At 45.8% G+C, this 288,358-nt stretch overlaps 1 protein-coding gene and 1 long non-coding RNA gene across 3 annotated transcripts; one reads left to right on the top strand and one right to left on the bottom strand.

The window, feature by feature from the left end:
* Positions 1-128,350: 128,350 nt before the first annotated feature.
* Positions 128,351-131,183, bottom strand: LOC119952130. Its single transcript, XR_005457772.1, has 2 exons — positions 130,762-131,183; positions 128,351-128,803 (listed from the first exon to the last, which is right to left on the bottom strand). It is a non-coding gene; the product is annotated as an uncharacterized LOC119952130 (long non-coding RNA).
* Positions 131,184-131,936: 753 nt separating this feature from the next.
* pcdh19 (protocadherin 19) lies at positions 131,937-274,363 on the top strand. 2 transcript variants are annotated; one of them, XM_038774560.1, is made up of 4 exons: positions 131,937-135,430; positions 229,870-229,928; positions 232,823-232,992; positions 269,609-274,363. In XM_038774560.1, the coding sequence occupies exons 1-4, from the start codon at positions 132,923-132,925 to the stop codon at positions 270,202-270,204; spliced, it is 3,333 nt and encodes a 1,110-aa protein (XP_038630488.1). In that variant the 5' UTR covers positions 131,937-132,922; the 3' UTR covers positions 270,205-274,363. The 2 variants fall into 2 exon arrangements, with proteins under 2 accessions (XP_038630488.1, XP_038630486.1); XM_038774558.1 differs by having other exon boundaries at positions 131,939-135,430; positions 232,820-232,992.
* The last annotated feature ends 13,995 nt before the right edge of the window (positions 274,364-288,358 follow it).

Below are 288,358 nucleotides of genomic sequence, written 5' to 3'. Positions count from 1 at the left end.
GTGACCCAGGGCTGGGATTCGAACCCGGGTCCTCAGCGCCGTAGGCAGCAATGCTAATCACTGTGCCACATTACTGCCCTGACTTTAAACTAGCTAAGGGAGGTGGAAGGGGAGAGCTCAGGAGAGGTTAGTAAACTTTCCAGAACAAATAATAGAATAGAGAGTGCGGAAAGTGGCAGGAATCTAACTTTAGGCACAGCACATAAGGGGACAACTTTGAGAAGGGGAACGGTTAAAGCAGGGCTGAGGGTGTCATACCTAATAAGAATAGTATACGAAACAAGGTAAATGAGCTTGTGGTGCACATTGACATTGGCAGGTACGGCGTTGTGGGCATCATAGAGACGTAGCTGCAAAGGGAACAAGGCTGGGATCTAAATATCAAAGAATATGTGTCCCATCGAAAGGACAGGCAAATGGGAAGAGGGGGCGGCATTACCTTGTTAGTAAGAAAATAAATGAAATCGATAGCAAGAAGTGATATCGGATTGGGAGCCGTAGAATCTGTGTGAGTAGAGTTGAGGAATCAAAAGGACAAAAAAAACCCTGATGGGACTTAAGTACAGGCCCACAAGCAGTAGTCAGGATGAGGGACAGAAAATAAATCAGGAGATAGGAAAGATAGTGGCCAGAATTTTATGTGCTCAAGCGCATGAAATAATACGATAAGATGTTGGGTGTTCGTCCGATGCTGTTTCGTTCGGCGGGTGCGTGCAAGAGTCATAAGTGCGCCTGCTGACAATCAAGCAGGCAATTTAGCCAATTTACAGGCCAAGTGAATGTGATGTTACTTAGCCTGTCTGTATTTATGGTTGGCGGGTGGGCCAATTAGCCGGGTGGCCTTTATGCTTTAGCTTCAACCTCAATCCAGGAGAGAACGAAATGTCAGGGCTGAAATAAAATTCAAAGAGCTGTCTCAGGACTGAGGTTTGTGTTTGGATGTGCTGCCCAGACACTCTTTGCCTAGTTTTTCCATTGCAATTTATGTGCTCTCTGAGACAGTTCCATAACAGCTGTCCTCCTGAGGGAGCATGTTCAAGATTCGCACCCTACCTTTTCTCGTCCACCCACCCTGGATATGCTGAGCCTTTTCCAGTGTGCATTTCATGTTGGCTGCCCATTAATTAGCCAGTCAGCGTGAAATCACACTCGGGGCATTCTTTACCAGGAATGTGTTTTGTGCCCATTTCCAACCCCGTCAAGTGCTTGAGTCTGACAGATGAAAACTTCAGGCCAGTAAATCTTTATTGTACCTTCTTCAGTGCTTCTATGTCCTTTTTATAAAGTGGGGATCAGAGCTGTCCATTAAAATGAAATGAAAATGAAAATTGCTTATTGTCACGAGTAGGCTTCAATGAAGTTACTGTGAAAAGCCCCTAGTCGCCACATTACGGCGCCTGTCCGGGGAGGCTGGTACGGGAATCGAACCGTGCTACTGGCCTGCTTGGACTGCTTTAAAAGCCAGCAAGTTAGTTGAGTGAGCTAATTGTGCTTTGGGTGGAATTTTCCACTCGAGACTAGGTACAGTGGTGGGTGCGATAAAGCCACATTTCTCGATAAACTGCGGGATTGGAGATTGTGCCCGATTAATGGATGGAAACTCATTTATTATGCATCGGTGAACCTCTCTCCAAATCACATGGCGGGGCGGGCAGTGATTTTCTCTTACCTAATGAAGTCAAAAGTCTTACTGCCATATTTAAATGCCAGCCGACCGCACACATTCATTCTGTGCAGCCCAGCTTGTTCACCATTGATGACCCAAAGAAGAGTGTAGCCCAGTGGATTAACCGTGGTAACCTGGAGGCTTTAAAAAGAGGTGTCCGCCAATACCAGCCTGTCTTTGTCCTGAGGGATAGCTCCAGGAGATCCACCAAACTAGCCTCACCAGCCTGGGAGGCAGTCACAAAGGAGGTCTGTCCCACGGGCAATGACAAGGAAATTGCCCGGCAGTGCAGGAAGAGTATGAATGATCTCATCCGCACAATCAGGGTAAGTCACCCTTCAGCTCACTCCAACCTCACACCCTCACAATGGAATACATGCACTCAAAGGCTTACACTGCTCAGGGATCCCGCGCAATATTAGTGGGGTGAATATCAGAATTGAATGTTTCAAGGTTACTCTAACACCGCCAGCATTTCATCTACCATGTTGCACAAACAACATAATTTGCTCTTACAGGGGACGGCGCAGCACACACAGCAGGCACACATACTTCCCAACCTCTGCTCCATCCCTTCTCGTCACTTTCCATCTATTTGTCTAATGCAGCCCAAGCTAATTGGCGACAAGAGGTAAAGGTCCCAGACAGGAGGAGGGATGGCCAACATTGTGAAGCTCAATCGATCGAGAAGGATGCTGCCGAGTTGGCAGTGGAGGACAGAGATCACTCCTGTGGTGAAGCTGAGATCGGCCTCTCCCACCAACTCAGTAATGATGAGCCCTTCAGGAGCTGATCCCATCCTGACAGGGCCAGTGAGTGACATGCAATGTTGTATTCAGCCTGATCATGAGCTAAATCTATCTGTTCTCTCCTACAGGCACCAGCAAACCCAGACAGACTACCAGAGCTACCATAAGCCCCAGATCCCAGGCCACCTTAAGAGTATTCTGAGGATGTTTCAGATGAAAGCCCACCACTGCATTTGCCTGCATCCTCCACCAGCACGGAGTACCATAGATTCGGCTCTGGGTTACGTTCTGGAGAGCACCTCACTGCTATCTCTCCGCAGCAGTCGCAGGCAGGAGCAGTCCAAATCTCCAGTACTTGGAGGACTGCTGGAGATCAGGCACCTAATGTGTCTGAGGCAGACAATGAGCTTTTGGAAATTCTCATATTGCACATGTTGGAAGTAAAACGGAAGGTGGTGCGGAATATTAAGCAGAGTTGCGAAAGGCAGTCAACAGGCACCTTCCGTTTTACTTCCAACATGTGCAAAGAATGGAGGAGTCTGCCTGCACTTTGTCTGATGACATGGAACAAACATGCAAGTGCCTTGAGATCTCTATGCGAAGGGTGGTGACTGCATTGGAGACTTTGGTCCAGCAGCTTCTGCCTGATTTGCGCTCAGACCTACACTCCATCACTCTAGACATTTGTGGGATGCATCTGTGGCTAGGTGAGAAGGGTGCAGGGCACCTGGACTACCCTCTAGGAGCACCTGTACCTCAAGGAGTCATACAGGGGCCCTCAGGTACCTAAAGGGAGGAGGGCAATTAGCTGGATACCTGGAACCATCAACCCAGGCCACTCTGGGTGTGTCTAGTCAATCCCAAGTCCCTGTCCCTGTGGCCATGCTGAGCTTTAGATCCACTGGCTGAGGAGAGTGTACCTGCCTCTCAGCAACGTACCAAAGCTGGCCAGGGCCCTCCAGGCTCCAGCCCTCCAGAGGATGCCCACCGAGGTCACCACGGATGACAAAACGTCACAGTCAGCAAGCTGTTTCCAAGATGTCGGATATGCTGCAAGATGTATTGGTAAGGTTAGAAAAAGTAAGAAAGTTCACTCACTATATAATGCACCTTTGTAAATACATTAAAATCATTTTTTAAATAATCTTTGTGGTCACAAGGTTTACATTAACACTGCAATGAAGTTACTGTGAAAAGCCCCTCATCACCACATTCCGGCGCCTGTTCGGGTGCACAGAGGGAGAATTCAGAATGTCCAAATTACTTAGCAGCACATCTTTCAGGACTTGTGGGAGGAAACCGGAGCACTCGGAGGAAACCCATGCAGATACATCTTCTGCTCATGAAAATACTCAAGATTGAATGTGTTATTCATGTGGATCTATGTTCCCTCGTATTGTGAGAGTGACCCAAGCTTACAATCAATGGATGCCTCCCTTTGTGAGACTCAGATTCATATGATGTTCAGCAGACTCATGTTAGTTACTCTCTCTCTCTCATGTAATGTCAGGTAGATGTGTTAAGCTCATTCCTGAAAGTGTCTTCACCTTGAGTTTGGAACCTTTAGGCCAGACAATGCACCATAGAATTCTGTGTAAGGTTAAAAGTTATGTTTTTTAATAGACACTGAGCTGTCTTTATTGTCTGTGCAAAAGCACACATCCTGCAGCCAATAGGGTTTCCAGAACCCCATGTCCGCCTCTCCATGGCAGCCCAAAATCTCTCATTTAGGTTGCCATGACTGCATCATGTGCAGTTGATGCAGGGTTTGCGTTGGTGAGCTGCCTTTTACTTCCCACAGAGGCTATTAACATCTTTGGCTGCTGGGTTTCCAGACATGTAGCGTTCTTATCTCTGTGGGCTGCAGGCACAAAGTCGATTGCTGACCCTGCTTCCGATGTCTGTTTGCAAAGGACTTTTCAATCACTGGCATGGCATCATGGGACAGGAGAAATGTACTCGGACCCACTGGCCTGAATATTTCTCCTGCTGGAACAAAGAACGAAGAGAATGAAGAACAAAGAAAAGTACAGCACAGGAACAGGCCCTTTAGCCCTCCAAGCCTGTGCCGACCATGCTGCCCGTCTAAACTAAAATCTTCTACACTTCCGAGGTCCATATCCCTCTATTCCCATCCTATTCATGTATTTGTCAAGATGCCCCTTAAACGTCACTATCGACCTTGGTTCCACCATCCCCTCCGGCAGCGAGTTCCAGGCACCCACTACCTTCTGTGTAAAAAAAAAACTTGCCTCATACATCTCCTCTAAACCTTGCCCCTCACACCTTAAACCTATGCCCCCTAGTAATTGACCCCTCTATCCTGGGAAAAAGTCTCTGGCTATCCACTCTGTCCATGCCCCTCATAATTTTGTAGACCTCTATCAGGTCGCCCCTCAACCTCCTTCATTCCAGTGAGAACAAACAAAGTTTATTTAACATCTCCTCATAGCTAATGCCCTCCATACCAGGCAACGTTCTGGTAAATCTGTTCTGCACCCTCTCTAACGTCTCCACATCCCTCTGGTAGTGTGGCGACCAGAATTGAACACTATACTCCAAGTGTGGCCGAACTAAAGTTCTATACATCTGTAACATGACTTGCCAATTTTTATACTCAATGCCCAGGCCAATGAAGGTAGTCATGCCGTATGCCTTCTTGACTACCTTCTCCACCTGTGTTGCCCCTTTCAGCGACCTGTGGACCTGTGCACCTAGATCTCTCTGACTGTCAATACTCCTGAGGGTTCGACCATTCACTGTATATTCCCTCCCTGTATTAGACCTTCCACAATGCATTACCTCACATTTGTCCTTGTGGTTATCAAAGTGTCATGGGCATGTCTTCCCTGTGGTGCCACATCCTCACATGGAGGTTGACCATCATCACCCTCTTCACATTGCTGCCCTTCCAGTTCTTCCTCATCCATGGAGCTCTCAGTCTCATCCATGTTGTGAAGCATATATAGGAATAAATAGGTAGAATTCCACCAAGTGGCTGCTACAGGTCATATGGCTCACAAGATTGGCCTGGGTTCTTTGCATTCCTCTAGGCCATGTCCACTCTACCCACTGCTGTGCAAGTTAAAGTTCAGTTTGATACTGGTGTTGATTACACTGACTTAGATCCTACATTTTTTGAGCCTATGTGGAAAGGATTGGGGAGCCTGATTTATCAATTATCTTTCATTGTCTTCCTATCCCTGTTTAGGACACTGCAGCAGCCCTGAGGTTGAGCTGGTACCTGGTTTAGTTTATCCTCTTATTATAGATCAGCCTGATAATTAAACATTTCCATTGAATTCCCTCCAGACCTGCGGGTGTTTCCACCATCAGGCAGTAAGTTGGATCTTACTTGGTTAGAGGGGGAAGAAACGTCTCCTCATATAACTCTTTAACAAACTACCTGTTATCACCTGCCCGAATCCTATTGACTGGGTACAATTGGCTATCCCAAGATTCTTGGGGAGTATCAGCTCCCCCATGGGGTGGGGGGGGGGGGGGGGGGGGGGGGGGGGGATCGCTAACAGTTGCAGCTGTAAAAATAGAGCTGGGAAGTGTGCTACTGGCTGGAGAAGGAACCAGTAGAGAACTACTGCTGCTGTGTACATATTGTTGTAAATAAAGCTACTTTCTGCTTGACTCTTCAAACTCATGCTGGATTCTTCGTGGCCCTCACAAAACTATCCTTGTTTATAAAAACATCCCAATCAATGTGGCAAAGTTGATATTGAGCCTCATTCCCAAACGACTGGTTGGCACTGGCCCAATCACAACCACAAAGGTAAATTGGATGATCTTACAAACATTAGAGATTTGGAAGAACAGCGTGTCCTGATTAAAATGCCTTCCCGTACTAACTCACAATTATGTGGCATTCCTTTTGTTTTAAATTTAGAGCACCCAATTCATGTTTTCCAATTAAGGGGCAATTTAGCGTGGCCAATCCACCTACCCTGCGCATCTTTGGGTTGTGGGGGCAAAACCCACACAGACATGGGGAAAATGACCAAACTCCACACTGTTAGTGACCCAGAGCCGGGATCAAACCTGGGACCTCGGTGCCGTGAGGCTGCAATGCTAACCACTGTGCCACCATGCTGCCCTAATTATGTGGTGTCATGATATGCACACATGCAACCAATGAACACTCAGAATAGGACACAACCAATGGGCAGTCAGGACACTCAGAGGTAGCATCACCACAAGGGGGCATGACATAAACACTATAAAAGGGATCCGGTACTCACACCCTGCCTCTTTCCAGAGACAGACATCTAGAGAGTTAGACAGGGTGATCAGCAGCATCACACCCCAGCACGTGGCTTAGAGCAAGCTGGTACAGTTAGACTGAGTTACTACAGTTAGATTAGCAGAGAGTCAAACTCATTTGAGAACTGTGTTAATAGTTCAATAAACATGTTGAACTCATTTCAAAGTCAGGAGCATCCTTTAGTTAAGACTGCATTAAGTAGCAGCCTGTGTTATCCAAAGCAGCATAACATAACATGGGGGTTGGGGGTAACCCTCACACCCCCCCCCCCCCACAGCCCCCTGCCACCCACACACCCCAGGACCGGCTGTCCAGGCATGAACTGCCACTGCCACGGCCTGCAGGGCGGCTGTCTTGCTGAGCATCCCACTGACCACCGTGGCCCGTGGTTGCACAGAGTAACACCGGCCATATTGTATTTCTGTCAATGTCTGAAATATATAAAAGGCTATATCCACCGCCTCTCCAAGGCTTAACATCTCAGCAGTGCTTTTGACCACTCCTTATTTTCTTTGTTTCCCACACAACAGGACAACATTTACCATTGTTCCCGAAAAGGAAAATTATAAAACCTCCTGCGCTTGAAACCCTATTGCATAAATTTGCATAGGACGCATCACTATAAACTATGAGTTTCAAGTGCCTAAGTCACCTAAAAGTGGGAACCTCAAAACACACTCCTGCATTTTTAGTTTCCGCTTTATTTGCTCTTATTATGTCTTCCACTTTGGGATCATTCATTTTTGTACTCAACTCTAAGACATCAAAACTCACGTCCGGTCTAGTCTGTCTACCTAACCAATTCAGTTGCCCAATTAAACTTTGCAGTTGCTCTTTTTCCATCTTTGAAACTGTTGCATCTTTTTGTGAAACCCGGCCGCGACTAATTGTTATTGGGCTGATGCTTTCTAAATAAGATTGCTGACGTAAAGTTGCCCCTAACTTAGTCTGTCCGATTTCCAGTCCAATATATTTAAATGCACCGGAAGCCTGACTTCCAACCCTGAATTCTTTCCTCAAACCAGAGATTACAATAGCTTCAAAATCACTAGTCCCACCCCACAAAAAATCATCGACATGCATCATAAAGATGCCAGAAAGATTTCCTTTATAGTGCCAGTAAAACATTGTCGGATCTGCTTTCAACTGGCAACAGCCGAACTTTAACAAAACTGACCTTACCAAAAAATACCAGATTCTAGACGCATGATTTAATCCATAAACGCATTTGTTCAACTTCCAGAGTACCCCTTCTGTGTTAGCTGTCCCTTTAGGAGAACTGAGAAAAATGTCTCCCTGGAGTTGATGCCACTGCAAAAAGACAGCTTTTAAATATATAGATTTGCATTCCCATGCCTTTGTGGCTAATAGAGCCAAGAAGATCTTTAAAATAACCTTTCCTGCCGTAGGTGAATCTACCCTTAAATCCTGATTTTCTACAGTTTCTTCAAATCCCCTTGCCACAAGCTTAGCCTTTGCCTTACAAGTTCCATCCTGACGAACCTTTTCTGTGCAAATCCATCTGTGGGATAGGACTCTTTGTCCCCTATCCGGTTCTTCTGTGCATACTCCAAATTCACTCCAACTATGCAGTTCTTGCTGTTTGGCATCTTTGATAACTTTTTCATCTAATTTATTGGAAGCCACCAAACCCTCACATGCATGTGGGCTTCTACTCCTATTAGTATTCGTAGTCTTACTCATGTTCTGGGATCTTGATAAATTACGTCCCCTCTCCCGCCTGGTATCTCGTTCTGTACTGCTACTGCTTGATCTTTCTCGTCTGCTTTGGGGTGTTCTTTCAATTGTTCTCGACCTTTTCCTGCGGACCAGTTCACTCTCTGATGTACTATCTGAACTGGCACTGCGTTATGTGCCCTCCATTTTTGAACTTCATGTTCCCAATCCATTGTCTTGACTCCCTCCCCTGAATGCTGTACATTCAACCAATATTCATACTTTCCAGTGGCCTTCCCTGCTCTACCATTAAGAGTTGCACCCTTCCATTGACTAGACCCTTCAGGCAAGTGTGTCTCTTTTGTACCAACTTTTGGCAGTTGTCCTTTTGGAAAAATGGCCTGTTCTAATTCATCAGAAGTGTTGTCTTCCTCTACAGAAACCCTGTCTATATCTAGTTAACTAGTCCTCATTGTTCTGTAACACATGCATACCAGATGACTCTGCTTCCTCGTCATGTCTGTCTGCTCTGTCTAAATTTGAAAATTTGTAATCTGTACCCATTATCCTTGATAAATGTACCTTAACAGTTTGATTGCCATGTTGCAGAATAATTGTTTTGCCATCTATGCCTATGATCTTCTCTGGGCCTTTCCATTCGTTAAAATTGTCTCTCTTATAGTATACTATGTCTCCTTGCTGAAAAACGGTATTTGATGGCCGTATATTATGTCTTAAAGCTCTGCGAATTCTTTCAGAGGCTTCTGCTTCCAAAAATGCTTTACTACTGCTATGAAATGCATTTAAATGCTCAGCAAAGGCAGAGCTAATTGTAGTCCCTTCCCAGGCTGGAGGCTGGTCATCTAAAATGCACAGAATTTTAGGATTTCTACAAAACACTAATTTATAGGGACTACAGCCCCCAACCATCTACAATGAATTCTTTGCATGTACCGCACATGTTAAAGCTGAATTTAGCTTGCAGTTTGGTCTATCTGCCAACAGTAAAATGGGCTTTCCGCAGCCGTATTCTTAACTGTGATATTCATGTTTTCACACATATCCCTAAACTCATCATCAGCAAATTCTCCCCCATTGTCCGTAAGGAATTTTACCAGTGGGCCTATTCCTGTCCCTATTCATTTTTCCACGATTTGATCCAGAATTACTCTCTTTTCTTTACTTCGTACAATCGTTGATTGACTAAATCTGGTTGCTAAATCTACAAAATGCAAAATAAATACATTATTAGCTTTATCCCAGATCTTAAGGTCCTTGGCCACAATGTCATTAAAATCTCTGGCCAAAGGTAGGGTTATTATCGGTCATGCTGGTGTCCTTCTGTAATTCCTACAAACTTCACAGCGATCACTAACTTGTTCTCTAAGTTTTGTATAGTCTTCATTCCTGACCCATCCTTTAATACGTTTTTCAGCCTCTGAGGAGACGGATGCGCAAATTGCCTATGCAGTTTTAATACAACAAGCTTTTTATCAGCTAAAGTCCCATTTTCAACTGCCATTAACACATCCTTAACAACTGTACTTGAAATATTATTTTTCAGTAATGGAATACAATAATGTCCCGACTGTGTAAATTGTAAGTCCACCATCTTTCCAAAAACTGTTGCCTTATCCTGTTCCATATCCAGTTTCACGTGTGCTTTCTTCATCGACGGTCTGCTCAGAACCAAAGGTACACTTGATACAACATCCGTGTTAGTGAAATGATTCACTCCGGCAATATTGCAAAGGATCACCACTCTTTTCAGCGACTTCAGAGTATTATCATCCCCAAACCTGAAACTTGTGGAACTTTCAAATTCCTTAACCTTGATACGATTTTCAGCATTCAAGGAGTCCAGGTAACATTTTAACCAGCCAATTCCACACACAGTAGATGTGCAACCACTGTCCAATACGGCACAATTGAAGGATTCGGCAACCAACACCCTTATTTCTGGCATAAAACTGCTTGTTAATAGGACAATGCCTTCTTTCTAGTCACTATCGTTTTCCTCTTCTGACTCTTCCGTGTCAAGTGTCGCTTCAAACAATCTATTATAACGTGTTGGACGGTTGAAAGCATAATGGTATTGAGAGTCACATCAAAAACATCGATTTATTATACCCTGGGCATTTCTGGGTTCATCTTCCGATTGTAGGTTCTAACTGGGTTTCTGTCTTCATAATTTCCAGGTCCCAATCTCCTTCTATAGTCTTGGAACCTGTTTGTAGCCATGAGATTTCGCCATCTTGTTAGTAGTGTATCTTCCATATTCTTCTTTATTGCAGACTGACCTATTTGGGTAATCAGAACCATCGGAATTGAATATTTCCCCAGAAACCTTTTTAAAGCTTCTGTCATCTGTTCGAATAAGGTATCCTTATCCGCAAACTGAACTCCTGTCAAAACCAGGAACCTATCCATGTTGCCCACTCGAGCACAGTCAAGCAATTTAAAGGCCAAAACAAACTGTGGAAATTCCAGGTTGTGTTTCTGCAGCCCTCTATATAGTCTGCCAAATTCCATTATCTAGTCTTCCATGGAGAAATCCTCTGTTATCCAGAACCTATTAAAATCTGACCATGCTTCATATGCACTTAACAAGTCATCCTTTTTATAAATCCTTTTTATAAATCTTATCCATATAAAGTAACTCTTCTATATCTTATCCATATAAAGTAACTCTCAATCTAACTCTTCCAATTCCAGCTCAGAAAACACTTTCCTTCAGATTTTACTGTCATAAGATAGAAAAAGAACCAATGCCATACCTTGTTTTCTCTTTCCCAAGACAGTTACCTTAGTCCACATAATTACTGCACTTCTCCATTGGTCGTACGATCCCCTTTCAGAAAATAAGGGGGGTTAGTCCTATCCGGCCATCTTTATCCTAGGTTCACTCTTCTCACTCACTCCTTGGTTTGGTCTGGAAAAGTTGTATCTTTCAACCTTCACCTGTGCACAGCAACCATTCTCTGCTACCATTTTTTAGACGTTTAGCTACTGTTGTATAAAGAGTCAAAGGTTCTGCTCGTTTTCCACAAACATCTTTATTTCACTTTAACAGATTCTGAACAAAACTCTATCTTTACATCACCTGCCACAAAGACCACCTGAAGCCTCTTTACATATCATTGTGAATTATTGGATACTTAACATAAATGAGACAACTAATTGGAATGTCTCTTAACCCATTACTTAACATCAATTATCTATCCCCAGTCTCTTTGGGCCAAATGTTTCCTCAGGCCCATATAATTATCTATGCCCTATACTGAAACTTTAGTATGACACTGTCTTCTCTCGCTCAATCTGAATTTGAAATTCTAGCATGCTGTGATCACTCCTTTCAAGAGGATCCTTAACAACAAAACTATTTATCAAAACTTCTTCGTTACATAATACTAAACCTAAAATAGTTTGTTCCTTGATTGGCTCAATAACATATTGCTCTAAGAAACAATCCCTCATTTAGTCTGTGAAATCTCCTTCTAGGCTACCAATTTGATTAATCCAGTTAATATGCATATTAAAATGACCCATGATTACTATTGTGCCCTTCTCACAAGCCCTCATTATTTCTTGGTTTATACTATACCTCACTTTGGAACTATTGGTCGGGGGCCTGTAAATTATCCTACAAAGTAGTTTTTTCCCTTATTTTTTATTTCCACCTAGAGCGGTTCAACATTTTGGCCTTTCGTGCCAATATAATTTCTTAATACAGCCTTGATGTCATCTTTAACCAATAAAGCAACTCCACCTCCTGTTCCATCCTGTCTATCCTTTCGTAACACTGAATACCCTTGGGCATTCAACTCCCAGCCCCGGTCCTCCTGCAATCATGTTTCAGTCATCCCCACCAAATATACGCATTTCTCTCCATTTGTGCTGTCAGCTCATTGAAATTATTCCAAGTACTGTGTACATTTAGGTTCAAGGTTTTTAAATATGTCATACGAATTTGCCTTTCCCTTACAGGATTTTTTTGTGCACTCCGCTTTCCAGATCTCCTTTATTAAGCTCTGATAAAACTCAGCCTCATCCCCAACTTTAATTTTTTACATTTCCTTTCCCCTCCTTAGTCATTAGACTGGCCCTGCCTGTTCATCCTATTAACCTTTACCTTCTCCTCACATGCCGACCAACTGCTTTAGTTCCTATTAACCATTATACCTATTATAGTTTTACCCTTCCCTCACCCCCACCCCAGCGCATTTGCTAGTTTAAAGTCTTTGAGGCAGTCTGAGAAATATCCGAAGTCACAATGAGAAAATTATCTGTGCGGAGTCTGCACATTCTCCCCGTGCGTTCATGCGTTTCCTCCGGGTGCTCGTGTTTCCTCCCACAGTCCAAAGATGTGCAGATTAGGTGGATTGGCCATGCTAAATTGCCCTTAGTGTCCAAAATTGCTCTTAGTGTTGGGTGGGGTTACTGGGTTATGGGGATAGGGTGGAGGTGTGGACTTCGGTAGGGTGCTCTTTCCAAGAGCTGGTGCAGACTCGATGGGCCGAATGGCCCCCTTCTGCAATGTAAATTCTGTGAGAAAAGCTTATAAAAGGTGCTCACGGGGGTTTAGGTCAGGCACATTGCAGTGCCCGTACAATATTTTGCAAATTGACTCCTTTATGTCGGTTATCGGGCATACTCTGTGCCTGCAAAATATACATGGTGAATTATGAGCCATGTAATCTAACAAATAAGCATCACTTATTAAACTGCCACCATTAGCTCCTGTGAAGCCTCCTCGTTCGATGCAGAATTTGTTTACGGATTTTATTGAGCCACTTGCCCCTTCGTCAGGGTACCGAGATGTTCATTTTTGTGTAGAAGATTGCACTTCCTTTTGTTGGCTGGTCCCCACAAAATCTATTTAAGAAACTGCACTTGTTGATGCTATTACTGACATTATTACTGGAAGTGGTACACCCAAGCAACTGCAGTCCAGTCAGGGCAGAGCCTTGGTTTCAGGATCGTCGGGATCGACTTTGGCGAGCAAAGGAGATTGGGTTAGGACACGGCATGTCAGGTTATCTGCAGTCAGTGTGACTGGTGGAATGTAAAAACCAGGGGGTAAAAAAGGTATTGACCAAACTGTTGAGAATTGGAGGGAATAAGTGGACTACTATCATTCCAGAGCTGCAATTATTGTTAAATAATGTGCCCACATCCAGTCCTGGGACTGTGCCCCCTAGAATGCGGTATTATTTGAAGTATGGTACTGACATGCACACATCACTTACCATGATGGTCCGAATCATTAAATGGTTTCAAGAGGGAAATAGATATATTTATGATTTTAAAAACAGATTAAAGGGATATGGGAAATGGGTAGAGAAGTGGCTTTGAGACCAGAAAGAGATCAGCCATAAACTGATTGAACAGGCTCAAAGGGCTGAAATGCTGACTTCGGCTTCTAATTCCTATGTTCCTATGGTTCTTTTATTTCTTCTACACTCCTTGACCAACAACAAGAAGTAGATTTAAAGGAAGAAATAACAAAGAGATTCATGCAATTGATCAGATATACGAGACACATAGATAAGAACTGGGGCGGGATTCTCTGAAAATGGGGCTATGTCCCCACGCTGGCGGGAAAACCGGCGCCAACCACTCCGGCGTCAATATCCCCCGAAATTGAGGAATTCTCCAATTTCTCAGGGGCTAGGTTGATGCCGGAATGGTTCGTGCCACTCCAGCCAGCGCCAAAGGCCGGCGTGATCTCGCGCATACGTGGACTGGCCGGCATGATCTCACGCATGCGTGGACTGGCCGGCTTATTTCCACACATGCACAGACCGGCTGGCATATTTCCGCGCATGCGCGGAGGTTCCTTTCTCCGGGCTGGCCCCCGGGCAATATGGCGGAGCCCTACAGGGGCCCGGCGTGTATGAAAGAAGACCCCCCCCACGGAACTAGCCCGCCTGCAGATCAGTAGGCCCCGATTGCGGGCCAGGCCACCGTGGGGGCTCCCCCCAGGGGTTGGATCCTCCCGCCACCCCCCCCCTTTCTCCCCTCAGGACTGCCCCCACACACTCAGCTGCCAGGTCCCGCCGTGTGTGAGGTGGGTAATTCACGCCGGCGGGACTGGGAAAAACCTTACAACCACTCGGTCCATTGGGGCCCGGAGAATCGGCGGGGCTGGGGGAGGGGGGGGGGAAGTGGCGCTGTCAACGGCCCCAGACCGGCGTGGCGGGAATCCTGCCCACCCCCAAAAAACGGCGCTGGAGAATAGGGCAGCCAGCGTCGGGGCAGCGGGGCGGGATTCACACCTCCCCCTGGGGTTTCTCCGACCCGGCGCAGGATCGGAGAATCCCAACCCTGATGTCCGGTAAAGCATGGCTAACTTTAGATGGGGAATGGGAATGTAAGAATAGGGTTGAATCTTGCTACTGACTATAGCAACACCCGTTCCACCGTGGCCTTCAACACGTGTTTCTTGCCACGCACACATTCCCATGCAATTTCTAATGATACATTCACAGTGTATATATACCACTTCCTTTTGGTGTTGTCCTGATTCCTCAGCCACATACTGTCACCAGGCTCCATTTATCAGCCTACACAAGTTGCATTCACCTCCAATATTTTGTCTGCGATGCTTGTAATTCAGTTCATTCATCAAGAAAATGAACCGGTTACACAACTTCACGTTACCCTGCGCAGCCTTAATGAGGAGAATTCAGCAGGTGACCCAGATGAAAAGACGTGCAATGAGCAATGCTTTGAGCAACTGGGGCACTGCTATTTTATTGACTGGAGGTGGACACCCTTGTTCTTCAGTAATTTGTTTTTTGTTTTTAACCCTTTGCGGTGCTGTTGCTTTTGCAGGGTCTTTTTCTGACTTTTGTTGATGTGGTAGTGGCTCCATTCTGGATAGAATGAATTCATTCTTCGCCACATCAAGGACTGCCAAAGATGTTGCTTCACATTTTGGACTTTATTTACATTATGCTTCACGACTGCTTTGTTGCATGCCTTTTTTATTCTTGTGATACATAGAGCATAGAACATTGAATGCAGAAGGAGGCTATTCGGTCCATCGAGTCTGCACCGACCCACTTAAGCTTTCACTTCCGCCCTATCCCCCTCATCCAATAACCCTCCTAACCCTTTTGGTCACTAAGGGAAATTTATCATGGCAAATCGACTTAACCTGCACGACTTTGGACTGTGGGAGGAAACTGGAGCACCCAGAGGAAACCCACGGAGACACGGGGAGAATGTGTAGACTCCGCACAGACAGTGTCTGAGCGGGGAATCGAACCTGGAACCCTGGCACTGTGAAGCCACAGTGCTATCCATTTGTGCTACCGTGCTGCCCTTTAGATACCTTCAGTATATAAATATCATTGTTTGTATTTTTGACTTCTGCACGAAGTACGTTATACTTCAGAATTGCAAAAGGGGACACACATTCAATATAGCCATTTTCACCGCGAGCCTTCAACCATATATATATATCACTTGCTGACAGTTTTGGTTTCAACAGGTACTAAATAGATCTTGTCTGAGCCACACGTAAAGTAACACCAAAGCCTTTCAAATTGTCTTCATACTAAGAAAAGACAAGAAAAAGCTTCAATGTCATTTTCAAAGGGAATTTTAAAAATGTTATGATGGTATTGTTTCTCCTTATCTATTCACGAGTTATTCTTAAATGTTACCTCAGCAAATTAGAAAAACAGACTTTTAAAAAATGTATTATTCTCTCAAAAGTTTAAAATCGCTTCTAAGAAAAAAAACAATTAAGAGATAAACAGGAAGTTCATATTTTCGAACATGATGGCTCTCAGCGTGGATAAAATCATTTCATCAAATAAAAGAGAATAATAAGACCACATCTAAGGGGAGGAGTTAATCAAAGAGGTAACACGCACTGCGACTAAAGAATGATGTCATCTGATTTAGGGAGGTCTAACTGTTCCAGTTTCCTTTCAAACATTAGAGGCATTGCAGAAGGATACTGGAAGAACACCTTCAATGTTTATCCAATTGTTGAGGAATTGGATATCATGAAGCAGATAGCTTTTCTGTTCAATTGCCCCAACAACTGATTCACTCGGGGTTCAGGTAAAGCATTACTTTGAATATTGATTGGTATTCATTGTATTTTTAAAGTTTTATTGGATTTTGTCTTAAGACTAGGACTATAGACGGGATTCTCCAGTGCGCAGCCTTATCTTTCTCGGCCGCGCATCATTCGCTGGCAGTGGGATTCTAGCTTTCCGCTGCTTGTCAATGGGAATTCCCATTGTAACCACCCCACGCCGCTGCAAAACCGGTTGGCAGACTGTGTTGCCGGCAGCAATATTGAATCACAATGACTGGAGAATTTCGGCCTATGTTTTTTAGCATGTATAGCCATTGACATTGTGATGTACTTATCCACTTTAAAGTGTACTATGTGTTATGAGTTGGTAAAGTATGATGGTTGGAATTCTCCGTACCCGACGGCGAAAGCGGGAACGGCGAATGGGCGGAGAATGGTCGCCCCCTCCAAATCAGCGTCATCAGCCGGCCCACTGACTATGCTTCACCTCCACTGGGTCGAGATCCCGACGGCGCAGGCCATGTGGTGGTCCCAGCTTTCATGAGCCTGGCATGTCTGTGCGCGGACAGCGCTGCCACATTCGGCCGAGATCCGTGCCGCTGCCCGGGGGGGCTTCTGCTGAGGCTGGGGGGAGTGGTGGGAGTGGCCAGGAGGTGGGCTGTGAGGGCAGCTACTTGATGCAACATGGCAGACGCCACGTTTCCCGACGTGACCGTGGGGGTGCAGGCTGCAGCTTGTCATCCCTGAGCATGCACATCCTGGGACTCGATGATTCTCCATCCATTTTCCGAGGGTCCACGGTTGTTTCACACAGCGCTGGTGCTAGCCATCTGACTGGTACCGGAATCATTGAGGGGTTCGCGATGATTTTCCCATCGTGAAACACCATGGCTTCCCCGTTGGCATTGGCACTTAGCCACAGGAACGGAGAATCCAACCCCATTTCATAGCCTTCTGCATGCATTATAAGAACCCACCTCTCTTATATTGTCTGAAAGTGGGAAGAGTAGTAACTTGCCCAAAAGAATGTTCAACAGGCAGGGGTGAGAAAATAATAGTCGTCAATCTCTCAATAGTCGCTCTCCGTGTCTCTGTGGGGGAGATGTGGTTCACGTCCTCGGAACCCAAATTAAGTGTTTGTGTGAAGTTGCTGCCTTGAACTCAGCTTAGCTTGATTGTTGAGTGGGTGTTCCCAATCAGGGTAGTCTATATTTGGGGCTAGAATTATAAACTTCTTCAATGACTACCTCTGGCAATTGATCTTCCCTTTGAAGCACTAGGTTGCATTGGGCACATCAGACCATTGCAGCACGGCAGCATGGTGGTTAGCATAAATGCTTCACAGCTCCAGGGTCCCAGGTTCAGTTCCCGGCTGGGTCACTGTCTGTGTGGAGTCTGCACGTCCTCCCCGTGTGTGCGTGGGTTTCCTCCGGGTGCTCCGGTTTCCTCCCACAGTCCAAAGATGTGCGGGTTAGGTGGATTGGCCATGCTAAATTGCCCATAGTGTCCTTAAAAGTAAGGTTAAGGGGGGGTTGTTGGGTTACGGGTAAAGTGTGGATGCATGGGTTTGAGTAGGGTGATCATTGCTCGGCACAACATCGAGGGCCGAAGGGCCTGTTCTGTGCTGTACTGTTCTATGTTCTATGTTCTAATACCGCACAGTCCTGCCTCAGAAGTCCAAATATTGGAAACGCATCTTCAGTTCGTGAATGGTTTGCTTAATGATGGACCCTGTAGCACAGTGCGTCATGTTAAATTTCTTCACCGAGGCACTTTGAGGACAGCACATTATAGATAATCTCACAGGTGTCATGAGCCATCTCTTCAATGAGTAACCCTTCTCATCCAGCAGCCACCCCCGAAAAGCAATTACACCCCTCTAATACCAGTGGAAACTGCGGGACTCAGGATGTGGGTGTCATGGGAACGCCCAAGTTACACGGCATAAAAATGCATTATGCATCTCTGATGATCGCACACCAGCTGAACGTTGAGGAAGTGGAGCCTTTTCCTGTTAATGAAGATCAGAAGCCGCTGTCAGAGAGCTCATAAAGCCACCTTGATTGCACCCTACACTCTAGGGAAGCCTGAGATCACGACAAATCCCAGAAATCTGGCAGTCTGGCTAGTGTCATCCATGGTGAACTTTTTATAATGATGCGCCTTACTGTAGAGGGCATCCACCATCCCCTTTGTACATTTTTATGTGGAGGACTGAGAGATGCCACGTAGGTCACATGCGGATACCTGGAACAAGCTGCTTGCAAAATATTTGAGTGCGGCAGTAACCTTCAGAGGCACTGGCAGAGAATGACCTCTCAGTCGATGCAGCATTAGATCCTCCCATAGAATGTGGCAGATATGAGCCACCACACCTCTCGACAATCACAGACATAGGCAGCACTGTCTCTCACCCATCTCCAAATAGGTTGTGCGAGTCTCCTCCATCGATGGGTCAGACCTCCTCTGCCTTTGGTTCCTTTTCAGGCAGATAGATCCAAAAGATGAATTTAGATTGACTAACTATAGTAGGTTACCCACACTCAGCCAGAATGCCACTGTCATGCCTTAGTGCTGCGTCTGTGCTACTCGCCTTTTGCTGTACTAGCCTTGTACCTGAGATGCACTCTCACGCATTATTGTTGCCCAAGATCCCACCCCAGCACTTGATATCTCAAGTCCAAGGACATCTCAAGGAGGCTTGAGCACATCCATGCTCACCCTCACTAAAGGCACGCATACAATGCCTGATTCTGATTAGAGATTAAACCTGCCTGCACTTTCTGAATGATTGGATGTCATTTGGTCCCTAACCCATGTCAATTAGACAATACACTTTACATAGTGTGATTGAACATCTTGCAGATATCCAGCAGCTGTGCTCCCTTAATGGCTGATTGCTTCTTCCCTTCTCATATTCCTGAGGTTTAATGCTCAGTGAGATTATCTATAATGTGAGCCATGGACCATTCCAGCACTCAGTTCTCAATAAAGTGTTAATGGGTTCTATCAGCTGACCTTCATCTCAATGTTGACAATCTAATAAGCATGAGGGTGTCCCCTGAAAAAGCCGGGGTTCAATCATATGTTCCTCCCATACTGCCTCAGACCCCTTCTGTGGAGAATTTATTTCCAATTTCATTTTTAAACTGCAGCATTAATTTAGCTCTCACGATGGTGATGATATATTTCTACATCCAGACCAGCTTTGATGCTCACCGTTAATGTCCTTCTGCTCATCCTGGAACTCCATAATATGCAGGTAGAACTCTCTCTAGTAATTCTCCAGCCTCCCCCAGAAACCCTGGACCCCGTTATAATTGTGGTGGACGTTCCTGCCCTCCCCGCTGAATCCATCATTGTGGATGTCCCTGTGCTCCATGTGAAAGGAAATGAATCCCAGTGCTTTGTTTGCTTTCTCATGACATTTTTATGACCAGGATGATGGGAATGCACCACTTCTCTTGTCCCACTACTCCACTGGTTGCAACATTAGTATATATGTTTAATTCACTCACTAAAATGGTCAATTATTTACCAGAATAAAATAAACTACAACCAGGCTTCTTAAAATAAACTCAGGATTATTTATTAATTATAAAATCAAACCTATTTTCAAAACAAGTCACAAGAACTGGTTAACAGAACTTATAAATCTGGATGTGTGACGATGTACTCTTCCTCTCCTCCCCTCACACACACACACAAAGGAAAGACAAATAGGATCTCTACAGAGATTGGCGGGTAACAAAAATACTTTACAAAAAAGGATAAAGTTTGCTGGGTTCTGATGTTGTTGATCTGTATGAAGTCCTGGTGTGCTAAACCCAGTAGATGTCTAGAGGTTTTCACCAACTGCTCCAATGTGGAAAAGAATGGAGCTGAGTCAATCCTTTTTGTCTCAGCCTTTCCGGTTTTCAAATACGTGCAAGTTCCACTGAGATGAGAATTCCTAGCTGGATACTGATCATCACACCAAATTCAGGCAAGGCAAAGTGTGCAAGATGGGCAGCTTTGCTCATTCACAGTTTATTCCCAACTCAGTTCACAAAAACAAGTTCAAATCCTGAAGCTCGTCTTTGTTGGGTGCTTGCAGTAAATCATCAGGGCCTTTGCCTTTAAAGGAATTTTTTTTCACCCAGCCATTAAAGTAATTACGGTTCCACTAAACATGTATCTGTCCTCCTGAAATACCATGCTGGTCAGGTGATTTCATGGAAAAGGCATGCTTGCTCACAGTCTGAAGGTAAATGTCTCCAAACAATGAAAAGTCTTCCCCCCCCCCCCCCCCCCCCCCCCCCCCCCCCCCCCCCCCCCCACCCCCCCCCCCCACCCCCCCCCCCCACCCCCCCCCCCCCCACCCCCCCCCCCACCCCCCCCCCCCCCACCCCCCCCCCCCACCCCCCCCCCCCACCCCCCCCCCCACCCCCCCCACCCCCCCCCACCCCCCCCCCCCCCCCCCACCCCCCCCCACCCCCCCCCCACCCCCCACCCCCCCCCCCACCCCCCCCCCCCACCCCCCCCCCCCCCCCACCCCCCCCCACCCACCCCCACCCCCCCCCCCCACCCCCCCCCCCCACCCCCCCCCCCCCCCACCCCCCCCCCCACCCCCCCCCCCACCCCCCCCCCCCACCCCCCCCCCACCCCCCCCCCACCCCCCCCCCCCCCCCACCCCCCCCCACCCCCCCCCACCCCCCCCCCCCACCCCCCACCACCCCCCACCCCCATTAAAATATGGCTTTCGCAACAACATTATTAACCTGCATCATTGTTATTTGTGATTTATGCATTTCTACCCAGGTTCCTTTACCTCATTTAGAACAAGTAATTTTCAAAGGATGTGTGGCCTCTTTATTTTAGCACTGTACATTTATCTACATTGAAGTTCATTTGCCAATGACAGTCCCAATCTGAAAATTTATTCATGACTGCCTGCATTTTGTCACAGTCCTCTTCTATATTTATACTATACTCCCCAAATTGGAGGCATCCACAAATTTAGAAATTATATTTCAGACTCCTGAGTCCAAATCATTTATGGAAATGATAAACAACAGGAGGACAAGCACTCATCATTGTGGATCACCATTATCCAATTTTGAGTAACTCCTTCTATTACAATGTATTTTCTGTTTTTTACCCAGTTTGCTATCTGTACTGATGCTTGTCTGCTGGTAACAAATGCTCTGATATTAGTCATGAGCCTACTAGACAGCAGCTTATAGAAAACCTTTGAAAATCCAAATATATTACATCTACCTGTTAGGCCAATAGGCATGAAAATAAATTTAAAATGATATATGTAGCAAAACTTTATTGCTTTGTGCAGTTTTTAAAATTGACATTCTGATGAACCACAAAGTGTCTGCTACAGGTCACATCATTCACTAGACTGGCCATCTGTCCTGGAAGATTCCAAGAGACTCTACAAGAATGAAAGAGTTCCACTCCCAACTTCATGGAATCACACACCTCATTGTAAGACCATATTCTAATCACAAATCTAGATCACTAGCAGGCAAGCTGACTTCCCCAGCCGGACGTTAACTAAAGACTGAGTTATCAAAATTCGTTCTACCAGAATAAGTGTCAGCAGTCTCCATTTTGCTCCTGAGGGAAAAAATGAATTTTAGTCAGGAGCATAGAAACTGCTTGCGAGGCTACAATAAATTCAATAATCAGTCATGCCACATGACCCCGTGCTTCTAGCCTGTTGGATCATTTAAATATTTCCAGCCTCATTGCTCAGACTGCTGCCTTAACACAAAACTAAACGAACCTCAGCAGCTCCCAGCCGAGCAACCAGCCAGAAACCATCTCTCAAAGCCTGTTGAATTTTTAAAGTCTGTGATCATCATCTACCAAGTAGTCTAAGCGCAGAAACCCCACCATGCAGCATTGTTGTTTGTTTCAAGAATTTTCATGTTGTCTCCAAGCTGGACTGAACTCCACCATGAAGGAAACACCCACTGCACTTTGATTTCTCATTCTCCAGAAATTCTGTGAACTAATATTCATTTATGTGGTTTGTTTATTGTTATTGCCCATAGTTATAAATATTTCTCTTTTCTGTCTCCCCATATCTATGTGTGAGGTTGTGATCATTACTCACCCAGTCAATCCCCCCCCCCCCCCCCCCCCCCCCCAAACGGGTTAGAATGTGAATATATTAACCTTCTGAGTTTATCATAATGCGCGTTTGCTGTGAATTATTACAAAATTGGATCACACTAAACTGAGGTTTTGGAGAAACATGCCACATTCAAAAGCACCTCTGCTTACAGAAGGTGGGGAGAGGATAAAGAAATATAGTTTCTCTCTCTGTAACGTACAATATTACCCTTGTCTTCCTTCACTGTACTTCAAAGAATTCAATAAAGTTGGTCGAGCGTGATCTTCCCTTTTGAAATCTGTGCTGAGTATTATTTATTTTATTTTCGGCTTGTAGGACTTTTTCTATTGCACCTTTGAATAAGGATCCCATTATCTTTCCTATCACCAATGCTAAGCTAATTGATCTAATTGATCTGGACTTAGATTTGTTCTCCCTCCCTTTTTAAACATTGAAATCACATTAGCTATCCACTGGTCCTCTGGCAGTGCTTTCATTAATACTAAAATGTTATATATTTTAACATGCAAGGATGCAATCCTTCTGGACCAGCGCTTTATTGTCCCCAAGTTTAATTAGTTTTTTCAGTTATCTTCCCTTGATCGTGCAAAATTGAATGCCTTTTTTAACATCTCACTTCAATTGTCAGATCCACCGTTTTGGTCTCCATGGGAGGCAAAGTAATTAATAATATTTGTGCCATTTTACCATCATTACCTGTGAGTTTATTACATGTAGCATTTAGTAACCCGCTACCTATCCTGATTTTCTTTGTCTATTTCTTTATTTTGCACCTGTGGAACACTTTATTATTTATTTTTTATGTTACTTGACAGTTTAATTTTGTATCTTCCCTTTACTTATCTCATTGTTTTTTAAATTATTTTCTAATCTTCGCCTATTCCCATTGCCCATCCTTTCCATTGTTGTCTTTATTCTTAAATAATGCCTTTTTATTTAGTTTCAAATTCAACCCATATTTCTTTATTGATCCATGGTGTGTCATTGCTGGCTATTTTTTTCTTGCATTTTAGTGGGATGTGTTTCTCTTGGATTCTATTTGTCATGAGTTTTAAATGTTTACCGCTGCCAGTATATTTCTTTGCGAGTATTTCTTTCAGGTTTATTTCCGCGATTGCATATCCACCCACTTAAAACACGATTTCTTCAAACTTATTACTTGTGACTTTGTTTTACTTACATCCCTCTCGTTCTTCACCTTATTACACTGTGACCACTATTGCCGAGAAATTCCCCAATGCTTACTTTTCTTATCTGGGGCGGCATTCTCCCCTACCCGGCGTGACGGAGGATCCCGGTGTAGGGGAGTGGCGCCAACCACTCAGGGGTCGGGCCTCCCCAAAGGTGGGGAATTCTCCCCACCTTTGGGGGCCAGCTCCGCGCCGGAGCGGTTGCCACCAGAAGACCGGCGCAAAAAACCGGCGCCCCCGGCAGCGGGGCTGGCCGAAAGGCTTTCGCCGGTCCGCGCATGCGCCGGCAGTGACGTCAGTGGCAGCTGGCCGCTGACGTCACTGCCGGCGCATGCGCGATGTGGGGTTCTCTTCCGCTTCCGCCATGGCGGAGGCCATAGCGGACACGGAAGAAAATAGTGCAGCCAGGGCACTGGCCCGGAGTCTGAGCGGGGGGCCCCGATCGCGGGCCAGGCCACCGTGGGGGCACCCCCCGGGGATCAATCGCCCCCCGCCCCCCCCAGGACCCCGGGGGCCTGCTCGCGCCGCTAAGCCCGCCGTTCCAGAGGTAGTTTAAACCTCGGCGGCGGGAGAGGCCTCCCAGCGGCGGGACTTCGGCCCAATCGGGCCGGAGAATCACCGCAGGAGCCTCTCCGATCGGAGTGGCGAGATTCCGCCGCCGCCATTTCCCGGGTGGCGGAGAATCTCTGCCACGGCGAGGGTGGGATTTTAGGCGCCCCCGGGCGATTCTCCGACCCTGCTGGGGGTCGGAGAATTTCGCCCCTGTTCAATTTGGTTATGAGTAAGAATGGTATTTGTGGCGAATTTGTGCACAATAAGTAATTTTGAAAAATACGACAGGTAGGTACAAACTGATCTCATGGGGCATTAACCTTGGCGTGTCAAAACTCTTGGAAACAAGTATGTGCATGTGGGAGAGGAGTACATGTTTCGAATGAGCAAATTTGGAAATAATTTTTTATAACAATATATGTCCTGAGATAAAAAAAATCTGTTCAGCCTCAATAAAAATACCTTACCAGTAGAGAACATTTCTTATGTGTAACAGTTAGTTAAGCATAATCTACTTATTAGTTATAGCCATCAATCACCAAAGGACAAATCATTATCCAGTTTAGAATGAAATTAACTATTTCTTATTCAGTCCTTGATTTTAATCACTGGTCACAATCTGCAATCAAATGATCTAAACAGCTCTATCAGTAGTGTTTGTGTGAGTGAGCAGCTTTTATGGATTACAGAATCATAGAATTGTTACAGCAAAGAAGGAAGCCATTCGGCCTGTCATGTTCTGCACTGGCTCTTTAATGGGTAATTTTCCCAATGGCATCCCTCTGCCTTTTCTTTGTAAACATGCGCATTCTTCCTTTTCAGATAATAATCTCTTTTCCTTTTAAGTGTTTCAATTGAACCTGCCTCCACCACACTCACAGGTAATGCATTCCAGATCCTAACCACTCGCTGTGTGAAAAAGTTGTTCTTCATGTCATCATTGCTTCTTTGCTAATTATTTTAGATCTGTCCCCTCTGGCTCCCAATCCTTCCTAGTGGGAAAAGTTTCTTCCTATCTATTCTGCTCAGACTCCTCATAATATTGAACATCTCTATCACATCTCCTTAGAGCCTCTCTTCAGGAAAACAGTCCTGTCTTGTCCAAGTTATCCACGTAACCAAAGTGACAATATTACTGATATAATGAAAAAGAAAGGGAACGGGATGGGATACACCACAGCAATGCCACTCGCATAGATTGGCAGCTGTGTTATTATCCGTATAGGTCTATAAAGCTTCTTCTTGCAAATAGATTTAAAAGTTGTAATAATAAAAGGAAAAAAATGACAAATCGCTTATTGTGACGAGTAGGCTTCAATGAAGTTACTGTAAAAAGCCCCTAGTCTCCACATTCCGGTGCCTGTCCGGGGAGGCTGGTACGCACTGACATTGTAAATGAGCAACATTTCACTTTCCCGCCCATAGGGCGCGATTCTCCGCTCCCCACGTCGGGTGGGAGAATCACGGGAGGGCCGGACGACTCACGACACGCCTCCCTGCCCCCCCCCGCGATTCTTTCCCCCCCCCCCCCCTCCGCTCGGAAGAATCGCTGCTTGCCGTTTTTCACGGCGACCGGCGATTCTCCGGCCCGAATAGGCCGAGTGGCCTGCCTTTCCCAACCGGTTCATGATGGCGGCAACCACACCTGGTCACTGCCATCGAGAACATGGGCGCCAAATGCTCGTTTGAAGCTTGTGGGGGGCGGAGAGGGGAGTGAGCAGCACGGCCGTGCTCGGGAGGGGACTGGCCCGCGATCGGTGCCCGCCAATCGTCGGGCCGGCGTCTTAAAGCAACACACTCTTTCCCCTCCGCTGCCCCGCAAGATCAAGCTGCCACGTCTTGCAGGGCAGTAGAGGGGAAGACGGCAATTGCGCATGCGCGGGTTGGAGCTGTCAGCCGTCGTGACGTCAGCCGCGCATGCGAGGGTTGGAGCCTGCCAACCTGCGTATGCACGGCTGACATCACATAGGCGCCACCAGCGCATCATTCTCGGCGTGCTGCGTCAAGGCCCGCCGGCTGAGGTTTACGGAGCGCCGCTCCTTGCCCCCCGGGTGGGGGTGAATTAGGTGCGAGGAGCGGCAGGTTGGTTCGACGTTGACTGCAACTGGATGTAGTGAAGCTAGAAACAGATGTCTGACACAGGAGATGATCCAACACTTTTATTTAACTAGTGGACTGCTGTACATGTTCAGCTGTGGGTTGACACTCTACTAATCTAACTGATGACCTCTTACTGGCTTGACCAGACTTACTAGCTGCCGCATGGTGATAGTGCTCACTAGCTTGTGCACTCTGACTGTCTCAGTAGCTGGGTCCTGAGAGAGGGAGAGTCTTAATGCCCCGTGGGCTTTAAAGTGGTGGTGCCCTGTCTGGTGATTGGTTGTTCTGCGTTGGGTGTTCATTGGTCATCCTGTGTGTCAATCACTGCCTGTCTGCATCTCATTATATACGAGTGGATATTATGACATACACTTTATCGTGTTGTGTGGCACTACTACTGTGCTAAATGAGATAGATTCAGAGCTAGTTTAAATGGTCAAAATTGTGCATCCATGATGTGCTGCGGCCACTAGCAAGCAGAATTAGATTCAACCTTAATCTTTATCCTCATTGCCCTTCGTACACCTCATTTACAGTAAAAGTAACAAATAACTAAAAGCAAGATTGATTAACGCTATTATCTATTTTTGTAGGCAACTTATAATATAAACTGCAGAGAAGAATAGTTCCCTTTTATACTTACCATACATCACAATTTCCATGTAATTATAGTCCTATATCAAGCAGTCCAAATTTGTTGCCAGCTACCAAAGGTTTTCTATATCCCAGTTTCACAAAGAGCAACTGGCTATAGGCACTTTTTTCAGTTTTCAGGAAGTTTCTACCTGGCATTAAACCCGGTCACATTGATTCTTCTTCCCTCGGGCATGCCAGGACCAAATCTACCTGAATCATTAGAAGGCAGCTCAATGTGCCTCTTCGACTAGACATTGTCTTTCTCCCACATCTGTGGTAACTTATAAAGTCAAGCAGCCTTTTTTCTTTGCTGACCGCTCAGCACTGCTGTTTATCTGTAATGTACATTGATTTGCAAGGAAACCTGTAACCTGATCTCAAAAATGGCTTCCTTTGCCCATAGAATCATGAAATCATAGAACTTACATTGCAGAAGGAGGCCATTCAGCCCATCAATTCTGCACCGGCCCTTGGAAAGAGTACCCTACTTAAGCCCACGCCTCCATCCCCGTAACCCAGTAACCCCACCTAACCTTTTTTTTTGACACTAAGGTCAATTTAGCATGGCCAATCCATCTAACCTGCACAACTTTGGACTATGGGAGGAAACCAGAGCACCTGGAGGAAACCCATAGAAATGCAAAACACATTCAACTTGTGTCTAATTAGAATTTCAAATTAGCTATTCATTTTTGTTTTATAAATTGAGAGTATCCAATTATTTTTTTTCCAATTGTGGGGCAATTTAGTGTGTTCAATCCACCTACCCTGCACATCTATGTGCTGTGGGGGAAAAAGCGCCGCAAACACTGGGAGAATGTGCAAACTCCACACGGACAGTGACCCAGAGCCGGGATCGAACCTGGGATCTCGGCGCCGTGAGACAGCAATGCTAACCACTGCACCACCGTACTGCCCACCAAATTAGCTATTCTTAACCCCAACTCCATATCATTTTAGGAGTAATTGGACAGTTTACAGCATGACTGTTTAAAACCCAATACTGACACCACCTTCCTGGAACTTTGAGAGGTTCAAGGGGCAGATTCTCCAGTTGACGCCGCCAAAATCGCATTTGACGATCGGCTGGAGAATCTCCGTTCGTGGCCAAATCGGTACATGTTTGTGTGTGTTTCGCCCCCACAAACCAAAGGATTTCCAGGGTAGGTGGATTGGCCACGCCAAATTGCCCCTTAATTGGAAAAAATGAATTGGATACTCTTAAATTTGTTTATAAAAATGACCGAATCGGGGGAGGCGCTGCTTTCACAATGCTCCCCCCTTCAAAGCAGCATACACAGAAAGTACGCCAGACACCGTATCGACGGCCTCAGGACATTGTCTGAGGCCCACCCCCGATGCTCCGTCCCTGATTGGCCGAATTCCCAAAGGCGTCAGTCGCGTGTGGTCTCATCCGTCGTGAACTCAGCATGGCGGCTGCGGACTCAGTCCAGGGCCGCCACAGTTGGGGGAGGGCCGATCCACGGGCGGGGGGGGTACTTTGCTAGGGGCTGGGGGTACTGTTGGGGATTTGTCCGGGACGCGCAAGCCGGCTAAAGGGAAGCACTATTTCGCAGGCCGGGTCTCTGAACGGCCAGCGTCAAGTTGCTGCTGTGCGCATGCGCAGCCATGGACCCAGCAATTCTCTGGGCCGTTTTGACAGCTAGAGCCGAGTGATCTACACTTCCGTGATGCCAGCTCCCTGCCAAACGGAGGATCGGTGACCGTTTTACCCCATTCTTTCTGTCGTAAAACACGACCGTTCCCACGCCGGCATAGGGACATAGCCCCAAAATCGTAGAATCCAGCCCAAGGTGTACACATTGTAAACTCATAGATTGATGCCATTGTCCCAAGCAAAATACCCTGGGCGGGATTCTCTAATAATGGGACGAAGTGTTGACGCAGTCGTAAATGCTGGAGCGTTTTACCACGGCGTCATCTGGCCGCTAGGAGCAGCTCTAGCTGTGGATACGGCCCGGAGAATTGCCGGGTCCAATACAACCCACAGGGGCAACCCACAGGAGGCCAGCACAGCACTGAAGCGCTTCACGCAGCTGCAGCTGCAGCTGCTGATACATGCCGCAGAACAGCCGGCACAGGTCCGCACATTCGCGCCATGGTTGGCACAGGTCCGCACATGCACACCACAGCTGGCACGGATCCGCGTTGCTGTCTTTGTGCCAGCCCCCACGCAACATGGCGGATCCCTATAGGGGGCTGGTGCAGAGGAACATAGGCCGCGCCCCAGAAGTAGCCCGGCCGCTGATTGGTAGCTTCCGATCGCAGGCCTAGCCACCATGGAGGCCCCCCACGGAGTCAGACCACCCCTCCCCCCACCGGGACGACCTCCGCAGCCAGAACGCCGAGGTCCTGCCAAGTAGGACCACACGCGAATGACGCTGGCAGGACTCGGCCGAACTCGGCGGCCACAAGGCCCGTCAAGCGCGGAGAATCGCCGGGGTGGGGCCGCATTCAGCGGCTCCCACCGCCGCCATTGGCACCGATTCTCCGGTCACGGGATTCGCCCCCCCCCCCGCCAGCGATTCTCCGACCCATCCCCTGTACCTTCTTCTCAGCAAAATAATTGAAACATTCCTTTGATCTCTAGCAATCAACTACCCATGCTTAGTGTCAGGCAGACATCAGGAAAGATCATATGACCCTCATCATTGCCCCTAAATTTAAAGATACAGTTCCAAAATGTAACCGCATGAATAGAATTGTAACAATGCTAAAGAGCAGAAGAAACACATCATAAACAGAGCCAAGTGATTCACAATCAAAAGATCATATCAAAGATCTGCAATCTTGCCATATCCAGTTTTTATTGGCAAAAGCATCATAAATATTCCCATCTTCAATGAAGGAGAAGCCCATCACATCAGTGCAAAAGACATGGCTGAAGCATTGGAAACTATTTTCAGCCTGAGATGCTAGTGAATGATCCGTCTTGGCCTCCTCCTGAGGGCCCCAACATTACAAATGCTGCCAAAACAAATCAATCTATGTGACATTAAGAACTGGATGAATGCACTGATCATAGCGAAGGCAATGGACCCTGACAAAATCCCAGATGTAATACTGAAGCTGCCTGCTACAGAACAAGCTGCACCCTCGGCCAACCTGTTCCAGTACAATTACAATGCTGCCATCGACACAAGGTGGAAAATTGCCCATGCATGACCTGACTGTAAATAGGAGGACAAGTCAAATCCAGCCAATTACCGCCCCACCAGTCTTCTCTTGGTTATCAATAAAGTGATGGAAGGTGTCGTTAACAGCGTGATTTCGTGACACGTACTCAGGAATAAATGATTCTCAGGGCCACTTAGGCCCAGAACTCATTACAGCCTTTGCCCAAACATGAAGAAAACAGTCAATTTTCGGAGATGAGATGATGGTAACTAATCTTGATACCAAAGCAGCACTTGACCAACTATGGCATCGACGAACCATGGAAAAGTTTATGTAAATGTGAATCAAGAAATAATTCTCCCTCCACTGATTCGAGTCATGGCTAGCACAAAAGAAGATGGTTCTAGATGTTGAAGGCCAATCATCTCAGGCCCAGGACATTAATGCAGGGCTTCCTAAGGGTAGCGACCTTGGCCCAATCATCTTCAGCTGCTTCAACAATGTACTAGCCTGCATCATAAAGTCAGAAATGGGATGATCGCTGATGATTGAACAGTATTTAATGCCATTCGCAACTCCAAGGGTACAGAACAGTTTGTGCCTGCATGAATCAAGACCTGAACAACTTTCAGGCTTGGGGTGATATGTAGAAAATAACATTTGCACCGCAATGCCTCTGAGGGAAGCAAGGGAGGAAATTGCTGGGGCATTGACTAACATCCTTGTATCCTCATTGGCTACAGGTGAGATCTCAGAGGACTGGAGATTAGCTAATGTGGTACCGATGTTTAAGAAAGGCAGCAGGGATAATCCTGGAAACTATAGGCCAGTGAGCCACACGTCGGTAGGAGGTAAATTATTGGAGAGAATTGTGAAGGAGGGGTCGAGCCTCACTAGCTTGATAGAGTTTTGTGAGGAGGTAACAAAGATGATTGATGAGGAGAAGGCGGTGGATGTTGTTTACATGGACTTCAGTAAAGCCTTTGACAATGTGTCTCATGGCAAACTAGTACAAAGGGTGAAGTCACACGGGATCAGGGGTGAGGTGGTAAGGTGGATACAGAACGCTCGGTCACAGAAGGCAAAGGGAAACAGTAGAAGGGTGTTTTTCTGACTGGGAGGTTGTGATTAGTGGTGTTCCACAGGGATCTGTGCTTGGGCCCTCTGTTGTTTGTAGTGTACATAAACGATTTGGAGGAATATGTAGCTGGTTTGATTAGGAAGTTTGCAGGTGACACTATAAGGTTGGTGGAGTAGCAGATAGTGTTGCAGATTGTCAGAAATACAGCAGGACATAGATAGGTTGGAGACTTGGCAGAGAAATGGCAAATGGAGTTTAATCCGGACAAATGTGAGGTCATGCATTTTGGTAGGTCTAACACAGAGAGGAAATATACCGTAAATGGTAAAACTCTTCAGAATATAGAAAGTCAGAGAGATAAGGGCATGCAGATCGAACAGATCTTTGAAGATCTGGTCACCACACTAGATGTGGAGGATTTGGAGAGGGTGCAGAGGAGGTTCACCAGGAAGGTGCCTGGTGTGGAGAGTATTAGCTATGTGGAGGGGCAGAATAGACTCCAACTGTTTTCATTAGTGATGTGACCATCAATTCACTAGACACACGATTAGAAGTAAACTGTGGTTTTAATAGTCTTACAACTAAGCCAGCCTGCGACCAGAGGAACTGAGAGCAGGCTTACGGCTGCAACACTTTATACTTCTAGTTAGTGGGAGGAGCCATTGGCGGAGCCATCGGCGGAGCCAAGGGTGGAGCCCAGTACAAACTCCTCATCTCCCCCTATGGGCAGAGCTGCGCAACGGCTCACATACAGAGCCCACAAGGACACAATACAACGCAATGCAATACAGTGTGAATTACAATGCAGTATAATTCACCACATTCACCCCCTGTAAAAAAAAATCAAGTCCGGCGGGGGGGTGACGGGTCTACAAATTGAGTTGGTCCGGTGGCCGAGTCATCCTTTGGGATCGGCGGAGCACCGGGGTTGCAGCCTCTGCGGGTGGCTGGGAGATGGCGGTCAGTGAGGGTACGATGGTGGACTCCAGGGGTGATTTGGTCCGAGTTTCATACCTGACCGGTGCGATGGGCGACGGGGGGCGTAGGAAACTAATAGGCGCAGGGGCGCGGATCATGGGCAGGGAACCTATAGGCGCGAGGGCGCAGGGCATGGGGTGTAGTGTGAGGGGTACCTCGGCAGTAGTGGTGGTGGAGTTGGATCCTGCAGGCGCCAGGTCCCAGAGGGAAACGGTGTCCTGACGGCCATCGGGGTATTCAATGAAGGCGTATTGGGGGTTCAAATGGAGTAGGAGCACTCTTTCTACGAGCGGATCTGTTTTGTGTGCCCGGACGTGCTTCCGGAGGAGAACCTGGCCCGGTGTCCTCAACCAGGATGGGAGCGAAACCCCTGTTGTAGTGCCCCTAGAGAAAACAAATAGTCGTTCGTGAGGGGTCAGGTTGGTGGCGGTGCACAGGAGGGGCCTAATTGCATGGAGCGCATCGGGGAGGACTTCCTGCGAATGGGAGATCGGGAGATTCCTGGACCGGAGGGTCAATAGAACGGTCTTCCAGAAGTCGCGTTCTCCCTCTCCACCTGCCCATTCCCCCTGGGGTTGTAGCTGGTGGGCCTGCTGGAGGCGATGCCCTTGTCGAGCATGTACTGACTCAGCTCGTCACTCATAAAGGACGAACCCCTGTCGCTGTGTACGTAGCTGGGGAAACCGAACAGGGTGAAGATACTGTGCAGGGCCATGATGACTGTGTGGGAGGTCATATCGGGGCACGGGATGGCAAATGGGAAGCGGGAGAACTCATCCATGACGTTCAGCAAGTACACATTTCAATTTGTCGAGGGGAGTGGCCCTTTGAATTTGATGCGCAGGCATTCGAAGGCCCGGGCTGCCTTTACCAGGTGGGCCTTGTCTGGTCTATAAAAGTGCGGTTTGCACTCCGCGCAGATCGGGCAATCCCTGGTGATGGCTTTTACCTCATCAGTGGAGAAAGGCAGATTTCGGGCTTTGACGTAGTGGGCGAGCCGGGTGACCCCCGGGTGGCAGAGGTCATTGTGGATAGCTTTCAGGCGGTCGTCTTGCGCGCTGGCGCACTTGCTGCGGGACGGGGCATCTGGGGGCTCGCTGAGCTTCCCCGGTCGAGACATAATATCGTAATTGTAGGTGGAGAGTTCGATCCTCCACCACAGGATTTTATCATTTTTAATTTTGCCCCTTTGTGAGTTGTCAAACATGAAGGCAACCGATCTTTCTTCAGTGATGAGGGTAAATCTCCTACCTGCGAAGTAGTGCCTCCAGTGTCGTACGGCTTCCACAATGGCTTGGGCTTCTTTTTTGACCGAGGAGTGTCGAAGTTCCGAAGCTGAGAGGGTTCGGGAGAAGAAGGCGACTGGTCTCCCTGCCTGGTTCAGAGTGGCTGCGAGAGCGACCGCTGAGGCATCGCTTTCCACCTGGAAGGGGACGGATTCATCCACCGCCCGCATGGCCGCTTTGGCGATGTCCTCCTTGATGCAGTTGAAGGCCTGCCGGGCCTCAGCTGACAGAGGAAAGACTGTGGCCTTAAATAGTGGGCGGGCTTTGTCCACATACTGAGGGACCCACTGGGCATAATAAGAGAAAAATTCCAGGCACTTCTTGAGGGCCCTGGGACAATGAGGGAGAGGGAATTGTAAGAGGGGGTGCATATGGTCCGGGTCAGGGCCCAGGACTCCGTTTTCCACGACATAGCCGAGGATTGCTAGCCTGGTCGTGCGGAAAATGGATTTCTCCGTGTTATAAGTGAATCTAAGTTTCTGGGCAGTTTGGAGAAATCGGTGGAGGTTGGCGTCGTGGTCCTGCTGATCATGGCCGCAGATGGTGACGTTATCCAAGTACGGAAACGTGGCCCGCAGCCCATACTTGTCCACCATTCGGTCCATTGCTCGTTGGAACACCAAGACCCCATTAGTGATGCCAAAGGGAACCCGGAGGAAATGGAAGAGGCGGCCATCTGCCTCGAACGCCGTGTAGTGGCGGTCCTCCGGGCGGATTGGGAGCTGGTGGTATGCAGACTTCAGATCCACTGTGGAGAATATGCGGTACTGGGCGATCTGATTAACCATGTCTGCAATCCTGGGGAGGGGTTACGCATCGAGCAGAGTGAACCGGTTAATGGTTTGGCTATAATCCACTACACTACCATTCGGAACTTTTCCCCAGTCTTGACAACCACCACCCGAGTCGCATGTGGCCGGCCGCATGGAGGAAGATTGCCAAGATGGCGGCCCCCATGAGTCGCACATGTCAGGTGGGGGCGGAGTCGGCAAATACGCTGCTGCATTACGGGGCCTGCGGGCCTGTGAGTTGGGGAGGTGAGTGCTCTGGACTGCGGGGGAGTTTGGAGTTTTCGTCTTTGCCAGGCATACTCGGGCATAGTGTCCTTTGCGGCCGCAGCTGCTGCAGGTCACGTTGCGGGCCGGGCAGTGCAGCCGTGGGTGTTGGGGCTGTCCACATAAATGGCACGCTGGTGCTGCATAGTGGGTGGGTGGCTGCGCGGCGCAGGCCTGGGGCTGTCGCTGGTCGGGGGCCCACGATGGGGTCGCCTGGTCCGCGGGGAATGAGTTCAAACTGCGGAACGAAACGTCCATAGTTGTAGCTAACTCTACAGTGTCTTCCAAGTTCTGGGCCCCTTTTTGAAGCAATTCCTGGCGCACATAGTTGGACCTGAGCCCTGCAACGTATACATCACGGACAGCGAGTTCCATATGCTGGGCGACTGTTACAGCCTGAAAATTGCAGTCCCGAGCAAGGGCTTTTAAATCACGCAGAAAGTCTTCCAGCGACTCCACGGGGCGCTGCCGGCGGGTCGTGAAAATGTGCCGCGCGTAGACCTCATTGATGAGCCGCACGTGCATCCGGTCGAGCATGGCCAGGGCCTCAGTACATGAGATGGTACAGTTAAGTTGCGTAGGGATACGATGGCTCACCCTTGCGTGCAGTAGGCTGAGTTTCTGCTCCTCTGTAGTTTCGGAAGTACTTGATTCAGACAGGTAGGCCTTGAAACATCGGAGCCAGTGTAGGAAGATTTCCTTCACCTCTGCAGCCTGTGGGTCGAGTTCTAGTCGGTCAGGTTTGAGGGCTGATTCCATAGTAGTTTTCTTCAAGTTTTCTAAGACTATTAAATTGATGTGACCATCAATTCACTAGACACATGATTAGAAGTAAACTGTGGTTTTAATAGTCTTACAACCAAGCCAGCCTGCGACCAGAGGAACTGAGAGCAGGCTTACGACTGTAACACTTTATACTTCCGGTTAGTGGGCGGAGCCAAGTGTGGAGCCCAGTACAAACTCCTCATCTCCCTCTATGGGCAGAGCCGCACAACGGCTCACATACAGAGCCCACGAGGACACAATACAATGCAATGCAATACAGTGTGAATTACAATGCAGTATAATTCACCACAATTAGAAAGACTGAGGTTGAGGGGTGACCTGATAGAGGTCTACAAGATTATGAGGGGCATGGATAGAGTGGATGGGCAGGCACTCTTTCCCAGGGTGGAGAGGTCAGTCACCAGGGGGCATAGGTTTAAGGTCTGTGGGGCAAAGTTTAGAGGAGATGTGCGAGGCAGGTTTTCTACACACAGGGCATTGCCAGGGGAGGTTGTGGAAGCAGATACATCAACGGCATTCAAAAGGCATCTTGACAAATACATGGATCGAAAGGGTATAGAGCGATATGGCACAAGGAAGTGCTGAGGGTTTTGACAAAGGTTGGTATCATAACCGGTACAGGCTTGGAGGGCTGAAGGGCCTGGTCCTGTGCTGTATTGTTTTTTGTTCTTTGTTCTTTGCTGCCAGACACAAGGGAGAGTCGCACTCGAGCCTCTTTTTAGTCTAGTTAATTAATTTTACGGGCCTGATCATCGCGAGCGTAAATCCTGGGATAGACGCTAACTCATGTGAGGGACATAACTGGGTTTGCGATGTCATCAGGTTCACACCCTCGTCAATATAAATGCAGTTAATGGCATAAGCCCATGGGCGGGATTCTCCGTTGCCTGATGCAAAAATTGTGAAATGGGATTGGGCGGAGAATAGGTTCCGATGCCAAAATCGTGGCGGGTGCCAATTTGACGCCATATCGCAATTCTCCATCACCTGGACAGCAGCATCAATGTGGTAAGGAACACACATACAGTAAACGCTGTTTGCATAGAATTATTGGGCCTGACTTGCTATTCTCTGGGGCTTCTGCGATTCTCCGCCTCCATGGGCCAAGTCCCCGACAGCACGGATCACAATCGTGAAACCGGCGTCGTGGCTGCTGAGAGAGAAAGTTCCAACATGGCCATAGTTTGCTGTCAGTTGTGCCCCTGATGGTGGTGGGCTTCTGGCAGGGCTGGGGGTGTTGCAGGGGGTGGCCCGGAGATGGGCTGTGGGATAGGGGTGGACTGGCACGTAGCACCATTGCTGCAGCCGAAAAGGCAGCCATGCAGCTGCGCACGTCACTGACAGCCCACTGTGAACTGAGGGCCACGGGCCGCATAGGTGTCCTCCCCAGGCCACCCCCTAGGTGTCCTCTGGCCCCAGCCAACCCATCAGCTGTATGGGTACGCTCCAGCACAACCAGTGCCAGCTTGTTGGCTGGGATGGGCGTATATGGGGATTGTAATTTGTATATGTGGCTGAGCTTTTCAGCCTCCCAAGGGTCAATCAAGGCAAATCCCATGCCGATTTTCATTGGAATCGATTTTGTTCCACCTGGTGCCGGTGCTAGCATCTCCACAGTCGCTGAAACGGTATAGGTTTGGCGCTAGTTTTGGTGTCATGAAAGTACATTAATCCTGCGCCGGCGTCGACACTTAATCTCAGGCTTGGAGAATCCCACCCTATATCTTCCTCAGACATCTGGGACGGGATTCTCCAAGCCTCGGCGGCGAAATCGTGCTCAGCGCAGGGGCAGAGAATGGGGCGTCAGGCCCACGAACGGGACCAATGCCTTCCCGGGGACCGGAGAATCGCTGCCAGTCACGCACGCGCAGTCGATGCGGCGCCGGTCAGCCAGCAGCTGGCCGAGTTCCCGCCAGCGTGGTTCCCTCATGGTTCCACCCGGTGGGAGCTCGGAGTAGCGGCTGTGGACACAGTCCGCGGCCACCCTAGTGGGGTGGGGGGGGTGGGCGGCCTCCAGGGTTTCGATCGGAAGTCACCGATCGGCGGGCGCGCGCAACCTGGCGGGGGTCGATATTGTTGGGGCCGGCTTACTGTGTGGGTCCGCCATGTTGTGCGGGGCCGCCGCCACATGCCAGAAGTGCAGGGGCCCGTATCGGCAGCCGGAGCTGCATGGAGCACTCCGGGGCCCTGTTAGCCCCCTGCAAAACGGAGAATCACTCTGGACTTTCTTCACAAAAGTCCAGAATGATTCGCGTCCGTTTTCTCGCGGGCATGGGGACAGAGCCCCATTTTCAGAGAATTCCGCCCCATATGTTCCCCCACACTGGCGGGACATCATAACTGCCCTAAAGTAGTCGAGATAACCACATCGGGGATGTGGAGGCCAGTGTAGCTTGCGAGTGGTCAGAGACATGTCAGCATAGTGCCCTTGCACTGCTGCCAGGTACACGACAATGGGACTTATCCCTTCCCCAGTGGAGTCCCATAGCCCATCACCTGGCCAACCTAGCATGGTCACATTCACGCTGACAGTGCCAACCTGGTAGTGCCAATGTGTCCATGCCAGTTTGGCCATGTGAAGTAGGCAGTGCCAGGTGATGGGCTGTGGGACTCCACTGGGGAAGGGATTCCCACTAAGTCCCATTGTTGGCAATGGTGTTTGGGGGGTGGTGGGTTGGGCACTAAAGAGGGTGGCCCTTACTTCTACTTTGTGATTGGGGCACCCTTTACAACCGGTCCTGATCTCTGTAAATAGGACCTGGGGCCTGCCCTGCCTGCATTGCCCACATGCCCCTCCATCACCTCCACTAGTCCAATGGGTACCCCCAGCCCCTTTACCAAATCTTCCTCCACTTTGGGGACCTCCAACCTGTCCAGAAATTGCCACATTCCCTCTCCCCCGGCTGGGGGGGCTCCGATTCATATAACCTCTTACAGAATTCCTCAAATGCCCCATTACCCCACCGGTTCCAATACCTCCCTTCCCCTCCTATCCTTTACCTTTCCGATCTCCCTCGCCACCTCCTGCTTTTTAAGTCCTGCTCGCCTTCTCCCCGTACTCATACACTGCCCCCATGGCCCTCCGTAACTGCCTCACTGTCTTCCCTGTGGACACCAAACCAACCTCCATCTGGAGCTGCTGTCCTGCAGCCCTGCCTCAGCAGCCCTGCCTCCGGAGCCTTTGAGAACTGCCTGTTGACCCACAGGAACTCCTCCACCAGCCTAGCCATCTCTGTGCGCTCCGTCCTATCCCTATGTGCCCTGGTCAATATAAACTCCTCCTTGACCACGGCTTTAAGTGCCTCCCATGGTGTGGTGGTTGACACCTCACCCGTGTCATTCAGCTCAGACCCCTGAATGGGCAGCAACTCCATGTCCAACCTCCAATGCAGTCAAGAAAAATTTTAATTGAGAGACATTCTGCATATCTCTTAAGATTTGGTCATTCTCATCTTGAGTGTTCACCAGATCCTCCATTTTCTCCTTGAGCCACTTCTGGGTCTCCCTCAACATTCCAATTTTGGCAACCAACTAAGTAAGCTGCTCCTCATGCTCCACCACCGTCTCCCCCACTTTCTGGATTGCCTGGCTCTGGGTCTCCAGCCACACCTCCCCACAGTTGATCCTCACTTTCAAAAGGTCTACCACCTGCTTTTAAAAACTCACCATTATTCTTAGAATCCCCCTATACCAAAAAGGGCCGACATTCTAAATGGTGAACAGGGATTCTCACTCCCTGACTCCGATGCAGGCTTCGGTGGGTGCTATTCAGGTCAAACTATATTTTCAAGTTATCCCCCGGTATAACCCATACCTTCACCGAAGATTTTATCTACTTACCACTTAGTAGCATCGATGTCCTGGGTCCTGCATTGCTAAGTAAATAAAGTAGACTTTCAAGAATAACCACTTTTTCAGGTTAAATTAAGTTATTTATTATTATATTTTTTCTTTTAAAAGCTGCAAACAGTTTCTTTACAGAAAGGTAAAAAGCTCTTGCTTCTGGATCCTGCTGGTTGGTTGAAGGGACCTTCAGGCCCACCTTGACAATCAATCTTCTTTAAAGTCTGGTCTTCGAGATGTATTCACTGATTAGCTCCATTGCTCGATCCCATGTACTGAAGTATAAGAGCTGGCTCTGCTAGCTATCTCTGAGCTGACTCTGACTCCTGTTTAAATTCTAGTCTTCTTTAGATGTATAGCTGTTTATGCTCGGCTGCTCGTCTTGTCTTTCCCATGACCGAGATATGAGAGCTGAATATGCTTCTCTCCTCTCTCTTGAGTTCTCCTCTCCTTCCCTGGGTTTATAGTCTCTTTCTAACAATTATTAAGTTTTTATTACCTTATTGTCAATTAACTTATTTCCACTTTGATTGTTAAAAAGTATCTTTGATCTAACCATTGTAATACAACTAAGTATTCATTTTGGGCATGGCCTCACCTCTCAGATCTGATTACATTGTCCTTTGAGACGTTCAAAGTTCCTTTGTGATATTCAAAAAATGCTTTGTTTTCAATAGAGGTGTTACTTTTAATTCTGTGATTTCTGCAGTTTAATTTTCCAATTGTCCCCAGCTCAACTTTGCCTTTGATTTTGACTTTAAATTATGTTTCTCGTAGACAGGTTGTCTCCAATTTTCTTTAATTTACTTGATGTTAGTAAAATTTCACACTTAGAATTGACACCAAATTCAACTGGACATCATCCTTTCCTTTCCAGCTGTTTACTAAGAGAGTTAATTTCAATGAAGGTGTGAAACCTTTCCTTTTAGCTGTATGCTAAAATTTCACTCGATTCTGACTTGAAAGACCTGCCTGTTTTAAACATTCGTCACATAATTCAATTGAAACTCTCATCCATACTTTTCCAGATGCTTCCTAAGATAGTTACTTTCAATGAAGGTGTGAACCATTGTTTTTAGCTTAATACAAGAATCCTGTGTGTTTGCTAAGCCTGCTTGAGAGAAAGAATCTGCATTTTATAATCCTGCTCTTTGCAGCTGCTAGTAACCTTTTGTGGGATTTTTCCCTGTATTCTCTCAGGTTTCTCTCAGACCAGATATTGCCAGACTTCCATGTTTCAAATGACACATTTTTCTGTATTTTGAAGAACACTAGGTCCTCCTGAGCCACCCTCCTCTGTTGTGCTGAACCTTTCATTCAGAAAGTCTACCAACTGCTCCATCAACCATTTGGCCGGTAGGGCTGACCCTTTGCTCTCCGCCATCTTTCCCCGAGTCACACAGAGAGTTTCTTGCTCTTGCAACTCCTTCCTTCTAAACCCACTTTGGGTCCACAGATCCATCCACCGGCCTCGCCATAACTTTCCTCCGCCACCTCTGCACCTTGTTTCTCTAAAACATCGACCTGGCAACCGGGGAAAGGGAATGAAAAAAACACCTCGAGCGAGAGCTGCCAAATATGGGACCACTCACTCCATGGCCGTCATCAGAAGTCACTGTACATTATTCTTGACACAGCGCTGTGATTATACTTACACTACATGGACTTCAGCAGTTCAGGAAGGTGGCTCACAAGGCCTCCGCGAGGGCAATTAGTCATGGACAAAAAGTACTGGCCTTGTCAGTGATGCCCACACTTCATGAATTAGTAAGTAATAAAAAGAAGGCTCTGTGAAAAATTTAATAGCAAACTGCGCATTTTTCTGGTGATGCAGGAGCAGGCTCCAGGCAAGATGCTTCAGTGGAATGTAAACACTCTCAAAAAGAGACAAAGTACTTTCTCAAGGAAAACCATATAGAACAGTACAGCACAGAACAGGCCCTTCGGCCCTCGATGTTGTGCCGAGCAATGATCACCCTACTTAAACCCACGTAACCCGTATACCCATAACCCAACAATCCCCCCATTAACCTTACACTACGGGCAATTTAGCATGGCCAATCCACCTAACCCGCACATCTTTGGACTGTGGGAGGAAACCGGAGCACCCGGAGGAAACCCACGCACACAGGGGGAGGACGTGCAGACTCCACACAGACAGTGACCCAGCCGGGAATCGAACCTGGGACCCTGGAGCTGTGAAGCATTGATGCTAACCACCATGCTACCGTGAGGCCCCAAAATATATACAAGACAAATGGACAGAAATACAAAGTAGTGAAAAGCCAATTCGAGACTTGTCTGGAAGTTCTCCTAAACACGAGTGGTTAATACCTAGGATGATCCAGTGGAGGCCAAATCTCTGAAATGATACATTTGCTACAATTAAAGGGGAACTATTGATATTTATGGACAGAATTAGTTTATTAGGCCAAATATCCTTCCTCATCTGTTATTTTTATTATCTTCATGATAAAGCAAATCAACGAGGTTATATATATATGATGTGCAACAACATTGCTGCTTCGCATGAATCACACAGGCTCCGCTCCATCACGGATTTTCTCTGACTTAATTAAATGAAGGAGGTAAATAATCATGCATAACACTCAAGGTGAGAAAGACCAAATCTTAAGAGATATGCAGAATGTCTCTCAATGAAAAATTTTCTTGACTGCATAATGTAATCAAACAACAACCCAAGATAGCTGTAATAATGCAAGAAGTGGTATACAGACCAATTAGTTCCAATTTCAGAGATGACATTCCTATGGTCTCAACAGAGTGGAATCTTTGAGAGTTATTTTCTGCATGGTAGTCAGGACCTTTAACAGAAGAGCTGTTTGTGTAAAGTGGTGGCTATACGTTTCCTCTAAGCAATTTGTGATCTCTGTTGTTTTTTGCTTTTGCTCATTTGTTTCAAAATAAATCCCTGTACTATTGCTTATAATATTCACAGGACAGAAAGAGGCCATACAGCCAAACAGGATCTCGCCAATGGTTATGCTCCCTCTGAACCTCGTCCCTCATTTAATTCCATCAACATATAATTCTATTCCTTTCCCTCTCATGCGCCTATCGAGCTTCCTCATGAATGTGTCCATAATGTCCATGCCAACTACTCTATGCAGTAGTGAATTCGACACTCTACCAATCTCTGGATAAAGATGTTGGACGGGTTTCTCAGTTCAGCGACACCGGAATCACAAGGCACGGTCAGGCGGAGAATCGCGCGTCAGCCGAAAATCGAGGCCGAGCCGGGCGCCCGACGGAAAGCCATGCTCCGGTGCTTCAACAGCGGCGTGAATGCATTCTAGGCCAAACGTACAGCAAACGGCATTGTAATATCATTAACGGGACCACCTTGGGGGCTCCTGCGATGCTCCACTCCCACTAAGAGGAATTACTAACGGCAAGGTTCATTTGTGGTTTTAAATATCGGGAAACAAGTGCAGTGGCTGCTGAGCGAGAGAGGAGGGTAGGACATGTTCCCAGAGGCGCGACCGTGGGCCAGCCATCCTGCCGCTGGCATGGCTGTAAAGGGGGGGGGGGGGGGGGGGGATCCGCCAAGGCCGGCGGGTACAGCAGGGTTGACCAGGGGATGGGCGGTGGAGGTTGAGTTTCAGTGTCCCCCCCGGGATTGTGGTGTCCAGGCCATGGACCGCCATTGCCACGGCCAGCAAGGCAGCCACCTTGCTGCACACCCCACTGTGGCCCACGGTTGCACAGAGTGACATCGGCCGTATGGGTGCCTCCACCCTCCCAAGCTTACTCCCCCCGCCCCACCACCACTATCCCCCTCACCCACAACCAGGTGCCACCTTGCCGGTGGGCCATCACAGAGACCACACAATGGGGTAGCCCAAAGTATCTCCTACCTTGAGACAAGAGCCGCAGAACATACCGCTGGCATGGGTAGCGTCAGCCCCCGTTACCCCTGCCAGCATGGCCGAGTGCTGGGCACTGACATGGCCAGCGGTGCAGAAGGCAGAGTGCCAGGGGGAACACAGCTGGGGTTGGGTGTGGGGATGGGATAAAAGGGAGCGGGAGAGGGGGACATGGGAGCTTAGGGGCTGCAGGGCAGGCCAGGGTCACCGTGTAGCCCATTGGATCAGGTTGGGCATAGGGGTAAGCACCATGCTAACATGTTCCATCCCACACCAACTCCGCCCCACCCCTCTCCCGGCCAACCACCCCCTCCCATGTCCACCCTCCCGGCACCACCATCAACCTCTCCTCTCTCTCCCCCCCCCCCCACCCCACGCCTCCCCCCGAAACCCCCTTCATGTATCCTACCTGCCTCCCTACGGGGTGCAGGCCCTGGGTTGGCAGTATCAGCAGCTCTGGTCCATGAGATAGAGGATGATGCCAACCCGATCTGCGATGAGCTCTGGTGCTCTGTATCGCTCGACAACATCTGACTCATGCCCACAATAGCACTTTCCACCGTCCGCCTGGATGATCCCTGCATGCGAGGTTACCATTCCATCATACAGTCCCACTGAACACCTGGGGTGGCTGAGGTAGAGAGGGGGTCCAGGGTGGGGGCATGAATGGGATGTGTGGGGTGGAGAGGGAGGGGGCAGGGCTAGGTACCGGGGCAATGTGCGATTTCTGATCTGAGGATCCTGGCCCATGACCACCTCCAATTGGCCATCCATCACCTGCCCCCCTACACCCCCTTTGTAGGGGGGGAGGAATGGCGCAACCCATTCCTCACACCCTTCCGACAGATGCCGGAGCAGATTGGAACATTTGTGAACAGATGCTTATTGTGAAGAGCTGAACATGTTTCTTAAATTTGTGCCCTAGCCCCAACACTATGTGTACTGTACCTGTGGCAACTTAACTGGTATCTATCTTTCTGGCCTTATCGGCCAAGGCGCTCCGTCTAGGTGGTTCCCCAGGTTGCACATCAGGTGTGAAGGTGGCCTGCTGCAATTGTTGCCCTGTTATCTGGTGGCCATCTTCTGAAGCGACCAGGCCTGGACAGGCCCAGTAATCTGTCAGGTGTCCTAGGTGGCGTGGTACCAGAAGGGGGAGTCCAAGGTGCTGGCAGTACCTCCCCTGCGGGGGTCAACTGCACAGGCCCCATCACCTCCTCCTCCCTCAGGGTGCAGGATACCCCCCCCCCAACTCCTCCCCCCCCCCCCACCCCCACCCCAAGGCTATTCCTTGAGATTTGGTTGTGGCCGGAGGGAGCTACGTGGCCTCCTCTGCCACTTGGCACTGCCAGTCCTGGGGTCCCGCTCTCGTCTCGATCAGGGTCTCAATGTTCGCAGCCATGGAGCACAGGGACTAGGCAACCTCCCTCTGGGACTGTGCTAGGTCCCACTGTGACTGGCTCAGGTCAGCCAGCCTGCACAGAGTGCCTCATGCCTTGGACATCTTGACCCATGGCCGATGCCTTCACCCCCAAGGGCTCCACCGTGGATGCCACCCATTCAGTGTTGGCCTGGAGAGCACTCGTGGTTGGCACCACTTACTGACCCTAGAGGCAGTTGGATTTGATTGGATTGGATTGGATTTGTTTATTGTCACGTGTACCGAGGTACAGTGAAAAGTATTTTTCTTCAAGCAGCTCAACAGATCATTCAGTACATGGGAAGAAAAGGGAATTGAACAGAATTCAAGAAAATACATGAGAATACATAATAGGGCAACACAAGATATACAATGTAACTACATAAGCATTGGCATCGGATGAAGCAGACAGGGTGTAGTGTTAATGAGGACAGTCCATAAAAGGGTCATTTAAGAGTCTGGTGACAGTGGGGAAGAAGCTGTTTTTGAGTCTGTTCGTCCGTGTTCTCAGACTTCTGAATCTCCTGCCCGATGGAAGAAGTTGGAAAAGTGAGTAAGCCGGGTGGGAGGGATCCTTGATTATGCTGCCTGCTTTCCCCCGGCAGCGGGAGGTGTAGATGGAATCAATGGATGGTAGGCAGGTTCGTGTGAGGGACTGGGCGGTATTCACGACTCTCTGAAGTTCCTTGCGGTCCTGGGCCGAGCAGTTGCCATACCAGGCTGTGATGCAGCCCGAGAGGATGCTCTCTATAGTGCATCTGTAAAAGTTGGTAAGGGTTAATGTGGACATGCCAAATTTCCTTAGTTTCCTGAGGAAGTAAAGGCGCTGTTGTGCTTTCTTGGTGATAGCGTCGACATGAGTGGACCAGGATAGATTTTTGGTGATGTGCACCCCTAGGAATTTGAAACTGCTCACCATCTCTACCTCGGCTCCGTTGATGCTGACAGGGGTGTGTACAGTACTATGCTTCCTGAAGTCGATGACCAGCTCTTTAGTTTTGCTGGCATTAAGGGAGAGATTGTTGTCGGCAGTTGGACTCCTCCAGGCACCGGATGGTTGTGGACACGCTCTCATATAATCCCTGTCTCTGTGTCTGCATCTCCAGCATCAATGGGACACCCTTTCCGGAGCCCGAGATCCTTCGGGATGGCAGCTAGTCCCTGGGGTTTGGCCTCCCTCAGCTCGCCAATCTCCTTGATGGTTCCGACCTCTACCTGATGTATTGTGGTATGTGTGTGATGCACACCAGATAGTGCCCCAGGAGCCTCTTCATTATAATGCCCAACCAGGTGTCGCTGGGATGGTGGAAGGTGTTGGAGACAGCCGCGACGGAACATCGGCATTGTCCCCAGACTGGCGTTCGGGGTTGGCATGTACTACCATTTGGGGGCTTGCGCCGCTGTGCTGTCCCGGCTCATTGCTCGATGTGTCGTGGGGTTGTGACCGGAAGCGGGTGATACCAGGAGAGACAGGCTTGTTGCCAGGTGATCCCACAAGACACACAAGACATGACACATGGTTAGATCATGGGTGTGGGAATGGAGGGGGGGGTGTGGAAGGGGTGGGGTTCTGGGATGCGGGTGGCAGAGGGGTGGTGTGGAGGCGGTGAGGTGCTGGGTTGGGAGTGGTGGAGGGATGGGGTGGAGACGGTGAGGTGCTGGGGTGGGGGTGGTGGAGGGGTGGTGTTGAGACGGTGGGTGCTGGAACGTCCAAAGTACCTAAAAGCACATCTATGGGGACTTGTGGGAGGAAACCGGAGCACCCGGAGGAAACACACACAGGCACGAGGAGAACGTGCAGACTCTGCACAGATAGTGACCCAAACTGGGAATCGAACCTTCGACCTTGGTGCTGTGAAGCAACAGTGGTAATTGAAACGGTTGCTCAGCATTTAAATTTGAAAGAAATGCCAGAAACACAGCCACAAAATCCAGTTACAAATGAAACAATTAGAGATGCAGCAAAACGAAAGAAAGAGATGTTGGAAAGAGAAAAGCTTTTCAGGTGAAAATTGAAATGAGGAGGTTGAAATTAGAGAAAGCGATAAAAGCAAAAGAGCAAGGGAACAACAGCTTAAGGCACTGAAAATTAAAATGGAGCTGCTAGGAGCCAGAGGGGGGCTTAATTCTAAAATGGAACCCAGTTGCTATATGTTTAAGTTTATGTACATAGATACATAGATACAAAGAAGATAGGTCCAGTAGTTGGCGAAGTGGTTAAGAAGTTACCAATGCACTTCCGGTGGCGGCTATGATGGGGTAAGTCGCACATTTGGTGGCTCCCGCTCGGGTCAGACTTTTGGATCTTTTCCCTCGATTTTCTACCGGACTTGAACTGTAAAAATCAAGACAGAGGCAATTGTGTACTGAATTCCCACATCAGTGCGTGGAGAGAAGGACTAGAAGTGCTCGTAAAGGCAGAAACAGGAAGACAGAGAAGGCTTGGGCTGAGCTGCAGCGGGAGACAGCATGGCGGTTGACCCAGCAGTCAACGGAGCAGCTGATGCAAGATATTCAGGAAGGCTTTGCTAAGCAGAAACGGGACTGCTTGGACCCAATAAAAGAGTCGATTGAGTGGCTGGAGCTTAGATTGGACGCCCAAGATCGGGCGATCCAGAAGGTAGAGAAGGCTCTGGCTGAGCAGGAGGAACATCAAACTGTGGTGGAGTTAGAAGTGGGGCTGCTGAGAGACCAACAGAAGAAGCTCCTGTAGAAGGTGGAGGACCTAAAGAATAGGTCCAGCCGTCAGAACTTGAGAATCGTTGGGCTCCCGGAGGGGTCCGAAGGAACGGACGCTGGGGCATACATCACAGCTATGTTTGAGAAGCTGCTGGTGGATGGGGCATTCTCCCGGCCCTTGGTGGTGGACAGGGCTCACAGAGCACTCGCGAGGAAGCCGCAAATGGGAGACCCCCCGAGGGCAATGGTGATGAGATTCCACAGGTACTTGGATAAGGAGCGTATTCTACAGTGGGCTAAGCAGACACGGAGCTGTAAGTGGGACAACAGTATCCTGCGGATCTACCAAGACCTGAGTGTGGAGGTGGCCAGGAGAAGAGCAGGCTTCAACCAGCTTAGTCCTTTTTAAGAAAAAGGTGAAGTTCGGACTGTTGTATCCGGACCGTCTCTGGGTCACGTACAAGGAACAGCACTTTTATTTTGAGTAACCTGAGGACGCGCTGGACTTCGTGAAAAGGAAAGGACTGGTGGCGGACTGAGAACTTTTGAACTTTGCTGCAACGATCATGTTTTTTTGCTCTTTGTTTCTCTGTTCTTTTAAAAAAAAAAAGTTTCTCGTTTTTCATTTTGTGGAAGCTGTTTGTAATGCCTTCTGTACTAATTTGGGACCAGTGGCAGAGCTGAGTGAGTTAAGGTTTTCATTTACACTGTTGGGGGATGGAGGTGTGCTTGTTTACATTTTTGTGTTTTTCTGTCGGGCAATTGAGTGGGGATTATTTGATGTTGCAGTATGTTTGTAGGAGTTGGGGGGGGGGGGGGGGAAGATAGGGAGGGAAGAATAGGTGACAGACTATCCAGCGCCAGAGATGGGGGCCACCAAGCTAGCTGGGCGGGCTAGCTCACGGAAGCGCAGCGGGGGTTGTGCATATGTTCAGTTTATCAAAGGGGTTGGGCTACAGAGTGTTGTTACTAGTGGGGGGGGGGGGGAAATGTTCTGCTGACGAGGGAGGGACTTGGGCCAAGGGAGAGAGAGGAGGTTGGGGCGGAGGCTGCCTGGGGGCGGGCCAGTGGAGACGCGGAGCATGGGGTGGAGGCGGGCCCAAAAAGGAGATGGCTGATCGGCGGGAGGGGGAGGGGAGGGGGGGAGGGGAGGGGAGGGGGGAGGGGGGGGGCAATGAGCCCCCCAACTAGGCTGATCACCTGGAATGTTCGAGGGTTAAATGGGCGGGTCAAGAGGGCACGTGTGTTTGCGGGTCTTAGGACTGAAGGCGGACATGGTAATGTTGCGGGAGACGCACCTTAGAGTAACTGACCAGACTTGATTGAGGAAAGGCTGGGTTAATCAGGTCTTTCACTCTACACTGAATTCAAAGACTAGAGGGGTCGCAATCCTGACCAATACGCGGGTGGTGTTGAGGCGGGTAGAATAGTTTTGGATGTGGGAGGTCGGTACATTATAGTTAGTGGGAAAATGGAGGGGGTGCTGGTGGCATTAGTAAATGTGCATGCGCCAAATTGGGATGATGTGGAGTTTATAGAGAGGATGCTGGACTCGCACATGTCGGTCATGTGAGGGGACTTCAACACAGTTATTGACCCTGGTTTGGACCGGTCAAGCTCAAAAACGGGCAGGGTGCCAGCAATGGCAAAGGAACTAAAAGGGTTCAAGGAGCATGTTTGGGTGGGGGGGGGGGTGGATCCATGGAGATTTTTTGAAGCCAAGGGTGAAGAAGTACTCCTTCTACTCACACGTGCATAAAGTGTACTCCTGGATCGATTTCTTCATTTTGAGCAGGGCCTTACTGGCAGGGGTGGTGGACACGAAGTACTCGGCGATTACAATCGCAGACCATGCTCCTCACTGGGTTGACCTGCAGGTTAGTAAAGACAGTAACCAGTGCCCGCACTGGAGGTTAGATGTGGGACTTTTGGCTGACGAAGGGGTGTGCGAGCGGCTGAGGAAATGTATTCAGAACTACCTGCAGGTCAACGACATGGAGGAAATTTCAGCAGCGATGGTCTGGGGAGCACTGAAGGCGGTGCTCAGAGGGGAGCTCATCTCGATACTGGCCCATAAGGAGAAGGTGGACAGGGCAGAGACGGACCGACTGGTAAAGGAGATACTACAGATTGATAGGAGGTATGCGGAGACTCCAGAGGCAGGGCTTTTAAGAGAACGGCGGAGGCTACGGACGGAGTTCATCTTGTTAACCACGGAGGGTGGTGGAGCAGATGAGAAGGGCGAGGGGGGCGATCTATGAGTATGGAGAGGCCAGCAGAATGCTTGCACAGCAGTTTAGAAAGGAGGAGGCAGCCAGGGAGATAGGGAAAGTAAATGACGGAGATGGGAACCTGGTTGGAGATTCAGCAGGGGTGAATATGGTGTTTAGGGATTTCCATAGTAGGCTGTATAGGTCGGAACCCCCTACGGGGCTGGAGGGGATGAGGCACTTCTTGGGGGGGGGCTGAATTTCCCAAAGGTGGACGGGGAGCTGGTAGAAGGGCTGGGGGCCCCGATCAGGTTGGAAGAGATAGTGGAGGGTCTGAAGGCCATGCAGTTGGGTAAAGCCCTGGGAATGGACAAGTACCCAGTGGAGTTTTATAAAATATTCTTTGGGATATTGGGGCCAGTGTTGATGAGAATGTTCAATGAGGCAAGGGAAAGAGGGGTGCTGCCTTCGACGAAGTCACGGGCCACGATTTCGCTGATTCTGAAGTGGGACAAGAACCCGGAGCTGTGTGGGTCCTACAGGCCGATATCCTATTTGAATGTGGACGCCAAACTGCTAGCCAAGATTTTGTCCTCCAGGATTGATGATTGTGTTCCGGACGTTATTGGGGAGGACCAGGCGGGGTTTGTTAAGGGTAGGCAGTTGGTGGCCAATGTAAGAAAGTTGTTAAATGTGATCATGGTGCCCCGGGAAGGTAGGGAGGTGGAGGTAGTGATCGCAATGGATGCAGAAAAGGCTTTTGATTGGGTAGAATGGGCTTATCTGTGGGATGTACTGGGACAGTTCAGATTTGGGCGGGGCTTTATTGACTGGGTCATGTTGCTGTATCAGGTTCCTGTGCCAAGTGTACGGCCGAATAGGACAACATCGGACTATTTTAGACTGCACCGGGGGACGAGACAAGGATGCCCCCTCTCCCCACTGTTGTTCGCGCTAGCTATAGAGCCATTGGCAATTGCTCTGAGAGCATCAAGGGCTGGAAGGGGCTGGTCCAGGGTGGGGGGGGTTAGGATGGAGCACAGTCTCGCTCTATGCATACGACCTGCTTCTGTATGTATCGGACCCATTGGAGGGGATAGAAGAAATAATGAGAATTCTAGGGGAATTTGGCCGGTTTTTGGGGTATCAGCTAAAATTGGGGGAAAGTGAGATGTTTGCGGTCCAGGCGAGGGGACAGGAGAGGCGATTGGGGAAGCTGCCGTTTAGATTAGCAGGGGGAAGCTTTAGGTACCTAGGCATTCAAGTGGCACGGGAATGGGACCAGCTGCGTAAATTAAATCTGGCCTGGCTAGTAAACCAAATGAAGGACGATTTTCGGAGATGGGACGCGCTCCCGTTGTCATTAGCTGGGAGGGTGCAGACGGGTGAAGATGACGGTCCTCCCGAGATTCCTGTTCGTGTTTCAATGTCTTCCCATCTTTATTCCGCGGTGCTTTTTTAAACGGGTCAACAAAGTGATCTCTGGCTTTGTTTGGGTGGAGAAGACCCCGCGAGTAAGGAAGGTAATGCTTTAGTGAAGTCGGGGAGAGGGCGGGCTGACGCTGCCAAATTTTAGTAACTATTACTGGACGGCAAATAAAGCCATGATCAGGAGTGGGTGGTGAGGGAGGGGTCTGCATGGGAGCGTATGGAGACGGCTTCATGCAAGGGCACCAGTTTGGGGCTGTTGGTAACTGCGCCTCTGCTGTTCCCGCCGGCATGGTACTCCACCAGCCCCCTGGTGGTGGCCCTGAGAGTCTGGGGGCAATGGGGGAGACATGTGGGAGCAGAGGGAGCATCGGTCTGGTCCCCAATCTGTAATAAACACCGGTTTGCCCCATAATGTATGGATGGGGGGGTTCCGGATATTGCGGAGAGCAGGGATTGAGAGGACGGGGGAAAAGTTTATAGAGGGGAGCTTTCCGAGTATGAGGGCGCTGGAGAAGTTTGGGTTGGCAAGGGGAAACTAATTCAGGTACCTGCAGGTGCGGGACTGCCTTCGTAAACAGGTGTCAACCTTCCCGCTCCTACTGCTAAGGGGGATTGAGGACAGGGTAGTTTCCAGAGGGTGGGGAGGAGAAGTGAATGTCTTGGACATTTATTAGGAATTCATGGGGTCAGAGGAGATGCAGACCGAGGAGCTGAAGCGCAAATAGGAGGAGGAACTGGGAGGAGAGATAGAGGAAGGTCTATGGGTGGACGCGTTGAGTAGTGTCAACGTGTCCACAACTTGTGCCAGGCTCAGCCTGATACAATTTAAGGTCGTTCACCGGGCTCACATGACAGTGGCCCGGATGAGCAGATTCTTTGGGGTGGAAGACCCAAATGTGCGGGAGGACCGGTGAACCATGTCCACATATTCTGGGCATGTCCAAAGCTCAAGGGATTTTGGCAGGGCTTTTCAGATGTCATGTCCACGGTGTTAAAAACAAGGGTCGCGCTGAGTCCAGAGATGGCGATTTTCGGGGTGTCGGAAGAACCGGGGATCCAGGAGGAGAAAGAGGCAGATGTTCTGGCCTTTGCTTCCCTGGTAGCCCGGAGATGGATACTATTAGCTTGGAGGGACTCAAAGCCCCCGAAGTCGGAGACCTGGCTATCGGACATGACTAGCTTTCTCTGTTTGGAGAAAATCAAGTTCGCCTTGAGAGGGTCACTGTTATGGATCGCCCGGAGGTGGCAATCGTTCGTCGACTTCTTCGCGGAATATTAATCGTGCAGAAGGGGGGGGGGGGGTGTGGGTTAGTTTAGCTTAGAGTAGGGGGTTAATAAAGGTGGGACCTGTAAGGAAGGGAGACGGCTTTTGCACTATGTTTATAGTTTAATGTACATTGTTTATTGTGTTGTTGTTATAACACCAAAAAATACCTCAATAAAATGTTTAATAAAAAAAAGAAGTTACCAATGGACGGAGTAGACTTACTTTTGGCAGGAGTGAGTTTCCATATATTTTTTCATCATGTGTGGTAACCAGGGCAATGGTTAAACAAAGTTCACTACCAGAGATTAAAATCATGCTACAATCAGATAGTAGAGTAGCTGAAATGATCCTTCAGAATGAGACTAAATCCGAGGAAGTGTTTGATAGGACTTCATTATTTGAGGGCCGGGGTGAAAATCCAGAGTTACATACATCAGCTAGTTCTCACAGAAGTTGTGATTGAGGGGGTTCCAGAGTGCGATTACATTAAGAACCAAGTTCTGATGAGGAAGTGGAGACAGCCTCAACGAACCTCAGACAAGTAATGGATGGTTGTTCATTAGGTAGTGGTGCAGCCCAAATATCAGAAGGAAGTACTGAGGATAGCAAAAGATACCAATGGCAGGGCAAGTGAAATTCAGAAAGCTCAGGCATCACTCAACAGGCACTGAGCGCGATTCTCCGACCCCCCCCCCCACCCCCCGGCCGGGCCGGAGAATCGGCGGGCCGGCCTCTCTGGCTGCGGACCACTTTTCTTCTGCGCCGGCTCCTGGGCCCTGCGCCATTTGGCGTTGGGGCTGGTGCGGGGATGACAGCCAGTGCGCATGCGCTAGTTGGCGCCGGCCCAACTGCGGACCCTGCAGCGCCTCGTCGACGCTGGGATCGGCAGTTGGAGCGGTATGGGCCGCTCCTGCACCATGCTGCCCCCCCCCAGGACCCGAGAATCGGGTCTTGGAACTGGCACCAGAGCCGGAGTAAAGTACTCCCGTTTTGGCACCTGCGCCGGCACTCTGGTGCCGGACCAGAGAATCGCGGCCATTATTCCTGGCCAAGACTGCATAAGGATGTAGTACAATTCTGTAGAACCTTGTCATACCTGTAAACCACAAAATGTGATTAAACACATACCTTTGATGCCCATACTAGCATTTGAAGAACGATTTAGTCGGGTATTTGTAGATTGCATAAGACCATTACCTAAAACAAAGGAAGGGCACCAGTACATTTGTACAGTCACGTATCTGACTACTTGATTTCCGGAAGCTATACCTTTGAGAGCAATTGCAGCTAAGCTAGTAGAGGAAACGATGATGCTGGTTTTCACACACTCCAGCCTACCCTTCGAAGTACAAACTGGCCAGGGTTTTATCTTTATGTCTAAACATTTCCAGGGCACAATTTGTAGTTTAGGTATCAAACAATTAAAATCAGCCGTCTATCAGCCACAAACTCAGGGGGTTTAGGAGAGATAGCATCAGTCTCCTAAAACCATGATTAGGGCCTATACCATTGTTAAGATACCCTGGGTGAGTGCACATTCAATACTAGCCCCACAGGCCCTGGAATCCCAACATTAGTGAATTAACCAATGATTTGTATAAAGTTTTTTGGATCTTTGGCCCTCGATTGCTCCAATGACTTACAGGCACCAAATTTGTAAGTAAAAAAAAACATTCATTTACAACAAGAGAAGAAATAAACATGTAATGGCTTAATAGAATGACATCCTGCTAATCTAATTATTCTTCCTCTTCACCATCCCACCCTCTACCCACAGATACACAAGATGGACACACCGAGGGGTAATGAAGCATAAAAATAATAGGGGAATTAAATGGGGATGAAAGATGAATATCTTCACTGTTGAGGCTGTAGTCTTTGCAATTGGGTATCTTCTCTGAAAGCAGAGTGTTGAAACCAACAGTTGATTTGGATCTTCTCGCTGGAACATTCAGGGTGGATTCTCAGACTGTGGGCTCCCCTCTAGGGAGGTACTTTAACTTGTGTCGATCTGGCCCTTGCCATGGAAGATGCACTTCAGGTCTGTTCAGTTAGACCATAAGACCAGAAGACATAGGAGCAGAATTAGGCCACTTGGCCCATCGAATCTGCTCCGCCATTCAATCATAGCTGATATTTTCTCATCCCCATTCTCCTGCCTTCTCCCCATAACCCCTGATCCTCTTACTAATCAAGAACCTATCTATCTCTGTCTTAAAGACACTCAGTGATTTGGCCTCCACAGCCTCTTTGGCTGCAGAAATTCCTCCTCAACTCTATTTTAACGGATAGTCCCTTTTTTCAATAAGATCCCCCCTCATCCTTCTAAACTCCGACGAGTACAGACCCACAGTCCTCAACCGTTCCTCATACAACAAGCTCTTCATTCCAGGGATCATTCTTGTGAACCTCCTTGCTTAGATACGGGCGCAAAACTGCTTATTTGCTGTCAGCTTCAGCAGACTGACAACAGCTTGTCTCAGTTAAACAGAGTATCAGAGCAGCAGCTTTCACAATGCCTTAAATTGATCTGGTTATTTTAAAGGGAAAGGAATCCGGAAAGCCCCCCCCCCCCCCCCCCCCCACCAGCTCTACCTTGAGGCTTTGAATACTCACTTGCAACTCTGTTTACCTGGAGTGAGCTCCAGCCAGGATTTCAGAACGAGAGATCCACCCTATCTGGAAGAGACATTGAGCAGAGTTCTGCTCATCTCCTGAGTTCAGATCAAATTGAAACCAAACAAGGTCACACAGCAAGGAGCATTCTGGAACAACCTGGATCAATCCGCATCCAGCATTTGCCAAGTCCTGGGATTTCAATGAAGCCGATTGGCTGCTGGCCAAGTCCATCAAAATGTGACATCATTGGAGCATGCCAAAACACATTGTATGGGGGGAGGGCGGGGTGGGGGGGGATGTCTTGGACCAGTCAAAGTAGCATCTTATACTGGGGTTTGTTCTTATTTAAAAATAGAGGCAGGGATACTGTAGAAGTCAGCAGAACAAAGAATAAGGGAATTACACAAAGAAAGCAAATTTTGAATAGGAAAAGCAAGATTTACACATGAGGATCCTTACACCATGAATACCCAAGAGATTAGGACAACAGATGGATTTTTTACTATTTGCCACCAGAGAATCTCTAAATGAATCTACAGGGTTCAGCCCATTTGAATTAGTTTATGACTATGAAATACAGAGTCCATTAATTTGACGTAAGAGAAGTTTCTAAAACAAGAGGAAAAATCCTAATTGTTGAATTACATGTCCACGTTTCTGGAAAGACTCACTGGAGCTTGTCAGGTAGCCCAAGAGCATCTATAGCTTTCAGGATCAAGAATGAAACTATGGGCAGACAAACATGCTAGGTCCAGAGTCTTCCATTCTGGAGATAAAGTATTAGTATTATTGCCGTTGCAGAGGGAACCTCTGAAAGCAAAATTCAGTGGCCCCTATAAGGTTGTTTGGATAGTGAGTCAGGTGACTTACCCAATCGATACATAGAACATAGAACAGTACAGCACAGAACAGGCCCTTCGGCCCTCAATGTTGTGCCGAGCCATGATCACCCTACTCAAACCCATGTATCCACCCTATACCTGTAACCCAACAATCCCCCCCTTAACCTTACTTTTATTAGGACACTACGGGCAATTTAGCATGGCCAATCCACCTAACCCGCACATCTTTGGACTGTGGGAGGAAACCGGAGCACCCGGAGGAAACCCACGCACACAGGGGGAGGACGTGCAGACTCCACACAGACAGTGACCCAGCCGGGAATCGAACCTGGGACCCTGGAGCTGTGAAGCATTTATGCTAACCACCATGCTACCCTGCTGCCCCTGAAGATACTTCAGGCCATAGGAAGAAGGACTGATTTTGTCACATAAATCTGTTAAAGAAATGCCATCATAGGGAAGAGGATAGGAATGGAAAGGTACATCAGATGGTACAAATAGTGGAAGAGGTCGACAGTTCACAGAATGATACTCTGGTGATGTGACTAAAAAATACGGACGTCTTAGAGCAAATAGAGGCCCACTTTGCCTGTTTAGGAGAAGAACAATGGAAAGCTCTAATAAAGACACTGAAAAAATATAAGCAGATTAGTAGGAATACTCCAGGGTGCACTCTGTTAACGAATCATGATGTAGACATAGTAAACTCTGAACCACATAAACTGTCTCAGTTAGAAGCAGAGATCCAATATACGTTGGAGAATCACTTAATTGAGCTGAATAGGAGTAATTGTAGTTCGCTGGTAGTGTTCGTGCATAAACCGATGAAACAACTCAGCTCTGCATAGATTACCGAAAAATTAATGCCATCATCAAAAAGGATTCATATACGATTCCAAGGTTAGAGGATTGCATTGATAGAATAGGCAGTGCCTCATTCCTGTTGAAGATTGATCTGTTAAAGGGATATTTTCAGTTTCCGTTAACACCTAGGCCTAAAGAGATAACTGCCTTTATAACAACCCAAGGATTGTATCAATGTACACTGATGCCATTTGGACTCAGAAATTCACCAGCGACATTCCCCAGAGCTTATGTACCAAGTAGTGGCTTGAGTGCCTGAACATCTACTTGGACAATGTGGTAGTGCATAATGGCACGTGGAAAGAACATATGGAGCAATTGAAGGAGTTCTTCAAACAACTTTAGTTGGCCAAACTAGCAATCAATTTGGCCAAAAGCAAATTTGCCGAGGCAAAAGTCACCTATTGAGGGCATGTTAGGGAACAGGTATCGAGTGGTGCACAGAACAACCAAAGTAAAGGCAGTATTCGATTTTCCTGTCTCTGAAACCAAAGGGAGATTATGAGGTTCCTGGGTATAAGCGGATTCTATAGGAATTTGGTACCTAACTTCAGTACCTTTAACAAATGTGTGGGGAAACAAGCGAAAATGGTGTGGTCCACAGAACGGCAAGTACAATTTGGGAGATTGAGGGCCGTGTTAGTGGGCGAACCAGTGCTGTTTGCCACAGATTTCCCCAGACCTTTAAAATGATCACAGATGAGAATGATCTGGGGATGGGGGCAGTGCTACTGCAAGACGATGGTACAGCAATAGAGATGCCTTTGGAATATTTTTCACAAAAACTCAGTCCATGCCAAAGGAAGTATTTCACCATTGAAAAAGAAGCCATGGCATTGCTACTAGCCCTTCATCATTTTGAAGTATATGTCCGGCTTGACAAGAAACCAAGCTTAGTTTATACAGACCATAATCCACGTGTGTTTATAGTAAAATTTAAAACCTGGAACTCAAAATTATTTTGTTGGATTTTATTATTACAACAGTTCAATTATAAAATTATATCCACCCCCAGAAGGGGTAATGTGATAGAGAATGCTTTGTCATGGGTTCAAGGGTTGACTAGTTACCAATGTAGGAACTGGGATGTGAACTTATATAATGAGGATGAATGAATGGATAAATGTTTGTGGTTTATATCTTGCATACCTCATAATGAAACATCCGTGCCCTGACATTTCATTCCTTTTAGGGAGGTATGTAAGGGTCGTTCCTGTTGATTCCCTTATTTCCCTTTTACTTTGTGGTTATCATTTTTGATCTATGGATGTCGAATGGACATATACCTTTAAATTGAGCAGAGGAAGTGAGGAACTTAAAAGTTGCAAAATGGCACAAGGTCCGATGGAGGTTTAGCTTCTGAAGAGAAAAACTCAGACTTTTTGGCACCAAGTGATCGGAGGGATTTGGTTCGATTGGTTGGCTAGTAGCCAATGAATTGGTCAAAGGCCGTATTCTGACTGACGATAGGCGGTGATTGGATCCTACCCGAAAGGGCTGGTTTTCAAAGGATGCAGGAAGCGATAGTCGAACCCTGGATTGTGAGAGGAGCAGCTGTGAGACTGCCTCTTTCTCCAGAACTACAACCTTATCTGCTGACTCTTAACCTGCAGAGAGGTTTTTGAGAACTGGATGAATCTACAGTGAAAATCATTACAGACTTTAAAAAATAACCCCAACTGGAGGCCGAGATTGAAAAAAGGTGTACTGGAAGACAACCGTCTGAAACAAAGACTCTTATCCTTTTACTTTCATCATTATTTTTATGTCCACCTTTTGCCTTTGTGTGTGTTTGTCTGTCTTGTGCGTGTGTGTATATAGAACATAGAACATAGAACAGTACAGCACAGAACAGGCCCTTCGGCCCTCGATGTTGTGCCGAGCAATGATCACCCTACTTAAACCCACGTAACCCGTATACCCGTAACCCAACAATCCCCCCATTAACCTTACACTACGGGCAATTTAGCATGGCCAATCCACCTAACCCGCACATCTTTGGACTGTGGGAGGAAACCGGAGCACCCGGAGGAAACCCACGCACACACGGGGAGGACGTGCAGACTCCACACAGACAGTGACCCAGCCGGGAATCGAACCTGGGACCCTGGAGCTGTGAAGCATTGATGCTAACCACCATGCTACCGTGAGGCCCCTCCTGGCTTAGGTCACTGTCTGTGCGGAGCCTGCATGCTCTCCCTGTGTCTGCATGGGTTTCCTCCGGATGCTCCGGTTTCCTCCCCCAAGTCCCGAAGATGTGCTGTTAGGTTCTCTACATATTCTCTACATCAACATCAATATAGAGGGTGGGACGAGTTAAAGAGGGGGAGCTAGGAATTAGGTAACAGTTAGCTAGTTATATTTCCTGTATATTTAATTATAGTTATTGCTGTTAATAATCATTAATTGTGTTTAAATTTGTAAACCTGGTGACTGCAGTTATTGGAGAGCCATAGACCATTTCTAAGAATTATTTGTTAATTTCAATTGTGTTGCCACACTGGGTCAAGTGGGGCTGGAATTGACCATACACTATCCCAGGGTGTTGTAACAATTGTCTAGTGGGTTTATTTGTAACTATTGTATAGTTATAGTCCCTAGTTCTTGGTCTCAACAGAAAATGGAAACATATTCTCTACATCAACCCATTCAAACCCTGCCCTATTCACACCCTTGCACACCGCCTGCTCACCTAATCCCTACCCCATCCCCCTACCCTTATCTTCTCTTTTCTAGGGCAAAGAAGCCTAATCTGTTAAATCATTCCTCAGAGGTATAATAATAATCTTTATTATTGTCACAAGTAGGCTTATGTTAATACAGCAATGAAGTTACTGTGAAAATCCCCTCATTGCCACACTCGGGTGCCTGTTCAGATACACTGAGAGAATTCAGAATGTCCAAATCACCTAACAGCACATCTTCGGGACTTGGGGGAGGAAACCGGAGCATCCGGAGGAAACCCATGCAGACACAGGGAGAGCATGCAGGCTCCGCACAGACAGTGACCTAAGCCAGGAATCGAACCTGGAACCCTGGCACTGTGAAGCAACAGTGTTAATCACGGTGCTACCGTAACATATAGTTCTCTCTGGTGGTGTTATGTCAAATAAAGTGAGCCATGGATACCTTTTGCATTTGATTGCCTTATCCCACAAGAAGTTCAGTAGTTTAGGGATAATGATTGCTGATTAAAGACACAAATTCTGCATTCTGTTTTGCGTGCACAATAGTACCTGTATTTGGTTAATTTATTCAATTTGGACAGGAGACTGGTTTTCAAGCTGGGGCCTGAGTTTCCAAGTAGCCAACCATGTCCTCAGCCATCACATTCAAATACTGCAATGGAGATGAATCACTAATATGTTGATCCTGGGATTGATGTATTCATGCACAAAGACCATCGTTTTGCATTGGTAACCGTCTATGAATTAATTGAATAGAAGCTTTTACAAATTCTGATGACTGCAGATTTCAAATAACCTATTTCAGTTGAAATGATATACCCCCAAGGTACATTTCATTATTGTTGATAGCCGAAAGGATACTTTTAGTGAATAAACCTCACTCAAATGTTTGTCATGTTTGACATTGGGCACTCAACGCTTGGCAATATACATTTAATTACTCCTGTATCAATGTGAAACATCGTGTAATTTCCTTCTATTTTTTATCACCACTCCTTAGGTAACTCATTTAATTTTTCAAGATATCTACAAATTTTACCAATCTTATTTATTGAACACTTGGCCACATGCAGTGATACATACAATGTACATGTGTAAAATTAAATGTTATACAAAAACTGGGAATATGCTTTCAGGACCTTATTTCATGTGTACTTGCATTATCTTTCATAATACTTACATATAATTGCAATTTTCAAGAATTGTTAGACTATTAATTAGTGTGAGGGATGGTTAGTGACACAGCCAGCGCCATTCTTGCTTAAGTGAGGCTTGTGGAGAGAATTAGTAAGGTTCTCCATTATACAGAACAATATGACTACAGAATGTCTAAACAGTGTTGTGCAATATACTCAGCATGGTCTCTTCAGCAGGTTGCCCGAGGGTTGGTTCAGTTGAGTGGACCTGGAATGGATGAGAAGCTGATCCAAGTGAATGGAACGCACTGCTTCGTGGTGTTTCTCCACTTTCATTCGGAGCAGCTTTGTTACCGACTTTGATTGGCATGGTGCTCAAATCACATGTTTGTTGTATGTTTTTCTTGAAATTTAGAGTATCTGATTCTTTTATTTTATTAAAGGGCAATTTAACTTGGTCAATCCACCTACCCTGCCCATCTTTGGGTTGTGGGGGTGAGACCCACGCAGGCACGGAGGGAATGTGCAAACCCCACATGGACAGTGACCTGGGGCCGGGCTCAAACCCATGTCCTCAGTGCCGATTCTATTCGATTCGCTGCAGTCTATGCAGTGAGGATAGTTCCACATTTCTATTATTGCAAGGAATGCTGATATATTTCCAAATCAAAATGGCAGGTGATTTTCATAGAATTTACAGTGCAGAAGGAGGCCATTCAGCCCATCGAGTCTGCACCGGCTCTGAAAGAGCACCCTACCCAAGGTCAACACCTCCACCCTATCCCCATAACCCAGTAACTCCACCCAACACTAAGGGCAATTTTGGACACTAAGGGCAATTTATCACGGCCAATCCACCTAACCTGCACATCTTTGGACTGTGGGAGGAAACCGGAGCACCTGGAGGAAACCCACGCACACACGGGGAGGATGTGCAGACTCCGCACAGACAGTGACCCAAGCCGGAATTGAACCTGGGACATTGGAGCTGTGAAGTCATTGTGCTATCCACAATGCTACCGTGCTGCCCTCCTGGAGGAGAACTTGGGAGTGCTGGTGTACAGTCACAGTGTATCAATGGTGAAGGGAGTGAATATTTAAGATGACGGATTGGGTGTCAATCAAATTCTTGAACTTGGTTGAGGCTGCACCCTTTCCGACAAATGGAGAATGTTCCACGACACTCCAGATGTGAGTCTTGTAGGTGATGGGGTTTTGGAGAGTCAGGAAGTGAGATATTCACACAAGTGGAGATTAGGAATAGCTGGAGAGTGTACACCCATAACAGGTACCCTAACAATTGGTAGACTGTTGGATGGACCATCGAACAAGAAATCATTGGAGAGTGTAACAAGGGCAATGTAATAATTATGGGGGACTTTAATCTTCATAAAAACTGGATCAATCAAATTAGGTAGGGTGGTCCAGAAGATGAATTTGTAGGGCATTTATGTGATAGTTTCCTGGACAACACATAGTGGGACCAACTAGGGTAAAGCTATTTTAGATCTCAAATTGTGTGATGATCTGCTGGGAACGCGTGATCATAATACAACTGAATTCATGGTTATTTAACAGTGACATATTCCAATCACAAACACAAATCTTAAACGAAAAACAACTATGTGGGGAGAGATGGCTAAGGTTGATTAGATAAATAGATGAAACAGTATGCCCATAAATGAGCAATGGAAAAAAAATTTAAAAGAACCAATTATATTTTATTGAAAAATGAAAACACAGCTAAAGACCGATTTGTGATTTACTCAGGAACTTAAGGTTGGTAGTAAATTAAAAGAAGCTTATAAAGTTGCAAAGCATACTAGCACATCTGAGGAATTGGGAATCAGCAAAAGGCCACCAGAACATTGATAAAAATGGAAAAAGGTACAATGAGAGCAAATGAGACAGTAATATAACAGGATATTGTATGAGCTTTTACAAGTATATAAAAATGAAGAGAGTAGCTAAACTAAGCAATGGACCCTGAGAAGCAGAGGTGGAGAGTTTGTTCTGGACGTTGAAAGGGACGTTGAATAATTATTTTGTGTCTTCTTCACAGAAGAAGGCATGAGTAACATAGCAGAATTAAAGGGTAACCTAGTAGCTAAAAAGGAGTGAGGAAAGTAACAAAATTGATGTTAATGGGGAAAAAGTACTATGGATACTGAAGGAACTAAAGTCCATCAATTCACCAGGATCTGAATATCTACATCCAAAAGAGATAGGGCGGGATTCTCCAATGATGGGGCTATGTCCCCACGCCAGCGTGAAAACCGCCTCCAGCAACTCCGGTGTCAATGGCCCCCGAAAGTGAGGAATTCTCCACTTTCTAGGGGGCTAGGTTGACGCCGGAGTGGTTCCCATAGCTCCAGGGCCGGCGCGAGTTCGCGCATGCGCAGAACGTGCGGCATATTTCCGCGCGTGCGCGGGGGTTCCCGACTCCGCACCAGCCCCCGGACAATAGGGCAGAGCCCTACAGGGACCCGGCGCAGAGGAAAGAAGGCCCCCATGGAACCGGCAGGCGCGCTGATCGGTAGGCTCCGATCGTGGGCCCGGCCACTGTGGGGACCCCCCCGGGGTCGGATCTCCCCGCCCCCCCTACCCTCCAGGATGGCCCCTGCATACTTACCTGCCAGGTCTCGTCATGTGTGAGATGAGTAATTCACGCCGGCACGACTGGGCAAAACTTGTCGGCCACTCGGCCCATCAGGGATCAGAGAATCGCCAGGGGGGGGGGGAGGGGGCCACTGTTAATGGCCCCCAACTGGCATGGCAGGAATCCTGCCGGCGCCTGAAAAATGGCACCGGAAAATAATGAAGTCGGCTGCGTGGCGGGATCCGCACCCCCCCCCCCCCCCCACCCCCCCCCCCCCCCCCCCCCCCCCCCCCCCCCCCACGGGGATTCTCCGACCCGGCGCAGGGCCAGAGAATCGCGGCCATAGTTGCAGAGATGGGTGATCTGACTATGATTTTCCAACATTCCCTTGATTCGGAATATTCCCAACAGACTGTAGATTAGCAAATATGACACTGCTATTCAAGAATGGAAAGAGAGAGTTAGCAGGAAACTACTATGTAGGAATGCAGCTATAAATAGAAAATTATAAGGGAATCCAGCAATAAATACAGATTATGATATGAAAACGAATGATTCTCCTCTGAAGTATGGATTAAAAATTAAAAGCAAAATTCATCTGCTGGGCAGCTTGGAAGTTTATAAACAGGCTTGGACATAACTGTGTGCTCAAAGGAATAGGGTGTGATACATCCTCTAAAACAAGGCAATTCCTGAAAAAACAGGAAGTGGCCTCTACTTCACCTCAGCAAATCATTGATAAATTTTAAGATACTACATTCAAATAATGAATAACCTGAATGATGCCCCTAAATAACATGCCAACTTTACCCTGGAAACTGAGCCAAGTGACCACCTCTCCCAAGAACCGATTTGCTTGAAGGATGTCAAATAAACAAAGGATGTTGTCCAACATGTGAGCTCAATATATTTCCTGTTGCTCCTCCTCTATTATTGTTTAAATATTGAAACGACGTAGTGGTTTAGTTTTGTTGGATTCAGTCTAGAGTCTCTCAAAATAACGTTGTAGCTGCTGTAGTGAAGTAATGATAGTTCACTCCTTAATTGGGATAGAGATAACTCATTAGTTTTCTATTCAAGCATATAACATAATTATTACTTTAAATATTGATGGATATCTTAAATAGCTATGTGTAACATTATTAAGGCCTGGATCCTCTATTAGAAGCAAGGTTGTATTTACCTTTCCTTGGTAACTAACGAGGATTAAACTAATTTGGGGGGCGGACAGTAGATCTAGTATATTTAGATTTCCAAAAGACATTAAATAAGGTGCTGCACAAAATGTTAATAAGCAAGACAGGGGTTAATTGAATTAGGGGTAAGGTATTAGGATTGATTAATGGACAGGAAGAGTAGACATTAAAAGGGTATTCTAAAGTTGACAGGCCATGGTTAGTGGTGTGCCGCAAGAATCAAGGGCTTGATTCTCCGCTGGCAGGATGCTCCATTTTGCCAGCAGCCTGCAGGTTTCCCGACGGCGTGGGGCTGCCCCACAATGAGAAACCCCATTGACCAGCCGACGTAATGGAGCATCCCGCTGGTGGGGTGAAACAGAAATGTGGCGCGGAGAATCCAGCCGCAATACTGGGACCTCAGTTATTTATAATAATCTTTATTATCACAAGTAGGCTTACATTAACACTGCAATAAAGTTACTGTGAAAAGCCCCTAGTCACCACATTCCGGCGCCTGTTCGGGTACACGGAGGGAGAATTCAGAATGCCCAAATTACCCAACAGTCTTTTGGGACTTGTGGGAGGAAACCAGAGCACCCGAAGGAAACCCACGCACACACGGGGAGAATATGCAGACTCCGCACAGACAGTGACCCAAGCCGGGAATCGAACCTGGGACCCTGGCACTGTGAAGTAAATGTGCTAACCACTGTGCTACCATACCGTGCCGCACACATGCGTGGACCCACGCCGGCAGTGCAGGGAGAATGTGCAAACTCCACACGGACAGTGACCCAGGGCCAGGATCGAACCCGGGTCCTTGGTTCCCTGAGGCAGCAGTGCTAACCTCTGCGCTACCATGCTTCCGGGTGAGGACCTCTATCTACCTTCCACAGACAGATGGCCGAGTGGAAAGATGTAATAAAACCTTGCAACAGATGTCAAGAAAATCCATGGAAAAGGAAGGGAGAAATTGGGACCAGCTATAGCCATTTTTATTGTTTGCAATCTGTGAAGTTCCTAAGACTTTTATAGGTTTCTCGCCATTTAAGCTGCTAAATTCCAGAAGATTGCGAGGCCTACTGGACATCACTAAAGAGTCCTGGGAGGATCAACAATGTCCGCATTGCATGGTCATTGAACGCATGGATCAAATGAGAACTTGAATAAAACTCCTCACAATAATAAAGGAACATATGGAGAAAGCCCAGACCAGGCTTACAACAGAGGTACCATATCCTGGGATTTGCTGGTGAGAGATCGTGTTCTAGTTGTAGTACTGACAACAGAGTGAAAGTTCCTCATCAGGTGAAAAGGAACCTATGAAGTCCTTAAAAAAGGAGGACTGGTTACTTCCAAGACAAGACAATCAGATCACAGGAAAGCAGAGCAGATTACCATGTAAATTTACTGACAAAATGGAATGAAGCAGAATCCTTATCAGCCTCCCTGAACCCCGATCCAGTGGATGAGGACTGCATGACAGAAGTGCTACTGGGGGAATTTGACCCCACAACAGAAAGAAGAGGTGTGTGAATTCTTGTCACAAAATAAAGTTAGTACAACATAAAATCATGACTGAGCCCGGACAGAAGGTGAGACTCCAACCTTATCGAATAGCCGAAGTTCGACAAGAGGCCATCAGATGGGAAGTCCAGACAATGTTGGAGATAGGAATCATCGAAAGTCTTAGAGTGAGTAGGCTAGTCTGTTTGTCCTCGTACCAAAACCTGCGGGTCTATTCGGTTTTGCAATGATTTTCGTAATTTCAACGCCACCTCCCTTTTGATGCGTACCCCATACCCCCAGTTGATGAACCCACTGAGCAGCTAGGTACCTATTTTTATAAAAAAAATTGGAGTGCCTAATTCTTTTTCTTCCAATTGATGGGCAATTTAGCATGGTCAATCCACCTACCCTACACATCTGTTTGGGTTGTGGGGGTGAGACCTACGCTGACACGAGGAGAATGTGCAAATGCCACACAGACAGTGACCGGGGGTCGGGATTGAACGCGGGTCCTCAGCAGCTAGGTAGCTCAACGTTCATCAGCACCCCAGATTTAACAAAATAATATTGGCAGGTACCCCTGGCAAAAGAGGCCAGAAAGAAAACTGTCTTTGCGACCCCTGATGGTCTATACCAGTATTGCATGCTGCCCTTTGACTTGCACTGGACTCTTTCCAAAGTCCATTCTCACAGGCCAGCGGGCCAGGTCCTATCTCCCATAGCCAATTTTTTTTGTTATACTTGGTTGATGTGATCATCCACGGAGCATTTCAGAGGAATTTATGCGGCACCTGAAACGGGTGGTTGATGCCCTATGGGATGCAGGACTGAAAACAATAACCTCCAATTGGAAGCCTAGATTGGAGAAAGGTGTCCTGGAAGACAACCATCTGAAACAAAGACTCTTATCCTTTTACATCCATCATTATTTTACAGCCCGATTTCCCCTCTGTGTTTGTTTGTCTGTGTGTGTGTAGAGTGTGATGTTGTGTTTGGACTTTGATGTCTTGCAAAGGAATCCACCAAACACCCCGACTTGTCCAAACCAGGATCTATATTGAATCACATGTGGTAAGATAGCGATCTGTTATGGAGCAAGCTGTCATGGAGCTTCTTTGTACTCCTCTGGAACTACACCTAGCACATCTGTTCATGTTAGATGTATTAGATGCTGTGGTATGAAGAGACAAAAGTTCTGTTCCTTTTTCACCATCACACTTTTACTTCTTCCAACAGACTCTGCACAAAACTCTACACATCACCAGACCCAGAGGCCACCTGAAGCCCCTTTACATATCAGTGTCAATTATTGCACACAACATAAATGAGACAACTAATTGCAATGTCTCTTAACCCATTACTAAACAGTGTCCCCTTCCTTGGAGAAAAAAAACCAATTAGGTGAAAACAAAATTCAAGAAACAAAAACACACACGTGATTTCCCCCCCCCTTTTTTCCAGTTTTTTTTTATCTGGAAGAGAAAACAAACAGTCACAGAAATAGGCGCCCTTCATTAACAATATCCAAAAGTTTCCGTGAACTAGCCCCTCTTTTCGTAAAACAGTCTGACAGTTGATAGCTACTGTCGACCCATTTAATTTTTGTGATTTCCCATCTGTCCAACATCTGCTTCAAACTTGCGATGTCTATCTGTAACCTCTTTTCATTGACACTTTTTGTAGAGGGCACATTTTCCCACAGGGATTTATTGTCAATGTGACAATCAATAGGTATATTACCCAAATCCCCTAATCCCACAATGTCTGTCAATATCTGACTTATATAAAAGGCCATATCCACCGCTTCCACAAGGCTTAACGCCTCAGCAGCCAAAGTGCTTTTTACCACTCTCTATATTTTCTTTGTTTCCCACACAAGAGGGCAACATTTACCTCCTGCGCTTGAAACCCCATCACATAAATTTGCATAGGACGCATCACTATAAACTATGAAGTTCAAGTGCCGAAGGTCACCGAAAACCGGGAACTTCAAAACACAGACCTGCATTTTTAGTTTGGCAAATGCTTTATTTGCTCTTATTATGTCTTCCACTTTGGGATCATTCATTTTTGTACTCAACTCTAAGACATCAAAACTCACGTCCAGTCTGGTCTGTCTACCTAACCAGTTCAGTTGCCCAATTAAACTTTGCAGTTGCTCTTTTACTATCTTTGAAACCATTGCGTCTTTTTGTGAAACCCGGCCATGACTAATTGCTATTGGGCTGATGCTTTCCAAGTAAGATTGCTGACGTAAAGTTGCCCCTAACTTAGTCTGCCCGATTTCCAGTCCAATATATTTAAAGGCACCGGAAGCCTGACTTCCAACCTTGAATTCTTTCCTCAAACCAGAGATTACAATAGCTTCGAAATCACTAGTCCCACCCCACAAAAAATCATCGACATGCATCATAAAGATGCCAGAAATATTTCCTTTATAGTGCCAGTAAAACATTGCAGGATCTGCTTTCAACTGGCAACAGCCTAACTTTAACAAAACTGACGTTACCAAAAGGTACCACACTCTAGATGCATCATTTAATCCCTATACACGTTTGTTCAACTTCCAGAGTACCCCTTCTGTGTAGGCTGCTTCTTTAGGAGGATGGAGAAAAATGTCTCTCTGGAGCCGATGTCCCTGCAAAAAGGCAGCTTTTATATCTATGGATTTGCATTCCCATGCCTTTGTGGCTAATAGAGCCAAGAAAATCTTTAAAATAACCTTTCCTGCCGTAGGTGAATCTACCCTTAAATCCTGATTTTCTACGGTTTCTTCAAATCCCCTTGCCACAAGCCTGGCCTTTGCCTTATAAGTTCCATCCTTTCCGTGCAAATCCATCTGTGGGATAGTGCTTTTTGTCCTCTATCCGGTACTTCCGTGTATGCCCCAAATTCACTCCAACTATGCAATTCTTGCTGTTTAGCGTCTTTGATAACTTTCTCATCTAATTTATTTGAAGCCACTAAAATCTCACGTGCATGTGGGCTTCTACTCCTATTAGTATTCACAGTCTTACTCATGTTCCGAGATCTTGATAAACTACGTCCCCTCTCCCGCCTGGTATCTCGCTCTGTACTGCTACTGCTTGATCTTTCCCTTCTGTTGTGGGATATCCTTTCTATAGTTCTCAAACTTTTCCTGCAAACCTGTTCACTATCCGATGTACTATCTGAACTGGCACTACGTTTCTCTGCCCTCCATGTTTGAACTTCGTTTTCCCAATTCATTGTCTTAACTCTCTCCCTGAATGCTGTACATTCAACCATAGAACATAGAACATAGAACAGTACAGCACAGAACAGGCCCTTCAGCCCTCGATGTTGTGCCGAACAATGATCACCCTACTCAAACCCACGTATCCACCAACCCCCCCTTAACCTTACTTTTTTTTTAGGACACTACGGGCAATTTATCATGGCCAATCCACCTAACCCGCACATCGTTGGACTGTGGGAGGAAACCGGAGCACCCGGAGGAAACCCACGCACACACGGGGAGGACGTGCAGACTCCGCACAGACAGTGACCCAGCCGGGAATCACACCTGGGACCCTGGAGCTGTGAAGCATTTATGCTAACCACCATGCTACCGTGCTGCCCATATGTTCAACCAATGTTCATACTTTCCAGTGGCCTTCCTTGTTCTACCATTAACAGTTGCATCCTTCCATTGACTAGACCCTTCAGGCAAGTATGTCACTTTTGTACCAACTTTTGGCAGTTGCCCTTTCGGAAAAATGGCCTGTTCTAATTTATCAGTAGTGTCGTGTTCCTCGACAGAAACCCTGTCTATATCAGTTAACTGGTCCTCATAGTTATGTAACACGTGCGTATCAGATGACTCTGGTTCCTCGTCATGTCTGCTCTGTCTAAATTTGAAAATTTGTAATCGGTACCCATTATCCTTTATGAATGTACCCTAACAGTTTGATTACCATGTTGCAAAATAACTGTTTTCCCATCTATTCCTATGATCTTCCCTGGGCCTTTCCATTCATTAGAATTGTCTCTCTTATAGTATACCATATCTCCTTGCTGAAAAACGGCATCTGATGGCCGTACATTATGTCTTAAAGCTCTGCAAATTCTTTCAGAGACTTCTGCTTCCACAAAAGCTTTTCTACTGCTATGTAATGCATTCAAATGTTCAGCAAAACCAGAGCTAATTGTAGTATCCTCCCAAGCTGGAGGCTGGTCATCCAAAATAGACTGCATTTTAGGATTTCTACCAAACACTAATTGAAAAGGACTATAGCCCCCAACCATCTGCAATTAATTCTTTGCATGTACCGCCCATGCTAGAGCTAAATTGAGCCTGCGGTTTGGTTGATCTGCTAAAATATTCCGAAGAATGTCATCGATGACAGCATGATTTACTAATGGGCTTTCTGCAGCTATGTTCATAACTCTGATATTCATGTTTTCACACATATCCCTAAACTCATCATTGGCAAATTCTCCCCCATTGTCCGTAAGGAATTTTGCCGGTGGACCCATTCCTGTCCCGATCCATTTTTCCAGGATTTGATCAAGAATTACTCTCTTTTCTTTACTTCATACAATCGTTGATTGACTAAATCTGGTTGCTAAATCTACAAAATGCAAAATAAATATATGATTTGCTTTATCCTCGATCTTAAGGTCCATGGCCACAATGTTGTTAAAATCCCTGGCCAAAGGTGGGGTTACTATCGGTCGTGCTGGTGTCTTTCTGTACTTCCTACAAACTTCACAGCGATCACTAATCTGTTCTATCAGTTTAGTATAGTCGTCATCCCTTACCCCTGCATTCTTTAGTAAATTTTTCAGCGTCCGAGGAGACGGATGTGCAAATTGCCTATGCATTTTTACTACAACAAGCTTTTTATCAGCTAAAGTCCCATTTTCAACTGTCATTAACACAGCATTCTACTTAACCACTCTACTTGAAATATTATTTGTCAGTAATGGAATACAATAGTGTCCCGACTGTGTAAATTGTACGTCCACCGTCTTTCCAAAAACTGTTGCCTTATCCTGTTCCATATCCAGTTGCATGTGTGCTTTCTTCATCGACGGTCTGCCCAGAAGCACTTGATACAACATTTGTGCTAATGAAATGATTCACTCCAGCAATATTGCAAAGGATCACCACTCTTTTCAGCGACTTCAGAGTATTATCATCCCCAAGCCTGAAACTTGTGGAACTTTCAAATTCCTTAACCTTGTTACGATTTTCAGCATTCAAGGAGTCCAGATAACATTTTAACCAGCCAATTCCACACACAGTAGATGTGCAGCCACTGTCCAATACAGCATAGTTGAAGGATTCTGCAACCAACACCCTCATTACCGGCGTAAAACTGCTTGTTAATAGGACAATGGCTTCTTTCTGGTCACTATCTTTTTCCTCTTCTGACTCTTCCGTGTCATGTGTCACTTGAAACACTCTATCATAACGAGTTGGACAGTTGAAAGCATAATAGTATTGAGTCACATCGAAAAAATTGATTTATCACGCCCCATGCATTTCTGGGGTTCATCTTCCTATTGTAAGTTCTAACTAGGTTTATGTCTTCATAATTTCCTTGTCTCAGTCTCCTTTTATAGTCTTGAGGCCTGTTCGTAGCCATACGATTTCACCATCCTGTTAGTAGTGTATCTTCCATATTCTGCCTTATTACAGGCTGACCTATTTGGGTCATCAGAGCCATCGGAATCGAATGTTTCCCCAGAAACTTTTCTAAAGCTTTTGTCATCTATTCGAATAAGGTATCCTTATCCGTAAACTGAACTCCTGTCAAAACCAGGAGTCAATCCATGTTGCTCACTCTAGCACAGTCAAGTAATTTAAAAGCCAACACAGATTGTGGAAATTCCAGGTTATGTTTCTGCACCCTTTTATATAGTCTGCCAAATTCCATTATGTAGTCTTCCATGGATCAATCCTCCATTTTCCGGAACCTATCAAAATCCGACCATGCTTCATACACACTTAACAAGTCATCTTTCTTATAAATCTTATCCACATAATGTAATAAAGTTGCCAGACCTTCTTCTGAGTCTAATTCTTCCAATTCTGGCTCAGAAAGCACTTTGTTTCGGATTTTCCTGCCATATGGTAAAGAAAGAGTTAATGCCATATCTTGTTTTCTCTTTCCCAAAGCTTAGTCCACATAACTACTGCACTTCTCCATTGGTCGAACGACTCCCTTTCAGAAAATAAGGGAGGATAGTCATATCCAGCCATCTTTCCCTGGGTTCAGCCATATATCCCTTTTGTTTTCACTCACTCCTTGGTTTGATCTGGAAAAATTGCATCTTTCAACCCTTCACATTTATACAGCAACCAGCCCCTGCTACCAATTGTTAGATGTATTAGATGCTGTGGTATGAAGAGACAAAAGTTCTGTTCCTTTTTCACCAACACACTTTTATTTCTTCCAAGACTCTGCACAAAACTCTACACATCACCAGACCCAGAGGCCACCTGAAGCATCTTTACATATCAGTGTCAATTATTGCACACTTAACATAAATGAGACAATAATTGCAATGTCGCTTAACCCATTACTTAACAGTTCACCTGTATGTCTTACTACCATCTGCTGATGGCCGGATATGTCTGCACTTATATGGTAGTCCCTGGTCACATGACCACTGTCTTGAGACCATATGGTGTGTCTGCACCGTCACCTACTAATCGGAGGTCGCACACCATCCATCTTTGATATTGCTTCCATGTATATCACGACAGGTGGGGCGAGTTAAAAGTCGGTGGGGTGGTTAGAGATTATATTGCAGTTAGCAAGTTGTATTTGTTGCCTATTTAAGTATAGTTAGTGATAATAACAAAAAGTTAATTGTGTTTAAACTTACAAACCTCGTGACCATAGTTATTGGGCAGCCGAAGAGGCGAACTGACTTATCCAGCTACATCACCAGCACTGTTGGTGCAGCGCACTCTGCAAATTGCACAGGGCATGATACCCAAACTCCCCAAGCGGTGCAACTCATTGACCACCTATGGGAGCGAGACAAAGGGGACCAGACGTGCCCTGAAATATCTGGGTTCGGCTTCTGGGCTGATATAATTGCATGTCGTGGCTCCTTTTGTTTTGCCCAGACCTTCCTGGAATTCCTCCGTTTACTTCCCGAGGACCTCATACAGGTTTGAAATGTAATGAAAATCGTTTATTATCATGAGTGGGCTTCAATGAAGTTACTGTGAAAAGCCCCTAGTTGCCACATTCCGGCGCCTGTTCGGGGAGGCTGGTACAGGAATTGAACCATGCTGCTGGCCTGCCTTCTTCTGCTTTAAAAGCCAGCGATTTAGCCCAGTGTGCTAAACCAGTCCCTATCATGCCCTGTGCTAAATCAGCCCCTAGTTTCCGATGACCATCTGAAATATCTGCTGCCAATCAAAGTAAACTGTTCACAGCCAATCACAGCCCAACAGGTTGGGTCCTGGCCCCTGCACCACTATCACAGGCAGCCTGATTGTTTGTTGCCCATGGGTCACCATGGTCACGGCGGCTCCAATGATGCAATATGATTCACCGGTATACATCACCAATCGGGCCTTAAGAGTCACGCAGGTTTAATGGCAGGATTCCCGTGTAGAGCTGACGGAAGGTCTGATGACCGATGATGGAGATGGCAGCCCCTGTGTCAATCTCCATCACTAGCGGGGTGACCATTTACCTCTAATTAAACTCAAACCATACCACTTTGGGGCCTGCACTGCAGTTCAATTGCATCATGTCTTCCTCCTCCGTTTTTGCCACATGCAAGGCTCTGGTTCTGTACAACCTCATTATCTGCCCAGGGTTGCATGTCTTCTGCCAATTGCATAGAATTTACAGTGCAGAAGGAGGCCATTCGGCCTATCGAGTCTGCACTGGCTCCTGGAAAGAGCACCCTACCCAAGGTTAACACCTCCACCCTATCCCCATAACCCAGTAACCCCACCCAAATCTAAGGGAATTTTGGACACTAAGGGCAATTTATCATGGCCAATCCACCTAACCTACACATCTTTGGACTGTGGGAGGAAACCAGAGCACCCGGAGGAAAACCCGCACACACGGGGAGGATGTGCAGACTCCGCACAGACAGTGACCCAAGCCGGAATCGAACCTGGGACCCTGGAGCTGTGAAGCGATTGTGCTATCCACAATGCTACCGTGCTGCCGTATTCTGGAGGTCCTAGTTGCCATGCAGGCTTGACAATGTTGCCGGTATGCCCGCTCGCCCTCTGGGGAGATGTCCTGTTAGTCCGTGGTGGACCTCGACCGTTGAGCCCGCATACAGTGTTACACAGCTGCTTGTTGTTTTGGAGGTGATCTGGCCATTCAGGCATTGCCCTAGAAAGCTGCTGGATTCCATGATGGGGGTCAAGCAAGGCTGTGGACACTGTAGTTCCAAGACCCTAGTCTCTACATTCTCACAGGGCAGCACCAGCTTAATGGCTCTCTTCAAATCAAGCGTAGGCCCTGCCAACAGCTTTCTCTGTGTGGCCCCGTTATTTATTTATATAAATGTTTTTTATTGGGTTTTTGAACAAAGTATATTTACCGTTATGTACATAGGATAAGAGACATATATATGTATATTTATATAGATGAGAAGGGCACAGCCAAACATACCAAAGAAAAGAAAATAGTAAATAATGTTTTTAAAATACAATAAAAAATAAAATAGAATAACTGGTCGGGTAGTGTGGCCCTGTTATTAATTCTCCACACCAGCCTATCCCTCAATATCTCTGAAAGGGATGGATGGGCCAAACTCACTCGGCTCAGCCAGCCTTCAGAGTTGAGTCAAGAAATCTGTCCAGAGTCCATACAGCAGCATTGAATCAGTACCGTTACATGATTATGAACGGTTTGGGGTCATAATGGTTAGACACCAACTTGTAAAGCGAGGGGAGAGATACCACATCTGGTACTGCCGGACACGTCAGACTCCAGATCACTCACAGTGGACACACCTCACAAGCCAGCAGCAAAACCTCGGCCCGGCACTCGCCTTCCATGACATCACAGGTTCCGGGGAAAACAAAAAACCACAGCAAAAAGAAAACACTGGACAATAGTCCACGGGGAAAAAGAAAATTCAGGGAGGTCACTCAGCCGAACAAGCAGCACAGCGACAGCTCCATTCATTCTTGTTGCCAATACTGCAAAGCGAGGGGAGTCCAATGAGTTTTTTATAAGTCCTTTATTTCAGCAACAGCATTATACGTGCACAGGACCCGGTTACCTTTCACCGGGTCCTCTCTCCTTTTTACCTGGCTCTACAACAGCCTGCCTTTTATACTTGCGCAGGATTAACTCAGTCCAATGCACACGGGGAACAATCATCCACAGCTGGATGAGTCCTGTACAAGTCATTACACAACTCTACCAATCCAGTAAAAGGTTTTGAATGGGTTCATGAAGCTTTTAATTATGCCAAAGGGTGGGGCCCCACAATCAGTCAGGAGGATTACCTTCTATCGGTTCGCTCCACTTATGCCGTTACCCTGGACAAAGTGGCTCATTCATTCTGCTTAAGGGGCCCAATTTTCCAGGCCTGCGTCAAAGGCCTCTGACTTCCCAAAGAGCAGAGGAGGCACAGAGGCACAGTGGTTAGCACTGCTGACTGACGGTGTCGAGATCCCGGGTTCGATCCCGGCTCTGGGTCACTATCCGTGTGAAGTTTGCACATTTTCCCCGTATCTGCGTGGACCTCACCCCCACAACTCAAGATGTGCAGCGTAGGTGGATTGGTCTTGCTAAATTGCCCCTTAAAAAAATCTTCCCAAAGAGCAAGATTTTTAAAACGTCTGTCCAACACGTTTCTGTATGGAATAATCCCGGAGCAGCTGGGATGTCCAGAATTAGAGTTAAAGTTTATTTTACCTCGTCACAGTATTAAGACCCAGGAAGCCGAACAAGAGGGTGAATGCCGGCTTATTTGTGGTCACAAAAAGTCTGTCTATGACAGTAAATAAATATATACAGTGTGAAGTCCCTTTGGGGCAAGCAACATGCCGGTGCATATCCGAGCCAGCCTTTATTCTATGTTCTCATGAGCCCCAGCTGGATCGGTCTCCACCCGCTAGAGGGGAAGCTCATATTCCACGTGTCTCAGAGGGAGATCAATCAAGGTAACGGCCTCGTGGGGATTATTACACTTACATTTGTCTCTAAACCCCATCTATAATGTTGCCCGACCCCTTGCAACATCACACCATACAGATTCCACATCGTCGGAGCTAATACCCTTCCTTACTATTGTGTTAATTACCTCTTTAACCAGCAATGTAATTCCACCACATTTTCCTCTTTGTCAATTCTTCCTGAATACCCCTGGATGTTCAATTCCAATCCCTGATCACCCTCCAGCCATGTCTCCATAATCCCGGCTAGAACATATCTACTTTCATCTATTTGCATGGTTAAAATATGCAACCATTTTATTGAGAAAGCTCCACATTAAAGTGCAAATGATCACGACTTGTCTTTTTAACATTCCTTGTCCCAGTCCCATTATTTTTCACTGTGGCCATGTTTGATTCTGGCCCTCAATTTCTCTGCCTGACACTTTTCCTGTTCCCCTTTCTGGGGAAGGATTGGGTGGAAAGTGGAAGGTTAAATGAAAAGGGTTTGCGATTGTGCAGGATGCCAGTCAGTGGTTTCTTGCCTCAGAACTTTAGCCCCTTATTTCTTCTACATAAAGAAAAGCAGAGGAAGCAGATATAATCTCTTTGTGTATTTATTGTATTCAGCTTTGTGCTTACAAACTAATTTTAATCCAAGGAGTAAGTTGTCATTCATACAATACATATTTAATTCCAAATCCATGAGTTAACACACTTTATAAATGTTTTAAATACATATATTTCATCCACTAATTTCTCCTTACACAATTCCTACAAATTTCTATAACTTGTTTACTGCTTTCTTAATTCTCTGCAAGAATTTCAAGAATGTTGCCAGGGCTTGAAAATTCAGAACATCAGGAAAAAAAAATGAAATGAAATGAAAATTGCTTATTGTCACGAGTAGGCTTCAATGAAGGTACTGTGAAAAGCCCCTAGTCGCCACATTCCGGCGCCTGTCCGGGGAGGCTGGTACGGGAATCGAACCGTGCTGCTGGCCTGCTTGGTCTGCTTTAAAAGCCAGCAATTTAGCCCAGTGAGCTAAACCAGCCCCTGGTTTTGCAGTTATGAGCATAGATTGGATAGGCTAGTGATATTTTCCATTGAGCAGAGGTGAATAAGGTGACCTAATTGATGCATACAAAATTATGAGGGGCCGAGTCCGGATAAACAGGAAAGACCTGTTTCCCCTGGCTGAGGGGGCAATTCCCAGGAGCCAGAGATTTAAGGTGATGGTGAGAAGGGTTAGAGGGGATATGAGGAAAAACATTTTCACCCAGAGGCTGGTGGGCCTCTGGAATTCACTGCCCGAATTGGTGGTTGAGGTAAAAATGCTCAACTCATTTAAAAGGTACCTGGATCTGCACCTGAAGTACTGTAACCGTCAAGGCTACAGACCAGGTGCTGAGAAGTGGGATTAAAATGAGCGGCCATTTTCTTTTCACTGTCTGTTTTGGTTGGCACAGGCATGATGAGCCAAATGGCCTCTTTCTGTGCTGCAACCTTTCCATGGTCTCAATATTTAACATATGAGTCATTCTCAGAGTCGAATCCAATCCAACTTTTTATATTCACACTCATGTTTTGGGTTGAGAGTCTCTGTAAATGCACGAGGCTTTTAATATCTTTATCACCCATGCCTTACTACCCTCCATAGATGCTACAGATTGGCAAGCTTGGTTGAGTGAGTCATGAAATGAGTGAAACAGACCTCCAGTTGGAATGAAATACAAAGACTCGAGTTAAATTAGAATAGCCATGAGAAGTTGATGGGCGGGATTCTCCGAACCCCCCGTCTGGCTAGAGAATCGCTGGGGTGCGGCGTGAATCCCGTCCCCGCCGGCTGCTGAATTCTCCGGCGCTGGGATTTTGGCATGGGCGGGAATCGCACCGCGCCGATCGGCGGCTGCTGGCAGCGGCCCCCTCCCCGGCGATTCTCCGCGATGGTCTATGCGCTGCCCGTTTTAGGCTGGTCCCGCCGGCGTAAATTAGACCTTGTACTTACCGACGGGACCTGGCTCTGCAGGCGGCCTCCGGGGTCCTCGGGGGGCACGGGGGGATCAGGCCCCAGGGGGGTGCACCCACGGTGGCCTGGCCTGTGATCGGGGCTCACCGATCCGCGGGCGGGTGTGTGCTGTGGGGGAACTCTTTCCCTCCGCACCTGCTGCTGTGGACCTCCGCCATGGCCGGTGCGAAGAAGAACCCCCCTGCGCATGTGTTCGGATGATGCCAGCACACGCTGGCGCTCCCACGCATGCGACAACTTGCGCCGGCCGGCAGTGCCTCTTCGGCTCCGGTTGGCGTGGCGCCAAGCCCCTTCCGTGCCGGTTGCCGCGGCGCCAACCCCGCTGGCGCCGGCCTAGCCCCTGAAGGCGCGGCGGATGCCGGAGTGGTTCACACCACTCCTTGGTGCCAGGACCGCCCACCCCACCGGGTAGGGGAGAATCCCGCCCTATGGTTTTACTGCACAGTATTTGAAACCATAATGCTGAAGTCCTTAAATGGTTAACAAAAAGAAAACCTTAGATGTTGATAATAAAGGTAGATTTAAAACTGAACAGCACACAGCATCACAGAATGTAGAAATTTCCCAAGTGGGAAGGGAAGCAAGGCAAAATCAAGAAGTGTCTTACTTTCATTCCCAGTTTCTCCCTAGAGGTAATTCATAATGTGGAAATTTTGTTAGATTTCTAGATTCTGTGATGTTATATATTTTCTCAAAAATCTAACTTACTTCCATATCAAATTTATTTTAAATGCGTAAAAATGTCTCAACTCTATTGTTAATGCTGCACAATTTATTTTGACATCAGTGATGTACTGTCTCAAAATATATGACCATAGGCTGCGATTGGCTTGAAATATATTACAAGGCAATTGTTAAAGGACAATAACACAATTATAGGGTGCTGATAACATTATATTGCTCAAGACCAAATATCACACAGTTGATTTAAGTCATTGAGACCATGACATTGTGCCATGGCCCATAACTCAATCCAGACCAATGATTATTTTATATAGTGTTTGATGCTTACATTCTTCTGTCACTTGCAGTTGTTGATGATTTCCATGCTGTGCAGTCCAACAGAGATGTAAGAAACAACCAGAGTCACATGTGGGATAAGAAGCTACAACCCCAGTTATGATTAAAGTTTCCAGAAATGTCACATCATATGACAAAAAAAAAACCCTGCAGTGAAAGAGAATGCTTTTACTACCCTGTTAGTGAAAGATAATACAAACACAACCCATTGTGGAATAGCCGCAAGGCCTGGAGCGAAAGGGACTAGACGAAAAGTGGTTCCAACACTGTCTTTTCCTCAATTCTAAATCAGCTCAGATTAATGGGATAAACATGATTTCTCTCTCTCTTTCTCTCTCTGCTCTTTGCTGTTCATGATTGAAAGGAGTTTAGGCAATATTAGCCACATTTTAGTCGCTTTGAGTCCACAAAACAAAATCTAACCTTAATTTCAATGAAGTTGTGACCAAAGTATGCTGCAAAAATGGCTTGAGTATGAAGTACAGATGTCATTGATACAATTGTGGATGTTTCTGAGATTAGGATCAGCTAATTTGGGATAGAATAAATATTATGGGGTAAATAAATTCTTGGCCGTTTTCAGACACATGCTGTGATGCATGACCAACCCATGCCAGGTACAGTTAAGGCAAAAATTTGCACCGCCTCCTCATCTGCTGCTAACTGGCTTCATGATGAATAGGAGACCCAGCAATTTATGGGACTAGCATGACGCATGGCTGGCATAAAGACAGCCTGCCCCTCCCTTAAAGGGAAGTTCTACTATTGTACTGAAGCTACTGCAGATTGCCTGTGGAATATATAGATGGAAGCAAAAGTACAGAAATAAAAAGCATGGGCTGGCTGTTCTGATAGTAACACCAGAGGCATTTGTTCATTAGAAGGTGGGAAGGCATAATGCATCTACAGGAGGCTAAGAGATGCTCACAGTACAACCCGAGAAGGAAACAAATCATCAGTTCCCAGAGTCTAGACCCGAGGGCCTGATGCAGTGTTGGTAGAAGTTCACTGACCTCACATGAGTAATCAAGATCAGTGACTACATTTCCACATGACATCTCCTACTGACTGCTCCATCACCTCTCATACTGCTCAATGCATCACAACCCCATCACTCACACTGATTTGATTTGATTTCTTATTGTCACATGTATTAGTGTACAGCGAAAAGTATTGTTTCTTGCATGCTATACAGACAACGCATGCCGTACATAGGGAGGGGAGAGACTTTAGAATGTCATTTTACAGCCATAGCTAGAGTGCGGAGAAAAGATGAACTTAATATGAAGTAGGTCCATTCAAGAGTCTGATGGCAGCAGAGAAGAAGCTGTTCTTGAGTCGGTTGGTACGTGACCTCAACCTTTTGTATCTTTTTCCTGATGGAAGAAGGTGGAAGAGTGTATGTCCAGGGTGCGTGGCGTCGTTAATTATAAGCAGCAAGAATTGTAGACAGAGTCCAGGGATGGGAGGCTGGTTTGCGTGATGGATTAGGCTACATTCACGACCTTCTGTAGCTTCTTGTGGTCTTGGACTGAGCAAGATTTATACCAAGCTGTGATACAACCAGAAAGAATGCTTTCTATGGTGCATTTGTAAAGGTTGGTGAGAGTCGAAGCTGACATGCCAAATTTCCTTAGTCTTCTGAGAAAGTAGAGTCATTGGTGGGCTTTCTTAACTAGAGTGTCGGCATGGGGGGACCAGGACAGGTTGCTGGTGATCTGGACACCTAAAAACTTGAAGCCTCAACCCTTTCTACTTCATACCCATTGATATAGGCAAGGGCATGTTCTCCAGTAGGCTTCCTTAAGTCGATGACAATCTCCTTTGTTTTGTTGACATTGAAGGAGAGATTATGCGTAGTCATGCATAGTCTCATGCGTAGTCTCATGCAGTCAGCCTAACATTCAAATACTTCAAACCAGCCTCGGACACCTACCAATGCTGCCAGCCTCATACCCACATCTTACTGCTTCCCCGTGCCTCCAGCTATTCAGCTGGGGCAGCCGCATTACCAAAACGCAGTGTAACATGCTCAATGATATCCTTGCTCCCTTTTCGCGAGACAAGATAGCACAAAGCAATGGAGCTCACCACAGATCAAGCAGGGGACAGAGATATCTGTATCATCTGAGCACTCAGGAGTAGATGATGCTCTGTATCATGGGGTTTGTGCATTTCTCATTGCTGAGAACATTCAGGATGATGGCAGGTGCTATCAGGAAGGGGGTTTCGATTTCCGGTGACGGTGATGTGCCAAGCAGTGGCAGGAAAGGTGCCGCTCCTCTGGAAACTGTGACTTTGGCCCTTCGAATCTAAAAGTCGACCACAAAACCGACAAAAAAAAACCCTGCCTTCACCTGAACCAAAATGAACAGCCATCCAAGAGAAAAATACCTTCAAATCTGCCAAGAAGCAGAAAAGACAGCAGGAGTGGTAAGCGCCAGGAGAGAAGGACAGAGGCAGCAGACACGAGGAGGGAAGCTGAACAAAGCACGGCGGACCTGGAGGGATCGCCGATGTAACCATCGGCACTAGCCCAGCCACCAGCAGGGTAATAGTTGGAGCTCCATCAAAGCTGAACGATGCCACCAAAGAGGACTTCATGGAGACCGTGAAGGTGGCCATAGCAATTGCTTTGGCCTCCTTCAAAGACGCCCTGGAAAAACGGAGATGCAGTTGGAATCTCTGGAAGAGACTGTGCAGGAACTGGAGGAAGCTGCAACTGAGCAGGGTGATCGGATCGGCGCACTAGAGATGGCGATGGTAAGGTTAGTGTCGGCCCAGGGAGCGCTCAAAGGGAAGGTCGACGACCAGGAGAACTGTTGCCACTGCCAGAATCTGAGGATCATTGCACTGCCTGTGAATACGGAGGGCATGAACCCAAAGGACATTGTAGCACAGATGCTGGGGAAATTGGTTGGGGGAGAAAGCTTCCCAAACCCCCATAAATGGACAAAGCCGGAAGATCACTCAGGCAAAGGCCAAAATCAGGGGAACTACTAACAAGAACGATCGTCACAAAGCTCCGCAGATACCAGGGCAAAGAGAGAATCCTAAACTGGGCAAGGAGCACAGGCTCCTGTAAATGGGAGGGCCGACCTGGGCTGAGTTGAACAGAGCCAAGGCCCTATTTAAGAACTCAATAAGGTTCAGGATGCTTTTCCTGACAAACCTGTGGGTAACACATAACAACAGGATGTTCTATTTCAACATGCCGGGTGAGGCGGAGGCATTCATGAGGAAAAACGGGGAGACAGCAGTAATAGACATAAAGAGACCATGAAAGATATTATTTGCCTTTTCATGCCTGACTTATCTCTAAGTATATGTCCACTGGAACAGCCACCTGCACACCTCAGGGGAGAAGGAGAGGAGAGAAAGAGACACTGAAGCGGGGAGGAGAGGGAAGGGAAGGAACAACATGGGCCAAAGATAGGAGGAAATGCTCCAAGGAGGGGAGCCACTGGGTGAGCGAAGTAAAAGGAGAGGGAGGGCCGCGGTGCAGCTCCCAAGAGGGAGGGAGAACCTGGCAGAAGGGGAGGGGATAAAATGGCAAGGCGGGGAGAAGAGGGGGTAGAGAGCAAGGGAGCGAGAATAGGGGAAGGCAGGGTAGATGAGGCTGGGGTGGGGAAACTGGGGGATAGGTGGAGCGAGGGGAGGGGGAAGAGTAGAATGTTGGTTACAAAAGTCGCTTGTGGGGATGGCCAGAACAAAAAAGACGGCGGTGGCCATCTTGGATGACCCCTGAACAATGGGGCAGGGGCACATCCACGTGGTGAGTATGGCTGACCCCACAGGAGGAGGGGGACAGAAACCCCCAATCAGGATAGTCACCTGGAATGTCAGGAGACTTAACATCCCAGGGAAAAGACCCAGAGTCATTGCCCATCTGAAAAGCCTGAAGGCTGACATTGTCTTCCCTCAGGAGACACAGCTGTGGGAGAAGGACCGACTGAGGGTAAGAAAAGGGTGGATAGGACAGACGTGTTATGGGGCGAGGGCAAGGGGGAATATGTATGCCCCCAACTGGGACAAGGCAGACTTTATAAAAAAGACCATGTGAGAAATCCAGACCTGGTCTCCCACAGACTCATCATGGGGGGGGGGACTTTAACTGTGTACAGGACACACAGACAGACAAATCTAGCCAATTCAACAAAACGGTTGGCCATGGCGAGAGATTGGGGGAGGGGGGTCCATGGATTATAGGGCAGAATATTCCATAATGTAATCTCCGACCACGCTCCACACTACGTGGTTTTGAGGTTGGAGACGGACTGGGTCCAACGGCCCCATGGAGGGTGGATGCAGCCCTCCTCACTGACGAGGCATTCTGCGAGAAAATATCAGAAACCATCGAGGGATACGTAACCTGCAACCAAAATGGGAGGTCTCACCCTCCACATTCTGGGAGGCACTGAAGGTGGTGATGAGGAGAAATAATTGTATATAAGGCACTTTGGTACAAATTGGAGAGGGCATCAGCAGCAGTTGGTCACTCCATTTTGGATGTGGATCGACAGTACTCCATGGCGCCGACCATGGAACTACTGGTGGAGAGGAAAAAATTCCAAATGGAATTTGATCTGCTCTCCATTTGGAAACCAACTCTGTCAGACACGGGGAAACTGCAATGAGCATGGAGACAAGGCCACCCGCTCGCTGGCTCTCCAGCGGAGAAAGCAGGCAGCCACAAGGGAAATAATGCAGGTGAAAGATAAAATCGGCAGTCTAGCCACGGCCTCAGACAAGATCAACGATGTATGCCCCTTCACAACCTACTGTACACCTCCGAATCCCCGGAGGGTGACTCGAAGATGAGACAGTTTGGCGATGGACTGGAAACATCAGTCATGAGGGAAGAAAGAAAGTAGGAGCTGAATGCACCACCAGCACTAAGGAAAGTATCAACCCATGCAGTCGGGAAAGGCACCAGCTCTGGACAGATTCCTGGTGGACTTCAAGAAATTATTTGCAGCAACACTGGCCCGGTCCCTGTGGGAAATGTTCAATGATGTTCAGAGGGCCTGCTGCCCTTGTTGGTCCAGTACTCATTATCGTTGATCCCCAAAAAGGACAAAGTCAAACAGATCCATCTCACTCCTAAACACTGATGCCAAAGTCCTGGCGAAAGCCCTGGCGAGGCGACTGGGAAGTTGAATGCCAGGGATAGTCATGGAGAATCACAAACCCAGGCAACTAACAGCGAACATCAAATGCCAGTTGAACGTGATCATGATCCCACCCGGAAAGAGACACCAGAAGTGATCATCTTCCTGAACGGGGAGAAGGCCTTCAATAGAATCGAATGGAAGTATCTCCTGGAGCAACTAGAAAGATTTGGGTTTGGGTCAGGATTACCTCATGGGTGAAACTGTACACTGCTCCCATGGCAAGCATACGGACAAACGCCACCAGCTCTGGGTGTTTCCGGCTGCACCGATGCACAAGACAGAGATGCCTCTCATCCATACTATTATTCGTCTTGGCAATCGAGCCACTGGTCATCGCCGTCAGATCGGCGAAGGGTTGGAGGAGCATCCAGAAGGGAGACAGAGAACAGATGACCTACTCCTCTGAAACCCGAACCATCTAGCCAGCGCTGGAGTGTGGCGACTCGAGGATTTTCACAGTAACTTTGTTTCAGTGTTAATGTAAGCCTACTTGTGACAGTAATAAAAACTATTATTATTACTAATGGACCTCCTAAGGGAGTTTGGAGCCTTCTCAGGCTATAAATGCAATCTGAAAAAGAGCAATATGGTCCCTGTAAAGCGGTACGGGGCGGGGGTGGGAGGGGGAACCAGAGCTAAAGAAAATGCCACTAAAGCTGGCCCAAACCAGATTCCGAATCTTTGGGATACAAATAGCCCACGACTGGACACAGATCCACAAATGGAACCTGTCGAGCCTGATAGAAGAAGTAAAGACGGACCTGCAAACGTGGAACACATTCCCAGTTTCCCTGGCAGGGAGAGTACAGACGATCAAAATAAATGAACTTCCAGGACTACCCTGGGCAGCCACTGCAGAGAGGGCACAAGGCTGGGTCAAAGACACAGACGTAGACTGGGTAAAAATGGAGGTGAGCTCCTGCGCAGAGACTTCCCTCTGAGCACTGGTCACGTCCACGCGCAGATATGTACTCAAAAATCCTAGTGGTAGTGGCCATAATCAGAGTGTGAAATCAACTCAGACAACACTACAGACCAGTGGCAATGTCCACCATGGTCCCCAACCGCAAGAACAAAACTTTTCCCCCTCGCGACATTGGGCAAAAGCTGGAGACAGGATGAGGGAAACTGACGGTAGGGGACTTATACATAGACAACAGGATAGTTGACATTGGGGGAACTGACTAACAAACTGCAGCTCCCAATAGGGAATGATACATGCAACTAAGGAACTTCCTCCGCAATGAGGCAGCAACATCCTCCCGATGACCAGGACATTTCCTGCTGGCCAGACTTCTGACCATGAGCAAATTAGGAAATGGTAACTGCGCCAACATGTAGGGACAACTACTGGAGGAAACAAGGTCACCACTGCACGAGACAAGGGAAAAATGAGGGGAAGAACTAGGCATGGAAATAAGGGGAGGACTCTGGATCAAGGCACTGCATCGGGCAGACTACATCTCTCATGCGCAGGGCTGAGCCTAGTGCAGCTAAAGATAGTATACAGGGCGCACTTGAGCAGAATATGTATGAGTGGGTTCTTCCCAGAGGTTGAGGACAAATGCGAACAATACCAGGCAGGCCTGGCCAACCACGCCCACATGTTCTGGTCTGTCCCAGGCTTGTAGTGGACAGCCATGTTTGATGCATGCCCTAGTTATGGGGCTGAGCCATGTCCAAAAGTGACAGTCTTCGGGGTATTAGAACAATCAGAGCTCTTTAAGGGGAGAGGGGCAGGCACCCTAGCTTTTTCATCCATGATCATCCACAAGAGAATTCTGCTCAGCTCGAGATCAGCAGCGTCACCTCAAAGCATGGACTGGCTATCCGACCGAGCCAACATCCTCAAATTGGAAAATTTAAAATTCACCATCGGAGGATCAGAAGCAATTCACCGACCTGTTTGAGGACTTGGTTGTAGCCAGCAACCAATAAGGGAAAGGGGAGATGGGGAGAACTGAAAAAAAAAAGAAGGAAAAATAGAGTGAGGGGGGAGGGGAAACAGGGGTGGGGGGAAGTAGAACAAGGAGGTGGGGGTGCGGAGGAAAAAGGATCAGAGAAGGAGGAGGGGAGAAAACAACCCACAACTCAGGGGAAACGGTATAGGGTGGATACGTGGGTTTGAGTAGGGTGATCATTGCTCGGCACAACATCGAGGGCCGAAGGGCCTGTTCTGTGCTGTACTGTTCTATGTTCTATGAAACAGGGCTGGAAGACCAAAAGGGCATCGGAGAGGGGAGAAAAGCCCAGGAAGGTTGTCCAAAACAGCAGCTAGGAGGGCACACCTGCGTAGCCGCAAACAAGCCCCTGGTATGTTTTAATGCCAGGGAGCCACATATAAATACCGAACAGGGCAACTGACCACCGGAAGCCTAAATCAAACAGGCCCCCAAACCTTTACATATGTTCCTAAGTCATGCATAACAAAGTATGTTAATTCCCAATTCATATTTTATTCTGAATGGTATATTCTCAATGAATCCCTTTCATTTTCTTTTTCTAAATTTAGAGGACCCAATTGATTTTTTCCAATTAAGGGGCAATTTAGCATTGCCAATCACCTATCTTGCACATCTTTGGATTGTGGGGGAGAAACCCACGCAAACACAGGGTGAATGTGCAAACTGCACATGGACAGTGACCCAGAGCCGGGATCGAACCTGGGACCTCGGCGCCGTGAGGCAGCAATGTGACCCACTGCGCCACTGTGCTGAATTCCCTTTCATTTTTTATTTCTTGTTCTTGCCTCATGTGTGTGTAAATACTGGTGTAACAATATTATCACCAGTCAAATGTAAATAATCAATAAAAATACTGTTGAAAAAAAGAGAAGGGGTTCGGAAATTTTGATCCATTGTCAGTGAAGGCTATATACTTCCAAGTGAGGCTTGGATGGGAACTTGCAGATGGTGAGTTCCCATGCATCTGCTGCTCTTGTCCTTCAAGGTGGTAGAAGTTGCAGGTTTGGAAGGTGCTGATGAAGGAGCCTTGGTGAGTTGCTGCAGCGCATCTTGTCACTGGTACACACTGGTATTGGATGGTGTGTTTCTTGAATGTTGTTAGAGCCGCACTCAGACAACTGGAGTATTCATCACACTCATAACATGTGCCCTGTAGCTGGTGGGCAGGCTTTGGAGAGTCAGGAGGTGAGTTATTTGCCATAGAATTACCAGCCCTTGACTTGCTCTTGTAGCCACAGTGTAACCATGCATCTCTTCCTTCCAATTCTGCTGTCCTTCACCCTAACCTTACCCTTTGGCTTTTATGCTTTCAAATACCAATGAACTGCTTCTCCACCAGCTCACATACTGGCGCTGCGCATAACTTAGAACATTATAGATTGTGCTGATTGGCACATGGTGAATTACTGGGCATGAGTGGGCTGAACCAGACCAAAGGGGGAAGGATAGCTTGTGTTCACTAGCGGGCAAGTTCATAGACATGTTTTGCTGCAGAGGACACGGATGAGGATTTCTTTGGACTCGTGCGCGGTGGGGAGAGGGGTTTGCTGCTGATGGGAAGGCACACAAAGATGCTTGGTGCATTGATAGACTGCCCCAGAGCTTGTCTCCACTGTCAAACAGCATGGAGGAGTCCAGCTCCAACTTGCCACAATGTGGAAATGGTGAACAACTGTATGACAAGACTTGTACACCCACTCATGATGCGACGTCTGGTGTTCAATGTCGTAGCTTCCATTGAAGGATAGCTGCATCTTAATAATGCAGCAGAAGCTCAGACAGAAATCATGAGCTCCATATTTGCTGCCATGCAAGCTCAGAATGAGAAAATTCAGGGTGATGGTTATGTTCCCACGTTCTGCATTTTCTTAAAGCCCACATAACTCTCATCTTGCAAACTGTCATGAAGTGAAATCTGCAAACGATGTAACCACAGACTTCTTGCTTTCCACTCAACACTTCCCGACAGCCATCCCATCTCTCGTCTCAATGTCCTCCCGTAACAATATGTATCTTGTAACGAAGACAAAGGGTTAACAATTTGATGTTAATACTTCTCACCACCAGATGGAGATAAGGAGCAGTCATAAAATGATCATGTGACTCCTGGGATTCTGGGAAAAGGTGTTTAGGCATTAAAGAGATTAGTTGTATTGTTGAGAGATTTGTTGTTAGAGATATTGTATCATTTAATTTAATAACTTTTCCCTAGGAACTTCTTCGAATCTTATTGAAGTGTTGTGTACATAAATCAGCTTTGTTCATTTATTTAGCTTGATGTTCTTTGTTCCACACTACATACTGATATACAAAACAGAGAACATCACACCCCCAACATCATGGTAACAGATATTAGTGCTCAAAGGGATATGCAAACTCCCTCAACTGTCCTGCAGTCATGATAATGATTAATCTTTTATATCACAGAGTTAAAAACATCTTAATTGATTTTAAATCAAATATGTTCTTCACCCTTTATTAATTTTTAGTTCTTCTTGTGTATTGTTTGCTTCTGATCTCATGAAAATGGATATAAAGTCTTAATTTATCAAATTTGCCATGTATTTCTTGTCTATTAAGGTTTCACCTTTGTGGACCCATATTTCCCTCTCACCACTTAAAATGTTTATAATTTTGTTCTACATTTACATATTCCTTGCATTTCTTTTAACATTCAATGTCTGCATCTCTTGTTACTTTTACCTTGTGAGTTCTAAAGCATCAGTCCAGGAAAAAGAGTCCCCTGAGTGGCTTGTGAGGCCATTGCAGTGGGCAGTTCAGAGTCAGCCACATTGCTGTAGGTCTGGAGTCACAAGTAGGCCTTCCCGAAACCATATAACAATCAACGATAGTAGCCATGGTTACCATTATTGAGACTAGCTTTATATTCCAGGGGCGCGATTCTCCCAAAACGGGAGAAATCGTAAGGCTGGCGTCAAACCCGGGCGGGTTTGACGCCAGCGCGCCCCTTCCCGACCGGGAACCGATTCTGGTCCCCAGTCGGAGCTAGCAGCCCGACGCCGTAAGCTCCGGCATCACGGGCTTAACGAATTTCGTTAAGCCCGCTTGCCGGAGTTAGCGCCGGCTGACGCGTCATATGACGTCAGCCGCGCATGCGCAGATTGGAAGACTCCAACCCGCGCATGCGCGGATGACGTCATCGCGTATTTGCGCGAAACCCGCGCATGCGCGGGCCGGGATGCCCCTCAACCGCCACGCGAATGGATACTGCGGGGCGGCGGAAGGAGAAATAGTGCGCGGGCATCGGGCCCGCTGCCCGCGATCGGTGCCCACCGATCGCGGGCCCATGGCACCCTTGGCACGGCCGTGGTACTGCCGTGCCAATCGGTGCCATGGTTATAAAAAGCGAGTTCCCGCCGTTTTTACGAACGGCCAGACCAGGTGTGTTTGCCGTTCGTAAAAACAGCGTAAAGGGCTGGGACTTCGGCCCATCTATCAGCTGTGAATCGCTGCCGGCCGTAAAAAAACGGCGGCAGCGATTCGTGTCGGGAGTTGGGCGGGGGGGGGGGGGGAGAATAGCGGGAGGGCGGGAAAAATGTCGGGAAGGCCCTCCCGCTATTCTCCGACCCGTCGTGGGGGGCGGAGAATCGCGCCCCAGATTTATTGTTTGAATTTAAATACCACCAGCTACCATGATGAGCTCGCCACACAAACCTCTAGATTACAAATCCAGTGATATTACTACTACACCACCATCCTCCCATGCCAGCTAACCTGACTCTGTTTTTTGCCATGTATGTGAAAATTGAAATGGAAGGCAATATTATCAGAGGAGAGAGGACAAGGTGAACTGGGATAGAGATTGAAATCACTCGGGATAAAAAGTTACTCAGTGGAAAGACTAATGTGAAATAGAACAGAAGATATCTTGGAAAGAAATTTGGGATGGGACATGGGAAGGGTGAGGCAAGAATGAGAATTTTAGAGGAAAGGCAAGAGTGATGAGTGGCTGAAGCGCTGCAAGGCTGAAAAGGTGCCAGTGGAGTTGGGGGGGGGGGGGGGGGGGCGGGGAGGGAGGTCTGGAAACATGTCAATTGGGGTGAAGAACCACAGCACCTAAACAATAGCAGTTTGAGGAGGATAACTGGTGGAAAGTATTACCTGGGCAAGATGTGAGGTTGTCACTGCCTGTGAGCCAAGGTTTTGGCAAACCCAGGATGTCAACAACAATTTGCAATTATGAAATGCCTTTAAGGTAGTAAATCATCCCAAGGTACTTCATGGGAACATCCTCAATCATTCACAATAAATTCATGGATAGCAACGGTCTGGATGGAAATGCGGAATGGGCAGTGATTGGTAATGTCCTGACAGAGGCTGAAAGCACAATGATGTGTATGGTGAGTAGGATAGGACAATGTTTGCAGAGATTAACTCCCAAAAATTGTGCTGAGGCAATAGATGGTGAGAAGGAAAGATGGAACAATTATTGATGCTGCTTGTAAAGAGGCAGTGAAAGATTCCTGGTGCGCACTTTGGAGAAAGACAATTGAGACGGAAACAGGTATCGATTGGTTCGATAGGTGACAGCGGCGAAAATAAAAACAGGAATTGTGCTGGAATGTGGAGTGGGTTTGTCAGAGGCTGTGCGGGTACCAGGAGAAAGTACCTCAGAGGGGAGAAATGAAAATACGCATGATTGGGTGACAGGAATAGGAGGAGATATTTAAATAAACAGAGATAGAAGTAATGGCCTGGGGGTCCGGAGTAAGATTCAAATAGGACATGGATGGACAGAGAGGGAATTCAGATTGTATAGACATGGCAGAGTTAAAGAAAGACAAATGGAACATAAAAAATGGAAGCAGGAGCAACTTCCTCAACACTTCATGACTGCTACTTGATTAAATATCATCATGACTGATCTTCTATCTCAACACCACTTTGCCAGACTACTCCAAATCCCTTAATTTCCTTTAGTCTTCAAATATTATCAATTTCTGCCTTGAATAACATCTGAGCATCTACAGCCCTCTTGGGTGTAGGATTCTAAATATCTGCAACCATCATCTCATTTTAGTCCTAAATGCCAGGTCCTTATTCCATGACTTTGAGCTCCAGTTCTAAATGCCCCAGCCAGCAGAAACATCCTCCTAACATTGACTCTATCAAGCCCCTTAAGAATCGTATCTGCTTCCATGACATATCGGCTGATTCTTCGAAATTCCCATGAATATAGGTCAAGTCTACCAGTGTCTCTGCCTCACAGAATCTCTGTATCCCAGGATTCAATTCAGTGAGTCTATAAGACTATAAAACCTAATGATGCAGGAGTAGAAGTAGGCCACTTGGCTCATTGAGTCTGTTCTGCCACTCAGTGAGATCATGGCTGATCTGATATAATCTTCAACTCTCGCCTTATCCTTATTATGTATCAGGGTAACACCATTGGCTGGAGCAATATCACATGTTATGCAATGATATAATCGGAGCATTTTGCGGGCTTTTGTGGAAATCACCATTGTGCCTGTTTGAGCGGCATCTTGAAATAAACCACTTGCACTATGTTACAAAATCTCAACCGTGTGCCACCTCAGATTCATTCTCTTTGTGGCTACAACAAAACACATAGCAATCTCTATAGCCCTTAATTCCCTTACTGATTCAAAATCTGTCTATCTCAGCCTTGAACATACTTAAGGACCCTGACTCGACAGCACTGTTCAGTAAAGAATTCCACAGATCACTAACCTCTGAGAGAGGAAATTCCTTCTCATCTCTACTTTAAATGGGCAACTCCTTACTATGCACTCTGGTCCTACACTCTCCCACAAGGGGAAACAAACTCTTAATATCTACCATGTCTACCCTCCTGAGAATCCACTATATCTCAATAAGGTCACTCCTAATACTTCTAAACTCTAATGACTCCAGGCCCAGTCTCTCCCTAACAAAATCCCGTATAAGACCTGGTATCAACCTATTCTCTGGGCTGACTCTAATGTTAGTATATCTTGCTTTAGATAAAGGGACTAAAACGTTTCACAGTTTTCCAGGTGTGGTGTAACTAGTGCCTTGTATAGTTTAAGCAGGACTTCCCTATTGTTATATTCCATTCCTTTTTAAATAAAGGTCAACATTCTATTTGCCTTCCCAATTACCTGTTGAATTTACGTGCTAACTTCTTTTAATTTATGCACAAGGACCCCCTAATCTCTCTGCTCTGCACTTTTCTGCAGTCTTACTCAATTTAAATAATATTCAGCTGCTTTATTCTTCTGACCAAAGTGTATAAATCACATTCTTCCACATTATATTCCATCTGCCAAGTTTTTAACCCTCTAATCTGTCTATATTCCTCTGTAGACTCTGTTATCCTCACCACTTGCCTTCCCATCTATTTTTGTGTCATCTGCAATCTTGGCAACAGTGCATTCACTTCCCTCTCCAAGGCATTCATATATATTGTCATTATTTGTGGCCCCAGCATGGATCCCTGTGGCACTCCACTAGTTACAGGTGCTGTCCTGAAAATGTTCCTCTTAACCCAACTCAATTAGCCAATTCTCTATTCATGCTAATATACTATGCCTATCACCATGGGCTCTTATCTTATTAAGTAGCCTTCTGTGTGGTGTACCTTATGAAACACCTGTGGAAATTGAAGTAAATTACATCTACTGGTTCCCCTTCATCTACCCCACTCGTTACCACCTCAAAGAATTCTAATAAATTTGTAAGGTCTCATTCCCCCTTCATGAAGGAATGCTGACCCTACATGATTTTATTGGGCAGAATTCTCTGGTCATTGGGGTTCTCTGTTCCCAATGGTAATGCACCCCAGCCCGTAGGTCTCCCAGCGGCGTGGGGTGACTTCAGTGGGAAATCTCATTAACAAGCAAAAGGGGCACTGCCAAAAAACATGTGGCTGGGGAACTAGCGAATCTAATCCATTATGCATTTATAAATGCTCTGTTACAACAACCTTTAAATGGACTCTAACATTTTCCCAATGATAGAAGTTAAGCTAACTGACCTATAGTTGCTTATTTCTTGTCTCTCTCCCTTTTTTAATGTTACATTACACTGGCAGTTTTCAAATCATCTGGAACTTCGAGAATTTAGGGATTCATGGTAGATCACTATCAGTGCATCTCTGTAGCTATCTACTTTAATATGTTGCATGTTGCAGCCTCTCCAGGCAAGTATAACATTCATTCAGTAGGGAGACCAAGACTATAACAGCAAGGCCCTATATAATTACCGTATAACTTTGTCACCCTTACTTTCCAATCTCTTTATCAGCCTAACAGCTAATTTGTTTTCCTAATTGCCTGCAGCACCTGCATGTTAACTTTCTGTGATCCATGTAGAATGACACAAATTCCATGGTTAGCGACTGTTATGCCTTTGAGTTTACCGCAAAGAGAAAATGTATGGATGTGGCCACACTCTAGATTCTTACAAACACGATGAGAGGTTTTATTAGGAATGTTGCTCATGCAATCTAAGATAGAGAACTGAAGCCCGTCTAAACATTCACTGAAGATCACATGACACTTCACAAGCGTATATTCTCTGATACAGAACACACCTCCTCCTTGACGTCTTTAGTGCAACGATAACTGCTTAACATTTTTACAACAGACCCAATTAAGCATCATCTCTATACACATATAGAGGCTGGTTTAGCACAGTGGGCTAAACAGCTGGCTTGTAATGCAGAACAAAACCAGCAGCGCGGGTTCAATTCCCGTACCAGCCTCCCCGAACAGGTGCCAGAATGTGGCGATTTGGGGCTTTTCACAGTAACTTCATTGAAGCCTACTTGTGACAATAAGTGATTATTATTATTATTACATATACAATGTAATAAGACAGTCTCTCAAGTGGACATCTATTCCTTTTTGGTTCTATTCAACATTCTGGAACCTGGCTACTCAAGATCACGGATGTGCCCTCTTTTCCTTCAATAGTTGCTACATCCTGGGAAGTTATTCGAGACTCCACCTCTATAGGTATTGGAAAGTCTTCAGAAACAAAATCTGAATTTGTCTCTGCATCTGGCCTCTGTTCCGAAGTATCACTGTCTATTGTCCAAGGAAAATAAGTAATGAGAAGTTTCCGTGATTTCACCTCATGAAACTCATAGCTGGTCAGCATGACTTCTCCAAACTCTTTCATCATCTGTTTGTATGGCGTATGATATTGGACCAGTTTTTGTGAAGATCACAGCAGGTACCCATTTTTCGTTGGTGCTGCAGCTCCTGGCTAGCATTTGCTCACCTTGATTGAGGACTGTTCTTTCCTTGCAATCTGTGCTTGTTGTTGTCATTAAATAACCTCTGAAGTAACACGTGGTAGTAACAAATCAAACTATGTTTGCAGTTTCCTTCTGAGCAGCAGCATTTCTGGTGAACTGTGTTGTTGCATGGGTGGTGTCCGGTAAAACATCAAGAATTTGTTTACTCTTCTTGCCAATGCTCTTTGATACCATGATGGACTGTTTCAATGATTGAACAAAACGTTCAGCCAACCCATTTGTTACAGGATGGTACAGCGCTGACTTTATGTGCTGTATATTGTTCCCTCTTAAGTAGTCCTCGAACTCCTTCAAAGTGAACTGACTACTATTGTCACTTACGACCTGCTCCGGTATATCAAATCTTGTGAATATTTTGTCGAGCTTCTCAATGGTTTGTTCAGTCATTGTGGATTTCATGATAACGACTTCTAACCATTTTGATTGAGCATCCATAATCACTAGGATCATGTGACCCTCCACTGGAATAACATAGTCTGTGTGTATTCTCTGCCATGGCTATGAATGTAATGGTTGCAGTGGTGGAATGTTTCTTAGTTTTGCACAGGGCTGATATTGCCCCACTTTCTCTGTGTTTTGAGTTTCTAATGCTGGCCACTAAAAATAACATTGGGTTTCAGCTTCTGCCGTTGCAATGGTATATTATCTTTTACGTCATCTTGAACTCTATCTACTAATTTCCACACACAGCTGCTCTGTCTGGAAATTATTTTCTTGCACATCCTTGGTGTAGGTGAAGTCTTCTGAGCCCAACATGCCTTGGCAATATAGTCCTTTTTTCCCCAGTTCTTGCACTTATTTTCTCTACTCTAGCATTCCCCTGCAGTGTCCAACCTGTGTACATTGGTGACATGGTTGTCCCCTTGCAGCCTTGTTTCTTGTTATATGGAATTTGTGGTTCTTCGCGCCAGCCCCTGTCTGTGAAGCTTCTAGCGTTGCTTGCTCCATAGATGTGACAACTTTAATAGCTCCTTTCAGAGTTGAATTGCTTACAGTAAGCAGCTTCCTCTGAATAGCTTTGCTGTGGAGACCACATACCAGCCCTAAAAAGTGTCATCAAGTGTTTCACCAAACTCACAGTATTTCTTAAAGTCACGACGAATTGTAAAATGCTTTCACCTTCTACCTGACTATGGTGCTGGAATTGAAAGCTTTCTGCAATTAACAATGGTCTAGGTGAGAAATGTCCTTCTAAGATCTTCATTAGTTCACTATAGGACTTAGCTCCTAGTTTCACTGGATGAACCATGTTTTGTAGCAGCATAAAGGTTTTACGCCCGGAATAACCGAGAAAAGTCACAATCTTTAGGTCCTCCGATGTTTGATTGACTATAAGACCATAAGACCTAGAAGCAGAATTTGGCCAGTCGGCCCATCGAGTCTGTTCCACCATTCAATCATGGCTGATATTTTTCTCATCTCCATTCTCCTGCATTCTCCCCATAACTCCTGATCCCCTTATTACTTTGTCCTGTCCTGCTGAGCAACAGAGCCAGTTGTAGTGCCATTATTCTGGCTGCTGTTGTTTTCCCCTAAGAGGCTATCCCCCCAACAGTATCCAAAACAGTATACCTGTTTGAGAGGGGAACTTCCTGCACTAACTGCCTGCCCTTTGTAGTGGTCACCCATCTGTCTGTCTGCACCTTGGGTGTGACCACATCTCTTTAACTCCTATCGATGACGCTTTCCGCCACCTGCATGTTCCTAAGTGCATCCAACTGCTGCTCCAAATGAACAACGCGGTCTGTGAGGAGCTGCCATTGGTTACACATGCTGATGACGTAGTCGACTGGAATGCTGGAAGTGTCACAGATCTGCCACATCTCACAGTTAGAGCACTGCACCCAGCTGAGTGACATTGAAGCACTAGTTACTTAATTTAAAATAAATACTTAAATTATTGTTAGATTAAGTTACAATTAACTATATGGTCCTGGTGTTAGATTTTTACTGTAAAATTAAATGCTAAATACTAATCTCTGCCCTCAGGTTTAGTTACTCCTCTACCTAGTAAATTAATAAGTCTTAATTAGTTTTACTTTTCAATATTTTCTTTCTCAAATTTAACAGATTCCCTACCAGCCAATCAGGTCACAGCTTTACTGTGATGTCACTTCAGTTCCCCCCCCCCCCCAAATTTTAAAAGGTATTTGTATCACTTACCTTCCCAGGATGCTCTCTGAATCTCCCCCTGCAGATTACCAGTTACAAAGCCAGAAGGAAGAAAATAAAACAAAAAGGGAAAAGAAGCACCTACTCCCACTCTGCACCAAATTACCACACTGTTCCAAATTACCAAGTTCCAATCCCCACTTGGGCTGTCTCACTCACTCAGGCTGTCTCGCCTTCACGTGCGCAAAATTTCTGCAAAATGTAATGTTTCCACATGAGTTTCAAGACTCACAGTCTTTATCAAATGCGCCATGCATGCTTGTTTTTCCCACCATTCCGGATCTCGACTCCTCGGGTATAGACCAATTTCTTTGCTTCCAATTCTTTTGGATGTATGGCACAAGTGATCCCCTTAAATGCAACTTATTATTTTTCTTTTTGCCTGACGTGGTTTTTTTTCCCCTGTAGTGACCTGTATCAAGTTGGAAGACTTCTGAATTCCCATTCTCATAGACCGTTTAGCCTCACCATGTGCACAATCTCTCCACCCTTTCAACGGCAAGAAAGTTTACGAATTGTTGTTCTTCTTTACTCACAGTTGTAATTGATAAAACCATCAGCATCGGTAGCTTGCTTCACTCGACATATGTGTTTGTTAGTCCAGTCCCACGAATCTTTCTCTGCTCTCAACGCCATCTCTGCTGATTTATTTGACAATTTTTTTAGTTCAGCAATTCCATTTTCTTGCCTCAATCCTCATCGCCAGTTTCTATTTTGCTATATCTTTGAGTTTGCCGCCAGGAGAAATGATATGGAGGTGCCCACATTCTGGATTCTTATAGACATGATGAGAGGTTTTATTAGGGATGTGACTGATACAATCTAAGATGGGAAACTGAAGCCCGTGCAAACACATTGCTGACATTACTGCAGATCAAGTGATGCTTCACCACCAGGGATGTATTCTCTGAAACATAACATCGATATTTTCTACTGCCTCACCATTTAAAACAAAACTATTTGGTTTCTCATTTTTTTCTGCTAAATTGGATACCTTCACTCTTCTCCGCATTTTGAGCTGGATGTAAATTTTACTGGCAGTCAGAGAGGCTGAAGGGGAGATGTGTAGTCCTTTGCTCCCACCTCTGTTGTTACATCAATTTAAATCTGTTAGAGGTGAAAATATTCACACGAAGGCCTGAGTATAAGTAAAAGAAGCAGTTTATTATGTCAGAATTCTGGGAGAGGAGGTCACAGACTCTGCAGCCTTTGACAGCACCTTCTCTCACTTGAGCTAAAGCTCACATGGGTTAATATACAAATTCAAGGGGCGGAATTAGTTTGTATTCTCATTTACATACAATCAATCAACTATATTCGTGTCACACTTATTACATGCAGTCAATTAATTTTCCAAGCATCCCAATTATCACGTATATGGTGAAAGTGGGTGTTGTCTTACACACCCCTAACTTCATACAGAAGTCATTCAAAACTAACATAATAATGTGTCCTGTCTACAGCGGTAGACCTTGAGCTTATCAAGGAAACATTGCATGTATTGTTCTGTGAAGCTGTTATCAGCGGCTGTTGGGACACTCTCTGTACATACCCACGCTTGGGTCTCATGACACAGTTTACAGGGAATGTGGCTTGTTCAGCCATTTTATATCACAAAATAGCTAACGGCCATTTTGTGTCTTTTCTGATATTAACAGCATTGTGTATACACTATCTATTTCTACACATTGCCTCTTCTAAACAGGCATCTAAGCCAATGAGTACCTTTTGTTTCATCAAAACTATTCAAAAGTAATATAGGAGCACAAATGTAGTTACAGGGCCACCTATAATTTATATCATAGTCCAGTATCACATAATACCCTCCAACAAATCAAACATCAACTGACCAATTAACAGCCTACTGGAATGCCCGCTAATTAGCAGTGTTCATTCAGGTTCCACAGAAAATTGGGAGCTTAAGGCAGAATAGCCCATCCAACCTTTCCATGATACTCATAAAATCAGGTGGCCAATATGTCTTTGATGGCACCGCACTCTATTTTTCGGGGTTACCCAGCTGTGAGTGGTATGTAAAATCCAGCCCCATGAATTGTGAATCATTATAAGTGTTGCCATTGCATATCTACCATCATATCGTTAATAGTTTCCTGATCTAATTTAGACAACTCACACCTTATCCCTTTATAGGTTACTTTGTTCAGGTTTAAGATTTTGCTCTTGGACCAAAGTAAACCATTCTCAAACTCAATATAACTCACAATCATATTATGCTCACTATTTCCGAGAAGATCTTTTAATTCAAGGCTATTTATTACTCTTTCCTCATTTCATAATATCTGATCTGAACTCATTTGTCCTCTCGTTACTTTCTTGGTTTCTACTGATCCAGGAAACTATCTTCTAAACACGCCATGAACTCATTCTCTACACCAAGGGTTAGCGACCTTTCAGCAGTGACATGCTAAACCTTCATTAAATGTTTCACATGCCAGTAATAAAAACACTCTTCATATATAAATTTGTATGTAAACTAGATAAGGTTTATAAAATGATTTATAAGCTTCATTTAAAATAAAACTAAAATGCTGATCTTCCCAGTTTAGTGTGATCCTTGCTTTTGCTGAATTCTCCAATGTCCGGCACATATTTGGATACTTCAAGTTGCACACAAGCTTCTGACTGATCAGTTGTTAACTGACTCCGAGAGGGACAGAGGACTGACGTCATGTCTGAAAATACCTGTTCATACATATGATCCAAATGCTGAATGCAATTTTCTTCAAACTGTTCAATTTCACTGACAGGGATGCCCAACAGGTTAGAATAGAGGCTCCACGATCTGTCTTAGTAGCTTCAAGTGCAGTCCACACATCTCTAAACATAGATGCCCACAATTCTGTTTCGTCAAGAAAGGTTTTCTCAGGTGGCATGGTGGCACAGTGGTTAGCACTGCTGCCTCACAGCTCCGAGGACCCAGGGTTCGATCCTGGCCCGGGTCACTTTCCATGTGGAGTTTGCACATTCTCCCTGCTTCTGAGTGGATCTCACCCCCACAACCCAAAAAAGGTGTGCAGGGTCGGTGGATTGGCCATGCTAAATTGCCTCTAAATTGGAAAAATTTATTTTCTTTGAAAGAAAAGTTTCCTCGTGCTTTGTTTGAAAATTCAGTTGAACACTTCACAACAGAAAGCACAAACAGAGCAGTCCTTTTTTGGAATAAATCTAAATTTATTTGTCCCAAAAGGCCGAAATGAACGGATATCCAACTTTGCTTCCTTCAAAGCTGACATTTTGTCAAATATTCTCCTCAATTTACAGAAAAAATCACGACAGACAAAAAGAAATCACATTGTCAAATGCACTGTTCTGCATTATGTGGCACTGATGTAAGCAGCAAATCAGGACTAAAATAACGCAGTAATTAATAAAACACAAGCATTAGCTCACTCAGCTAAAATTGCTGGCTTTTAAAGCAGACCAAGCAGGCCAGCAGCATGGTTCGATTCCCGTACCAGCCTCCCCGGACAGGCGCCGTAATGTGGCGACTAGGGGCTTTTCACAGTAACTTCATTGAAGCCTACTCGCGACAATAAGCGATTTTCATTTCATTTCATTTACTATTTAAATTTTATACATCTTTTGTCAATGTAACATACCTTCTCGGGATATATAAATGACCAAACTTTCGAACTTTTATGCCATTAATTCAGATCAGCAGTGTGAATGCCACTCAAAATCATCATGCATGCCACTTTTTGCACATAGGTCCCAACCCCTGCTCTACATTGTTACTTCAAATTTGATTTTTTGCAGTCTCCTACCATAGTAGCCTTGTTACTTGCACCTCTAATTTGCTGATTTACACCCTGCTCAACACTACAGTTACTGTTAAGGGGCTGTAAACTACACCAAATTAGTCTCACCATTGTTTTCTGCATCCTTGTAGATCCACCGAAATTGATTCCTTCTTGATTTTTTTTGAGATTAGAGCCTTTTTTCACTTCCTTTATTATCAGGGCTACCCCTTTTCATTTTCCATTTGGCTATATCTTCTATACATTATTATCCTGGAATATTTAGTTCCCAACTTCAGACACTCTAAAACCACTTTGCCAGACTTCTGTAATGGAGATCAAAGCCATCAATTTCTACCTGTGCTATTACTTCAGCGATTTTGTTGCAAATGCTTTGCTCATTCAGGTAGCATATTCATATATATTCTCATTCAGATATGATGGGCGCGATTATCCGACCCCCACACCGGGTGGGAGAATCATGGGAGTGCCGGACGGTTCCCGTCATGCCGCCCTGGCACCCGCATGCGATTCCCCCCCCCCCCCCCCCACCAAAACTGCGTGCCGAGTTTTACGACAGGCCGCTCGGAGAATCGCCGCTCGTCATTTCTAACGGTCGAGCGGCGATTCTCCGGCCCGGATGGGCCAAGCGGGCTACCCAATCCGACCGGTTCACGCCGGCGCCAACTACACCTGGTTGCTGCCAGCGCGAGTGCTGCATGTGCAGCCTGTGGGGCGGGGGGGGGTGGGAAATCGGGCACCAGGGGGGTGCTCAGGAGGTGTCTGTCCCCCGATCGGTGCCCACCAATCGGCGGGCTGGCGTCTCTCAAGGACGTATTCTTTTTCCTCTGCTGCCCCGCAAGATCAATCCTCCATGTCTTGCAGGGCGCCCACGCGGAGGACGACAACCGCGCATGCGCGGGTTGGCGCTGGCCAACCTGCGCATGCGCGGGTGACGTCATTTAAGCGCCGCCGGCCGCCTCATTTATGTGGCGCCGCTTTAACGTAGGTGGCAAGGCCCGGCACACGAAATTGACGCGGCACCGCTCCTAGCTCCCTGGGGGTGGGAGAATAGGGGGCGAGGAGCGGCCTCCGACACCGGAGTGAAACACTCCAGTTTTCACTCCAGCGTCGGCACTTAGTCTCCCGTCGGGAGAATCGCACCCGATGTTTTTAACTTTATCAGGTTACCATTTTTCCTTGAAGTCATTTTGATGTCTCAGTGGAAATGATGGATTGCGTATCAGAATTTGTAAATTCAGAAACACCTATGTTTTTCATGACTATTATCCCAGTTGATATGGAATTTCGTAATTTGCGGATTTGATGCCAAAATGTTTTGTGGCAGCTTAGCAAAATCTGGCTTCAGTTTGTAGTGCACTGAGGAGCAAGCAGGCTGACAGACAAAAGGTGCCAAGCAGGAAATGTGCAGTGGGCGGGGAGGTGTTCACACTGATCAAGTCAGCCCTGCCTCCTCAACAGACACAGGCTCCTGGCATTACTTGAGCCTGAAGGAAGCCTCATGTGATTAAGGTTCCCACTCTTGCTTTGAATATTACGAATTTTTCATTTTCACACAACTCTGGATTGCTGTAAGCATTAATTGCACACTATACGACCCTGATTATTTCTTGAACTTTGTAAGTGCAATACATTAAAATGCCATCCACATCGAGGATAAGTTATGTCAGCCTGACAATCAAACATTTGACTTCCACTGGGAACAGGTCCCACAAGGATAGAGTCCAAGACTTGCTCATGTTGTTTGCTTTTAGTTGAACGCAGGTCAAAGATTTTCCATTCTAAATCCTCGGACTGATCGTAGATTCACTTAAAGGGGAACTTGAAGTGAAAATGGTTGAAAAATGACAACGGTTTGTTCATACTTAACCATCTCATTGTTCGCCGGCATCTTATGCTCACTATGTGTTTCATTTTTACATTTCTTTAAGCATCGTCACAGGTCCACTTGTGCCAATATAAAAGAGCTATAAGCTGATCCGGTGGTGGCGATGTGCTGAGTGGACGCACATCAGGTGGCTCTCCTCCCAAACTAACCTAGCAGAGGCAATTTGACGGGAATTTTGGCTTGAAAAGTCGACCAACATCCAGTCAAAGGTGAAAGGCGCACAAAAGGAATATTGCTGGAAATAATAACAAATCGAAGGGATGGCGAGATGTCAGACGCAGCAGCGAGGGAAAAGCGCAGGAGCGGTGGGCGCGCAGACTTGCGGCCGCAGGAGACGGGACGGAAATTCAGGCAAACCTGGAAGGAGAAAAGCTGGTGAACCAAATAGCGGAGCACGAACAGGACGCGGCGACCATCACCACAACCGCACAGGGGGACGAGTGGAGAAGCGTGTTGAAAAGGGAGTTAAATGCCATAAAGGAGGCGATCAGGACGGAGCTCCACAGGAGTATTGACAGTCAGAGATCTATACAGGTCCACAGATCACTGAAAGGGGCAACACAGGTGGAGAATGTAGTCAAGAAGCCATACGGCATGCTTACCTTCATTGGCCAAGGCATTAAGTATAAAAATTGGCAAGTCATGTTGCAGCTGTACAGAACCTTAGTTAGGCCAAACTTGGAGTATAGTGTTCAATTCTGGTCGCCACACTACCAGAAGGATATGGAGGCTTTAGAGAGGGTGCAGAAGAGATTTACCAGGATGTTGCCTGGTATGGAGGGCATTAGCTATGAGGAGAGGTTGAATAAACTTGGTTTGGTCTCACTGGAACAAAGGACGTTGAGGGGCGACCTGATAGAGGTCTACAAAATTGAGGGGCATAGACAGAGTGGATAGTCAGAGACTTTTTCCCAGGGTAGAGGGGTCAATTACTAGGGGGTATAGGTTTAAGTTGCAAGGGGCAAGGTTTAGAGGAGATGTACGAGGCAAGTTTTTTTACACAGAGGGTAGTGGGTGCCCGGAACTCGTTGCCGGAGGGGTTGGTGGAAGCAGGACGATAGTGACGTTTAAGGGGCATCTTGACAAATACATGAATAGGATGGGAATCGAGGGATACGGAGCTCGGAAGTGTGAAAGATTTTAATTTAGACGGGCAGGATGGTCGGCACAGGCTTGGAGGGCTGAAGGGCCTGTTCCTGTGCTGTACTTTTCTTCGTTCTTTGTTCTTTGTTCCACACGATGATGAAGGAGGTTCTGTCGGAGGTGACAGAGAAGATGCAGTGAACCATCGAAGGCCTGGCAAGGAAAGTGGAGGCGCAGGAGAAATGATCCTGGATTTGGAGAAGGCCGCCTCGGACCAGAGCGACAGGGTTGTAGCTCCGGAAACCGAGGTGAGAAGGTTGGTAAAGATCCAGGGGAGCCTAATAGGGAAAGCAGAGGACCAGGAAAACAAATCCAGACGGCAGAACGTCAGAATAATGAGTCTGCCAGAGGGGATAGAGGGCAGAGACCCAACGGGCTACATCGCCCAAATGCTGGGAAGGGAGGGATTTCCAAACCCCCCCCAGAAATAGACAGGACGCACAGGTCACTTCGGCCCAAGCCCAAAGCTAGGGAGCAATCCAGTGCGATTATCTCAAGGCTGCACCGGTTCCAGGACCAGTAAAAAATCCTAAGGTGGGCCCGTCAGATGAAATTGTGGATGCGGGAAGGGAAGAATATAAGGGTGTACCAGGACATTGGGGCAGATCTGGCAAAAAGAAGGGCTGAGTTCAACAGAGCAAAATCAGCACTCTACAAAAGTGGGGTGCGATTTGGGATGTTATTCCCGGCCAGACTCAAGGGAAAGGAACTGTATTTTAATAACGCAGTGGAGGCTGATGACTTTGTTTAATCAAACAAATTGGGGGAGGAACTGCCGCAGCAGTAATGAAAGCCACAGGGGCGGAAAGGAAAAGAAGAATCGGAACAAAGATCAGAGGGCAGACCGCAAACAGAGACAATAATAGCAGAAACTGCACACATTTGTTTTCTGTTTTGCGCAGGACTGTGCTGCCTCGTTTTCGGACTAATTTCTTCTCTCAATGCGATGGGGCAGGTGGGGGGGGCGGAGCAAGGGAAACGAGGGTGAGAAAAGCGGACTGGGGGGCGAGACAAGGGCTGGAAGGAAGAAGCTAAAGAAGGGCCAGAGCTGGGCAAGTACTGGGAGGGAAGCCACCGTACTAGCGAGGAGCGCCAACACGGGAGGGCAGGAAGAAAGCAGGGCTGCAGCACGCCTCTGAGGGGAGAGAGAGTGCCTAGCACAAAGAGAGGGGGGACAGGGCAGAAGGGGGGGGAGGAACACAGGAGGGACAGACGGACAGGGGCTGGGGGGTGGGGTGGGAGAGTGGTGGGGGGGGGGGGGGGTGCTCAGAACGAAAGAGAAGCAAAGAGGTTGAGGCAGAGAATGGACTCAGGCCTCGGCAGGCATGGAGCAGGGCGAGGAATCAAGATGGCGCCGCAAACAGGCATATGGGCGAAGGGAGATCCTGGAGTGCAAGGGCACTGTTCACATTTACCCTCCACCTCCAGGAACAACCTGCTCATTCGTGATGTACACATAGCTAGCGGCTATGTTGGGCGCTCCCTGGAGAAAGGAAAATCCCGGAGAGTTGGGGCCCGACCTCATGGTGAGAGCGCTGCAGCCATTTTGGACGGCCCCCTAACAAAGGGAAACCCCGGAGTGGAGGGGCGCGTCCACCAGGTAAGTATGGGTGGTCCCGCAGGACCGGAGAGTCAGAAACACCCCACCAGGATTGTTACCTGGAATGCAGTGGGAATCAGCGGCCCAGTGGAAAGATCCCGTTTTCGCCCACCTAAGAAGCCTAAAAGCAGGCATAATCAACTTACAAGAGATGCACCTGAGGGAGAAGGCCTGACTGCTGGCAATGAAGGCTGGGTGGGACAGACTTACCATTCATGTTATGGGATGAGGGCTAGGGGGTAGCAATACTAATTAACAACAGGACGAGGTTTACAGAAACCAAGCCAATTACGGACCCAGAGGGTTGGTACGTCATGGTCAACGGTGTCCTGGAAGGTACGTTATGGTCATCGGCTGTACTGGTCAATGTGTATGCTCCCAACTGGGACGACACAGAATTGATAAAGAAGACCGTGGCGTAAATCCCCGACATTGCACACATTAATTGATTATGGGGGGGTGACTTTAACTGCGTGCAGGACCCACTGACCGGCTGATCAAACCCCGGAGCAGGGAAAAAGACTGGCTCGCTGACCTTTCGGAATTTCTCCACCTGGAAAAGATTAAGTAGATCATCTGAGGGTTGGAGGAAAGTTTCCCGGATACTTGGAGGCAGTTTGTCGGCCTGTTCCAAAAGCTGTTTGAGGCCAGCAACGAGAAGTAAAGAATGAAAAAACAAGATAAATGACGGGGGGGGGGGGGGGGGGGGGGGGGGGCGGTGGAGGTGGTAACGGAGAAAGTACAAAAGAAGAGGGGGCGTTACCTCCCCCCCTTTCCCTAAAAATAAAAGAAAAACACAGCTGAAGCCAAAGGGGGGGAGGAAGGGAGTGGGGGGGGGGGGGGGGGGGGACTATAGAAATTAACACGGGTAAGAAAAATGTGATGTATATATACAATTGTTTATAAATATGAGAAATACCAATAAAAAGATTTTTAAAAAGATAAAACAGATATAAAATTTCAACATAACACTGATGCCATGGGCTGGCTTGGCAGAATCTGACCGGCCCCAAGCCTTGGCATCCCGCCAGCTGCTCCTTGTTGATTCAGTATTGTGACGCTTTTGACAGCTCAGAACCTTAGACTCTCAGGTTTTCATTTCTTTAGATTTAATAAGGAAACTATCTTTGCTGGCCAGTGAAAACTGAAAGCAGCAAAGTGATGCCTGCTGCTCACAACGTTAATCACAAGACCACCCACTAGTCTGTAAAGTGATATGAGGGGCGGGATTCTCCCCTACCCGGCGGGGTGGGAGGTCCCAGTGCCGAAGAAGTGGCGTGAACCACTCCGGCGTTGGGCTTCCCCAAAGGTACCGAATCCTCCGCACCTTCAGGGGCTAGGCCCGCCCCGGAGTGGTTTGCACCCTGCCGGCCGGCGGGGAAGGGGCTTGGCACCGGGCCAACCAGCGCCGAAGGACCTCCGCCGGCCGGTGCGAGTTGGCGCATGCACGGGAGCGCCAGCGGGCGTCATCCCGGTGCATGCGCGGGAGGGTTCGTCTCCGCATCGGCCATCGCGGAGGACCACAGTGGCCGACGTAGAGGAATAGAGTGCCCCCACTGCATAGGCCCGCCCGCAGATCGGTGGGCCCCGATTGCAGGCCAGGCGACCATGGGGGCACCTCCCGGAGCCAGATCCCCCCACACCCCCCCCCCCCCCCCCCCCCCCCCACCGAGAACCCTGGAGGCCGTCCACGGAGCTGGGTCCCGCAAGTAGGGACCAACCTCAACCTTGATTTACGCCGGCGGGACCATAGTTAAACGGGCGGGACGTCGGCCCATAGCAGCCCATTTGGATGGTCCCGGAGCCCATTGAATCGAGCCGGTCCCCACCATTCTCTGAGGCGGATGGCGCGATTCACGCCGGGGCGATTTTTGGGGAGCCGGAGAATTTGGAGGACGGTGGGGGCGGGATTCACGCCGACCCCCGGCGATTCTCCAACCTTGGGGGGGGTGGGGGTTGAAGAATCCCGCCCGAGTTATTTGGACTGTTTGCCATATTTTCCTCACTGTAACAGGGCAGCAGGGTAGCATGGTGGTTAGCATAAATGCTTCACAGCTCCAGGGTCCCTGGTTCGATTCCCGGCTGGGTCACTGTCTGTGTGGAGTCTGCACGTCCTCCCCCTGTGTGCGTGGGTTTCCTCCGGGTGCTCCGGTTTCCTCCCACAGTCCAAAGATGTGCGGGTTAGGTGGATTGGCCATGCTAAATTGCCCGTAGTGTCCTAATAAAAGTAAGGTTAAGGGGGGGGGGTTGTTGGGTTACGGGTATAGGGTGGATACGTGGGTTTGAGTAGGGCGATCATGGCTCGGCAACACATTGAGGGCCGAAGGGCCTGTTCTGTGCTGTACTGTTCTATGTTCTATGTTCTAACTCAACATTAAAGTCGAAAGTTCAGCAGTGGATATAATTGGCTTGCAGTGTGAAGTTTGCAGTCTCGATGAACAAATGTGCAATTCCGGAGAGGAGGTCGAAATCATGAACTTGGATTTTTTGGATGCCAGGTAATGCATCCCCACCAACACCAACAGACCGCTGCCATCTTACCCTCAGTTGAGTGTTGATTGACAGAAGGTGGGATGGGACCTCCATTTCACAGGGGTCCTGGGGAGGTGAGTATAGGGGTGCCCTGGGGAGGATCACGATGGGATGATTGGGTTATCGGGGCATAGGCCAGAGGGGGGAGGGAGGCTCGGCAATATCCCATCCGTGAGCAATGTTTCGCTCCCCCAACCAATCTTAAAACCCACCCGGGGAGTGTAAAATTCAGGCCATGAAATCCCACAAAATAAAACATTGTTTCGCTTATTAATTCACTGTATACAAGTAACCTTGGTTGCCTCATGACTCGTGAAAAGCCTAGACATAGGATTGGCTTTGAGTTGCTTATTGTTGTTTGAGCTATCAGGATTTTTAGGGCTGTATCAGCTTTCTTGAAACAACCTGTCAGATTTTCTGAGTTTCCTAGATTGGCATTTACGCAACATATTCAATTAAATTACTCTTCCGTCTTGCTGCTGTCTATCTCTCTCCTAACTGATGATATCCTGAGTCCTGTGTTTGGTGTCTCCTGTCTCCACCACTTGCCTTCCTATTTTCTCTACTGTATAATTCCTGATGTCAAAAATGCCTGATTCCTCAGCACAGTCAAAGTACTAAACCACTTAAGTCCACTGGCATTTCTTTCCTGTGAAGCCTGGACACTTAAACGAAACAAATAGACGTTAAAGCAAGGGTTAGTGGTGGTGGGGAGGGGGGGGGGGGGGGGGGGGGGGGGGAGAAACAGGTGGAGAAGTGGATGGAAGCAAACTTTGTGCTTGCAAAACGAATTCCTTAAAATATGCTGTATCAATAGAAGGCAAGAATCGAGAGAAATTACACAAAACATAACAAGGGCCAACTTTTTACGTGCAGCATGGTGGCACAGTGATTAGCACTGCCTCCTCACAGCGCCATGAGCCCGGGTTCAATTCTGGCATTGGATAACTGTCTGTGTGGAGTCTGCACATTCTCCCTGTGTCTACGTGGGTTTCCTCTTGGTGCCTTGGTTTCCTCCCCCAGTCCAAAGATGAACAGGTTACGTGGATTGGCCATGCTAAATTACCCGGTCCCTTTAGTGTTCAAAGATGTGGAGGGTAGGTTGTGGCTATGGGGTGAGGGAGGTAAAGTGTTCTTTCAGAGGATCGGCACAGACTCGATGGGCCAAATGGCCTCCTTCTGCACTGTCGGGACTCTATGATTCAATTGATGAATTGCGGAGCCCATATCTGGTTATTAATTTTTCATAATTTCCTGCTTCCGTTCTGGCATCCCTTTTCAGAGCATTATCTTGTAACATGTTTTTTAGACTAGCTTTGAGCCACCCATCTTGTGGCTCTAAAATAGAACAGTTTTTGAGGAGTTTATGATTGAGAAGAAGTGACATTTATTTATGATCCTCTTTTTCTAGTTTATTCCTAGTCATATCTACTTTGTTCTATTCTGTCATTCCTTATTCCAGCTGCTCTCTGTCTTCACCCTCTCCACTGTTCACTGTTCACGCTGAATGGTGAAATAGCTGTAATATTCAAAGATCTCAGTTTCAATTCCTTGCTACAAGTCTTATACCTTGATCCTAATATTGCATGCTGGTTGTTTATAGGTTTTGAACGTACATGTCTCCAAACCTTTGCAACCTTGGTGCCAACAATTTCTGACTTTGGGCCCACATCAGGTTTATAGTGACTAGACTTCCAGCCATCTTAATTTCCTACTGCTTAGGTCACAATTCTCTTCTAATTTTGTCAGTACATGTGCAATTCTCAACTGACAATGTATATTTAGACAGCTGAGGGTGTTAGGTCTCACAGTCTTGTATATACACCCTTACACATCTGACTAGATACATAGAAGATAGGAGCTTGAGGAGGCCTTTTGGTCCTTCAAGCCTGCTCCGCCATTTATCACAATCATGGCTGATCATTCAACTCAATAACCTAATCCTGCTTTCTCCCCATAGCCTTTGATCCCATTCTCCCCATGTGCGAAATCTAGCCGCCTCTTGAATATATTCAGTGTTTTAGCATCAACTACTTCCTGTGGTCATGAATTCCAGACTCACCACTCTTTGGGTGAAGAAATGTCTCCTCATCTCTGTATGAAACGGTTTACCCTGAATCCTCAGACTGTGACCCTTGGTTCTGGACACATCCATCATTGGCAACATCTTCCCTGCATCAACCCTGTCCAGTCCTGTTAGAATTTTTAAGTCTCTATGAGATTCCCCCCTCATTCTTCTGAACTCCAGCGAGAACAATCCTAACCTAGTCAATCTCTCCTCATATGACAGTCCCGCCATCCCTGGAATCAGTCTGGTAAATTTCGCAGCATTCCCTCGAGAGCAAAAACATCCTTCCTCAGAAAAGGAGACCAAAACTGCACATTGTGTGTTCCAGGTGTGGCCTCACCAAGGCCCTGTATAATTGCAGAAACACATTCCTGCGTCTGTACTCGAATTCCCTCGCAATGAAGGCCAATATTAGCCTTCTTTATGGCCTGCTGCACCTGCATGCTCACCTTCAGTGACTGGTGCACAAGGACCCAGGTCCCGCTGCACACTCCCCTCTCCCAATTTACATCCATTCAGGTAGTAATCTGCCTTCCTGTTTTGCTTCCAAAGTGAATAACCTCACTTATCCAAATTATACTGCGTCTGCCACTGATTTGCCCACTCGCCCAACCTGTCCAGATCATGCTGTAGGATCCCTGCATCCTCATCACAGTTCATCGTCCCACCCAACTTGGTATCATCTGCAAACTTTGAGATGTTACATTTTGTTCCCTCATCCAAATCATTAATATATATTGTGAATAGCTGGGGGCCCAGCACTGATCCCTGTGGTACCCACTATTTACTGCCTGCCAATTTGAATAGGACCCATTAATCCCTACTTTTTGTTTCCTCTCCGCCAACCAGTTTTCTATCCACCTCAATATATTTTCTCCAATCCCATGTGCTTTAATTTTGCACAATAATCTCTTATGCGGAGAGATTATCTTATTTCCAGAGCCACCTCCTTAATCACTCTGGGATGCAGATTCTCAGGCCCAAGAGATTTATCCATCTTCAATCCCATCACTTTTCCCAGCACCATTTCTCTACTCATGTTGATCTCCTTTAGTTCTTCCCTCTCACTAAACCTTTCATTCTCCAGCATTTCTGGTATCTGATTTGTGTCCTCTTTTGTGAAGACAGAAACAAAGTATGTATTCAATTGCTCAGCCGTGACTTTGTCCCTTATTGTGCATTCATCTGTTTCTATCTGTAGAGGGCCTACATTTCTCTTTACCAATCTCTTTCTCTTCACATATCTACAGAAACTCTTAGTGTCAGTCTTTATGTTCCCTGCAAGCTTCCTTCAGTACTGTATTTCCCCTTCTTAATCAATCCCTTTCTCCTTCTTTGCTGAATTCTAAACTGCTCCCAATCCTCAGAACTATTATTTTCCTTGGCCAATCTGTATGTTTCTTCCTTTTCTAATTTCCTTTGTAAGCCATGGATTGGCCCTCTTACCCATTTTGCTTTTGTGCCAGACAGGAATGAACAATTGCTGCAGTTTCCCCATGCATTTCTTGAATGTTTGCCATTGCCTAGCCAATATCACCCCTTCAAGTAACTCTCCCCAATCTATCAAGGCCAACTCACGCCTCATATCTTCATAGTTTCCTTTATTAAGATTCAGCACCCCAGTCTCTGAATCAGCTACTTCACTCCCCACCTTGATAAAAAATTATCACATGTTATGGTCACTCATCCCTAAGGATGTCTCGCACAGCCAGATTGCCAATGATTCTCTTCTCATTTCACAGTACCCAGTCGAAGATGGCCTGCTCTCTAGTTGGTTCCTCCACATATTGGTCAAGAAAACCATCCCGTACACACTCCAGGAATTTGTCCTCTCTGGCATTGTGGTTAATTTGATATGCCCAAACTATGTGAAGATTAAAATGACCCATGATCACCAATATTCCCTTATTACATGCATCTCTAATTTCGTGTTTAATGCCATTCCCAACATCATCACTGCAGTTTAGGGGTCTATATATGACACCCACTAATGTTTTTTGCCCCTTGGTATTTCTCAACTTGACCCATACAGACTCCACATTGTCAGAGCTAATATCCTTTCTCACTATTGTGTTAATTTCCTCTTTAACCAGCAGTGCCACGCCACCACCTTTTCTTTAATGCCTGTCCTTCCTAAATACTGAAAACCCTGGGATATTCAGTTTCCATCACCGGTCACCCTGCAGCCATGTCTCCGTAATCCCAATTATATCACACCCATTTATCTCTATCTGCGCGATTAGTTCATCCACTTTATTGCAAATGCTCCGTGCATTAAGGCACAGAGCCTTTGAGTTTGTCTTTTTCACATTGTTTGTCTTGCTCCCAATATTTTTCTCTTTTGCCGTGTTTGAATTTTGCCCATCGGTTTCTCCACCTATCCCTTTTCTTATTCACTTTTCTATATTTTGTTTTTATCCTTGCTCCCTCTTTCTCTGACTCCCATCTCCCTGGCATATTAGTTTAAACCCTCCCCAACTGCTCTAGCAAATAGCCGCCCTCGGACATCAGTCCCAGGCTTGCTCAGGTGTAACCCGCCCAGTTTGTACAGGTCCCACCTCCCCCAGAGCCAGTTCCAATGCCCCAGGAATCTGAAACCCTCCCCCTGACACCAGCTCTTCAGCCACATATTCATCCAATATCTCCTGTCATTTCTACTCTAACTAGCATATGGCACTGGTAGTAATCCTGAGATCACTACCTTTGAGGTCCGATTTCTTAACTTCCTTCCTGCTCCCTGTATTCTTCTTTTAGGTCCTCATCCATTTTTTTACCTATATCGTTTGCACCGATGTGTACCACAACCACTGGCTGTTCACCCTCCCCCTCCAGAATGTCCCATACCCGCTCCGAGATATCCTGACCCTAGCACCAGGGAGGCAACATACCATCCTGGAGTCTCGCTTGCGGCCACAGAAACGCCTTTCTATTCATTCCCTTTACAATTGAGTCCCGTACAACTATTGCACTGGCACACTTATTACACCTCCCCTCCACAGCAGAACCAACCATGGTTCCACGAGTTTGGCTGTTGCTGTTTTCCCCTGAGAGGCCATTCCCCTCAACAGCATCCAAAACGGTATATCTGTTCTGGAGGGGAATGGCCACAAGAGATTCCTGCATTACCTGCCTGGATCTCTTGCTGTCTGGTGGTCACCCATTCACTTCCTGCCTGAGGAGTCTGAACCTGCGGCATGACCGCCTCTCTATACGTGCTATCCATGATGCTCTCTGACTCACAGATGCTCCACAGTGTCTCCAGCTGCCGCTCCAGCTCTGAAACTCGAGCTTCCAGGAGCTGTAACTGGAGACACTTCCTGCACACATGCTGACCATGGAGACTGGAACTTTTCCCAGCCTGCCATATGGAGCAAGAGGAGCAAACCACGGCTTGGAGCTGTCCTGCCATGTCTTATCCCTTTAAATTAAACTTTTGAAATTACACTTTTGAAAGATGTTTTGTGTCAGATTATAGCCAAAGTCTCCTGTACTATTTATTTGGCTTTCTTTTTTAAACTGAGTGTTTATCCCTCTTGATCTGAAATCAAATTAAAAATAGTAATTTAAATCAGTAACTCAACAGATTTTCAAATTTAGCCCAGTCTCCCTTCCAGCCAATCAGGTCACAGTCTCCTGTGACATCACTTTACAAATTTTGAAACAAAGGGTGGCTCACCTGGCTCCTCTCACCTGGCTCCTCTCACCTGACTCCTCTCACCTGGCTCCTCTCACCTGGCTCCTCTCACCTGACTCCTCTCACCTGGCTCCTCTCACCTGGCTCCTCTCACCTGGCTCCTCTCCACTCCCGAAGGCTCCGAGCCTCGCGCTGTATTTATCCTCTCCTAGTAGAGGTGTCCGTCGCAGGTCCGGCTCCTCCCCGCTCCCAGAAGGTCAGGGCTTCAGAACATTGTCTAAATATTTTGAATGTGCTCCAGCATGTACCTGCACATGAATTACAGCTAAGAATCTGTACTACCATGGGATTTGGGAATTAAAAAAATTATAGTCTCTAATTATCTCAACTAAAGGTTACAAGATTAAAGAGATTCCAATTAAAGGAGTGGACTGCAAACAACTAAATTCCTATGATATCTTGAAGCCTGAAAGGCACTGATGAACCTTGCTTAGCAGCTAACATGCAGTGTTTGTTGCTGAATCATACAAACCTACAAAAAATGATGTAAAATGCTATCCTCATATGTTAGCAGTGGAAGAGAACCCCTAGAAGCTCATGGTTCAGTTGCAGTTTCTGAAGTATCAGCAGGAAAGTCCCACGGTTTAGGTCAGTTGGCTGAACAGCTGGTTTGTGATGCAGAGCAAGGCCAATGGTGGGTTCAATTCACATACCTGCTGAGGTTATTCATCAAGTCCCTGACTTCTCAACCTTGCCCCTCGCCTGAGGTGTGCTGATCCTCCTGTTAAATCATCACCAGTCATCTCTCCCCCTCAGAGGGGAAAACAGCCTCTGGTCACCTAGGACGATGGCGACTTTAGCTACTTAACATTAGTGTAAAGCACTATTTTTCTTGCATCTTTCTCCAATATTCGTTCCTTCTCTCCCAAAGTTATTAATTCCAACTGGAGGGAAGTAAACAATGGTATTCAGCAGGGATCAGAATGACATATCCATGACCTGAGTTTACAGAGGACACAAAAGTTGGAAATGTTGTAAACAATGAGGAAAACAGTAATAGCCCACAGGAGAACATCAACCGAGTGAAGTGATACACTTTAGTAGGGATAATGAGGAGACGTGGTGTAAACTAAATAGTACAATTGTAAAGGGAATGCTGGAAATCTGGGGGCGTTGCTCTGGAAAGATGAAGCTGAACGTGGCACTATTATTGCTACATTGAAAATTTAGCACCGATTAGGAATCGTGCTTGGGACATTTCTGCATACCTCTGTTCCACCCCGAGGAGCCGAAACTTACCACTGAAATATCAGGGGACTGAGTCTGACTTGTTGCAATGCTTGCTGCTCATTTGTTTCAACTCAAAGATCTGTGCATTGTTCCACATCAAACTTACCATTCAGACAGCCATTGGCATCATGATCTGCTGCATGATGGAATTATTCAAACAAGTCATGACAATAATTTTAAACGAGTCAAAATAACCTTCCATCAGGATTATCATCACAATCCCTTTTTGAAGACAAATAATTTCATGAAATATGTACATTTTCATGGATATATTTAAACCAATAAAAAAACACAGAATTTGTCAGATACTGCTGCATAAGCCTGCCTTTTGGAAGCTTTGTCACCTTGCACATAAGCACTTGGAATGCATCTATAATAATAACTACTGCTGCTACAGAAGAAGCTGCAGATGTAGGCCCTAATACCAAAAACTTTTGGTTAAAATAAACTGAGCTGTATAGAACCCCTGTATGAAACCCCGAGCTCGCCTCGGCCTGAATGAAGTTGGCAGTTCCCACAAGACAATGTCTGCAGTGCAGTCTGGTTAGATATTAACACTGAAAAGAGACAGTGACAAAGGAATTAAATTGGAAACAGTGCAGCGAGACCCTATAATGTGTGAACCTTTTAAAAAAAGAGAGAACTTAAGTATCTAATTCAAGCAAGAGACCAATTGAGTTTCTGTTATTAAATGTGCCAAAGTTATCGACAACAATTCAGATTCTGGTCTCAGCAGCAGTGCTTCCAACAATAACTTTATTGAACTTTTAGAAACATTTGCCCTTCTTAAGCCGGAAGCTTCTCACGGACTAGTCTCACGGTTGTGAAAATTCACTTGCAAATCTCTTAGCTCTGCCTTCCAGCTTTCATTGGATTTAAGATCCTCAACCCATAAGTTGTAAAGGCCAAACTGTCATCAGTAAATGCAAAAATCATTTACATCTTGTAGCAGCAAAACCTTGGATATTTTTAATGTGTGAAAACCATGTATAGAAACTGGAAATCAATATTTTTCGAACTGTGTGGGTAGCATTTAATTTGCACAAAAAGAAACCTGATGAGAAAAGAGGAATACAAGTAGTAGGAAAAATATATTTTTATGGATCAAGTTGTAAGCTAAGTGGGTTTAACGTTAATTTATGCATGGTCGATGTGGTCTTCTGAGCCCATTGTGATTGCCTGACGTTCTTGAGGAGGTGGGGGTTGTTGGTGTGGTGCTGGTGGTGGCATTGGAGAATAATTGCCTGGATTTATTTTCCCTTATTAGCACTTAGTTTTCTTTGTCTCCTCTCTCAATCCCACTGGGGGAAAAATAATAATTCAGTCACGCATGCTCCAGGCACCAGGAGCATGAGACAGGCTCTATGGACCAGTCGGTTGAGTATCATATAAGTCAAGGTATAGGAACGAATTTGAACCTGACAAGGTGGGTGTGAATGCAAGTCGGCGGCAGGTTAACATTGCAGGTTAACAAGGCCTGGAATTGCCAGAATGTCAGGAAGTCAACAACAATTCATTGGCTTTCACTTTTTTATGTCAGCACAATTTGCAGTATGCAGGCAAGCCACAATTTAAATTTATTTTAGACAGGCAATTTAAATATGGTTCAGTGCTCATTGTGAACTTTTTAAACACTAATTTATGACTTTAACAGTGCATGCATGAGCTGCGTGGAACTCATGGCAATCAAGGTAAGGACATAGTAGCGTTTGAAGAAGCTGAAAGAAGCTTCAGGCAAACAAATCCTTCAAATGCTGATATCTCAAACCTGCTTCCTTGCCTAAGTGAAAAGGTTTTGCTCGCAGGACATCTTCGGCAAGTCTGCTTCCACTGCTTTTGGACATCATTTCCATTGTGTCGATGGTCACTTCCACAATTTTGTTATATCTACATCATTCAACTACATTTTTCAGTTGTCCACCTTAAATTTTGCATGGATAATTGCTGGTATTCTTCTTGACTTTCAAGATTGCCCACAAGGCACACTTCCACACTTACATTGATGCAATATTTTGAATTGATCTCTTTCACAGCAAGGCCTTGCAACAGTTACATAGAGTGAAATTGGCCTTGGGAGGCTCACCAAATAGATGACAGTGAAGTGAAAAAATGAAATGAAAATCGCGTATTGTCACCAGTCGACTTCAAATAAAGTTACTGTGAAAAGCCCCTCGCCACCACATTCTGGCATCTGTTCGGGGAGGCTGGTACGGGAATTGAACCGTGTTGCTGGCCTGCCTTGGTCTGCTTTCAAAGCCAGCGATTTAGCCCTGTGCTACTCTGTTTTACGCCCACCCAAATTTCTTTACTATTGAGCTTAATGGAAAGAAAAGTCAGGCTCAGTTCGAAATAATGTACTGAATTGCTTTCATCCATTTCCTACTATCACTCAAGGCTAATGTTCTTTGTTTATTGTTCTAACTCATCAAGGTTACGGAAATTGTTCAAAAATGACTTTTATTTCTCATAACCAGTGCATCAACTGCTCTGCTTTCACACAGATACAAACGTTATACAATCATACAGCAAAAATCATGCTCATTAATTAAGATCTGACCAGGAAAAAGTCCAGCAAGCCTGACAAAGAGACACAGTGATCCTTTGATTGAATCATCAAATGGTTACAGCACAGAAGGAGGTAGTTCACTCTCCTGTCCCCATGCCAGCTCAATATGAAAGCATCTCAGCAAGTCTCACTCAACCATATTCAGCGTGTTGTCCTGTGAACCTTTTCCCTTCCGATAAATCTCCAATACCCTTTGAAAACATGTTCAAATCTACTATCACCACACTCCCAGACAGTGAATTCAACAACCTAACCACCCACTGCAGAAAACATCTTGTCTGCAGGTTGTCTCTGGTTCTTTCACCAGTCACCCTTAATCACTGCCCTCTTGTTCTCAATCCTTCTGCAAATATTTCTCCTGATCTACTCTCATGGTCTTGAACACCTTTTGTCAAAACACTTCTCAACTTTCTCTTCTCTTCGGGAGAACAATGTCAACTTCTCCAATCTATCCATACAAGTGAAATACCGGCCTCCCCGAACAGGTGCCGGAATGTGGCGACTAGGGGCTTTTCACAGTAACTTCATTGAAGCCCACTTGTAACAATGAGCGATTATTATTATTAAGTTCCACACTCAGGAGCCATTCTGGTAATCATATTTCGGCATCCTTTCTAATGACTTCATATCCTGTAAGTGTGGTGCCCAGGATTGGGCACAATGCTCCAGTTGTAATAGCCCGCATGGGGCCTCCAGGGTGGGAATGATAATATTCCCTGTGGTCCTTGCAGTGGATGAGTCCCCTGATAAGAGCGGGAATCTCTACTAACCTTTTTATAAAAGGTCGGCCAGTAAAGCACCGACCAGAACAGGAACCCGGTAGGGATCTACCAGGCAGAGCGTATATATTGTGTTGTAAATAAAACTATGTTTCTTTATTTCACTCGATGTAGACTCCACGTGCCCTTACTAAACCTATGCTCTCCACAACTTCCTTACTTTTGTACACTATTTATAAAGCCCACAATCCCATATGCTTTATTAACTACTTTCTCACCCTGTCCTGCCACCGGCAATGATTTGTGCACATATATTTCTAGGTCCCTCTGCTCCTGCCCAACCTTTAGAATTCTATTATTTATTTTCTGCTGCCTCCCCTCGTTCTTCCTACTTCTTTATTTCTCCTTCTACCATAATAAGCCACTACTTGTTTCTTACACTTGACCTTGTTTCACTCAAATTCTTCGCGCCCGGTCTCAGCACATTTACATCAGTGATTCCAGCCTCCATATCATGATGGATCTATGTTTCCAGTGTGGGGACAAGGGAATGTATTTCCAAAGTTTGAAAACCAGTTCACAGACATCTGTCTCCCTGAATCTAACCTATACCACTGCCAGTGTAGAGCATTACGAAGGAGGAAAACTTAAACCTCAAAAAACAATTAGCATGTGATGTCAATAAGGTATAGAATGGGTGGGTGGCTTTGCGAAAAAGCTAGCGGACCTGCATAACGTACCTAGGAAGGTCTTGTAGTGCAGGGTTAATGTCCATCTCAGAGCTAGACGCTCTGCGTTGAAGTCTCACCCCAGAACTTGATGACGAAGTGATGAGTGTTCATAACACAGTCAGACAAGTTGAATGTGTCAACCTGCTAATCCTTCCAACTTGCCAATATCTGGCAGGAAGAGTGGGAGAGACTCCTGGTCAGCCATGCTTGATATGGAATGGAGGCCCTCAAGTTATAACCCTGGCGACAAGTTGGCGACTGGGGCGGCATAGTGGTTAGCACTACTGCCTTCCAGGGACCTGGGTATGATTCCGAACTCGGGTTACTACCTGTGTGGAGTTTGCACATTCTCCCCTTGTCTGCGTGGGTTTCCTCCGGGTGCTCCGGTTTCCTTCAACAGTCCAAAGCTGTGCAGGTTAAGTGAATTGGCCATATTAAATTGCCCCTAAATGTCCAAAGGTTGGGTGGGGTTAGAGATAAAGTGGGGGATTGGGCTCAGGTAGGGTGGTCTTTTGAAAGGTTGGTGCAGACTCAATTGGCCAAATGGCCTCCTTCTGCACTGTAGGAATTCTATGGATTCTATGTTCCCGGAATTACTAGCTATAGAAATAGATGGAAGTCTGCCTTAGTTCATGACTTAGTGCAAGAAGAGAATTGGATAATTTACCTCCCTTTTGTGTTTCATGCAGCTATTCTTAATGCTGAACAATTATCGTTCCTGCCTCCAGAGAAGCATGCCTGGCCAATATGGAATTTCTCTAACTTACAGAAGATCCATGACCTGAAATGCAAACATAACATACATGACTGTTGAGTAATTGCTCACATGCATGTTCAATTGTTGGATCTGCCATGACAAGCAAATACATGTCTTAGTCATCATTTGAAACATGGACTCTGTTTGTATATACCTTTTCTTAACTGCCTTTCATTTAAAATTTGGACAGATATTAGAATAACAGAATTTACAGTGCAGAAGGAGGCCATTCAGCTCATTCAGTCTGCACCGGAACTTGGAAAGAGCATGCTACCCAAGCCCACACCTCTACCCTAACCCTATAACCCCAACCAACTCTTTTGGACACTAAGGCTAATTTAGCATGGCCAATCCCGACTGTTAGATGGCTGCTGAAGTCAGGTAACTTTTGAAATTTCTGCCTCAAACCTCACTCTCCCCCTTGAATGGACACACCCTGACGTAACCTATTTGTGGAAACTGCATCTTTGTGTCTCCAAGATAATGTTTCACAAAAGGGAATGAAAGTGGTCTGTTATCCACAAGTTAATGTGAAAGAGCACCATCTCTTTCACATTGTGTAACAATGACTTTAGACTCCCAAACCATCCCTGCTGTGATAATATCATCCAGGTAAGTTGAGAGTATTCAATTGTGTTCCTGCCCTGTGCCTTATTGATGGTGGAAAGAATTTGGGGAGTCATGGGGCGGGATTCTCCATCCCGCTGTACCCGTTTCCTGGTGTGGCGCACCCTCTCCGGCAGTGGGATCCTCCGTCCCGGCAGCCAGCCAATGACGTTTCCCATTGTGGCCACCCTCAAGCAGTCGGGAAATCCGCAGGCATGAGTGCGCTGCCGGCGAAACAGAGGATCCTGTCAACAGGGAATCAGGTCCATGATGCGAGTTATTACTGCAGAATTCCAAGTGTCTGACCTACTCTTTTAGCCTCAGTATTTATGTGGCTAATCCAATTAAGTTTCTGGTCAGTGTTGAATCCCAGGATATCCATGGTGGGAAATTCAGCAATAGTAATGCTGTTGAATGTCGAGAGGTTGTTAGGCTTGTTATTGGAGATAGCATTGGCTAACACTTAGATGGCATGAATATTACTTTTTTAATAATCTTTATTGTCACAAGTAGGCTGACATTAACACTGCAATGAAGTTACTGTGAAAAGCCCCTAATCACCACATTCTGGCACCTGTTCGGGTACACAGAAGGAGAATTCAGAATGTCCAATTCACCTAACAGTGGGTCTTTCAGGACTTGTGGGAGGAAACTGGAGCACTCGGAGGAAACGCAGACACGGGAAGAACGTGCAGACTCCGCACAGTGACCCAACTAGGGAATCGGACCTGGGACCCTGGAGCTGTGGAGCGACAGTGTCAAACACTCTGCTACCATGCTGCCCATGACTGAATGTTGTCCAACTCTTGTTGCATGTGGGCATGAACAGCTTCATTACCTGCAAAGTTGTGAATGGAAATGTACACTGTGCAATTGTCTCTGAACATCTCCATTTCTGACCTTATGGTAAAAGGAGAGCCACTGATGAAGCAGCTGAAGATTTTTGACTTCGAACACTACCCTGAGGAATTCCCTCATCTCACTATCAGAATCCAGCTGTTCAGCAGGCAAAAAAATGGCAGTATGTGAATCAGGTCACCAAAAACAAAATCCCATTTAATGTGCAGGTCGATACAAACGATGGTGATAGTATTACTTCAAATGAGCTACAACGACGATGTTGAATGTCAGGGAGTGATATCTGATAGGGCTACTTGGGACCTTTACTCCATGGAAATGGCCTGAAAGAAGCAGGGCAACACAGACAAGGAGCTTCAGATTGCAATAATAAATTGAAGCGGTGGTGCTCAAAGGTCTCCCTGTGGGGATCCGATCAATAGTTCGCTGCCAATGACCAAAGGAGGTTTTGGAAACAAAAGTAAAATGCATGGGAGACTTTCAATTTTTCAAAATATAGTTAAATCGATAGCGAGAGAGAAAGAGAGAAAAAGGTGAGTGGCCTCAATAAGGTCTTGGCTCTGTATCTCAGCTCCCTGGAGTGATTTATCTGCAGCAGTGATATATTACTGACCATTGCAGATCTCATTCCCCCTCCACAAGCACACACACGTTATTCCAGCTTTCACAGTGCGTTTGCGGGTTTTCTAATGTTTAGCCTTTTCTGGGCCAGCCAGCAGTTTCTCAAGGGTCTATTTCCTAAACATATGATACCGTGCACCACACACATTTGACACACACAAAAATCCACGAGCTGAGGATTCCGCAATTCCATTACAATCTGAAGCTGTCGGGTGCTCACACACACCTACACATGCAGGAATTTACAGCCGCTCACTCGCTGCCTCTGACATGCATCACAAATTTAAAGAGTGAATGATGGCAAAGCGGGACTCTGAGGGGGAAGGAGGGCACCGTGAGGGATTAGATGCAACATCTGGAAGCAGGAACGGCAGAGGCAGAAGATGACAGGTACTGGGGAACGATGATAAAAAGGTGTGTTCTCAGAGTATTGCTCCACTTGGCTCTTGAAGCACCTTTTATCGGCAGGGATTTGGAGAATGCTAATGAGGTTTTGTTTTCTGCCGGGTGCCAATAACAAACGCAGAGGTGCGACACGGTGTATAAAGTGAGAGAACAGTTTCGTCACTGACACGACGGCTAATCATCTTCATCGCATCGAGATTCCTGAAGCCGTGTGAATAATGAGACCAATCATGCCGCGCCAGGAGAGGCCCTTCGGCCCATCCTGCCTATGCCGACTCTTCGAAACTGCTATCTAATTAGCCTCAAAGCCCTGCTCCCTCTCCCATAGCCCGAGATTTTTTTCTCTCTCTCTCCCTTTGCTACTTACACAATTCCACTTTGAATTTTGCTCAGTAAGAAATCTTACAACACCAGGTTAAAGTCCAACAGGTTTGTTTCAAACACTAGCTGTCGGAGCACGGCTCCTTCTTCAGGTGATTTGAAACAAACCTGTTGGACTTTAACCTGGTGTTGTAAGACTTCTTACTGTGCTCACCCCAGTCCAACGGCAGCATCTCCACATCTTGAATTTTGCTATTGGAACTGCTGCCTTTTCAGGAAATGCATTCGAGGATACAGATCAACGAAAACATACTCATCCTGCTTTCCCAATTTCTTGCCGGCTCTCTTAAATATGCATCATCTGGTTATCAGCCCTCCTGGTCGTAAAAAAGAAACAATTCCTATTTACCAGACTGATTCCTGGGCTGGCCAGACTGATGTTATGAGAAGAGGTTGAGTCCATGAGGATTGTATTCGCTGGAGTTCGGTAGAATGAGGGGGGATTTCATAGAAACTCGTAAAATTCTAACAGGACTAGAGTTGGTGCAAGAAGGATGTTCCCGAATGGCGGGGTGTCCAGAACCAGGGGTCATAATGGAGGCCATTTAGGACAGGACATTTCTTCCCACCCAGACAGTGATCAGCCTGTGGAATTCGCTACCAGAGGAAGCAGAGGGGGCCAAAACATTGTATGTTTTCAAGAAGCGGTTAGATATAGCTCTTGGGGTGAAGGGGATCAAAGGATATGGGGGGGGGGGGAGGCAGAATCAGGGTATTGAGTGTGATAATAATGAATAGGGATTAGGCTTGAAGGACAGAACGCATTCCTGTTCCTATTTTCTATGTTATTCCCTCTTTGCACCTGTTTTTCTCTCCCCACAGGTGCTGCCCGACATGTGGAGCATCTCCAGCACTTTCTGTTTCTCCTTCATAGAATCCCTACTGTGTAGTTCAGGGTGCCAGCTTCTGCAACATTTCTCTTTTGGCCGCCCTAACTACCAAAACCTCTCATCATTTATTTCCAATAAAGGGGCAATTTATTGTGGCCAATCCACCTACCCGGCACATCTTTTGTGTTGTGGGGGTGAGACCCACACAGACACGGGGTGAATGTGCAAACTCCACATGAACAGTGACCTGGGATGGTGATTGCACCCTGGGTCGCCGGCGCCATGAGGCAAATTTACCCATGGAATTCTCTGTTCTAAAGAGAACCACCCCCAATTTCTCCAGCCTCTTACAAACAGGATTGTCTGGTGGGACCTCAGAAATACACAGCATCACCTTTCAGGTGGTAGATTTTCCAGCTTTACTGAATAGGCTAAACAGGTAAAAATAAGTACCTTGATGTACAAGAGAACAACAGGTAGAATAATAGGCAACACTCAGAAAACCGCACCCACATGTGGGTCTAAGATTACACATCAAAACGGTGCCTAGTTTATGTAGCATTTGGTACTTTGAAAATCGATGCTATTATAAGTAAAGTTGCCATAGTCCAAGATGACCATATGTAGCTTTCTGCTTTGAGGGGGGGAGGTGACTGGTGGTGATTTCACCTGAGGATCACCATCAGGCAAAGGGCAAAGTAGAGAGGATGGGGCCTTCACAAATAACCTTAGTCAGTAGAGGAATTGAACCTGCGCTGTTGACCTCCTCTACTTCACAAACAAGCGGTCCAGCCAACTGAGCTAAACCGGCACTTCCAATCAATTGCTAAAAATTATGGATCTGGTAAATATTGATAAATTCTTGGCTACATTAATATTTCTAAGAGCTGTGTCTGGAAATCTAAATGCAAGGGCAAATCTGGCACTACTCCCCACTGCCCCAACACTCTTGCATCCACCCAGACGGGTAAAGCTATGTTAGTAATGGTTTTCAGCATGTGTAAAGCAAGCAACACATGCTAAAGCTCCGATTACCTCTGTGCATATGCGGGCATTGCAACTTAGAAAGGTCACATAATAACGGGCAAATGTAAAGTGACAAATGCAAGCAAACCAACATTAACTGATAGAAAAACAGAAAAATGCCAGAAGTACATTACGTAGCAGGTCTGTCTGACAGGGTAATAACCCTTCATCAGAATGGAAAACTGGAAGATAAGCAAGTACTGAACAAAGCAAGAGTGAGGGAGTGAGGGGCAGAATGAGAAGTATGTAGAGTTTAATTGTGGAGGAATCTTACTCTTATCTCAGAGAGATGGTTAATGGCTAAATTGGAGTTTTAGTTTTGAAAATTTGGCAAGAGATGGGAATGGCTGGATAAACAAAGTTCATCTCCACACAATGGCTAAGTAACACTGTCCAGAGACATGGAAAATACACTGTATATTCCCAGCATTTTCTGATTTATTTCCGATAATGTTTCACGTGCTTCAGTCAGACCTGGCGACAGATGGTTAAACCAATTGTCCACCAAAAACATTCAAATCTGCATTCCTTAGACCTGAGGGAGTGAAGATGTGATCAGACCAGGGAGGACAACTAGGATGATAGAGCACAATGATCTTAGTAAGGACAAGAACATCAAAGGTGGAGATTTAGGGGGAAGGGAAGAACATGGCTGCTTCTGTCAAAGTGGAATTTACCATATTGTGAAGCTTTCAAAATGAATCCTATGAAGCTGCTATGAAGAACATCTGTGCAACAAACAGTTCGCAATGCACACATATACGTGATAAACACCAACTTTGTAAAGGCAACACTTTCATTAGTTACCTCAAGAAAAATGTACAAAATTGAGAAATATGACTATCTTCACCTTCGTCCTGATACCAACAAACTTCGTGTCTCCACATATGGACATCCTGCTTTCTTCCAAATCCATTACAGGAATTCTAACTCTGCAAAAGGTGATGCTATTTAAAACCATAACATGTTACAGCACAGGCCATCAAGCTTGTGTAGTGCTTTTCTCCTCAAGTTATCTATTTTACTCTAACGCAGGATGGTAGCACAGTGGGTAGCACTGTTGCTTCACAGCTCCAGGGTCCCAGGTTCGATTCCAGGCTTGAATCACTGTCTGTGTGTAGTCTGCACATTTTCCCCGTGTCTGCATGTGTTTCCTCCCGCAAGTCTGAAAGATGCGCTGTTAGGTAATTTGGACATTCTGAATTCTCCCTCTGTGTACCTGAACAGGCTCTGGAATGTGGCGTCTAGGGGCTTTACACAGTAACTTCATTCCAGTGTTAATGTAAGCCTACTTGTGACAATAAAGATTTTTTTTTAAAAATCTTCTCTCTCTGCACATTATTTAACTTTTTTTTTAACTTTTCAAGCAACTATTTCATGAATTTATAAAATAATGTATCGCATGTATTTCAACAATGGTTTATGACAAAGAAACCTGCATCCTAATGATCTTCTCGACATGAATACTATTTCTAATTTCCCGTTTGAGACTTTTTGCGATTATTTCAAATTTGTGACCAATGGTTATTGGTTATCATCTCTCCCACCATTAGAAAAAAATCTAATAGTAATTAGTTTACCATAATTCACTCTGAGAAATTAGTCCACCATTTCCGCACCCACAGCAACGTCTCCTTTAATGATGAACTGCAGGCCTCCAAGAACTTTTACCTCCACAGATTTGGTGACATTTGCCAAATCTGATACGGACCACATTTTCTGCATGTTAGAACTTTATGTAAATTAGGGGAATGGATGTAGATCTAAACATTTGGGTGCAGCCTGGCCTCCGAACGTTTGCCACAGATGAGCTGATACCAGGGACCACCGTAACCACAATGAATTAATTTGCAATCCGCTGCCCCCGCCCCCACCGGTCATGAGTTGAGCTTGGCTGTGATAGCATAGAAGCATGTAAGTAGCAAATATAGCATAAGAGATTGAGGGATGCACATATGAATGGCTGACTTATATGAAAGGAATCTTTGGGATTTTTGGCAAGGGTGAAGAAACAAATGTTGCATATGTTGCAGCTGCATTGGAAAAAAGACAAAAAGGAAGATAAGTCTTGGTAATGAAGGAATGAATGGAACATAAAAATAGGGATGGACCATTTAGTCCCTTGAGCCTCTTCCGACATTCAATGTCTGCTCCTTGACCTAACACCATATTGCTGAATTGTCCCATATCTCTTCATACAACATTCGAACAACTAAAACCTATCAATCCCATGTATAAAATTTAAAATGAAGAGGTATACTCCGGAAATAACAGTTCACCCAGAAAACAGAGAAGTAAAGTGTGGAATGGGTGGGGAGGATATGCTTACAGGTGGTCTCATATTGTGCATTGTGGATATTAGAAAATGATTTAGTAAATGTAAAGCCTGATATGATGGAAGGGAAGAATTAAGAAGGGAGGATATAGATTAATGAAAAAAGGGAGTGATTCTGAAAGGAGTGGGATGAGAGAGGAAGCACAAAAAAGTAACTGATACAAGCAAGGGTCCAGATGACAATAATTGAGGCAATACCTCAGCTCAGAAGAAAGGGCAGTTCAAAGGTTTTGATGCGGCAAGTGAATTCACAGAGCAAACATGTGACAGAGTGAAAATTAGGAAAGTGATGGTGGCTTTCCAGGAAGTGTTGTGGGGTGAAGTCTAAGTTCGGAAAGTTTGAACGCCAGTGAGCTTATAATAAATGCCTGCGTAAAGTCTTTTGACAAAGATGTAAAGTGACACAAATCCTGTAAAGAGCGGGAAGAGTTGGAAATGAAGGATTAGTGGAAATTGGAAGGGTAATCAATGACATTTTCCAAGTTGGAACGAGAGCAGCTTCAACAAAGTCATGAACAAAACAGAGAATTGGTCAGGGGTTGGCATGCAGATACAATTGAGACACAGTGTTCCACACATTGTACAAAGGGCAGGCATAGCTGGAACCATGCGGGCTTTCATAGATTTCATAGAATCCACAAGGAGGAGGCCACTTGGCCCATCGAGTTTGCACCGACCCCCGGAAAGAGCACCCTACCCAAGCCCACACATCGACCCTACCCCTGTAACCCCACCTAACCTTTTTGTACACTAAGGTCAATTTAGCATAGCCAATCCGCCAAAGCTGCACATCTTTGGACTGTGGGAGGAAACCGGAGCACCTGGAGGAAACCCACGCAGACACGGGTAGATCGTGCAGACTCCGCACAGACAGTGACCAAAGCCGGGAATCGAACCTGGCACCCTGGAGCTGTGAAGAAACTGTGCTAACCACTGTGTTACCGAGCTGCCCCTTCTGTAACAGCATGTTCTACTTATAGAAATTGAGTAGGCTGCACGGTGACACAGTGGTTAGCACTACTGCCTCATGGTGCTGAGGGCGCAGGTTTGACCCCCGCTCTGGGTCACTGTCCGTGTGGAGTTGGCACGTTCGCCATGTGTTTACGTGGGTTTTGCCCCCACAACCCAAAGATGTGCAGGGTAGGCGGATTGACCACACTAAATTGAACCTTAATTGGAAAAAAATTAATTGGGTAATTTAAATTTATATTTTTAAAAATAAATTGAGTAGAATTAAAAGGATGGGTGTTCAGGCTGGGAACCTCTTCACCCAAGCAAAGGAGAATGGGAGGGTCATTGTTTAAGAAATCAACGTGGGGACAGAGAAGTGTAAAGGGGTTGTATACATAAGGAGTCAATTTGGACAAAAAAATCTGAAATGATCATGGAGACAGCCAGCATCAGAAGGGCCATGGATATAGGTTAGGAGAGAATACAAGAAGGGGCAAAGGAACACAAAGAGGAGACTAGTTGAAACATTGGATCCACCAAGACAGTCATAGAACATAGAACATAGAACAGTACAGCACAGAACAGGCCCTTCGGCCCTCGATGTTGTGCCGAACAATGATCACCCCACTTAAACCCACGTAACCCGTATACCCGTAACCCAACAATCCCCCCATTAACCTTACACTACGGGCAATTCAACATGGCCAATCCACCTAACCCGCACATCTTTGGACTGTGGGAGGAAACCGGAGCACCCGGAGGAAACCCACGCACACACGGGGAGGACGTGCAGACTCCACACAGACAGTGACCCAGCCGGGAATCGAACCTGGGACCCTGGAGCTGTGAAGCATTGATGCTAACCACCATGCTACCATGAGGCCTGTTTTTATATTTTGAGGAGGAAATTGAAATGGCTTTGCAGAGCTCAGGAACAATGTCATTGGAAACAGTGAAGGTCGTCCTCCAGATCAGCTGGAAGATCAATGGAAATTGTTGCTTATTTTAACCTCACTTTCATGGCATCAGCACTCATTATGATACTATACATTAAGTGATCTTGCATCTCTCTCTTTCTTGGACAGAGAGTTGGCATCCATCTTTCTCTAGAACTAAAAACAAGAACCTGATGGATACCCATTAAATGAAAAAGACCTGTGTGCGTGAAATTAGCACCCACACCACAATTAAAATATACAGTATAAATCACAATAGAAGGGGAGAGATAACCTGCATGGGCAAATCAGTACAGAAGCACTGGTGGTCTCCCATGCCAGCAATAACATTGCTTGTTCAAACATTTTAACCCGGAGTAACATAGTAAATCTAGTAAATCATTTTTGTAATAACATGTTGAGTACTTTATTTCAATTCTTGCATAAAACTACAGGTAGTGCCTTTTCCACACTGCAATAGCCAATTTTAGAGACTACGCCCAGGATTAATTTATACTCTTCCCAAAAAGAATTGCATGTTCACTGAAAACCCATTAGTATAAATTAGGCTTGCATACATTCTTCATGACTCATGAAAAATGAAAGCAGGCAAATATTCATGTTTTGTAAATGTTATTATCACATACCCTACAAAAATAAAAAGTAATCTTATTGCCTGCAGCACTATCAAGATATCCAGGACTGCTTTTGTGCATTGGTCTCTAAGCAGTTTTAAGATTGCTGTTTATGGCTACTGCAGCCTTCGTGTCTTGATCTAAACATTTGGGAGCCCGAAATCTTGTCCAAAGCCAGACATGAAAACAGAAGGTGCCGGAAAAAGAAAACTCAGCTGGCCTGGCAGCAGGAGAGAGAGAGAGAAACAGAAATTAGTGATTCAAGTTAAATATAACTCTTTTTCGGAACTGAAGACTTTTTCTAACTCAACTCAATCTTACAACAGTCGATGACACTGCAGTGTCACTCTGGGGTCTCCAGCATTTAAGTTCGGCAAGATGTTTTCTAAATTTGTTTTTTTTTGTGTGTGTACCAAATCCCTGCCCAAACATAGATGCAGAGGTAAGAGTCAGTCAGTGTTTTCCATCAGAGTGTGCCATGTAAATGTGTGCTTCAGTGAGCATGAAGTCAAGTCCTTACCCTCACTCTAGTTAACTTGACACACATATCAACCTTCATTTTCCCCAACACATCAAATCCAGTCAGCCTTCCAAAGTCAGCCAGAATGCCTGGGATATGATTTCACATGCTTAAATAACTTAGTCACAAAATCCCATTAGCCTCACAATTCATCAACAAAAATGGTACGCATCCTTACGAGAATATAATACACAAGTACATTATTTAAATTAGGATATCTGACAATTAAGCCCATTGTTAGGGCCCACCAAGCACCTTAATTGCAAGTGAAAACAATGATTACATTGGCATATGAGGCATACCATTATCATAGTACCACATACTGTGCCTTTAATTTCACTGCAGTGTAAAGCAAAACAAGGGAAGCGCTCAAACATAACATCTACACGTCTGAGTCCGCGCAACTGCGAACGTATAGCGACGGACCGCGTCCATGGAAAGGAGAGCCAATGTATCGCCGTGACTCCTGACAAACATCCATCAGAAAGCCTGAGAGGACATCCGAAATGGGCAGTTGGGCTAATTTTGGGTTCACCTGCGATTGGTCCCCTCGATCGGGTCCAGATATAGCCATTTAAATGTGTCCACTGTGTGGCACTCGTGAGGTTCATTCCTCCAGCTCTTCCCCCAGTGCTTCAGACCTGGGTGAACTAATAAAGGAGTCTCCCCCCACCCTGTACCTATCGATTACACGGAATGTGTAGAGTGATTAAGTGTATTCTTCATTTCGCGGAAGTCAACACAGTGGTGGAAAATAAAGATGAGACGAGACTGGTTGTACAGACATGAGTCTCAACAGTTAAAACCGAAGACAGTCCCCCCTCCCCCCGAGCAAGTAAGGGAGCAATGTCCTCCTCACTTTTCACACAGATCTATCAGCCAGCACAACCCACATGAGTGCAACGAAATGTCACTGGACAAGGAGAGGACGATTTATTTTGCGCCCCCCCCCCCCCCCCCCCCAGTACTTGTTACAAATCACGAAGATTTAACTTAAACACATCCCCGAGCAGGGAAGGTTCTGTGACATATCCTGCATGGCGAGTGGCGGTTCAGCCAGCAGCACTCGCACTGTCCTCCCTGGTCACAGTGCACTTTGCTGTTTGACAGTGGGGGGGGGGGGGCTATCTCCATTCACAAGTGTGCATTTGCTCCTTGTTCGACTAACTAGAAAATGCCATTTTCGCATTGCATGGGGGATACTTTGTGTAATCTCGCTACATTTACGAACATTGCTGTGTGCTGAAAGTGTGGAAGGGACGAGGTTTGCGGTGGGTGGTAGTGGGGGGCGGTGACACACCTCACTGCGACACTTGAAGGGTTGTAGTTTTTTTCTCTCTCAGGAAGGTTGGTGGACGATCAAAGGTGTTCTGAGGAGCTGGCACGCAGGAGGGAGTTTGCCCTTTTAATGTAACAGCCCTTGCTTCGATCCGCCCAGTGGTTTTGCAGTAACAGAAAGTAATGAAATCGGGCTTGGATCTGAATCTGCTATTATTTAGCTGCGAAAGACAGCGAAACATAGACATCCTATTTAGTTTCCCCCGGGGTAACATGATTCGGCTGACTCGCTGTTGTCTTCTCGCTGAACGATTTAATATGAGGAGCTCCGATCACAACGTTAATAATTTTACCTGAACCGTTCCTCCATTTCAATTTACCTGGGGGAGTTCTAATGGCACGAAATCCCATTCAGACTGTATTCTGGTACTCAATCAAATATTACAGGCGCCACTCCAGCTGTATTGATCAACCAGTCCCGACAGAGTCGACCACAAAACAAATACCATCAAAAGAACTTCATGTATGTGTTATCAATTCGAATAAACTCATTGGATTCGTGCAAAGGAAATAGAAACAACAACAAAATAAAAGCATATCGCTGACTCATTTCAGTTGTAACCCAACTGGCGGGTACAAAGTCAACCATTGGTTGGGATTTTATTGAAATTGAATCTTGTCATTTCTGTCGGCGGATCCTAAATGCGGCTCTCTGGCGACTTTAAAACAAAGCGCTGTCTGCATGGAGCTGATCTCTTTCTGCAAAAGCAGCAAACTGATTGATTTTTTTTCTCGAATGTGAGTGGGGGTAAGATCTAAATACACTTACCTCCCAACACCAACCTCCCCCCCCCCCCCCCCCCAAAAAAAAAACCCAAAGGCTTTCTTCCTGAAACAGAACAAATGCTCTCATTTACTGTGATTTTAAGTTCGGAGATGTCTACGTTAAATCTCTCTGATGTCCAATGAAATGGAATTTCTGCAGCACGGGAGGTGATTATATGACACAAATAGATACCGCCTCTGCTCTGCTATAATTACGGTATTTAAACACAATAACAATTATGCTGGTGCACACAGAATGATTCTTCAAATTACATCCATGTTAATCTCCCACTTCCCAGCCTTTTTAATGAAACTGCAAAGTCTTTTCAAAGAAGCCGAGCAGTGTTTCCATTTGCTTTCTTGTCAAAATGTAACAAAAAAGGAATAGCTTTTAAACCGCCATTTGAAAAATGGACAAAACAATTGTTCAATTTGCAAGCTATTTACAACTGGATTTATTTGACACACCCTCACACAGACACTGCTACATACACACCTAAACACTCCCAACACACACAAACGCATACTCTCACACATATATATTCTAACATTCCTCATATACACACATATTCTAACACTTCTCAAACACACTTCAATACTCCTCATACACACACTCCAACACTCCTCATATACACACATATTCTAACACTCTCAAACACACACTCCAACACTTCTCATACACACACTCCAACACTCCTCATACACACACTCCAACACTCCTCTCTCTGACACACGCATTCCCAACACTTCTCACATACATACATAAACAGTCCGACACTCCTCACACACAAATTCCCACAGACACTCTCACATACACGCACTGCAACAGTCCTCACATATAATCACACAAACTCCCACGCAGGTACTCTCTATCACACCCGCGCCAACATTCCTCACACACACAATTAAACACAAATCTCCCATACAGACCCTCTCACTCTCTTACACACACTGTCAGACACATGCCAATACCCCTCACACACATGCACACGATCACACATTCAAACTCCGACATTCACGCACATACACACTCAAACTCCCACACTCCTCTCATCAAACACACACATTTTCCAAGCTCCACCTCTCGAGCTGGGATCACAGGAGTGGTCGCTCATCCCCTGTAGCTCCTGAAATTGTTCAAAAGAACTTGTCAATTTGCAGCTGCCGATCAATCCTTGCACTTGGCTCTCATTGGCTGCAGGGAAAGCTGGTCCCGGGACTGAGGCGCGCCAAGCAGAGTCGCCACTGCTCAATTGCACTTTGCAATGGCAGGACTGTGAGAGCGGAGCTGCTGCAGCACCGACTTCCACCTCCAAGACCACGCCGTCAAGATGCACAAGTGTGTGCTTTCAAAATAAACTTCCATCGGAGGGAGTGTGGGAAAAAAAGAGCGCAGGCTGGAATCTGAATCCAAATTAACCCTCCTGCCGCAGCACACAATCTCTTTGTAAGATCTGCGGATCTCGACATGCTTGAGTGCTGAACTAAGTGCTGTGGGAAGAGCAATAGGGTTTCGGTGGAGAGCAACCAGTCCAATGCTGCAGCTTTGCAACGGGAAACCTCACGACCCGGCTTCATTCCCTGAGAAGACTTCATCTTCGCGAGGTGAAACCGAGTGTGCGTTGATTTCGTTGCGGCCGTTCTTGCACTTTGCAACAGGGCAGTGAGGGATTTTGAGCCCCGTTCGCTCCCACCATGTCCTAGGGTTCGCTTGCAATGAATCGAGAAATCAACAGGTACCGAGCCGGGATGGATGTGCTGCTGCTGCTCGCCCTGCTCCTGTGGGCTCGGGCTGGCGCCGTGACTAATTTGAAATACTCGGTGATGGAGGAGGAAAGAGCGGGGACGGTGATCGGCAACATCGCGAAAGACGCCGGCTTCTCAACTTGGGAGCAGACCGTGCCTCTTTTCCGCGTCTTGTCCAACTCGGCGCCGCATCTGGTGGAGATCAACCCCCTGACCGGATTACTGGTGACCAAGCAGAAGATCGACCGGGACCTGCTGTGCAGGCAGAGCCCCAAGTGCCTGATCTCCCTGGAGGAGATGGTCAACTCCATGGAGATCTACGTGATCAAAGTGGAGATCCTGGACCTGAACGACAACTCGCCCAGCTTCCCCACCGAGCAGATCGACCTGGAGATCTCGGAGACCGCCAGCCCGGGCACCAGGATCCCGCTGGAGAGCGCGTACGACCCGGACGCCGGGGAGTTCGGGGTGCAGACCTACCAGATCACCCCCAACGACCTGTTCGGCCTGGAGATCAAGAGCCGGGGCGACGGCTCGCGTTTCGCCGAGCTGGTGGTGGAGAGGCCGCTGGACCGCGAGCTGCAGTCGCACTACAGCCTCCTGATCACCGCGCTGGACGGCGGCGAGCCCCCCAACGCGGGCACAGCCCAGCTCAACATCAGGGTGATCGACTCGAACGACAACTACCCGGTGTTCGAGCAGAGCGCCTACACGGTCAACGTGCTGGAGAACGCGCCCGCCAACTCGTTGGTCATCCACCTGAAGGCGTCCGACCCGGACGAGGGGACGAACGGCCAGGTGGTGTACTCCTTCAACAGCTACGTGCCGGACGGGACGCGGGAGCTGTTCCAGCTGGACCCGCGGACGGGGGCTATCACCGTCAAGGGGCTCATCGACTACGAGGAGGGCAGCGTGTACGAGCTGGACGTGCAGGCCAAGGACCTGGGCCCCAACTCCATCCCGGCCCACTGCAAGGTGACGGTCAACGTGGTGGACGTGAACGACAACGTGCCGGTCATCACCCTCTTCTCGGTCAGCAGCGAGACGGTGGAGGTGAGCGAGGCGGCGCCGCCCGGCTACGTGATCGGCCTGGTGCGGGTGTCCGACCACGACTCGGGCCCCAACGGCCGCGTGCAGTGCCGGCTGCTGGGCGACGTGCCCTTCAAGCTGCAGGAGTACGAGAGCTTCTACACCGTGCTGGTGGACGGCCGGCTGGACCGCGAGCGGCGCGACCTCTACAACCTGACCATCCTGGCCAAGGACGGCGGCTCGCCCTCGCTGCAGGCCACCCGCTCGTTCACGGTGCGGGTGGCGGACGAGAACGACAACCCGCCGGTCTTCTCCAAGCCCTTCTACCAGGTGGTGGTGCAGGAGAACAACACGCCGGGCTCGCACCTGCTCTCCGTCTCGGCCCGCGACCGCGACCTGGGCCTCAACGGCAGCGTGTCGTACCGCATCGTGCCGTCGCAGGTCAAGGACATGCCCGTCTTCACCTACGTGTCCATCAACCCCACCTCGGGCGACGTGTACGCGCTGCGCTCCTTCAACCACGAGCAGACGCGCGCCTTCGAGTTCCGCGTGGTGGCCAAGGACGGCGGCAGCCCGGCGCTGGAGGGCAACAGCACGGTGCGCGTGGTGGTGCTCGACGTCAACGACAACGTGCCGGTCATCACCGCGCCGCCGCTGGTCAACGGCACGGCCGAGGTCTACATCCCGCGCAGCGCCGCCGCCGGCTCGCTGGTGGCCGCCGTCAAGGCGGACGACTACGACGAGGGCGACAACGGCCGCCTGACCTACCAGATCGCCGAGGGCGCCCGCGGCCTCTTCCACATGGACCAGACCACGGGCGAGATCCGCACCAGCCGCGGCTTCGGCGACCAGGCCTCCTCCGCCGCCGCTCCCCAGGCCAGCTACGAGCTGGTGGTGGTGGCCCAGGACCACGGCAAGCCCGCCCTCTCCTCCACCGCCCTGGTCGTCGTGTACCTGTCGCCGGCCCTGGACGCCCGCGAGTCGGCCGGCTCCCTCAACCTGTCGCTGGTCTTCATCATCGCCCTGGGCTCCATCGCCGCCATCCTCTTCGTCACCATGATCTTCGTGGCCGTCAAGTGCAAGCGGGACAACAAGGAGATCCGGACGTACAACTGCAGGGTGGCCGAGTACTCGTACGGGCAGCAGAAGAAGCCCAAGAAGAAGGGCAAGATCAGCAAGAACGACATCCGCCTGGTGCCCCGGGACATGGAGGAGACGGACAAGATGAACGTGGTCAGCTGCTCCTCGCTCACCTCCTCCCTCAACTACTTCGACTACCACCAGCAAACTCTGCCCTTGGGCTGCCGCAGGTCGGAGGCCACCTTCTTAAACGTGGAGAGTCAGAATTCGAGGAACACGACTGGCAACCACGTGTATCACACCTTCACCAGCACCCAGAACTCCCAACAGCAGCCAGATCTTATCATCAATGGCATGCCCCTGCCAGAGGTGAGTGCCCACCCTGACTTCATTTGCCATTTTAGAGCCTTGTAAGTGACCAGTGCGATTGTGTGAGGGGGCTTCTACCACCCCACCCCCACCCAGTGCCTCATGATATTTGTCAAGAGCCTAGAGTGGGTGAGGAATGTTAAAGCGCCAGTTGAGCCTCTCTTTCAAACAGTTTGGCAAATTTGTGGTTGCCCCTCCTCAAATGACCTCAGACATGGCCCAGCAAGACACTCATTCCAAGGGCAATTAGGGATGGGCAATAAATGCTGGCTGAGCCTGCGACGCCCACATCCCATGAATGAATAATAGGAAAAAATTGCTAATGTTACTCGTGGCGCTGTCAAGGACTGCTGGCCAATCTGATTGAACAAATGTCCTTTAATTCAGTGGTGTGGGGTGCACTGTCTGAGAGAGTGGTGGGCGCAGATTCAGTAGTAACATTCGAAAGACAAAAAAAACATATTCTAGGGTGATGAGCAGAGGTATTGGGTTAACAGGATTGCTGTACTAAAGAGCTTGTCCAGGCATGAATGGCATTCTTCTCTGCTGTACCATCCTGGATGGTTGGACGAGTGAATAGTTACATCCCATTTCACATAATTTTACCAGAGTTCTAACTCCAAAATCATTGCAGGCAAAGAAACCCAGCTGCATTGTGACACTGCAACTGTCAGTTTGGTTTTGTGGGTATGAAAATGGGTTTGCAGCCCGTGTCAATGAAACAATGGAATGAGTGGTTGACTTTACAGAACTAATTAACATGACACTCCATACCTAAGAAGCAATTGCTCTGCTTCTTGTCATAATGGGCTGTGTAAATGGGTTGGGGTGGGGTTGAAGAGGCAGCCATGCATGGGGTAGAAAACCCTTGGGACATTTTGAGGTGCTTCAATCCACTGGTTTGCACTTCAGCGCATTCTGCAATACATGTTGAGTTATGAATGTGAATAATAAGTACTTTAAAATGAATCATAAAAAAAGCAAAGGAGAGGCTAACATGAGTTAAATGTAAGGAGAAAAGTCAATTCATTAAGTAAAATGAACATCACGAGCTGACAAAAATAGAAAATCAGACAGTTGTAGGAATGAAAGGAGTTCAGACGGGGAAGACATTTCTAAATTTGATAACGCGAGGGCTTGTTTCATGCTCCATTGTCAATAGGAAAATAGAAAGCAAGAGTGATTTTTGAAAAGTTGTTGGGACCTTTCGAAAAGTTAAATTGAAAAACAAGGCAAATCCAGGAACATGAAAACAGAAATAAAAGGAAGTAGAAAATAAATATAAGCAGAAATAGAAACAAAGCAAATATGGCATCAAACAAAACTGGAGAGGAATATTAATAACAAGCATTATAAATATTTTGGCAAAAATAAATTGAGATGCTTTGTTAAAAATGAAAGCAATGCTTCTTCCCTGTATTTGCAACAGCTCTTATTGGTATTGAGTCATTTAACTCACTAAAAGCTATTGTGAACAATATATTTCCTGGACTGATGGTCTTACAAATTACTCTGATTTGTAATCCAAAAAAAGAGGGCGCGTTTGCCACTGGTCCTCCAACTGGTGCGTGCTGACAATCAAAATACTTGAAATTCATTCCCAGTGCTACATAAATTGCTGAGTGCAGAATTACAACCGGCAAAAATGTATGGTTCTGCAGCCGGATTGCCCGAGGAAGGTTTGAACTAGAGCGAGAGTGTTGATGGTGTTTAGAAGGCAGTGGATAGTTCTCCCTTTCCCAAAAAATGTCCCAAATTGCACCTTAATTCTAACTGGAGTCTAATTGTTCTCTTTTACCCTTAACATGCAGACAACGTGTCAGTTGTGTGTGTCAGTTAAATAATTGATGGACAACTCAAATTATTCAGTGGGCAGAAAAAAGACTTGCTGAGTGCAATAAATATGATCTGTGCAAAGGAACGATTCAACACTTCTGAGTATCAAATTTACAAAAATAATCTAAAATAAAATTCTAATGTTTAAGTATGAGAAAGGAAAATTAAATAAGTTCACTGATCCATAAAATATACTTAATTTGATGTGTCCTGTGATGAAATGAATGGGGAAAATAGAGCTACAGCCATTCTCAAAAGATTAGCTGCATAATCAGGACTTTAGATCCAACAAATAGAGTGCTACAATTTGAGTTTTCTAACACAAAGTTCATTCTTGTAAGTTAATATCATTGGATATCAAGAGTCATGATTTGGTTGAATGCTCCCACACATATCATCGACCATTCTACCTCCACCAACATCCCCCCCCCCCCCCCCCCCCCCCCCCCCCACTTCCAACTCAAAACAATGTTTGAATTACCATCAGAGGTTCTACACTTGACACAAACAAAACACCAGCGTACATAAGACTGGAGCGAGTCAATGGAACTCAGCCTTGTCTGGCCCCAGCAGCTGCTTTGCTGTGAGCTACTTAGCCCATTTTCTCTTGATCCGCCACGATCACTGTAATCACAATAGCTAAAAAAGAAGGCAGCATTGATTTTACATCCTGTGACGTTGTGCGACCCCTATTGCCTGGGCCACATATTTTCCACAAGCTCACTCTTTAGCCACTTGATAGCATTTACTTTGCTGTGTAATTCGCTTGAGAAAATGTTCAAGAACTGCACAGGAATTAAAGCGATTTGAATTTTCATTTGTAATGCCAAGCTCTTGTTCATTTTATTTAAATTTGAAAATTGCAGATTTCTTCTGCAGAAGGAAGCCAGGATTTTATCATCCCCCCCCATTCCGACTAACTGGTGACTTTTCCCTCCAGGCAATATAGTTAGTTGCTGTAGTGCAGTACATTATGTTGCACGGTATCATAGCAGCATGAGTAATGCATGCATGCTTCATCTTTTAAAAATATATTGGTGGTATGTTGGAGGACTATCACAAGTTGTGAATCGAGTTGATGCCATACCTCTGCTAATCTCTTGAAACCTAGCCAAAGTTCCATGGCAGGAACAGGAAAGGCCTGGTGAATGGAGGAGAAATATTGAATGGGTGAGATGGGGGCTTGGGCGGGGTGGTGATGTTGAAACTGCCATCAAGTTCCCCTCATGCACTCCTTGGTACCTAGACATGTGCATTGTTGACTAGGAACTGAGAACAGGTGCTATTTTATCTTAGCCACCAGAAAAATGTTTTACGTGAGACGGAAATGGCATCACAAAGAGAGCAAATTAGGTGAGGAAGCAGGAGTTAAAGAAGGAGATGACCTTCAAATAAAGTTAAAAATAAAATTATAGTTCCAATAATTTAAGATTTCTATCAGTCTTTGTCCATGATAATTACCAAATAATAGATGTTCTAATGTTACTGAATGAAAAACACCAGGTTTGAATGAATTAATGAACAGATTTCCTGGTCAATGTCAAATGTTGTTTATTGAATTTTGCTGAGCGCAAATTTGTTGTTGCACATCCTACTTTACAGCAGTGACCATATTTCAAAAAGTTAAAGTAAAAAACTGCAGATGCCAGTATTCTGCAATAAAAACAGTGCTGGAAAATCTCATCAGGTCTGGCAGCATCTGTGGAGACAAAACAAGTTATCACGCCAAAAGATATTTAATTGGCTGTAGAATGCTTTGGTTCAACTCAAAGTTGGTAAAACAAATGTTATTTAAATTCAACAAGAAACGCAAAATTCTTACATGGGAACTACTGCAGATCTAGAAATTTGAAACAAAAGCAGGAAATGCTGGATGAACAGATTGGCAGCATCCGTGGGGAGAGAAACAGAGTTAACATTTCAAGTCTCTGTGACTCTTCTTCTGAGGTAGTCTATTTAAAATTTATTTACAAATTCTATTTAAATGCAAGTCTTTAACTTTGATTATCCTAGTCACGGAATACTGCTGAACAAACTATTGGTTGTTATATAATGCCATTATACAGGCATGGGAATTAATTAATGAAATCCCCAACTAAATAAGCAGTTTTTGATTAGACAATGCAAAGTCATTACTTATGGTAATTTTTATATTTTCCTGATAGGTGTGTTGTGTAAATTATGACTTTTATGCATATGAGCGAGCATTAGTTCAGGTTCCTTAATGTGCTTTTTAGCTGGCTGACACAGTAATCTGAACCATTCAATCTGAAGATTTACTGCTGAGATTAGATTTCAACTGTTTTGTTAAAGGAAGGTGCTGCAGGCATGTTCCAATTATCATTCATCAAGATAAGGTAAAGGCCAAACTCTCATAGGAATGGATTGCAATACAGGCTATTGACCCATAAACAGCTATCATTGGGTTCATTGTGTGAATTACCCCAGTAGGGGCACATTCCAAAAAGATTGGACCGGTTATGAAAAGGTCCGCAAAGTTCACTAATGTATGGAACACCCTTGGAAAGAATGTGTATTCTTTACTTTTGTCCCCATTGTGGTTTGAATGGCCACCTTGGTGTTTGTGTGATCTACAAAAAAGCTTGGATTAGGCCTGCCTTTTTTCCATAATAATGGCATCCCTGTTAATGTCATGCCGAGGGCAAGTTCTCATCAAAGCTGAGCCTCGGACAAAGCACTGAATACTGCTACCATCTTTAAACCATTAAAAAGGGAATAATTGAAGACCAGCACTCAGGGTTTTACATTACAACAGTGCAGAAGTTACTCGGTGCCGGTTACATTTTCTACCTATAAACAGTGTGGAACTTGGGGGTAAAATCAATGGGAAAACTGTGAGTCTGCTGCTGAATGAACGCCTGCTTATTCTATGACATTAAATGGTGCGATCCAGTCCCAGTGGTTTTCAGTTGTCCTTGCTTTATACCCCAGAGCCTCACATGTCAACAGAGATCAGTGCCTGATCCAAATGTTAATGGGTAGAGAGTCAAATAGCTCACAGCTAAAACAGCCAAAAGGACAGCTTATGATTCTCCTGATGAAAAATGAAATGAAATGAAAATCACTTATTGTCACGAGTAGGCTTCAATGAAGTTACTGTGAAAAGCCCCTAGTCGCCACATTCCGGCGCCTGTCCGGGGAGGCTGGTACAGGAATCGAACCGTGCTGCTGGCCTGCTGGGTCTGCTTTAAAAGCCAACGATTTAGCCGAGTGAGCTAAACCAGACCCATGGGTACAGGGGTTACAATGCCCATTGCTCCTGTATGCTGAAACAATTGCCAGAATTCTGCACTGCAGGAATTCTATTCTATAATAGAATAGGCAGTGCGGTTTAGGTATATGTAAAATTTGTTGGCCAAATTAGCACTGAGTTGTTTTGCCTATTTTCTGCATTTGGTTATCACTGGCTCACATGGTAATCCTTTTAAATTAGATACTGGCTACGTTTTTAAAAAGGCACTCCTTTTGTGCTTAATTGATTTCATCCTTGGGAAGAAGAATATGATTTACATTGTGACACATTTCCAAGTGAGTCAGGATACTGAAAAGCGGTGTGGTTTACTTTACAGCTGGGTTTATGCTGGCAGATCTCTTATACTCCAATCTCCATTAAACCTTTAGTTAAAAAATGCTGAGCAAATCACTAGGTGCACCAGGATGTGTTAGAATGTGGAGATGACTTGAGTTCTTGGTGCGAGCATTGCTTGATATATGGGGTGGCTTTGCGGGGGTGGGGTAGAGTTTATTCCCCATTCTGTTCTTCCACATCTAAATAGCAGCCCAGATGTGCCCAATAGATTCACTGTGCCAAGTGCAGCGTATTACTGAGATTACTCCAACCATCCAAAGATGTGCCGTTTCGCTGAATTGACTATGATAAATTGTCCTTTAGTTACCAGGGATGTGCGGGTTAGGTTACGGGATAGGGCAGAGTGGGTAGGGTGCTGTTTCAAAGGTTCGGTGCAGACTCAACGGGATGAATGGCCTCCTGTACTGTCAGGATTCTATGATTATGCCACAGTTGATAATGTCTCCTAAGTGCATCAGATGCTAATCATTTAACTTGACCTTTAGTCATTTAACTTGACCTTTTCAGATATCCTGAATGCAACATGGGGGGGGGGGGGGGGGGGGTGGGGGCGAGAGAAACATCTGCCATAACGAGTGAATCAGGGCATTCATGGTGCAGTACTGCTTAAAAAAATAGAAGTGCAACATGGAAGTAGCAACAGGTTTTTCAAACTTCGTCTGTTAATATAGTATGTAATCATGGAAAGAAAATGTAATTTCTCCTGGGGCTCTATGGAAAAGCAAAAGGGGGTTTTCTTTGCTCTGTAATACTGCATACTCATTGAAATCAGTGACAAGGGAGATATTTGGTGTGCCCTGCGAAACACTGCATAAAAGCAGCTTGTTCTGAACAGGCAGCTCAAGAGAGGGTTACAGAAAAATACATGTGAGGCAGCAATCAATTGAATACATGTACAGTTTAATGTTCTGAATTGACCCATGGTAATTTTACTCCAATATAATTTACGCATGAGTAGCAGTTTAATTATATTACTGGAGAGGTCAGGTTTATTTTATGTGGGTCGATGTTTTCTCTCCAGGTGATGAGCCAAGGGTGACGGGGCAACCCTGTTCCCAGGTCTCCATTTGTATTACTCAGGATCAACCACTAGGAGGTGCATGTGAGCTGCCTGGGGGATGGCTTTCTTTTAAATTCTCTTGTCTCATCTGTCAGGAAGCAACGGGTCTCGTCTTGGTACTGTGGAAACCAGTAATTGAGAGTGAAGTGGAGGCACGTGGGGGAGGGGTTCAATTTATGAGTCTTGGTCTAACCTGCCTCCTTCATTAGTTGCTCCATGTAACAATCTGACCTCTTTGACCAATTGTGTTATCATCTTCACTAATATCTCTTTGTGTGGCTCAGTGTCATATCTTGTTTGCTATTGCTTCTGTCAAGTGCCTTGGAGCTCTTTACTATGTCAAAGGTGCTATATGAATGCAAGTTGCTGTTCCTTGGCACACTGCCCAATGAGCATGTGCCTTTATTTAATAACTTGCTGTTAAATGGCAAGGAAGAACCGGTTCTTCAATTTCTAATCCAGTCTTCAAAGACGCGATCCTGCCGCATAGTTCACCATAGTGTAAATGATGGTGTGGTCTTCTAACTGATCTGTAATGTGCCCTGGTCAATATTGATCCCTTGACCTAGATTACTGGGGAAGAAACAAAAATCTGGTACTTTTCGCATTGCTGTTTGTGGAACCTTGCTATGCGTAAATTGGCTGCTGTGTTTCCCACATTACAACAGTGACCATGAAGCACTTTGGGATGTTCTGATGAAAGGCACTATAGAATTGCTCTCTTTTTATCAAGAAAAAAACCCAACAGGAGCGTGAGCTGAGTATTGGAACTGAGCCGCCCCTGCAGCACAGAAATGTGATGCAACTTCTGTGTCAGGATGTGTCCCAGCACACCTGCAGGAGGGCTATTGTTGCAGGTGACAATAGAGAGTGTAGATTCATGGGTCTGAATACATGTGAGGGATCATTGCTGAGGCCTGAATACTGGGGCCGCTAATTTACATTTGGCTGATCTATCGAGCTCAATGCAGCCCACACATGCTGAAGAAGGGATGTAAAAACAATGCATTTTAGAAGAGCAATTGAGTCTGGTCTGTGAAATTTACATTGGAACTCTTAACATAACTTTGTACATAAAAGGTTAATGGATTGTCTGTATAGTTGGTCACGAATTAAACTTTGTTTTTAAAAAGGCAAGAAGTAACATGATTTCAGTAATTGACAATGAGTTCATCTCTGTAGACAGAGGAAACACTTCAAAAGCCTTCATTTTACCCATGTCCTGCATAGTCAAGTCTAGCCACGACAAACCCGGTGCTCCTTTTATTGGACTTTAGTACACAATTAAATGTAAAATGATGGGGGAATAGAGCTTGCAATGAAAACTTCAGATTTGCTTTTGTTTTCAGATTTTGCAACAGCAGTGGATTTGCATCATGTTTGGTACACTGAAGTGTTAGATTGGCAGTCATGGCAAGCAAGTTTAGCTTTTACACTTTAATGTCAGCAGTTAGGAATTTCACACTAGTGGGTGAGGTTAATTTGCATTGTTTAACAATGAATGGTCTGAAAATTACCCCCAGCAGTCTCCTTTTGGTTATGTATGTTGTGTCCCATTGAAGGTGCTTTTAGTCAAACGGGGTCCAGCTAGGCTTGGTTGACAATGCTTAACTTTGTTTATGTGGGACAATGGGAGGAGGTGGGGGGCTGGGGGGAGGTGATGCAGAAATCGTTGCTGACTTCATAGTGAATCATTGACTTCAACGTCATTGGGAGTATAGAAATCTGGGACAAAATAAAGATCAAAAATGTCAAAAGTACTCCGTTTCTGTGGAGAGAGAAACAGTGTTCATGTTTCAGGACGATTACCTCTTGTCAAAACTAGAGAAAAAATAGATATGTAAAAAAGTTTAGGCACGTACAGAAGCAGAAAAAGAGGGAGGGGGGAGAACAAAGGATCTGTGATAGGGTGAGAGGCAGGAAATATTAAGTGACAGAAGGAATAATGGTGTGAGGTAAATGGAGATGGTAAAGTGAACAGGAAAAAGTGATTTATCGACAGCTGCTGGGAGGTTTTGGCCTGAAATTATTGAGCTTGATACTGAATCTGGAAAGTATAAAGTGCCAAATCGAAATAGCAAGTGCTGGTCCTTGAGCTACGTTGGAATATTGTAGGAAGCGGAGGACAAGGTAGAGCATTAAAATGACAGGTAACTGGAATGTGGAGTCACCCATTATGGATCCACAGTGATCACACAACTGCTTTTGGTTGCTCCAATCTAGATAAAGCCATGTTGTAAGCAGTGAACATGGCACACTAAGTTGGATGTACAAGGAAATTGCTGGATCACCTGAAAAGAGCATTTGGGATCTGGATGGTGGGTAGAGGGGAGGTAAAAAGGCAGGTGCTGCATTCCTGCTCTACAAGGGAAGGTAGATGGGGATGTTAGAAGTGATTGAAGAGTGAATCAGGGCGTCGAGGAAGCTCACAGAATTATACAATTGACTGTATCGTTGCTGTTTCCTGCACTTGCCACCATCTTAGTTCCCAATTTCCAACCTTCCTTTCACATGCCTTCATGTGGTCGTTCTCTGACGTGTCCATTCCCTCCTTGCTGTCTCTGCCCCATTCTGGGCAAAGGTTATTGATCAATATAGGGGCAGCAGGGTAGCATGGTGGTTAGCATAAATGCTTCACAGCTCCAGGGTCCCAGGTTCGATTCCCGGCTGGGTCACTGTCTGTGTGGAGTCTGCACGTCCTCCCCCTGTGTGCGTGGGTTTCCTCCGGGTGCTCCGGTTTCCTCCCACAGTCCAAAGATGTGCGGGTTAGGTGGATTGGCCATGCTAAATTGCCCGTAGTGTCCTAATAAAAGTAGGGTTAAGGGGGAGGTTGTTGGGTTACGGGTATAGGGTGGATACGTGGGTTTGAGTAGGGTGATCATGGCTCGGCACAACATTGAGGGCCGAAGGGCCTGTTCTGTGCTGTACTGTTCTATGTTCTAATATCTTCTATAAACCCATTGACTCCTCGAGCTACCATGACTCCATTTCCTCACACCATCTTTCCTCTAAGAACTCTGTTCTATTCTCCTAATGTTTCCCTGTCCATTGTGTCTGTTCTGAGGACGTCATCTTCAACATCAGCGATGTGTTTTCTCCCCCAGCCATACCTGTCCTTCTACCATGGTTGACAGGGCCCTTGTCAGTTCCATTTCCTGCACTTATGCTCTCACCCCTCCCCCTCCATCCCAGAACTAGGATAAGTTTCCTCTTGCCCTCCCCCTCCATCCCAGAACTAGGATAAATTTCCTCTTGCCCAGGCTCCACATTGAACAAATCAATTTCCATCCTTCCCACCATCAGCATGGCACCACCAAACACATCTTCTCCCTTCGATTTTAAGCATTTTAAAAGGACCATTCCTCCTGCAACATCCTCATACACTTTACCTCCACTTCTCTTCTTTAATCTTATCTCTTCCCACTGTTTATGTCCCCAAATGCATCTTCTAGGCAAAACAATAATCTATTTGTACAGTTTTCAATTTAGTGCACAGTGGTTAGCATTGCTGGCTCACAGCGGCAGGGACCCGGGTTCAATTCCGGCCTCGGGTGACTGTCTGTGGAGTTTGTACATTCTCCCCATGTCGGCGTGGGTTTCTTCCGGATGCTCCCAATTTTCTCCCACAGTCCAAAGATGTGCAGGTTTGGTGGCTTGGCCATGCTAAATTGCCTCTCAGGGTCCAAAAGGTTAGATTAGGTTAAGGGATAGAGTGAGGAATGGGCCTAGGTAGGGTGCTCTTCTTTCCAAGGGTCAGTGCAAACACATTGGGCCGAATGGTCTCCTGCACTGTATGGATTCTATGATTTGGTGCTCATAGTGTTACTTCGGAGCAGTCTCGAAGGGTTGAATAGCCTACTCCTGCTCCTAGTTTTGATTCTTCATATTAGGGGTACCTAACACAAATTTGATGACTGTTTTGCGGGGCCCCTCCTTTCATTTATAAGCGTGACCTCGAATTTCCAGAATCGCAGAATTGTTACAGCACAGAATTAGACCATTTGGCCATCATGTCTGCACTAGCATTCAGATTGATCATTTCACTTAGCGCCATTCCCTTTTCACTTAGCGCCATTCCCTTGCCTTCTTCCCCATAACCTGCACATTGTTTCTTTTTGAGTAATCATCTAATTCCCTCTTGAATACTTCGATTGAATCTGCCTCCATCACACTCTCAGGCAATGCATCCCAGACCCTAACCACTTGCTATGTGAAAAAGCTTTGCTCGTATTGCTTTTGCTTCTTTTACCAATTATCTCAAAAACTGTTCTCGATCATTCTGCCAAAGGGAGCAATTTCTCCCTATCTACCCTGTCCAAACCCCTCGTAATTCTGAATACTTTTATCAAATCTCCACTCAATCTTCTTTTCCCCAAGGAAAAGAGATTACATCCATAGAATCACTACAGTGAGGAGAAGGCCATTCAACCCATCAGGTCTGTACGGAACCTCCGAAAGAACAGTATACCTAGGTCCAATAACGTCCACCCCCTCCCCCAACCCATCCTATCACCGTAACCCTATGCAATGATCATAACAATTCACCTAACGTGCACATCTTTGGACTGTGATAGGAAACCGAAGCACCAGGAGGATACTCACGCAGACATTGAGAGAACATGCAAACTCCATGCATTCACCCAAGGCCAGAATCAAACCCGGGTCTCTGGCGCTGCAAGGTAGCAGTGCTAACCGCTGCACCAGCATGCCGCCCTTAACCTATCTTTATAATTGAAGCTTCTGATCCCAACAATTGTTCACGTAAACCTTTTCTGCACCCTCTTGCCAATGCCGTTAAATCCTTCCAAAAAGATTGTCCAGGCATCTGTCATTATAATTATTTGTCTCATTCCTACTGTAAGCTCTGTCCTTGGCCTCCTACACTTCCCAGTGAAGCTCAACATAAGCTCGGGAAACAGCACAGCAGCACTTTTTATGAGGTGTTTTGCAATTGTTTTCCAGGCTCAACACTGAGTTCAATAATTTCATCTTAACCTCTGCCCCATTTTTCTTTTTGGATGGCAGTTGTTGGTATTGATTTTGTTATTGCCACTTGCATCTCTTCAAGACTCATCTTTTGTTTTTTTTGTTCGTCCAATTACCATCTCCTTTTGTCATGCACCATCATCCCGTTTGTAATTTAACCTCTCCTCCCTTTCATTCCATGACTGACCTCCACTTTTTTTCTTCCACCACCATTTTCTCTGCCTCTGAACTTGCTTAAATCCTGTAACTTTTTCAGCCTGAAACAGTAATTCTGTTTCACCCTTCACAGCTGGTGCCTGGTCTGCTGAGTATTTGAAAATGTTTTTTAAAAATTTCTGATTTCCAGTAACTGCTATTTGCTATTGCCCTGGGACAAAATGCTCCCTTTATTGAGTACTGATTTTTTACACAGAAGGTGTGTAGCTGAGTCTTTTATCTCTTTGTGGGCTGCACTCGTCAATATAAACTGTCACCAGATTCTGATCCAGGTCCCAGATATTTAAGTGGCGGTGCCCAATATGATTATTGGGTTCGAGACTCAATAACATGATCATTGGGTTTGATTTTCAGTAGCATAAAATGGCATACAGAAGGCAGCATGACATCCTGAATGGAACACGATTCTCAAATCTGATATGGTATTCTGAGGGGGGCACAGCACACTAAAGTGTGCTCTTCCTTAAAAAAAAAGTGATACTTTAAAAGTGTCAAATAATTTACAGGTGCAAGTCCTTTGGTGACTTCAGCATAGGCCAAGCAGTATTAAACTGGCACACAATGGCTTGATTTGTGAAAGCAAAAGTAGACACCGTCAAGGCACAAAGTGAAAATGGGGTTTTGGAGGGGAATCTTCCGTCTTTATCATTGAGACATAAATTAGATTGAACCCATCCATCAAACTGGTACACAGTAACTACAGGCGACTGGGTCTCAATTCTTGTCCTGAACAGAGGTAATAAAGACTCTTTTAAACCCCATTACTCTTCAAGTCACTGAAGTATTTTTGCATTTTTACACTATGGAGTTGTTTTTTTGTCTTGAAGAACGTCAAAGCAAGGGTCATTTATGAGTGAATTCATAGAATACATTTTAGCCAAGAACAAATCCTTGTGAAGCACATAATACAGTAGGTGTTGAACCTAAACTTTCAATTTAATTTAATAATAACAGGATGTTGCAAAACAGGCAATGCTGCATTACATGTTGAGCAAAAGGAGATGTGTGGTGAAATTGTAGATCTGTTGTGTATCTCACTTCACCTGTCTGTGTGAATGATAATTATAGGATTTCGTCTGAAAATACTGCTTGCTTCTAATCTGTTTATCTGAAGAACTTTTTCTGTTGTGTACTGCATGTATCCAGGGCAAACCTATTAGCCTGACAATAATGACTCACTTAGATTAACCTTTTTGTGACAATTATGCTACAATTATCAGGGCAGCTGCATTATCATCCTTTTTTTTGAAAGGAGAGACACGTGATGTATTTAATAGCTAGTCTTCCAAATGGTTTGACCTGGTTTTCTGGGTAGTTGCCTCAAGTGAAATAACATGGAGATAATATTCCTTTTCAAAGATATGGAACCAGTTAGTTGACATTTCAATCCAGGTGCAGTATTCACTGATAGATATAGAAGTTTTCTAACTGAGGTGGCCATGTAGATGAGGGATACACTGGGTCAACAATTGCTTCTTTAGCTCTTAAGTAGATGAGCTCTTTTGCAAATAGCAATGTGCCGTTGCTCAAAATCTATCTCCTTGACCAAATTTCTAGCCACCTCTCTGAATGTCAGTGACAACTTTTGTCCCAATTATTTTCTCCAAAGAGCTTTTATTGTGTTTAACGCTCTGTGTCGGCATAAGTGGTTGTTCTGTAGAGCTCTATTTATATGCCCCATTATCTACATACACTCGAAGCATGAAGTGAATTGCAAGGTTTTTGTTCCATAGATGCTCAGTAAACCATTGCTACTGGGGAAATAATTTGTTAACACATGAATCTTTGTTCTGAAATGTGAAAATATAGGGGATCTTTCATTTTCTAAAACATCTTGAGGTGTGAGACGAAGTGCCCAAGCAACAATGGAATGTAAAATAGGTAATAGAAGATAAATAATGGGATGATTCTCTCCCCCCCCCCCCCGGCCCAACCCGCCTCCCCGCAGCATGTTTCCTGGAGGTGGAGATGGCTCGCCATTGGGCGATAGCAGGACAAAGTCCAAAGCGTTTTGCGTGGCTCGCCTGTCCCGCTGCCAGGAAATCCGCTGCAGGGGTTTGCCTTTGGCAGGACTGGAAGATCCTGCCAGCGGGAAGAGCCGGAAAAGCCTGCACGAAGCTTTAGAAAAATTACCCATGCTTTGCACCATCACAGATTCCTATCAACTTGTTTTTTAAAATTAATTCATGGGATGTGGGCTGGGCCTGCATTTATTGCCCAGGCTGTGTCATGGATTTGGGATGTCTTGATAGTCTTCTTTTATGATGGCAGTGCTGTGATGGAAGTGGCCAGTGGCATCAAGCGAGTTCCCTCTACAGAAACACATAATATGGTTTCCATGGCACTGAAATTCTGTTGTGGGAAGGCGAAAATAACCAGAAGTGAAAATTTAATAAAATTAATATGCTTTTTTGAAAGAGCTCTATCATTTTTCTGTAAATACTGTTGGTCAACTGAATCAGGCAGTGCAACAAGGGGAGTAGGTCACATCTTGGATGTAGTATGCATGGAACTACATTAATCTGCTTTGCATTTCATATGTATCAACGCAATTCACAGGAACACACATTAGCCATTACAGAACTTTATATTACATTGCTTATCCAATGGGTTTCATGTTTTCATCCGGTTTTGTGGAATTGTTCTTCTACTAAACAGTGTGGTTTTGGGCAGATGTTTAATTGCCTCCATTGGCCTCTATTTAAAGTAAACAGACACAGATTCCAGGAACCAATCGGGGAATTATGGGTATCTGATTCTGCTGGTGTGTTAAGGCGGTCAGTTTTAGTAATGATCAATAAAGGGAACTGGTCACATGTTCTCAGCGTAGTTTAATGCACGGTTCCCAAGTATGGAGGTGGGCGAGGTTGCTCTCCTGGAGCGGGAAGTTTTGTTTCAGAAAAGTGGGACAGATAATAGGACAGTGCTGTTGAATAGATTCACTTGGAGTACAATCAACAGTACTGTATCAAAGCAACGAGGAGAGCCAGCGGTGTGGCAAATTAGGTCTTGAGCCACAGACCTGCTTGTTATCTTGGGTTTAGTAAAGAATAGAAATAGAAATCTAAAACACAGTTCATAATGTTCTTGTGTCTGATGCAGCGCAAAGTGACAGCCCCATTGGGAATTATAAGTTGGTAAATCTTAGCTTTTCAAGGAAGTGGTCCAAATCAATCTTTTGCCAGGAAAGAATTAATTTACAATGGCATCTGCCAAAATATCCCAAATTGTTTACGAATTCGAAAATGTACGAATTGACACTTGTATATCTCTGCCAATATTTGGGAGGGACCGGTTCAAGAGGCATTAATTGGGCAGGCTTTAACACATTCTATCACTTTGGTCTGTTAGTTTTTAATTTCCTGTACAAATTAAGATGCAAGCATTTTTGTTTAGAGGTGAGAAACTTGTAATTCTAACAAAGTAGTAAAAGGCTTATGTTCAGCTTGATTCATTGCAGAATTCGGAAGGATATTTGTCTCCTGTTGAAATAAAAATCTGTGTCTATGGAGCAAGTAGCCAAGATGTTTATTACGCCATTTCAAGGGTTGCATTACATTGTAATAATAATAATCACTTATTGTCACGAGGCGGCTTCAATAAAGTTACTGTGAAAAGCCCCTAGTCGCCACATTCCGGCACCTTAATTGGGCTACAACTGGATATTGAAATTAAAAAGAAAAAAAATTTGAGCTGTAGTCACAACAGCCAATTTGCGCACAGCAAACTGTCACAAACAGCAATGTGAAAATGATAGGATAATCTGTTTTTGTAATGTTGATGGACAGATAAATACCGGCCAGGACAACCGACATAATTCCCTATTTTTTCTTCAAAGTAGTGCCATGGAATTATTTACATCTATCCAGACAGGCAGGAGGGGAATCGTTTTTTTCCATCTCATTCGAAAGTCAGCCCCCTTGAAAGTGCAACACTCTCTCAGTACTGCACTGAAGTGGGTGTCCGGCTTGATTTCTGTCTCACATGGATGCCAAACTGTCATTTCTATCATGGGACTGACTAGTTCAACACAGTTTTGCAAAAGATTAGGTAGATCAGAGGGATGAAAAAGCAATAACAATAAAATTAGAAAGCGAATCATTTAAAACATTGATGTTATGAAGTAAAGCCCTGGATCAGAGGTAATCTTTGCTAGTCTGTATATTTTTTACCTTCACCTGACTTGAAAGCCCACAGGCTATTACAAGTTGATTGGCATCAAATTCTAATTCCATTAAGAGCTCTGGGATATTCGCACTCCCTTTGGTCTGTACTTTAGTGATTTGAGCTACTTCAGTGAGGAGAGGTTGAAGTGACTGTTCGATTGTCATATACAATGCATTCAATCTCTAATTCCTAGCAGTAATTCATTTTTTATCGTTCCATCTGCACAGTAAATGATATGTTTTCTACTCAGCAATTAACCACTCTATTGGGAAAATAAATGGACAGTCTTTTTGTCAGAGGATGCCATGAAACTTTGCATTGCTGTTTTCAAAATGGTGCTTTTTTGCCTTTCAACAAAACACAGAAAATGTGCCCTATTGAATCAATAGATAGGAACTGAGTGCCCATTGTTACCAAGTGATGGTGCTGTATCCTTGGTTGAAACTGAAAATATCAACATGGAGACCCTTTTGAAAAAAATTAACTTTTACTCTGGAACAATGGGTACTAACACTTACATTCACGTGTGGCATTCCTCCCCCTGTTAGTTCAAGCATGAACCTGTTTAATTTGAATGGGTTAATGACTTGCCTAAAATAGCACAGGTAATTTCAAATGACAGGTGAAAGTGCAGCTCGAAACAGAATATTTCCAATGATTGAGTGGAAATAAACATAAGATTAAATAGAGAACGAGAAAAGGGTTTATTAGGTTGTGATTTCAGCAGCGAAGATGAAAGGTATGGTGGCACAGTGGTTTGCATTGCGGCCTCATAGTGCCAGGGACCCGGGTTCAATTTGGGTCTGGGTGACAGTCTGCGTTAAGTTGGGTGACGGTCTGCGTGGAGTTTGCACGTTCTCCCCCTGTCTGTGGGTTTCCTCCCACAGTCCAGGCTAGGTGGATTGGCCATACTAAATTGCCCCTTAGTGTCCAAAGATGTGCAGGTTAGGTGGGGTTATGGGGATAGGGCAGGGGAGTGAGCCCAGATGGGGTACTCTTTTGGAGGGTTGGCATAAACCCAGTGGACCGAATGGCGTCCTTCTGCACTGTAGGGATTCTATGAACATATCAGCATTTAAGAATATGTTTTATAGATGGATAAATGTAAGAGGAAATGCAAGTTGCAGGGAATAGAGATGGGCATAGTAATAGGACCACTGATTGTGTGAAGTTGTGAAGGGTCTACATGGACTTAATTAAGGCCTTTGACAAGGTCCCTCATGACAGACTGGTACAGAAGGTGATGTCACACAGGATCAGAGTTGAGCTGGCAAGATGGATACAGAACTTGCTCAGTCATAGAATATAGAGGGTAGGATTGGAAGGGTGCTTTTCTCAGTGGAGAGCTGTGCCTAGTAGTGTTCCACAGGGATCAGTGCTGGGACTGTTGCTGTTTGTAGTATATATAAATGATTTGGAGGAAAACGTAATTGGTCTGATTAGTAAGTTTGCAGACAACACAAAGGTTGGTGGAATTGTGTATAGCGGTGAGGACTGTCAGAGAATAAAGCAGGATATAGATTGGTTGGAGACTTGGGCGGAGATGTTGCAGATTAAGTTTGATCCGGACAAATGTGAGGTCATGTATTTTGGAACGTCTAATACAGGTGGGAAATATACAGTAAGTGGCAGAACCCGAGTATTGACAGAGGGATCTGGGTCTACAGGTCCGCAGGTTGCTGAAAGTGGCAAAACAAGTATGACATGGCATGTTTGCCTTTATCGGCAGGGGCATTGAGTATAAAAATTGGCAAGTCATGTTGCAGCTTTAGTTAGGCCACATTTGGAATATAGTGTTCGCCACACTACCAGAAGAATGTGGAGGCTTTGGAGAGGGTACAGAAGAGGTTTACCAGGATGTTGCCTGGTATGGAGGGCATTAGCTAGGAGGAGAGGTTGGATAAACTCAATTTGTTCTCACTGGAGGTTGAGGAGCGACCTGCTAAAAGTATACAATATTACAAGGGGCATGGACAGAGTGGATAGTCAGAAGCTTTTCCCCAGGGCGGAAAAGTCAATTACTTGGAGACATAGGTTTAAGATACGAGGGGCAAAGTTTAGAGGGGATGTGCGAGGGAAGTATTTTTCTACACAGAGGGTAATGGGTGCCTGAAACCCACTGCCTGAGGAGGTGGTGGAAGCAGGTATGATGTTTAAGGGGCGTCTTGACAAATACATAAATGGAACGAGAATAGAGGGACACGGACCTCGGAAGTGTAGTAGGCTTTAGGTTAGACAGGCAGCATAGTCAGCGCAAGCTTGGAGGGCCGAAGGGCCTGTACCTGTGCAGCACTTTTCTTTGTTCTTTGTTAAACACCAACCTGTACTGGTTGGGTTGAACTACCTATTTCTGTGTTGTAATGTCTATACAATCCTATGCAACTCTTTGTGTTGTGTCACAGCTGACAGTCAACTCTTATAAGTTTGACATACTGTACCATTATACAGTAATGAAAAGAACTGACATAGCTTGTCAATCATTAGAAATCTCACTGGCAATCTAAGCCAGTAATCATATGCTCCAAGTCTGAGATTCCGTTACAATGTGGGGACCTCTGCCTTTTCCACATATAAGACAACAGGTCAGTATAACCATGTCTCCCATTCACATTAACATTGCAACTGTGGTCAGTACTGCGCTAGTTAGGGCAGGACAGCTGAAGCGCAAGCTGCTCCGAGACAACGGTTTTCTTTCATTGAGCATACAAATGGTTGATTACTGCACGTATTGATTTTTCAGTTATAGTCAGCGGGCACCGTGGCCTCATGATCTCCTTTTCTAAAAATGAAGAATAAAAACATGTGGCGAAACAGGTTTGAATTCCTGATTCCTCCATTTCGTTTGAAGTGGTCACATCATTCTGAAAAGCTGCCGGTTGAACTTTTTACTCCTTTGTTTTACATCAAACACCCGCTGTTTGCAGGTGAAGTTATCCTGCAGAAACCTCGCCAATATGGACCCTCTTAGCTTTTTCTCCTTCTCTGAAAGAATTGGTTTTGACTACCATGAACTGCGAGCCCTTTTAAGTCATTATTATCAACTTTAATCATTACAAAAGTAGAGACAAATGTTCTGCAGAGGCAAACAGCAGGGGCAAAGGCATAAAACCTGAGAAACATTCATTGGAAGAGAAAGGGAACTGCACCACCAACACCCCACCCAGCTTTGGTATATTTTACACATTTAAGATAGAGTTTATATTTATATAGCCCCTTTCACAAGTTCTGGATTTCCAAAAGAATTTTAAAAGCAATTACGTATGTTTGAAATGCAGTCACTGCCGTAATGTAGTAAATTAAATGTTAAAAATAAGCGACCTATGAAAAAAGTATGTAAAAAAGCATAGAAATTCCCTATATATAGCCCATAAATGAATGTGAGCAGATGAAGATTTCACAGGTTTGTCTGACATTCCTCTACGTGAATCGACAAGTTAAATGGCTCATGATAATGACCTAATATTACAGGTGGGAAAAATCCTCAGTTTCCTCACCATTTGGATTAGAAAAGCTTGTAAGTAATAGCTTCTCCCACTTCCAACAGATGTGTCTGGATCACCCACATATGAGAAATTCTCAGGCTTAAAGTGCCTTTTACAAACTATAAATCTTTGAGTTTCTTAGGTTTAAATAGCTTATCTCAAAGCCTTTGCTGAAACCTCATAATGCAGATATATCAGAAAGGTTGCATGCCTTAGAGGATTCATTGAAACGTACCTAGAATTTTTAAAAGAAAATATAATCCATAGTTTTTCTTAATGGAATCGTATAGAGTAATTTTTAAATCATATTTGATTTGACACCATCTCTTGTTAAAGTATGCTGGAGGCTCTCTCCTCTTCTTCCTTTGCAAGAGATAATTAATAAGTTCAAATCCATACTGAGCTGAGCACTGATGGATATATTCTATGGTCTGCATTTAATGATCCCCCGATGGTGGGTTTGAAGGTGGGGGGGTGCAGGGGCAACCATGCCGCCTCATATAATTCATCCCTATCTAGCAAAGACTTCTGGACATGTTGAAATGCAGTTGTACGGTGACAGAAATGTAACCACACCCCACCACCGTTCCTCCTATCACAACTGAATAACCACAAGATTTCCACATTCATGCCCATAAGAGCAGCTGTAACATCAGAGCAACAAAAAAAAAGTTAGGTACACAGTAGAGTTTGTAAGCAGAGATTAGGTAAACTCATAGGTTCCTTCTGTAGTACACAATTTTCCCTTTGGTGGATTTGCGACAGGAAAGTAAAAGCTGCTGACAAGAGTTCTTTCAACAAAAAAAATTGAATGTTATTCTTAATTGCAGCTGGAGCAGCAAGTGGAAATATGGTAATATCTCCTGAGGCAACTTTCCATTCTCTCCCTTTCAAGTCTGGTTGAGGACAAAAATCTCCGAAGAAGCTGGGAGATAATTCCACCAATGTGACAAATGGACCATTTAACTCTTTTTGTTTGTGACATGCCTGGCTGGAGTCCAACCCTATTGAGGCACATTCCTCCTTCAGGAACCAACAACAGCAGCTTGCCTTTATACTGCGTGCCTTTGACATAGTAAAATGTCCCATTGTGCTTTGCGGGAGGGTTGTGAAACGAAATGTGATGCCAAGCTATATAAGGGGCTATTTGGATAGATGACCAAATAGGTCAAAAGACATAGGGCGAAAAATTGATTTACATCTGTTCCCAGGGGCAGGAATTGTGATTCATGATTAGCCTGGGACTAATTCCATTGAGTGAGGTAGAACGCAAGCCCCATGCTGCCTCTAGTCTATAGAATGATTGTAGCATTCAGCTGGGCACCTCATGCATCAGCCCCCTGGACACTTGAGGTCACCGGCAAGTTCTGTTATAAGTGACTCAGACTCCGAAGGGGCAGCCGACACAAGAACGCGAATGAACATACACACTGAGATGCATTGACCGGCCTACCAAACAGGTCTGTCACTGCCCAAGAGCTTAGAGGAATCTAGCTCCAACGTAGTACAGGGAATCATGCAATGATTCAAGACCATCTTTTCCAATGTGGAAATGCTGATCAGCCCAATGACAGCACTTGCTCACCCACCTATGATGCAGCATTTGGTGACCGCTAAACACAGGTAGAAGCCCAACGTCACAGTGCCACAGAGAAAGTCAGTAGGAGGCTCATGAGATCTACACTTGTGCCACGCAAGTTCAGTGTGCTGCCATCATGCCTGCTGATCTCAGTGCTCAAAGGGGCTTACACAGCAGTCTAGCGATGCAACAGATTACTAGGGCTGTTGAGATACCACGCGGGGGGGGGATGATGGTGGCTCTGTGGAGCAGCAACATGCTGTCCTTTCATGCTGCTATAAATTATAGCATTTATACACCCACCAACATCACTCCATCATCGCCCCTGCCACTGTACAAGCTCATGCTGAAGTGGTGCACTTAGAAATTGGGCCCTCAAGGTCCAGAGTTGCTCGCAGGACACCCAGCAAGGCCATCTGCAATCTCCTCCAGCCAGCCATATGGCAACAACTAGAGGCAGCACTGTAAGAGAACTATCCCAGGCATAGATCCTCAGGGGACATAATATCATCCTGTTGAAGGAGTGACCACATCCTTCTTGAATCGCAGGTGCTTCCGACATTGCTCCTTTCTACAGTGGAGGTAGGAGAACTACCCCCTGAAAACCGCTGGTGTGTTGTGATTTTTGAGGAGCGTCTTCCTCCCCCTCCCTTAACAGGGAACTTCCCTGTCATGTTGCAACCCGAAGGGGACCCAAAAGACTGTAAAGGAGAGATTTGTAGGAAGTCACTGACGGAATCCTAGAAAATAGGGTCTCAGCAACTGAAGACAAAGTCACCGGTGGTGGAGTGATTAAAGCCAAGGTTGTGCAAGAGGCAGGAACGGAACCCAAGGGATCAAAAATTCTTTTTCATCTCTGGCAGAAATGTTACTATGTAATTGTTTGTGCCAGTGACAGAACATACCAGAACAGGGAATATACTTAGTGACTCAAAAGCAGTTCTTTTTTCTAGCAGCCTTTCTCTTAACCCAACTCCAGGGATTGCAGCATTTTCATTATTATATTCTAAGTGGAAAATAATTTTGCCTTTGGCAATAATATCACAATCCTCAATGAGAAGAAATTTAATTTGCTAATTATTATAGTGCCAAATGGTGCAGTAATGACGCATGCTTTGAAAAAGTGATACAAGCAAAGAATCAAGTTTTATCGAACCACTTACACCCCTGTTGAACGTTAAGTAAAAGAAGGCAGGGGTCTGTTTGGTCACACGCATGGATGGCTGCTTATTGGCCTGTGATTGCTGATGAAATTCATAACGATTGAAAGAGGCTGATGGGACAGTCAGCTTTTTTCATCTGTCAATAGAAATTGAATGTTGAAAAGCAAATCACCCGAAAATTGACGTTAACTTTTTACAAAAGTGATGTTTCCAAAATAGAAGCTGTAGGCTGAATTCTTAGTTACATTCAGTTCCTTGTACAGACTTTGTGCAGCTTAAGTACACTTATGCCCTATCTGTCATTGTAATCCTCATTCTGGCCTTCATCACATTGTGAATTAATGTCCTAAATGTTTTCCTTATTAGTCCCTGCATCTCCATGCATCACAAATGCAACTAAAATCTTAAATTCTAAAATCTTTAACCTCCTGTGCTGGATGGCCCGCTTCCATTACCTTGCTCTTGCCAAAGTCCAATGGCTCCCTCACCCTCAGCATATCAGTTTCAAGGTCCTACACACTTTTAAAACCCCTCTTATCTTGTCTTATATTTAGAATTACTACAGTACAGAAGGAAGACATTTGGCCCGTCGAGTCTCCATTGACCCTCTGAAAGAGCAAACCTAGGCACACACCCGTATCCCCGCAACCCCACCTAACCTTTTAGACACTAAGGGGAAATTTAGCATGGTCAATCTTCTTAATGCACATCTTGGACTGTTGGAGGAAACTGGAGCACTGGAGAAAACCCACCCAGACACAGGGAGAAAGTGCATACTCCACACATTACCCAAGTAATGTCCTCTGATTGCACACTCTGCTGCTTCATAGATGTTTACAGCATGGAAACAGGCCCTTCGGCCCAGCTTGTCCATGCCACCCAGTTTCTATCACTAAGCTAGTCCCACTTACCCACGTTTGGCCCATATCCCTCTGTACCCATCCTGCCCATGTAACTGTTAACTGCTTTTTAAAAGACAAAATTGTACCCGCCTCCACCACTGCCCCTGGCCCACCCTGTGTGTGAAGAAATTTCCCTTCTGGTCTCTTTTGTATCTCTCCCCTCTCACCTTAAACCTATGCCTTGTAGTTCTAGATTCCTCTACCTTTGGGAAAAGATGTCGACTATCTCCCTTATCTATGCTCCTCATTATTTTATAGACCTCTATAAGTTCACCCCTAAGCCTCTTACGCTCCAAGGAAAAAGCCCCAGACTATCCTTATAACTCAGACCATCAAGTCCTGGTAGTATCCTCGTAAATCTCTTCTGCACTCTTTCTAGTCTAACAACATCCTTCCGACTCGGATTTATTGCTCACCTCCTCTACTTTTATTCCACTGCTGGTTGGGTTCATTTAATATGTTCCTGCCTTTTGGAAATCTCCTTCTAAACCTTCGACTCTACCGAAAGAGAAAATGCTGGAAAATCTCAGCAAGTCTGGCAGCATCTGTAGGGAGAGAAAAGAGCTAACGTTCCGAGTCCGATGAGTCTTTGTCAAAGCTAACAGACAGAGAAAGTGGGAAATATTTATACTGTAGAGTGAGAATGAAAGATGAGTCATAGCCACAGAAACCCAGGGAAACCATGTGCTAATGGCCACAGAAACCAAGGGAAAGAGTGCTAATGGCATTTCCCAAAGAGGACAAAAGATGTGAAAGGTCAAACAGCAGGGAAACTAACATCAGAGGATGAACTGTAGATGTGGGGAGGAGGGGAAGGGGGAAGCAAACAGGAGAAAGGTGAAGGAAAGGTGGATAAGATTGGGGGGTGGAAATTAAATATATATTCAGAAAGAAAGAAATGGTAAAAGAAAGTTAAAATGAAATGAAAACAAATGGGTCGAGGTGGGGTAGAGCTGATCATCTGAAGGTATTGAATTCGATGTTCAGGCCGGAAAATGAGATGTTGTTCCTCCAGTTTGCGTTGCGCTTCACTGGAACATTGCAGCAGGCTAAGAACAGACATATAGGCATGGGAGCAGAGTCTTGTATTAAAATGGCAAGCAACAGGAAGAACAGGGTCTTGAATGCGCAAAGACCAAAGAAAAGATGGTCAGCAAAGCGATCACTACTCTACCATTCTAGCCTTCTACTCTACCATTTGTCTTGATATTTGAAGAGCCTCTTAAAATCATGACCCTTCATCAAAAAGCTTTCTTTTCCTTCCCAACCCCAAGTACTTCCATCGCTACATTGTCTTCTTTCTCCTGGTTAAGAACTTGCAGTGTTCAATGGAAGTGTCTCACTAATATTAGTGCCAACTCTGGCTGAAATATTCATTGTATCATCATCTGAGCTTCCCCCATCCAACAGTACCCCTCCCCTGCAAGAAAAATTGCCTTTCTTCCTGACCTATATTTCTGTAGCTAACAGACAAAAGTGTTCAAAGAATGTGGAAGGAAGTGACCAGTTTTTAAATGTTCCTATGATTTTTTACACGTGTTGCTCGCAGTAATGGTCAAGGGGATTAAATGTTAATTCCTGGAGATTCCAGGGCAGCCCTGAAATGTTGGCTACCATCATAATTAGTGGTACAACACCACCAATTCCAGATATTCTTGTAATTGGTGGCAAACCTTACTTATGCAGCACTGGCAGTAGGTTGCAACACTGGAGTAGATTGTGATGATACTGAGCATGCAGTTCAGTCGAGATAATAGAAACTCAGAGCGTCCACTGAATGCTCAATGGTGAAGGAACTACAGCAATAATAGGTGATATAGATAGACAGGATATTGCATGGATGGATGTGAAACGGTCTGGGTAGTGCCAGTATGTAGGAAATTCTATCATTAAACCAAAAATGGCAAATTCCACATCAGTGGTGAGGATCTTATTGCTAAGTGATGTGCTGTACAGATATTCTCAGTCTTGTAATTACTGAAGTGAGAAGGCAGCACACTGCTATGCTACAGTGTCATGATCTTTCAGTATTTCATGTAAGGTTGTACTCCAGACTGGTAATTGTAGGCTTGCTGGAGGTATGTAAGTCCAAATAAGTGGAAAGAAAACTGCAATGCTTAAAGAATGATTTCAGCATGACTTTGCAGAACAGGTTAACAAAACTACGGCAGTAACTTCAATTGGAAAGTGTGCGTGTGTGGATTACGCTCAGCTGTGATGTTCTCACCCGCCCCGCCCCCCCCCCCCCCCCCCGCCCCCCGGCCACAAACAGCCTGCTGCCTTTCACTGTCAAGACTTATGGATAAAGACTAGCTACTTGTATACGTTTATAGTGTAATCATGAAACTGTGAACCGGTGTGAGTCAGCACTCCAGAAGAATGTAAAAGATGATTACAATGAAAACCACTTTTATTATTTTACATATCGTGCACATTTGAATATGAGATGGGATGCAATACTGTGATGAGAGTTGGTATGGCTGAGGTACATCCTTTGTAAGTAAACTGTCCCGTGCCTGAATTTCTAAGAGTTAAACTCTGGATTGTAAACGGCGCTTGATTTAGCCTTGATATAGCAGGCAAAAATGTAATAATCTAGTATGTCATCAATTGTACATCACCTGCTACCACAGTACATCTGAAATGTCACCATGTCCAGTGGGGATTGCTCAGGAGGGATTAGGGTCAGACTTGGTTGCATTGTCAGGGCAAAGCTAAGAGCTGCTGATTTGCATCATATCTGATCAAAGCAGCTTTATACTGATATGAAGTAGAAAATATTATATTCTGAATCACTGTCAAACCATACATTATGGTCACCAAAATGAATGAACAAAAAAGTAATGTAATACTTACCAAGTCAAATGCGTTTGTATAATCTTATCATGTCAGACTCAATCTCTGGGTACATGTTTCACAGAGGTTTGCATTCAAACTTGCGTTGTGGGTTTTATTCTTATCACTCTGCTTTTCTGTACCTTGTGTTAACTTCCTTTTTAGTATATGTTTCAATCTCAGATTTTAATTCTTGCATTCCAATGCATCTCCCAGTAATCTAATTTCACATAAGACTTTGGATTTGATTTTGGATTTATGAGTTTTAGGCTGGATATTTCAATATGAAAAGATTACAAAACAGTGGAAATCAAATCCCCTGACTTTAACCCTTTTTACCATAGAGCAGCCACGACTATTCAAAATACCATGCACAGTTACAGCACTGATGGCAAGTTGAATTGTCAATAGATGCCAGCCACTCAAACTCTTTCAAACAACACTACTCATTTAATTAAACTCTGACTCTATCCAAGCTCAGTGATTTCACTGAATAATGGAAAGCACATCTCCTGGAGGCATGCTGAAATGAAACAGTTGGATCTGCTCGATCATTTTCATTCAAAGGGCAAGCTTGAAGTAAATGCTTGATACTGGGATGCACATTATTAAACAATTCCAGAGTTCTAAATAAAGCAAAGTTAAGTTATCGGATCTAACTGAATCATCTGAAGTACATATCGAAATACTTGAAGTTATCATACAAACTTTCAATTTGTTCATATCAAATTCCTTGCTTCACTATTTCATCTGAGGGATTTACTTTAGTGTTTGCCCAATGACCCCAATGCTAATTTCTGGCCTAAGGTCAGAAGGATCCTGGCACCCATCATGATTTCAATACAGATGATTTTACTGCTAAGTCTCCAAAGTGGCTGACTGTGGCCAGAGCTGGCAGACTGTGACCAGAGCTGGCAGACTGTGACCAGAGCTGGCAGACTGTGACCAGAGCTGACAGACTGTGGCCAGTGGTGGCAGACTGTTATCAGTGCTGGCAGACTGTGGTCAGTGCTAATGGACTGTGGCCAGTGCTGACGGTCTATAGCCAGTGCTGACGGACTGGCCAGTGCTGACGGACTGTGTCCAGTGCTGACGGACTGTGTCCAGTGCTGACGGTCTGTGTCCAGTGCTGACGGTCTGTGTCCAGTGCTGACGGACTGTGTCCAGTGCTGACGGACTGTCCAGTGCTGACGGACTGTGTCCAGTGCTGACGGACTGTGGTCAGTGCTGAAGGACTGTGTCCAGTGCTGACGGACTGTGTCCAGTGCTGACTGACTGTGTCCAGTGCTGACGGACTGTGTCCAGTGCTGACGGACTGTCCAGTGCTGACGGACTGTGTCCAGTGCTGACGGACTGTGTCCAGTGCTGACGGACTGTGGTCAGTGCTGACGGACTGTGGCCTGTGCTGACGGACTGTGGTCAGTGCTGACGGACTGTGGTCAGTGCTGACGGACTGTGTCCAGTGCTGACGGACTGTCCAGTGCTGACGGACTGTGGTCAGTGCTGACGGACTGGTCAGTGCTGACGGACTGTGTCCAGTGCTGACGGACTGTCCAGTGCTGACGGACTGTGTCCAGTGCTGACGGACTGTGTCCAGTGCTGACGGACTGTGGTCAGTGCTGACGGACTGTGGCCTGTGCTGACGGACTGTGGTCAGTGCTGACGGACTGTGGTCAGTGCTGACGGACTGTGTCCAGTGCTGACGGACTGTCCAGTGCTGACGGACTGTGGTCAGTGCTGACGGACTGGTCAGTGCTGACGGACTGTGGTCAGTGCTGACGGACTGTGGCCAGTGCTGACGGACTGTGGCCAGTGCTGACGGACTGTGGCCAGTGCTGGCAGCTTTCTCCAGCTGAACTTTAGAAAGAGAGAAATCAATATTTTCAACTCCCCACCATAAACATTTCCCTATCCAGCCATTCCCTAGGACTTAGGGCGGCACAGTGGTTAGCATGGCTGCATCACAGCATGGGGTTCAATTCCGGCCTTGGTTGACACTGGTGTTTGCAATTTCTCCCTGTGTTGGGTGGGTTTCCTCTGGGTGCTCCGGGTTTCCTCCCACAGTCCAAAGGTGTGCAGGTTAGGTGGATTGGTCATGCAACAATTACTCCTTAGGGTGGGTTTCAGGAAGAGGACGGGGGATTGGGCATAGGTGTGGTCATTCAAAGGGTCGATGCAGACACGATGGGCCAAGTGGCCTACTACACTGAAGGGATTCTATGATGCTAGATTGATCCTTAGTGTCCAACGGTTGCCTAAATTGCCCAAATGTTAGGTTGGGTTATGGGGTTTCATGCATAGGGCAGGGGAGTGGGCCTAGGTAGCATGCTCTTTCAGAGGGTCAGTGGAGACCCAATGGGCCAAATGGCCTACTTCTGCACTGCAGGGATTCTATGATTCTATGAACCAGATACTGCAAAGCCTTGAAGTTTTGTGTGATCTTGAGCTGAACTTAAAAGTCCAGATCCCATTTATTGTCAAGACTGTTTATTTTCTACTCAAAGCAATGCCTGCTTTTGCCCCCAATGTCACATCTATTTCTACTGAGACCCTCATCACACATCCAGTAACCCTTGGACCCAATTGCGCAATAGTGTCAAATAGGTAATAGCAAATCTTCAGCCAACTATGGAGATAAAAAATTTGGGTGGGATATCAGACAGATTCACCATCACCCATTTTATTCGATTGAACAGATTCAAAATCTATCTCAATTTCTTGAATGTTTTTTTGTAGTTTTCCATTGTTCATAAACTGCTATTGGTCTAAAGTTCATCTGTCTGTTTGCAAAATTTGAAGTGATTGCCCAGAAATTGTTGCCTGGTCTCAGTCCACCCTCTCTCTGCATTTCCCTCCAGCCTTGTAGTCCTTGCTACAGCTGCTACTTATTCAACTTGGCCTTTTGTCCTGCCCCATCCTCTTCATGTCACCAACGGGAGCAGAGCCTTCCATCATCTCCCCTTGCTCGGTATTCTCTCCGGAACCTACTCTTCTCCCTACAACTTTTATATACAGATCTTTTTGCCAAAGCATTCAATCATCTCTCCTAATCTCTTTCCATTGCTCAATGTCTTCTCCCTTACTTCATTTCTGTTTTATTTCCTCTTCCCTATAAAATTCCTTGGGACATCTATATTAAAGAACCTATAGAAACCCAAGTAGTTTCCACACTAGAACTAATCAATGATCCCTTCTGGAAACTACTCGCATGCAAATATTGGATAATGTCACCGCACTCAGATTTCCTGGGCTGGATTCTCCACACCCCAATACCAAAATAGCAGCGGGGGTGGAGAATCCATGTTCCCACAAGAAATCGGGCCGATGCCGGTTCACCAATTCTGTGGGTCCCGAAATATGGCGTACCCAGGGCGTGGAACTAATGTGCTCCAGCCGGTCGGGGTGCTCACCTGACGACTGCGGACTCAGTCCGCGGTCGCCCTGGTCAGGGCGGGCCGATTGGAGGGCGGGGTAGCCTTATAGGTGGCGGGAAATCTATGTGCGGGAGTTGAGGGTCGGGCGTGCGGCCGATCGGGGAGTTTCTTTTTGGGTCCAGGTCCGCCATGGAGCATGGCGCGGCCGCTGGAGGTCGCCGCCTTGCACATGTGCGGCCTCCGACCCGGACGTGCGGGGGCCCATTTCTGCAGCAAAAGCTACGAGATCAACTCCAGGTCCTTAGAATTTGTGTCCCTTTGATGCCAGTTTTTCTGCCATTCTGACGCTGGTGTGGGGACATAGTCCCAATAATGGAGAATCCAGCACCCTGTTTACTACTCTTCATTTAGGCTCATACCTTAATTTGCTGAAGTGGAAATGGTTAATGCCCTTGACATCAGCATTACTCGAGAGGGAAGGGGTTAAAAAAAAATCAAGGAAATGCACAATCATGCAAGTCCAGGCTTTTAAATCTGTAAAAGAAACTTGCATCTGTGTGGCACCTGTCACAACTTCAGGACCTGCCGAGTCACTTTACAGCTTTACATCCAATGAGATTTTAAAATCAGGATGTAGGTACCAATTTACCAACCGCAAGGTAACAATGACAGCAACAGTGATAAGTGCCAGCTAATCTGTGATAGTGGTTGGGCCAGGCCACGATGGGGATCTATCTTCAGCGCCATGGGAAATTTTACATCCCTCTAAAAGGATAGTTTTAGCTCCGCATCCAAAATACGACATCTCCAACAATGTAGCACTCGGTCAGTATTTCACCGGAGGGTCAGCCTGGATATTGTGTTCAAGTTCCTGTGCAGTGGAAGCTTCTGTAATAACAGCTCTGCAGTATAGATTGGCGCCTACAGCACTGTGACCAAGAGCTGATACTGCAGGAGTTATTGCACTTTTGCTACTCCCTTCATTAATGACGCAGATGATTAGATAATATAGTTAGCTGGGCTCAGTTGCACTCAAGACAGAGATATTAGCTACAAGGTAAAGGAGAGTCACCTTCATAACATTTGCTTTTTTAAAGATTTTTGTCCCTTGAGGACAAGAATTTCTCCTTTGTAAAAATATTTACTTTTTTTTACCTTGGGAATAGCTAGTTCCAAAACAGGGCCTAATGACCCTGTTTCTGTAATCTGTCATCATACCACAGACGACGGCCACAAACCATGCACCAAACCTTCCCAAATAGCTCCAAAGCAACTGGAGAGCATTCTGAATCAAACTGGAGGCAAATCTGACATTTTCATACTCGGAAGGGGGGAACTGTTTCCAGTGGCAGGAGGGCTCCTCCCAAAGGACACGGATTTAAGATTACTGGCAAAAGAATCAAGTGAGATGAGCGAGTCTTCTTCAGACAGTGAGTTGCATTGATCTAAAAGGTGGTGGAAGTGGATTAAATAGTAGCTTTCAAAATGTAATTAGTTAACTAGTTTTAAAAGGAACAGGTGTAGTACTATTGGCGAAGGCGGGGGAGGTGAAGTAATTGGACAGCTGTTTCGTAGAGCTGCGACAGGAATGATGGGCTGAATGGCCTCCTTCTGGACTCCATTATTTTATGTGACAGGTAACAGTATCATCGAGAAATGAACTTCTAGCACGAGGGAATTCTTCTCAACTGTTTGTTCAACACATCAATATAATGACCCAGAATATCAGCAATAAAGCACACTGTTTAACCCGTTAACACGGCAACTGTCTTCTCCAAACAAATTACACCAAATGGAATTGTATCTGTACCCTCTCGAGTATTAGTCAAAAAAGTCATATTAAAAAGTAAATTTATCTGATTCAAACGTGGCAGAGGAAAAATTAGCTGTCACATCAGGCAAAGTAATACAATAGCATATTTAGAAAATTTGAGTTCAACTGCAGACAAAGCCTGCTTAGCTTTTTGTGCGCAGTAACAGAATCCCTCGAGAGTAATCCAGTAATTTGTGTCCTTAAAAAAAATCTTTTTGATACAACTTGACTGCCGGAATCAGTTATTTGTAATATGATTCAACAGATAAATGAAAATATAGTTACACCAATACTGAATATCTCCCTGCAATAATTGTAAATTTGAAGAGGAGTGAGAAAAATAATGTGGTGCCGCCATCGGTTTTGTCTTTAATTATATTGCATGTATCCAATGGGCAAAATTACACTTAAGCCAATGCACTTCAATGCTTCTTGTGTGGTACTCTTAATTCATCACCTTTACAATCAACAACAAACCTACATAGCTCCCATTACTTCATCCTAGTGTCAGGTAGCTTGGAATATTCTCTCGAGACACAACCCAGATTGGAAAGCACAGAATCTATAACTGTATTACTGATATATATTGTTCAAGTACAAGATGTACTGTATGCAAATTTCACACTCCAACCATGCAGTTTATTGAAATCCTATTAACAACAAATCTAAATGATTTCCTCCATTTTGATTCCCACAAACCAAGATCAGTTTATTCACAAAAGCCTAAACTGTCCTCTTGGAACTGGATTTTACAAGGCGCCACAGTCCCTGCCACCTCCACTCCCTCCTGCCCTCCCCCCAACCCTCTGGCTGAAAGGTTGGTGAGCAGCTGGCCAAGAAACCCGGAGCAATTTAATACTGGGAAGGTGAGATTTCCACCCCTAACTCCGTAATCCCAGCAGTGCCAACCAGAAGCGATGGCCTTGGACTACAGGTCGTCCCAACACGTCGAGGAGTCCAAGTAAGCCCAAGGTGGGAGGCTGCATTCAAGAGACCAGGGGGAGGGCTAAATGGGGGTTGGGCGGGGGGTTCGGAGTCTTGGGAGGGGTGCTTCCAATAAACTTAAGGGAACCCACAGAAGCCCCCCCCCAACAACTGCTGGCCTGATACCAACCCATGCGCCTAAGGTTGCCAGGCTTCCTTCATGGCATGGGCCTCTCCCAACCATTAATAAAATACCACCGGTGATGGGTTGAGGCTCTAAGTGACATATTATTGGTTACTTAAAGGGTTTCAATAACTCCAAAGATGTGCACGTGACACCTTCCCAACTCACCCTACCATAACATTTCAGACAGGTTGGGAAACAGGCGGAAAGGCCACCCACTGAATTTTACGTGCCACCCCAACTTCAAATTTGTCAGCAGGAGAACGTAACATGCAGCCCTTTTCACAGCAGTCCTTTATTAGGAGTAATTCAGAAGCAGTGCGTACCCTGCCCTCTTCTACAACCTGGCCAACTATAACATTAGTCCAGTGGTAGAGTATCGCTGAACTACTGTAGAATGTCTTCTTTCTTTAAGGTAAAGTCATTGGATTAAATTTGTACAGTCCGTGAGGTGAAGCTAGCACTGAACTTATGTCACAGTCACTGTGAAAATATGTTAAGAGTAAGTCTAGTCTGCGAGTGTTGGAATTGACATTCGGATGCATATCATATATATCATAGAATCATAGGATCCCTACAGTGCCATTCAGCCCATTGGTTCCGTACCAACCCTCCAAAAGAGCATCTTACCCTCTGCTCTCTCTCCCACCCTATCCTTGCAACTCCGTAACCCCACCTAACCTTTTGGACACATGGGGACAATTTAGTATGGCCACTCACAGATCAGATTTAACATATGTTCACATGTGCTAGCTTCACCTCACGAACTGTACAAATTTAATCCAATGGCTTTTACCTTAAAGAAAGAACACATTATACAATAGTTCAACGATACCTGCACACCTTTGGACTGTTGGGGGAAACCAGAGTACAGAACGAAACCCACACAGACACGGGGAGAACATACAAACTCCACACTGTCACCCAAGGTCGGAATTGAACTCGGGTCCCTGGCTGTGGGTCACACAGGAGCAATATTTATATTTTCTCTTCTAAAAATGATTTCATTTCCCAATTTAAGTCCTGTTCCCCCATTCTCCATAACCACAATGTTGTGAACCGTGAGGCAAGAAAAGCAGCCTTTGGTGATATCACTCTGAATCTGTTGCTCCTGGAAACTTGTCAACGGTAGTCTCGATTTTTCATTTCCAATGAAAACATTATGGGAACATAACAAACCATTTTATCCTCCTGTAAGTTTCCTGAAGTACTTCTTGTCAGTCATCATGGTGACTGTTATCAACCTCTCACCCCCACTTCCTTTGCAGTTGTTGGCTGGTAAGCCATTTGGCCAACGACCATCCACCCAAGAGTAGATTTCTACAGGACATTCCCATCCTGTTCCTCCAACCCTGTCATGAAAGCTTACTGAAAGCAATTGAATTGAGAGAATGATTCCCACATGGGCCCAGATAATTATGGAGAATAGTTTTGACGCCTAGCTCTTTAACTCTTAGGTGAGCTTAATAATGCACCAATCCCTTCCTTGTCTTAGTGACACCAGTCATTTGAGGTAATAGTATGGGCATTGGGACTTTGTGGATTAACTTTTAATAACCCTGAATCTCAGTTTACATATTATAGTTTAAACTGAAAATCCCTGCTTGATCAAATCACCAATAATCCTCACTTGTGAGAATGAAGTACATCAACTGGAAAAGGAAAGAGCAATTTAAGGTCAATTCCAGCATCAGATGGTGGGTAAATCTCTTCTTCCGCTTTCTCATTAATATCCCTTAATCTCCATTGTACCAATGCGAAATTCCTCAAGCAGATGGATAATCCAATACCAATTTATGAAGAAATGTGTGGCATTAGACTGTGACTTGTACTGCCTAGGGAATGGTCAGAGACTGGCCAGATCTTTTTAATATTGTTGCTCGTTCTGGTGAGTGCGCTTTACATTCAATTGGCTCTGTTTTATTACTTAGCTCTAGTCGGCAGGTATCCTTATGATACCACCACAAGGTTCAAGTTCAGATCAATGACTCAATACACCAGTTAGTAAGGTTCAAATCAAAACACGTTTATTAATACACAGTTAATCGCTACTCATGCATACAATACTAAAAGACTAGGCTATTCCTACCACTAACAGGCCAATACTTATCTGGATAAGAGAACCCGCTGGGTCAGGGAACAGTGGCCTCTTGCTCGATCCTGAGTCTGCAGGCTTCCAGCTGGTACGGACTAAGGGGTCAGGAGCATCTATCTCATAGCCTGCGTTGACTGGACACTTACTTGATGGTGCAGCAGTTGGCCAGGCCTCTCCTTCTTACGGTCAAGTTCTTCGAGAGCTGCTAAGATGTTCTGCTGGGAGGGCCGGCTAAGAGAGCGAATTGAACTTGGGACCTGTCTTTTATAGGCCCCAGGGGCTTCGCGCCCTTTTGGGCGGACCCCGAGCTTACTTCCAATCGATTGGATCCCACACCAATCGATTGGTTTGAATTCCCCAATACTGGGGCTGCTTCCCGATGGCTGGGCGGTCCTTGGGGCTCGTTAGCCTCTTTTGTCTTGGACTCCTGCTGGCGCCGAGGAGTCTAGCTTTACTTCAATCACCTTCGATTGTTACTATTGTGCCCGGGAATCGCTCATTAATTTTTTTATAAATGTTTTTTATTGAGTTTTCATATTTTATATATGACAAATTACAAATTATTAGAGAGAGAGAAAAAAAAAGGAAAACACAAAAATTTAACATGAATATTTACAGGTAAGCATCTTCATAACAACAATTGTGGCCGCCCCCTTTAGCCAGCATACATATTTTACATTCCCCAATATGGCCGAGGCACATGTTTATAGGCATTTATTTATAGTTTGGTTTTGGGCCTTGGCTTGCCATCAAACCCCCGTACCGAGCCCGTAACCCCCCCCCCCCCGGCTACCTTCTCCCGATTCCCGTCCATTTTCCCCTGGTTCTTGGCCACCCGACTATTCTTCCTCATGTACGTTGGCCACAAACAGGTCCCGGAACAGTTGCATGAATGGCTCCCACGTTCTGTGGAAGCCGTCGTCCGACCCTCGGATGGCGAATTTGATTTTCTCCATTTGGAGAGATTCCGAGAGGTCGGACAGCCAGTCTGCAGCTCTGGGTGGTGCTGCTGACCGCCAGCCAAACAGGATTCTACGGCGGGCAATCAGGGAGGCAAAGGCAAGGGCGTCCGCCCTCCTCCCCAGGAATAGATCTGGCTGGTCTGAAACCCCGAAGACCGCCACTATCGGGCATGGCTCCACCCTCACCCCCACCACTTTGGACATAGCCTCGAAGAAGGCTGTCCAGTACTCCACAAGTCTGGGGCAAGACCAGAACATGTGGGCGTGGTTGGCCGGGCCTCTTTGGCACCGCTCACATCTGTCCTCCACCTCCGGGAAGAACCTACTCATACGGTTTCTCGTTAAGTGGGCTCTATGTACCACTTTTAGTTGCGTCAGGCTGAGCCTTGCGCACGTGGAGGTGGAGTTGACCCTATGCAGTGCTTCGCTCCAGAGTCCCCACCCTATCTCCATCCCCAGGTCGTCCTCCCATTTCCTTCTTGTTGCGTCCAGTACGGTGTCGTCCCTGTCTACCAGTCGGTCATACATGTCACTACAGTTCCCTTTCTCTAGGATACTTGCGTCCAGTAGGTCTTCCAATAGTGTCTGTCGTGGCGGTTGTGGGTACGTCCGTGTCTCCTTTCGTAGGAAGGTTTTGAGCTGCAGGTACCGTAGCTCGTTCCCCCCCCGCTAGCTGAAATTTCTCTGTCAGTTCGTCCAGTGTTGCGATCCGGAATCGCTCATTAATATACATGGCTGCTGGTTTCAGTGCTGTCTGCTTTCTTTGCAGGCAGAATACACAGGAAAAGTCTGCAAACTGCTTGTTTCTCTGGGATTGTCCAATTTTCCCTGCGTTCCTTGTGTTTCTCCAAGAAATGTGTGGCATTACACTGTGAACTTGTACTGCCTCGGGAATGGTCAGAGACTGGCCAGATCTATTTCATATACAGCCCAGAAAAAGAGAAGAGGCCTTCCTGCTGTTGGTCTCGGCTTAATTCAGACTGAAGTGCCTGAGGTGAATGGTCACTTAGCTGCTGGGTGCCATCATCACTTCATTTAAAGTAGCACAATGTTTTGGAATTTAAATATTCTGCGCAGCTAGGCATTTGCCTCGTTCTAAACAAAATTATTTGTAATATGTACATATTATTTATATAGGATTGGAGACCATTGCATTTCTATAAAAGCAACGAGTTCACGAGACAAGAGTAGACAAGTGATCTGGGGACATTGTGCATTATACCAAATTAGCTGTGAAATTTCCAACAGATTAGCATACAAGAAACATAATTTAGAAACAGGCTCTCATGACCTAGCGTACAACAAACTAATTTCTTTCAAAAAAACAGTGTTAAAATAAAACTGCTATGCATTTTCCAAGGTTGTATTTAAAAGGACAATTATGCTGTGCCTGACAGTTCAGTCAAAGAAGCAGATCTCACAGCAATATGAAACTGTCAGGCAGAATTAGGGTAATTAATGTAATTAATGCTTGTCTTTTGCCCTTTTCACAAGGTGCTTCATGGGCAATTCAATCTTGTCTTAATGGTGCAAGTGATTTTGCACAGCAATAAGGGAAAGAAATGGATGAATGGCATACTGTGCAACCGCATAATGTGCTCTTCAGGCATACTTCTCCTTATTTAAAGAACTGCCTGGTCCGGATATCATTAAGGATTATACAACAATGTGTCGCTAAAAGATGTCACATCTCTCCCAGCTGGACAGGACTTTTGCTGTAACTAATGCCGGGAGTTTGAATCCACAAGCCAATTTCTTTTACATTTTTGTCTCAACTGACCCTCCAGCAATGTTTTATGACAGCTCAAAATTCTCTCTAATGGTTAGCCATCTGATGAATATATGTTTAAAATACTGCAGAAGGACAAATGGAAATGAAGTCAAAAGGAACGATGTGTAACAGGACTTTACAAAGTTATGGTCAAATTGGCAACAGAAAGATTTGTATGTCCTGCATTTAATCCATTGTTTAAAAGTGGGCTCCTTGCTGACAGTGTTTGGTGCATCTGTTTGCGATACGAGGGTCCAAAACAGTCACAAGACGCGAAGGGGAAAATGCTGGAAAATCTCAGCATGTCTGGCAGCATCTGTAGGGAGAGAAAAGAGCTAACGTTTCGAATCCGATGACTCTTTGTCAAAGCTGACAGCTTTGACAGAGTTATCGGACTCGAAACGTTAGCTCTTTTCTCTCCCTACAGATGCTGCCAGACTTGCTGAGTTTTTCCAGCATTTTCCCTTTCGTTTCAGATTCCAGCATCCGCAGTAGTTTGCTTTTAGTCACAAGACTCTGACTGCTATCCCCCACAAGCTGTAATCCTTTCCACTGTCATCAGGATGAACAGCACCTCCAGCCCAGGGATTTTTCACTGGGGCAGATGGGAGTAAAGACAGGAGAGAAGCATCTACATGGCCCCCATCCCAAATCCTATGGCTGTTGGCTTTTCTCTGCCTAATTCCTGGCACTTGATTTTGTCAAATAGGGTTCCTGTGCTAATGCAGCAGCACACTAAAGATTGGAGAAGAAAAATTCTCCCTAAAATATAGCAAAAGAGGAGTCTTGTCTTCATGAAAAAAACATGGGCACGATTCTCCGCTGCCCACGACGGGTCGGAGAATAGCGGTAGGGCATCCCCGACATTTTTCACGCCCTCCCGCTATTCTCTCCCCCCCCCCCCCCCCCCCCCCCTCCACGGCCGCCCCACGACACGAATCGCTGCTCGCCGTTTTTTACGGCGAACAGCGATTCTCCCCAGGCCGATGGGCCGAGTTCCCGGGCTTTTACGGCCGTTTTTACGGCAGCAAACACACCTGCTTGCTGCCGTCATAAAAACGGCCGCAACGTGCCCGTTCTGGGCATCCAGGACCCCGATTGGCACGGCAGTACCACGGCAGTAACGGGCGCACTCTTTCTCCCTCCGCCGCCCCGCAGGATCAGTCCGCGGGGCGACCGAGGGAGATGACGGCCCCGCGCATGCGCGGTTTGGAGCCGTCCAATCCGCGCATGCGCGGCTGACGTCATCGTGCGCGTCAGCCGACGTGAAGCTTGGCGCGCGGACGTAGCGACGGCCGCTGCGAGCCCCGCCTGGGGGGGAGAATCGGGTCCCGGGAGGGGGCGCGGAGGCTGCCGTGAAACACGGCCAGTTTCACGGCAGCCTTTACGACTCGCCGCATTTGCGGAGAATCGCGCCCCATGTCTCAGAATAAGATCCAATATTCAGTGATCCAGTAATATGTTTTGAGTTTGAATGCAACCAGAGTTTTATAGCTGTTATCCCATTGAATAACTAACATTGTTTGGTTTGCCTCCACTTTTCATAGAATTCTTCTTTCTTTTTTTTAATTTTTTCCAATTAAGGGGCAATTTAGCAGGCCAATCCACCCACCCTGAACATAATTTGGGTTGTAGGGTTATACAGGCATGGGGAGAATGTGCAAACTCCACAAGGACAGTGACCAGGATTAAGCCCAGGTCCTTGGCGCCATGAGGCAGCAATGCTAACCACTCCGTCACTGTGCCGCCTTTCTTTCACCATCATTCTTTTTACTTCCTTTCTTTCTCCATCTTTCATAGATTTCATAGAATTTACAGTGCAGAAGGAGGCCATTCGGCCCATCGAGTCTGCACCAGCTCTTGGAAAGAGCACCCTACCCAAGCCCACACCTCCACCCTATCCCCATAACCCAGTAACCCCAACTAACACTAAGGGCAATTTGGACCCTAAGGGCAATTTAGCATGGCCAATCCACCTAACCTGCACATCTTTGGACTGTGGGAGGAAACCGGAGCACCCGGAGGAAACCCACGTACACACGGGGAGAACGTGCAGACTCCACAAAGACAGTGACCCAAGCCGGGATTCGGACCTTTCCTTCTATGTATTCCTTTTTCTGTCAGTTGCTCTTATGTTCATTTGCTTTTATTCCCACATATGTATAGTTTGCCGTTCCAATCCTTAGACTGCTTGCAGTCCATGACCTCAGAGAAATGGAAACCATTCTGGGAAGGCACACTGCACATTGAGACTGGATTTGAGTTGGCACTTACCAAGAAGAGAAACCTTCTCACCATCTTTCTACACTTATTTTAAACAGCCAATGCAAGTCAACATTGCTCAGAAGTCATTTGAAAGTGTGGCAAAGATTCAAGAGCCATGCTACCATATGCTCTTTGCTAAAGTGCAAGGCACTTCCAAATACTCTTGGTAAAACACAGTGGGTTAAAGAAAACAGAATATGTCATATCATAAAATAAAATGTGGACAATTTCTACAAGATCCTTTTCTGAGCCTGGAGTTGCGTTCTGCTCAATATCAGGCAACTGAGAGAACATCTGTTAGGTCAGTTCCTCTCCGATGCAATAAACCCTATAATAGTTTTGGATTATATGCCATCAGCTGTGACATCTGAATTATTTCCCTGAGATTATTGATTTGACAGTTTCACTAACACAAGAGAAACCTTTTTTTGTTAATTGAGGGACCTGCAGTGTAGCATTTTGGCGATTTGAAACTGAGTGCCTTGTAATAACTCTGTATTAGGAAGACTGCAGATTGAAAGTACTTAGCAAGTTTTGTCACTGAGCCAATTCTTTTCTCATGTCATTCTAAATTATTTTTTGTATTCTGAACATCGTAATGTGTCTGATAATGGTTTGTTGTTGATCCAACAACTGTCTGTCTGAAAAAGCGACATCACGGAAATTCACACGTCATCGCGAATCACCTAGGTTCAGAACCATTTTTATTAATGACTCCAATAAGTTGGGAGAAGCAAGCATTACTACCAGACAGCTTTCAGGCAGCCCACTGTTTCCCAGAGGGAAGAGTTAGCTGTGTAAATGATGTGCTTCATTATGACTTGTTAAGCAGTTCCTGGCAAAAGTGGCACTGCCTAAATTTATGCAAGTCCCTCAGTGGTGTGCACTATGGCATGCTAATGGAGGGCTGGAAAGGCACAATATGCTCATTTATGTTTAGATTCTGATGCATTCCACAGAATTTTCTGATGAACGGCAGAAGATGCGAATCAGTGGCTTGAGTCAACTTTCTCATTGTCTACCAGTTGATTCTATCCACCTCTCGCCAAAGATCAGGGTCTCCCTGTGGAGATTCTCTGAGGGTTTGTTCTAAATTTATGTAGACCACTTATTTTTTGTAAAGTTCCCTCTCTCCGCACATCATCCTATTCTCTGATAAGATGTGCAAAAATGATGGGATTTTTGCACCGTCACATTGTATTGTTCTTCCGTATTAATCGTAGAATCCATACAGTACAGAAGGAGCCCATTCAGCCCATCGCGTCTGCACCGACCCTCCAAAAGAGCACCCTACCTATACCCACACCCCTCCCTATCCCTGTAATTCCACCTAAAGGTTTGGTCACTAAGGAGCAATTTACAATGGCCAATCCATCTAAACCTGCGCATCTTTGGACAAATAGTGTCCTCTCGGTTGGCTAATATTGAGCAGGATGCAATTACAGCCTCAGAAAAGGGGCTGAATTCTCCCCTACCCGGCGTGACGGAGGGTCCCGGCGTAGGGGAATGGCGCCAACCACTCAGGGGTCGGACCTCCCCAAAGGTGGGGAATTCTCCCCACCTTTGGGGCCAGCCCCGTGCCGGAGCGGTTGGCACCAGAAGACTGGCACAAAAAACCGGCGCCCCCGGCAGCGAGGCTGGCCGAAAGGCTTTCGCCGGTCGGCGCATGCGCCGGCAGTGACGTCAGTGGCCAGCTGCCGCTGACGTCACCACTGGCACATGCGCGATGTGGGTTTCTCTTCCGCTTCCGCCATGGCGGAGGCCGTGGTGGCCGCGGAAGGAGAAAGAGTGCACCCAGAGCACTGGCCCGGAGTCTGAGCGGGGGCCCCGATCGCGGGCCAGGCCACCGTGGGGGCACCCCCCCCGGGGTTCGATCGCCCCCCGCCCCCTCCCAGGACCCCGGGGCCCGCCGCGCCGCTGATCCCGCCTATACAGAGGTAGTTCAAACCTCGGCGGCGGGAGAGGCCTCCCAGCGGCGGGACTTAGGCCCATCCGGGCCGGAGAATCACCGCAGGGGCATCGCCGATCAGAGTGGCAAGATTCCCGCCACCGCCACTTCCCGGGTGGCGGAGAATCTCTGCCACGGCGGGGCCGGGGGGGGATTTTTGGTGGCCCCAGGCGATTCTCCGACCCTGCTGGGGGTCGGAGAATTTCGCCCAAGGTTCTTAGAGAAACATCTTTGGTAGAGCTCTTACTCACCTATCTCCTACCCCCTACTCTGTATGAGTTTGTAAGAAAACCATGAAATGAAACATCTCCTCCTGCGCTCTTGTGCCACAGAACATTTGTGCCTTGAACCACCCAGAGAGTCAAGTTAGCCCTTTTCCCCTTTTATTTTACTTGTTAGGTCATTGGTGGTGCACAGCACGTTTTCTCAATTTTGAGCTTTTAGCAGCAGGCACTCACATCTCATACTGAGTATGCACCCACGCTGCCACCCATTCTGTCGTTGAGCGATGCATCAGATTGGTCAAGATGCGGTTCGACTGCCTGGACCACTCTGGCGGTGCATTGCAGTTCAGCCTGGAAGGTCTCCCACTTTGTGGTAGTCTGCTGTGCTCTCTGCAGTCTGGCACAGCAGCGGGGTGACATGCGGGACGAGGAGGAGGAACATGCGGCCTTGTCTGAGGAGGAAGGGCTGGAGGACAAACAAGCCCAAGGTGTCCCTGGGGGATGGAGGACCTGCGGCGACAAGTATCTGACATGCCAGGAGGACCAGAGAGGCCCTCATAGCCTCCAGAATTGCATGACAGGGTTCTGTGTGTCCATCAGCTCAATAAACCCCACATCACATCGCCCCCGCCCCCGATCGCACTGTTCCCCCTTCCTATATCCCCCTGTCCCCCCTCTCCAACCGTCTATGGTACATGACACAGGATGATGGGCATGGTTGGCACTATCATTATTCAAGAAGGCGGGTGAAACTGAGAATACTGACCTCAACAGTGCCCATTCAGTGCTCCTAAAACATCTTAATCCTCCGTGGTCTAGTGATACATCGAGGTGTTTGCCCAGATTGCACAGCAGAGGTGGTGGCAGCATGCCTCCTTCCGCATCCTGCGGCCTTTGATGCCCTTGGTAGTTGTCCTCTCGAGGGCCCTGGTGGACTTACTGGTGTCACAGGGAGTGTCATGACAACCTGTTCTGCCCACTGCCCTTGAGATACACCGGTGTCAGGAGGAGAGGAATCAGTAGGACTGGAGACCGCCATCGTATCATTGGTGGAAGGCCCTAGGATTGGCTCCAGCGTTCATTCAGGGGTTTTGATGGTGAGTTCCAGGTGATTCTGGGGAACAATCTTAGACATCAGATGTTGGGAGGGTGGAAGGTGTCAGCCAGTGGATTGGGGAGCGAGAGGTTGAGAATTTAGGAGTGGCAGGCGAGAGTGATGCCAGGAGGAGAGAGGTGGTTACTTACTCTTGCAGTTCGTAGGAGGTCATTCATTTTCTTCCTATATTGGATGGCAGTCCTCTTGTTATGCTGCTGGCACTAACTGCAGATGCCACTGCCTCCCAGGTGTCATTTGTCACTGCTCTTGGGTGTCTTACCGCCTCGGGAGTAGAGTTCCCCGCCTGCCCTCTAAGGTATCCAGAAGTGTGGTCAGATCGACAGCCACAAATCGAGAAGCAGGTCTCCGCGCTGCCACCCTCCTAGCTTGACTGGTAGTGAGTGCCGAGGGTCCACTGAAATGCTGCTATTCCTTGTTCAATGCAAGCGGCCGAGTCCCTGGTCGGAAGGATCACACACTTGGGGACGCTGGCTTGGCACGTTTCACTTTGTGGATAGTTTTTTGCATTAGGTGTAGGTGACTTACGATCTGGACCGTGCCCTTACACTCGGCAGAAATCACCCCACGATTCCTGCCCAAAATGGCACTTGGTCATTATTTGGGATAATCGCGCCCATTATGTGCCAAGTACTTAGTCAAATGATCTTAATTCTGCAAGTCTAGGAAATTTTACCTTCTACTGCTTGCTTCATTATCTCACTCTTGGAGTTGTCCTCAACGCTATCCAAGAGAAACTGAGGGAAAAAAATTTGATTCTCCTGGTGCACCCAGGAAATGTGTAAAATTGAGTTTGATGCCAACAAAGAGAATTATTTCTGACAAAGAAATATTTTGATGGAAGAGCATTTCATTTTAAGTTTATGTGTTGCTCCTGTGATCTCCAGATTATATCTATTCCAGCCACATCTTTCCTCACATAGTTTCCCATCAGACATAATGGTGACCTTGGCCAGAATTTCCTGGTGACGTAGGTGGGTCACCATTGGCCACCGGCAGGATCTTCCGGTCCCTCCGATGTCCACAGCGTTTTGTGTGGCTCGCCCAACCCGCCACCAGGGAACCACCAGAGAATCCCACCAGGGGGAAGGGCCAGACAATTTCACCCTTTGTAGCCCACCTGGCATAGCATATAAAAGACCTGAGTATTGTTGTGAATCTCAGATAAGGAAAGTGGGAAGAGGGCATTATCATGTGGAATAAGTAGGGATCAGGTATCTTGGTGCCATGTAGACAGTTCAATAGACTGAGCAGAAAGAATAATGGCAGAAATTTTGGGTGCATATGAAAATAGATAGCAGTGGCATCCAACCTGTTATTTTTCAATTACACATCATCTTCAGAAATGTGACCTATCATTGGAAACCCTGTCGCAGCAGTAATTGATACATCAGATTTCTGTAGAAATGGTAACACCCATGACAAGGGTTATTAAATATCTAATTTCCTGATGGGCTACAACCGGAGCAACTACCCAATCTTCATCAAGTCTGTCACACTGGACAATCCAGATTCCAGGACATTACTGATTCACAAAGTGTTCCCAGGCTATTCCATCAAGGCTTTTGACTATGAGAAGTCTTACACCTTCAGAGACCCAATGACCACTATTTCACACATGAGCCATGGTCTGGATTCAGTGTCCAAATTAGTTTTGTAAAAGGCTGGGGCCAATGCTACACAAGACAATTCATAACAAACTTCCCTTGCTGGCTTGAGGTGTTGCTCAATAACCGATAAGAGTGGTTCATTAACAGACTCAAAGATTCAGCAGGGGCGTTTTCAATGAAAAGTAATGAGATTTAATCAAAGCAAAAGTGTATTTTATGTTATATATAAATATATTACTTGTAAATATGAAGACATTTTATAGCATTATTTATGTATTGTGCAATGTGTAAACCTCTCCATCTGTATTTTATGTGTCTGCATGTGAGCAAGAAGGAGAGGTCAAAATAATTCATGTAAGAGAAAAGGGAATGATAGAGATAGAGAGGAGGACTCTGGTCTGGATTCATTTGGGTCAGATGTTCTTTTCCGGTTATTGATACAATTTATCCATGCCTAACGTGGCATTCCATTCACACTAATGGTCTTTTCATGTTTTATGAGTATGTCAGTTTGCAACATTATTTGAGAAATATTCATGAAAAATGTTCCAGTTCATGAAGATTATGAATTATTAGTGATCCAATCTAATCACTCAGAGGGTCAAGAATCTGCTGGCCCAAATTAGTTTAGTCAGCATAGGCAATCTTGAAGACTGACATTTGGTAGATGAGAGGCATCATTTGAATATCATGAACTCTCTGCTTTTGAAGCTTGTCCAGAAGCCTTAATACTCTCCCTTGATACTAAAAAGGCATTTGAAAGGGTGAGTTGCCCTTTTCTGTTTGTCACATTTCATTGATACAAACTTCCTGATGCTTTTCCTTGGCTAGTCCAAATATTTCCAACCTTGGGCTACAGTAAGCATTAATAGATTGTCTCCTTGCATAGCACACTTTGACAAGAGTAACTTTTATTTTTCCTGCTTTTTGCCCCGTACTGCCATCAGCAATGCAAATCTTGTATAACCCAGACGTTCAGCGAGCTGACCTGAATGATACAAAATCTCTTGATCTGCCGAATTGTTTTTACATGCTTTTCTATTTTATCACATTTTCACATTGTACCCCAAGGTTTGGTTGATATTTCAACAAAAAAAGTCATATATTTAAATGCCGTTGTACTATTCTTTAAAAAGAATGAAATGGATAGCCCAGGTAAGACAGCCCAATCAGCCTAACCTCGGTTAGCAGGCAGATTATTGGAGAAAGCTCTGAGGGACAGTATAAATAGTCAATTATAGAGGCACACATTAATCAAGGACAGTCAGCATGGATTTGTTAAGGGAAGGTCATGTCTGACTAATGTGACTGAATCTTTGAAGAAGATAACAAGGAGGGTTGATAAGGGTATGCATTTGAAGTAGTCTGCATAGATTTTAGCAAGGCTTTTGACAAGGTCCCACGTGGCCAACTTGTCAGAAAATTAAAGGAAAAGAGACAAGCTGGATCTGACATTAGCTCAGTGGCAGGAAGTTACAGGTTATGGTCAGTGACGTTTTCTGTAGGACAACACGGCTGCACTGCTGCCTCAAGGAGCCGAGGACCCGAGTTAGATCCTGGCCCTGGGTCACTGTCCGTGTAGAGTTTACACATTCTCCCCATTTCTGCTTGGGTCACACCCCCACAATCCAAAGATGGATTGGCCATGCTAAATTGGAAAACATTTTTAAAAATAAAAAAAAAGTCATGTTTTCTGTGACTCAAAAGCAGTGGGGTTTAGTTCTCGGTCCCTCGCTGTTCATGGTATATATCAATCATTTAAACTTGCATGTAGGGAGCATGATTAAGAAGTTTGCAGGTGAAAGGAAAATTGCCTGTGATAGTGAGGGAGAAAGCTATAATCTGCAGGGACAGAAAAGGCAAATGTAATTCAATCTGGAGAAGTATGAAGTAATCAATTTGTGGAGGCCAAAGTAGGGAAGGGAATGCACAACAATTGTGGAAGAGCAGAGGGAACTTGGAGTCTGTCTTCAAGTTTTCACAGATGACTAAGATCGCTTGGCTATCCATTTTATTAGTTTTTCTCTTTTAGATTTTTGTTTTATTTTATATTTTAATGTCTTTCCATTTTCGTAGTAAAGTTTCATATTTTACTTTTTCCATTTATTACCACATATCAGGTGATGAAGGAACCGTATATAACTTGTTAATTCAAACGGTCTATTATCCTGCTCTCAAATTTAGGTCTCTGCGGCAAAAATGTTTTTAGAACTATCGACCCTTTTAATTTTATTATAATTTTCTCCCTTATTTCAGGACGAGAATATGATTTTCCTGTGTCAATTTAGACTGTGGGTAAGCCACATAAAAACTCGAATTGTACATTGAGTATTTTATATCAATGTTTTATTTCAGCAGGACAGGTAGATAAGACCATAAGACGTAGAAGCAAAAATTGGCCATTTGGCCCATTGTGTCTGCCCTGCCATGACTGATCTGATAGGATAATCCTCAACTCCATTTTCCTGCTTTATCCCATAACACTTGATTCCCTTACCGATTAAAAATCTATCTCAACTTTGAACATACTTAATGGCTCAGCTTCTACAGCACACTGCGGTAAATAATTCACGGATCCTCTAACCTCTGAGAAATAAAATTCCTCCTCACCTCTGTATTAAATGGGCAACTCCTTCCTCTGAGATTATTCCCTCTGGTGCAAGACTCTCCCATAAGGGGAACAACTTCTCAACATCTATCCTGTCTAGCCCCGAGAACCCTATATGTCTCAATAAGGTTGCCTCTCATTCTTCTAAACTCCAATGAGCACAAGCCAAACTTATTCAATCTTTCCTCGTAAGAAAATCACTCCATGCCTGCGATCAACCTAGTGAACCTTCTCTGGACTGCCTCCAATGTCAGTATATGTTTCCCTAAATAAGGGGACAAAACCTGTTACAGTATTTCAGGTGTAGTTTAACTTGTGCTTTGTGCTTTGGCAAGACCTCCCTATTCTTATACTCAGCTCCGTTTGAACTTCCATGCTAGCGTTTTGTGATTTATGCACAAGGAACCCAAATCCCTCTGTGCTGCAGCTTTCTGCAGTCTTACTCCATTTAAATAGTCTTCAGCTCCTTTATTCTTCCTACCAAAGTGCATAATTTCACATTTTATAATATTGTATTCTATCTGACAAGTTTTTGCCCACTCACAACATATCCATATCTCTCTATGGGTGATCCTCACCACTTGCCTTCCCATTGATTTTTGTGTCATCTGCAGACTTGGCAATGGTACATTCATCACCCTCGTCCAAGCCACTAATATATATTGTAAATAATTGTGGTCCCAGCACTGATCTCGGTGGAACTCCACTAGGTACAGGTTGTCATCCTGAAAATGCCTCTCATATCCCAACTCTCTGTCTTCCATGATTTTTCCATGATAATACACTACCCCCAGCACCATAGGCTATTATGTTATTAAGTAGCCTTTTGTGCGATAGTTTTATCAAATGCTTTTTGGAAATCTGAATATATTGCATCCACTAATACCCCTTAATCTACCTTGCTCATTACCACCTCAAAGAATGCTAATAAATCTGTTTGGCATGATTTCCTCTTTATTGCTTGATTATATTATATTATGTTTTTCTAAATGCTCTGCTATTACATCCTTTATAATGAACATAATATTTTCCCAGTGACAAATGTTAAGCTAACTGGTCTATTGTTACCTATTTCTTTTGTCTCCCTCCATTTTTGAATAAAGGCAATTTTCTAATCCTTGGACTTTTCCAGAATTTATTGATTCTTGGAAGACTACTACCAGTGCATACACTATTTCTGTAGCTATTTTCTTTAATATCCTAGGATTCAACCCATGAGGTCCAGGGGACTTATCGTCCTTTAGCCCCATTAATTTCTCTCGTACTTTTTCTCAAGTGATAGTTATTGTATTAATGTCCTCCCCCCCTTATTTTCCCTTGATTATTTAGTATTTTTGGAATGCTATTAGTGTCTACTACCGTGAAGATTGACATAATTATTTAACTCTGCCATTTCCTGGTTCACCAGAAAGAAGAACAAAAGGGAAGTTGTGTGATAGGGTGGAGGGCAGGAGAGATTAAACGACAAAGGGATTCATGATGCAAAGCTAAGGGCATTAGTCTTGGAACAAGTAAGGAAACAAAATATGTGACTATGGGGTGGGAGCAGGTTGGCAAACGACAAGAGGCTCAGGGTTATGCTCAGGGGAGGTGGTGGTCTAGTGGTATCGTCACCGGACTCTTAATTCAGCGACCCAGGGTAATACTTCAGGCTCCTGGGTTTGAATCCCACCATGAAGATGGCAAAATTTGAATTCAATAAAAAAAATGTGGAATTAAGTCGAATGATGACCATCAAACTATTGCCGGTTGTCGGAAAAACCCTTCTGGTTCACTCGTGTCCTTCAGGGAAGAAAATCTGCCGTCCTTACCTGGTCTGGTCTACTTGTGACTCCAGTCCCACACAGCGATGTGGTTGTCTCTTAACTGCTCTCCACTAGCAAGCCGCTTAGTTCAAGGGCAATTAGGATAGGCAATAAGTACTGGCCATGCCAGCAACGCCGGCGTCCCAAGAAGAAATAAAAAAATGCTTACAGGCTGAGCAGAGGTGTTCCACATAGTGGCCACCTAGTCTGTATTTGATCTCTTAATGTAAAAGATAGCAGTGAATATAGTAAACTAAATTGCAAGAAGTACAACATTGCTTGAATCGCCTGTGGGATCGTCCGTCCTGACAGCCGGCCAATGGAGTTTCCATTGTGGGCACCCCCATGCCTTCGGGAAATCTGCAGGCGTGAGTGTGCTGCTGGCGAAGCGGAGGGTCCCGCCAACGGAGAATCCAGACCCTATTCTATTGCTTTCACCTTTCTTTCTGTCCAAGGCCCCAAACTGTCTTTCCAAGTGAAACAGTGTTAACTTCCTCTAAGCCTTCTACTCCCCATGGACTCATACCATCCATGCCAATCTACACCTCTCCACCGACCCCCAAAGACCCTTCATATGCTACTGCCTTGCCAAATTATGGTGCTTTCATGACCATTCACACAGTAAACATTTTGTACAGAACCAAATAACCTAAAATGTCCTCTCCAGAGACCAATTATGCATTTGTTTGTTGAAACAGCTGTGTCCCAGAGGAACTATTGCATGATTTACAGCTCTGGTTCTCTGGGGCCGGATTCTCCGACCCCCCGCCGGGTCGGAATTGAATTCCGCCCCCACCGTCTCCCGAAGTCTCCGGCACCAGAGATTCGGCGGGGGCGGGAATCGCGCCGTGCCTGTCAGCGCGCGCACCTCCCCCCAGCGATTCTCCGGCCCGCGATAGCCCAAAGTCCCGCCGCTGTCATGCCGGTCCCGCCAGCGGATATCAAACCACGTACCTTACCGGTGCGGGCGGGGTCCTGGGCGGGGCATGGGGCGATCTGGCCCCAGGGGGTGCCCCCACGGTGGCCTGGCCCGTGATCGGGGCCTACCAATCGGCGGATGAGCCTGTGCCGTGGGGGCACTCTTTTCCTTCCGCGTTCGCCATAGTCTTCACGATGGCAGACGCGGAAGTAACCCCCTCCCCTGCGTATGCGCGAGGATGACGTCAGCAGCCTCTGACGCTCCGGCACATGCGCGGGCTTCCGCCGGCCGGCGAAGTCCCTTCGGCCCTGGCTGGCGTGGTGCCAAAGGCCGTTCCAGCCGGCCGGTGGGGCGCTAACCACTCCGGCGCGGGCCAGGCCCCTCAAGGTTAGGGCTTGTCCCCTTAAGGTGCGGAGAATTCCGCACCTTTGGGGCGGTCCGACGTCGGAGTGGTTCACGCCACTCCATCCCGCCAGGACCCCCTGCCCCTGATTTCTGCAATGTTTATTGACACATGGTTAAGAAGTTTCAAATGCTTGATGTTTTGGCTATTGAAACTATAAATGGCCTAGATGATTGACACTTTATAACTGAATAACTTTTTGAATTATAACTGAATGACTTTTTGAAGCTTTTTTAGCTTGTGTTATTGTCAATATAGGGTTCATTCGTTCTCTGCAGTAAATATTGGGTCAATGGGCATAGAAGAGCAACAGCTTGGTATAATAATAATATTTATTAGTGTCACAAGTAGACTTACATTAACACTGCAATGAGGTTACTGTGAAAAGCCCCTAGTCGCCACACTCTGGCGCCTGTTTGGGTACACTGAGGAAGACTTCAAAATGTCCAAATTGTGGGAGGAAACCGGCACACCCGGAGGAAACCCACACGAACACGGGGAGAACGTGCAGATTCTGCACAGACAGTGACCCAAGCTGGAAATCAAACCCAGATCCCTGGTGCTGAGAAGCAATAGTGCTATTTAAATTAGGGTCCTGGGGGATCTGGGGTGTGGTTGGAGAAGCAAGACTTGCCCTGGCAGGGGTGCGGGGGAGGGGGGGCTTGCATGAGGGACTATGGGATTGGGTGGAGGGGCGTAGGAGACATTAGGACCCAGAGGGGTTGTTTGAGATTAGGAGACATTAGGACCCATAGGGGTTGTTTGAGTGGAATCTCTTGGCATGGGACCATCGAGGGGTTTAAGGGGCACACCTTGGCAAGGGGAGCATGATGAGTCCCTTATAAACTTACCCTTTTAAAGGTTCCTTCATGCAGACTATGGTTTACAACACCTGAGGTGCAGTGAGCCACGACTCATTGAAAACCTGGCCTGATTCTGTGTAAATTGTTGAGGACTTGGACATGCCTATCCCTGCAATGGAGCCAGCCAAGTCAGGATTGCAGGGCGCAAGCTCACAACTCAAAACACCCTTAAAAGGCACCCCTGAAAATGAGAAACCCCGGGCTTGGGGATAAGATTCCCAGTATCGGGTCCCAGCCACCATTTTTAAAAAGCTTCGAGTCATCCTGACTCAGTGAAAATCCAGCCCATAAGATCATACACTGGTAGTAATTTTCAGATCATTACGTTTTCTGCTAATTGCCAGTCTTGACTGCATACATTTTGAAACACCTTCGGGATGAGAATTTGCCTTCGAGATCATTAATTTCTCCTTGGCGCCTTCCTTGATAGATCTGCCGAGTAACACCTTGGAGAAAGTTTCATAATGATATAACTTTAAAACATGCATCCCAGATCTTTGGCTTTCAGCCAACTTCATAAAACGATTTACAGAGAAGAAGTGACTTGCATCATTTCATTATGATGAGAACCATTTTATTAAACATTAGGACCACTAATGCGATTGCTGCAGTGCTCCTGGCATGAGGGCTCCATATTATTGGCCATAGAAGCCTGAGGCGAGCTTATGCCCACATACTCAGTTCTCTCCAATTGCAGGCATAAAGTACTTAACACTAGGAGCCTTCATGCTGAATGTACGCAAGGCTCATTAAGCCATGAGCTCTATTTAAATTAGCAGTCATTACCATAATACAGCTGGAGCTTCTGAACAGCACTGCAAAAGCACAGTGTCTGTTCACAATGGGTGTAAAATGGACAATGGTAAAATTTAAATTGTTCTCCATGTTGTACAAGGGCCAAGCATCATTTATGACCACCGGTGGACAGTTTTTGAAAGTGACTTTATGTCCCCAGATGGATTTGAGAAGGAAAATGATGACCAATAACTCTTCACTAGCTGCTTCCTCTTAATATGCTGGCCAGCAAGCCCAGGAGGTGCATCATGGCCAATAGGATTGGTTGCCATGCAGATTTACCAGAATAATGCTGGGACTAAAAGGGTTAAGTCGTGAGAATGGTTTCAGATGTGAGGCTTTGAGGAAAGAAGATTAATGGTTGATACAATTGAAGTGTTTAAAATCATTTTCCAAGGATTTGAGGATAGATAGAAATGATTTCCTCTGGTGGGGAAGCCAAGATTAAAGGGACATTGGCATAAAATTAGAGCTTCAGGGGTGAAGCCAGGAAGATTTTTCAACACAATAAAATCATGGGAATTTGGATTATCTCTACCCCCCCCCCCCCCCCCCCCCCCCCCTCCAGAAAACAGCTAGGTCAATTTAAAATTTCAAACATGAGATTGGCAAATTTTCGTTAGCCATACTCGGCAAGATACATGAAACCAAGATGGATAAATGAAGTTAAAATACAGATCAGCCAAGATCCAATTGAATTGCAGACTAGGATCTAGGGATATACGGTTGTAATATGCCTTTATGGAATATCAGCGTTACTAGAAGGGAAGCCTGTCATGTAATCCAGTAGCAGTTTCACTTTGGCCTGTGAGCACAGTGCAAGGCACACAGCCCTGTTGCTTATATCTTCAAGCTTTCTATCCATGTATAAATGTTCCCATGGGCCTGGTTTGTATAAACAAACCCACAATTTGTTCCCCCAACAAGTGATTGATGCCTTTATATCATTATTAAACACAACATGATATTCAGCAGTAATCAAACAGGGTGGTAGCAGGATTAAGTACAGTGCTGACATGGTGCAGTGGCAATGCACAACAACAAAGGCTACTGCAGCTACAAAGCCCTGCGCTGATCCAAACAGAGCATGCACAATGGATACCTTCAAGCAATAAGGCTGATCATCCGGGATCCCATCAGAAACCTATACATTGAGGTGATCGACAAACCAGAAACTGATGATGATGTGCACGACAAGACAAAAAGTCTCAGTTTCACTTTGGACTGTGAGCAGAGCATAAGACACAGCTCTGCTGTTGATGTCTGTACACTTTATATTCATGTATATATGTTCACACGTGCCTAGTTTAAATAAATGAACCCTTAACATGTTTGCACGATCCCTCATGAGTGACTGGTCCCTTTACATCATTCTGAAAACATGACACATACTGGAAAAGTAGCAATGATAGTTAAAGTAACTCAACTTGCCTTCATGTGACCGGACAATTCATTTGAGCGTAGGTATGTGTTTGTGGTGCGTCATAAGTAGTGGACCCAACAATGCTGCAAAGAGACTGTTTTACTAACTATGTTCCTTGCATGTGTGAAAAGATTCAGGAACCAGCCCTGTTGATAAAGAATTAGAGAATTAAGATGCATGTTCCATTGGTTTGCTGAACCTGTTCAATCTATTTAATAGTGTTAATGAAAGATAATTCTGCATTTAAACGCTCCCTATCCTGTCTATCAAGAGTCTCAAAAGGGGTTCACAGTGAACTGCTTTGAAGCACTGTTACTGGAGATATACAAACAAAAACGACTACATTTTTGAACATGGCAAGATCCTACCAAAATGAGTGAGCAATTAGTTTGTGAATTTATTTTTGGCAGTACACACAGGAGGAATGTTGGTGACAGAAAACACTGTCTGCTTCTCATTTGAATAATGCCATGGATCCCTAATGATTATTCAAACAGGCAGATGGATCCATGGTTTAACAGCCCTGTGATTTAATGTTTCCTAGCATTCTTGCACAAGTCAAGGGAATGTTAAAAGCTAGAACTGTTAATGATATTACCAGTGAAACATTTTTCATGTCCTGGTGACATTTTTGGTGTTGTTAAAGAAAAATGAGTTAATATCTTCAAAATGGGTGAAGAAATATAGCTGTGAATGTTCACCTACTAATATTTCTGACCATAATGTTCAGCTCTGATTATAGTAGCTGCTGGAGTTAAGCCCTTGAATAGTATTCCTACCAACTGCCTGAATAAGTTGGCTGAACTTATTGGTAGATCAACAGCTTATCAAGTGTCATCGGATAATGTTTAATGATACAAGACGTGTACAGTAGACTTGTTGATGTTATAATCAGATTTAGTGCTGTTCTGCCGCATTCAGAACCTATCCTTTTAACCTCAATTTTTATTCCACAATAAAACATTTTTGCATTTGTGGCTGAAACGATATAACAAAATATGTCTCAAACTGTGTTTTATGATATAAAGGGCAAAGTTGGCCGTCAACCTGCACAGTTTGAAATAAACATAACTGCAAAGCATGGAGGGAATCAAAATCGGGTAATGTTTCTTCTCAATCTGCAAACTGTCAGAGATGCTAATTTCTTTGTTATCGATCTGTGCAAAATACATTGAGACTCTGTGCTTTTGACATTCAAATAAACCAATACCTGATGGAGAAATTTAGTCCACGTGATATCTGTTTAACACATGCAATGGAAGAAGACAAAACCGGGCACAATTTCAATTGTGAAATAAACAACTCAAAAATAATGAGACTCTTGGAGAAGAAAATAACATTACAGTATTCCAAGCTGTTTTGAATTTCAAAAACAAGTTCAGGCAAAGATTGTTTTTTAAAGTGGAGGTGCTTCCTGGTTTGTTGCTTCCACTCGCTCTGTGATATGGGCTGTCAATTGTGGAGGATGATCCAGGATAGCAATCACTCAACCATATATATGAAGTGACATTGCAATCGTGAATTGTACAATTGACAGCCCATCGTGGGCAGACTGTGAAGATTTATGTGCACAATGAGAACTTAATTCCAACTTCAAAATACAATACAATGTGATTATCCTTCCAGAATCTCAACATTTGATGGGTACAGTAGGGCTTTTGTGCCTCAGTACTTGGGCATGGGCCGCACGGTAGCTGGGTGGTGTGGGAGCCAGGCAGCACAGTGGTTGACACTGTTGCTTTACAGCATGAGCAACCTGGGTTCGATTCCTGGCCTGGGTCATTGTCTGTGCAGAGTCTGCATGTTCTCCCCATGTCTTGTAGGTTTTCTCCATGGGCTCCCGTTTCCTTCCACAAGACAAAGAGCAATACAGCACAGCAACAGGCCCTTCGGCCCTCCAAGCCTGTGCCGATCACACTTCCTATCTAGACTAACCACCTGTATCCTTCTATACCCTGTCTGTTCATGTGCCTATGCAGATAAGTCTTAAAGGTTGCTAACGTATCTGCATCAACCTCCTCACTTGGCAATACTTTCCAGGCCCCCATCACCCTCTGTGTAAAAAACCTCCCCCGCACATCTCCACTGAACCTTTCCTCCCTTACCTTGAACCTGTGCCCCCTTGTAATTGTCATTTCAGCCCTGGGAAAAAGCCTCCAACTGTTCACCCTATCTATACCCCTAATAATTTTATAAACTTCCATCAGGTCACCCCTCAGCCTCCGTTTTTCCAGGAAGAACAATCCCAGTTTATACAATCCCTCCTCATAGCTAATGCCCTCTATACCAGGCACCATCCTGACAAACCTTTTCTATACTCTTTCCAAAGCCACGTCCTACTGGTCGGCGGTGACCAGAATTGGACACAGTATTCCAAATGTGGCCAAACCAATGTTCTATATAATGGTCACGTAATTTTTGAGCTTTTATATTCGACATGAAACAAAGCATGCCATATGCTTTCTTCACCACCATTTCCACCTGTGCTGCCACTTTTAAGGATCTGTGGATATGTGCTTTTTATGTGAATTGGGCACTCTGAATTCCCCCTCAGTGTACCCGAACAGGTGCCGGAGTGTGGCGACTAGGAGCTTTTCACAGTAACCTCATTGGAGTGTTAATGTAAACCTACGTGTGACACTAAAAAATTTTCTTGAAGAGTGAAAATAAACTCATGCATTTCTTTTGGAAGGTGTATATAATTTATAGTATTCAATCAAACTTGTGTCAATTTCCAGCTTCGTTTTTTTTTAAACGCAGTTTGCACTCAAGCTGTTATCTGTTGCAGTGCAGATGCTGGAAAAGCCATATGCTGCCCAGAGCAGCAGTATCGAAAAGCACCAATGTGAGCTCATTTTCAAACACTAGATTAAAAAACAGAATCTGAGTCAATGAAGCCAGCAGGAGACAATTTATTTAATTATTTTGAAAGAAAATTTATGTGAAGGGAGAAGAGTTTCTAAGGATGTAGTTGCCTTGCCTCCTCATTTGGCAAGCAGGATTAGGTGTTTGTTTTTGTCTAGTCTTCTGATTTCCCGATTGGGGAGTTGCTCTTTTTTCATAACCTTATTAAATTGCAGCTTCACAGTTTGGTTGCATCTGACAGGGTGGCTCCATTTAGTGGGATCTGTACTTATGCTCCTAAATTAGGTGCTCAATAATAAACAATATGCCAGTAATGAGGTGACGGAAGAGACAGTGATCGTATAGGTCTGCCAGTTTTCTCACAAGTATGCTGACAATTGTAACGAGCAACATGACCTTTCTGAATGTCACCCATCACAAAATCTGGTGACACAAAGTGGCAGCATGTCAAAATAAAAGAAGGCATGCCTTTTTTATATTGTTATCGGTGCAAATGTGTTGTGATATACATTACAAAAATGATCCTCACAATTCGGAGGTAAAATAAAAGTGAAAGCCCATGAAACGCATCAAATCCAGTCCTTTTCATAGTGTTTTATTTTTAGAAGATGGGGTACTTATACTTAGTAGGATGCATCCCACTACACCCAATCTCAGCACTGGTTTACAGATGAACCAAGGGCAAAATACATTAATTAATATTTTGTCAAGTCAAATCTAATATTCCAAGTTATATTTGAAAAGGAGTGGGTGGATTTGACGGCAAACTAGAAATAATAACAAAGCAATTGAAACTGGCGATCATCATTTTAGTTTTCTGCAACATCAGACCTCATTTTGAATTTAGTATTTGTGAAAACATTGGATTCTTTCTGTTGTAATATTAAAATCCCTCCAGCTTACCCCCTCACGTTAAATTTTCCTGTTACCCTGTTCCTTGCATTTGATAACAGCTGGGTGGGTGGGTGAGCTGGCTGCGAACAATACGGCATGTTGGATAGTGGGCAGTAGATAAACTGGGAGCACAGCAAATTGCTGTCCTCAGAGCTTAACTTATTGACGGCACGTAGTTGAGACCCAATCTGCACAAAGCTGCCGTAATCATAGCTAAGCACCCAAACAAGCAACATATGAGCACTTGATCCTATAATTCACTGGGCAGGAATTACACTGACAATGCTGATCAAAATTTAATTCACTCTGCCTCAGAAAAGCAGGAGAGTTTGGTTCACAGAGTGGGGTGGAGGAAATTTATTGGGGCGGGACGAATTTAATTGGCTCTGATCCACTGCTGTTGGCCCTTGCTCTCCTGTTACATAATGATTTATTCTCTGCTGCTGTGTGCTTGCTTCCTGTAGTCATTGACTATGATTTGCTCCATCCAACTTCAGACTTTTCCACCACATTTGAAAACTTTGGACAGACTGGTTCATTGGGATCCTGCTATCAACTTTGAAAGCATCTCCCCACTCTTCAGAAGTTCCTCGAGCCTGATACCTTGGATTTACCCTTCAGCTATATCTGGCTCCATAATTGTTTGCAGTTTGTGGACTCTGGGCTTCATTCCATACTCCTTTACACTCCGTTGTAGTTCCAACTCTATTGCTGATCTGCACCGCAGCATCAAAGGCTACTATATACCGAATTCTGGAATTACCCTAAACAATAGCTCAATGTCATTCTACCTATTGCACATTATTTGCCAACATATTCCTTGAGCTGCCTGAAACCTGCATTCATAGTCGATGATTTGATCCTTTCCCATTCTCTATCTTCCATTGTCCAGATTTGTGAGACTCCTTGTTTGGTTCCACTTTTAATCCAGACCATCTCTACCAATAGATACTCTCCCACATTACACTATCAGCTCCAAAGTTCCCCAATGACCTAGCTATGGTCTTTCTCCTCTTTACTACATACCATTTCTTGCTATTCACAAGCATTAATTAAGCTCCGGATCTACATTGCTGACTTGCCCTACTTCTTCACAATTGCTCCCAAATCCTCTGATAAGCTCAATGCTGTCAGACCGTTTACCTGATCATCAACCATGGGTGAATCGTAAGTTCCTGCAGCACAACAATGAGAACCCCAGCCTTTTTATTCTGCTGTAAACTCCATACTCTTGTCATTAATTCCATTCCCCTTCCTGACCTCAGCCAATTTGTTCCTAACTTTAGCATCCTGTTCCACCAGAGTTGAGCCTTTGACCTCGTTAGCTCTCCATTGAAAAAACAAGCAGCTTCAACCTCTGCAACAACCTTCATTCATGCATCCAAAGTGTCTGTCAGCAAAATTAAGACCACGTGATTCTAAAGGGAATGGCCGCCTGGAAAAAGATTTTGCTGAGGGACAGAAACGGGGATTAGTGGAGAATGGTTGTTTTTCAGATTGGAGGGAAGTGACAGTAGTGCCTTCCAGGGGTCAGTGTCAGGACCGGTGATTTTTTTTGATTTACATTAGAGTCATGGATGTGAGTGTACAGGATTTAGTTTCAATTGCAAATTCCACATAACACAGAAATGTTGGTAACAGTGAGGAGGATGGTAAGAGAATTAAATCTGTGTGAGTCAATTTGTGGAAAACTGTGATTTCCTGTCCACTTCAACATGCGACAGTGATTGCCAATTGTCTTATCCCATGTTCATTACATCAGATCAGCCTCTATTCTTCCTGAGGACAGCAGGTATTTACTTTAACTCTGTTCATGCATCCTACCGCCACCCCCTCCCCCAAGGAGAGAGAAATGTCGGCAGTTTTATTTCAAGACCGGCTTGCAAACTACGGCTAGGAGAATAAGTCAGACCAATTGCCTTCCCACAGAGGAAAGAAGGGGCTTTTGGACAGTCAGTTAACCAGCCAGGCCTGGGGAGGGGAACCTGGTTCCGTGAGGAGGAACTTGCTTATCTCAAGCCCAGAACCAGGAACAAATGGATGGTCAATAGGTGTTAACCACACCTGCTGCCAAAAACATGATGGACAGGGAAAGACCAGCTTGGTCCATCTAGCCTGCCCCATCCACACCATGATGCTCAGTAATTTGTGACCAAAGAATTCCTAATCCAACAGGCATGTCATCGGACTAACAAATAAAACGGCAAGGAAATTAAAACCATCAATGATCAGGTCATTAAAGAAATCTCAGAGATCACATTGACCATGTATATAATGAACGTTAATCCACTTACTTTTCTTATTTGTTCATTTTATATTTTCCTGTTATTAAGCAGTGTTCTATAGGTGAGTGATTACACCTTCACTTGCTATCTATAATAGAAAAATATTTGTGTTTAAGTTCACCTTCAGAAAGTTTGGAGAAGCAGATGTAAAGGCTTGTGTGAAAGCACAATTTCAGTTCAGATCACAAAGTGTATGCCTGTGGCAACATTATCATATTGTATTTTGCACAGTACAGGTAAACAAGAAGTTTGTGTGGCACAGCGGGCAGCATCCTTGCCTCTGAGGCAGAGGTTCCGAGTTTGAGTCCCACCTCAGGACTTGATGGTCAAGGACCAATAATGTGGTTGGGTATCAACCTGAAAATCCTTCCAACATGCTAATGGTTGGCTATGAGAGCAGAAGAGACCCCTGGTCAACCATGCTTGATGCAGAGTGGCACCTACTGGAGCTATATGACTCTTGCAACAGCCTAGTACCTGTCGAGGAAACAGACAAATATCTGCCTTAGTGCACCACTGGGTGCGGGAAGGGAATTGGATTGGACAGGTAGACTTCTGAATTTAAGGTGCTCAGACAACTTACAGGAATGACTCATACTGCAGAATCCCAAGAGAATATCCAATAGACCCGAAAGAGGTCATCAAGGATATTGGTGACAGGCTGACAGGGCATGGAGTGGCAGAGTTTTAGGTGTGTTGGTGAGAGTAGAAGATGGGAGGCCAGCCAGGAGAGAATTGTAACTGCACTTCAAATGTACTTAATTGACTGTAAAACATGTTGAGATGTCTGGTGGTTATGAACATAGAACAGTACAGCACAGAGCAGGCCCTTCGGTGCTCTGTTGAGCCGAGGTTTGTCCGAAACCAAGATCAAGCTATCCCACTCCCTGTCATTCTGGTGTGCTCCATGTGCCTATCCAATAACCGCTTGAAAGTTCCTAAAGTGTCCGACTCCACTATCACAGCAGGCAGTCCGTTCCACACACTAACCACTCTCTGAGTAAAGAACCTACCTCATACATCCCTCATATATCTCCCACCCCGAACCTTATAGTTATACCCCCTTGTAACAGCTACATCCACCCGAGGAAATAGTCTTTGAACGTCCACTCTATCTATCCCCCTCATCATCTTATAAACCTCTATTAAGTCGCCTCTCATCCTCCTTCGCTCCAATTAGAAAAGCCCAGGCTCCCTCAACCTTTCCTCAAGACCTACCCTCCAATCCAGGCAGCATCCTGGTAAAATCTCCTTTGCACCCTTTCCACAGATGCTTCCACAGAAAGGTGCTTTATAAATGCACGTTTTTTTCTCATGGCAGCTGTTGCCATTGCCTTGCCAGATTTCCTCTGTCAGTGCTCTTTTAGTCTGCTAGTATAAATTTAATACTGGTCTAAATGTGATTTATAACTCAAATAAAGTGAGCTGTGTAACAATTTGAAATTTGCAGTCCGACTAAAATTAATTGGCTGCAAGTCTTCCCCACCAATAATTGCCTCAATTGATCTTTTATAGTTCATTGGTGCAAAAGATTTATTGCTGTGTTATGCCTATGTCAGGATTTGAAAACTAATGTAAGTACCAATGAAGTGCAGCGTAGCACCTAGTATGCAATCTTCTTCAAGGTGGGTACGTCAGCATTAAAATTCCAGATAGTCAGAGTATCCCCTCAAGACCCCTGAATGCCTAACGGCAATGTTGTGCTGTGATTTAGATGATAGGAAACAATGTTGCCTCTACCATAAAGTGGAATGGCAAATTTATTTTTCCTGACATAGAAGGATCCATCTAGTGGTCCAGGAGAGAAATGACAGAAGCTTGCAATGTTGCACTGGTTCTTTGTCAGAAAACTAGGTTGAGCGTCTGGGAAAGTATGTTTGAGGTCTACATTGCAGTATTTGTCAAATGCAATACTTGCCAACAGTCAAAGTGCATTCTTAGGTTTTCTAACTTTACGGACTGAAAATAAGTAAAGTGATTCACTGTTCATCTTGAAATTAAGAGTTAAAGGGAACAGACCCCACTGAAATCTTAGGGGAAATGGTGATTGTTCGTCTGATGTTTTGGTCTGAGTGGTCCCCAATCTGTGTACCCCTTCGAACTGCAAACTATGAATGATCGTCAACTACGGCTGTCAGCCAACAATGCGGTTTTTACTTGCATGACTAATTTATTGAGTGAGCATTTCACAACTATACTGCCTGACATATTGCAGTGCAGATTGAATTGCATCTGTGGCAGAATCAAGGTAACTGTTCCTTTTCCTGTTGACATTGCAGGAATGTTCCCCTACCCCCTCCCCGTGAGGTACTACGTTCAACAGAAGCAGAGATTGGAGAACTGGGGCTCCAGTTGGACTGGGGTAAACCGAACAGTAGACATACTCTTACATGTGACTCAACGTTATGGGCTCCTGCTCACTCCAGAGACATGAAAGGATATCGAGGTTAACAATTTGGTGCAATATTGAGAGCATGCTGCCCTGTCAGAGTCATTTTTCAGATGGGATTTTAATCTGCTGTCTTTTCATGCAGATTAAACAATCCCATGGCACTATTTGAAAATGAAATGAAATGAAAATCGCTTATTGTCACAAGTAGGTTTCAAATGAAGTTACTGTAAAAAGCCCCCAGTCGCCACATTCCGGCGCCTGTTCGGGGAGGCTGGTATGGGAATTGAACCGTGCTGCTGGCCTGCCTTGGTCTGCTTTAAAAGCCAGCGATTTAGCCCTGTGCTAAACCAGCCCCCATTGAACAGTTAGAGCAACATCAGTAGGTACCCAGTCATGTGTTTCTCAGCGGGGCACTGTTCCCTGGCGGCGGGATTCTATACTCCCGCCACTTGTCAATGGGTTCTCCCAATGAAGACACCCCACGCCACCGGGAAACCCGTGGGCAGGGGTGCGCTGCCGGCGGGAAAAGAAAATCTTAACGGCCAGAGAATTCCGGCCCTGGTGAATATTTGCCCCTCAACAAATATCCTTTTTTTTTAACTCCGATTACCTGGTTATTATTGCAATGCTCCTAGTGGAGCTTGCTCTATTCAAATTGCTTTGTTTTTAGATTATCACAATGACAAAAGTACTTCAAAAGTACTTAATTGGCTCCCCTCCATGTCTGTCTCACCACCCTCTGCTGCTGACCTTGCCTGTTCCTCCAATCTTGCACTTCACTATCCCTCTACCTTTCTTTCTATCTCCCTCTGTCCCCCTCAGTCTGGAGAATTGAACATCAATTATAAGTAATCTATAAAACCAGTTCAGGTAGAAAGTGAACATAACTCAGCTGAATACTGAATTGCAATATTAGCAACTGTAGCAGCAGCATTAAAAACACAAAGTGCAACATTTAGAAACTTTGCCGAATAATATGGAAATATAATTTTCCTAAGTAGGTTTCCTCCCACAAGTCCCGAAAGACGTTCTATGAGGTAATTTGGACATTCTGAATTCTCCCTCATTGCACCCGAACAGGCGTCGGAATGTGGCGACTGGGAGCTTTTCACAGTAACTTCATTACAGTGTTAATGTAAGCCTACTTGTGACAATAAAGATTATTTTAAAAAGATAGGTTTTCTTGTATTGCCTCGGAAGGCTCTTCATTTTACAGGTGAGAATGCACATATTGCATGTATAAATAGATGCTCAATAGTCAATTAGACATGTATATTGAATAATTGGAGTTGCAGCATTAACCTTGACGATGCCCCATTGATGATTTGTCAATATCATCAGAAATTCTTGCATGAAGGATGTTATGAATGAACAGATAGATATTCCATTTGTCTTTAAGGATATGCATTACAAAATAAAAAAACTGGAACCTCTAAACTATTCTCACTTAAACCATTCAAAAATATACTAACTTCTTAACTGTACAAAATAGCAGCATTCAAATTTTCTCTGGTTTGGCAGTCAAACACAGAGTTTACATTCCTTTATTCACCAAACGATCGCATTTCTTTATTCACAAACGAAGACACACAAACGAAAACGAATGTACTTTATTACATGTCAAGGGGTTCGGAGGCCTGGTGGAAACCGAAACTAGGGGATCTTATTCTGTATACCGGGTTGTGAGAGCGGTAGGCTCTCCTTTGCCATTTCTTCATACGAATGGTCTGCACGATACTGCAAATTATCGCCAGTGCTAGAAGTTCTTCAACAACATACGAGAGGGAATACCATGTGATAAACTTATCACACCATGTCGGGGTACTGTTGACTGTTACTGGGCTCTGTGTGCTATGGGGGAGTGAATCATTGATGGCCTGTGGGGTGGGGGTGAGGGGGTTCGCGTTCGCACGCAACCAAAGGGATCCTTTAATCATCCATGTAAGAAAGATGGAGGTTGTCTTCATCTTCTCTTCTCTTCTTTCTTCTCTTCTTGTCCTTCTTTGAGCTTCTGGAATTCTGTGAATACAAGCATAATATCTGTTATTATCTTGCTTAAGATCTCATGTGTTTGTCTGTCTGTCCTTTAGTGCCAATTACCCTTTATAATTGGTCACCATCTGTGTCTCCCTCTTTTTTTTAAAGCAAATTTCTGGACAAGACATTCTTGAAAAATACTGACACAGTGCGAGCCGTCTCGCAGCCTGTGCGATTTACCATCCCAATGTTTGAGGATGTAAATAGCATGAGGGGAAGCAACCGAAGGGTTACTGTAAAACAAAACAAAAACTTTTGAAATGAAAGAGCCGAAATGAGGTGTGTATGGGCCGCGGCGGGTAAGAATTGGATGGAATCCCCGGGTAGGACGGGATGTGCGCTACCCGAGCTTGGCTGACCAGAGGGGGGTCCTCAGACAGGATAGGGACCAGTGCCGTTCCTCCACTGCCTCTACCGTCAAATCGGAAGAACAGTTCTGAACGTTTCCTGGCAAGTTCTCAGTGGTTTCGGCTGATAAGCTTGCTGGCAAGTTATCAGAGGTTTCTGCGGACAAACTAGGCGTCTGGCCGTGGACAAACTTGTTCCATTGACTGCCAGGGAGCATTAAAGGAGTGGTGGTGTGGGGCTGTGAAAAGCTGTTTAAATTTCAAACACTGAACATTTAACAAAAACATACAAACAAACATGCAACGTATATCGTGCAGATTCCATCAGAAAGGACACCGTTTCTCTCTAGCGGTTCCTTTTAAACATCATCTGGACACCTCAGTTTTCAGTTGCGAACATGGTCGCAAAGGGATTCGTGTGGTGGGAGTCAGACTCACTGTAATCATATTCTCCCGGCTGCCATACTCTCGACTGTATAAGTCTTGCCAAAACTGCGTGCGGTGACTTAGGGTTCATCTCATCGTTCTTGATGAGCCTGAATGAGTTGTCGCGGTGCCATATTTGTGAGTCTAGTTGGGAGGTACTGGAGCTCAGTCCGTCATCATCGGGCGGTGGGTCTGGGTCAGGGGCTTTAAGGTCTGTGATCTCGAAGGGATCACTTGAATTGTTCTCGGAGTCGCTTGGAGTGGGGCCTGCTGCAGGGGGATAGTATCGTGGTGTGCTGTGGCTGTCGTCAGTGCTTTCGCAGTCACTGTCGCTGCTGTCTGGGGGCGGGGAGAGGCGGAGTTGTATCTCGGGGGCGGCGTCGAAGTCGTGTCCGAGGATGGGCTGGACTGACTGGGGGAGGGTTGGAATGTGTTTTCTCTGGGCGGGGCGAGCTCATCTGCTGCGGCGAGCAGGATGTGGTGTGTGTGGTTGGACTGCGAGTCATAAGCCTTGAGCTGGTTTATATGAAACCACGCAGTCTTTCCATTGGGGTACTTTATCTTGTAGACAGAGGGGCTTACTTTGTCCAAAATGGAGTACGGACCTGAGTACTTAGGTGACAGGAATGTGCTGGGGTTGTAAAGGACGAGCATAACTTGCTGCCCTACTGCAAACTCAGTCGCATGCACTGTCTTGTCAAAACAAGCCTTGCTCTGTTTCTTTCTTGTGCCCATTCTTACTGCGGCTGCTAGTTGTGCCGTTTTAACATTATCTATTAGGTGTTGCACAGCGTTCTCGTGGGTGAGGGCCGTCACTTCGGGGCTGGTCAAGTCTAATCCTAACAAATATTCCGTTCCTTTCATGGGGCATCCGGTCATGAGAGTGTGGGGGGTGTATCCTGTGGACGTGGATACCGTATTTCGTAAAAACATCAATGCAAATGGGAGAACTGAGTCCCATGTACTATTGTTCTGCTGAACCATTTTCCTAAGGGTGGCTTTTGGTGTCCTCTTCATTCTTTCAACAATACCACTTGACTGGGGGTGGTACACGATGTGAAACTTTTGAGTGATTCCAAATATTGTCAAGACGTTTTTCATAACGCGTCCTGTAAAGTGGGAGCCTTGATCGGGCTCTATGCTACGGGGGAGTCCCCATCTTGTAAAGATGTGCTGGGTTAGTATTTTGGTTGTGGTCTTTGCCGTATTAGTGCGTGATGGAAATGCTTCTACGCATTTTGTGAATGTGTCGTTGACCACCAACACATATTTATATCCGTTTCTGCAAGGGGGTAAGGGTCCCATAAAGTCTATCTGGAGGTTAGTCCATGGGCCATTAACGGGGCGGGTGTGGCTAAGTTGAGCCTTCTTTGCGTATCTGTCCGGATTGTTCTGGGCACAGATCAAGCAATTCTCAACGTGGTGCGTTACGTCTGCTTTTAAACTTGGCCACCAACAGAGCGGTCTGAGGTGGGCTAAAGTGGGTTCAATTCCCTGCTTTCCGTGATTGTCAGAGAACAAACAAATGAGTTGGTTCCTATCCTGCTCTGGAACTACATAAAGGCTATCTTTAAGAATCACACCATCATGTGTGGTCATAGAATTCTTAAATTTGTCATAAGGGGCTGGGAAGGTTCCCTTTAAAACTTCCCTGAGCTTCTTGTCCTGTTAATGCGCCTGGGCTAAATCTTGTATGTTGGTCTGTGATACCTGAACTGCTTGTACTGGGGCGCTTTCGGGGGGTTCCAAAAATAACCATGCCTAGAACCTGCTTTTGCTGGGGCGTCTGCTTTTACATTTCCAGGTGGGGAAGAATGGTGGTGACTGCGAACTTTTACAATGCTGTATTTCCTGCCCTTTGCCTGTTTTAAAATATGGCGGAGTAATGGGGCTGATGGTAGGGGTTTTGAAAATGAAATCGCTTATTGTCACGAGTAGGCTTCAATGAAGTTACTGTGAAAGGCCCCTAGTCGCCACATTCCAGCGCCTGTCCGGGGAGGCTGGTACGGGAATCGAACTGTGCTGCTGGCCTGCTTGGTCTGCTTTAAAAGCCAGCGATTTAGCCCAGTGAGCTAAACCAGCCCCTAAACCAGACGGTTTTCCGTCTGCGGATACAAATCCTCTTGCTTCCCACAGGGGTAGGAATTTCGTTAAGCTGTTATAGACATACAGGCTGTCTGAATAGATGTCTGCTGGGGTGGGGAACGAATCGGGGTGATCAACAATGTACGCTATCGCTGCCAGTTCTGCTGCCTGCGAGCCTAAGTGTCCTGGCAACTTTAGGGAACTTTCTTCTAGGGCGCGTTCCTGCGCGTCCCCTACATAAATACCGCATCCTATTATGCGTTTGCCATCTAAAACTGTGGAGGAGTGTCTGTGCGCTGGGGTCTCTGGGGTGAACTACCTATCTTCCTGGGACGTGTCTTTGGAATGAATGGGTCTGTGTTGTGTTGTGTGGAGATAATTTCACATTTATGAGGGGTGCCTGGGTACTGTAAATTGTCTACAAGGAAAGTGTGTGTCTTTGTTCTATTAACGGTGATGCCCCGTCCCTGTAAAAGAAGGGTCCAACGGGCTCCTCGGATTTGGCTGACTGTGCCATCTTTAAGTTGGCCGTCTAATAATAGCTGTGTTGGGGTGTGTTCTGTGAGGATGGTGATGGGGTTGAGTCCTGTTATGTATGAAAAGTGCTGTACTGCCCAAAAACCTGCGAGCAGGTGCCTTTAACAGGCAGAAAACCCTTGCTCGACAGGGTCTAAAACTCTTGAGGCGTATGCCATGGGTCTTAACTGTTCATGCCGTTCCTGGAGGAGCACGGCCGAAATGGTTCGATCGGTACTTGCTACTTCGATAGCGTAGGGGGAATGTGGGTCTGGAACCTGTAGTGCGGGGGCTGTGCTGAGTGCTCTTTTTAAAGCATCCACGGCATCTGTATGCTGCGGAAGCCATTCCCAAGGTGCTTTTTTCTTAAGAAGGTCGGATAGGGGCGCTGCTTTAGTGGCGAAACCGTCAATGTGGTTTCGGCAGTAGCCAACCAGTCCTAAAAATGACCGGAGGGCTGAGACATTGTGGGGAAGGGGCAATTTGACAATCGAGTCAATCCTTTTCTGCTCGATCTCGCGTTTACCATGCGTGATAACTGTTCCCATATATATCACTTTTTCTTCCAAAATCTGGGCCTTTTTGGGGTTAACCTTACATCCAATTTCTTTTAGGAGTCCTAGGAGTTCTGCTAGAAGCGAAATGTGTTCTGCCTTTGTGTCTGTCTGCTGTAGCAGGCCGTCTACATCCTGGACCAGACATTCGGGGCGGGAAAATTTGGGTAATCCATTTGCCAGCTGTCGGTGGAAAATGGAGGGGGAGTTGTGGAGTCCTTGTGGAAGGCATGTCCACGTATACTGCTGTCTTTTAAAAGTGAAGGCAAATTTATACTGGCACGCTTTAGCCAATGGAATGGACCAGAAGCCATTACTAATGTCCAAAACCGTAAAGAATCGTGACTGGAGAACCTGCTTGAGCATGGTCTCGGGACTTGTGGCTAGAGTGGAGGTTACTTTGTTGAGTTCCCGGTAATCAATGGTCAGTCGCCATGATCCATCGGGTTTTCTGACTGGCCAAATCGGAGCATTATTAGTGGAGGCTACTGATCTGAATACGCCCTGTTCTAATAAGCTGTCTATTACCTTTGAGATTTCTCCCTCTGCTTCCTGGGGAAATCCGTACTGTTTCTGGGGTTTGGGGTCAGGACCTGTAATCTGCACAGAGCCAGCCATTTTGCCACATTCGTGCTTGTGCTGTGCAAATGCTGCTTTGTGTTCTTGCAGGACTGCCCTAACCTGTTTTTCTGAGCTAATTGTCGTCGGATCAAACCAGTATTCGCCTACTGTGCATATCCTATTAGCATAATCTCCTACTGTGAGCCTGGCGGGGGCTCTTGCTGTTTTTGCCATTCTCCAGACACATTTGTTTACTGGATCGAATGAAAGGTTGTGGGAGCTCATAAAATCGATTCCCAAAATGTGTTCTGCTGTGTGGGGTAGATCAACTAACACAATGGGGTGCTTTGTGGTTATATTGCCGATTTGTATGGATACAGGGGCTGTGATGTGTCCCTACTGTGAGTGGCCTGTAAAGCCGCTGAAGGTGAAGGTGTCTGTAGTGGGCCACGTGTCCTTCTGAAATATGGTGGAGGAATTGAGTGTGGTGCGGGACCCTCCTGTGTCCCAAAGAAATTCAACGGGCTGAACCCGTACTTTTGCTACAACGACCGGTCGGCCGGACTTATCCCAAAGGGTGTCGCAGACCCAAGTTGGGGAGCCCGAACACCGTCAGTCTGTGCCGTTCATGTCTCCCTGGTCTGAACGGGCGCTAACACTATGTATAGGCTTTGTCCTGTTCCTGTTTAGGGTGCCTGTCTGTTGGGCTCTCTGTGCTTTCTGTGGGGCATTGCACTCTCGTGCAAAGTGTCCTAACTGACCACAGTTGTAACACTCCTGTGATTTGGGCTGGGGTGAGCTGTTTCTACCCTCATTTATCCATGCAGGGCTCTGGTGCGCTTTAATTCCATGGGCGCGGGCTAATTCTCCAAAAACTGCAGTGAAATGAATCCACAAGCGTCCAGCAAACGCTGTGGGGTGCTCTGTCTTCTTTTGCCTGCATTTATTCAGGCCTCTTATAGCCGATCGCATCAAGGATCGCTGTGTGCATCTCTGCTGGGGTGCCTCCTCCTACATTTTGTGGGTCGGGAAGGGCTGCTACTACTGAAGGATCGAGACTCAAAACTGTGAGCTTCACCTGCTCTCTCTCGTGTAGTCCGTACATGGTGGCCTGCTGTTTAACTTTCGCAAAGAATTGGTGGGGGTCTGAAGTGGGGAGGAAGTGTGTGTTTTTCTCGCACGCGTCCCGTAATTGGGTCACGGTTAAGGGGGTTGTATACATGAAATCCATGTCTCCTTCTGTCGCGGCTCTGCGGTGTGTGGTTACCGGATTCATGGGGGTATGTTCTGCCTGTTCTGTGGGGGGTTGGGGTCCTGCGCACATGCTCCATGTACGTATCTATGGGCTGTTTCATTTAATTCCTGTCAATCGGGGCTGTTTTCCTCATTTCGTTGGGATCCAAATGTGCTCTGAAATCCATTCTGAACTGAAAGTAGGGATTGCAAATCTGCAATTTGCTTCCGGCACTTTGCGTGGTCTATCGAGCTCTGCCTTTGTTCCGTTGTGGAAGCATGGAGTGCTCCTAGGGCTGCCTTTAAATCACTGCATTGTTTCTGCAATGCCTCTACCTGCTGTTCTGTTTCTTGTCTTACCAGGACCACACATTGTGTGTCCTGGTAGGCCTTGTCGTACTGAGTCTGGAAGCTGCTTAAGTGCGCCAGACAAGACTGGTGTGACCTCTTGGCATCATCCACCTCTCTGTCTTTTGCTGCTAACCTCCCTTTTAAGTCTCTGTTCTCCTTCTCTATCTCGCTCACATCTACTTTACTCGTCCTATCTCTCTCCTCTATCTCTCTCCGGAGCATCCTAACGACCTCCTAGTGCCTCGCAATTGTGCCAGACAGGACACGATTGCCATCGGCTTGCAAGCTTTTCCCAAGCTCTTCTTGTGAATCTCTGTCAGGTTCTCCCACCAAGTATGTCCTATACTCCCGGGACCTGTTTCTTCATTCGTGCAAAATTCGCTCCAATGGGGCCATCCTTTCCGTTTGAGGTACTTCCTAATTTCTTCTTCCCAAACGGGACACTGTCCTATTCTGCTGGTCGCTGCGACCTCGAATTCCCGTGGGTTCATAAGGCGTTGTTCCATTGCCTTCATTGCCATTTTTTCCTATTTCTGTGGGTTCTCTACTAAATTTGGAACAGGGGGTGATAAGCGGTGATGTAAACACGGGTACGGCTTACGCTAATTTCCGGCCTACAAAACTCCCGACAGTTTTACGCCACAAAATCTCTCAGGTTTAGCTTATATCCCTGTTAGTATGCATGCATTAACACATTTCCGAATTCTGCAGGATTAATCAGTCCTGCTTAAACTCTTGTGGTTCTTTCTTCTGTTTCCAATTGGATTTCTAATTCAAATTTTGGGTTCTCTCGGAGTGGGGGGGCCACTTCTAAGTCGAGTCACGTCAGAGGTCGCCAGTAAATGTTGCTCGTTATGCTTTCCCTTATTGTGCTCTGTTTTAATTACCTTTGCTCGAGAGTCGCCAGGTATCTTCCTGATACCACCACAGGGTTCAAAGCCAAGTACTGATCAATGACTCGATACACCAGTTAGTAAGTTTGAAATCAATACACATTTATTTACACACACAGTCAATAATTACGCATGCATAAACTCTATTCGCTAAACTACAACTACTACTAAAGCCTATACTTAGCTTCGAGTGGCCCACCCAGTCAGAGGAACAATGGCCGTTGTCCGGTTCTGCTACTGCTGGCTTCGAACTGGTACGGAATAGTAGCTAGGAGCATCGATCTCGTAGCGAGCGTTGACCTTAGACTTACTTGTTCTGGTGCAGCTACTAGGCAGGTCTCTCCTCGCTGAGAGCCAAGGCCAAGAGAGCGAACTGAACTTGGGGACTCTGTTTTATAATCCCCAGGGGTTTCGCGCCATTCTGGGCGGACCCCGGACTTGGTCCCAATTAATTGGGCCATGTCCCAATCGTTCGTATTAATTTTCTCCAATACAGGGGCTGTTCCCTGATCGTTGGGCGGGCCCTATGTGGCCGTTGGCCTGCCTTTGTTTTAGCTCCCACTGGCGCCGGGGAGTCTGTCCTGGCCTCAATTGTTTCAATGTTTCCTTTTTGTCTCCGGAGATAGCTCATTAATATGTTAATGGCTATTGGTTTCAGTTCTGTCTGGGTTCTGCAAATCTTAATGCACAGGAAACCTTGCACCTGCTTGTTTTCTCTGGTATTGTCCAATTTTCCCTGCACTCCTTGCGAGTGTCCATTTTGAATCGGGACGTGGCCACCCCAGGTGGCTACATCTTGTAGTGTGGAGTGGGCTAGTATTTGGTTGTCATGGAATTCACAATGTCATCACATTCAACTTGGCGGATGAAGAGAGTGAAACGACAAAGTTGTGCTAGTTAATAGGACTTCCCTTTGGTGGAGTGGTTTGGTTGGTTAAGTTACATTTGGATTAGCTGTGCAGCACCAGTGAGAATTTACTTTTGCTACTGATGATCCACAATGTTTAGTCATTGTCGAGGGGATTGCCATGGTTACAGCTGTGCACACACTAATGGTGAGAGTGCACACACAGCTGTTTGATTTATTTTTAAATCGCCAGTGACTCCAGGGAAAGTAATTCCGGTCAGACTATTACCTCATGTACATGGGCAAAACCTGTAATTCATGAGGCAACAAACCTGGCCTTGGTCCTATACATTACACAAAAAGGATTATTTTTTAAAATATTTTTTTATTATAAATTTAGCGTATCCAATTAATTTTTTCCAATTAAGGGGCAATTTAGCATGGTCAATTCACTTAGCCTGCACATCTTTGGGTTCTGGGGGCGAAAACCACGCAAACACGGGGAGAATGTGCAAACTCCACACGGACAGTGACCCAGAGCCGGGATCGAACCTGGGACCTCGGCGCCGTGAGGCTGCAGGGCTAACCCACTGAGCCACCGTGCTGCCAAAAAGGATTGTATGTATATGTGTCTGAGAATAATATTTACAAGTGCAACTCTGACAACACTGAAGAAGCTTGACGCTGCCCAGGATAAAGCTATCAGCTTGATTGCTACCCTTTCCACATACATTTACTCACTCAACCACCGATGAACAGTGGCAGCAGTGTGTACTATCTACACGAGGCACTGCATGAACTCACCAACTCTCATTAGGCAGCACCTTCCAAACCCATGACCACTACCATCTAGAAGGCAGAAGAAGAGCAGCAGATACTGGGGAACACCACCACCTGGAGGTTCCTCGCCAAGTCACTCACCATCCTGACTTGGTAATATATCGCCATTCCTTCACTGTCACTCAGTCAAAATCCTGGAATTTTCTCCCTAACAGCAGGTCCTTCGGGACTAGAATAGTGCGTTAAAGTTGCTCCAATGAGGTAGGTTATATGGATGGGAGATGGGGGGCGGGATTCTGTGATCCTGAGGCTAAATGTTTACGCCGTAGGAAATGCCGTTGCTTTTCCCGAAGGCATCAACATGGCCTCAGGATCAGCAATTCTGGCCCCTACAGGGCGGACCTTCGCTGCTCCAGCAGCTGATCCCGGCGTCAACTGGGCACCGCGGGGTCCGCACATGCGCAATGGTACCGGCACCAACCTGCGCAGTGGCATCGGCGCCAACGCGCGCATGCACAGTGGCTCCCTTCTCCGCGCTGGCCCGACGTAACATGGCGTAGTGCTGCAGGTGCCAGTGCGGTGAAAGGAGCCCCCCAGCACGAGAGGCAGGCCCACCAATTGGTGGGCCCCGATCGTGGGCCAGGCCACAACGGAGCCCCCCTCCCCGGGGGTCGGACACCCCTCCCGGACCGCTCCCGGACCATTCCACGCCGAGGTCCCGTCGGCTGAGAGCAGGTTAGAACGGTGCCGACGGAATTCTGTTTTTTTTTGTTACGGCCCCTAGGCCCATCCTGGGCAGAGAATCGCCGGGGTCCTCGTAGAGCGGTCCCAGGTCGGCGCCGATTCTCCGCTCTGTGCTGGTCGCGCCGATTCTCCGGCCCGGCCTCGGGCTGAGAGAATCCCGCCCTGGATTTCTGCTGTGCTCTAGAAATAGCAAAATTGTACGTATTTTTAAATACAGGTTTACAGTTTTGTTATATGAAAAATGAAAATCACTTATTGTCACGAGTAGGCTTCAATGAAGTTACTGTGAAAAGCCCCTAGTCGCCACATTCCGGCGCTTGTCCGGGGAGGCCGGTACGGGATATATCGAGGAGAAAGCAGCAAATTGTCCGCTTTTATTTAAGTGATGTATGGGGAGCTGTGTCTCGTTGGGTGTATGCGATAAGCATGCATTAGGTTGTGTTCCATTTTCAAGAACTGATGCCCTCACATTAATGAACACAAAATACTTAACCCAAATTAATTTTATATTCAGAATAATGATCTTTTAAATTCATTATTTAATTAATGGTAGTGCAAATAAAAATTTTGGGGTAATCTATTCCTTTAATTCCACTTTCAGAATACCATTATATAATGAATTACAAAGAGATGAAGGTGTCTTAAAAGGAATGACATCTCAATAATTAACTTAATATTTGAGTATGCATTTTTACATTGGATAATACGAACACTTAATGAAAATGTCGGGTTGGGTGCACTAGTGGGACCGAGAAATCAAAGTGAGTACTGTATTTTGCATAAGAGAAAGTATTATTTTGATATCAGTTGGGGTTTTTTTGCATTTAATTTATATCAGCCCTCCTGTGAGTAACCTCTTGGTCTGAAAGTAAAAGGCTGGAGTGGAGTTGATGTTTTTTACTCCATTGCTCATGGCAATGAGCATTTGCATGCAATTTTAGGTGGTTTCTGTTCCATGCCAACATACCTTAATATGAACGTCAGTATTATGAGCGACCCTGTACCTGCCAACTCTTAACATTTTATAACAAGCAGTACAATTTCAATGGTCATGCCACACTCCCATCATTTTGTCCATTTTATAATTTCTTACCACCTGATGGCATTGACACATGCTTGTGTTCAAAAGTGCCAATATCTCCTGAAAACCTCTGCAAGATCTCAGCAGTGGCAGCAGGCTAATTGATTGTGTGAAGGTGCATCACAATGGGAACTAATTGTACCCTCACTGTAATCCCATTATTTTACAAACACTGATAATCATTTAAATCAAGTTTCTGTAGCTGATAATTCAATTGCTAGGCCCATATTTCACTTCCTATTATTACAGTTGCAAAGCAACAACTTTAATTTTTAAAAAATGATAAGTATTATGCAGTAAACATTATTTCCCCTCCTCATAATATGCCTGGTAACTTAATGTAGAAATCTATGTCCAGGGTCAAGGAAAGACTTCAATTTGACCATTGTCATTGCAAATAAATGATAAAACAGTTAGCTTACATAGTGTCATAGCTGATGTCGAGTCACTTTGTGCTTGTGTTAGGTTTGATCATTTTTTAAATAGCGACCTTTAAGTGTAGTTCAAACACTTTATTTTTGATATATTAATGTGCAGTTTGAGAAAAAGCCACATTGTTTTTCACAAACACCAGCTTCCTTGGGCATCACACATTCAAAAATTGATTTGGTGCAGAGAAGATTAGCATGCTCAACTCAGCAGAGTTGTCTTTTGAGACAACTTTTGTCCTTTGAGACAAAAAGCCAGAATTGACGTCGGCCGCATCAGTAGATGGATAGTTGTTTGTATAGCAGTTTTCTTCCCAGTATTTCAATAAAGACGTTGGCTGGGGTTCTTCGTTGTGAGTCCGCCGTCCCTACCACTGGTAGTGAGGACAGAGAATTTGGCACTCAGCTAAATCTCCGATTCACTGTTGTGGGACCAGGAATACCGCTGCTAAGAACGGAGGGAGAATCCTGCCAATTGTTACGATCCCAGTTGGTGTTATAACTAGACTTTTTTACAATGGAAACACTTAGGCCTCTGAATGTCACTTTCACCCTCAGCACCTTCCTTTCTGATCTGAGGTGAAATTCCCTGATCATTCCCAACTATTCCATCTTTTCCTTTACTATTTGTTTTCTATTCTCCTTCTCATGTTTAAAAGGATGATGGAAAAAAAGGATTGTTTCTGGTTCGTAATCATCAGCTAGCTCTGTTGCCTGTCTAGCTGTTTTAAGTTTTGTTCCTCAACATACGTCCTAAAACCAAAGGAAGCACATTTTTTAATTATTTAAAAAGAAACACCTCTCTGAGGATTTCATATGATCAATATGATTTAGAGCACCCAATTATTTTTTTCCAATTGAGGGGCAATTTAGCATAGCCAATCCACCTAAGCTGCACATCTTTGGGTTTTGAGGAAAAACCCACGCAGACATGGAGAGAATGTGCAAACTCCACACAGACAATGACCCAGGGCAGGAATCAAACCCGGGTCCTCAGGGCGCAAGCAGCAGTGTTGACCACTGCGCCACCGTGCCGCACTTGATCTCTCTATCTTTAATGCCCTTATCTAATGGTCAAAATTATTTTGCTTCACCTGCTCAAATTCAAAAAGAGTTTGTTTGTTTTCTTGTGTTCTGTGTACCTCAGGAACCAACTCAGATGCGCTAAGGATAGCTTTCTTTACTACACCATAATCTACAGATATCTCTTCCATAAATTGCCAGCATTTTAAGTTGAAATTTTCTGTCTTTCTCTTTTTCTCTTTCTGCCATTGCTAATCTTTCTACTTCAAGTTTTCTCATTTCAGTTTCCTTTTGAAAAGCTCTGGGCTGTATTCTCCATCGGCTGGATCCCCCCTTTCGCCGGCAGCGTACTCATGCCCGTGGATTTCCCGATGGCATGAGAAACCCCATTGGCCGGCGGAAGGGAGGGAGGATTCCATTGCCGGCGGGGGCGCGTTGCACCAGAAAACGGGTGCAGCGTGATGGAGAATCCCACCATCTATCTTTATCCCTTTTTCCTGCATTTCAAGTTTCTTCATTTCTATTTCTTTCTCTTTTTCCTTTTCTTTTCCCTGCATTCCATTTGTAATTGAATTTTAGCAAATTAAATTTCCTCACTTTTCAAAATACTTGGTCGATCTGAAACCCTTGTGCTTTTATATGTTTCACTATGCTTCCAATAATGTCATCTTTCCTTACCCTGCAAGTAATCCCAATTCCAGTTTATCAGCCAATTAATTTAGCTGACACTTGATTACTTTCTGTAAACCAGGTAACATTACCTCTTCCATCTTTCAAGGAAAAAAATTATTAAACTTGAAAAAATTGGATTAAGATAAAATACTCCTTGACTTCTTAGTTTAACAATTAGACATGGATTTTCAGATTAACATGGATTACAAAGTACATCTTAAAATACAATGGTCCCATTAACACACCAAGTCTCTTTTAAGCACACATGATACTGTGGTAAGACACACTCCTTTCTGAACTCAAGTGAATGTCTGGATTTTCCCTCATAATCCCCCAGAAGATTCTTATACCGTGAGCCATGATGTCTCGCTTTCAGGCGCATGATTTCAGATTCAACTTTCAAAAGTCACACTTTCAAATCTTCTTTTAAATTATGCTTTCCCTCCACTTCTTCAATCAAGGCTTTGCTTTCAGGTTTTACACCTCGCTCTTCAGGTTTCCTTTGCCTTAAAGGCTTCTAGGCGAGATCAAGCCATCGATTACCACAATTATTTCAAATCATGGGCGGGATTCTCCGACCAACCGCCGGGTCGGAGAATCGCTGGGGGACAGCGTGAATCCCGCCCCCGCCGGCTGCCGAATTCTCTGGCGCCGGGGATTTGGCGGGGGCGGGAATCGCGCCACGCGGTCAGGGCCCCACGATGGGCCAATTGGTCGCCAGTTTTAGGCCGGTCCCACCGCCGTATGTTACGACAGGTACTTAACGGCAGGACCTGGCTCCGCGGGCGGCCTCGGGGGGGCGCGGGGGGATCTGGCCCTGGGGGTTGCCCCCACGGTGGCCTGGCCCGCGATCGGAGGCCACTGATCCACGGGCGGGCCTGTGCCGTGGGGGCACTGTATTCCTCCGCACCGGCCATCGCTGACCGTTAAACCGGCCGGCGCGGAGGAATAGAATGCCCCCATGGCATAGGTCACCCCTGTGCATGATCTGGGATGACGCCAGCACATGCTGGCGCTTCCGCGCATATGCCAACACGCGTCGGCCGGTGGAGGCACTTCGGCACCGGTTGGCATGGTGCCAAGCCCCTTCCGCGCCAGCTGGCACGGCGCAAACCACTCCGCCGCCGGCCTAGCCCCTTAAGGTGTGGAGGATTCCGCACCTTTGGGTAGCCCGATGCCGGAGTGGTTCACACCACTCCTTTGCGCCGGAGTTGCCCGCCCCGCCGGTTTCCAAAGAATCCCGCCCAATGTCTCCCAAACTGTAGTAATTTCTCACAAACCTTAGCAATACTGCAGATATATTTCTGGGCCCTCACAATCCAAAGCCTTTTCAACTCCCGGGCCGGGACTCTCCCCACCGATCGGCAGGGCGGGGGGTCCCGGCATGTCGGAGTGGCGTGAACTGCTCCGGCACCGGGCCGCCCCAAAGATGCGGAAGCCAATTAGGGGCCAAGCGCTCACATTGAGGGGCTAGGCCCACGCCGGAGTGGTTCCCACTCCGCCAGCTGGCGTGAACGGCCTTTGGCGCCATGCCAGCCGGGGCCGAAAGGACTTCGCCGGCCAGCGTAAGTCCGCGCATGCGCCGGAACGTCAGCGGCTGCTGACGTCATACCAGCGCATGCACAGGGGAGGGGGTCTCTTCCGCCTCCGCCTTGGTGAAGACCATGGCGAAGGCGGAAGAAAAAGAGTGCCCCCACAACAGGGGCCCGCCCGCCGATCGGTGGGCCCAGATCGCGGGCCAGGCCACCGTGGGGGCACCCACCGGGGTCAGATAGCCCCGCGCCCCCCCCCCCCCCCCCAGGACCCCGGAGCCCGCCCGCGCCCCCAATCCCGCCGGTCAGGTAGGTGGTTTAATCCATGCCGGTGGGAGAGGCCTGTCAGCAGTGGGACTTCGGCCCATCGCGGGCCGGAGAATCGCCGGGGGGGGCCGCCAACCGGCGCGGCGCGATTCCCCCCTGCCGAATCTCGGGGAGCGGAGAATTCGGGACATGGCGCGGGTGGGATTGACGCCAGTCCCAGGCGATTCTCCCACCCCCCGGGGGATCGGAGAATCCCGCCCCCTATGACTTTACTGAACAGTATTCTGTTCTGGTTCCCAGTTTCCTCTCTTCCAGTAATTCTTGGAAATTTCTCTTTTCTCTAATTTCTTTAACTCGCTGGGCTTGTTTTCCAGCATCTGTTTTCTTAACCATTAGTCTGTAGTATGGTTAGTCTTTTACCAAGGCTGAGAGAGATGCCCCCTCTTTATTCTTAAAATAAACTGCTCCTAGCAGAGCTGTGAGAGCTGCTTTCTCTTTCACTACCCATTTCCAAGTGCCAACAAATTCAGCTAATATTAAAACTTAAAAGCTTTTTTTACCTTTATAAGGGCCTCCAAGGTGCTAAGCAACCCCTGCCAGACTTATTTATTCTTCATACCTTAGCCCACTCTAAGCATAATAGAACCATAGCTGGATTTGAAACCAACCCCCACACATACAAACACCCTTGTTAAACATGGAATCGAACTATAGGTCCCCTTCCAGAGAAACATTAAATTAAGCCCACTTAAAATTATACCATACTTCTAATGTTTACCAATACCAGTATTAATCCCTTAAAACTATCCTTGTTTTCCTAACATCAGCATCTATTTCAAAAAATAAATTATATAAATTCATAAAAATTTATTTCCACTAAAACATTGTGGAGAAGAGTATTATAGAAGCAGTATTCATTTATTAATATCGCTAGAAGCTGTATCTTGTCTGTAGAGGGAATTGCTTTCATTTAAATTGGCTGATGTTCTTGAGCATAGCAGGGAATTAGTGAGTGCCAGCATTAGCTCAGTGGCTAGAACTCTTGTTTCCGAGTCCCACTTTAGAGACTCAAGCACATAATCTGGCTCATACTCCAGTGCAGTAGTGAGGTTGTCAGAGGTGCTGTCCTTTGAATGGGAGTCGACTCCCTCAGATCCCACGCCACTATTCAAAGAAGAGCGTTGGAATTGTTGCCAATGTTAATCCCTCAACTGAGACCACTGATTGCTATCATGTTTCTGTTTCTGGGAAATGTCCGTGTGCAACTTGGCTGTGTTGTTCCCTATGTTTCGGAGACAAACCGCTTTGGGATGTTCAGCACTTGCAAAATATTCCATATACACGCAAGTCTTTCTTATAAGTGTTTTATTCAATCATCTGCTTTGTGATGCAGAATAATTCTGAGCATCATTAAAAGCGATGATGGGATTAGGGAGTGAGGATGGGGTTTGAGGAAAGGCAGAAGTAATGGTCAAAATAATTGGGAAGCAAAGGAATGTTAAACTGCCAGTCGAGAGCAAGAAGAAGAAGCAAGCACATGAGAGGCCATTGTAAATAATAGTAAATTAATTGCCCAGGCAAGCCACTTTGTTCAAATAGTTATGCTGCTGTTACTTGAATTGGGTGCTGGAGTATTTACTGCAAATTTAATGTTAATTTCACCTCACACGGATGTTTGGAGCAGAACTGCTGAACTAGCGCTTAACATAGTTCAGTGCAGTCGTGTTCTGTGGAAATCAATTCATCTCCAACTGAATTCAGAGTCCCAAAACTCATTTCACTTAAAATCCTTATCAGCCATCATAGATAGAAAGACCATTCTAGGCTGGATTGAAACATAAATCTCAGAGGTGGAAATATCTTGTTGAAGAATAGCACCATAATGCACTGTTCCCACTCCTTTTTCAACAAGCGCAGTGGACCATACTTAAATATCCACAAGCTGGGGTTTGAATAAATGCTTCTCAAGTCCCAAGACAGCCGAAGTATGAGAAATGAGGGCCAAGTTAAAACATTGGTGCTTTCTCCAGAAACTAGCCTCAGCATTTAATTTGGAAGCCTGCTTACTGCAGGCATTTTGATGCAGTTTTTGTGCAGCAGTTAAATTAATCGTTTTTTTTAAATCCCTTTGATGGATGAGGACTAAGTCAAAATGTTAGATTCTCACCGGAGAAGCCACTCAGCATTTAATTTGAAGTACTGTCAGTATGATTGCTTACTTAAAAAAAAATTCCTACCACAACCATGCTATTTTCTGGAGCAAATTTGAAACCTTACAGGAGAGACATGGCTGTGCTTGCGATGCTGGTGGATTTTATCATAGTCTCAGGATTAATAGTCACCGACATAAAGTCTATGCAAAGATCACCTTTTTTTTAAAGAGATTAATAACAGTTCTTATTTAAGACGAAAAATAGGGTGGTGGTGTGTGCGTTTAGAGCCTCTAAAAAGCAGCAGAAAGGACTTATGATTAATCTGTTTTTTATTCAAAGTGAAAGCTGAAGTGATATCATCAGGAGTCCTGGGACCAGAGAAGAATCGGATATTGAACCAACAGTGCAAGGGAAGTGAATTGACCATCAGCCAAAGTGATGAGATTGAGGCATGTCATGAGGACTGCCCTCCTATTAAAAGCAGCTTCCTCTCACTGTCAGGTTCGATAATTCTTCTGTCCCGATCCATCTGATATGATGATCAAGGCCAGTACGGTTTTTATAGAATAAAGTAAAGATAACCACGGACACATAAGCAAAAAAACTGTGGATGCTGGAAATCTGAAATAGAAACAGAAAGAAAACTGGAAATACTCAGCAGGTCTGGCAGCAACTGTGGAGAAGGAAACATAGTTAACAGGTTGGATTTTTCTGTGTAGTGTTTGCACATTCTCCCTGTGTTTGCGTGGGTCTCACCCCCACAACCCAAAGATGGGCAGGCGAGGTGGATTGGCCACGCTAAATTGTCCCTTAATTGGGAAAAAAATAATTGGGTACTTCAAGTTAAAAAAACAATCAGCTGGATTTTACCACTCTCTGACCATAGGCTGGGAGACCTCGCAACATCACCGCAGAAGGTATCGGGAGAAGAGCCTGATACCTTTGTGTTGCCACTGGACATTCTCAGAGATGGGGAAATCAGCAGCGCGGCTGCCCACCTGTGGGCAATTAAGTAAATTTGTAGGCCAGTTAAGAGCCACATCCAGTCCCTCCAAGTGGGCATACCATCATGGAAACCTTGGTTGCCTACCAGTAGCAGGGGCATTTCTTTACAGTCCACACCGTGGCCAACAGGGAGATCGCCAGGCTGAAAGGCACCTCCCCCCACCTCCACAACTCCGATTCCGCTATTGGAGGGTTCACCCCCTGTGATCACCAAGGTTTGCTTACCTGACCATGATACGTTGAATTAAACAAAACTTGCCTAACCTTCGAGATGCAACCTCTTGATCCTGCAGTTCCAGTAGCGGCCACCTCTGTTGGTGGCACTGTTGAGTTGCTGGCCCTCTAATTGTGCCGACAATTCTGAAAGGCGGGACAGCCATCCTCAATTGGATGGTAGCGGCTGCTTAATTGGCTGCCACCAGTAAAATCCTGCCCAAGTGTCCTGCCGCCCACCCACGTAGGCTTGTGTCTTACTTTATATTCGGGTAGTGGGGCCATTACCTTTTGGGAAAAAATCTGGCCAACATCTCAGGTAACCTTTCATTGAAAAGGAGGCCGAAAGACCTCTTAAAAATCTCAGAATCCGTTGTAATAAAACCAGAATTTGACCTCACACAGATTCTGTAAATCAATTACCTTGATTGTTATTCATTTCCTTCTAAATCATTCTTTTTAACCTTTTTGTAAAATTACAACCATCGTAACTTTTAGATTAAACTTTTAGGAAGAACAGCATTCTCATTCTTAATTCAATTTAGGGGAGGTGGTGGTGTGGCGGAGCAGCCATTGGCCTAGTTACCCTGAGACCCAGCCTGATGCTCTGGAGACAGGTTCAAATCCCACCATGGTAGCTGGTGGAATTCAAATTCAATGAGTAGTTCTTTAAAATCTGGAATATAAAGGCAGTCTCAGTAATGGAAACCATAAAACTATTGTGGATTTTTGTAAACACATGGTTTACTAATGTCTTTTAGGGAAGACCAATTTGTCTTTTAGGGAAGGCCAATTTGGCCTACATGTCATAGAATTATAGAATTTACAGTGCAGAAGGAGACCATTCAGCCCATCGAGTCTGCACCGGCTCTTGGAAAGAACACCCTACCCAAGGTCAACAACTCCACCCTATCCCCATAACCCAGTAACCCCACCCAACACTAAGGGCAATTTTGGACACTAAGGGCAATTTATCATGACCAATCCACCTAACCTGCACATCTTTGGACTGTGGGAGGAAACCGGAGCACCTGGAGGAAACCCACGCACACACGGGGAGGATGTGCAGACTCCGCACAGACAGTGACCCAAGCCGGAATCGAACCTGGGACCCTGGAGCTGTGAAGCGATTGTGCTATCCACAATGCTACTGTGCTGCCCAACCTCCATGCTGCCCATGTCACTCCAGACCTACAATAATGCGGTGGACTCTTAACCACCCTCTAAAATTGCTCAAGTCATTCAGTTCAAAGGACAAGTAGAGATAGAGAACAAATGCTGGCCTTGCCAGTGACGCCCACATCTCCTGAAAGAATAAAGAAATAAAATTACAACAAGACTGAACAAAAGTTAGCTGTGTAGTACAGTATTAGTTTGATGTGAAAAATCTATTTCATATCTTTGCAGGGCTAACGGTGCTTTGAAATTTTGACAAGATTTCTGTTTTCTAAAGGTTAATCAAGGAGCATCGGCAACATTTCAGATCATCTGTGAGTGCAAACATTTTCAGCTGCGAAGTTAAAGGCTGGGCAGACATTTTGTTTCAAATGATCTCAACCATGACATGGTGCCTCAGGGCATTTTAAATACTGTGTAATGGTCACCAGGTCGTAGGATGTCTTTGACCTGGCACAGTGGGAAATGGCAGATTGATGAATGTAAAATGTGAAGAAAAATGGTGTTTTGAGAGCTGAATTGCTTGAATAGCTTTCTCCAGAGAATCCAGCAATTACAGTGGTCAGTAGACGTTGTATTGTGAGCATAAATCATCTTAGTGGAGCCATTTCTTATTTTAGATAAGTAATTATTACATTACGTAGGGTACGGCACAACCTGTGCTGAGTTTTGTTCTGTGGAGCAAGGTGATAGTGTTGGTTTCCCAAGCCACTGAACTCTTGACCTGAGTTGCGCCGAGTGGGAGGTTGTGAGAGTGTGGCCGTTGTTTGTGGGGGGACGGCAGGCAGTGAGAAAAAGGATAAATGTCAGCCCGAGATGTTCAGCCTCGGTAATACTTTCCCCATTCTAGTTGGCAGCCATATTGACCATCAGCAAAATTTTGATTCCATTCTTGGGACGCATCATAGAATCCACACAGTACAGAAGTAGGCCATTCAGCCAATCAAGTCTGCACCGACTCTTCAAAAGATCACTCAACCATGGTCCAATCCCCCACCTTATCCCGATAACCCCACCCAACCTTTGGACACTTAAGGGCATTTTAACATGGTCAATCCACCTAGCCTGCACATCTTTGGATAGTGGGAGAAAAACGGTGCACCCGGAGGAAACCCACGCAGACATGTAGGATCTGGCAAGACAATAATTTATTGCCTATTTTTCTAGTTGCTTGCCAAGCAACCTCCTAGGATACTTAAGGGTTAACCACATCCCGTGACCATTCATATGCGACTGAACTTTTATTGGTCACTCTAGCAGGTTTCCTTTCCTGAAGGACATTCCGGAATGTGGGGCGGGATTCAGCCCTACCCGGCAGGGCGGGGTGTCCCAGCGGGACGGAGTGGCATGAACCATTCCAGCGTCGGGCCGCCCCAAAGGTGCAGAAGCCTCTGCACCTTCAGGGGCTAGGCCCACCCCGGAGTGGTTGGCGACCCGCCGGCTGGTGGGAAAGGGGCTTGGCGCCACGCCAACCGGCGCCGAAGGGCTTCTGCCGACCGGCGTGAGTCGGCACATGCGCGGGAGTGCCAGCGCGGGCTGGCGTCATCCCCGCACATGCCACGGCCTCCGGTGCGGAAGGATAGAGTGCCCCCACGGCACAGGCCCGCCCGCATATCGATGGGCCCCGATCGTGGGCCAGGCCACCGTGGGAGCACTTCCCGGGACCAGATCCCCCCACACCTTCCCAAGAACCCCGAAGGCCGCCCGCGCAGCCAGGTCCCGCCGATAAGGGACCTACTCCAATTTACGCTGGTGGGACCGGCAACAGACGGGCGGGACTTCGGCCCATCGCAGGCAGGAGGATTCGGGCAACCCCGGAGCCCATTGAGTCACGCTGGACCCCGCCATTCTCCGAGGCGGACGGCGCGACTCACACCAGGCTGGTTTTTGGGGGGTGGGAGAATTAGGAGGACGGCGTGGGCGGGATTCACGTCGACCGCCAGCGATTCTCCGACTGGCGGGGGGTCGGAGAATCCTGACTTTTCAGAAACTTCACCCTTACTGATTTTACAAAAGGAGCTCCAAGCAGAATTTGTTTTGGGGGGGAGGGGAGGGATCAAAGGTTGTTTAAATTGAAATCATATGTTTCTGCTCTTAATCAGCATATTAGCTTTTAGAATTTATAGATAAGCATACAAGTTTCTTGTCAATGAGTTGGGAGTAATATGTTTTTGGGTGAATTGTTTTCAAAGAATAGTTTGAGATATTTAGGTTTATTTGAGCATTGGGTTATTAATTTGCATGACCTTTGCCGGGAATTAGGTTCTTTCATGCTTTCTGTTTGAAAAATTGAATGCAGAAAAGTGACGCATGGTGGATCAAAAAGACCTTTTGGAGATGTGTGTTGTATGGGGATTGTCACTCAACTCCTGAGTCAGCATCCTCAGGGGTAAAGAATTTAATTGTTCCTGTGTTTTATGGACAGCCATAATACATAAAGATTTAACTAGGAGATTGTGTCATAGTGGGTTCGTAACTCAAGGAAGTACAAAACTGATGGTGGAAGGTACTGATCAAATGGCTAGATATTTGCAGCAGTCTCATCTCTTTTCCTTTTCAGCTTTCATTTAATTTTTAAGGTCTGAGCATCATGCAATCATATATATTTATGAGTTATAGGAACTGCTGGAGCAATTCATTTGAGAGTTCAATTAGAGACAGAAGGTCTGGTGGTAATGGAACAACTCTGCTAGACCTTACTGTCTTATTTAAATACCAGTCAACACTTTCAAAATCTTAAGAGAATGAATTCCAGAAATTGCTTACAACTTGAAAACACTCCAGTGTGTCCTCGCGTGCAGCAGCTAACAGTGTTCCTGTGTGTTTCCTTCCTTTTTTAAAAATCCTAATTGCATTCAAAATATGTGGTTTTGAAATGGCCTTTTATATTTGAAAAAACAATAATGCCAAATGGTTTTAAAGTGCCGCAGTTCACAATGCTGGATTTATAAAGCGAGTTACTGCCGACACCTGCCATGAATCTCAAGTGTGGCTTTGTGATAGTAATTACGATAGGAAGGTAACAGTTGAAGTGAATTTTGTACTGGCTGGACTCCCTTGGCTGTAGGAGAGTAAAGTAACATGTACCTTGCGAGGATGGTATTTTGCAAAATATGACATATTTCTATAAAGGTTACTTGTAAGAAGCACTATTAAAGCATTATTTTCTCAGCATGTCAAGGCAGCCTAAGTAGATTTGGCTTTGATGGTGCATATTATGCTTCTTTTGCAGTTTTGTTATTATTTATCATTTAGAGAGTTAATATGGGCATTGGGGGGGGGGGGGGGGGGGGGGGGGGCGGAATTCACAGTTGCGAGTTCCCCAAGTTACCGTTGCCAGCGAGGGCGGAGAGTTTGGCGCTCATCCAAATCTCCATACACTGCAGTGAGGCGGGGGGGGGGGGGGAACAGAGAATAAAAGTTATTGAGATTGAAAAGCCAATGAGATGGATTCTCCGATTGCCGACGCCAAAATTGCGTTCGGTAATTGGGCGGAGAATCCATTTTTATGCCGAAATCGGGGGCGCCGTTTTCTGGATGCTCTGATTTTTTTAAATGGCACCATTGCTGAGTACGTCACACGCCATTGGGATGTCTCAGGACGTCACCTGAGGCCCTCCCCAGATGCTCCGCCCCCATTGGGTCGACTTCCCGACGGCGTGAGACACGTGTGCTCACAGTTTTTGGGGACTTCGCATGACGGCTTCGGACTGTGCACAGCTTGGCCACAGTCGGGGGAAGGGGCGAGGAGGGGCTGGTGGGGTGGTCCTGGGATGGCGTGGGGAGTAACGGGGGGCACTATCTGGCTGGCTGGGTCCATGCGCGGCCAGGTTGCCACCGCAGGTCGCCACCGTGGGCATGCGCGGCCAGGGAATCGGCAATTATCTGTCCGTATCTGCAGGTAAAGCCGGGTGTGGCGCGGCTGCTAGCCCTCCACCAGGCGGAGCATCGATGTGGGAACGGCACTGACCTTTTGGTCATAAAACTAGACACATGCTCCGGGCATAGTCTCAAAATCGGAGAATCCAGCCCAATGCCTCTCATTCATTCCTGACCCCTGCAACCTCTGGGACCTGATCTATAGGTCGTCCCGCGCCCAACACGGAGCGTGACGCAGCCAGTAAATCTTGCAAGAGACCTTTCGTGAGATTTACTCAGATTTTGCGAAGCATGGTGAGCTAACAGAATCTTGCAAAACGTCATGATCTTGATCCCGCCCACAATGAACAGGATCAGAAGCTGGCTAATCTGCATATTAAAGTACTGCAGTAAACTGGAGTATCTAACCCCGTACCTCAGAGAACCCGAGCGAGCTATCACGAGGCTCCACAAACGGGGACCAGGCACTTGGAAGTGGTCTCCCAATGGACTGGGGGCCCCGGCTGGACTAGGTGTAACCCTGGCACCCCTGATGCCACCTGGGCACCCTGTCACTGCCAGCCTGATACCCTGAAAGTACCAAGGTGGCACCCAGGTGACGCTGCCAGTCTGGTAAGGGCACTGCCAGTGTGCTAGGCTGGCAGTGCCAGGGTGCCTGTGTGACATTTTCCCCATGCCAGGGATCAGTGCTGTGGTACCCTGCTCTTATTAGGTGGGGCGTGGGGGGGGGGCTCGATGACCCCCTTATAGATGGGATGGTGCATTGAGGGGAGGTGGGGGGTTGCATTGGGGGGGTCTAGAGATTGGGGCACCATTTAAAAGTGTTTGATGTGGACAGTGTAGAGCGAGCTTTACTTTGTTTCAAACCCCGTGCTGTACCTTTATTGGGAGTGTTTGTTGGGGACAGTGTAGAGGGAGCTTTTCTCCGTACCTAACCCCGTGCTGTACCTGTCCTAGGCGTGTTTGATGGGGACAGTGTGAGGGAGCTTTATTCTGTATCTAACCCCGTGCTGTACTTTTTCTGGGAGTGTTTGATGGGGACAGTGTAGCTTTAGTATGTATCTAACCGGGAATGGTGTAGGAGGGAGGGTTTCAGTTACTTGGATAATTGGAGCACATTCTGGGGAAGGTGGGACCAATAGAAACAGGACGGGTTACACCTGAACCAGAAGGGCACCAATATCCTGGGAGGGAAATTTGCTACAGCTCTTCTGGGGGGTTTGAACTAATTTGACAGGGGAATGGGAAACTGATTTGTAGTCCAGGAGATAGCATTGCTGGAGTTCAGGAAGTTGAAGGTAGTGCAGTACTGAGGAAGGTACCAAGGTCACAAGAGTGGACCTGCAGGCATGACGGTGGTTTGAAGTATGTACTTCAATGCGAGGAGCATCAGGAATAAGGTTGGTGAGCTTGAAGCATGGATTGGTTACTGAGACTACGACATTGTGGCCATTACGGAGACGTGGATAGAACAGGGGCAGGAATAGTTGTTGGAGGTTCCGGGGTTTAGATGTTTCAATAAGATTAGGGAAGGTGGTAAAACAGGTGGAGGAGTAACATTGTTAATCAAGGATATTATAATAGCTGCAGAAAGACAGTTTGAGGAGGATCTGTCCACTGAGGTAGTGTGGGCTGAAGTTAGAAATTGAAAAGGAGCGGTCACTTTGTTAAACGTTTTCTATAGGCCCCCAAACAGTAACAGAGATGTGGAGGAAAAGATTGCAATGCAGTGTTTGGATAGGTGCGGTAGTCATGGGGTAGTTGTCATGGGTGACTTTAACTTTCCAAATATTGATTGGAACCACTATTATTTGAATAGTTTGGATGGGGCTGTTTTTATCCTGTGTGTTCAGGAGGGTTTCCTCACGCAATATGTGGATAGACTGACAACAGGCGGGGCCACATTGGATTTGGTGCTGGGTAATGAACCGAGCCAAGTGTTAGATTTGGTTGTGGGAGAGCACTTTGGAGATAGTGACCACAATTCGGTGACTGTCACTATAGCAATGGAGAGGAAGAAGAACATACGGCAAGGCAAGGTTTATAACTGGGGGAAGGCTAATTACGATGCGATTAGGCAAGAATTGGGGAGCTTAAGGTGGAAACAGGAACTGTCAGGGATAGGCTCAATTGAGATGCGAAGCTTGTTCAAGGAGCAAATATTGCGTGTCCTTGATATGTATGTCCCTGTCAGGCAGGGAGGAAATAGTCGAGTGAGGGAGCCATGGTTTACAAAAGAGGTTGAATGTCTTGTCAAGAGGAGAAGGGGGTTATGTAAGGTTGAGAAAACAAGGTTCAGTTAGGGCACTTGAGGGATACAAGATAGGAAGGAGCTCAAGAAAGGGCTGAGGAGAGCTAGGAGGAGGCATGAGAAGTCCTTAGCGGGTATGATCAAGGAAAACCCCAAGGCTTTTTACACTTATGTGAGGAATGAAAGAATGACCAAGGTGAAGTTAGGGCCGGTCAAGGACAGTCGTGGGAACATGTGCATGGAATCTGAAGATATAGGAGAGACCCTAAATTAATACTTTTCTTCAGTGTTCACAAACAGAGGGGCCATGTTGTTGAGGAGGATAGTGCAATACAGGCTGGTAAGCTGGAGGAGGTAGATATTCCAAAGGAAGATGTGTTAGAAATTTTGAGAAGCCTGAGGATAGATAAGTCCCCAGGGCCTGATGGGATGTATCCTAGGATTCTTTGGGAGGCGAGGGATGAGATTGCAGAGCCTTTAGCTTTGATCTTTTTGTCCTCACTGTATACAGGAATAGTGCCAGAAGACTGGAGAGAGGCAAATGTTGTCCCCTTGTTCAAGAAAGGGAATAGATATGACCCTGGGAATTTTCGGCCGGTTAGTCTCTCTTCGGTCATTGGTAAATTATTGGAAAGGGCCTTGAGGGTAGGATTTATGATCATTTGGAAAGATACAGCTTAATCCAAGATAGTCAGCAGGGATTTGTGAGGGGTAAGTCTTGCCTCACAAGTTTGATTGTATTCTTTGAGCAGGTAACTAAGTACATAGATGAAGGTAGAGCAGTTGATGTCGTATACATGGATTTTAGTAAGGCGTTTGATAAGGTGCCCCATAGTCGGCTCATGCAGAGAGTAAGGAGGTGTGGCATAGAGGGAAATTTGGCCGATTGGATCAGTAACTGGCTATCACATAGAAGACAGAGGGTGGTGGTAGATGGTTCAATTTTCATCCTGGAGCCCAGTCACCAGCGGTGTACCACAGGGATCAGTGCTGGGTCCTCTGGTATTTGTGATTTTTATCAATGACTTGCATGATGGAGTTGAAGGCTGGGTTAGTAAATTTGTTGATGACACCAAGATTAGTGGAGTAGTGGATAATGTGGAGGGCTGTTGTAGGCTGCTAAGAGACATTGATAGGATTCAGAGCTGGACTGAAAAGTGGAAGATGGAATTTAACCCTGATAAGTGCGAGGTGATTCATTTTTGTCGGACAAATTTGAATGCGGATTACAGAGTTAACGGTAGGGTTCTGAAGAATGTGGAGCAGAGAGATCTCGGAATTCATGTCCATAGATCTCTGAAAGTTGCCACCCAAGTGGATAGAGCCGTGAAGAAAGCCTATAGTGTGTTAGCATTTATTAACAGGGGGATTGAGTTTAAGAGCCGTGAGGTTATGCTGCAACTTTAGAAGACCTTGGTTAGACCACATTTGGATAATTGTGTGCAGTTCTGGTCACCTCATTATAGGAAGGATGTGGAAGCATTGGAAAGGGTGCAAAGGAGGTTTACCAGGATGCTGTCTGGATTGGAGGGAGGGTCTTATGATGAAAGGTTGGGGGAGCTGGGGCTTTTCTTATTGGAGCGAAGGAGGATGAGAGGTGACTTAATTGAGGTGTATAAGATGATGAGAGGGATAGATAGAGTGGACGTTCAGCGACTTTTTCCTCGGGAGGATGTAGCTGTTACAAGGGGGCATAACTATAAGGTTCGTGGTAGAAGATATAGGAGCGATGTCAGAGGTAGGTTCTTTACTCAGAGAGTGGTTGGGGCATGAAACGCACTCCCACCTATGGTAGTGGAATCGGACACTTTAGGAACTTTCAAACGGTTATTGGATAGGCATATGGAGTGCACTAGAATGATTGGGAGTAGGTTGATTGGATCTTAGTTTCAGACTAGTTCGGCACAACATCGTGGGCCGAAGGGCCTGTATTGTGCTGTACAGTTCTATGTTCTACAGGAAACAAGACTTCCCCGTTCAGGCCCCAAAATGAAACAGAGCTCCGTTAGATAGCGGGGTCTTTCCTGGCACTGTGAGCGCCGGAAAACCACTGGCTAAACCTGCTCGACGCGGGATTCTGTTTCAATTTCATTAAATCACACTACTGATGTGAATTTTCATATGGATAGACTTGCACTTACTGAACAAGCTTAGCCTCTTCCGAGAAGTGGCTCTTCAGACATCTGGATAGATGTGGAAAGAAATTATTCCACCTGTGCAGAGTCCAAAACTAAGGGTCCTGCTAAAAGATACAAACATAAATCCAGGGCTACCCTCATTACAGCCTTGGTCCAAAAATGGACAAAATGGTTTAATTTCAGAGGTCAGGTGAGAATGACTGCCCTTAACTTCAATACAGCAATTGAGTGAGTGGCATTAAGCAGCCTTAGCAAAGCTAATGTCATTAGGTGACTAATCTCATCAACGGATGATGGTTGTGGTTTTTGGAGGCCAATCATATTCAGCTGTTTCATCAATGTTTATGTTGGTAGATTGGTTGCTGATCAAGCAGTTGTTTGTCGAGCTTCTTGAGTGTTGTTGGTGCATTAATCCAGACAAGTGGAGAGTATTCTACTGGAGTCCTGACTTGTGCCTTTTGGATGATGAACCGGTTTTAAAAGTCAGGAGGTGATCTACCTTTTTCAGAATTCCTAGTCTCTAGCCTGTCCTTTTGCCCAAAGTAATTATATGTCTTCATCAATTACCATCCCACCTTCATAATGTCAGAAATTGGGGTGTTCGCTAATGAGCATTCAGTGGCATTCACAACACCTTGGGCAGTGTCTGAAGCAGTCTGTGTATGTAGAAAGACGTAGACAACAGTCAGGCTTGGGTTGAGTGGTTGAGTGGATTGGAGGGAGGGTCTTATGAGGAAAGGTTGGGGGAGCTGGGGCTTTTCTTATTGGAGCGAAGGAGGATGAGAGGTGACTTAATTGAGTGGCAAGTGGCAAGCAACAATCATGCCACACAATTAACAGGCATGGTGGCGCAGTGGTTAGCACTGCTGCCTTACGGCACCAAGGACCCAGGTTCGATCCTGGCCCCGGGTCACTCTCTGTGGAGTTTGCACATTCTTCCCGTGTCTGCGTGAGTCTCACCCCAACAAGCCAAAAAGATGCGCAGGGTAGATGGATTGGCCAATTTAAATTGTCCCTTAATTGGGAAAAAATATTTGGGTACTCTAAATTTATTTAAAAAAACAACTGACAGGCAATGACCATCTCCAACTAGTGAGAATTTAAACATCTTCCCTTGAAGTACAGTGATATTACCATCATTGAATCAACACCCGAGGGTTATCATAGACCAGAAATGAAACTGGATCAGACATATAAATACTGAGGGTAGAAAAGCAGGTCAGAGACTGGGAATTCTGCAGAGTGTCATTCGCTTCCTGATTCCTCAAAGGGTATGCATCATCTACAGGATACAAGTCGGAATGTGATGCAATACTCTCCACTTGACTGGATTAGTGAAGCTCCAACAACACACAAGAAGCTCAACAAATCAACTTGCTTGACCAGCACCCAGTCTACCATGTTAAACCTTTACTTCCTCCACTGCAACAGTGGCAGTAGAATGTATGATCTAGAAAATGCGCTGCAGCAACTCATCAAACCTCCTTCAACGGCACCTTATAAACCCAGGGCTTCTACCATCCATTAGAATAACAGCAGCAAATATATGAGAACACTAGTACTGTACCTGCAAGTTCCCCTCCAAGCTACACTGCATTCTGACTTGGAACTGCGTCACTGTTCCTTCACTGTCATTGGGTCAAAACCTCACGAACAGCACTGTGGGTGTACCTACATCACATGTTCTGCAGCAGTTCGAGGCAGCTTACCACCACCTTCTCAAGGACAATTAGGGAGAGACAATATTGGCCCTGCCAGTGACACTGATCCCATGAACAAATTTTTAAAAATGTTATTGCACTCATCTTGACCATTGATAGTCTGGTTCAATCACCAAGGCAATATTTGTAATGCTGTTACCCTCACTGCAGTTTCTGACCATATTATAGAATATTTGGATTTTACTGTCAATGTTGCCAAGTGATTTCATTACAAATTATAATATGCTTAATTAACATTCTTATGAAAAGATGGTCTTTCATAAAATAGATCTGATCAATTTCTCTTATTAACAATGATCGTCATTATATGCAAGATCAATACAGGTCATTAAAGGACCTGCCTTGTTAAAAAGGGCTGTTAAAGAAGACGTTTAGGTACAATGGCCAACCTTGGTGTGGGGGGGGAGGCAGTGAAACGGAGTGAGAGGGTAAGGTGAGGAGGAACAAAACAAAGGGAAGCCTATCCATACCTGATTTAAGAGGACTATTTCATAGTCTAAAACAGAATGAATAATTAAATTTTTAGGGAGGTAGAGGAGTCTGTGTTGGAGATAGCAACAAACTAAAGAAGCAAGGATGGCATTAAACTAAGCCAAGGCAGTAATGAACAAAGGAAAACTGTAGTCTGTGTGTGAGAAACTGACATGGTGAGGGGATTTGTGAGGAAGAATGTAACGGGAGAGAGAAAGAGGTCTCTGGAGACTGACGAGGTATTGGACATATAAAAAAGTATAATTAAGTTAGTTGCTGGAATCAGAATCAGGGAAGAGTATCGTTGATTGAATGATTATGGAAATCACTTTCAGGTGAAGTCACAAAACACAATCTGCACAAGAGAACATTTTATCCAGTTGTTGTCCATTAGCTTTGCACTTTCCTCCTAAATAAAATGATGTTTGCTGGAATATAGTCCCGTGTCCCCCCCACTCCCCCCCCCCCACTCCCCCCCCCCCCCACTCCCCCCCCCACTCTCCCCCCCCCACTCTCCCCCCCCCACACCCCCCCCCCCACTCCCCCCCCCCCACTCCTCCCCCCCCACACTCCCACTCCCCCCCCCCTTCCCCCCCCCCCTTCCCCCCCCCACTCCCCCCCCCCCTTCCCCCCCCCCCCCCCTCCCCCCCCCACTCCTCCCCCCCACACTCCCACTCCCCCCCCCCTTCCCCCCCCCCCTTCCCCCCCCCCACTCCCCCCCCCCTTCCCCCCCCCCCCCCTCCCCCCCCCCACTCCTCCCCCCCCACACTCCCACTCCCCCCCCCCCTTCCCCCCCCCCCTTCCCCCCCCCCACTCCCCCCCCCCCCTTCCCCCCCCCACTCCCCCCCCCCCTTCCCCCCCCCCACTCCCCCCCCCCCCTTCCCCCCCCCCCCCCTTCCCCCCCCCCCCCCCTCCCCCCCCCCCCCCCCCAGGCAAGTGTCTCAATGATTGTTTGTGAATCTAAGCAGTATTGTGGGTTGGAGTATTACAGCCACATTGGATACTGCCGTCATCTTACCTCCATAGAGACTAGCTTCCCACCTCTGAGATATGTTTTCACATTCAAATTGTTACCAGAATTTTCATATAAATGCTATATAATTTCTCAAAAATGAAAAAGACAGCCAAGTTTTGAAAACAAGAAATAAAGACAGCTATTGCTGGAAATCTAAAAGAAAAAATGCCGGAAGCATAGAACTGGGCAAATAGTATCTGTGGAGAGAGAAGGTAGAGTAAATGTTTCAGACTGATAACCTGAGCCACAACCTAACCTTCATTCTCTTTATAAAACCCTATTCCGTAAAATGTGTTCGTTTTATTTCACTTGTTTATGTATGATATGTATTGTTGCAACAAGTGGCTTTCTAAAGAGCTCTAGTCACAACCACGGAACACTATTCTCCATTGCAAGCTTGCTTCCCTACAACAGAAATGAATGGCATGCTGCAGATCTCAATGAACCTATCTATAAGAGTGATATCTCATTGACATTCGATTGAAGATGAACTGAAGTGATTAGGCTCTGGATGGATTTTATCTGGAGGTTTTGAGAGCAAACAAAATAAAGTATTTTTTGGGGGGGAATGCTTAAGAGGACCCAGCTTGTTATGCTGATTACAAATCGTGTGAGTTCAGAATGCTGCAGTCTTTATTTTCATGCATTTCTCTTTGTTTTATCTTTAGTCAGAAAACTACTCCATTGAGTCAAGCTACGTAAACAGCAGACAGCACCTCATTAAAAGGTAAGTCACACCCTTGTGCGGCATTAAACAGTTTGAGTGTATTCACAGGATGAAGCTATCTGCCAATTATTTTTGTGTCCCTCTTGTTATTGTTAGATCTTCACCATTATTCTGATTTTGCCCGATTTGGCCACATCCCACTCTGATTTAATGCTAGTCAATCTTTTCTCAGCAACTCACTCTCTTCATACAGAAGAAATCACCTTGGTGTCAAATTTTGTTCACGGTTCGAACCGTCTAAAAGCATCTATTAGCGAACAAAATAGAAAAGATTATCACTGATAAAAGACCTCGGTCCAATCTGGTATGTCGCTCACAGTGACACCAGGCCAACGTGCAAGGAAAGGGATTCTGGGGATAGCCACAAAAGGCACGATGAAGCAAGGCGCACTGAGAGAAAGCTATTAGAAAACTCCCCGCCAGCCTCCAGTAGGGCTTAATGGGAGAAAGTCTGCTGAGAGCAACAGGAAAAATTGCAAGTAGGTACTGAGGGAATTAAATCGGATGGTGATAGACAGAATAACAGCTTCCAACCACAGAGTCCTGCAGACTTAAATTGGAACTAGTCAGACTAATATTTTCTCAAAATTTTTAAAATAAGTTTATTTTTTAAAGATAATAATCCTCTTCAGCTTTATTGAAAATTAGAAATGATTGCGGGTAAACCCACCTGTAGATGTCAAGTTTTCATTCTTTCCATGTGTTCATGGGCGGCATGGTAGCACAGTGCATTGTTGCTTCACAACAACAGGGACCTGGGTTCGATTCCCGGCTTGCGTCACTGTCTGTGCGGAGTCTGCACATTCTCCCCATGGCTACGTAGGTTTCCACTAGGTGCTCCGGCTTCCTCCCACAGTCCAAAGATGTGCAGGATCGGTGATTTGGCCATGCTAAATTGCCCGTAGTGTAAGGTTAATGGGGGGATTGTTGGGTTACGGGTATACGGGTTACGTGGGTTTAAGTGGGGTGATCATTGCCGAAGGTCCTGTTCTGTGCTGTACTGTTCTATGTTCTATGTTCTAGAAGGAGAGTTGGGATGCATTCCACATACTTGCACGTTTTCGACTCAAACTAACCCATTATTGTATTTGATAATATGGGATCAGAAATTAGCTGTACTACTGACCTCTGCTTTTTCATCCTTTTGGGAAAACAGTGCAAAGTAGTTTCATTAAAAGTTATAAATTCATTTGGTGGTGTGTCATGTAATTATCCAGTGATTGTCACTTATAACCAACAGCTCCAGAGCTTTTTGACAATTTTTTCTCCCCATTGCCAATTGCTTCCTCTTCCTTTCGCCCCTTTGTTGTAGTGATTGCTGCTGTGTTCAAAATGACAGAGCTTTGGTATATTGCCATTCCAAATAACCAGGTCTATGAACTGAGCTGTTTAACCTCGTAGTCTCACCACGAAACAGAACTTTATTCTCGCCTGCAGTCCACATGTATACAATATCCCTCATCACTGGAGAGCAATCGGCAAATGGAAACCCTTAATTGGACTGATCTGATCTCTTCACACATGTTCATCCAATGCCTGTGTCTATGTATTTACATTGTGTATTTTCTTTCCATGTAAGGAATGATCTGTTTGAGCAGCTCGCAGAACAATACTTTTCACTGTACCTCGGTACATGTGACAATAAACCAATCCAATCCAGAACGTTTCTGACTCGACTTTCATCCTCATCTTGGAGAGCTGACTTCCATGTGTTGCACTTTTTTGCCTTTGTCATTGTGTGCCAATCTCTGCTGGGCTGTGATTCGCCTGTTTGGAGTGCGCACGCAAGGGACTGATTCGACCATTGGGGGTTGGAGACAGAGAAGTGGATAAGCCGCTTTTTACGATGCCACCCGATTCTCCTGGCGATTGAAGCTGCTGGAAAATATAATCCGGCAAGCTGCATAACAAGTTATTGAACCTCTACCGAGGTTTTGCACCCCTACCAGAGCTGTCAGTTCCAGCTGTGCTGTCAGGGTTGAAATTTCACCCTACTTTGTAGTCACACTCCCACTGAGGTTCAACAAATCCCAATGACGAATGGAATAAAGGAGCATAGCAGCCCATTAAATACATAGAAAACCAGCTCAAGTGTAAAGCATTTAGTGCAAATTGCACTCACCAGCATATGGGGAAAGATACCAATGCTAAGGGAGGGGATAATGACCAATGTGCATTCATTTACTCTCTTCTCCCTCCCTGGACTAGCTTGTTCCCAGGATCGGTCCCTCAGTTTAAACCCTGTGTAAAAAACAGCTTGTAATATTTTTATTTTAATAAATACAGTTCTGCTACTAAGAATATAGCGCAAGGACGAGCTTGTGTATTGCTTACCAGTCTGGGAGTATCCATCTTCAAGGTTAATTTATAAACAGACTAGCCTGAAAATAAAGTACGTTTTATCTCCATTTGTTTTTTGTTAACATTGCCACTTTCCCATTTAAAGGTAATTATATCCTACAGCAGCAATCCAACAAGAGTGGATTTTCTTTCAAACAAGCTCAGGTATACAAGAGGTGACCCATTGGTCAATTCTGAGAATGCAGAATTAAGCCGAAATTGATAAGAAGGCTTCAGAAATAGAGATAAAGCAGTTTTAACACAAATCATTTACAGAGCGATGGATTGTAGCATACAAACTAAATTTGCTTTGCCCTACTTAACAACAGCAAGCCTTTATTGGGTGAGGGGAGGGGGGGGGGGTGATGCATTAGGAAGAAATATGACTTCTCAGTTTTGATACATTTTGACACACTGTAATATCTGCCTGTGTATGTTTGATAGGTTTCATTGTAAGGCAATATGTATTGCAATGCATTTCTTTTTCATAAGGAGAGCATTATCTGGTACTGCTATGATTGATAATAAATCAGTATTGCTTCACACTCCAGTAGTTCCACATTCAAAGACCTGGAAAGAAACAGTCTCAAGGACAGTGGACATGAAGAAAGTGACCAAACTGACAGCGAACATGATGCGCATCGAGGCCTGTATTGTGACACAGCCATCAATGAAGTGTTGAATACAACTCTTAATTCCACCGGGTCTCAGGTACCTGAACAAGGTAAGATGATTAAAGTAATGTTGATAAGGTCGCGGCAAAAGATTGGTAGATGTAATGGATTTCTCCTTTGTACTCGTACATTTTGTGAACATGAATACTGATCATGATACACTGCGCTGGGCTCAGGGTGATTCAGTGGCATTTTTTTTGAGAAAATTCATTCAGATTAAGTAATAAGCACATGAGGTGCCCTTTACACTACTTTAATTTGAATTAATGTACAACTTAAATTATGTGGTTCTGTATTTAGACTGCAAGTACACTTTGCTGGGCTAATTTATGAAAAGTTCTTAATTTAAATTCAAATAAACAATTTTTTGGGAATAATTTAAAGTTTATTTATATATTAACCCTTGGAGACCAGGTTATCAATCAACTTGGATTTTTTTAAGAATGATTGTTTTCAAATCAGAAAGGACTTCCACCCTGTTATTGCGTAAAGGGGCACAGTCTTCATGAGAAGATGTTTGGTTTTGTTCCTTCCCCCAATCAAATGGTTTACCACAGAATAAATGTTTCATTTTGACACAGGGATGCGTGGCCATTTTAGTACTATTTGCGAATTGTTTTTACACTGAAAGCTGTGCCTTTAATTATTTCTCCATTTGTTCCGGGGGTATGGGTGACACCTGCAAGGCTGTAGTTATTACCTATCTCTCATTACCACTGAGAAAGTGGATGGCTGAGTGCTTGTAGAGATGCCGATTCCACAATGGTATTAGAAAGGGACGTCCAATCCAGCAAAAAGAAATTAGCGATATGTGCCCAAGTCAATATGTTATGTGACTTGAAGGGAGAATGTGGAGATATTGGTGTCCTCAAGACATGCTGCTTTTCCCCTTGGTGGAACAGTTCACAGAGAAGGGAGGTGCAATAGGAGTATCTTAGGTTGGTTGATATGAAGTCGTAACTCAAAAGCTGTCTTTTATGACACAGAGATGCAAGTGTATTGCAGAAAGTTAAGTGGACGTTACTCGGAAGGAAAGAGGTTGGTGTAGTGTGATTCTTCATTTTTGTGTTAAATCTCAGCATTAAAGAGGCAGTGCAAATTCTTAACCCATGGTTGTTTGTGATTGGATCTCATCTACTGCATGCGGTGAAAACAACTTAAGTACAGATATCTCAATGAAAAAGAGGAAATCTAAGCTGATTTTGACATCACTATATCAACATGCTGGAAAAGATGATACCTCAGTTCCCATTGATAGGGTCACTGTTATAGCTGACATGCCCATGGCTGTTGTAAATTTGCAAGATTCCCAGCCTCTGACTTGCACTTGTAGCCACCAGTACTTTTATGGCTGTCCAGTTAAGTTTCTGGTCAATGGTAAGCCCCCAGGATGTTGATAGTGGGGGAATTCAGAGATGGTAATGCCATTGAATGTCAAATGGTGATGGTTAGATCCTCTCTTGTTGGAGATGTTCATTGCCTGGGACTTGTGTGGGGCGAATGTTACTTGCCACATGTCAGCCCAAGTCTGTATATTATTCGAGTCTTTGGACATGGACTTCACCTGTAACTGAGGAATCGCAGATGGTGTTGAACATTGTGCAATCATGAGCAAACATCCCCACTTCTGATTTATGATGGAAGGGAGGTTATTGATGAAACAGCTGAAGATGCTTGGGCCTAGGATGCTACCTGAGCAGTAATGTCCTGGAGCTGAGATGACTGATCTCAAACAACCACAACTTTCTTCCTTTGTGCCAGGTATGACTCCAACCAGTGAAGAGTTTGTCCCCTGGTTCCCATTGACTCCAGTTTCGCTGGGGCTCCTTGATGCCATACACCATCAAATGTGGCCTTGATGTCAAGGCAGCATTTAACTCTCACCGCACAATTGGAGTTCAGCTTTTTGTCCATGTTTGAACCAAGGCTGTAACGTGGTCAGGAGCAGAGTGACTCTGGCGGAACCCAAACTGAGCATCAGTGAGCAGGTTATTGCTCAGTAAGTGCCACTGTTCACGATCCCTTCCACCACTTGACTGATGATCAAGATTAAACTGATGGGGTGGTAATTGACCAGATTGAATTTGTCCTGCTTTTTGTGTAGCTGGGCAACTTTCCACATCGCTGGTTAGCTGCCAGTGTTGTAGCTGTACTGGAACAGCTTGGCTAGGGGTGTGTGGTAGGTCCAGGAGCACAAGTCTTCAGTACTATTGCCAGAGTATTGTCAGGGTCCAGAGACATTGCAGTATCAAAGTCACCAATAGTGATGTGATTAAAATGGAGATGGTCAAGTGACTATAATCGTAGATGGGGATGTGTGATTGGAGGAGATTACAGAGATAAGGAAGGTTTAGGCAGTGGAGGAATTTGAAAACAAGGTTGGAAATATTAAAATCGAGGCGTTGTTTAATTGAGAGCCAGCAGAGGTCAAGGCGCGAGTTAACAGGCAGCTAAATTTAGATGAGCTCAAATTTATGGAGAGTGAAATGAGGGATGCTGACCAGCAGTGAAGTGGAACAGTCAACCTAAAGGTAACAAAGGCATGCATAGGGGTTTCAGCAACAGATGAGCTAAGACAGGGGCAGAGTTGGGCCATGTTACTGAAATGGAAAGCGGCAGTCTTAATGATGGAGCAGATATGAGGGGCGGGATTCTCCCCTACCCGGCTGGGCAGGGGGTCCCGACGTAGGGGAGTGGCGCCAACCACTCCGGCGTCGGGCCTCCCCAAAGGTGCGGAATTCTCCACACCGTTGGGGGCTAGGCCCGCGCCGGAGAGGTTGGCACCACGCCGACTGGCGCCAAAACCGGCACCAGCGGCCTTTGACGCTCGGGGCTGGCCGAAAGGCCTTTGCAGTTCGCGCATGCGCCGGTGGTGACGTCAGCGGCAGCCACCTTTGGGGAGGCCCGACGCCGGAGTGGTTGGCGCTACGCCGGGACCCCCCGCCGGGTAGGGGAGAATTTCACCCATGGTTTGTGATGAATAACCTGATACTGTTAACTGGTCTCCTGTGGATCTGACTGTAAATGAAGGTTGGCACATCTGGCGTGAGCTAACACTTTTTGCAGGTTCTCGAATCCGCCACAAATTCTCAGCATTCAGCCAGGACATCAGCTCTGTTTACTTAGTCTGTTTTTATCATACTTAATTAAATTTGTGATCAAATTACACCAAGAAAGGTACTTGTCTCTCATCTATATAGTATTTAAAAATAAATTCTTCCACCTTATTATGATTGTGTTTGAAGATCCATCTTAAGATCCAGTCTGCGGACCTTAGTGTATGTGGAACATTGGGCCATCACTGAATGGTTCTATTGAAATTCCCGCAGGCCAAGCGACTGGATGTCCTTTGGAAAGTGCCCACACCTAGAAATTACAATTTAAATAAATTCCTGCTTCTACATCAGAAGGCACAATAAGGAGCAGCTCAGAGCATCTAAGGCTTTGTTACTATTGCAGCTTTGTTACTATCATCTCAAGATCAGAAAACAGGTAGATCAAGCCCAGACCTTCTTGGTCTCGTTGGCTTATGCCCACATGAGGCAATACACTTATTGGCTTCGTCATTTATGAGAGATAAGGGGCAGGATTTTCCAGTCTTGACTGTGGCAGGACCCGTTGCGAGCGAGAGCGGAAAATTTGGGGTTCCAGCCAAAACTCCATTCACTTTCAGCAGCACCGGAAAATCCCAGTGAACACTTCAGCCAAGGGAGGCCATTTAGCTCAGTCGGCTCGATGGTTAACGTGTGGATCAGATTAACATTGGCAACACGGGGTTCAGTCCACGTGCTGGCTTAGGTGAATATTGGGTACACCTCACGTTGGTGAAAATCACAGCTCACACAGTCATGCTGAGGCGATTAATGACCTAGAACCTGATTTCAGGAAGAGAACGCAAGGGTAACTTATAATAGTTATTCTATAGCAAACACCAGAAAGAGGTTGTCCGTCTGGTTCAACATCTCGTTAGCTGGCCTACCTTTTAACAAACTCTCAGCCAGCAGCAAATACAAACACTATGGGCGGGATTCTCCCCTGCGGGGCGGGCGGTTCCGGTGCCGAGGAGTGACGGGAATCCTCCGCACCTTCAGGGGCTAAGCCGGCGAGGGCGGGCTTGGCGCCCCACCAACCATCGCCGAAGGGCCTCCGCCGGCCGGCGCACGTTGGCGCATGGGTGGGAGTGCCAGCGTGTGCTGGCGCCATCCCAGCGCATGCGCAGGGAAGTTCGTCTCCAAACCGGCCATGGCGGAGGTTCACAGCAGCCAGTGCGAAGGGGCGACAGTGCCTCCATGGAACATGCCCGCCCGCCCCGATGGCGGGCCAGGCCACCGTGGGGGCACTCCCTGGGGCCAGATCCCCCGAGGACCTCGGAGGCCGCCCACAGAGCCAGTTCCTGCCGGTAAGTACCAGGTCTAATTTACGCCGCCTAAAATTGGTGGCCGCTCGGCCAATTGCGGGCCGGGGGGGAGCACTGCCAGCGGCCGCTGACTAGCGCGGCGCGATACCCGCCCCCGCCAAAACCCCGGCGCCGGAGAATTCGGCAGCCGGCGGGGGTGGGATTCACGCCATCCACTGCCAATTTTCCGGCCAGGTGGGGGGTCGGAGAATCCCGCCCATAATCCTCAGAAATGGAATTTGAAATAAAAATCATATTTGCAGAGCACATATTTGCACCATACCGAAAAGGTGAAATTCCCACGCTAAGTTCAACTCATTCTCCGGAGCAGAAGCAATTTTACTCACGGTGACTGTTATATTTCTTTGTTGCCGCAAAGAGAAAAGATATGGAGGTGCCCACCCCCTGGATTCTTGTAAAATACGATGAGAGGTTTATTAAGAGTGTTGCTCGTACAATCAAGATGGTGATCTACGCAAACACTCAGCTGACATCACTACACATCACGTGACGCAGAATCAGCAAGAATATATGATTAAAGCATAATAATAATCTTTATTGGCACAAGTAGGCTTATATTAACACTGCAATAAAGTAACTGTGAAAAGCCCCTCGTTGCCACACTCCGGCGCCTGTCCAGGTACACAGTGGGTGAATTCAAAATGTCCAAAATACCTAACAGACGTCTTTCAGGACTTGTGGAAGGGAACCGGAGCACCCGGAGGAAACCCACGCAGACACAGGGAGAACGTGCAGAGTCCACACAGACAGTGACCCAAGCCAGGAATCGAACCTGGGACCCTGGAGCTGTGAAGCAATAGTGCTACCCACTGTGCTACCGTGCAGTGACGAGTTCAGGTTCTGTTTCTGAGGACTTTTCAATACTTATAGGGACAGATACTGAAATAACTACTCGGGCAAGACGTACTATCTACAGAAAGGAATAAGCACGCTTCTAACATCGCAAGTAGCCGAGGTCAAGAACACCAAATTCTACCAATGAGGAATATACGTTCACCACAGAGACTGACTTATTGAACTGTATATATGTAAAGAAATAACTTGCCAGGGAATCTATTGGATAAATAAATGTTGTCGCTGCACTCGTGAAGTAAAGAGGGAGGGTGTTATGTATCTGTGAATACATTGGCTGGCTTTGTGTCGGTTTGTAGTGACGCAAGCAGAGTGTTTGCGTGGGCTTTCGGCAGATCATCATCCTGATTGCTTGAGAAACACCTTGAATAAACCTCTCACCGGTGTTTGCAAGAATCGGAGCTTGGGCCCTTCCATACCTTTTCTCTTTGTGGCAACAAAGAAACACAGCAAATACCAAGTCAACTGCAATTATTTCCAGCGTTTTTATAACATGGAGAGATATTTCATTTCTCAAAGGCTCTAAATGTAAAAACAGCAGCAACAACCTGCAATTAGATTGGACCCGTACCAAAGTAAAACATTACTCCCATGACAAGTAAAGTAAATTGACAACGAAGCAAAGAAAGATACATTTAGCGCAGGTGACCAACAGCTTGGACAAAGAGCTCATTTTTAAGAAGTGCTTTAAGGGAGGAGAGAGACGAGGAGGTCTAGGGAGAGAATTCCAAAATTTTGGGCTAGGCAGTGAAGGCTGCAGAAGAGGTTATAATTGGAGAAGATCCATGTTCTCGGAAACAGCAAAACAACCTGGAACCGAGCCAGGCTTCTCCTTGTACTATTGATTCAGGTAGTGATTTTTGTGGTTCAGGTCTGGCTTCAGGTTCAGAGGCCTTGGGATGAGTTCAGACTGAATCAAATCTGCACCAAGGTTGCTTTGCGCAATCCTGATTAGTATTGCGTTAATATATATTTGGAGGAACATATAGCTGTGTGTTGGGCAAAATAAAAAAAACAACCGGAGGTTACCCAGTTTCCACACATTACCAGACATAATTAATGGGAAACTATGTACAGTGTGTGTCGGAGTTTTTACCTGTCAGCATGCCATTGAAGACTACGAGTAATGACTCTCAAAGAGACATGCTAAGACTGGATCGACCTAAATGTGTCAGGTCTGACATTAATCGAGCATGTAGTGTTTTGTCGCACATTGCTCACTTAAAAAATGAAAAATGTACATATTTTCAGTATAAGAATCCAGCGACTTTCCTGGTAGTTTCTTCAATCTGTTTATTGCGCTTTTATACCCATGAGTTTTGTTATAGAGACCGGCAATCAAACAATGTAGGTGAGGAATATATTGCAGCTCCAGGGCAAACTGAGAGCATGGCTGGAATTCTCCGGCCGTTGGGATTCTCTGTTCCCATCGACAGCGCACCCCAGCCCAGGTTTCCCAGCAGCGTGGGGTGGTTTCAATGGGAAATCCGATTGACAAGTGGCGAAAGTAGTGAATCCTGCCACCAGCAAACAGCTCACCACTGAGAAACACATGGCTGCGGGACTGGAGAATCCAGCCCCAATCCATTAGAGTTGCATTGAAATGCCTAGGGTTTCAGTTAGACTCATCTAAGCTGCTCAAAGAAGGCACAATTACATTTTGGTTATTATTTTGTTCACTCATGCAGCTAAATGTTTTGGTTGCTTCCTTTCTCCTGCTCCCCCCGTTTCCAAATCAATGAAGTTGGTTTTAACTAATCCTGCAGCAGCTACCTATCAGTTTTACACCCAATGAATGGAAAGGGAAAACGGGCAGGGTGGAAAATGGCAATTCAACCCCAGTGGGACAAGTTAGAAATGACCCAACGATCCTTAAACCCAGGTGTTCCAGTGTAAGATTATTGACACTGAACCCCATACAAGAAAGCCTAGGAGATGTCTGTTTCTGAATAATGCTCTTCCTGAATAAGCCAAAATGAATCTTTCTGCAATGGTTTGCTGTCAAAACTTTGTTTTAGTTCCTATGACTGGCCACCAAAATTTTGACTTAATCCAGCATTTTCAGATGGAAACCATGGTTTCAAAGTTTAAACTAATTCTGTTAGTTTTCCCCCCAAATCCAATCTATAAATCACAAAAATGGAATTGCAAATCGAGGAATGTAAGAAGAAAGGCCATTGCATTCCTATCACTACTAACTGCCCCATCTTAGCAGCCACCAGTAATTTGAACACTCCCAATACGTGTTTCCACTAGATAGATTATTCCATTTAATTATTACTCAGTAGAAATATTCTTCTTGATCCCTGTTCTTAAATCTATTTCTGTTTAATTCTCAGTTATGTACTCTCATACCATTCTTCAGTCTTTGAAATAACATTTTAGTTGTATCTTAACTGCACCATTAAATACATATTTTGTAGGCTCCACCACCCCGCCTGTTGACATTTTTCTTTCCAGACTATAAACATTGGATTTCTATAATCTTTCCTCCAAGCTCATCTCCTTTGAAGTTCTATCTTTCTACAGTGCAATATATCCAGTGCACTAAGTATAGTCTGACTAATGTTTCAAAATACCTCAATGTAACTTCTGTAGCCTTTATCTCATTACATGTTCGAACATTATATTCAGTTCTTTTAACTCGTTCTACTGTGTTTACAGTATCTGGATAATGAAATTGATCATCCATTTCTTAGCCTACCTATGTTAAAATGTATTTGTTACTTTTGGCTGTATTGCCTAAGTATTCTGCAAACCACCGCACCCTCTGTCTCCTTTGTTCTACTGTTTGAACAATATCAGCAAAATTGGCAAATTGCAGTTGGTTTTGGTTGGAGTCAGAAAGTTGAGACTAAACTGTCTTCAGTTATAGCAGTATTGGAGAGGAGGGGATAATTTTACCTGGGCTTAATGACAGAATTCAGCCATTTGAAAATCTTATAATCTGACTTTATTTGTTCCTATGGCCACATTTATGTTGTGGGGAACCTTCAATATCTGCTTTATCCCTGACATTCTCAAAGAAAACATTTATCCCTGGCATTCTCAAGGGCAGCACGGTAGCACAAGTGGATAGCACTGTGGCTTCATAGCGCCAGGGTCCCAGGTTCGATTCCTCGCTGGGTCACTGTCTGTGTGGAGTTTGCACGTTCTCCCCATGTCTGCGTGGGTTTCCTCCGGGTGCTCCGGTTTCCTCCCACAGTCCAAAGACGTGCGGGTTAGGTGGATGGCCATGATAAATTGCCCTTAGTGTCCAAAAAGATTAGGAGGGGTTATTGGGTTACGGGGATAGGGTGGAAGTGTGGGTTTAATGTGGGTTGGTGCAGACTCGATGGGCCGAATAGCCTCCTTCTGCACTGTATGTTCTATGTAAAAAAAAAACAGGATCTCTTCTTCTAACTGTGCTGCCCATTTAAGTTGCTGTTGTCCATGTCTTTCTCTAGTTTACTTCTTATACTAGCTCCCGAACACACTTTCTTTGGCAATGAAAGGAAGAACTAAAGGCTCGCACACAGCTCCCATGCATGTGTCGTACCTCTTCCACTGGGACGGCGCGAGCCAGTTGCACCGTATTTCGTAGTTGAACTCGGTTCCTGATTCCCTGTAGGGAGGGAAGCCCCGTACCCCCCGTCAGACAATCGCAGCACCGACCAGCGACTCTGAGCAGGTGTGTCCTGAGGGTCTTGGCATCTTGACCACCACGATCGTAATCGTCTGAATTCGATTTTGGAGGCGTGCCAAACCTGAAGATATATTTGAAATAGATCTTGGGGAAACTATTCTATCAAATTAAATGATGCAACTTGATCAGCACTATTTTCAATTTTACATGTTAACTATCTATAATTTAACGTAGATTTTGTTGGAAAACATGGTCCAGCTATTCATGACATCGGGAGTAAACAATCTATGGGTGTGATTCTCCAGACCATAAATTCCCGCCCGAGGCCAATGGACCTTTACATGGTCCGTGTCCTGCCCGTGGCAATCTTGCAGTGAGCGGGATGGAAGAATCCAGCCCAATTTATATTTTTTTCCTAAAAGGTGAAACTTGGTAGTTAACCTTTTGTCCACCAGCCCTCCTGAGAATAGTTGTTCTGCAGGCTTTGCTAACAGAAAGAACCCCAGATTTGGTTGAGAGGTCTCTCAAGTTCACTCAGTATTCCTTCTTTGACATGGAATTCAGGACCACTGATTAAGGTGCACAAGCTCAAAATAAACCTGCAATATGGGACAATGTGGATGAATGAAGACTTGCCAAATAAATGGATAAAAGCAAATTACTGATGCTGGAATCTGAAACTAAAGAGAAAATGCTGGAAAATTTCAGCAGGTCTGGCAGCATCTGTAGGGAGAGAAAAGAGCTAACGTTTCGAGTCCAAATGACCCTTTGTCAAAGCTAAATGGGAAATATTTATACTGTGGAGAGAATAAAAGATGAGTCATAGTCACATAAACCAAGGGAACAGAGTGCTAATAGCCACAGAAACCAAGAGGAAAGAGTGTGAATCGTAGTCCCCAGAGAGTACAAAAGGTATGAAAGGTCAAAAGCTGAGAAACTAATATCAGAGGGTAAACTGTAACAGGTGTAGAAATGGGGGAGGGGAAGGGGGAAGCAAATGGGTGAAAAGGTAAGGAATGGGGGGATACGATGTGGGGGGGGGGGGGTAAATATATATAAAGAAAGACAAGAAAGAAAGAAATGGTAAAAGACAGTTAAAATAAAATGGGATGAAAACAAAGGGGTTGATGTGGCGTAGAGCTAATCGTCTGAAGTTGTTGAATTCGATTTTGAGACCAGAAGGCTGAGGAGCCGAACCGGAAGATGAGATGTTGTTCCTCCAGTTTGCGTTAAGCTTCACTGGAACATTGCAGCAGGCCAAGGACAGACATGTGGGCAAAGGAGCAGAGTCTTGTATTAAAATGGCAAGCAACGGGAAGGTCAGGGTCCTGAATGCGCACAGACCGAAGGTGCTCAGCAAAGTGATCACCCAGTCTGCGTTTGGTCTCTCTGATATAGAGGAGACCACAATGAAGACTTGCCTCCTGATTCCAGATTGCAACATTAGGTTGTTAACATTTCATTGTAGGTTATTTCAGTTCATATTATAAATGAATGTTTAATCATTAGCTGACTCCATATGTACAGGAGAATTTATTTATGGGTGCTATCTTTTTGAGTGGTTCTTGCGTTCGCTAATTTTCAGAGATGCCTCAGAGATGTTCCAAGTATAATCCTCACCTGCATAAAAGTTTGCGATTTGAATGCCAAACCAGGAAGTCTAGCCATCAAACTGGTTGCTGCTTCATTTTATTAGGCCCTGTGGATTAAAAAAAATATGGAATCTCTGTTCTGAAATCTAAGACCCTACATCATATACTAGTTGCTGATTTTTTAAGCACTGAGGTTTTTCATCCTTTCATCAACTTAAGAAAACTTTTCCATTTGCAAATTATTCGTACCTTTCCATTCAACACTATTTGAAAGATTATTTTCTGGCATATGGTTCATAGTCAGTACATAAATGAACAGGATGTTGCTGTATGAACATATAAAGTTCTCTCAGAATGGATGTATTCAGTTTATTATTTTGATGCAGAAACAATTCTGCTATTTTCAGAAACTACTGTTTTTGTTTGAATAAGACACTCTACTAGTTTTAAATCTTTTCCAGGGAACTATTGAAGATCAGACTGGTAGCCAACCAATTGTAGCACTTTTCAGTCAGTTCAATTGCTTGGAATGCACAAAAACCCAAACATGTGTGTAATACTGATTGACAGTGCATTTTGGGCACAGCTTCAGTGTTCAGTCTCTAAGGAGGAGATGCCACAGGCATCTAGAAACTTGCCTCTTTTACACAGAACACTGCATTCTCTGTATCAGCTTTCAAGAGGGAAAAAAAACCACAAAAGAAAAAGGAATTCATCTTTTTAGAGCCTATTAATAACGTTTTTGGGTTTGTATAACAAGCATTTTTTGGCTCTGTTTTTCAGAAGATTTAAAGCCTGAAAAATTTGCTTACAGCTCTCGGTACAGCAAAGTCCCAAATTATATCTTTGTCAGAATGGCGCATTGCCGGGGAGGCGAGGTCAATAAAACAAAGGAAGAATGCTGAGCAGAGGAGAGGAGTGTGGTGGAGCAGGGAAAGGTTTTTGAACAGGGAATAGTATGTGCCCTATGTGTCTCTAGAGAGGGAGAGCTAAATTTCAGGGGTGGGAGCAGAGATCATGCTCAAATTATACAGGCTGGAGAAAAAAAACCTGTGACAGGTTGAAGTATTAGTGCATATGGTGACAGTGGAATTGTTTAAATGGAAAATATAGTCTTCTGTTAGCGCACACAGTCTGATGTTCACACAATCAATCAAAATAGTTAATGAATAGGAAAACTGATATAAACGCAGAATCCTGGAGCAGAATGCTCCCTTACTCATTGAACAAGAATTTTTCTAATTCTATGGTTTACGTTCGGGAGGTGAATGATTACAGAGAGGAAAGCTATCCTTTACCATACTCTCCAGTTATGGTACCAAATGCTTCAACGGCATGGGTCAGTGATGTTGCTGAGTGTATCGAAGATAATTTTAAAAATGATTTGCAATGCAAGTGCCATATAATGAGCATGGCTGATGTGCAAAGGTGGATTATAACTATATGCCATTGTCACCTACTTTTCCAGAAGAACAAAATAATTTCAATCAGAAACCTAGAAAAATATCCATGCAGATAAAAAACGAACAATACAGATTTCATTTCTCGGTTTAGTGTATGAAGGCAGAAAGAAGGATTTGCACCTTTCAGAACTTCAGAAGGTCCCAGACACCTTGACAGCCAATGAAGTGCTTTTAAAGCGATAGTCACAATTGTGAGGTAGGAAATGCACCAGCAAGCTCCCATTAAAAAATGTGATATTAAAAAAATGACCAGAGAAACTACTTTTTGAGAGATAAATATTTGTTAATAAAAGGGGAACGCCTCTGCTCTGCTTCAAAGTAAGATCATAAGATATAGGAGCAGAATTAGGCCACTCGGCCCATCAAATTGCTCCGCCATTCAATCATGGCTGATATTTTTCTCATCCGCAATCTCCTGCCTTCTCCCCATAAGCCCTGATCCTCTTATTAATCAAGAATCTAGCTCTGTCTTAAAAACACTGTTATTTGGATTCCATAGCCTTCAGCAGTGAAGAGTTCCACATATTCACCACCTGCTGGCTGCAGAAATTCCTCCTCATCTCTGTTTTAAAGGATTGTCCCTTTAGTCTGAGATTGTGTCCTCTGGTTCTAGTTTTTCCTACATCCACTCCACATCCACTCAATCCAGGCCACGCAGTATCCTGTAAGTTTCAATAAGATCCCCACTCATCCTTCTAAACTCCAACGAGTACAGACCCAGAGTCCTCAACCATTCCTCATATGACAAGCTCTTCATTCCAAGGATCTTTTTTTTTTAATTTTTGAGTACCCAATTCATTTTTTCTAATTAAGGGGCAATTTAACGTGGCCAATCCACCTAGCTTGCACATTTTTGGTTTGTGGGGGCGAAACCCACACAAACATAGGGAGAATGTGCAAACTCCATACGGGCAGTGACCCAGAGCTGGGATCGAACCTGGGACCTCGGCGCCATGAGGCCGCAGTGCTATCCACTGCGCCACCGTGCTGCCCTCCAGGGACCAACCTCCTCTGGAACCTTTCCAAGGCCAGCACATCCTTCCGTTGATACAGGGCCCAAAATTGCTCACTGTACTCTAAATGGGGTCTGGCCAGAGCCTTATACAGCCTCAGAAGTACATCCCTGCTCTTGGATTCTAGCCCTCTCGACATGAATGTAGTAGTGGCCATGTGCTTTTGCTAAACTTGCTTGAGCTGATAAGAGTCTTGGTTTTTTTTACATCTCATTTCAAAAGTGACAAATCTGACAGTGCAGCTTTCCCTCAGCATTGCACTGGAATGTCAGATTTCCTGCTCAAGTCTCTTTAACATAGGGCAGCACGGTGGCGCAGTGGTTAGCATTGCTGCCTCACGCGCCAAGATCCCAGATTCGATCCCAGCTCTGGGTCACTGTCCGTGTGGAGTTTGCACATTCCCCCCCATGTCTGCGTGGGTTTCACCCTCAACCCAAAGATGTTCAGGGTAGGTGGATTGGCCACTTTAAAATTCCTGCTTAATTAGAAAAAAAAAGTCTCTTCAACATAAAAACTTCCGATTGAGCGAGAACAGGAGTGAACCACAACTGACGCAGACAGTGTGGGCAGCACGGTGGCACAGTGGTTAGCACCGTTGCTTCACAGCTCCAGGATCCCAGGTTCGATTCCGGCTTGGGTCACTGTCTGTGCGGAGTCTGCACGTTCTCCCCATGTCTGCGTGGGTTTCCACCGGTTGCTCCGGTTTCCTCCCACAGTCCAAAGATGTGCAGGTTAGGTGGATTGATCATGCTAAATTGTCCCTTAGTGTCCAGAAAGGTTGGGTGGGGTTACTGGGATAGGGTGGAGGTGTGGGCTTGGGTAGGGTGCTCTTTCCAAGGGCCCGTGCAGACCTGATGGGCTGAATGGCCTCCTGCACTGTAAGTTCTAAAAATTATATGAAAAGGCTTCATAAAGAACAAGCAAACACACACTTCGACAGAATTCAGATACCAGTTTAAATACAGAAGATTGCTATTGAAAATTATTTTAAGATTTTACATTATTCCTAAATAAGTCATAGAAAGATAATTAAATTATAACCTGTATTGGCGAGAATTCGCTGCATTTCAAGTGTGAAATCTTGAGACTCCGTTATACAGTACACAACTGATTATCTGAGAAACACTACAGTGATTACTATGAAATTCTTTATGATCATTTGAAACTTGAGGGGTGGGATTCTCCGACCCCCTGCCAGGTCGGAGAATTCCCAGGGTGCGGCGTGAATCCCGCTCCGACGCCGGCTGCCGTATTCTCCGGCGCCAGTTTTCAGGCGGGGGCGGGGATCATACCACGCCAGTCGGGGGCCGTTGGCAGCAGTTCCCCTGGCAATTCTCCGGGCCCCGATAGGCCGAGCGGCCACCAGTTTTTGACCAGTCCCGCTGGCGTGGATTGGGGATGGCCCCACACAGCAGCATATGGGATTCTGTTTATGTGCTAACTCGCGACGGCCCTTTGGCACCAGCTGGTGCGGCACCAACCCCTCCACCACCGGCCCAGCCCCCGGAAGTGCAGAGAATTCCGCTACTTCCGGTTGGCTCAACGCCGGAGTGGTTTGCGCCGTTTTTTACGCCAGCTTCGGGCCATCGCGCCAAATCGGGAGAATCCCGCCACAGATTATCATTGGTAACTGTGGAACTCTGCTTTACTCATGCTTACTGCTTACATGCTAAACCCTTCATCAGAGTGAATTATTTTTTTTAATGTGTTTATTCAAAGTTTTTCAATAAGTTTGCAAAACACTCCAAAAAGGAAAACAATACAAAGAAAGAAGGGCAACATGCCAACAAAACAAAACAACTTAACCCTCTAAACGATAAACAGTTTAACAAATTAACACCCAACTCGAAACAGAATAGGGCATGCGCCCCTCACAAAACATGCTGCTGCTGTTGTCCTCCACCTAACGTTTGGCGAGTAAGTCAAGGAACGGTTGCCATCAGCTGGAGAATCTCTGCAAGGACCCTCACAAGCCAAACTTTATCTTCTCCAGCCTGAGAAACCCCGCCATGTCGTTGACCCATGCCTCTACGCGTCCCTCCACATTAACACGAGCCTCCTCCGGGCTACCAAGGAGGCAAAGGCCAGGACTCCGGCCTCTTTCGACTCCCGGGCCCAATAGTTGCAAGAACTTCCTATAGAACTCAACCGGGAACCCATCCGGTCCCGGGGCCTTGCCCGCCTGCAGGCTCCCCAACCCCTTAACCTCCATCCCAATCGGGGCCCCCAAACCTTCTACCTGCTCCTCCTCCACCCTCGGAAACCTCAATTGGTCCAGGAACTGCCGCATTCCCCCCCCCCCCCCCCCTCCTCCTCTGGGGGTTCTGACTTGTACAAGTTCCAATAGAAGTCCCTCAAGACCTCATTTATTTTGGCTAGACTCCGCACCGTGTTCCCCCCATCCCTGATTCCCCCAATTTCCCTAGCTGCCTCCTTCCTTCGCAGCTGATGCGCCAGCATCCGACTTGCCTTCTCCCCATACATATACACTGCACCCTGTACCTTCCTCCACTGGGCCTCAACTTTTACCGTAGTCAGCAAGTCAAACACCGTTTGGAGACTCCGGCACTCCTTCAGCAGCCCCTTCTCGGGGGATTCCGCATATCTCCTATCCACCCTCAGTATCTCCCCCACCAATCTCTCCCCCTCCGTCCTCTTACTCTTTTCTCTGTGAGTCCTGACTGAAATTAGCTCCCCTCTGACCACCGCCTTCAGCGCCTCCCAGACCACACTCACCAGCACCTCCCCGTTGTCATTGGCCTCCATATACCTTTGAATGCACCCCCGGACCCTCCCACAGACCTCCTCATCCGCCAACAATCCCACGTCCATGCGCCACAGTGGGCACTGGCCCCTGTCTTCCCCCAACTCCAGCTCCACCCAGTGCGGGGCGTGATCCGAAATCGCAATGGCGAATTCTCCGTCCCCTCCACTCTTGGGATCGGCGCCCTGCTCACCACGAAAAAGTCTATCCGTGAGTTGGCCTTGTGCACGTGGGAAAAGAAGGAGAACTCCCTCGCCCTTGGCCTAGCAAACATCCACGGATCCACTCCGCCTATCTGATCCATAAACCCCCCTCAGGGCCTTGGCCGCAGCCAGCCTCTTACCCGACCTCGACCTAGATCGATCCAGTGCTGGCTCCAGTACCGTGTTAAAGTTCTCTCCCCCCGCCCCCTCCCCCCATTATCAGCTTCCCTGCCTTCAGATCCGGGATCCAGCTTAACATCCGCTTCATGAACCTTACATCGTCCTAATTTGGGGCATACATTCACCAGCACCACCCGGGCCCCCTGCAGCCTACCACTCACCATCACATATCGGCCCCCTTTATCTGCCACAATACCCGCCGCCTCAAAAGTCACCCGCTTACTCACCAAGATTGCGAACCCCCCCTATTCTTCACCGTCCAGCCCAGAGTGAAAGACCTGGCCCACCCATCCCTTCCTCAGCCTGGTCTGATCCGCAACCATCAGGTGCGTCTCCTGTAACATAGCTGCGTCTGCCTTTAGGCGCTTTAAGGGCGCAAACACCCGGGCCCTCTTGACCGGCCCATTCAGGCCTCTCACGTTCCATGTGATCAGCCGGATATGGGGACTACCCGCACACACACCCTTCTCTCCCCCCCCCCCCCCGAGCCATCTTTTTTAGGCCAGCCACGTGCACACGCCTCCCGCACTCTCCAGCCCCACAGGCGGAGGCTCCCCGCTCCGACTCTCCCTCTTACATCCAGCTCCCCCTCAGTCAATACAGCAGCAACCCAGTTCCCCCCCCCGGCCAAGCAATTGCTTATCCCCCCCTGCTCCCCCCATTGCACTCCCGTAAGTCAGCTGACTCCTGCTGACCCCGGCTGCTCCCGCCTCTGCCACCGATCCTCCCGTTGGATTTCCCCTCAAAGTCCCCCGCCCTCCCCCCACCAAAGTGGGGTGACCCAAGTCCTCCCCTCCACTCACCCTACAAACCGATGTGGACTCCAATCCAGTACCCCCCCCCCCCGTCAGTTTCCCCCCCCCCCCCCCCCCCCCCCCTTTCCGTGGGAAAAGAAAACCCGTGCTCTCTCCCTGGGCTGACCCCGCCCCCTATGGCGCAGCTCCTTTCTCCTGCAGCCTCGCCCCATCCCCAGAGGCCAAGGGTCTCCGGTCCACTCTCCCCCCCCCCCCCCCCCCCCCCATTGAACGCGGGGAACAACCCCTCCCAAACCAGCACACATACAAAGAAAAACACAAATATCGCCTCCTCCCCCTCCCCAACATCCCCCATAGCATGCTACAAACCACTAATTTGAGTCCAGCTTCTCATTTTTGACAACGGTCCACGTCTCGTCCATCAAAGTATCAAAGTAGTGGTGTCGGTCCTGATACGTGACCCACAGCCGCGCTGGCGGCAACAGCCCGAACTTCACCCCCTTTCCGTGGAGAACCGCCTTGGCGCGGTTGAATCCTGCCGTCTTCTTGGCCAGCTCAGCACTCCAGTACTGGTAAATGCGGGTTTCAGCATTCTCCCACCTGCTGCTCCGCTCCTTCTTCGCCCATCACAAGACATACTCCCTGTCGGTGAAACGGTGAAACCTCACCACCACAGCCCTCGGCTGCTCATTCGCCCTCGGCCTTATCGCCAGGACTCTGTGCGCCCCATTCAGCTCCAGGGGCCTTGGGAAGGCTCCCGCGCCCATCAGCGTACCCAGCATCGTAGCCACATACGCCCCAGCATCCGACCCCTCCACACCTTCAGGGAGACTCAGAATCCTCAGATTCATCCTCCTCGACCTGTTCTCCAGATCCTCGAATTTCTCCTGCCATTTTTTATGCAGCGCCTCATGCACCTCCACTTTCACCGCCAGGCCCAGGATCCCGTCCTCATTATCAGAGGCCTTCTGCTGCACCTCTTTAATCACTGTCCCCTGCATCCTCTGGGTCTCCACCAGCCTTTCAATCGACGCCTTCATAGGGGCCAACATCTCCGCCTTCAATTCCGCAAAGCAGCTTCTCAAAAACTCCTGCTGCTCACACGACCACTGAGCCCACGCTCCCTGGTCTCCGCCCGCCGCCATCTTGCTTTTTCGCGCCCGTTCTCCTCTCTTCTCTAATGCCACTTTTTTCACCGCGCCACCTCTGGTCCACTCCATACAGTGCTGCGGGAGCCTCACTGCTGCCTTCCCACACCTGGAATCGTCGTCCAAGTGCTGCTGGGGCTCCTTAGAAGGGCCCAAAAGTCCGTTTACGGCGGGAGCTGCGAACGTGCGACCTACCCAGGCATAGCCGCAACTGGAAGCCTCAGAGTGAATTATTAAAGGTTCTCCGCCTTCCATCTCCCATTGTAAAGACGCAACCAAAAATATGGTGGTGTCATGTGTACATTACATGAAAATTCACAATGTCAAGACCTACTTTGTGCCATACTTAATTCATGAAATATTCCACCACCTCCCCAGCCCCAACTGACAGCCCACTTTGCCTCAAGCTGTACATGTGATTGGTATTCTGACAGAACTGATCAATAAAGCATCCCAACTATGATGGGAAGCAGGACATCTCAATCCATTTGGTTTCTATGGCGAAGTTTATTTTTCAATCGAGTGCATATCTTCGGGGAGTTGAGGTCAGAAATTGCTGGAATAAAAATATGCTCACCATCTTTCAGTTGTAAGGGCAGCACGGTGGCTCAGTGGTTAGCACTACTGCCCCATGGCGCCGAGGTCCCAGGTTCGATCCCGGCTCCGGGTCACTGTCTGTGTGGAGTTTGCACATTCTCCCCGTATTTGCATGGGTTTCACCCCCGCAACCCAAAGATGTGCAGGGTCGGTGGATTGGCCATGCTGAATTACCCCTTCATTGGAAAAAATGAATTGGGCACTCTAAATTTTTTTTTTACTCTTTCAGTTGTAAACCAAACACGGCAATTTACAATGTACATTTATTGCAAGGTGAATGACAAGGTGTAATATCCAGTTAACATTGGAAGCCATGCAGGATGCACCATATTAACAATTTTTAGCCCTCTCATTCTAGCATGTTGATGCTATCAGTCTTTGTGTTCTGACATCACGGCTGCCCAACTTTGACAGGGTAGAAGGAATGAATAAGTGCTTGGTTGCTCCAGCATACGTGTTTTAACTCCATTGGAGTGTCACAATAAGTGCACAGCTCGGTAAGAAATTACCATGCATTTTATCTGGATTATGATTGAATGAGGAATTCTATCAACTATAGAGAAAAAAATAGCCAGTTTGCAAATCTTTCTCACCACAGCCCATTTAATCACTCATTCAACCATCTATAGAAATTAGCAGGGGGAAAAGCGCGTGCATTTATACACCAACGTGATTAGACTTCTGAATTCCTTCACCCGTGAGTCAAAGATCCGCAAATTGCCGTTGTTAGGTGAAATTTGACAATGGGTTATTTATGTTGCCAAGCAGTGCAAAATGAATGGCTATGAAAATGTGCTGTATTTTTGCATATAAATGTTGCATAGGAGAGGAATTCAACACAATGTGAATCTTGTCCATAAGGTTATTGATGGATAAAGATCAGGTGCTGTAGTTAGAGAGAAACTATTTCCTCTGATGGGGTAATTCAGAACAAAGGAACAGGAATGTAAAGTTAAGAGCCAGGCCGTTCAGCGATGAAGTCAGGAAACAACTCTTCCCGTGAAGGGCAGTGGATATTGGGGTCTCTCTCTCTCCCCGGTTAGCTGTTGAGGCTCAGCCAATTGAAAATTTCAAAACTGACAAGAGTTTTGTTCAGCAACAGAAATGAAATCAAGGAGAGTAAATTCAGTTAAGGTATTGATCTGCCATGAATTTTTAAAATGTTATTTCATGAGATGTGGTTGTCACTGGCAAGGCCAGCATTTGTTGCCCATCCCCAATTGTTCATGAGAATTAAACAGTCAAACAGGCTTGAGGGCGTAATGGCTTGCACCTGTCCCAATGACTGGAAATGGAGGGATGAGCTTTCAGCAGGTGACTCTCCCACAACGGGATTGGCAATTTCATTGAGACCATTCTGATATGGAATGCAAAAGGAAGCGTTCACTCTCGCACTGTAAGGAGTTGTTTTCCCGAGACTGGGGTTTGTCATAGCTCTGGAGCAAAGTAGGAAGTTTTTTCTCCACATAATGCATGCTATGCCCAAAGAGAGATTTGATTTGATTTATTATTGTCACATGTATTAGTATATAGCTCAGTAGGCTAGACAGCTGGTTTGTAATGCAGAACAAGGCCAGCAGCGGGTTCAATTAACGTACCAGCTTACCCGAACAGGCACCGGAACGTGGACTAAGGGCTTTTCACAGTAACTTCATACTTGTGACAATAAAAGATTATTATTATTATAAAAGTATTGTTTCTTGCATGCTCTCCAGACAACGCATACCGTTTATAGGGAAGGAAGGAGAGACTGCAGAATTAAATGTTACAATCATAGCCACGGTGTAGAGATTACTTGACTAAGTATTTCCAGATCAGATGTTAAATAATACAGATCCTTCTACTACAGCTCAGCCATGCACCTTCACCCCAATCTTGGAACTCCCGACAGCAGCAGTCCAGTTACCCAATGGCATTCCTTGAAGTAATAAATTAATCTGTTACAGATTGTTGAATTGTAGGTAATTCTGAGCTGTGTGAACTTAGACTCAATTAGAATCAGACCAATTAAACACATTTACTGTAAGAACTGTATTTTAGTTGTTGGAGGGAGAGACTCTCTCTTCAGACTGAGCTGAATTGAAATCCAGCACCTCAGTGAAAAGACCATTTTGCAAATCTCAGTAACGGCCACTCCCAATTCAGCTAGCTTTTTACCTCTGGTGTTAGCAGCACACACAATTGATTGCCCGTTTTATTTGAGTTGTGAGGGTGACCTTTGTAAAGTACTCATCGTTTATCACACGTGAATTACATAGTTGGCCTCACTCTGGAATAAAATATTCTACTCTTCCCATTATCCCCAATGAGCTTTAGTCATTTTGAGTTAAAAGTATATTGCGTAAATCTGGCAGATGCTTTCAATCCACCATCACCACAGAGTTTAAAAAAAACAAAAGCCTGTCACCCAGTGCCACTTTTCAACTCTGCAAATCAAAACCATGCAGAAACAGCAAGCTCTGATTTCCCATTGGTTTTCTGTTCCACTGCAAAGCACAGCATGTGTATGAAAAAGTAGTTTGATATTTCTTAACCAATGGATTCCTTCAGGGCCATGGTGCAGCCCTGAGAAAGATTGAATTTACTATGGATCAATAGACTCAAACTGAATTTGACCTGCCATACAAAATAAGTATCTGCCTGTCTCAGTCACTGAGACAAGTGGAAAAAATGGAGTACAATATCTTTAGTAGCTGTTTGGGATTCTGGTTGGGATTTGTGCATTGTTGCATTTTCAGGATTTGGAATATAGAAATTGCTAGATGAAACAGAAATAACCTGGTTTGCCTTCTACCATCCAGATAGTCGCATTGACGCGACGATAACAGAGTTGTTGACTAATCATAGTTGACTAAGCAATTAGTTAACTCCGTGTTGAACCAATGAGGTTTACAGCACAGAAGACCTTTCTGCCCATCTGTGTCTCTTGCTTTGAGCAATTCACAGCGCATCCCTCTACCCTGCTTTATTCTCCAGAGCAATGTGTCTTTCTCTGCTTAAGTAGAAACATAGAAAATATGAGCAGAAATAGGCCATTCCGCCTTTCGAGCCTGCTCTGCCATTCAATATGACCATGATTGATCCTCTATCTCTCGCACTCTCCCCAGACCCTTTGGCACTTTAGAGTCTAGAAATCTATTTATTTCTTAAATATATTCAGTAACTTAGCCTCCACAACCTTACATGGTAGAGAATCTTACAGGCTCACCACCCTCTGAGGGAAGGCGTTTCTCCTCATCTCAGTCCCAAATGGCCTCTCCTGCGTCCTGAGATTGTGACCCCTTGTTCTAGACCCTCAGCCAGAGGAAGCAGTAACCCTGCATCCAGACTGTCCATCCCTGTCAGAATTTTATACGGTTCAATTAGCCGACCCAACCTCTCCTCATACAACAATCCTTCCATCCCAGAGATCAGTCTGGTGAACGTTCGCTGCACTCCCTCTATGACAAGTATATTTCCTTGTCAGATAAGGAGACCAAAATTCCACACGTACTCCAGATGTGTTCTCACCCAGGCCCAGTACAGCTGCAGTAAGATCATCTTGGTCCTGTACTCAAGTCCTCTTACAATGAAGACCAACATACCATTTGCCTTCCTAACTGTTTGCTGTACCTGCGTGCTTGCTTTCAGTGATAGGTGTACAAGGAAACCCAGGCCCCATTGTACGTCAACATTTCTCAAATCTATTACCATTTAAATTATACTCTGTCATTCTGTTTCTCTCTCCAAAATGGATAACTTCACATTTACCACATTTGGAGGGTCGGTGCAGACTCGATAGGATGAATGGCCTCCTGCACTGTAGGGGATTCTATGTTGTACTGCAACTGCCATGTATTTGCCTATTTACTCAACTTGCCTAATCACCTTGAAGCCTCTTAACATCCTCCTCACCATTGCATAATATATTTAACTTTTTCTCACAATGGTCCCTGCTTCTACCACTGTGTGATGTAGCAACACAAGCCCCAACTATCTCGTGCAAAGAAAATCTCCTCACCCCTCTCCTCACTTTCTTGGTAATGACGTGAGGACATTCCCAATGGTGGCGAGCTTTGGAAGCCACCTGTTCCTCCCAAGCACGCTGCAATTGCTACGAATGATTGATACATTTTATGTCCCAAAATGTTATTTACTAAGTTGCTATAAGCCTACTCACCTTACTGGCATTTAATGATACCATAGTGCATTCACCATTATAATAGCAATGCAGAATTAACATTGATGATAATGACTGCAGTGCAGAACAGACAAAAGGTACCTGCCTGGGAAGAAGGCTATCTATAATTCAGATCTCTGTTCGGAAAGGTTATTAGCATCCAGGACAAAAAAATTAAATTAACCTTGGAGATTCAATGGAAGATTTACTCCAAAATATAACAAGAGATTACTATTTTATGAGGTTATTCATGACACATTTAGAATTTAGAACAGTACAGCACAGTACAGGCCCTTCGGCCCTCAATGTTGTGCCGAGCAATGATCACCCCACTCAAACTCACGTATCCACCCTATGCCCGTAACCCAACAACTCCCCCTTAACCTTACTTTTTAGGACACTACGGGCAATTTAGCATGGCCAATCCACCTAACCCGCACATCTTTGGACTGTGGGAGGAAACCGGAGCACCCGGAGGAAACCCACGCACACACGGGGAGGACGGGCAGACTCCGCACAGACAGTGACCCAACCGGGAACCGAACCTGGGACCCTGGAGCTGTGAAGCATTGATGCTAACCACTATGCTACCGTGCTGCCCCTCAACATTCTCAACCTTTACTTTGGATATTTCCCGTTATTATACAATCAGAAAAATAAGTGTTTTAAAAGCTGCAACGGCCATAAAGCACTCCAAGGCCAGATGAGGGCGAGAACAAATTCAGAAAATGTGCCTTCTATTTTCATATAATCCCCTTGTGTCACTGATGTCCACCTCCAGTAACACAGCTGAGCTGTAAACAGGTCCTGGCAGTACAACTGTGTAACCAGCTGGCAGAGAATTATTTCAAGTTGACTCCTAGATATTCTCCCTCTGTCTGAGAGAAAGCAGCTCACCTCTGTTCAACGCCTCTCTGAAAGGCTGTCACAGAGATTATAAATTGGCACATCATCTGTGTCTTAGACTTTCCAATATCGTTCCTGTTCACACAGTAGAACAGTCGGAAGCAGCTAGTGTTTTTACTCTTCAGCTCAGTTGGCTAGATGGTTGTAATGTAGAATGATGTCAGCCATGCGGGTTCAATCCCCCTTCTGGCTGTGGTAGTTCATGGAGGCCTGTGTGCACTGTATTATTAGAGCAAATTTCTCTTTTAGACATTTAAACCAGCTGTTTGTCTCACGGTGATTTAGCTGAAAATGACGTATCGGCTCCAATTTTAACTTCTTTTTTTTTATAAATTTAGAGTACCCAATTCATTTTTTCCCAATTAAGGGGCAATTTAGCGTGGCCAATCCACCTACCCTGCACATCTTTGGGTTGTGGGGGTGAAACCCACGCAGACACGGGGAGAATGTGCAAACTCCACACAGACAGTGACCCAGAGCCGGGATCGAACCTGGGACCTCGGCGCCGTGAGGCAGCAGTGCTAACCACTGCGCCACCATGCTGCCCCTCCAATTTTAACTTAAGGTTGGGAGTGTGTGGACAGTTAAATATTCCAGAACCACAGTGAGAAGCCTGGGAGATTTTAACTCTTGACCCTCATCTGTTTCGGTTCCCTCAATGCCTCACCCGACCTGATGGGAAATGGCAACGAGGTGGGAGCGAGATGTCATGGTGAAACAAGAAAGTTCACTAACCTTTCTGGGCCTCCTTGGCCTGGCATCTCTTCCTGCTAAGGCTTTAATCTGATCCACTGGTTGTTGGATCACTTAGCTACGTGTATAGCATACGGTTAACTCTGTTCTGTGAGCCGGTTTAGCTCACTTGGCTAGACAGCAAGTTTGTGATGCAAATCAAGGCCAGCAGTGTGTGTTCAATTCTTTCACCAGCTGAGGTTATTCATGAAGGCTTTCCTTCTCAACATTCCCCTCACCTGAGATGTGGTGATCCTCAGGTTAAATCACCACTTGCCAGCTCTCCCACTCAAAGGGGAAAGCAGCCTTTGGTCATTTGGGACGATGGTGACTTTACTTTTATCTCTGTTTAGCTTCACCAGGTTAACAGTTCACTTTTAGGTAAGTCTAGTTCTGTTCATGGTATGCCACACTCCTCAGTGAACCAGTGTTGGGCCCCTGGTTCGATTGCATGAGGGATCATGTGAGTACAGATTTTGGTTGAATATAATTCATTGCTGCTGATGGCCCACACTGTCTCATGATTCCCAGTTTGTGAGCTACAAGATCTTTCTGGATCTATCCTATTTAGTGGTAGGGCTCACAATTTATTGGAGAGTCCACAGTGTGAGTAAAGGAGTTCATGTCCAGAGGACCTTGTTGTGACCACTCCCACTGATAATGGTATGGACAGATGCACCTGTGATAGATTGATGAGGACGAGGTCAAATGGATTTTTCCCTACTTATGGTACCTACCCCTGTTAACTGTCTTTCTGCATAGTTTCATACCTATTTAATGTATCTCAAAATGCCCTGATCATCCCGAACACTCTCGGGCTGCTGTTCATCCTATGCCAGTACTGGGATTGACTGGCATCATTTAATTTACATATTTTAATGGCACTCCAGATACTTACTTAATAATGTTTTGGTAGTATCACAGAGGTTGGAATGAGAGGCAGCAGCAGCCATTAAAACCTTTTGCCCTGCCCATAAAGGACTGTCAACTCTTCTTATAACAAAAAGGTAGTGGGGAAGCAAGTCCCATTCGATCGTTTGGTCATTCAGAGACCAAAGGACGAACTAGGTAGCTCTTCATCTAGAAGAAGGCCACGTATAAAAAATTCTTATCCCACTGCCCAACCCACCCAAACTGCCCCCTATCCCCCACCCTGTCACTGACCTCCCCTAAAATTCCTATTTTAAATGATCAAACCAAATTATACAGAAGCTCAAACTTTAAATAAAAGTCAGGGTCATAATTGTTATATTTCTTTGTTGCGACAAAGAGAAAAGGTGTGGAGGTAGCCACACTCTAGATTCTTGTAAAATACGATGAGCGATTCATTAAGGGTGTTGCTCATACAATCAGATATGATGATCTGCCCAAAACCTGCGCCAACATTCTGCTGATGTCATTACACATCACGTGACACAGAACCAGCAAGAATGTATTCGCAAATACATAGCACCCCTCCCTCTTTACTCGAACAGATCCTTTGATATGTTATTTCTATACATTTATGCAGTTCATTAACACAATCTCTGGTGGACATCTGTTCCTTTTTAATAAAATTTAGCATTCTTGAACTCCGCTACTTGCGACCTCGGACGTGTCCTCATTTCTTTCTGTAAATGGTACTTCTGAAGTAGTTGTTTCAGTATCTGCCATTATAGGCATAAAAAGTCCTCAGAAACAGAATCTGAACTCGTCACTGTCTTTGGGCTTTATTCAAAAGTATAGCTCTCTCGATCTTCTTTAGGCAGAACCTCTTAAGAAATTTCGGCAAACCCACTTCATGCAGCAAGTAACTGATCAGCATGATGTCACCAAACTCTTCCATGATCTGTGTTTACTGTATGATATTGCACCTGCATTTCTCATTGGTGGTGCAACTCCTAGCTAGCACTGGCTGAACATAGAACAGTACAGCACAGAACAGGCCCTTCAGCCCTCGATGTTGTGCCGAGCAATGATCACCCTACTCAAACCCACGTATCCACCCTATACCCGTAACCCAACAACCCCCCCCCCCCAACCTTACTTTTTTAGGACACTACGGGCAATTTAGCATGGCCAATCCACCTAACCCGCACATCTTTGGACTGTGGGAGGAAACCGGAGCACCCGGAGGAAACCCACACACACACGGGGAGGACGTGCAGACTCCGCACAGGCAGTGACCCAGCCGGGAACCGAACCTGGGACCCTGGAGCTGTGAAGCATTTATGCTAACCACCATGCTACCGTGCTGCCTAATACTCAATATTTAGAGACTTTTCCCTCCGAGCAATTTGTGCATGTTGTTTTTTGTTTTTTTTTATAAATTTAGAATATCCAATTCATTTTTTCCAATTAAGGGGCAATTTAACGTGGCCAATCCACCTAACCTGCACATCTTTGGGTTGTGGGGGTGAAACCCACGCAGACACGGGGAGAATGTGCAAACTCCTCACAGACAGTGACCCAGGGCCGGGATTCGAACCCGGGTCCTCAGCGCCGTAGGCAGCAATGCTAACCACTGTGCCACCGTGCCGCCTTTTGTGCATGTTGTTGTTTGACAAGCTCTGAACTATCAAGTGGAGTTAACAAATCAAACTGCATTCATAGTTTCCTCTTGAATAACAGGATTTCTGGTGAACTTTACGTGGTAGCATGTACAGTGGTCCGCTGAGATATTGGAAATTTACTATAATTTTTCATGGTCCTCTGGTGCACTGATATAATACTTTAATGATTGCACAAAACGTTCGGTCAATCCATTCGCTGTTGGATGATATGGAGTTTACTTGATGTGGTGTATACCTTTCCCTTTCAAGTAGTCCTCAAACTCCTTTGAAGTAAACTGCACACAATTATCATGAACAATCTCCTCTGGTGTCCAAATCTGGTGAATATTTTGTCTAGTTTTTCAATGGTTTGCTCTCATCATTGACTTCATTCGTGATTTCTGGCCATTTCAAGTGCACGTCACAATCACTATGAATATGCGACCTTCCAGTGGACCAGAATATCAATGTGAATTCTCTGCCATGTCTGTGTCGGCCATTATCATGGAAGTAATGGTTGTAATGGTGGTGTTCCCTAGTTTTGCACAAAATTGGCATTGCCCTACTTTCTCTTCAATTTGAGCATCTAATCCAGGCCACAGCATAAATAACTGCATGCCAATTCCTTCATCCTCATCACACCAGGATGTCACTCATGTAGTTGATCAAGTACTCTACGTTCCAAGCACGGAGGAATAATCACAGCGATTCCCCATAATAGTACATTCAGTACTATAAGCTCAAGCCTTCGTGTGAGGCTTGAGATCTGGATTTTTACTATCAACATCTGACAGAACACCTTCTTGGACCAAATCCATCAACTTCCCCATCACTGAAAAGGTTCTTGTATATATTTGAACTTGAGGTGAAGTCAAAGGGACACTATCCATAAATGAGAAATACAAAAGATTGACAAAACATTTTTCAGGGTCATGCTTGACTTGCAACAGCAATCGTGATACTGCCTCAGAATTTGCATGCTGCTCAGACTTTCAATAATGGATATCATAAGTGCTGACAATATCAATGATTATCTTTGCAATCTACTAGCTCCCAAAGAAGGTATGCCTTTATATGGCTCAAAGATTGTAGTCATGGGTCGATTATCCATCTAAAGAGTAAAATGATGTCCACGAGGGTAATGGTGGAACAGACTTACATTGAAAATGATGTTTCTTTTTCTAGCTGAACGTAATTCATTTCTGTGCTAGTAAAAGAACGTGAAGCTAATGCTATTAGTCGTTCCTCTCCTGAAGGCACAATGTGCGAGTTGACTGCACCAACCCCATAGGGTGAGGCATCACCAGCAAATCTCAACTTCAGCTTGGGGTTACAATGAACTAAAAGCTAATACTTCTGTGAAGCTTCTTTCACTTCATTGTATGCATTTTCACATTATTATGACCAGTGCCATACCTGTTTGGCACATAACGTGTGTAAAGGCTTCAATCTTGTTGCTAAATTCGGCACCAATTTACCATAATAATTGATCAACCCTAAAAATAATCTTAATTGTGTCACATTTTGAGGAGGTGGTGCTTCTAAGATTCCTGGCATTTGCTTTGATTCTTTGTGTCAGCCATCTTTACCAATGGTATGATCAAGTTGCACTTTTCCTTCTTAACTCTCAAGTTGTGGCTCGGTAACCGCTTCAGGGGAGCTTCCAAATTCTCCAAGTATTCCTGTTCACTCGGACCAGTGATGAGTATGACATCTAAATAACATTCCACTCCATTCATCCCACTTAGAATTTGATCTGTGGATCTTTGAAAAAGAGAAGGTGCAGATGATATTCCAAAAGAAAGTCTTTTGTAATGAAACAGACCTTTGTGCGTCATAATGGTTAATAGTGACTGTGATTCAGCAGTCACATTCATCTGCCAATATGACTGTGAAAGATCAATTTTACTGAATTTCTGTCCTCCAGAAAGTCCACCAAACAAAGTCTTCGATCAACGGCCGTGGATAATGATCTACAAACAAAACTGGGTTAATAGTAGTTTTTAAATCTCCACAAATTCTCACTAAGCCATCCCAATTTAATACAGGAACGATTGGTGTTGCCACAGATTCGATGACTCCTGTCCCTAGTAATCTTTCTAGTTTTTCTTCAACTTTAAGCCTGGTGACGTATAGTACAGTTCTAGCTTTGAGACATTTTGGTGTGCTGTCTGGCTTGATTTTTAGGTATCCTCAACTCAAATCATGTAGCCTAGCGAATCTTCGAAAACCTTCTTCTACTTCAACAGAAGTTATTACAAGTTCCTCTTTGAGTCCACTAATTGACTGACTCTTTCCCAGTTAAGGCTAAGCTTAGCCAACCATACTCTGCCAAATAGAACAGGAAGATTTCCACAAACAATTTGAAGAACCAACTTTGTGCTTCTATTTTCACCAATGCATCCTTTTAATAGCACGGCATCGTCATCCTTGGGATCACATCGATTGTTTTAAAGGCAGCTGCTTCGTATTTTAATGATACTGCTGCACCCGTACCCACTTCCATTTTAATTTCCTGACTTTCAAGTTTTGGATATGTCCAAAAATGTTGTTGATCGATCTGCATTGACAAAACACCTAGCTTTAATCCTTGCAGTATCTCAGTTGCGCTGTCTTTTGAATGATCTTGAGCTTAAACCACTATTTGGTAGGCATAATTAGATTGTTTAACTGTATTTTTCTTCTTGACCTTCTTGGTATAGGAGAGTTTTCTGAGGCCAACATGCCTTGACAATGTGGACTTGATTGCTACAGTTCTTGCATGTAGCTTTGTTTCTTGTGGTATCCATTTTGTAGATCGTCGCTCCAGCCCCTATCTGCGAAACTTCTGTCTTTTCTAGCTCCATAGATATGACAACTTCCAGAGCAGCTTTTAAAGTTAAATCACTTGATAGTTAGCTTCACTACGGAGTTCACAAACCAGCCTGTCTCGTCGCGTATCATCAAATGTAGTACCAAATTCACAATATCTCTTTAATCTTCTTAAAGACGCTACAAACTGTAAAATGCTTTTACCATCTTCCTGATTATGTTGGTGGAACCAAAACCTTTCTGCAATCAGTAACAGTTTAGGAGAGAAATGCCCCTGATTTTCATTAATTGAATTTAGAACTTATCTTCTGATTTTGCTGCGTGAATTAGATTTTGTAGCAGCATAAACATTTTACAATTGTGCTGAGAAATGTTGCAATCTTTTGGTGCTCCAGTGTCTGATTAGCTATTAAAAACAATTGGAATCTTTCCTCGCATGAATTTCATGTTTCATAATCCTCATCAAATCGCCTCTGGTGACCGTTTTTCCCACCATTTTTCGATGCCAGCTCCAAGGGTCTACATTTCTTTCCTTCCAATTGAAATGGAAACTATGGCATAAACGATCCCTTGATCAAGAAACTAGCAATTCTTCCCCTTTTGCCTGACTGTATTTTTGACATTTTTGCCGAAGTAGTGGCCCGTGCAGAGTTGTCAGGCTTTGAAATCCCTGTGCTTTGCCATGTATGCGGTGGGCCCTGCAACCCAGACTCCACCCACTTCAATGCAAGCAAGTCAGCCATTTTTCTGCCTCAATCGCCAGTTTTCTCTTTTGTTATATTTCTTTGTGGCCGCAAAGATTCTTGTAAACCATGTTGAGAGGTTTATTTAGAGATGTTGCTCATACAATCAAAAATGTTGATCTGCCCAAAGCCTCTGTTGACGTCATTACACATCACGTGATACAGAACCAGCAAGAATGTATTCTCGAACACATAGTAGTAATGAGCCCAGTCCTAAGTTTAAGCACAAAATTACAGAGTGGTGAATTAGCATTGCATTTTTTTCAGTGTTTATAGAAATCTTTTATTCTTTACAATCCTTTCCTAGCGGCACAGTTGTGAAATATTTTGGCTCCAGGCAAGTGTATTTGTAATTTGTCAAATATTAGACATTTGTGAGATCTTTCCAAAGGCTCTCAAAGTATTCAGTGGTAACAGAGAGTGACTATTTTTGCATCTTAATATTATATCCAGGAGCAACAGCCCCATGAATATCCCTGACAGCTGCTAAATAAGCAAAATATTTGCATAATTCAGCTAGTTGTTCCTTGACTTAACTGCCAAGTGAATCAGAAGAAACATTTGCCGAAACGTTTGCCTCCTTTCAGCCTTGAATCACGCATTCACGCATCAAAGATGCTTTTCCTATGCAAGGAGTTGTATTTTTTTTAATTTAATCCTGTGGCTATCACGACGTTTTTTTAACAAGCATTTCCCATTAGGACAAGATCATATTTTGCCTATCAAATTTGAATCTCAAATTCATGATGGGTCATCTATTTTGTTGCAGCGAAACGAGAACTCATTTAGATAGCCGAGACTTTGTGCAAAAATGCAACAGCCTTGTGTGATTTAAATGGCAATGCACAAGCTCAAAACTTTTGCTTTTATGTTTAATGACCTCGAATACAGCTTTGCAACATAGCAAGCACTCGCATCCGGTGCTGCATTCTTGACTTGGTCAGCATTTTAATTTTCAATATTTTATTGTATGAAACTTGTCTCCTAAGCAAACGCCACATGCAACACAAATTTTGTCCTTGTGAGGCACATATTAATTAATCGATACAATGTATTCTGAATTTCAGACTCTTTTTATAATACACATGGTGACAGTTTCACCATACATCATTATGTCATCCTACGCTCTAGAATAAAAATATTTCTCTCTATGAGTTCATAATAACTCCTCTGATATCTTAACAGTTCTGTTATGGCCACATGAAGTCACCAAAAGTCCCTTTAGTGTTTTGTTATTTTCAGCACATTGAAAGGTTATATTTCAGTGGTTGATAGTTGGTTTGTGCCTCTTTGTTTACACGATAGGGTTAACTTTATGTTCTCCTACTCCCAGCAGGGATCCTTGCCTGTGGAGAAAGTGTGTCGAAAAAATACTACATGCTGTTTAATTTAAATATGGTCATATAATGGTGTATAACCTCTCTCCAATCTGTGTGCTACGCACTGCCAATATGAGTATGCAAGGTCAGAAAATGACCTCCAGAATGTGTACAGGGTACACAGGGAGCCATACAATAAGTCACTTTTGAATATTGCCTCCCTCAACTCTTAAATAAAACAGCTATTGCATCTTGTTTCCTTGCGGTACCATGCAGGGATATGCAAAAAAAAAAACCACTGAATTATCTTAACGGCCTTCTTTGTTATTGAATATCAATGACAGAAATGCCATGTCAATCAGTACCCCGTCTCAGTGAATCTCTGGGGCCCCATTCCAAACTGAAAACTGTTTGTTTCGTGGAGTCAACCAATTTATCTGGCCACTGGAGAGAAAGACTTAATAAAACATCACTGGAAGTATTAAAGCAACCTCTCCCCTAAATCCATGAACAGCTTGCACCTGCAGGATAGGGATACATTTTTTCTTAATTAAGTGCTTTCTGGGAGAAGTTTGAAATATTTTTTGTACATCAAAACCGGTTCTGAAAGTATGTCTTATTGTTGACACAGAAACACATAATAAGTTTATTATTGGATGGATACAAATTTGTTTATGCACAATGTAATTGTATATATAGTATATAAAATGTAGGGAATTATGTTTGTATTGATCTTAAACAAGGTCATAACCTACGATGAGCATAACCCTTCGTAAAACACAATCCCATTATTACTAATTAGGAGTTGTTCCATCTGTAAGATTGAGCATGAGGAGGAGTTAAATCCTAGCCTGCGGAAGTTTTTTAATTCTCTTTACCTATACAATGGGCGTAATTCTCCGATGTCGCGCCGGAGTGACCTCACCATCGTGAACTCCGTCGAGTTTCACAATGGCGCGAAACGGCCCCGATCGCGACCGATTCTGGCCCCAGGAATAGGCTAGCATCGGAGCCGCGAGGAACAGAGGGGCGTGGCGTAAAATGCACGTCGTCAGCGCACGGCGCCCGAATGACACTGCGCCGCATCTTAAAAGGCGCGATCCGTGCAAAGAAAGACCCGCAGCAGAGGAAGAAGGAAAATGTCGGAGCCACGGAGGGCCGCGCCGAGGTTCCGAGATGCCGACCTTGAGACCCTCCTAGATGAGGTGGAGCAGCGCAGGGGCATCTTCTGCCCAAGATGAGGCATCGCCACCCTTCCAGCGACGGGTCTGGCGTGAGATGGGCACGGCTGTCAGTATTGTGGGCAGACCCCTCGATCCGGGGAGCAGTGCCGCAAGAAGCTCCACGACCTCACCAGAGCTGCCAGGGTAAGTGCCACAAGGGTGCCGCGGGTCACAAACATCCTCCCCCACCATGTCCCTCATTCTCCCCCCCCCCCGGCACAAGGGGGAGGGGGGTGAGCAACGTTGTCACTGACCCACATGAGCGCTGCGACCCCCTGGAGAGATGACATGGTGTGGCTCCAGCTTCCCCCCCCCTGCACAGCATTAATGTGGCCTATATCTGAACGCCCTGATGATACCCGCTTAATTGTGATGCTCTATCCATGTCCCCGTCGTCGTCCCCCCGCAACAGGAGGACTAACGATTCTGAGCTCATAGCTCATCATAGATCGGGCTGTCATCATTCAACACGGCACTGATCACACCCGTTGACACTGTCATCAATGTAATGCTATACCGTAGTGCCGCAGTGTTAAGATGATGTTGAATTGGAGCAGTGCAGCAGTGCACGCGGAGCGGGAGTTCCGGGAGGGGGGGGTGATTTGTGCTGTCCGTGTACATGACTGACGATGCAAGTGGTCGTGTTCAGCGATCCCCTCCCACGCGATGCGTGAACCTTGCGGACACCAACACGTCGCGTGCCCGCTGTCCTGAACGGTGCCGTCGTGCAGCCTCCTGGACATTACCACCACCCGGGTCGTGTCTGTCTCCAGCGCCCCACTCCCCACCCTGCTGCACGACATCCTCCTCCTCCTCGTCCTCGTGTTCCTCCTCGTCCTCCTCCTTCTCCTCACCCCCGTCCACGTCGACATCAGTGACCGCATCCTGTGCCATCCTCAGCGTTTGGACGTCAATGTTCCCCTCGGCATCCCCCTGAACGTACCGGCTATGAGCGCCTGCGGCCAGCGAGGCGACGATGGGCCACTCCGCGGCCATCCCCACTGCTGCAGCAGCAGCCCCTGCATCTGCATCCACTGTGGGCTTTCGTAGTCGACACTGCTAGATGACCAACTGCAATGCAGAGGCATCAACCACTGTGGTGAAAATCGCTGTTTGGTTGGCATACATGGTGACCTATAGAAGGGTGTTGGGGGGAGGGGGCAGAGAAACGACATGTTAGACGGAGGTTCTTCGACACCTCGGCAGCCGGCTGCCACGGGATACCCGTGTGCCCCGGTGGACTGGTTGCGTTGCTCACACGCGGCCAGCTTAACCCCTGGTCACTGACTGCAGCCAACCGTGAGTTAACAACGTCCCCCTCACCGGTGCATCAATGGGCTATGCCCATCAGCCACACGACAATCTGCGGGCATGTCCTCGTCACCGTCCTGCCATGGCAGGGCAGCTGACATGTTGCATCCGCGGGTGGACTCCCACCTCCCTCCCTCTCCGCCCTCCCACTTCCACTCTCTCCCTCTCCCCCTCCCACCTCCACTCCCTCCCTCTCCCTCCTCCCACCTCCACTCCCTCCCTCCCCCCTCCCACCACTCCCTCCCTCTCCCTCCTCCCAGCTCCACTCCCTCCCTCTCCTCCCTCCCACCTCTTCTCCCCCCGTTGGCCACAGTGTTCTCGGGGAAGCCTTCCCCAGTCTGTGGAGACTCCGGGAAAGTCTGCTCACCTCCTGAGCGTTCAACGTGAGCCAGCACGACTGGCTCATGACTAAAAAAAGCAGGTGTGGACAACGACGGCGTGAACTGGGGTCACGCTGTCGGGACTTCGGCTCATTCGGGCCGGCGAATAGCAGGGGTATCGGACAATCGCCATTTTGGGCGCCTCGGGCAATTCTCCGGCTTGCGCCGCGCAGAACACAACGGGATCTTTTTCGCCGGTTGGGAGAATTGGGGGAGCGTGTAGGACCGGTGTCGCGTGAAAAATTGGCGCGGCCTGCGATTCTCCCAACCGGCGCGACATCGGAGAATCGCACCCAATGAGTTGATTTGTGATCCAAAGCGAGGGTAGTTTGAGGATTGCATCAGCTGAAGGTTGCAGTAGATGTCAGGTTTTATCGGTGGTAAGTGGTTTCATCTGAGATAAGTGATCACCAGCCAGCCTGCTGACCAGCTGATCATGTTCCTCTTGACATTTTTACACTGAAAGTGTGTTAATATTATATTAATATAAAATGACAATATACGTACCGTAGCAGGAATTCTCAAGTCTGTTTATCCACCAGTTACCTACTAAATGCACAGTTAACTCCACACATCTGTCCTAATGCTAATCAACATCATGACACAAGTACTTGCGCGCAATTGGCTACATTGATTCCCCGAACCATTCAGCCTTCTCGCAGATCCTGCTGAAAACAACAGATTGTCTAAAAAGGCTTATTCCTGACCTTAATCAATGAGCAAACAACATAATCAAGGTCCTTGGTGAATATATTGGTATCATTTACATGACGATACTGATCTGCTCATACGTATGCAATCATTAACACTGCAGAGCTAGGCAATATGTGTGCCACTGTCTTTGGAAGCAGCAGCAAGTACAAAAGAGTGGTATTATAAGGGTCCTTCTTGTTTATTCCCTGTCTATTTCCTTGTTTCCCCCTTCCTTTTCTTTTTGCCGTTATATTTTTGATACTTGGATGATTCATGGACATGTGTCTTTAAGGCCGCCTGCCATTTTAATTCAAGCATAAGAAAGCAGTGGCTTATGCCTTTAATTCAAACGGAAGGACCCAGAATACTGGTGATTGCCGTCTGGCCAGCATCAGGGATGACTCAGTTTGATTGGTATGGCTGGTGGCAAATTACTTCCCAAAAGGCTGTGCTCTGCCCATTAACAGGTGGTGATTGAATATTATCCCCTGGAATGTTTGTTCACAGCCAAAAGGTTCATTTTTGCTTTCACTTTTGATTTCGGAGGCACAGAGGTAAATCCTCTCCAGAAAGCTGTTGCTAAACCACTTCATAAAATATCTAGCTAAATGTCTCTCCAATCAGCCTATTGGTGTTGGATTCCTGAAATCAAGGCCTGAAGGCAGGCCACAAACTGAGAGCAAAGTCTGGTGAGAAGGGGACTCTTTTTCTCTCCAGGACAATTGTGAGTTCAAGCTGAAAAATAAGGACTTTGATATGCAAGCTTACTGTGGAGAAAACCTGCAAGAACATTATCTGAAGCAAAGAATCTTTTCTCTTTCATTTACATTTCTTTCCCCTTTTCTATTCCACTGTGTTTATCTACCTTGTGTGTGAGTAGAGGGTGAGGAGGAAAGTTAAATTAGTTGGGTACTTATTAATAGTTAACCAGCTGTATCTGCTGTGTATTTCACCATTATTCTGGTTATAAATAAATAGTAATTGTGTTTCAGCTTACAAACCCGGTGACTGTAATTATTGGGCAGGCAAGGGCAAAGACGTTGGAAATTTTCATTAGAATTATTGGATAATTCACTTGTGCTGTGACTCCAGGGCATGTGGGCTGGAATTGACTGCACACTTGCCCAGGGTGGCATAACAGTATACGGTATTAACCAATCTTTGTTTGACCAGATCTTGGAACAAAAAGATAAAAGTACGAATGTTTGCAAAGTAATAATGTTGTTTCATTATCTTGCTGCCTCCCCAGATCAGAATGAAGGCTTTACATGCATGGAAGAATGCCGAATTTTAGGTCACTCTGACAGATGTTGGATGCCACGGGTCGCAGTGCCAACCCATGCCAAATCACCTGACCGTGGTAAAAATGTTATTGCACTGTCCATCGAGACCACCAGTGTGGACTCAGAACCCTATGAGAATGGCAGTTCAAAGAGAACTTTTGCAACTTTTGGCAAAGACCCCAGGGATCGTACTACTGAGAACGATAAAACAGATTTGAAAGGAAAGAGGACATTTGATCTACCCATCTGCAGCCCAAAAGTGAATGGTTCTGTCTCCAGCAGCCAGGAAACAAGCAACGGCATTGACATTTCAAGTCCTGCCAGCACACCTGTGCATTTGGGCAGCCCCTCGTCCAGCAGGCCTCCAGTCACATACTCTGTGATGCACTGCCCCATAACACGTGACCTCGACCTGCCTGTCAATCAGACCTCCTCGCATCCATCAGAGCCAGGGTCCCGGGAAGCAGACTCAGAACATCTCCGAGAGATCAACCACCTCCTGCATGATTGCAGAGAAAAGGACTCGCTGGGCATCAAGCGAATACAGGACATTGTGCTCTGATCACTGGGTACCACCCGCAATGCAGATAAATATTAACACCGTGACAGTTTTTAAATTGGTTTCCTTCAGTTTGGTGTATGGCTCATTTAAAAGCTTTTTCCTAAGTGTACTTCCTTGCATTATATTTTTTGATAAGAAAATTCTCTTTTGTTTCATAGGCATTGAGGGAAAAGGAGGAACACTAAGCAGTGAGCTCCCAAGTAATTCCAAAATCAAATTAGTCCAAACTGAATCAGTTTGGATCAATTTGTAGTCATCCAAATGCAATCATTTCAGATGCAATCATTTCAGATGCATTTGAGGACAGGCTCTGCGGGCCAGTATAAGTCATTGCAGCTTCAGATTGTAATCATGGCCGGTGTGGTTTAAACCTTTAGGAGCTCCACTGGGAAGAATGATCGACATAAAGCTCAAATTTCAAAAGATCCAGAAAGCATCCAGAGTTCAGACTTTTCTAACTACAATTCATGCCTATTGCTTATTCCCTGTTTGTAAGCCCAGCCATTTTGAGCTCACGCCCCACAAAAGTGCCACCCCATAAAAGCTTGACCTGTGTTAATGGTGTTTGTACCATTTTTGTAAAGTGGTTTATCTCCATTAGTCTTCCTGTATAAAATGGGTGACCAGTCATTGCATACCTTATAAAAGCACAGTAGAACTGGCTCAGTTACCCAACAGCACCTGCCCTCCCCCCTCCACATATACCCGAAGGTCTGAGACTAAATGTTCTGTAACAGAACGCTATCTCTTCTTAAGAGGGGGATACTCCTCTAACTAGCAGTGTAAGGTATTATATATGTGAAATTGAGTGCATCACAAATGAATGGCAAAGTATGTACCATTCAGTCAGGCGCACAAGTCCAACAAATATCTCCAACTCTGCTAGCCATAGTCATGTTCTTAAAACAAGGAACTTGCTGAGAAATATCAGCACTCTCACTTTATAAATAAGGTTTTTTATATCGGTATAGTCATACTGTAATTGTAAGACGTTGAGCATTAGCATGAGTACTCTCTTTCACAGAGGCAGAACTGTACCCAACTCCAGTGAACCAGTCTGACATACACAGTTGGTGTGGCACGTTTCTGAACTTCTTTGTGTCTTGAAGTACGTGTCATCACACCAGCTGCAGGGTTGAATTTACTTTATCAACTTAAGGCAGGAATAAATTGGTAACTATTGAATAGTTATTGAAGTGGAATTGATACTTTAAGATGATTCATGTATTATTTAAATGCCATAAAAGTCTTTAAAATATTTATTAAATATCTCAAGTCAACCAACAACAGCACATATCTTTTCAGCTCAAAAATGATCCCCATCAAAAAAGCTGGCAGGGTATCCCACAACCAAAGCCTGCATCCCCAGAATATTCCCACACAGTGTTCAGAGGAGATGGGTGTTTATTTCACTTCTGTTGTGAACTTCCTAATTTTTAAGTTAATAGTTTAATTCCCACCTAGTTCATGGTCACAATCCCACATATAGCAAGTCGAGACTGATTCACTGACTATGACACATCCCAGTTTGAGCACTTTGCTTTTGTTTACCAATGATTGTACAGCCATAACTATAGCAAACAAAAACACAATAGTTGGTAACATTTTCCCCATTCATGGTATTGTAGGTCCGCCATCTGATAGTGTTCAGTTGTTCGATGAGTTCTGTGGTGACAACTTGAGATAGGACAACCAGTTTGCCACATCGGCCTGCTGATATTTAGGACGTTGATTGTCGGCTGGTCATAAAATGATAAAAATAGGCCTTATGATCACAACAGCTATAAGCTGTGCCTTTATGTTGTATGACTTTGTAATATCTAGTGATGAGTAGATCACTAATGTATATTCTGAGGTGTATAGTTGAAAGGTTATGATTTTTTTGGATGGTAAGGGTAGGTACGAATCACAATAAGAGGGAATTTGTAAATATAAGACCATGGAACTAGCAGCTGCTACCCTTCAAATGTGTGCCTGTTGTTACAAATCTACGTCATTTTTAAATCTTCAGAACCAGTCCAAGTTCGAGGAGTTTGTTCCTTTGACACTGTCTACTGTTGAAGTCTCAACTGTCATAGTGTTAATATTTGTAAATTTTGAGTGCATTTTTCAGGGTGGCCATTCATTACTGATATGTTTAATTAAGGTATTCTGCAAGATTTATCCCCATATTTGTGATAAGTTCTAAATCTGGAATGAGCTTAAAATCCTGCAGCAAGAAAACAACAACAAAATAAACCACAGGGACTAGAGCAGCACAGGGACATCGGACTTGCTGCTACCGTGTTTAAAGTCCCAAACTTAGCAGAGATGGACAATCAAAAACCCACTTTCCAGTGTATACAGGAGGGTTGATCAGTTCAGAGGCAGGTCACTTGGGTTCCCAGCAACCATCATCAGGACCAGTCAAATGGAATTGTTCACACAGCGTTTTGGAGAGGGGTGAACTGCAGTGCCATTTCAGCCTTTGAAAGCATGCCAACTCAACCCTGGCACCGACTACAGTGGGAAATGTACTTCACCTCCAAAGTGCAAGGTTTAACACCAATCGAAATGAAATTATGGTGGCGGTGGCTCGTAACCCAGGCAAATGGAGCAAATCTATCTCACGTACAGGCACCTGCCAACAGAAATTACAGAGCATCAGAGACTAGGTTGAGGGAAGAGCCAACTGTGGGAGGTCTGCCTGCCGTGATGGTTTTATGAGTGACGTATCGTGGTGGCCAACTACAAAAGGATATTAATGGAAACCAGGGAAGGAGCAGCTAAGTATTGGACAAGTTCTACAGCCTGCCCTCTGCTTGCAAAACTCATTAATGTATTTTCTGCATTGTTTTAAGTAGATTTTTTTTTCAAGTGCAATATACACTCAGCCCATGTCTGTTGGTTCCTGTGTTTCTCCAGTTTTTTGGTCAAGTGTTCACACAATTTCCATTTGTGCGGTAGTCCATTCCGCAGCAGTGTATGCAGCCACACTAACTCATTCACAATGTGCAACTCCTGCCTGTTTGCTTTGATGTTCCTCAACCGAATGCCATTTGCACAAAGACGTGCAGTTTATTAATGAGTTCATCATTGAGGTTAATTTTTTTGTTTTACTTTTGCAATATTATTTTTATATATTAAAGATTCTGGCAGGCACATGGGGGGAAGGCTCAAGGGCAAGAATGAATGATGTGAGGACTGTTTTCCACGTTAACCCTTTGAGGACTAAGGTAACTTAGATGTTGCATTGGTGGTGGGGGGAGCAATTTTTTTAACAAACAAATATAGTATTAGATTATTCTGCTTTTTCCAGAGAATATTGTTCATAAAGAAATGTTCCTGTGTTTGTGAAGTTATTGTAACTCACCTGTGTGAACATAGCTATATTCCTCTAAATTAAATTCAGTGTTATAGATGTGGGAGCAAAAGTTTGTCAGTGCTTTACAAAAGTATAAAAGGAAGCCCAGTTCTCAAAGGGTTACACTTGTATCATTACCCGTACCACCCTACCCCGCCCCCCCCCACCCCCAGTTTTCTCAGTGGCAGTACACAAATTGACATCTGTTCTGTGATGATTGCTTTACAACTGGGGAAAAAAGGCTATTTCTGTGAAGAAGCTATTGTCAGTGATTTATACATGTCAAAATTGCTCTCGCATAAAAAGAAACCTCTAATTACAGAATGGAACCATATTCAGCTATCATCAGATGCAGACAGATGTGCTACTGCAGTTAAAGCACAGAGGAAGATAACAATCACTCATCACAGTTCACAGAGTTGCCGTACAGAAGCATCTGATAACACTACACACTGGTCATTTGCCAAAAAAAGCTCAATGGGAGCTTACAGCACGGACTGTTTTACCAGATTATCTGTCAAAGATTGTGTGAAATGATAAGATAATGCTGTATATGCATATATGTTATGTACATTTTCACAGTGATTGGTTCATTGTAAAATAAGAACCACATTTCTGTATATTTTATGATAATATAAAGCAGCTTTATTAAATTATTATAATGTTTCAAATGATGGACTGTCAGCATTGTTTCACCTGTTTCTATGTTGATCTGTGGGCTTTTAACCCTTTATGCCAGCGGCAAGTTGAAAAGCATTTAATCTTGACAATCGTTTGTGCACTTCTGACCCAAGAATAAAGTATTTAGGCTCTTCATTCCCAGTCTCAGAAGTAGTATTTAAATATTGTGAATCAGAATTGCAGAGATACATTATTAAGCCTGGAGTGGGGGGTTCTCTGAAATGAAAACCACACACATTCCCAAGAATGCTTTCACTGCTGCAAATATAATGACCAGACATGATCCAACCTTCCTCCTTTGCATACCAGACACTAGTTACTCAATTTGTGGTTTGTGAGGTTCAGTTATTCTCCTACATACGTTTGTCTTTCTTTAGCAATGAACCCATTCTTCTTGCTCCATCTCTCTGTCCTGACTCTTAATATTTCTGCACTAGTTTCTATTCTGTTTTTTTAAATGAAGTTCCCTAATGTGAACAGTAGGAAATATGAACGCAAGTTGATCCCTCAGCAGCTCTGAGCACAATCACAGAGAACTGCACAACGAAACACAATCTAAACGGAGGCAAGAGATGATCAGACTGACCTCAATGCTTTTCTGGTAATAGAATTATCTTTGTGGAATGAAACTGCTCAGGATGGAGTAATAGTACCTTAAAATTTTAAGCGGTTCTTTGATTTTCAATGTCAGAGAGGACTCTCACATAGTTTGCTCTTCTAGGGTATGTCACCTAGAGTTATTCACCTCCCATGGGAGAATGTAAATAAAGCAGGAAGAATCTATGATATTGCAAATTGTACGGTCCATTGCAAGGACTGTTCGTACCTTATTTGTGTTTAAATCATGCCTCAGATCTTCGGAATACTCAAACTGCCTCAATAATGTGTCCCTGACATGAATTGGTTTTCCACCCTCTGGATTGCTCAACACTTCAGGCAGGGATCCACGAGTGAGTGCACATTGGAGAGGTGGAGATTGGCTGAAGCAGGTCTCAGGGATATGCTGTATCATGGCACGGCTAGTAACCTATATGCTGTCTGCAGGAGTTTTAAAAGCACGTATTTTTTGGATTAAAAATTGTTTCCTAAACCGACACAATCAGTCAACCTCCATCGGATTACAGAGGTTTTTGGTATTTAGAGTTTAAAGGGCCTTCTGTCACATGTAGAAATATAGCAGCACAAGGAGGCCATTCAGCCTTTTGAGTCTGCTCTGCAATTCAATATGATCATGGCTGAAACATAGAAAATAGGATTACGAATACATTTGGGACAAAAAGACATCCTTTACATTCTTGCAAAAGCAAATGCTCTCGATGCCAGAAATCTAAACTGCAAACAGTGCTGAAAATACTCAGCAGGTCAGGCATCATCTTTGGAGAGAGAAACAGTCAACTGGCTCATTTTAACAAAAAATAAACAGTCCCGTTTTGGTTTCTGGGCCTCGGCGGGGAACGCTCCCCACACCCAAGGTCACATTCAAATCACATTTCCTGCACTGAGGAGCTCCGCTGGCCCATGCAGGAAGGGGCATTTAAAAATGATGACCTGATCTTGCATCCCTAATGCCCCAACTCAGCTGTTGCAGGAGCCCTCAATAGACCCTGCATGCTAGGTTATTCAGGCGCAGACATAGTTAAGTGAACTAATGTCGGGAATCCCGGAAGTGACTTCCCACAGTATTTGCTGGCTGCATGCCATCCTGATTCTGACAACACGCAGCCAATATATCGTACCCAACGTTACAGATCCATGACATTTCATCGGAACTGACAAAAACGGACCAGATTTCACCAACCTGAAACATGGGGTTGAATCGTATTGAGGTGACGGGAATCTTGCCTGCTGGCTGAAGAGCCAGCGAGTGACCCACACTGCCTCTTTCAGAAGGCCCTCAAAACCACAAGTGGTCATTGATTGGTCACTTAAGAGTTTCAATTGGCAGCGGGGCAGGAACGTTGACCATGGGACATCCCACCCAGAACTTCGCTCTGGCAGAAGAGTGAAGTTCCAGTACCCCACCATCCAGCCTAATTACAGGCCCTTCCTGCCTCCCAAGTTCACCACCAATGAGAATACAAGATTCTGCCCATTATCACTGTTTCTCCAACGGCTCTCTGATCTGCTGAATACCTTTTTCTATTTTATTATCCGTTACATTCTGCTTAATATTAGCCCAAATACAACAGATGATATTCTTCCATCATTTGTTTGGATTTTACGTGCCCACCTATATATATATATGGGCAGATATATTGTGCATGCCAATCCCAATCGACACTAGCAGGAAATTCCAAAAGTTGAAAGATTAAGGGGTAACCAGTAGATCAGCACCCAGTGCATTTCCCACCCACACCCGCTTGAGTTGGACTCAACTTGACCCTAAAAACAGAAATCAGAATTTGCAAAATGAACAGTATGCTTGCCAAGGTAGGAGCACATTACACTAATTGCAATATTGGCTAATGAGGGGTTCTGCTTAGAAGGTAACACATCTTTCTCACTCAGATATAATAGATATGTTGCTTGTATTTTCAGGGCAGCACAGTGACGCAGTGGTTAGCCCTCTGCTTACGGTGCTGAGGACCCAGGTTCGATCCTGGCTCTGGGTCACTGTCCATGTGGAGTTTGCACATTTTCCCTGTGTCTGCGTGGGTTTCACCCCCACAACCCAAAAGATGTACAGGTTAGGTAGGTTGACCATGCTAAATTGCCCCTTAACTGGGAAAAAATAAAAGTAAACCCTTCCATCGAAATGTGTCTCCCCACCCCTCAGCTTCACCGTGATATATATACCTACAGAATAATAGAACATTACAGCGTAGTACAGGCCCTTTGGCCCTCGATGTTGCCCCGACCTGTGAAACCAATCTAAAGCCTACCTACGCTATTCCATTATCATCCATATGTTTATCCAATGACCATTTAAATGCCCTTAATGTTGGGGAGTCTACTACTGTTGCAGGCAGGGCATTCCACGCCCTTACTACGCTCTGCGTAAAGAACCTACCTCTGACATCTGTCCTATATCCCTCAATTTAAAGCTATGTCCCCTCGTGTGAGCCACCACCAGCTGAGGAAAAAGGCTCTTGCTATTCACCCTATCTAATCCTCTGATCATCTTGTAATCCTCTATTAAGTCACCTCTTAACCTTCTCTCTAACGAAAACAGCCTCAAGTCCCTCAGCCTTTCCTCATAAGATCTTCCCTCCATACCAGGCAACATCCTGGTAAATCCCTGCACCCTTTCCAATGCTTCCACATCCTTCCTATAATGCGGCGACCAGAACTGCACGCAATACTCCAAATGCGGCCGCACCAAAGTTTTGTACAGCTGCAAAATGACCTCATGGCTCCAAAACACAATCCCTCTACCAATAAAAGCTAACACACCATACGCCTTCATAACAACCCGATCAACCTGGGTGGCAACTTTCTGGGATCTATGTACATGGGTAGATCTCTCTGCTCATCCACACTACCAAGAATCTTACCGTTAGCTCAGTACTCTGTATTCCTGTTACTCCTTCCAAAATGATTCACCTCATACTTTTCTGCATTAAACTCCATTTGCCACTTCTGAGCCCAGCTCTTGCAGCTTATCTATGTCTCTCTGTAACCTGCAACTTCCTTCCGCACTGTGCACAACTCCACCAACTTTAGTGTCAGCGACAAATTTACTCACCCATCGTTCTGTGTCCTCCTCCAGGTCATTTATAAAAATAACAAACAGTAGTGGCCCCAAAACAGATCCTTGTACACCACTAGTAACAACTCCAGGCTGAACATTTTCCATCAACCACCACCTGTCTTCTTACAGCGAGCCAATTTCTGATCCAAACTGCTAAATCACCCTGAATTCAATGCCTCCGTATTTTCTGCAATAGCCTACCGTGGGGAACCTTATCAAACGCTTTACTGAAATCCATATACACCACATCAACTGCTTTACCCTCGTCCACCTGTTTGGTCACCTTCTCAAAGAACTCAATAAGGTTTGTGAGACATGACCTACGCGTCACAAAATCATGTTGACTATCCCTGATCAAATTATTCCTTTCTAGATGATTATAAATCCTATCTCTTATAATCCTTTCCAACAGAAGTAAGGCTCACTGGTCTCTAGTTACCGGAGTTGTCTCTACCCTACTTCTTGAACAAGGGGACAACATTTGCTATCCTCCAGACTTCTGGCACTATTCCTGTAGACAATGATGACATAAAGATCAAAGCCAAATACTCTGTAATCTCCCACCTAGCTTCCCAGAGAATCCTAGGATAAATCCCATCGGCCAGGGTTCTTATCTATTTTCACACTTTCCAGAATTGCTAACACATCCTTATGAACCTCAATCCCGTCTAGTCTAGTAACCTGTGTCTCAGTATTCTCCTCGACAACATTGGGCGAAATTCTCCGCCCCCCACGACGGGTGGGAGAATAGCGGGAGGGCCTTCCCGACATTTTTGCTGCCCTCCCGCTATTCTCCCACCCCCCCCGCCGAAGTCCCGACCCGAATCGCTGCCGCTGTTTTTTTACGGCCGGCAGCGATTCTCAGCTGTTAGATGGGCCGAAGTCCCAGCCCTTTCCGCCGTTTTTACGAACGGCAAACACACCTGGTCTTGCCGTTCGTAAAAACGGCGTCACAAACTCGCTATTAATAACCATGGCACCGATTGGCACGGCCGTGGCCATGGGCCCGCGATCGGTGGGCACCGATCGCGGGCAGCGGGCCCGATGCCCGCGCACTACTTGTCCTTCCGCCGCCCCGCAGTATCCATTCGCGGGGCGGCTGAGGGGCAACCCGGCCCGCGCATGCGCGGGTTTCGCGCAAAAACGCGATGACGTCACCCGCGCATGCGCGGGTTGGAGTCTTCCAAACTGCGCATGCGCGGCTGACGTCATATGACGCGTCAGCCGGCGCTAACTCCGGCAAGCGGGCTTAACGATTTTCGTTAAGCCCGTCTTGCTGGAGCCTACGGCGTCGGGCTGCTAGCCCCGCCCGGGTTTTACGGCAGCTTTACGATTTCTCCCGTTTTGGGAGAATCTCGCCCATTGTCTTTTTCCTGTGTGAATACTGACAAAAAATATTAATTTAACATCTCTCCTATCTCCTTGGACTCGATGCACAACTTCCCACGGCTGTCCTTGACTGGCCCTACTCTTACCCTAGTCATTTTTTTATTCCTGACATACCTATAGAAAGCTTTTGGGTTTTCCTTGATCGTACCTGCCAAGGACTTTTCATTTCCCCTCCTGGCTCTTCTTAGCTCTCTCTTTAGGTCCTTCCTGGCTAACTTGTAACTCTCAAACGCCCTAACTGAACCTTCACGTCTCATCCTTAAATAAGCCTCCTTCTTCCTCTTGACAAGTGATTCAACTACTTTAGTAAACCACGGTTCCCTCGCTCGACCACTTCCTCCCTGCCTGACATGTACATACTTTTCAAGGACACGCAGTAGCTGTTCCTTGAACAAGGTCCACATTTCAATTTTGCCCATCCACTGCAGTTTCCTTCCCCATCCAATGCATTCTAAATCTTACCTAATCGCATCATAATTGCCTTTCCCCCAGCTATAACTCTTGCCCTGCGGTATATACCTATCCCTTTCCATCGCTAAAAGTAAACATAACCGAATCATGGTCACTATCACCAAAGTGCTCACCTACCTCCAAATCTAACACCTGACCTGGTTCATTACCCAGTACCAAATCCAATGTGGCCTCGCCTCTTGTTGGCCTATCTACATACTGTGTCAGAAAACCCTCCTGCACACATTGGACAAAAACAGACACATCTAAAGTACTCAAACTACAGCGTTTCCAGTCAATATTTGGAAAGTTAAAATCCCCCATAACAACTACCCTGTTACTTTCGCTCCGATCCAGAATCATCTTCCTCTACATCTTTGGAACTTTTCGGAGGCCTATAGAAAACTCCCAACAGGGTGACCTCTCCTCTCCTGTTTCTAACCTCAACCCATGCTACCTCAGTAGACGAGTCCTCACCAAACGTCCTTTCTGCCACCGTAATACTGTCCTTGACTAACAATGCCACACTTCCCCCTCTTTTACCACCTTCCCTAAACCCCGGAACCTGCAACAAACATTCCTGTCCCTGCTCTATCCATGGGCGGGATTCTCCGGACCCCCCGCCGGGTTGGAGAGTCGTTTGGGGGGGAGGGGGAGGGGGGGGGGGGGCGTGAATCCCGCCCCAGCTGGCTGACGGATTCTCAGGCGCCGGGATTTGGCGGTGGCGGGAGTCGCGTTGTGCCGGTCGGGGGGCCGTTAGCAGCGCCCCCCCCGCCCCGGCGATTCTCCGGCCCGTGATGGGCCAAGTGGCCACCCGTTTACGGCTGGTCCCGCCGACGAAAACTACAACAGGTATTGACCGGTGGGACCTGGCTCCGCGGGCGGTCTCCGGGGTCCTCGGGGGGGGGGGGGGGGAGAGGGGGGGGGATCTCGCCCCGAGTGGTGCCCCACGGCGGCCTGGCCCGTGATCGGAGCCCACCGTTCTGCGGGCGGGCCTGTGCCGTAAGGGCACTATCCCTCTGCGTCGGTTGCTGTAAGAGTCTACGATGGTCCTCTCGGCGATGAATCCCCCCTGCGCATGCGCTGGGATGACACCAACACACGCTTGTGCTCCTGTGCATGCGACAACGGGCCAACCGGCGGAAGCCCTTCGGCGCCAGTTGGCGTAGCACCAAGTCCCTTCCGCGCAGGCCGGCACGGCGCAAACCATTCCAGCGCCGGCCTAGCTGCTGATGGTGCAGAGGATTTCGCACCTTTGGGGCGGCCCGACGAAGGAGGGGTTCATGCCACTCCTTCGTGCCGGAGTTGCCCGCCCCGCCGGTTCGCGGGGAATCTCTCCGAAATGGCCACAACATCGAAGTCCCAGGTACCAACCCATGCTGCATGTTCACCCACCTTATTCTGGATGCTTCTAGCGTTGAAGTAGATACACTTCAAACCACCTTCCTGCCTGCCGGTACACTCCTGCGGCCTTGAAACCTTACTCATGACCTCACTACTCTCAACCTCCTGTACACTGGAGCTATAATTCAGGTTCCCATCTCCCTTTCAAAGGTTGACTCTGGTAATCATGAAATGAGTAATCTATGGAGATTTGGGTCTCATGGACATTTCAGTCAGCTCTTGGTGCCCAACTGGATTTGTTCAGTTAGCTCCAATTTGGCTTCAATGCAACTTCTGGAACTAAGTATTTCCTCTATTCAAAATCGTGCTACCAAGTGCGTTAGAGTTGGTCTCAGAGTTTAAAAAAGAAAAATATAGATTTATAGACATTAAGACACCAAGGGATATAGGGAGCGAGCGGGAGTATGACGTTGAGATAGAGTCAACCATAATCACATTGAATGACGGAGCAGACTTAGTGGGCCAAAAAGGCGACTCCTGCTCCTATTTTCTATATTTCTACGTCTCCTTAACATTGCTCCCCTTCCTTGTTTGTCCAACCAACAGCGAAAGGGAGTGATTATTGATGGTGCATATAAGCAGATCAGTGCATCATTGAGATCTCAATCAAATTCTTGGCTCCAGTCACTGCAGTGAACCGGACAGGCCACCCATCTGAGAAAACCTTAAGAGTTAAGCAATAAACTAAATTGACTCCAAAAGTACCAGCACAGTTCATCCGTAGCTGGGATTCTGTTCCCTCACCACAGCCTGCCCTGCAGCCTTATTACAGGACAGTGTTTTTTAATGGCTCAATTCATTCTCGAAAGACAAACTTTTATTTGATTGCACATTGACTTTTTTTAAAAGATTTTTTGAACTGATGGATTTGCATGCTTTCTGGCTTCACAGCTTCTGTCTGCATCATGAAGAAAAATTAGGATTAAATTAAACTATAGAAATACAATATCAGTGCACATTAGCTGAAATATTTGGCCGACTCATTCCCCCAAGAGAATAATGTAATGCATTGATGATGACGGCTACTTTTAAGGAAGAATTTAATTCCAAGGTTCCAAATTGTTCCCCTAAAAATGATAGAATAGCTACCAGCCCAACAGGAGGTAATTCAGCCTATCATATCTGTCCTGGTTCTTGACATTAATAAATTACTTCATCTCACCACCCCCCTCCCAGCCTTTTCTCCATAGGCCTGTAAATCTTTTTGCCTCAGATGCTGTTCGCAACTTCCACGTAGTAAGTCCAGTCACGTGGGGAGAGGTCACGCCGAGCGGGTCGGTGGGCAGGAAGATCCTCGCAGGTGTCCCGTCTCTAGTTTCTGTGGCCTGTCGTGGCCCACGCTGGCTGGTGGTCATTTTCTTGTACCTCCTGGTTGGGGGAGAATGTCCGGCGGCATCCCCAGCCTCTATCACGGTAGTCCCTGTTCGTCCTGAAGGTGTCCCGTTGTCGGGGGCCAGCCTCCTCAGGTATAGCCGAATGTGGTAGGTGCTTGTAATTGTGTCCCAGACTGAGCATTGTCAGTTCTTGGACCCTTGTTTGGCGCTTTCTGTGGAGATAGTTGTCATTATCGCATGTTGCAGGTCCAGATGGGCCTCAGCAAATAATTTCCATTGTGTGGCCACTTCCCGGAGTCCACACACCAAACGGTCCCTGAGTGTCTCATTCAGTGTCACTCCAAATTCGCAAGTCTCAGCCAGTTTTTGGAGGTGGGCCAGGAAATCACTCACCAACTCGGCTTGGGCCTGAGCAGCCGTGTAGAACTGGAAACGGCGTAGAATGAGCAATGGTTTTGGGCCAAAATGTTCCCCACCAGTGCAACGAACGACCGGGAATTTGGTGCACCTGGTTGAGCCAAGCTCGTTATCACACTGTAGGTGCTCTTCTGTAAGTTGTCAGTGGTATAACTGTTTTTCGCGCATTGTCAGTAATCGCATTCGTTTGAAAAAAATAGTCCATGCGTTCAACATATTGCCCCCAATCGTCTGTGCCTGCATGAAAAGGTTCCAGCGTTGCTATGAGTGGCATTTCCATGGTTAGTAGTGTGCCCTTCTGAAGCCTAGATGGGATAGGCCAGATATGTAGCAACCAGTGTCAACGGCAGCTCCACCGAGTCCTCGTCACCAGTGTTGAATCCACGGTCAGCAGAACGCATAGACGAAAGTAGAAACTACAGAACAAAGTTTATTTCGTTACAATTACAAAACTCCTCCACTCCCCTCAGGGTCTCCTTCCCTGACCTGCAGCCAAGTCAGGGTATTTGTACAACTGGGGCTCTCCTTGTAAAGGGGAAACTCCGCCCCCTTAAAGGTGAAGGCCTGCCAGTCTTCAAAGAGAGGTTTGTATTCCGGGGAGCTCACGGGAAATAGTATGGTCCTGATCCCTGGACATCCATTGGGTTTATAACTATCTCAGCCATGCGTCTATTCATAAGTATCCTTTTTAGCACTTAATTGGCCTCACTACTACTTATTGATGCCCTTTTTGCTGTTGAGATGACTGTTGAAAAATTTTGGATGTCCTTTTATGTTAGCTGCTCGTCTCTTCTGCTTTTTCTTTCCTTCCGATATTCAACCTAATTCTGAACTGTATTATCCACCTGCCATCTGACATATGCCTGTTATTTCTGCCTTATCTTCTTACTATGTCTGTTTTTCCTAACTTTCTTTCTCAAATGAACCCAAACTATTCGCTCTCTGAAGCCTACCAAGTGTTCCATTGCATTTTTGCTGGTCAATCTTTAATACTAATTTACATGGACCAGACCTTCTCTCGCCCCACTCAATTTGGCCATCTCCTGATTGATTACTTTTACTCCTTAATAATAATAATCTTTATTGTCACAAGTAGGCTTACATTAACATTGCAATGAAATTACTGAGAAAAGCCCCCCGTTGCCACATTCCGGCGCCAGTTTGAGTACACAGAGGGAGAATTCAGAATATCCAATTCACCTAACAGCACGTCTTTCGGGACTTGTGGGAGGAAACTGGAAACCCGGAGGAAACCCGCACAGACACAAGGAGAACGTGCAGACTCCACACAGACAGTGACCCAAGCCGGGAATCGAAAGAGGGACCCTGGAGCTGTGAAGCAACAGTGCTACCCACTGATGCTGTGATTACAGTCTCTAAACATTCCCGGAACAACACTTGACCCATTGCATTTCCCTGAGCAGATCTGGCAGTGCCGCCTTCCTCCTTGTGCCAAAAATATTCCATTCCAATTCTCTTGCCATGAAAATTCCGCTGAACATGATTCATAAACTTCCACCTCTCTGCCCTATACACTATTACTATCCCAATCTATATTAGGATAATTAATGGCCCCTAGAACATAGAACAGTACAGCACAGAACAGGCCCTTCGGCCCTCGATGTTGTGCCGAGCAATGATCACCCTACTTAAACCCACGTAACCCATATACCCGTAACCCAACAATCCCCCCATTAACCTTACACTACGGGCAATTTTAGCATGGCCAATCCACCTAACCCGCACATCTTTGGACTGTGGGAGGAAACCGGAGCACCCGGAGGAAACCCACGCACACACGGGGAGGACGTGCAGACTCCACACAGACAGTGACCCAGCCGGGAATCAAACCTGGGACCCTGGAGCTGTGAAGCATTGATGCTAACCACCATGCTACCGTGAGGCCCCTGTTATAGCTAATCTATAATTTGCAACTTTCTCGCAAATGTGCTCCTCTTTATCCTTTCTATTAAACAGTAGCCTATAGAGTACACCCAGGGGTGCAATAGTACCTTTATTATTTCTTTGCTCTAACCCAAAAGAATCTATTTTTCACCCCTTTAGGATATTCTTTCTCTGGCGCCATAAATGTTTTCCTCAACTGATAGGGCTGTACCATCTCCTTCCTTTCCTTTCCTATCTTTCCTGAACATTGCATCCGGCACCATAATGTTTTCCTTAATTTATAGGGCTGTACCACCTCCTTCCTTTCCTTTCCTATCTTTCCTGAACATTGCATCCAGAAATACTCAGTACCCAGTCCTGTCTTTTTAGACCAGCTCTCCGTTCCCACATCACATTCCCACATGGCGACCTGCGTCTGGAGCTCACCCATGTATTTACTACACGCTGTGCATTCATATACTTGCACGGTACACTTAACTTAGACTTATTGTAAACCTTAGTTTAAACCCTCCCAATAGCACCAGCAACTCATCCTGCAAGGCCATTGGTCCTGGCTCCGTTCAGACACAAACTACTTCTACTGTGCAGGTTCCATGTCCCTAAAAGTGGTCTCAAAGTCCCAGGCATTTCAAGCCCGCCCTTCTGGACCATCTCACCAGCCATGTATTTAACAGTTTTAATCTCCTATTTCTTTATGAACTAGCACATGGTACTGGGTTGGGTACTACTCTGTGGCCTCCATTTGTTTGTTTTTTTCTCCCAGCTCTCTAAACACCGACTGTAGGACTTCATTCCTCGTTATGCCTTTGTCACTATTACCAACAAGGACTGCAATGACAGACTGTTCACCCTCCCAGCTAAGAGTGCCCTGTGGCCATTTGGTGCCATTTCTGACCATGGTATCAGGGGTGGAACATATCATCCTGGATTCATGTTTACAATTGCAGACTTGCTAGCCGTTCTCCCAACAATCAAATCCCTATCACTATTGATTTGCCAATCTTCCTCCTGAGCCCCTTTATAGCTGAGCCGGCTGTGATGCCATGGACTTGGCTCTGCCTGCACTCCATGGAGGGACAATCACACACTTCAGTGTTCAGAATTGAATACTGGAAAGGGAGAAAGGTGACTGCTGCACTCCTGTCTTGCCCTCCTTGATTTACTGGTGGGTATCCATTTTCTCTGCCTGCATACCCGTAAATTGCAGCTTGGTCACATCTATAAATGTACTATGCACAAAACTCTCAACCTCACAGATGCACCCAAATCAGGGCAGCTGAAACCCAGACCTCAAGCTGCTGCAGCTTATGATAATTCTGACATCCGTGCTTGTCCATGTCACAACACATGCCCTGGAGTTCCCACGTAGAACTGATTGTGCACTCTGCAGGTCCAAACTTCAATGGCATGCCTCTGTTTATTGGGCGATTGAAATTTCTGCTTTGATAAATACAGACCCACCCACTACTCACCAATCAACTGCTTCACTTTTGCTGACACCACTGTATTTCACTTGCGCTGACACCACTGTATTGGGGCTGGTTTAGCTCACAAGGCTAAATCGCTGGCTTTTAAAGCAGACCAAGCAGGCCAGCTTGGTCTGCTTTAAAACGGTTAGTACGGTTCGATTCCCGTACCAGCCTCCCCGGACAGGCGCCGGAATGTGGCAACTAGGGGCTTTTCACAGTAACTTCATTGAAGCCTACTCGTGACAATAAGCGATTTTCATTTCATTTTATTGGGAGGTTAATTCACATGTGTTTGCTTAACTCTTGTAATTTAAGAACCTTAGGTTTTAATTTCCTGAAAAAATTCAAACTCTTTAATGTTACTATCCCTTGTTATATTGTTTCAACTGTGTACTGTTTGTAATTATATGATAATTTAACAAACTGACTTTAGTTTTGCATATTCGTAATAATTAATCAATCTATCAATCTAGCCTTATGTTATAGTTGATAAATTTAATTTAGTTTCAATTAAATGCTTACTAGAAAACTTAATCTGTGTGGCTACCTGACCTTGACGTCATTTCACTTCTGGACCAGCTCAATCCATTCTCACTCTCGGCTTCTGCTCTTTATCAATCTCAGCTCTGAATCTCTGCTCCCAATCTTTTTGAATTTTCACTCTGACTCACAGCTCCTTGTTCCATTCAATGTCCACTCTAGTTTTCGTTTTGTGCCCTTTTCAAGTCACCATTCTGCCTTGCTGCTCACACCTTTTTTAAGTCTTTCTTCACTTTTAAGTGGATTTGAAACCTCAAGTGGCTTTTATTCACATTCCCAAGTGTAGGCTGTCAATCGTAGGTGTGCAGATGGAGGTATTTCTGATGGTGTTCATGTTACCACTGCTGAAGCAGTCTGTCTGTGCCAATGAATGCTATTGTTAGAACCACAAACCTTGCAGCCCCAAAGACTGAAATCGCAGAGTCACAACCTTCAGACGCAATGCTGAGGTAGCTTCAGGTTATTTTTATGGTTGATTTCTACATCTGCCCCAAACCAGAAATTACCGAAAGCAGCTACAGGATTTAGGAATATATTGAAAAAATTCAAAAGCACAATGCTGCTCCGACCTACAATTTTAAAGCTGCATGCTTCTTCCACTGAGCTGTGTGGTGCTGCCAGTTACAAGTCCCCACTGTCTAAATGGGATCTTTACTCTATTAACGAGCTGACTCAGACCCAATAAGGTCCAAGTCAGCAATCTGCACAGAGCACACATCGTAAAATGAATGCTGGTACATATCTATGACACATCTGTGGAAATAAACTGTACTGAAGCTCCCTGCCATTTTACTGGTGCCTCTTCCCATCAGAGATAGTGGGAAAACAAATATTGGTTCCTCTTTTCATCAGCACAAATAGCTGCTCCTTCTGTTTTCAAATAATGAGCTGCATTCCTGTGCTGCACAGTTTGCCAAGCTAACGGTATGCAAACAAAAGTGACTTCCAACACAATAATTTGAGGGATTTGAGTTGCACCAACTGATCATTAATTGTTCCTATTTTTTAAGTTGTCACTTTTTTGTCCCCTCACCACTGAGTTAGAAGGCCATGATTTCCACTCCAACAAACTGGGCACGTAATCCAGGCTGACGTTTCAGCGCAATACTCATTCTGTTTGTTCATGGATGTGAGCATTGGTGGCAGGGACAGCATTTATTGCTCATCCCAAATTGCCCTCGAGAAGGTGGTGATGAGCCCATATGCAGCCCATACGGTGTCGATGTGCCCTGTGCAGTCAGGAAGCAAGTTCCAGGATTCTGACCCAGCGGCAGTGAAGGAAAGCCGATATATATTTCCAAGTCAGGACGATGTGTGACTTGGAGGGGAGCTTTCAGTTTGGCTATCCTCGTTCTGCTCGGTGGTAGAAGTGAGGGGAGGGGTTTGGAAGGTACTGTCAAAGCTGCCTTGGTGAGATGCCGCAGTGCATCTTGAAAACGGAACACAATGCAGCCACAATGCAGCGGTGGTGGAGGTAACAAATTCAGACTGGTCTTCGATGGTGACAGTTTCTTAAGTGCTGTTGGAGCTG

Source organism: Scyliorhinus canicula, chromosome 17, assembly GCF_902713615.1.
Source record: "Scyliorhinus canicula chromosome 17, sScyCan1.1, whole genome shotgun sequence".
Lineage (NCBI taxonomy): Eukaryota > Metazoa > Chordata > Chondrichthyes > Carcharhiniformes > Scyliorhinidae > Scyliorhinus > Scyliorhinus canicula.
This window is presented reverse-complemented; position numbering and strand designations above follow the sequence as displayed.

Bases quoted from the DNA above. Each gene is read 5' to 3' on its own strand.
- pcdh19 (XM_038774558.1), top strand. From the start codon at position 132,923: ATGAATCGAGAAATCAACAGGTACCGAGCCGGGATGGATGTGCTGCTG. The intron at 135,431-229,869 runs GTGAGTGCCCAC...TTTTATCTTTAG, and splicing joins ATGGCATGCCCCTGCCAGAG to TCAGAAAACTACTCCATTGA. The intron at 232,993-269,608 runs GTAAGATGATTA...CTGCCTCCCCAG, and splicing joins GTCTCAGGTACCTGAACAAG to ATCAGAATGAAGGCTTTACA.